The 288358-nt window shown below is 39.5% G+C and overlaps 1 protein-coding gene across 2 annotated transcripts; it reads right to left on the bottom strand.

Annotated features, from left to right (window-relative positions):
* Positions 1-78556: 78556 nt before the first annotated feature.
* On the bottom strand, positions 78557-255096 carry LOC136862976 (uncharacterized). 2 transcript variants are annotated; one of them, XM_068225829.1, is made up of 9 exons: positions 254836-255096; positions 242711-242840; positions 209305-209553; positions 176220-176381; positions 147124-147208; positions 130401-130469; positions 113927-113996; positions 91408-91541; positions 78557-80733 (listed from the first exon to the last, which is right to left on the bottom strand). In XM_068225829.1, exons 2-9 carry the CDS (start codon positions 242807-242809, stop codon positions 80018-80020), a joined length of 1584 nt encoding a protein of 527 aa, XP_068081930.1. In that variant the 5' UTR covers positions 242810-242840; positions 254836-255096; the 3' UTR covers positions 78557-80017. The 2 variants fall into 2 exon arrangements, with proteins under 2 accessions (XP_068081930.1, XP_066995374.2); XM_067139273.2 differs by lacking the exon at positions 209305-209553.
* Between the last annotated feature and the right edge of the window lie 33262 nt (positions 255097-288358).

The following is a 288358-nucleotide window of genomic DNA, read 5'->3' as shown; positions in this document are numbered from 1 at the left end:
AATCTAAGATTATCATACGACTCACATACACCAGACTCGAATCGCCCGGCAGACGTGGGTGCAGGTTTACTGTCGAACTCTATAGTGTGATTATGAGAGGATAAATAGGCGTTTCCTTCCTTATCCTGATAGAGGTATTACTTCAAAATTTTGATATTTTTTGAAACAATGGCAATAAGCTAGGCCTACTTCATGTAATCTTTACTTCGTCGTTCAGGCTACGGGCGGAGACATTATGATGTTCAAGAATTTTCGATAACTCCATCCACCGTTGGTAATCAGGATGAATTTAAATTCATATTCCTAGGTAAAACCTATTTTACTTTTTCACTGAATTGACTGGTCCTTTCTTGAAATGAAACCCATTTCTTCATTTAATGAAATAAGTTAGTGAAGTATATAATAAATTAATTATATTTATGAAAATGTCAACGTCTGAGTAGTCCCGTAAAGTTACCGACCACTGTTAACCAGTGCCACGAACATGGGGCGTCAGACAAAGATCGTAAGATTTTTGTCATTTGACATGTTTGACAAATGAAATCCCACTATTCCAATTATTGGCCACGAGATGAGTGATAACCGACTGAAGATAAGCGAATCGGACTGCCAGGTTAGCAGACGTCCCCGTTTCCCGGAGACAGTCCCCGAATTCGAAATTTAGTCCCCGGTTATGATCTGCCCCAGACCTTTAAGATTTTCCGAAATTGTCCTCGTTTTCAAACGTATTCACTTTGGCATGATTCACGATGCTGAATGTTCTCCTCAAAACCATACCAGAGAGGGAGAACTTTGAGGATACTATCAATTTCTTCATAACCCAAAATATGATTGCCTTCGATGAAGATGCCCTGTTTGATTAAATATCTTCATTCCAAGGAGATTATATATTAATTCAGTCAAATTCGTGCTTAATGTTATCTCAAATTTTCCAGTGATACGTCAGGAATTTACAACAAAGATTGCTTCAAAACAAACCATATTACAGAAGATTCACTCATCAGGAAAATAGGTATGATTTTGCTAGAACAACTTGTTTCAATCTTATAGTAATTTAAGTTAATATAGTGATAACATTATCGTAATAATAATAATAATAATAATAATAATAGCGTATAAAAATATTAGCAAGGACGTCAACAATGGCAACAATGGCAGTACTGGCAATGTAGCAATCGTACTGTTGAGTCAAATGAATCCTCAGGTATCATATACAAAAATCTGATAATCTTAATGTGTGTGGATCACTGTATGGAGGGGTTGAAAGCATTAATTCTGTCCCTGATATATCTAATATATTACTATGACGAGACATTTCGGGCAAGGTAACTTACCTTTCGCTTGTCATCTGCTGACTTTAACCCGCTGATAGCGCTCCATGGCAATTTGTAGGAAATTATGGTTCATGTCACTTTATTTTACAGCCTCACCCCGCTCCGCGGCGACTTTCATGGCACAACGGGTTAATGCAATTATTCCCAGAGATTGTATTCCGAGTTATGTACACTACAGCACAGCAAAAAAGAAAGAGCTCAGATGGAGCACTTCATTTAACTGGAGCGAAGACAATGAAACGCGCTGTAAGAGCGGCCGGCCAGTAGCTACTGCACAATGGACAGAGCCATAAGTAGGAAGAGGCGGGTATCAAGAAGAGAGGGACAACCATCAAGGATGCGACTGCGAAATAGGAAGGGGCAAAATAGGCAGAGGAGGGGGAGGGGGAGGGGGAGGGAGCCATTTAGCTTTCTCTTGGCTCGCCGATCATGAAGATAGATGAGTGAGATGACGTAGCTCCTCTCCATTCAGTGATCAGCCCAAGAAGACGCTCACACTCGTAACAATCAACAAACTGAACGGAGGAGCCTGGCAGTCTGAGACTGAGGAAAGGAGTACCTCGTGTTACCACTCCACACCGATGTTTTGTCCATCTTCTTATTGCCTGTCATAAAAATGTAGACAACAGAAAGTCACTTTGGACTCACACAATTAATAAAGCGCATGTTCGAAAGGCGAAGTAGCACTCCAATTGTTGTGAATAAGAGTGGGCAAAAACTACACGGGCGCGCTATTCACCCGCACGAGCAAGCGAAAACCGGTTTCCTCTTGTGACACCACCCCTGTTACAAGAAGTGGAGAACGGAATACTCAACCGGTGTACGCAATTTGATAAATATTTAATACCATGCATTAACCTCATATGTAATTTGAGGAAGATTCCTTCAAAAGTTCGTGATAATTTAGGAACAGGCACGACATATTTCAAGATTCTTACAAGCTGGTAAACTGATGAACACTACACATGATAAAAAATATTAAAAAAGAACAATGTAACAGTGCCACTGCCTCTGAATGTGAAAACTTTTCGCTTACAGTTCATCATGCAAGAATAAAGATATTCGTCAGTCTTTAACGGTTACTTTTCCTGTATAACGGGATCCGTTGACAGGTATTCATAATTGTATTTCTCTTTTGACGAAGTTGTCGTACCTTGAAGTCTAATGATGCTAAACTCAGATGGAATCCAACCCAGAATAAATGCCTCACCATCCAGATTTTCATTCCATCCACCTTTTATTCAAGAAAGCTGCATAACTATGATTAAAAACGCAAATAACTCGCAAGGTGGCAATGACGAAATTAGTTTATACTGTACATGGATTTATTTTCCTCAAATTACAAATAGGCTACTGTAATCCCTCTGGGTCAGCGAGTAGGGGCCAACTGCATGCCCCCTTTGTTGGTGAGACCTAGTGTATGTCTTCTACCTTGGGGTAGAATAAATTGTTTATTTCCCTGACTGTCCCAGTCTCGTCCTTGTATTTGACAATATGAAAGTGACTGAGGTATGAGCGATGCTAGTAATCTTTCTTCCTTTCTTAATCTGTTTAACCTCCAGGGTTGGTTTTTCCCTCTGACTCAGCGAGGGATCTCACCTCTACCGCCTCAAGGGCTGTGTCCTGGAGCGTGAGACATTGGGTCGGGGGATACAACTGGGGAGAATTATCAGTACCTCGCCCACGCGGCCTCACCTGTTATGCTGAACAGGGGCCTTGGTGGGGGATGGGAAGATTCGAAAGGATAGACAAGGAGGAGGGAAGGAAGCGGCCGTGGCCTTAAGTTAGGTACCATCCGGGCATTTTCCTGGAGGAGAAGTGGGAAACCACGGAAAACCACTTCCAGGATGGCTGAGGTGCGAATCGAACCCACCTCTACTCAGTTGACCTCCCGAGGCTGAGTGGATCCCGTTCCAGCCCTCATACCACTTTTCAAGTTTCGTGGCAGAGCCTGGAATCGAACCCGGACCTCCGGGGATAGCAGCTAATCACAGAGGCGGACGATGCTAGTAATGCCATTCCTTATGCAGCCAGTCCCTGTTATGAATGGTGTAAAAATGTGGTTCGTAGGGTTCATTGGTTAGTGCGCTTCAGTAGGCTTGGCAGACTGATATGTAGTAATCTGTGCCTCAGCGAGGAAAGCAACGAGAAACTACCTCACACCTCTTCAGAGACGCCTAGGCCATCTATGATAGCTGATGGCGGAACTGTTGAGGATCCACCCTGCCTTAGGGCTGAGTACGCAACACACATACTATGCAGCAGAGATCCTGCTGGTCAGAGCTGCTGGTAGAGGCTGGGGGACACAACATAAACATGGAATCTAATTTTTCGAGAATTGCATTTTATTTTCTGGACTCGAAATGGGACATGTACAATGTGGAAGGGTTGTCACATGCTCAGGTAATTATTTAAAGTGACAATTGTTGTCCACTGCAATAAGTACAAGGACCTTGTTAGACACGAGAGAATTAAACTTATTGACTGAAATGATTAAGGGAACAAACTTAAGTGCACATTATGTAATTTGTGACTAATGCACCGGGGATTAGTTGAATATATCAAAGAACCGCTGTCCTGACCCACAAATGACAAAGTCTGGCTGCCGGCTCCAGGTGGGATCAATGGGGTTTGGAACGAGGTTCACTTGGTCTCCGACAGAAACTGAGAATTTATCTAATATGATAGGTAGCGAATCTGGTCTCGGAAACCAACATTTAGACAGGTGGACTCCGACCTGTTGAACATTGGACGCCCACTACTACACCAAACAATCTATCAGTACTTTGACCACCAAGCTCGATAGCTGCAGTCGTTTAAGTGCGGCCAGTATCCAGTATTCGGGAGATAGTGGGTTCGAACCCTACTGTCGGCAGCCCGGAAGATGGTTTTCCGTGGATTCCCATTTTCACACCAGGTAAATGCTGGGACTGTACCGTCATTGAGCCCACGGACGCTTCCTTCCCACTCCTAGCCCTTTCCTATCCCATCGTCCCCATAAGACCTATCTGTGTCGATGCAGTTTGCAAAAAAAAAGTATTTTGACCAAGGCGCAAAGGGGACTTTATTTGCTGCTATCTTACGTCCCTTAACGATTTTCTCGATTTTAAGAGACTCCAGAGTGCGGGAATGTGTTCTTAGTAGTGATTCTTTAGCATGTCAGTACTGGGGTATCTTCTTGACACCATAGTTTATATTTATAGCTTACTATGTTCATACATACATACATATAACTTCATTGTGGACCATTATGCCTTTCAGCGTTCAGCCTGCAAGCATCTGTGGATTAACCAAATGCCTTCACAATCCCCTATTTCCAACCAGCTCCGTGGCTTCATTTCGTTCCACACCTGTTATCGTAAAATAATTACAAATCGAGTCTAATCATCGTCGCCGAAGTCTCCCTCTACTTTTCTTAACTTTTTTTTTTTTTTTTTACAATTTGCCATACGTCACACCGACACAGATAGGTCTTGTGGCGACGATTAGATAGGAAACGGCTAGGAGTGGGAAGGGAGCGGCCGTGGCCTTAAGTACTGTACAGCCCCAGAATTTGCGTGGTGTGAAAATGGAAAACCAAGGAAAACCATCTACAGGGCTACCGACCGTGGGGTTCGAATCCACTATCTCTTAACCTCAATGGCCCGAGTCCATTACGCTCCTAGGTAACCTGTCTTACCTCTTCACCCTACATAATCACCACCGCTGAAGCCGGTTTATTCCTACAGCTTCAGCCATCTAATATATTCCTAGCTTAGCTTTATCTCCTCATTCTGCATACTCTTCTCCCATTCTTCCCTCCTATTTTTGCCAGCAGTTATTCTCGCCTGCATTCATGTCTGTTACTTCTAACTTATGAATAAAACATCCCGATTCCACACAGTTTTCACTCCCATACAGCAAGGTCGGTTTGAAAACACACCGATGTAAAGATAGCCTCCTCCGAGAACTCACTACCTTTATTTTACATAATGCCGTTCAATCAATCAATCAATCAATCAATCAATCAATCAATCAATCAATCAATCAATCAATCAATCAATCAATCAATCATGCACAGGCGGCAGATTGCCTACCAATTGTTTACCTAGTCCTTCCGTAAACGATTTCAAAGGAACTTGGAAATCTGTCGAAAATTTCCCTTGATAAATTCTTCCTAGTCCGCTTCTGTGGTGTAGTGGTTAGTGTGATTAGCTGCCACCCCCGGAGGCCAGAGTTCGATTCCCGGCTCTACCACGACATTTGAAAAGTGGTACGAGGACTGGAACGAGGTCCACTCAGCCTCGGGAGGTCAACTGAGTAGTGGTGGCTTCGATTCCCACCTCAGCCATCCTGGAAGTGGTTTTCCGTGGTTTCCCACTTCTCCTCCAGGCAAATGCCGGGATGGTACCTAAAGGCCACGGCCGCTTCCTTCCCTCTTCCTTGTCTAACCCTTCCAATCTTCCCATCTCCCACCAAGGCCCCTGTTCAGCATAGCATGTGAGGCCGCGTGGGCGAGGTACTGGTCATCCTCCCCAGGTGTATTTCCCGACCCAATGTCTCACGCTCCAGGACACTGCCCTTGTGGCGGTTAGGTGGGATCCCTCGCTGTGTCCGAGGGAAAAACCAAGCCTGGAGGGTAAGCAGATTAAGAAGAAAAGAAATTGTTCCTATCCCTAATTCCTCTTCCTATAAATGAGTATTTGTCCCAGTTTGACCTCTTGAATTCCAGTTTTATCTTCTTATGATTTTTTCTACTTTTAAAATCTCCATTCAAGCTTATTCGTCTTCTAATGTCATTCCACGCCATCTCGCCGCTGACAGCTCGGAATATACCACTTAGTCGAGCAGCTCCACTCCTAAATCTTCCCAGTCCAAAGTTGGCAACATTTCCATAGAATTACTCTACATCCGGAAATCACCCAGAACAAATCGAGCTGCTTTCCTTTGGATCCCTTCCAGTTCTCATATCAAGTAATCCCGGTGTACGTCCCATACACTGGAACCATACTCTAATTGGGATCTTATCAGAAGAGTTGGGAAGTAATTGAATAAACGTAATCGAATTACTTCTTACGATTACATTCTTAGTAAGTTTTACTTGTAATCTTTTTTGTCTTTCTTAATCTGTTTACCCTTCGGGGTTGTTTATTCCCTCGGACTTAGCGAGGGATCCCACCTATACCGCCACAAGAGCAGTGTCCTGGAGCGTGAGACATTGGGTCGGGGGATACAACTAGGGAGAATGTCCAGTAACTCGCCCAGGCGGCCTCACCTGCTATGCTGAACAGGGGCCTTGGTTGGGGTTGGGAAGATTGGAAGGGATAGACAAGGAAGAGGGAAGGAAGTGGCCGTGGCCTTAAGTTAGGTACCATCCTGGCATTTTCCTGGAGGAGAAATGGGAAAGCACGAAAAACCACCCCGGGATGGCTGAGGTGAAATCGAACCCACCTCTACTCAGTTGACCTCCCGAGGCTGAATGAACCCCTTTCCAGCCCTCGTACCACTTTCCAAATTTCGTGGCAGAGCCGGAAATCGAATCCGGGCCTGCGGAGGTGGCAGCTAATCTCACTAACCACTACACCACAGAGGCGGATCTTGTAATCGTTACTGTAACAAAATGAAATTTTTACTTGTAATTTTCTTCTCGAAATAAAATTGTAATCATTACTGTTACCGTGTTTTTGTGGTAGTTATGCGTGAAAGAAGGTGCGGGTGTGAACGGGTCTCAAACTACGAAAGTAAAATTAATTTAAAATTTAACAAGGTTATATTTTCTTTTCAAAAACAAAGAAATAACAAGCATGGCAGGTACAAAGTAGCAAGTCAAAGGGTAGTTACAATATTTACAGGATTTGGGCTTCGAGCCCCGGAAAACACAATGCTTGGGCAATCAGCTCAGTTTTACCCCAAACACAAGTTCCAACAGAGGGGCAGAAAACCCCATTCATGCCTAGGAGCCCTAGCTCCAAATTACACTGAAAAGCCTCCACGAGGCATACAACACTCAATTTACAAAAAGAGCCACTCGCTCTCAACTTTAGGCCTCTCAAAGGCCACACCGAACTCCACCTTCAAGTTGTCCTCACTGGACATAGACACAGGGGTAAAATACCCAACCTACTGAGGTCTATTAAATGAAAATGGGTAATTACATGACCTCTAAAATAACAATTTGAGAGGAGGCGATCTGCACTCCTAATACACTAGTTTTTAAAACCTAATCCGGCTCTAGGCCACTAATGCAAGGGCTAATCCCATACTACAGAGGTGACTTTAGAAAAGAACAATTGGTTTTACGTTAACGAAGAATAGGTTGAGAAAATAAGTTCACCTCAAAACAATATGATTGGGAGCTCGAGAGGGTTAAGCACTCTCTATCCCGATATGCAGTTTAAAAGATAGGATAGATACCAGTTTCTTTACATTTTACGGAAGGTTACATAATGGAAAAACTTCGGACCCGCCCCGAGAGTTAAACTGCTGATCTAGCAAAGAAAGAAGTAATTAATTGGCCATTACCTTGTTGTTGACCGCTGCCGAAGAAAGAGGCGCTTCCCGCCCCCTGCTAGGTACTTTACACACAGAAAGATGGAACAGAAGTGGCGCAGAGACCCTAAAATCAGCAGTTTATATACTCTCGCGGAAGGTTCTAGGTGTTAGGGGAATGAAAACACCCTCCCACAAACTTTTTATTGGGTAGGATACAGCAACATATTCAAGTTGGGGGAAGATACCTATGATTGGTCAGAAATTAATAACGGAAATTCGGGATTGGTTAAATGCAAAACAAGGGGAAAGAGAGGGGTATACAGCCAACTTAAACAATAACAGAAAGAAATTTAACAAAGAACAAACTTTTGAAATAAAATTTTCTCCAAAGAACAGTTATTTTTCTTCGCACTAGGGTGCACTATTGTAGTTCTTCAGTAGTGTCCTCTAGAAGAGAAAGTTCACACTTCTTACTTCAAGCAAAACAAAAACAGATCAAAAATGACACAGTTCTAAAACTCCGAAATTTACAGGTAGTGACATCTTCTGCGAAAGTAGAAAATTAATACCGTCAATAAAGTTCAGACTTCCTCCAGCAGAGGAGTTTCAACTGGCGCACATTTTAAATTAGCGGCGTGGAGGTGTACCGCCCGGTACAATTACATTCTGGTAATTTATATCATCGCACGAAACCAGAAGTTTGAAAAACATAAATGGTGATAAAGATAAATTTGTCACTTCTTCTACAGCAGAACCAGTAGCTTCACCAGTTCTGAACGAGGTACTTTCAAAAACACTCCAACGATGTCCTTCACGTGTCCCGGTTGGGCGTCTTTACAGCAAGTGCCAAGATGTACTTCCCCCCTCAAGACGTCGAGGATTAGCGATGAGAATTGTAAGGACCAAGTGATTTATTTGCAAAGTAAATAGAAATAATTTCAAACGCTAGAAGTCATTAACTACAATAAAAATGATGGGACAATTTCTTTTCGAAAATTCCAAGGTATTATGTTTAGTCCCAGTTAGCGATGATCTAATGCATCTGTGCTAAAAAACCCATTCAAAATTAAGTAATATATTCCAGCCCCAAGTGAAAACAAAATCAGTGGTGTCCTTAAGACTAACATTCTGTAAAGTAATTCTGACTACTTGTGGAAAAAGTAATGTGTAATAGTAATTGAGTAAAGTATTTCTCAAGCAACTGTTTTCGAGCCCAAATATATTTTTCTTGTACCCTTCCCATCACTGCTTATCAGAGGCTATACGCCCTCCTTACTACAACCCCTAAATACTCTCATAATCATATGAAGAGATCTGTAAACCTTATCTACAACCTCGTTAATGTGATTACCTGAATGACCGAGCAAGTGGCCACGCGGTCTGAGTCACGTAGCTGTCAGCTAGCATTCGGTTTCGAACCATACTGTCGGCAGCCCTTAAGATGGTTTTCCATGATTTCCCATTTTCACACCACGTAAATGCTGGGGCTGTACCTTAATTAAGGCCATGGTCAATTCTTCCCCTGTCCTAGCCCTTTCCTGTCCGATCGTCGCCATGAGACTTGTCTTTATTGGTGCGCCGTAAAGCAAATTGAAAATATATATCACCCCAATGAAGTTCTTTCCTTGTATTAATACCTAGATCCTTAGTAAGATCTCATCAAACAATCGCTGTTGCACATTGATTTAATTTCACGTAATATACTATCCACCTGGCAGAATACACTCCGTCATCTCCACAAGTCCGAGGTTTACTTAAAATATGCTGAGCTCCCTAAATTCTGTAAAGGCCTGCGAGAAAGGCAGGCCATGGCCCGGTAAAGTCACGTGACTAGGCCAGTCCGAGAACTGGCAGAGTAAAGCCGGTTAGCACATGTGTTCTTGTGGTGTTCAAGGTGGTTTATTGTGAATTATGGAAGAAGTTACGGAGACTTTGTGTTTTCGTGGAATACTGTATGTTGGTGCTGTGTAACAGTTTCATATATTACCGGGAGGTACACCTCAACTCCGCCCATCTCTCTATCTCTCTAACAAAACGGGAAACTGCTACTACATGAAGTTGGGACATTAATCATAAGATGCCACTACTGAATAATTGAGAAGTTTGTCATTTTTAAGTTTCCTACACTGAGAAGATTCATTTCTGTTTTGTTTTGGTGTACATCAAGATGTCTGAACTTTTCTCCATAGATGTCTCTACAAAAACTGTGGTCATGCACTCTGGTGCAAGACGGAAGAATTAGTGATTTAAAGAAGTTTTTTGTTCTTTTGTTTCCAAACTAAATTAATGTTCACTTATTTTGTTATTTTAAGGTTTGCAACACTTCTTTCTCATTCCGCCAGTTTTGGATCTGACCAATCACAATTTTTCTGTAATTATTTTTCAGCCTATCACAGGCTTCTTGTTGGTTTTTGGGTGTAACTTTTGATTCTGCCAATAAAATTGGGAGGGTGTGTCCGGAACAGTCTAGAACCCTCTAGAACCGTCCCCTCGCGTATATAAGCTGCGACCTTTCAGGCTACCTTGTCTTTGGATCACCGAATTTCTGAGAGTGTGTGTGTTAAGTCAGGAGGCGGGGCGCCTCATTCTTCGCCAGGCACATCAACAGCCAAGGTAATGGCCACCTGTCTTATTTTTCTGTAGCTACCTGCGCAGACTTACACGAGGGGACGGTTCTAATTTCTAACTATGTAACCTCCTGTTTTCTAAAATGTAAACTTTCTTTCGGCTAATGTAAAATTTCGTAAAGACTTAAACTGTAAACCGGGGATAGAGAGTGCGTTACCCTCTCGAGTTCCCCCTTCAATTTAATTTGAGGTGACTGTGATATTGTAACCTTTTACTCTTTTCTGTAAAGTGTTAAATTAACCTCCATTCTAGTTTCCTCAGTAGCTTGGAATTAGCCTCTGCATCATCGGGCCGAGAGCCCAATAAGGTTTTTAAATTTTTTGCGAGTGCAAGTGTACGCCTCCATTCATTTTGTTTTCGGGCCAGTAATTTAACCTGTTCTTCTTTCCAGGAGACCCAGTAGTTTGGGTAATAGTTACCCCTGTGTAATATTGTAACTTATAGGTTGGGCCTAGAGATGCCGGAAACTGTATGAGTTTGTGTAATGTTGCCTTGAGTAGGCTGTAAGAAATTAGGATCACAGTCTCCTTGGTTAAAGTGGGAGACCATGTAAGCTCTTTCTGTGATTTCGAATTCAACTGTAATATTGAGAGGTGCCTCTGGAAGGCTGTAAATTTGTTGGAGCAAAGTGCTCTTGTTTTGGGAGATTTCTCCTAGTATGGAAGTGTATGTCACCGCAACGTTCTCTTCATTCAGCAATGTTAAGTGACAATACACGAGTTCCTAGAAAAATTGTATAAATTCAATTTCAGTTATGTGTATTTAGGGGTAATATCCTACGTATTTACAGATATGTGAAAACTTGAAAATGCGTCGTCGCTGTAGTGTCTTTGGCTGTCGGTCGAATTATGACTCAGAAACTGAAGAAACATCGACCTTTTCTTTATCGACGGATGAAAGCCGAGGTAATCTATGGTTCCGTCATATTCGGACGGATTTTTTTTCTCTTGCTAGTTGTTTTACGTCGCACCGACACAGATAGGTCTTACGGCGACGATGGGACAGGAAAGGTCTAGGAGTGGGAAGGAAGCGGCCGTGGCCTTAATTAAGGTACAGCCCCAGCATTTGCCTGGTGTGAAAATGGGAAACCACGGAAAACCATTTTCAGGGCTGCCGACAGTGGGGTTCGAACCTACTATCTCCCGAATACTGGATCCTGGCCGCACTTAAACAACTGCAGCTATCGAGCTCGGTAGGACGGATTTTTCTTATGTGGAAAAACAAATAGGCCTAGTAAGTTATGCATACAGTCTGCCTCTGTGGTGTAGTGGTTAGTGTGATTAGCTGCCACCCCCGGAGGTCTGGGTTCGATTCCCGGCTCTGCCACGAAATTTGAAAAGTGGTACGAGGGCTGGAACGGGATCCACTCAGCCTCGGGAGGTCAACTGAGTAGAGGAAGGTTCGATTCCCACCTCAGCCATCCTAGAAGTGGTTTTCCGAGGTTTCCCACTTCTCCTCCAGGCAAATGCCGGGATGGTGCCTAACTTAAGGCCACAACCACTTACTTCCCTCTTCCTTGTCTATCCCTTCTTATCTTCCCATCCCACACCAAGGCCCCTGTTCAGCATAGCAGGTGAGGCCGCCTGGGCGAGGTACTGGTCCTACTCCCCAGTTGTATCCCCCGACTCAATGTCTCACGCTCCAGGACACTGCCCTTGAGGCGGTAGAGGTGGGATACCTCGCTGAGTCCGAGGGAAAAACCAATCCTAGAGGGTAAGCAGATTAAGAAAGAAAGAAAGTTATGCATAAAACATTGTGATGAGTCGTACGTACCGGGTGAGTCAGCCGCGCCTGACGTTTCTGCTTTTTGGTATCGCATCGAACGTCAGTGGTGTGATGGTCGATTTTCCTTTGCCGTATAACAAGCTAAAATCGCCTTGAAAGCACTTACTGCGTCATCACTACCACGACTTTTGCAAAAAACATGTATGCGACAGGTATTTACACAATACAATCAAACTGGTTATGTGAAATGTACGTGCCAATTATAAATTTTCGATTGGTTATGAAATTATCGCTAAAAGCGATGGCATACTGATAGAAAGCGCGCGTGTGTGTGTGTGTGTGTGTGTGTGTGTGAGAGAGAGAGAGAGAGGGAGAGAGAGAAAAGCGGGACGTAGTTTTAAACCAAGTATGCTTTCTGATAAGCTGTAGGAAACAGTCACCGTGGTGTAGTGAACTAACCACAGACGTGTTCACGCATGTGGTGTTGGTAGGTGGGTTCGAATCCCACGAGCGATAAATATTTCTATTCACATTTTAAAGAGGCCATTCGTGCCACATTCGACCAATAGCAGGCATGTTGAATGTGTAGATGCCTGACACTTGGCGTAGCCTAGCAGTCCTGCTCATTTCTTCGCTATGTATTCAGCAGATGAGTATGTTGACATGCTCTTCATCTACGGCGAAACAAGATAGAACGCACAGGAAGCACAGCGCCTGTACCAGGAAAGATTTCCACACAGAAAACAACCAAACGCAAATGCGTTTAGGAGGGTGGAGCGACGTTTGCGTACAACTTCGTCACGTTCCTGAACAGGTCCTATAAGAGAAGCACCAGTTACGATCGGTGAAACTGCTGAGATGGTTTTGGAAACTTTCCAGGAGAATCCTCACACGAGTACCCGGGCAGTAGCACAACAGGCCAACATCAGTCAGTTGTAAGGAGATTGCATTCCAGGTTTTTCGTCCGTATCATCATCATCTGTTTACCCTCCAGGGTCGGCTTTTTCCCTCGGACACAGCGAGGGATCCCACCTCTACCACCTCTACCGACTCAAGGGCAGTGTCCTGGAGCTTCAGACTCTTGGTCGGGGATACAACTGGGGAGAATGACCAGTACCTCGCCCAGGCGGCCTCACCTGCTATGCTGAACAGGGGCCTTGTGGAGGGGTGGGAAGATTGGAAGGGAGAGGGAAGGAAGCGGCCGTGGCCTTATGTTAGGTACCATCCCGGCATTCGCCTGGAGGAGAAGTGGGAAACCACGGAAAACCACTTCCAGGATGGCTGAGGTGGGAATCGAACCCACCTCTACTCAGTTGACCTCCCGAGGCTGAGTGGACCCCGTTCCAGCCCTCATACCACTTTTCAAATTTTCGTGGCAGAGCCGGGAATCGAACCCGGGTCTCCGGGGGTGGCAGCTAATCACGCTAACCACTACACCACGGAGGCGGACTTTTCGTCCGTATCACCTGCAAATACATCAACTCCTCGGGCGAGATTTTGAAACTCACGTTGATTTCTGTGCGTAGATATTGACGCAAGTGGCAAATGATCCAGCGTTTGATTCTCACATTTTATTTTCGGACGAGGCACGATTTCATAATAATGGCTCTGTGAATCGTCATAATATGCACTATTGGAGAGTTGAAAATCCCCACTGGGCAAGGCAGGCAGCATTTCAGGCACGATGGGGAGTAAATGTCTGGTGTGTCATACTGGGTGATCACCTAATTGGACCATATTTCCTTGAGTGTCATTTGACAGGAGCCCGGTAAATACTGTTTCTTCAAGACCAAATACCATTGCTACTAGAGGATGTGCCCCTGGGTGAGCGTGTAACCATGTGGTATCAACACGACGGAGCTCCCACTCACATGTCAGCAGATGTTCGCAACTACCTGAATGTTACACATCCCGGTCGATGGATAGGAAGGGAGGACCTGTGACCTGGCCTGCTAGATCGCCCGATTTGACGCCACTGGACTTCTTCCTACAGGGCTATTTGAAGGATGCAGTGTACGCTCAGCAGCCGGAAAGTCATGAAAACTTTCGAAACATTATTACGGAAGCCTGTGAATCCGTAACACCTACAATGCTAAAAAGCCTGAATGGCAGTTCAACGGCGTGCTGAAGCGTGCATTACTGAAGAAGGCCATCTATTCGAACACTTACTGCGCTAACAAGCCGTTGCTCAGTCAGTCGGATGCAAACCCCCACCTATTCTATCCTCATCTAGCCCTGCTTTTGAAACATCCACATAGGCAGCCCTAATGGCCTAGAACAGTGTCACCGGGCGAGTTGGCCGTGCGGTTAGGGCCGTGTGGCTGTGGGCTTGCATCGGGAGATAGTGGGTTCGAATCCCACTGTCGGCAGCCCTGAAGATGGTTTTCCGTGGTTTCCCATGTTCACGCCAGGCAAATACTGGGACTGTACCTTGATTAAGGCCACGGCCGCTTCCTTCCAACTCCTAGGCCTTTCCTATCCCATCGTCGCCGTAAGACCTATCTGTGTCGGTACGACGTAAAGCCACTAGCAAAAAAGAACAGTGCCAAAATAAATAAATAAATAAATAAATAATAAATAAATAAATAGTCCGCCTCTGTGGTGTAGTGGTTAGCGTGATTAGCTGCCACCCCCGGAGGTCCGGGTTCGATTCCCGGCTCTGCCACGAAATTTGAAAAGTGGCACGAGAGCTGGAACGGGGTCCACTCAGCCTCGGGAGGTCAACTGAGTAGAGGTGGGTTCGATTCCCACCTCAGCCATCCTGGAAGTGGTTTTCCGTGGTTTCCCACTTCTCCTCCAGGTGAATGCCGGGATGGTACCTAACTTAAGGCCACGGCCGCTTCCTTCCCTCTTCCTTGCCTATCCCTTCCAATCTTCCCATCCCTCCACAAGGCCCCTGTTCAGCATAGCAGGTGAGGCCGCCTGGGCGAATTACTGGTCCTAATCCCCAGTTGTATCCCCCGACCAAGAGTCTGAAGCTCCAGGACACTGCCCTTGAGGCGGTAGAGGTGGGATCCCTCGCTAAGTCCGAGGGAAAACCCGAACCTGGAGGGTAAACAGATGATGATGATGATGAATAAATAAATAAATAAATAAATAAATAAATAAATAAATAAATAAATAAATAAATACATTAATTAATTAAGTAACCCACGACGTGAGGGCATTCGGATACATTGGCTCTGCGGATGATTCACGAAGTACCGAGCTCGATAGCTGCAGTCGCTTAAGTGCGGCCAGTATCCAGTATTCGGGAGATAGTAGGTTCGAATCCCACTGTCGGCAGCCCTGCAGATGGTTTTCCGTGGTTTCCCATTTTCACACCAGGAAAATGCTGGGGCTGTACCTTAATTAAGGCCACGGCCGCTTCCTTCCGACTCCTAGCCCTTTCCTGTCCCATCGTCGCCATATGACCTATCTGTGTCGGTGCGACGTAAAGCCAATAGAAAAAAAAGATTCACGAAGTGCAAAGTGCGAGGGATTCGAACCTACCTACCAACCGCAGCTGTATTAACAGCACCGCACTTAACCTATGACACCACAGTGACTCCAGCGAGTAGGTTTCCAGAAAGCCTACTAGATGGACTACTACTTCCGCTTCACAAATGCACACACGTTTTTATCAGTATGCCATCACTTTTAGCTTTCATTTAATACCCTACTGTAAGCTTATAGTCCGCCTCTGTGGTGTAGTGGTTAGTGTGATTAGCTGCCACCCCCCCCCCCGGAGGCCCGGGTTCGATTCCCGGCTCTGCCACGAAATTTGAAAACTGGTATGAGGGCTGGAACGGGGTCCACTCAGCCTCGGGAGGTCAACTGAGTAGAGGTGGATTCGATTCCCACCTCAGCCATCCTGGAAGTGGTTTTCCGTGGTTTCTCACTTCTCCTCCAGGCAAAAGCCGGGATGGTACCTAACTTAAGGCCACAGCCACTTCCTTCCCTGGGCCTATGACCTCGATGTTAGGCCCTTTTAAACAACAAGCATCATCAACAACTTCCTTCCCTCTTCCTTGTCTATCCCTTCTAAACTTCCCATCCCCCCACAAGGCCCCTGTTCAGCAGAGCAGGTGAGGCCGCCTGGGCGAGGTACTGGTCATCCTCCCCAGCTGTATCACCCGACCCAGAGTATGAAGCTCCAGGACACTGCCCTTGAGGCGGTAGAGGTGGGATCCCTCGCTGGGTCCGAGGAAAAAACCGACCCTGGAGGGAAAACAGATTACGAACGAACTGTAAGCTTATTGGCACGAACTTTTTTCATAACCGTATGACAATTTGATGCATTGTGTTAATGCCTGTCGCATACGATACTTGTTTTTTCAAAGGTAATGGTGCAGTGAGTGATTTACGTTAATGTTTAGTGTGATAAGCTGCCACCCCCGGAAGCCCGGGTTCAATTCCCGGCTCTGCCACGAAATTTGGAAAGTGGTACGAGGGCTGGAACGGAGTCCACTCAGCCTCGAAAGGTCAAGTGAGTAGAGGTGGGTTCGATTCCCACCTCAGCCATCCTGGAAGTGGTTTTCCGTGGTTTCCCACTTCTCCTCCAGGCAAATGCCGGGATGGTACCTAACTTAAGGCCACGGCCGCTTCCTTCCCTCTTCCTTGTCTATCCTTTCCAACCTTTCCATCCCTCCGCAAGGCCCCTGTTCCACATAGCAGGTGAGGAAGCCTGGTCGAGGTACTGGTCATCCTCCCCAGTTTTATCCCCCAACCCAGGACACTGCCCTTGAGGCGGTAGAGGTGGGATCCGTCGCTGAGTCCGAGGGAAAAACCGACCCTGGAAGGTAAGCAGATTAAGAAAGAAAGAAAGAAAGAAAGAAAGAAAGAAAGAACGAAAGAAAGAAAGAAGGAAAGATGATGATTAAAGGCGATTGTTGCTTGGCCTATGGCAAAGGAGAATAGACCGTAACGACACCAGTGCCGTTCGATGGGATGCCTAACAGCATAAAACGTCAGGCGCGGCTGACTCACCCGGTATTTCGAGTAGACACTGGTGCGGTTAAGGGAGAATTGAAATACTTTGCTAGAGTAATTCCGAAAAGTACCGAAGAACTGTGCCAAATATTTTTCCGAATATACCTTCAAGCCCCCTCTGTGGTGTAGTGGTTAGTGTAATTAGATGCCACCCGCGGAGGCTCGGGTTCGATTCTTGGCTCTGCTACGAAATTTGAAAAGTGGTACGACGGCTGGAACGGGCTCCACTCAGTCTCGGGAGGTCAACTGAGTAGAGGTGGGTTCGATTCCTACCTCAGCCATCCTGGAAGTGGTTATCCATGGTTTCCCACTTCTCCTCCAGGCAAATGCCGGGATGGTACCTAACTCAAGGCCACTGCCGCTTCCTTCCCTTTTCGTTGCCTATCCTTTCCAATCTTCCCATCCCCCACCAAGGCCCATGTTCAGCATAGCAGGTGAGGCCGCGTGGGGGAGGTACAGGTCCTTCTCCCCCGTTGTATCCGAGACCCAATGTCTCAGGCTCCAGGACACTGCCCTTGGTGCGGTCGAGGTGGGATCCCTCGCTGAGTCCGAGGGAAAAACCGACCCTGGAGGGTAAGCAGATTAAGATGATGATATACCTTCATATTGTTCGAAGTCAGCTCCTAAAGTACAGCGTCATGCTGATGTAGAAGAGGATAATCTTAGAACAGCTGTTCAGAATAGCATAGGATCCAATAAAATATACTTTGCAGAGGGTTCTGTGAAGTGGCTGAACGATATGATTTTTTTCTAGAAACCCGACATGTTTATTCCAACAAGTAGGCTGTGTATAAACATGAGGAGAAATTCGTTATTTGTCTCCTAGGAGATGTTAAGCGAATGGCTTGTGTTACTTTATCACTATAGTTGAAGTTGTTTTTTTTTGCTAGTGGCTTTACGTCGCACCGACACACATAGGTCTTATGGAGACGGTGGGATAGGGAAGGCTAGGAGTTTGAAAGGAAGCGGCCATGGCCTTAATTAAGGTACAGCCCCAGCATTTGTCTGGTGTGAAAATGGGATACCACGGAGAACCATTTTCAGGGCTGCCGACAGTGTGATTCGAACCCACTATCTCCCGGATGCAAGCTCACAGCCGCGCGCCCCTAATCGCACGGCCAACTCGCCTGGTAGTTGAAGATTTGTTATTAAGTGTAAACAGCTTCCTTAAAAACTCTACAAACGCTTTAGAAGTAATTATGTCACATGTGGACAAGGAAGAAATATTCCCTACTGTTAGGGATAATGTTGAATGTGCTGTTCAACTTTTACAAACTATTCCCAATTATGATGAGAATACTCAGTTAAAAATGTATTGTTGAACAACTTCATGTGTCGCAGATGTCACAAAATCTTGTTTATATATTTATTCAGCCGGAAATGTGACTTAATGTTTTTACCGCATCGTCGTAGAGAAAGAATTTGTACTTATCAGCTAGTCAGCTCATCACTACAAAGCAGTTCCTCCTTGGAAAGCAGGGTTAAGCATTTGTAATGGATATTATTCCTTGTAAATGTTTTGCCCATATTGACTTACATAGGAGGTTATGCAGCTACAAAGTTTTTACAAAAGTTTAAGTATTACATATTACACGCTTACTGGGCTTGATTAGGAGACCCAGGCAGAATAATACGTCTGGTTAAGCTGACGAACAACCACGGATGAGTCTATAACGAAAAGCGGCCCGAACCGCCAACACAGGCTTAGAAACTCCCTCCTCCTACTTTCTGGGCGAGCCTCGGCATACTCGAGCACAATGGGGGGTGGTGACGTTCGGACAAAAAAAGGAATAAGAAAAATATTTAATATGGAGTCTTATCTAATGTGAAAGTAGGATTTTTGGTTTCAACTGTTTAGTGGATACTGCTTAGTACTACTAGAAATGAGAATAATCATGTGTTGGGTTAACGAATATAAATGTATTTCTTAATTGCGACATAAGGGTAAATTACGCCATCATAATAAAAATCTTCACAACAGAGAAGAAAGGTATCACGCGAAATAAATTGGCTCGCCTGAAGGGCGTTCAACGATCTCAACCCATCACAGACTTCACCTGGTAATGAAGTATAGTCGAAATCTGGTAATTAAATATCACCGTATCTTTCTGTCAGAATTGTCCTTTCTTTCGGCTGATCACCTTCAACTTATCATTTGAGTAGATGTCGCCTACATAATACACTCTCTTCTTAGCACGTAATTAACCGGTCCCTACGCTACATAATTAACGCGTGAGGAAAATATTTACACAAAAAGCACACGACATTGAGCAAAATTCTCCGGACTCACCGTATACACTGACACCAGGACAAACAACGACGAACATCGGTTCTCTTTGAATTCAAAGAAATAAAAAATACACTGAACAAAATCATATGTACAAAAAGGGCCATTCCTGAAAGAAAACAGACACAAGCTACTACTGCCCCGGCTCCTTCTGTTTAAGAGATACACACTTGGAAATCCCTGTCTATCTGTTGCCTTGTACTACTGCACATTGCGGGGGGGGGGTAGGAATATATACACTCATGTTCATAAAAATAGAACACCTTGAACGACTACAGATAGGAAGTTCATATTCACAGGGCATATTCATTAGTATGTTCTGCAAAAACGATTAGCATTTCAGTCACCTAGGTACAGCATGTGTTCTGTTGCCTAGTAGGTTCTGAGTCCTTCATGGGCACTGATAACTTGTTCCATGAGTGATAGCATCGACGCGTATAAAGGGCGAATGGCGTCCTGGGGTATAGTCATGCATGCTGCATTCACCTGGTTCCACAGTTCATCTTTGGTGGTTGGCATTGGGTCACAGCGCCGCACCCGTCGTTTCACCATATCACACATATTTTCGATTGGCAACAAGTCCGGTGATTGGGCGGGCCAGGGCTACATTCTGATATCCTGTGACAACAAGAATACACGCGTTCGTGCAGCAACATGCGGTCGCGCATTGTCCTACTGAAATTTGGCATCTGGGGTGTCGTGCAGAAAGGGCATGGCTACGGGTCGCAGGATGTCATTCACGTAGGTCAAACTGGTCACAGTGCCCTGGACACGCACCAACTGTGATTTGTGGTTGTACCCAATAGCACCCCACACTATAAGGCCTTGAGTTGGCCTATATGTCTTGTGCGAATGCAGTCAATGTGATGCCTCTCCCCCTGCCTGTGGCGAACCAAAATGCGGCCATCATTTGCAAACAAACAGAACCTGGTTTCGTCCGAAAACACAATCTGCTGCCATTCCTGTCCCCGGTGACGTCGTTCCATACACCATTGCAGTCTAGCATGTTTATGCACATTAGTAGGCGGAGAAGTGGACGAAGCGCCGGTAACCCAGACCGTAATAAACGGCGACAGACTGTCACTCCTGATAGTGTACGATGTTTTACACTGTTCCACTGCTACATCAGAGCGAGGAGGACGCAGATCTGTCCTGCATTGCCATTCGGATGAGGTGTCGATCTCCTCGGGGGGTGGTCTGGGTGGTGCGACCAGACCCATCTTGTCGTGTTCTACGGCCTTCCGTGAACTATCCTGTACACACCCGTTGCACTTCCGACACACTTCGTCCCACACGAGTAGCAATTTCCCGGATTGATGCATCACGTTCTCTCATGCCAATAATGCGCCCTCATTCAAACTCACTCGTTTGACGGTACGGTTCTTGCATATGTCTGCGAGGCATCCTGCAAGTCTGCTCAAGTCACGCTGATCCATTACCTTCGGTTTATAGCGACAGCGAGAGCCGCAGGCACATTTTACCAGACGGTGGTTGTGCGCAGAGATATCGATGTGGACCTTGAATCTGAGGGCCGACATGGTTCAAACCCTAATCATTTCTTCAGAACAAACTAATGCACATGTCTTGTGAATATGAACTTCCTAACTCTAGTCTTTCAAGGTTTCTGTTTTTTGTGAACATGAGTGTATCTTAACTACAATCTATTATCATCATATTATCATTTTAACACAAGTGTTCTTATACCGAACTATTGGAAGATAACACAGTGTGAAATCCAATATCACGGCACGCCCTCTGCACGGAGGGAAGAAAGAACGAAAGAAAAATTCCCTTCTATTGTGCTTTACTAGGTCAGTCGGACGGTCCTTCTTGTTTAATGGCTGCAAGGGCCCTAACCCTTCATAATTACAACGCCTAGTTCTCCTCCAAGGATACATTTATTATCGCCCCAATTCATTTATCCCATTTATTTAACATCACAACAGAGTTCATAAGGAATACTATTCACTTATTCTCTACTCACTCATTCTTGACGTCGATTACCTTGGGCATTATAACATTCGAATTCCTCATTTCATATCTCATCGTAGACTATTTTGGGCGTTCGGCCTTCTCATTACTTCTCATATCGCGTAGCCTATTTCCTTGGGCATAGGGCTGTCACTGACCCTTAACTCACATCTCGTATTACCCTCCACTTGCCGTCAATTCTTATCACTCTCTCAATCTCCTGGCGCCCACTGGTTCGCACGAAAAACAATGAAGAATTCCAAATGGAAACTGATAATAACACTAAAAAATCAGGGGGAAATTTACACAACGTCCTTACCATTTTCTACCTAGATAACACAATGTTGTATCTACCTCAGTCAGAACTCTTCGCTCTTGATGTTTATGCCTAAATACTAATGTAGCTATCAGCTAGCTATGCATTGTTTAAATGACCCTTCAGCCCCCGGCTATCTCCCCGCGACAACCATATTGAACATTAACAGCAAATTCTTGGACATGGTATCCCTCATTCATCACTCACTACTGTTTCCATCCCGCTTAGGAAAGCTCAAAATGTTATTCTTTCCTTGTTTCCCATACTCACTAGCATATTACTAATTACTAACAACGAAAGTACTCCTCACAAAATACTTATCGGAAAGAAAAATGTGGTTTCGTCCGGAAATTTTATCTCTCTTAATTTTAGGTTAGTATGTCAAAAGAAAGATCAAATTCAGTATTATGACATGCATTATTTACATCATTTATATATTAAACAAAAGAAAATTCTACATTATGTCACCCCGCTTATCTTTCATCGTGCTAAGAAATAAAATGACATGAACTCATCTGGTTTGTGGTCATTTTTCCTTCCACGGGAAACCCATGGTGGAGTTCTACTCGTTCTTCCTCTCGTCCCTGTAGACGAGAGTACCAGCCTTCGAATCTGGTCTGCGACAGTCAATCATGCTGGTTCGGCTCGTCCAACTGCTACAAATCTTGACATAATCCAATTGGTATCAGCTCCAGCACTCGCCGCACGTTCCTTTCTGGCTACAACGACACATACACAGAATTTAACGCATGAGTTTCCCTTATGGAGACAGGTCACTCTAGTCAAGGGCGGCACGCACTAACATAATGAGTAGCGGACTCATAAGACTTGAGGAACCCCTACTCCGGATAACGGAATTAACCCTGTCGACGCTATCCTGCCGCCGAATTTTACTGCTCTGAAACTGATACCACTGATTGACAGATATCGGGTCGTAATTTATACCGGCATTGTCCTAGCCTGCTCCCGCTATTTATTTACTCAATCTTTTCTAGCAGCCTACTTAATTATTAACAGAAACTAAGACCTACGCCTAGGCTCGATTGCCTATTGTTCATGTGTCCTACTACACAGTTCACAAGATGCACTCCCGGGTTATAAGGTTCACGATCGCGACGGACTATAACTTCGTCTTTGTTAGCTGTCAAGAGACTGGCCAGCGTGGAACAGGGCCTTGACTTTTATTCAAAACCGATAATTGTTCATTAACTTAAAATGCTTCGTTTTACCTACCCTACATCTTCACTTAACGTTTCTACCCTTTATCTGTATATTTCCAAAAATTGGTGTAGGAGTGTCTGAAAAATAAACAATTTTATATCTATTTTACCAGTAAATTGCCCATACTAATTGAAAGTTTATGTTGAGAGCACCAATTCAAACAGGGCATAAACGGAGACTGCTAGTGCACGGTACAGAGGGAGAGGTTCTCTCTACGATAATTTTAAGATTTTTCCTAAACTTGAATTTATTCAGTGTTGGCAAAATAAATTCATATCACCTCTATACCGTTTCTGATCGTCGTCTTCCGAGCTAGTTCCCCAAGCGTCGTCCCACCGTAGTACCACGGTCCCACGTAGTCTGCCCATCACCATAGTACCACGATCCATCGAAGACCGCTAACCACCATAGTACCACGATCTATCAATGACAGCTCACCACCATAGTACAACGATCCATCGATGACCTAGAATGATCTCGTCGCGGGGTCACTTCACCCGCAATTTTACTTAGCACGAGTGTCCACCTTTTAAAAGTGCGCCCGAACACGTTCACTTTTATGTTTCAAACACGACTATAATCACTTTACATGTTTAATTGCATAGCTGTTTGAACTTAACACTCTCTCTGAGAAAAATGTGGAAATTAAATTAGATGAATTTAATGGTTTCTTGCCACCTTTAAGGAGATAACTAAGTTCGAATATCCCTGAATAATTGGAATTTATTACAAAATAAAGAAAGTATGAAAGAGTTTATCTGTCACACGAATATTGCAAGACACGAACGAGTTTATTCGTGTTATCGGACACGGCTTTAGGCACAGAAATATAACAGAAGTTCGCAGAAATATACTACTACTACTGCTACTAATAATAATAATAATAATAATAATAATAATAATAATAAAGTCGACAGTCTATGAACCACTTGTGACATTCAAAATACTCATATGTAGAACGAGACAGCTATATTTACCTAGTTTAAATGAGACAAATGAGGGTAGTCGAGGACTTGCTACACTTCGTTAAGACGGGGCTAAACACTCGCAGTGGTGTTAATGGCAGGTCCTACCGTCCTACTTGGCTTACAAACATATACCTTCGAGATGTTACCATTACGATTACTTTACCAACATGTCGAAAAGCTACCTGGTAAAGTTCTACCCCACACAACATCTTGTCTTAGCTGTCTCAGTAGATCAAAGTTTCGAGTGAGTTCTAAACAGAAGATTTTCCTCTCTGAATGATGTGAACAGCGCAGAAGGCTACTCAAGGTCTCTAGATTTCAAATCTATAAGCTCGAAAATTAAAATCAGAAACTGAGTGCTCCAGTCAACAAAAACAAAACATAATTTTACGCGTAAAGATCAACTCGGAGTTAAGCGCAGCACGCCACATCATCACCGCAAGAGAGTTAAGAAACAATGCACAAACAAGTTATCCTGCCTCTCCCCTACTTCCACCACAGCTACCTCCACCTCCGCCTCAAGTTCAACTTCCGCCTCCACCTCCACCTCCACCTCCACCTAAACTTCAACCTATACCTATACCTCCACCTCCACCTTCACCCTCACAACCAAATCTACCAAGGTCCAATACTCGGTCGAGTTGGAAAGTTAAGTAAATTGAACCCAAATGCGCCCAAACGAAGCTTCATAGCTCGCATAAGAGCCCCGTAGTGCACTAAAAAGCACCCCGGAGAGCCTCATAGCACGTAAAAGAAACTTTGTAGCGCCCATATGAGCCCAGAACCGCTGCAACACCAAGCATGACGTTATGAAAAAAATATTCGGCAACTCATACCGTCTACCTCCACCCTCCCCTTAAGCATTCAAAGTAACTCTGTAGCGTTTCGAAGATGTTTTATAGCATCCAAGAAGGTCCTATAATACGCAAGAGAAGTCCTATAACGCCCAGAAGAGGTCCTATAGTGCCAAAAAACATAAAATGCACAAAAAAGTTAAAATGCCCAAAAAAGCCCTATAGCACACAAAACAGGCCCTATAATGCTCAAAATGTGTCCTGTTAAACACAAACCTACAGCACTCACAATTCTGCGAGGTTAGCAAGGGTGTCGAACTCGAAGTAACAAGTTGAGAGCCCGTAAGTTAACTCTCCAGAGTTAGCCACCCATAAGAGTAATATATGCGCTTTAGCCCTTACATCACTTCCTAGTACCAAAAGAACAATGTTTAGTCGCCATCCTGATCAGAAGTCCAAGCTAGGCTCCGAGGCTCTGATGTTGTCCTCCAGAGTTAATACTATACAAACCCTCCAGAGTTAGTCCTATATACGCAATGCATATGTATTAGCCCTCATACCACCCCCGTAGTTACATAAGCACAATATATAGTCGAAATCTTGTACAAAATTAGTAACTCAACTCAGAGTTCCTGAAGTCACCCCCCAGAGTTAGTTCCATATCAGCCATCCATACGTATTAGCCCTTACAACCCTTCCCTAGTACAACAAGATCAATGTATATTCACCATCTTGTTCAGAATTTCAAGCACAGCTCTGAGTCCTTGAGGTCACTTTTCAAAGTTAGTCCTATATAAGCAATGCACACGTACTAGCCCTTACATCACCTCCCTAGTCCCATTAGAAAAATGCATAGTCGCCATTTTGTTCAGAATTCCCAGCTGAGCTCTGAGCTCTGAGCTCCTGAGATCGCCCTCCAGAGTTAGTCCTATATAAGCAAAAAATACGAATTTGCCCTTACACCATCCTCCTAGACCCAAAAGAAGTATGTATAGCCGCCATCTTGTTCATAATTCTAAGCTCACCTCCGAGTCCCTGAGATCGCTCTCCAGAGTTGGTCCTACAGTATATAAGCAATGCATATATACGAAGGCTGTTTCTAAATAAAGGGCCGTCTTTTTATAAAAATAACTAGACATTTTTCAAACCACATTTATTTTAATGTTTTACATACGTTTCTTTTATTTTTCTACATAGTTGCCTTGTTTATTTAGGCACGTATCATACCTTAAAACTAAGTTTCGAAATCCCTCTTGAACGAAGTCTGCCGCCTGCTCTGACGGCCGTTTTCAATTTTTGACTGTCGTTGAAGCTCTTCCCGCCAAGATGACGTTTCAGCTGCCAAAGATGTGGAAATCGCTCGGAGCAAGGTCAGGGCTATACCGTGTGTGATCCGAAACTTCCCACCTGAAAGAGTCAATCAGTTCCCGAGTCTGGACAGCATGGTGAAGCCTTGCGTTATCGTGAAGGAGCAAAATTTCTTTTGTCAGCATGGCACGTCCTTTGTTCTGAACCGCATGTCGAAGATCTAGACACTTGAGGAAAATCCATTGAGGGAGTGGTTATCGTGAATCTTCCGTCCTCATGAATTTTCACGTCAATTCCAGTCACCAAATCTTCTGTGATCACAGATAGTCGACCTGAGCGTTCTTCGTCATTAATATTTTCACGACCACTTTTGAACTCTCTTACATATTTTCACACTTTACCTTCGTTCATTGGATTATCACCATACACCTCACAAAGCTGACGATGAATGTCTGCAGCCGATATGATTCTTGCACTTTAAAGACGAATTACAGACCGTACGCACACGCGGCGGACGATTCAATAATCTTGAACATTTTCAAGGTGTACGGTTCAGTTAAACAGCTGCAACTGACGCCTGCTTGTTCGCACAGAATGCCGAAAGGTAGCGCGTGCGCTATCTATGGGATTATTAAAAAACCCTTACTTAAAAATCATACCGCGTATTAGCTCCTACACCACCTCCCTAGCCACATAAGAACAAAATATAGTCACCATGCTGTATATTAGTGACGCAGCTCCGAGTCCCTAAAAACACCCTCCGGAGTTAGTCCTATATAAGCAATTCATAGGCAATACAATATATTGCCTATGTACCGCCTTTACGTGTTAGCCTTTACACGACATCCCTTGTCCCAAAGCAACAATGTATAGTCACCATCTTGTTCAGAATTCCAAGCTCAGCTCTGAGGCCCTGAGGGAGTCCTAAACCATATCCCAAAACATCAGTTAGAGTGGCCGTATTCTCCAGTTAGCTCAAGTCTGTAAGGTTAAGCTTGCACTTTTCTGGCCCTCGAACTTGGATGGGTAAGTTTTGCACCCCTGTGAAGTAAAGCTTGGCGTCGAATCCAAGCTTGTACAATTAAGCTCACCCACGTAGCCAGTCACCCTAGTTTTCAAATCGCCCACCAAGTGCGGTCACATCCAATTCGCGCGGATATTTTTCAAATCTTCCATGCTGTAACGTCACAGTCACGTAACCGACAAAAGCTAATCAGCGCTTGATTTGGGACTCTCTTACTATGCCTACTCAAATGGACTGTATCGCTACTGACCTGCTCAAAGCTTTTAATAGGGTAGATCATGGGAGGTTACTAACGAAACTCCGGGCTATTGGACTAGACAAAAGAGTGGTTGAATGGGTGGCTATATTTCTAGCCAGAGAACTCACGGAATTAGAGTAGGTGAATTGTTATCTGTTCGTGTAATGATGAAGAGGGGAGTCCCATACGGCAGTATTATTGGATCTTTGTGTTTTCTTATACAGAATGTTATGGTTATACGTGCAGATATTTTCCTAGTCGGCAAAGAAAAATACATCTCACAATATATGCTATGTAGTTTTTACCTTGTCCTATTAGTTTTCTCATAACTGGCCCAAATATTTCAAGAACTAATGCGTTTTGAACGGCCGTAGCAGGACGCGCCGGTTATGTCATTCTGTCCTCGTGTATTGGAGATACAGTAGCAGAGTATAGGGGTTGTTGAACCTGTTCCTTATCGCAAGCCAACACACGTTGTTGTGCACTTCCCCTAACCGCTTGGCAAGTAGAGGAGGCTGACTCACGTGCCAGGCCACTTGTTGTACTCGAAAACCGTTCTAGGGTACTCTGTGTGAAAAGTACACATAATCCTCACAGAAGTATCCACTCTTGTACCTTCTCATGTTGCCGCCGAGTGTTATACTTGTTTTGCTATTGGCTTTACGTCGCACCGACACAGATAGGTCTTATGGCGACGATGGGGTAGGAAAGGATTAGAAGCTGGAAGAAAGTGACCGTGGCCTTAATTAAGGTACAGCCCCAGCATTTGTCTGGTGTGAAAATGAGAAACCACGGAAAACCATCTTCAGGTCTGCCGACAGTGGGATTCGAACCCACTATCTCCCGGATACAAGCTCACAGGCGCCCGCCTCTAACCGCATGGCCAACTCGCCCGGTGAGTGTTATTTTGTACTCATTTACGTACAGTACATGACGTCGAAGATCCGTACCAGAACATACATGCGAATCAAGTGTTGTGCAGTTGTGTGTGATTTATACGACGTCAATGGCGTTACTCAGTGATCCAAGCTGACAGAAATGAAAGGAAATAGCTTATGAGTTAACGAAAGATAAGCGCTACATTTCTGTGCTGTTATTGGGACAGTCTACGATTAATTTCTGACAATAGACAACGCGAGTTGTCTATGCTATGTTCATAATATTTTACGGTCAATGAAAAGACGGTGGACATTGGATAAAATGCTAGAAGTATTCATTGAAATTATTATTGAGAAAAATTTCAAAAACCGTAGTTGCATTCATGCGTGAACATGCGTAAAGTATAAAGAGCTACTATGGAAGTGCCACCGGGTATTTGTAATAAACTGGACAGTACGTGCCGATAAGTAAAAGTAAACTGACCCGTTTAATTATAGCTTCCGTAATAAAAATGATACTACTACTACTACTACTACTACTACTACTACTCAGACTACTACTACTACTAATAATAATAATAATAATATCTTTACGTTCCACTAACTAATTTTCACGGTTTTCGGAGACGGCGAGGTGCCAGAATTTTCTACTGGAGGATTTTTTAATGCAAGTAAATCTACAGACGCGAGACTGTCGTATTTGAGCACCTTCAAATACCACCGTACTGAGCCTCCATCAAACCTGCCAAGTTGGTATCAGAAGACCAGCGCTCTATCGTCCGAGCTACTCAGCCGGGCATTAGAGCTTAGAGTAAGTTGGTCATGTGGTTAGGGGAGCGCAGCTGTGAGTTTGCATTCGGGAAATAGTGGGTTCGAACTTCACTGATGGTAGCCCTGAAGATGGTTTACCGTGGTTTCCCATTTTCACACCAGGAAAATGCTGGGGCTGTACCTTTATTAAGGCCACGATCGCTTCCTTCCAACTTCTATCCCTTTACTGACCCCATCGTCGCCATTAGACCTATTTGTGTTGGTGCGACGTAAAGCCAATTTTTAAATGTCATCATATTTAGGACATTATACAACTGTTGAGATCCATAGTTATAAACGATGAGAAGTATTTTCTTGGCAGATATTATTGGCGAGTACATTAGTTAATAATACTAATAATAATATGAGCCTCCGTGGCTCAGGCGGCAGCACTTCGGCCTCTTACCGCTGGATAACGTGGTTCAAATTTCAATCACTCCATGCGAGATTTGTGCTGGACAAAGCGGTGAGGGTACAGGTTTACTCCGGGTACTCCGGTTTTCTCTGTCATTTTTCATTCCTGCAACACCCTCCAATATCATTTCATTTTATCCATCAGTCACTAGTCATCGCCTCCAGAAAAGTGGGACAGGCTTCGACAGCCGGCACAACTCCTATCCTCGCCGCTAGATGGGAGCTTCAATCATTCCTTTCCTGACCCAGTCGAATGATTGGAAGCAGGCTGTAGATGTTTAATTTCATTTCCATTATTATTATTATTATTATTATTATTATTATGATTATTATTATTATTATTATTATTATTATTACATATGACTTCGCTCCACTGATTATTCCAAAATGTATTCGTATGGAGCCTAAATCCAGTGCCGCATTCATTTGTTTACGCTGAGTGTAAAAGTCACTTGGATTGTCGGTGTAACAGCTGCGTCAGTTCGTTTTCCCATCTGGTTGTTATAATCCACAGGGTTGTCTGAAGCCCCTAAGAGGGAAACAATATAAAAACATAAAACCAGTCTGGCGAGAATGTTACGTAACATGGCATACCCTAGTAGAAGCCTTCAGCTGTTATCGTAGTTCATTTTTGCTCTTAATCGTAAAACCAGTTTGGCAAGTATGTTACGTAACATCTCGTGGCATTACATCGGTAGCGTTCAGTTGTTACAGTAGTACATTTGCTCTTAAACATAAACAGAAACCAGTTTGGCACGGATGGCGCGTAAAACATGTCTGTTATCGGAGGAAAACTATTCATTAACAAGAACAAGGCATATTACCTATTCTAAAAACATCGTATCCCTTTGCTCTCAAAAATAACTTCCGAGGATTACCAAAAGTTTGATATATAGTGGTTCGTCACATCCTTCTCTATTACTACAAGGAAGATATGCTCCTATACCCCTAACACTCTGTATATGTAAATTATATGAGTAACGGACTGGAATCACAGGTAAGGCTATTCGCAGTTGATATTTTACTGTATAGAGTAGTAAATATGTTACGGGATTGTGAGCGACTGCAGAAGGACCTAGACAATATTGTTACATGGACAGCGGATAATGGTATGGTGGTAAACAGGATGAAAAGTCAGGTTGTAAGTTTCACCAAGAGGAAAATCCTCTTAGTTTTAATTACTGTATCGATGGGGTGATATCTCCTGGACAACACTGTGAGTACCTAGGTGTAGATATAAGGAAATATCTTCGTGTCAGTAATTATATTAACGAGGTTGTTAAGGAAGTTTACAGATCCCTTCAAATGGTTACGAGAGTATTTACGGGTTGTAGCAAGAATGTAAATGGAGGGCGTATAAGTCTCTGGTAAAACCCCAATTACAGTATGATTCCAGTGTATAGAACCCACACCAGGACTACTTGATACGAGAACTGGAAAAATCCAAAGGAACCATGCACGATTTATTGTAAGGGATTTCCGACAAAGCAGTAGTATTACGAAAATTTTGCAAACTTCGGACCGAGAAGACTTGGGAGTAAGGAGATGAGACGCTCGACAATGTGGTATGTGTCGAGCTGTCAGCGGAGAGATGGCGTCGAATGACAGTAGACGAATAAGCTTGAGCGGAGCTTTTAAAAATGATAATATGAAGATAAAGATGGAATTCAAGAGGACAAATTGCGGCCAATATTCATTTATAGGACAAGGAATAAGGGATTGGATTGGATTAAATTATGAAAGGAAATGTTCGATAAATTTCCTTCTCTGAAAACGGTTAAGAAAAATCTAGGTAAACAATTGACAGCCCTAAATGCAGAACACTGGCAAAACCTTTCGACACTACGCCGCAATAATTACACGACATGGCGTGAACTCGAACATGAATTATCTCTCACTGGAAGGCAATCTTTATAAATTAGGTTTGTTTGTGAAATACGCATAGGAAGGACTGTCAATAAGCTGGGAATGCGGGGTGGTTTCAGAAGAATCTTCAGTATTTCTGTCAACATACTTCTAATGACCGCGTGTGACGAGCGCTGTGGAGCGTTGAGCACGATAGACGAGTCATAACACTCGAGCGCTTTGGAGGGTAAGAACGGCAAAAGGTTAAGGTAGGCCCATTTACCTTTACATTCTTCTGTCCTGGTGATTTTCCTTAACTCTCAGCGTTCGCTTGTTGTCGAGAATGATAGATTCTATCGAAAAATATTGCTGAAATATTGTTTCTGTTATTTACTTATATTACCAGTATATTTTTACATTTACCGGGCGAGTTGGCCGTGCGTTTAGGGGCGCGCAGCTGTAATCTCGCATCCGGGATATAGTGGGTTCGAATCCCACTGTCGGCAGCCCTGAAGATGGTTTTCCGTTGTTTCCCATTTTCACACCAGGCAAATGCTGGGGCTGTACCTTAATTAAGGCCACGGCCGCTTCCCTCCAACTCCTAACCCTTTCCTATCCCATCGTCGCCATAAGACCTATCTGTGTCGGTGCGACATAAAGCCACTAGCAAATAAAATTACATTATTGCATTCGTAACCGTATTCAAATTGAACACTGTAAGAGGAAAGAGTTGGGCAGGAATTCTTAAATTCTGTCCACCGAGCTAGATAGCTGCAGTCGCTTAAGTGCGGCCAGTATCCAGTATTCGGGAGATAGTAGGTTCGAACCCCACTGTCGGCAGCCCAGAAAATGGTTTTCCGTGGTTTCCCATTTTCACACCAGGCAAATGCTGGGGGTGTACCTTAATTTAGGCCACGGCCGCTTCCTTCCCACTCCTAGCCCTTTCCTCTCCCATCGTCGCCATAAGACCTACCTGTGTCGGTGCGACGTAAGGCAACTAGCAAAAAAAAACATCTGTCCACGTTAACTATTGTGCTTTAGCTCCTGTCACATTATTATTATTATTATTATTATTATTATTATTATTATTATTATTATTATTATTATTATTATTATTATTATTATTATTATTCAAATAATATTCCAGTGTTTAATGTGTAGTTAAATTCTTGCTCTGCTAGTGAATTATATAAAGTGGAATAACAAGTCATTTAAGTGAGACATGATCACCCAGGTTAGTAAGGAATGAAAAGGAACCATACATGTGACTTGGGAAGTAATTTTTCCACACTCTTCACATCAGTCAGTTTGAACACTGACATTGTTTAAATGAATAACTGTTACATACACTTGATATTTCCTCGTTATTTACAGGAAACAAGTTCTATGCCGAATTCGAGTGATAATCGATGCCACATTTTTAACTGTCGACGCTTTACTCATCAGTTGGGACACTCAAATTTAGCGACTCGAGAAACTCGCGAAATTTTCAAAAGTGTTAAATATGATGGGAGAAAGGCATAAAGCACATGTGTTATAAATTTAATTGCAGGTTGACGGACTATTTCTTCGCGAAATTTTAACATTTCAGCTCCATATACAAATCTTTAGGTTTATTCGCAAAATTTATCGCAACTAGAAAAACAACTATGCATTAAACCATTATTCGACTTTTATTAAAACTTTATCAAGGCGTGGGCGCGTAACATCGTCAGTGATTATACGAAGATATAAGGAAATACCCGAATGTGCAGGTGTTTGTGTTTATTTTGTGATTCGCACAAGAAGCTCGTGTCCCTACGACCAAGACGCTGGCTCGTAACACTTCGTCGTTGGTTTGTTAATTCTGTTATTCTCACTTGAAGCATTGCGTCACAAGGTGACTTGTTTTCAAGCGCTCATCACCATTTGCACGTTCTCGTTTAGTTCAATTCCGTTTGAGCAGCAGCAAGGATAAGTACGCACGCACGCAAGTTTATCGGGATAGTTCACCATGCCACGGAAAGGAAAAGGAGAAGTGGGGGGGGGGGGAAGGCGAACTCTGGGCTGAATAATATGAAATGCTTTATTGAGAATAACAAGACATAACTACAAATAGCAATGACAATAAGCGTAATGGTTTTAGCCTAAGTTAGAGGGAAAGAGGTGAAGGGCTATGGTATGGTAGAAGGAGGAGAAGTGAACCAGGGAGGTAAGAATGAGGCGAAGGATGTCAAAGGACGGTGGGGGTGTGAAGAAGCTAGGGGGAGGTGGAAAAGGGGGAAATGAAAAACTAGGTGGGGAGGCAGGTGGGGTAGGCCGGGGACGACTACGATGTGGTGGGGGATGGGGAGAAGTGCGAGGAGGTGAGCGGGAGGGTTCGATTCTAGGGTGTCGGCCATGGAGGTTGATTCCGTTGGCAATGAGGCGTTCTGTATCTTCCAGCGTAGGCAGATGAATCCGTATGAGATAGGTTGGACCATCCTCGTTGAATATCCGGAAGACGCGTTGCACGGGAATCCCTGTCCGGCGAAGGTCCTGGATGATGGTAGCAGGTGTTATGCTGGGGTCCACACCACAGACTACGCAGCTGTAGGTAGAAGTGCCGTTAGATGGTGGTGTGTCCAAGTTCTCAGCCGGAGTTGGAGATGTACGTCCCTCGGTGGATAATGGAAGTACAGTATTCAAAGATGCGGGAAGATGAGTGGAGGGAAGGAAAGGAAGAGATGACGCCATGAGAGAGGAGGGATGAGACATAGTCGTAGTAACTAGGGACGGGGAGGAGGTATGGGCGAAGGTGGTGATGGCAGTGGTAGGAGTAGCAGAAGTAGGTGTGCAGGACACGTTTGACGGGGTTGAAGGGTGGGGAAATGGTGACGTCGCGGTATGGCTAGCGGTGGTGATAGTTAAAGGCGATTCGTCATCCAGAAGCTGTGTACGAAGACTCTCCGAAGTGGGTTCTACGTAGTAGTCGAAATCACCGATGCGGGCTCCATGTTGCAGAAGAGTAGAGACATCAGAAGATGTGCGGCAGGAAAGCAGGACATCGGCAGCCGGTTGGAAGTTGGAGCTGTTGAGAAGCCGAAGAGCAGAAGAGACTCCGGATCGACTGAGGGCCGTGGCAATGGTGTCGTTTGTCAGCTCAAGAGGGACAGAACGAGCGACGCAGGTAAAGAGCATGATGGGAAGGCCGACCTCCTTCGCGGTGCCAGCCAATTTTGCTTTCTTGGGCTTGGCGAGGTGATAAGATAGAGATGAGTAGTCACCCGGCCGAGGAAAAAACAGTGCGTCGTTTCAGGAATAGCAGTGAGCCACAGAGATCCGCTTTCCCTCCTTCCCCACGGAAAGTGAGCTTATATGAAGGAATAAAACAGTTCTCGCAGGATAGAATGAAGAGATCTGAAGAAGTAATGCTCTATAGCTTTTGAAATAAAAGAATACCAAGGGAAACTTCTGATGGCGTAAAAAAGCACATTTCTAGCCACCACCACGTGGAGGCCGGAAAGGTACGTAACATTCAATTGTTAAATTCTTGTGAAAACTTTTATTTCGTTGCGGGTCACGTAACAAGGTAACGACCGTGGTCTGTTAAACGCCAGCCTTGGCAGCAGAGTGGGCTAGAGATTGTAGGTGGTTATCTGTTAGCAAAATATCTTAAGTAGAAATTGCACGCCATTTCCCCTGCTCAAGCAGTGGCCAGGTAGAAAGTGACGGCTTATTTATGCACTGGGTGGCCAGATACGCGGTATCGGGTGTATAATGAACGCAATATCGGTATCTTATTGCGTGTTTGTTTTGTTTCATTCTGACCAAGTGTCATTTAACTGAGATCCGTCATTTCCGAGTTAAAACTTCATTCGAAAGCTGCATGTGCAGTGTACAATTCAGTCGCTTTAATGCGGCGACATATTGAGCAAATTCACCCTAGATGCTTTTTTCTACGAAGCTGTTCTTAAACCGCGCATTCTATCAGAAATTAATGAAAAAAATGGTGAAGTACTGTAAAAGCAACGTGATTCTAGTAATTCCCCAAAAGTACGACAATTAATTGTATTTGTTTCGAAGCGACTTGGTATAGCTCGGCAATCTTGGCAACGATTTCATAATATTAACTTCTCACTTGAGCTGTAAGCGGTAGTTTCACTTATTAATCTTTAATATTCAATCATCTTCTTCTTTTCTTTCCGCTTTTCCCACACATGTGGGGCCGCGGGTGCGAACCGTATAGCACAAGTGGATTTAGCCCTTGTTTTACGGGCGGATGCCCTTCCTGCCGTAAGCACCCTCTGTGGAGAGATGCATTCACTATTGCGTGTATATGTGGTGGTTGGTTGTGTACCATTACGCTATCCCTAAGGTGGAAATTTAATGAGATCGGAGTAAAATGCAAGTGCCGGCAGCAAAGTTAAAACAGAGTAAATGAACTTATAACGTCACTGAAATCCAGATTGCGCGATAGCAGAATGCATAGAATCGCGATGGCCATGTAAAAGACCACGGAATGGGACCAGGATTGTTGAGACAATATAAAAATGATTTCTAAATTGGCAGTCCCAAGAGACAGACGTAGATACGCCAAGAGCCGAAAATATCGTAATAAAACTTCGCAAGGAGAGAAGAAGACTCATCCAGAAGATTATTAATAATAATATTTTCGTAATAAATCGAAGGATAAAGAAAAATAAGAAGAGATTCCTCTGATTTTCATCAACAACTACTAAACAAGACCTGGAGAAGACCAGAGCGCTGCATGTAAAGTCAAGCAACTCACCAAAAGAAGAGAAAGACTTAAATTTCACCTTAATAATTGCTATAACCCAGAAGACAAATTCAAGTCCCATAAACTTCATTATATATTACAAATAGTTGGAAGGTTAATTATCTGAAAGTTAGAAACCAAAGCAAGTCATAGAGGCTAATAGTACATCAATTAAGGCTCAATGAACACCATCAGAATGTATTTTCGTATACTAATTATGGTATTATCTCATGAACGAGTTTGACGTCATGGAAGAGTTCTAAGAAGACGAGGGAATATATTGCTCAAGATTAGCCTTGTTTCGTTAAGGGACTAATTCACTGAACTAGTATTAACCACAAAGATAGAACATACTATTTATTGCACACGACGCAAAAACATGATACATACACATGGCTACCGCCTTTATACATCCCGCTTTTGTCTTCAATGTCCCATCAGGCCTCACACACCACCGAGTCCAAGTAAACATTGATATCCTGCCAGTGTCCACCATTTTTGAGGCCAAGAACAAATAAACATAACCAAATTTTCGTAACATCCTCCCACCTTTTAATCACATGATTAAAACCACTAAATTCACAACCAAAACAAAACAAAGCAAAGAAAAATCTACAAACTGAGACGAGATGGGATTCGTATCTTCCTCCCACATCTTGTAGTAACCACTCGTGGAACAGTTCTGCTAGAGACAGGCACAGCAGGGCTCTTCTCCTGGACCTCTTCTTCATTCTGCCACTCAGTAATGGGAGTTGCTTCCAGTGGATAGATGTTCTGCACAGGCCGGTCCAACTCACTACCAGCAGTCTTCACCTTGACCACCCTGATGACATTGTCCTTCCCAGGATATACAGCAACCACTCTTCCTAAAGGCCAGTCCATTCTACGTGCTCCATCACTTCCAAGGATCACTACTTCCCCAACCTTTAACTCTCGACGGGGGTTTGTCTGACCTTTCCCCGGTTTAAGTTGTCCTAAGTACTCTATCCTGAATCTTTTACGTAATTCTGTCCTCAGATGCTGCATATATCTGAATCTCTTTCCGTGGCTTATCTGATCAATGTGATCAATATCGGGCACTCCCACCCTAGGAATATCCTGAAGAAACATTGCTGGAGTCAATGCTAGTAAATCATCACTGTCTTCAGATAAGTAAGTCAACGGTCGGGAATTAATAACTGCTTCAGTGTCCATTAATACTGTCAACAGTCCCTCGTAATCCAAAGAGGAACGACCTAAGATTCGTCGCAACAACTTCTTTAGCATCTGAACAATACGTTCCCAAAACCCTCCCCACCATGCAGCTGTGGGAGGATTGAATTTCCAAGCGATTCTCAGACAACTAGCTTCTGCACTCACTTTCGTCCAGTCAAGATCACGGAACGCATTTTCAGCTCCCACAAAATTCCTTCCATTATCACTGTAAATAACATTTGGTCTCCCTCTCCGAGCAATAAATCTTCGTAACGCTTGAAGGAACCCTGGAGTAGACAAAGTCCTGATGAGCTCAAAGTGTACAGCTCTGTAAACAGCACATGTGAATATCACTATCCATGCCTTTTCACCCCCGCGGAGATGTAATGGGCCAGCCAAATCCACCCCTACAATCTCAAAAACAGAAGCATCTCGAATTCGATCCTCAGGCAAAGGTGCGACCCCTGTGGTAATTCCTTTCACTTGGTATCTTCTACACTTGACAGAGCCAGAAATCACCTTTCTTATGGTTCTCCTACCATTGACGATCCAAAACCGCTCTCGCAAAGTAGAGAGCAGAACTTGTACTCCAGCATGAGACAATTCCAAATGTTTCTCCATAATCATCATGTGAACTAGCTTATGGTTTGCAGGTATCAGAATGGGAGTAAGGCATAATTCTTCATCCTTTCTTCTTATTAACCTCGTCTTGACCCGAAGTAACCCACTTTCATCTTCAAACACATTGAGAGATTTGAGGGACGACCGCTCCTTTTCTCCAAGCATCTCTTGCGTCACAATCTTCCATAGCCTCCTTTCAGCCATTTGCAACTCTTCCACTTCAAGTTCCTCTCCTTCCGGCCGTGTTGTGGATGAATCGCAAAATCCAAGCTGTCATCCTGACAACTTTCGTGTACTTTGAAAAATAATGAAGATACCATTTTTCTTCTGGTTTCGCGGAAACTAAAACAGTAGAAAGTCCTTTCCTTTTCTCTTCGTTGACCTTTTCTTCATCAGGCATGACATCGTCATTAGGCCACTCAGAACTGGGGCATCTCAGCCACTGAGGACCCTCCCACCATTTCGACATCAGGAGTTTGGTAGCGGAGCATCCCCTGGAGGGTAGGTCAGCCGGATTATTCACTCCACGCACATGATTCCAACTATCAGGGCTCGACAATTGTTTAATTTCCTTCACCCGGTTGGCCACGAAAGTTCCCCAGACTTCTTTCCTCTTGATCCAGCAGAGCGCTGTTGTCGAATCCGTCCAATAATAAGTTGAAAGGTCTCCAATTCCTAAACTTGCCTTTACGGAGGAAGCAAGACGAGCTGCAATTGAACAAGCTAAGAGTTCCAACCGAGAAATAGTAGTTTTCTTCAGAGGTGCTACACGAGATTTCGCCTGTAAGAGTGTTACATTTGAATTTTGACCATCTTGTGATCGAAGGAATACAACTGCAGCATATGCTACGCCGCTCGCATCGCAAAATGTGTGAAGGCTCCAAGATTCCTGTGTTTCACAAGGTGCTATTTATCTAGGAATTTTAATATCAGGCAATACGTTCAGTTCTTGAAGCCAATTTTCAAACTTTTTCCTCATTTCGTCCTCCATTTCTTCATCCCAGCTCATTTTCTTCCGCCAACTTTCCTGTAACAGCAACTTGGGTACTATAGAGACAGGGCAAGTAAAACCGATGGGGTCAAAGATGCTCTGGGCAGCAGCCAATACATTCCTTCTAGTGATCTTCTCACCAATCCTCGATACGTCAATTTGTTCACAAGAAAGAACATCTCTTGCTTTATTCCATCGAAGACCTAACACTGAAGTTACCTCAGAAGCGGATGAATCTCTTTCAGAAGAATTTAGCCATGTGTGCTCCCAGTTACGAAGATCGAACCGTGCTCTGCTCAGCAATGCAGTAGATTCTTCCATAAACATACATAATTCCTCCTCATTGTCCACAGAAGTGATGCAATTATCGACATAAAAGGAGTTTTTCAACTTTTCAGCTGTCCCTCGGTAGTCTGTACTATGTTTCAAGTGTAGATCTAACACTGCTTCCAGCAGAAATGGGCTGCAATTCAGTCCAAATACTACTCGGCAGTGACGAAATGCCTTTAATTCTCTTCTCTCTATATCCTTCCACCATAAGAAGCGTAACCAATCACGGTCCGTTTCTTGGACAGATATCTGAAGAAAAGCCTTTCTAATATCCGAAATCACCCCTATCCTATTCTTCCGAAACATCAAAAGAAGTGTGGGGATTTGTAGTAGCAAATTAGGTCCTTTCTCGAGGCACTCATTCAATGAAGGCGTATCCTTTGACTTGCAGGAACCATCAAAAACTGGTCTCACCTTAGTGGTAGAGTTGTCTTTAAATATTCCTCGATGTGGTAAGTAGTAACATCGATCTTTGTTTTCTTCCTCTGGAACCTCTTCAATGATGTCCTCATTTACCCACTCCTGAAACACCTTTCCGTATTCCTCAAACTTTCCTTCCTTGATCAGCCTGTTCGAAACAGAGATCAATCTCTTTTCTGCTATCTCCTTGTTGTTCCGTAGATACTGACGGCTCTCCAGCCAAGGTAACGCAACTTCATATCGGCCATCGCCATTAATTCTTACTGTATTTTGAAAGTAGTTACGTGCAGCTTCTTCCATTTCTTCTCTCGATTTGTTTTCCACTGGATCAGATATGTTTATGGTATCCAAGTTCCATAAGTCAGCTATCGAGGCAGATTGAATGAACAGTGAGGTTGTATATGGAGCTAGAGTGTCCTTCTCCCCTTCCTTCAGTCTGCCTGTCACTGTCCAGCCAAGCGCAGTCCTAACGGCTACCAATCCTGATTCAAGCTTATGCATTTCATCCATCAAAATATTTCTAGCAACATCAGCTCCTAGAAGAACTTCCACGTCAGTTGGATCACTTCCCACATCTGAGAGCCGTATCTTTTTCTCTCTCATCTCCTTCATCCAGGGCCCAAACTTCAACTTTGGAATTTTACCACAAATTACCTTCTGATCGATTAACTGCAACGTTGTACTATATGAACCATCGCAGCTGCTCACCTCTACGTTGTACACATGGTGGTCTTCTTCACAGGTCTCAGCGCCTCCAAACAACTTATGAATCATCGTCTCTGTTTTCAAAGGTTTGTATCCCATTTCCTCAGCCGTCTTCTTCAAGATGTAGGATCTCTGGGATCCACTGTCTATCAATGCCCGGACCTTCTTCTGTTTCCCCTTATGTGTCAGCTTGATACACAATGTTTGAAGAAACACCTCCTTTGTGGCACTCTGAATGTTCATGGAGATATTGCTCTGGTTTTCCCCACCTTCCCGAGTTCTAGGTTCAAGTTTCTCTTCAGCCCCTTTCACATTTAGTTTATGGCACATAATAACAACATGAGGGTTAGTGCACAAGGGGCATCGAATGTGTGCCTTGCAATTCTTAGCTCTGTGCCCTAACTTCAGACATGCAAAACAACAGTTTTCTTTGGCTAGCTTGTTACGCTTTTCTTCCAAGCTCATTTGTTGAGCAAGATGACATTCCTTACTCTCATGTGGTTTACTGCAAAACACACACTTTCGCTTCTTGTCATCGAATTTCGCAGAGAACAATGAACTCGCAGTTGGTAGCGATGTATCTTCAGAAATTTTCCCTCTTCCCTTCTCTTGTTTTTTCCTATCGGCTAAACCGAAACCTGCCTGCGCAAAGGTAATCCTTTCTTCTCCCTCCACTTCACGTTTAAGGAAATTAAGAAGAGTCTCCAGTTTATCTTTATGTGGACTGATAAAATCTTCATTCCCTGACGATTGATTTCTGAGCCATACCCTTAAAACATCTTCAGGTAAGCACGATTCTACCAGGGGGAACAACATTGACCCATATTTATCTCTGGTTACACCTATGGATTCTAATGCTCTTAACTTGCTCTCTAGTGTATCATACAAAGCGGCTATCCCTGATTTATCTTTCTTATGGGACACATTCTGGATAACTAACCCAATAAGCTCCCGAACGTAATACTCAGTCAAAAGATCTTCACGTCCAAAGCGTTCCTTCATACACTCTATAACCTCTGGATAGTTTTCGGCAGTGGCAGGGAAGCTATTTACCAGTTCTCTGGCTCGACTGTCAGGTTTGGTACACTGAATCAGATACTGAAATTTATCTTCAGATTCTATATCACAATCATCATGGATACTTTTAAACATGCTCCAGAATCCGAGCCAATCCTTTATTTCCCCCCCAAACTTGGCTAGTTCCAACTTAGGTAGTTTTAAATTCTTTTTAGCTGTAGATGAAATATCCGATCTGTGATCTTTAACTATGCCTACATTTTCAGTACATAAATTCGTCATCTTTAACTTAACTTCATCCAAATTGTCTCTATATGTTTCAATTGCCTCGTACTCACGGTTATAAACATCGTCCTCTTGTTCCAATGTTAGTTCTAATATTTTTTCATCTAGTGGGGAAAGGTCAGCACTTAACCTCTCCAGTTTCATCAGCATCTTCTGTGCCGATTCTAGCTCAACTACTTCACTAGTTAAACTTCGCATTAGTTCTTTATACACCTTTGTAAACGACGCCCGAATTGGTTTACGTTGTTTCACTAATCTTTCCATGGTCGTGAGCCGGTATTTTTCACTGACAAAAGAAATTTTACGTACCGTATTCTATCGCAATTTTTCTTACTGTACGCGTTATTATCACGTCGGGGTCACCATATTGTTTCGTTAAGGGACTAATTCACTGAACTAGTATTAACCACAAAGATAGAACATACTATTTATTGCACACGACGCAAAAACATGATACATACACATGGCTACCGCCTTTATACATCCCGCTTTTGTCTTCAATGTCCCATCAGGCCTCACACACCACCGAGTCCAAGTAAACATTGATATCCTGCCAGTGTTCACCATTTTTGAGGCCAAGAACAAATAAACATAACCAAATTTTCGTAACAAGCCTACTTAATTCAACCCCAGATGATCGACCGAGACCAAGGATGACGACTGCGGAGTCAACCGCCAGCCGCGAGGATCGCATAATGTAGCTGGAGAGGCCAGACCATCCCAAAAAGGCGGAGGAATCAAGATAAGTTTCTTGTTTATTTAAAATTTACATACGAGTTGGTAGAAAATAGTGTAAAAGCTTATTTGGAAGTGAAATATAAGCGACGTGCCAGACGTGATTTTTGAAATTAACCTCATCGATGTGGAAAGCTCTCACGAACAACTTATGTGCTAATCAACTTATAGTAGGATGTGACCTAGGTATAAATGATTCTCAGTCTCCCCATGGATTTAATGCCATACAAGAGTTTATTACGAGACGATGTAGAGACCCTAAATCATACTTAAGAATAATGTAACTGTCATTATATGTGTATTGGAGAGGTTATACGTCGTATATTATGAAGAACGGTTCATGAAGTGTATTATAGTAATATTATTAGACAGGACGGAGTATATGCAAATATGAAAGAAGAGATAGATCCTATGTTAATTATAAAGGAGAATAAAAGCAATGTCGTCGAGGGAAGTTAATATTGTGAAGGGTCACATATAGTAAGAAGATGTGCAATGTGTAGAGTATGATTATGAAGTAATTGAGTAGAATATAAGAAGAAATGGAATATTCATGTAATGGTTATTAAGATATGGGTTATATCTGTCAGAGAGTCAATAGTGATGTGTTTGTCCTCAAGAAGACGTATACTAGTGTGATTCCGGCGTAACTATCTAAAATAAGACCCATTGAAATGATATATAATCATATAATAACTTCTATGCTATGAACAAACATTATGATATTAGGTTATAATAGGGTTAATCGACCAAGACAGAGCTACGGTTTTCTTTAACAAGTTAGGTGTGGAATGAAAACTGCATAAAAGAATCAATGATGTGGCACACGTGAGAATAATTTAATTCTTGTGAGAGTATATATATGTATTCTAATAACAGAAGCTTTCCCGATGTTCACTGGGACGTCATTTCTTAATCCCCATTTGAGTAAAATGTAGGCTAAGTATGATACGGTATCTTTGACCTTGCTGATATGTTTCGTGTTCAACATTCCTCAAGTATTTTACAACACGCCATTTGATAATTAACTGGAATGTGATTTCCGAATTTTAACCACATTGTAATAACTTTTAATATCAAGAATCAACCATCTTATATCATAATTGTTATGTCTTTGGACTAAAATATTGCTACAATCATTGTTAAGCCAATAGTATATCACTGCATATATTGTAATAGTTATATAATGACCTCTCATCCATTCTACAAGACATAGTTATGTAGCAATACTACATTATTCATAAGCTATTTCCAATCAGGTACCTGATTTATTCCTAAGGTGATACTATGGCTGATGACGCCTGCTATTGATAGGCGAAACATGTACCATCTAATACATTAATTTTTATGTTGACAATTTAATATGGAAAAAGTCCTAATTTTGAATATTGTATTGTATTGTATTGAATAGGTGGGTAAACAACAAATAAACTAGTTTTATTTTATTTAATACAAATACTTTCAATACGGATCCAAAAATGATTTTTATCACGTGTAAAAACTCATGATATGCCGACGATGCCATACTATTAACAACCAGCTGAAAGACCTACAGCTCCTATTGGATAGAGTATGACCAACCAGATAGATGTATGGATCGGAGCTGAACATTAAGAAGATCAAGTTTATTGTGATAAGTTGCTCAGAGGTTCGTGGAACACTCATAGCTGGAAACACAATTGAGAGTTTGTTGAATGTGAGGAAAGGAACATTAGGAACGACACAAACACACAGTCCCCAGGCCAAGGATATTAATCATTTACAATCAAAAACCCCTGACTCTTATAAACTCTATTACTATTTTGAGGCATATTTGATAAATTCCAGTTACACAATAGCAATTCAATACACATTTTTGAACTAACTACTAAACGACTCATTGCAAACAACATTATGCTAGGAATACAACACTGCAGACAAAACAATTGCTTATCAAATTACGTATCCAACACAAGAAATACGCCCTACATACGTAATATAATCTCTTCGGAAAGACAGGGAGATCTGAATAAGGATTGCATGAAATGTATTTCATCATAAAGCCCGTATTGCCGATAGTATATTCTTATGAGATTCTTAATCAAAGACTCCACCTTTCCAATACTGGTATTATGTTTTTAATCAAGTCAATATTAATAATTATCGGAACATGTTTCGTCCATGACTGTGGATGTCCTCAGCCAATTGTATACAAGATAAGTAAAAATAAGACAAGGACATTAAAAATACTTTAAAAATTAAAATACGCATTCCGAATCAAATTTTAATTTGAATGCGTTTTAAATGTCCTTGGCTTACTTCTGCCTTATTTTTACTTATCTTGTATACAGTCGGCTGAGGATGTCCACAGTTATGGACGAAATATATTCCGATAATTATTAAGGTTAACGAATGCTTTAGTATTTCATTTCACAATAAAATGAAAATCCAAAATTTCTTCATTTTTAGGAACCAGGTTCTCTGAAGGTTATTGATACAGAAGCGGATGAAGTTACAATGTTAACTGTAAACAGTCTGCAGAGGTGCCTCTTTTGCTCACAAAGGCTAGCAGACTGAATGTTGAATTGAAACTGTATGTATCTAAAAAGAGAAAAAAACCATTTAAGATCTAAAGTCTTTAGGCTTTTTCAATAGTGAAATTACCAGCGTTTCGCCCCTGTGTAGCAGTGGGCTTATCGTTGGAATGCTACACCTTTCCACGACGCTGGCAGCTAGTGTGGCGTTGAGACACCACTGCAAGCCTCCTATGTAGGACAATGCAGTGACGGTGCACTATGGGAAGCATGTGCCTCCACTTGTTTAAATGTCTGTCTTTGGCCTATATAAAAATATAAGATTCTTAGAAGGAAACCATAATTTAATTTCATCGATTGCAAATGTTAAACACATTTAAGCTCGTAAGTCTTTAGGCATTTTCAATCGTGAAATTACCAGTGTTTCGCCCCAGTCCAGCGGTGGGTTCATCAGTTGGAATGCTACACCTTTCCAAGACGATGGCGCTAGTGTGCCGTTAAGACACCACTGCAAGCCTCCAATGTAGGACAATGCAGGAACCTTATTTTCTGATATAGGCCAAAGGCAGGCATATGCTTCCCCTAGTGCACCGTAGGTAATTTCACGATTGAAAAATCCTAAAGGCTTAAGAGCTTAAATGTTTTTAACATATGCAATCGATGAAATTAAATTATGGTTTCCTTCTAGGAAACTTATGTTTTGATATAGGCCAAAAACAAGTATTTATACAAGTGGAGGCACATGCTTCCCCTACTGCACTGTCTCTGCATTGTCCTACACAGGAGGTTTGCAGTAGTGTCTCAACGGCACACCAGCTCCAGCGTCTTGGAAAGGTGTAGCATTCCAGCTGATGAGCCTACTGCTACAGGGGCGAAATGCTGGTAATTTCACAGTTGAAAATCCCTAAAGACTTAAGAGCTTAAATGTTTTTAACATTTTCAATCGATGAAATTAAATTACGGTTTCCGTCTAGGAACTTTAATTTTTGAATGTATCTTATGTCAGATGAACGTACAAGATACTTTGGGATGCAGCAAGTTGGTTCGCATTACTCTTCAACCAAATCATTCAGAAGGGATAAACACCTACTGAATGGCAACAGAGCATCACTGTATCCGTCTTATAAGAAGAAGGAAGTCCCTTAAATGTGCTAAAACTACCCCATGACCTTCTAAGTCATACGATGATGGTCTTTAATTACGAGGGCAGATCAGAAAATAAGTTGCACTTCCCAGTTATGGCCATTTATTACACCACCTATACAACAGCAACACGACTATAACGCCACTTTTCCACATAGTTTCCAAGAGATTCCATACATTTCTGCGAACGCACAACCAACTTGTCGATGCCGGATGCATAGAAATTTCCTCCAGCGTTCTGCAACCAGTCAGAGGCAGCGGCCTCCACCTCCTCATCGGTATGGAAACGTCGACCACCGAGCTCCGTTTTGAGCTTACCGAACAGATGAAAGTCACATGGCGCTAGGTCGGGCCTGTAGAGTGGATGTTGCCAGACCTCCCAATTGAAACCCTGCAGCAGTTCTCTCGTTTGGCGGGGCTTGTGAGGTGTTGCGTTATCGTGTAACAAAATCACACCGGCGCTCAATTTCCCCCCGAACTTCTCTTTAATCGCTTTACGCAACCGGTGCAACGTTTGGCAATACGACGCCACGTTGATCGTCGTTCCTTTCGGCATGAATTCCACGTGCAGCAAACCCTCCACGTAAAAGAACACTGTCGCCATAACCTTACCGGCTGAAGGTTGAACCTTGGCCTTCTTTCGTTGTGATGATTAGTGATGGGACATTCGATTCATTTTACTGAATCGATTCATTTGATTCCGTTCACGTTACTGAATCGATACAGTGATCCGATTCACGGCGCATTAGTCACCGCTCCTACTGCATCTGTGTAGTATGTACTGGTAAGACAGCAGCAACAGCATTCAGTGCTCGCAGCTGCCATCTGGTCTTCATACTATGAACTCCTTTCTTAGAAAAAAATGCTAGTCACTCTAATACATCGAAGGTTTCCGGCGACGCAGTGTGGGAAAGGTTAGGATTAGGAAGGTAGCAGCCATGGCCTGAATTAAGGTACAGTCCCAGCATTTCCTGGTGTGAAAATGGGGAAACTACGGAAAACCATCTTAACGGCTGCCGACGGTGGGATTCGAACCTACCATCCCCCGAATGCAAGCGCATAGCTACGCGATACTAACCGCACGACAACTCGCTCAGTCATTTTTGAAAATATGTATTTTTCTATCAGCTGAGGATTTTTTTAAATCGTCATATTTTGTATAGGCTACCCGAGATGTACAGTAGCCCATTGATTTGCTGATTCAGCATACTGTTGGTTAAGTTATTGCGTCTGTCCACATATGATTGAAGTCTTGTGCAACGATGTGCCATATGAGCTGAGAGAAATCGAGCTCGATAGCAGCGGTCGCTTAAATGCGGTCAGTATCCAGTAATCGGGAGATAGTGGGTTCGAATCCCACTGTCGGCAGCCCTGAAGTTGGTTTTCCGTGGTTTCGCATTTTCACACCAGGAAAATGCTGGGGCTGTACTTTAATAAGGCCACGGCTGTTTCCTTCCCATTCCTAGGCCTTTCCTATCCCATCGTCGCCATAAGACATATCTGTGTCGGTGCGACGTAAAGAAAATAGCAAAAAAAAAAATCTGAGAGAATACTGAGCCGTTCTTCCCAATATAAAACAGGTACTTTTGAGTGGTCATGAACATGACTCATAGTCATAGGGCGGTCTATTGTTGAGTTTAATTGTCAAATGTCAACTAAGTTATAATACTAAGATTCATTAAACTAATAAATAGTATATAGCCTACCTACTTGCTAGCTACTTTAGAATTATGTTTTGACTACCTTTTTAACACTGCAAATAAATCCATCTATTATTTATTTAAAGAAGAGGACAGTGAATGCAAATGGGTATTATTTTCAAATGAGCCGAGCTCGAGAGTCCATTATAGCCTACGATTCTTTCAGTGAATCATGGCTCGCTGTATGTCTCGCTGCAGCAGAAGCTCGGCTCTCCGCGTGTCCAGTGAGCCGATAAGGAGCCGTGTGTATCTTGTGTCTCACTGAGCCGTGTTCATTCGCGGTTCTTTTGGTGTGCCATGGCTCCCTGAATGTCTCGCTGCAGCGGAAGCTCGGCTCTCCGCGTGTCCAGTGAGCCGATAAGGAGCCGTGTGTATCTTGTGTCTCACTGAGTCGCGTTCGTTCACGATTCTTTCGATGTGCCATGATTCACTGTCCCCCTGCAGCAGAAGCTCGGCTCCCCGTCAACGTCCAGTGAGTGCGCCACTCAGCACTGTCCGCTGGGAGTAAGCTGAACCGTGTGCCGTGAGCTCGCCGTTCCTGTGAATCGATTCACTCGGACACTTGAATGAATCGATACACTGCTTCGAATCATGCATTCAGTAGCCAACACTAGTGATGATGAGGGTTGCACCCATTCCATTGATGTTCGCTTCGTTTCGGGGGTGAAGTGGTGGACCCACGTTTCGTCACCTGTGACAATTCGCCGCAGAAACCCGTTGCAGTCTGCGGCATAGTGTTGCAAAAATGCCAGGGAGGATTGGAAATGTTGTCCCTTGTGCTCATTGGTGAGAAGACGTGGGAGCCATCTTTGACACAGCTTACGATATCCAAGGTCCTCGTGAACAATGGCAAACACACTGCCATACATGTTCAGCTGCGTCGCGATTTCTCTCAGTTTAATGCACTGGTTCTGTCTAATGATCGCGTTTACACTGTTGACCTTTGCACGGGTCCTGGACGTTGCGGGCCTGCCTTTGCGATAGTTGTCCGTGATATCCGTGCGTTCGGCTTCGAATTGCGGACACCACTTTACGATACCTTGCTGGGAAATGGTCCGCTCCCTATACACAGCACTAATGTCACAATGAATGTCCATGCAATTCTTCCTTTTGGCCCATAGGAATCGGATTGTCGCACGCACCTCATATTTGGAGTGAACGTCCAGTTGATGTGCCATTGCATTTGACCGCTATTCACACAATACTAGACGAGACACCACAGCGACCTGCCTAACAGATGTGTGGGCAGTGTCTGCCCTTTCTCCGCTGTGCCCACGTTTGCGACACACAGCGCGCTGCTGCGGTGCGTTAGTGCAACTAATCTTTTGATCCACCTACATACATACATGACAAATTGCAAGTTTGTAATAATGACCAAAATAATGCTGAATTTGTGAAAAATTGCAGCAAAACCAATGCAATAATTGCTGCATGGTTCGTAGTTCACAGATACTATTAGAATTAACAAGCTGCTCCTTCTTGCTTTCCTCGAACCTGAAAAGGCCTCTGATCACGTACCACATGATATACGTTGTAATTGAGTCAGTGTTTTGACAACAAAGTTTCCTAGGGTAGCTTGTCACCGGCAGGTGGACTCTTAGGTCGGAGGGAAGGGGGTCATTGTTCTTTACATACACCTCTTTCTTGACAAATTGGCAGAAAAATGAAGAGCAAAATCAAGTTTCTTTTATATTAAATTAAATGTATCGCAATAATGTTTGCGATACCTAATCTTAAGACTGCCCTTATTGACTGTTTTGGCCATTTGGACATACAGTAATGGTTGCATTTAAAGGATAACATCACTGAGAATCCATGTGCAAATTATGTGTAGATGATAAGGCAAAACATGAATCTCAGGGAGCTTGTGTTCATTTTTTCAACTATTATCCCTGTGAACTCAGAAATCCTTCATTGTACGAATGCAGCATGTCGCCATCTGAGTACAGTAATAACTAACACCACAAATAATTTTCCGTCTTTGAATGCACGCTGTCATTCTGCCTAGAGAGTTGCTTGGCAGGAAAAGTTGTAAGGGGGTGGGGTTGGTTATATGCTCTGCTTTGTTTAAAATAAGTCAGGATATTACCACACCGATTGCTCAACAGCTCTTCAACACACAGTCGCACTGGTAGATTAAAATCTGAGGAGTATTCGCACAGTTTATGAATGAAACACTGCTTTACTTAGCGTACAGAAATACCATAAAAGTTCTATATTTTAATGAACCAAAATGGATGCATATGTGTATAATTCATAGGGTTAATCCTAAAAGCAGTGCCTCAGAAGAAATAATGGGATGAATTGTTCAACTGTTTTCCAGTACATGATAACATAAAATATTTAATACTATTTTTGTAAATCCAAACTAACGAGTAATGAGTAAAAAAAATAATTATTCAGTAGGAAACAAAAATTCTTGGACAGAAATGACAAATTCATCGATAATATGGATCTTATGGAAATAAAAATGCAGGCAGTATTTTCAAATATTTATATTGTAACTGCAAAATGATCACTACAAAAATAGAGAAATTGCAAACATTGAAGACAAAAAGGTACTTACAAACTTTACCTCCCTGCTACCTTCAATATTTACATTCATAACCGCAGGATGACAGCAATTCTAAACGTGTCATTATGAGATTAGTTCTGAAATCGGTCAACAAGCAAGAAACGTTTGAGAAAAATATTTCACCATTTACGTTTGGCACCGGAACCCATAGTGCCCTTAATACACCATCAACAAAGGGTTGATGATTCTCGTGCATTGACTGAAGAGCGTCTTCCACCGATATTTCTGCGTTCTTCTATCCTGAAGATACCTATACGTGAGCACTCCTTCATCAATGAGAATACCCTTCAGTGATGGTATTTTGCTTAATAGGGCCTTCAATTTGTCTCCTACAGCAGACTGCGACAACACATTCTGCCTGTAGAAGAGCTCAGAATCTTTCTACAAAAATGTATGAGCTGGGTCCCCCAACAACAGGTTGTCCAACTTTGCATGCATAACGCCTGTCTTCTTTACTTCCTTCATCGTTCTGCCCCTAACATTACCTTTCAAGGCATCCAGTTCTTTCTGGACTCTGTTGCTGAAAATTCCTGCAGCAACCACTTGTAAACGCTTCTTCAAATTCGGAAGTTTGAGATACACTTCTGCAGCAATTGGTTTGGAATTTGTCTCCATTCTGAGCAATAGATGTTTCATCACCAATGCTATATAGTTAATGACATGAGTTTACACATAAAGCACTTGTAACTCTGATTCCGTTATAACCTGCGGATGGGAAGATGCAGTGATGAATGATTCTCTTCCATCACTGGATTGGAAAAACTCGAAAGAAATGGCCCAGTTATCTGCGAACCACTCAATTGCTTCCAGCCAGGAATTCCACCATGTGGCAACAGGAATTGGAAACATCCCAGCACCCGATTCTTTCTCCTGCAGGAATTGCCGGAAGGCTTCTTTCTAGCATGGAGAAATATTTGCTTAACGTAAACAACTAATTTGTTCAGGGACGACAGACATTCTTCCTCCACATCACCAACCAGATTGATCTTATATGCCCAGCATTGAATGTGAAGAGAGATGTCTGGCATCATCTGAATCCTCTAGATTCAAAATCCTCTATATCCACTTCCACAAATTGTTCAGGAAGTGACTTTTTCTGTGACAGGTTACTCTTAAAATGTTATTGAACAATTTGTGTTATCTACACATGCAAAGAGGATCCAGAAGCAATTATAAGTCATATAAAATACATTAAGAGATATTAATATGCAGTAAAATCGGTGTTAAATATGAACATAGGGGGTTTCGAATCTCAAATACTAACACAGGGGATTTTGAAACTCATAATCATGAACACTACTGGATATGGAGCATTTTGAAACTAACGCACTATACTTCAGCTTTCCTCATGAAAATGGTGTTAAACAATACATAAGATCACTGAATCACATTTTTATACAACTGGTTTGTATTCTTGGACTAATAAACATGAATACAAACTTCTAAATAACAGCCAACAATGTAACTATGAGCACATTAACAACACTTCTTCCAGTCTATTCCAGGCTGAAAGGAGAAGTTCTTGAACAGCATATTATCTTCGTTGAAATCTTCACAATCAAACTGTTCGTCACATTCTGCCCTAACAGACTGCTCTTGAGCAACACTTTCTAGTCTACTATAAAATGAGAGGCTTGCAAGATCTCTCCAATTTTGCCCATAATGTTTTGCAAGTAGCTTGCCCACATCCGATACTTTGTTGGGGTTCAGTGCGATATTACCATGAACAATAGGAGTAGGGTTTATATCAGTAACAGTTTTCCCCTTTTTGTTATATATTTTGGGACACCTAGATCAATTTTATATGCATATTCCCCTCGAATTTTGATATTGTTCTGGTTTTCATTATGTAGAATCTTTTAGACTGGTTGAATTTGAAGTGCCAAGATCCTGTGTTCTTGAAACATTTAGTTGCTTCTGACTTCCAATTGTACACTTGCACATCATCACTTCGTAGCTTGTGTAGGGTACCATGCTCACTGATAATGTTCTCATAGGTGGTGGGCTCCACAACAACTTCTTTCTTCTTCAGTACTTTTTCTATTCGTGCAAAGACCCTATCTGGGAGAATGAACGAATGTCCAACAACCGGAAAAATAATTTCTACATTGGATACACATTGAGGAGCGTCTGAATAGAGCCATTTGCTAGCCATAGCAATTACACTTGAATTCTTATTTTGCCCTCCGCAGCCATCTGGTACTAACCTAATTGTATCTATTCCCTGCATGTCTGTATGTTTAAGTCTATGATAAACACAACTAGCTATTTCATTCGAACCTTTCGGACGATCACTCTCATTCCAACAGTAACAATGGACGTTCTGTTTTGAAAAAGGACTCCTAGAACTGCCACTTACAACAGTAAAATTGTAAAAATTATACTGTCTACTAAAATAAGCAGCCTGATCAGGTAGTTTCGGCAGTAACATATTCTTTTGACAATCATAAGAGACAATCAAAAGTCCCTGTCTTTCATCTCGTAACATATCATAGAATGCACTTGCTTTTAATTTATGAATTCTTTTCTCTGTCATAAGTTGTTGCTTTACACTAGTGGTTTTTTCTACCTTAAGTCTTTCTCCCAATTCCAAGCACACAGAACAAACATCTGTTCTGGGACTTCCAAAACCAATATTGTAATTTGTACAGAATACTTGACGAAAAAAACACTCCTTAACCTTAAGTTCACTTTCAACAGTTGTGTTGTACATTCGCCAAAGCTTTTTAATATTTAATTCTGGTGGCAAATATAATCTACGATCACTTTTCCTGCTCCGACAGTAGTGAGGCTCTGTACACTTCAAGGACTCGTATTTGCCTATAGCTTCTCTACGACTTTTATTTTTAACACTTTTTCTGTCCCCACCCCTGTTTTCCCTTGCAGTTTGACCTCCACTAATATGTGATCTTCTAAGAACACCTTGCACACGATCCTTCTTCAACCCCAAAAGGCTGAGAAATGCGTCATGACTCACAGGAATGAGTGAACCACAAGTTTTCTTCCGCACATTGTACGTGAACGTTAGGCTTCGTTTTGAATCTCCTGCAATTCTCCTCCTCTTTGGTTGTGAAGTAATGCAGTGCTTGATTATGAAATTGTCCTGATCTAATTTGTTCTGTGTTACAGTCAGTCCCATAAATATTCGGCCACTGATAAAATCCGCGAAAAAGTGATGACAATAACGCAACCACGAGCAGGAAGTGAAACCAAATGTGTCTAAGTAATGGAACTACATGTGGTTGCTTATGACGAAGAGGAATCAGGGAGCATTGATTTACATTATGCTGTAAAAGAAAGGATATTGCTCACATGGGTGAAATGACACGCCTCAAAAATATTCGGTCACCCGGAAAGGGCCAGGATTGCCGTTGTGTTCATTGACAGAGACAGGGCAGATAGCGTTGCAAAACTTTCAGTTCAGAAATGCGGTGCCGCAAGACCCATCGTGCCGAAGTAATTCGCTGTAGTGTTGCGGACAGGTATCAAATAGGGTGCAAAAGACAACACAATACCACGTTTGAAGAACGCCAGCTCGTGATATTCCATCATGCTCGAGGTAAATCGCATAGAAAGATATCGCAGATGCTTAACATAGCAGAATAATAGTTGGATATAATCAGACGATTCAAAAATGAAGACAGAATTGATTCGGTTCCTCACACAGGCAGACCAAGTAGGCTGACAGAACGACAGGAGCGGTTTGTGCTTCGGAATGGGAAACGAAATCGAAAAATTAGTGCTCAGAATGTGGTAGCAGCTGTCTTAGAGGAGTGTAGAAAGAAAGTGAGTACTGCAACCGTGCGAAGAGCACTGCGAAGGAATGAGTTACTTGGGAGAAGAGCTAAGAGGAAACCATTCATTAGCGCGGTATATGAAAAGAAGCGGTTAGAGTTCGCAAAACCTACGTAACCAAACCCAGTGCTTGGTGGGAGGATATGTTATTTGTTGATGAGTCAAAGTTCAACGTGTTTGGGTCCGATGGAAAGCAATTGGTGTGGCGAAAACGTCACGAGGTACTGAAAACAAGCAATTTACAAGCAACGGTAAAACATGGTGAAGGAAGTGCAATGGTGTGGGGATGTGTTGCATCGAACAGGGTTGGTACACTGAGTTTCACTGAACATATTTTGACAAAAGAGGGCTATTTGGCTGTCCTCGAAAACAATTTGCGACAATCTGCGGAACAACTTGGTACACAGCGTACTTTCAAATTCTACCAAGATAACGATCCCAAGCACAAGTCGTAACTTGTCAGGGAATGGCTGCTGTACAACTGCCCGAAGGTTTTGGAGATTCCACCACAATCACCCGACCTGAACCCCATCGAGAATGTGTGCAGTCAAATGAAGGCAGCTCTGCAATTCCGGCCGACAAGTTCCCTCACAGACTTGAACAGGAGACTGCTACAAGAATGGGCGGCATTAAGCCCTGATTATAACAAGAAAGTTATCGCCAGTATGCCGAATCGACTGGAAGAGGTCATAAAACATGAAGGTGGACCTACAAAGTACTGAATGTGTAACAGGGTTGTGAATTATGCGAGTTTATGTTGCTTTTTTGTACAGTGGCCGAATATTTTTGAGGCGGCATTGGAATTATTGCTTATATTTAAATGTACGACAGATGGCGTACTAATGACTGCCAGAAGAGTTTGACTTACATCACAATGTGTCTATAACGTTGTATTATATTTTCCTACATGTTTCGTTGTATAATACATTATCATTACAGTGTAAGAATAATTATCCAATAAAAGTGTATCAAAAATCAGAGTGACCGAATATTTATGGGAGTAACTGTATGTAAAATGCACGGTTAAATTCTCTGATATCCTCGATCTGCAGCGTAGAACACTGTAATGCCTTGCTATTGTGCTTGCATTTTGGGTATTCAGGTGGAAAACTGGCACTGTATCTGAAAGAAATAATAATATGACATAAGAATATGAGATATTATTCTACTTTATACAGGACAACAAACTGTCAGTTGTGTGATCAACAGAAAAACTGCCGCTCATAACCTCTAAACTCGCTAAATATTACTCACCTATCTCGCTTTTCCCTGGACCTTTTCCAAGTATCCACCTGCCGCAACCTTTTCCGCCCTCTTCCCGGAGTTGCTTTAGCAACAAGAAAACTTTCGTCACTCATATTTCAGTAAATGATACCAAGGAAATAGACAACGAATATCTCTCTCCTTAATGCACTAGGAAGCCATCTTACTATCAGAGTAACAAGAATTGCCAATATGCTGCTTTAGAATTCACCTGTCCGAGGTAAAAAGAACGAAAAATGTGTCCATTCTGCAGCGATTAAGGCTTTTACTTTTATCCAAATCACCGCGAATACATTCAAAATATCCTCTGACAAATCATATTGTTTCGTCTTCATTCGGGTCTATTACTATACGAAAATCTGTGGCAAAGAGAAGATCGCAACAGGTGGCTGCACTGCTAGACAAGTGACGTCATCCTTGTTCCTCAATATATCTCGAATTTCTCATTGGTTGATACACATAGAGGCTTTTGAAAGTAACTGGTGGTGGATATAGAGGATTTTGAAATTAACAGTGATTTTCAAGTAGCTTGTTCTACGTAAATTAGCGAGTTTTGAAACTGAAACGTTCACTAACCGATGGAACTCATCCTTGGAAATCTACTGCTATGCTTATCTCAATTTTTTTAAAAATGGTCTTTAGGGGGTTTTGAATCTAGAGCAGGGCCTCTCAGGGTGCATGCGTGTGGTGCATGCACTGTGCACGGTGCAAAAGACGACTTTGCTTGGTTGACCAGAGTGTAGACCCCCCACTCCTCTCTCCCTACACCAGTCTCCCCGTTCGGCCTGTCTCCGCGTTCCTCACCTTCACTGCTGTTTCTCCCCCACTGCAAAATGTTTACGTGTGGTGAGCGGAGACGCACAGTTGTATGGGACAAGGTTACCAGTGTTATTAAAAAAATTAAAAAAGTGAATTAGAAATACACATACATGTTTGAGAGGAATGTAAACATAATTTTTAAAAATGCAGAACCCGTAACCAAAATGAAAATGCTACAGTACTGGAACAAAACTCATTTGTGGATATAGAATGCTCTTCTTCAAGCTGTTTCAACTTCCTTAATTCTTTCTCTCTGACGTCTCCTATGATTTCACAATAATTTTCCGAATGTAGTCTGTTGTAGTGTCTTTCAATAGATGATTTTCTTACGCACGTAATTATCGTCCCACAGATTAAGCATTTGGCATTATCATCACGACAAACAAACAAAAAAAAAAAATACGAAAGTTCCCAGTTCGACTGAAATGGACTTTCGGAAGTCTTTGCTTTCTTCGAAACAGGGTGCTCCATTATTATGTTGTTGTCGTGCGCTTGTCTATTTCACTGATAAACACGTCGTCTACCACCAAACGCTTCGTCGCTCTCAGCACACTACACCATCCGAGTCAAGCCGAGTTGAGGCGAAGCGTACCGATGCACAGTGCACAGAGCCTATGCACCTCACTCTGCACGCGTGAGAGTTTGGGCGTTTGAGAGGCCCTGATCTAGAGGATTCATCTGGTGATAGTTGTTCCTACTATAATATAAGTTGATTAGCACACAAGTTCTTCATGAGAGCTTTCCACCACAAAGAGGTTAATTTTAAAAGTCACGCCTGGCACATTGCTTATATTTCACTTGCAGATAAGCTATTACATTATTTTCTACGAAATCATATGTAAATTTTAAATGAACAAGAAACTTATCTTGATTCCTCTGCCTTTTTGGGATGGTCTGGCCTCTCCAGCTACATCATGCGATCCTTGCAGCTGGCGGTTGACTCCGTAGTCGTCATCCTTGGTCTCGGTCGATCATCTGGGGTTGGATTAAGTGATCTTGAACAATCTATTCTATTCTATTCTATTCCAGACTGACGCAATAGCAGAATGCATAGAATCGCAATGGCTGTGTAAAAGACCACAAAATGGGAATTGGATTGTTGAGACAATAAAAAAAAAAAAATTTCTAAATTGGCAGTTCCAAGAGATAGACGTAGATAAGCCAAGAGTCTAAAATATCGTATTAAAACTTTGCAAGGAGAGAAGAAGACCAGAGTCAAGAATTTCATCTACTTGCGGAGAAGCCTCAATGAACAATGGGACCACGGTGTCAAAATCAATCTCGAATAAAAAATGCAAGGCCCAGCTTCACCACTATGAAACACCTTCCGGATTACTATACGGAGCTGAAGTTCGAATCTACTGAAGACCATGTGACCAATACCACAGTCTTACAGACGATCAGTCACAACAAAGAAATGTTCAGAACATGTTCCAGACATCCGAACTGAATATGGTATCAAAAGAAGAATAATGGGGAAATTCTTACTGAATTCTGCATTTGTGGACAAACTTTAAGGTCATTCATTCAGTGTTACACTTGAGAAGTCCTACTCCTTTGATGAATGGTCAGCATTGAGGCCTTCATTTCAGAGGCTCCCGAGATCAATTTCCAGTCGAGTTGGGGATTTTAATTGCATTTGGTTAATTCACCTGACTGGAGTACGGGGTATTTGTGTTTCTCCTAACACACTCCTCTTCATGCACAAATAACACACTACAGTATCAACTACCACAGAAAAAAGCAATAATTAATACATCCCTCCACATATGGCCAGTGTTAGGAAGCATATTTGACCATATAACAAGGCCAAGTACATATGTGCAACATAGTTTGCACCCGCAACCTCACCAGAGTTTGGGAAAAGTGGTATAAGAAAAAAGAGGAGAAGAAGAAATGGGTAAGAGATTGATAATTTACAAGATAATCAAAAACTTTGAAGTAAGAGAATCAGTAAGAAAAACAAGTACATATTCACAGGATTTTACGATAAGAGTGAAATGAAAATACTTCAGGGTCTTCTTGGTGGAATAATCGGTGAGATGGCCTTCAGTTTAGAGGGCCTTGGGTTCGACTCCAAACCAAGCTGTGGACTTCAACAGGGTCTAGTTAATTCCACTGGCTTGGGGAACAGGTATTAACATTTGTCTTAATGCACATCTCTTCATTTACATACAACAATCTCACTACCAACCACCACAGGAACATTCAATAGTGAATACATCCTTCTACATAGGGTTGGCATCAGGAAGGGCAACCGGTCATAACTACATCTAGTGCCAATTTTCTGAAGAGAAAGAAAAGTGAAAATACTGTACTTCAGTTTGAGGAAATATTCAATAACAATTATCACATTGTCAATCCAAAGACTTGTGTCTGAAACTAATAATAGATCTTCATCTTATAGAGATTGGTAAACTTTTATTATCACTCACGTTATCATGTTTTGAGAAGTGTTTAGTGTTGTCCGTTTTAGATGTAATGTAAGTTAGTTTTAGAGACTATGGTGTAGTTTTAATACTGACTATTGACTTTTTAATGTTTACTATTGTTCAAGGTAGTCATTTTAAGATTAAGTTAAGGCTGAGGATGCTCATTAAGTGAGCAAAACATGTCCCATAAAGAGTTATAATTGTATGAAACTGTAACCACCTAAAGGTGGATAGTATTGAATAGGGGGACAATAAATAATTTCCTATTATAATTGTTGTTAATATCAAATTTTGTCGCACAAGGAGACAAAGCTCATTTTAAGCCTCACGACGTGAAGAACAAAAAACGATAAGGCACTATAGGCACCAAAATTCATGTTGTAAGGGCCTAAAACCAACCGTTATGGAGATATTGCCATCATACTACCCTGCTCTAGGAATCAGATAAAGAAATGACCAGCCGTAATCGTGGCAATGTCAGCTCAAAGATTCTACAGTAGAACACAGGCCTGCGGATCAAATTAGGCACGTGTCAATGTAGGCTAGACCAAGGAGAGATTCTGCTACACATATGACTGTCTGGAGAAAAGCACTGTGGGGGGTAAGCCACCCCTATGGGTGCAGGTGGGGAGTGGGTGGCATATAAAAATAATCAGTATTATTGAATCCATAGGTTTTGGGGTCGCTGAGATGAACAATGACACTCGGCATGTCGTTTAAGTCCACGTTCAGCCTCCATTGGCATGGGGGGTGAGAAGGGGTGAAAAAAGTCCAAAATGGCCCAGATTATGGATTTATGTGTGTGCACCCCTCTGGGTGGGGGTGGAAAGGGGGGGTGAAGTATCAGTCAACATCACAATAACGAAATCTACAAAAATTTGCTTCACCTAAAAGTAAACAATCGATAAAGTGCCCGGGCACCACCAGGTAATATAGCTGGTAATGAATAAATTCCTAAGGGGTCAACATTCGGGCTTATATAAAGGTGGTCATCTCATATTTAACAATGATTAAGCTGTTGCTTACATGAAACTCGAAATAAGATCATAACAGGCAAATGTAATATAAAATAATACCACCAATGACCATACAGATAATATCACCTTAGCACCTCCATGACTGGAAGTTATTCCAAATATCAAAGTAATTCTACTACAGTGTCTAACTTAATTTTCCAAAAAATTAAAATAAAATTCTATTCTTTACTGCACAGTTTCACTGCTTAGAATATTCAAACACATGACATTATTTCAACTTTAGACTCTCTAGCCTCTTCAGATAATGTAAAGAAGAGATATCTCATTAAATTAAATCAATTTGGATGACATAAATACAGGTATAATAAAAATTCAGATATTCACTTCTATTATTTAGGAACTGTTTGCAGGAGACAAACTTGTTCATCAGCCCTGTACACTCTATTTATTCTACCTGCTTTTATGGTTGGAACTAACGTTGTTTAAGCCCAGTTTTGCAGCCAGAGTTGCTATTCTGACGCAAGGCAGAAACAGGTTCCAAGAAGGGCATTCCAGGAATAATTAATGAACAAGGGGAGTGTGTATGTGAGGATCTTCAAAAGGCAGAAGTATTCAGTCAGCAGTATGTAAAGATTGTTGGTTACAAGGATAATGTCCAGATAGAGGAGGGGACTAATGCTAAAGAAGTATTAAAATTTACATATGATAACAATGACATTTACAATAAGATACAAAAGTTGAAAACTAGAAAAGCGGCTGGAATTGATAAGATTTCTGGGGATATAATAAAGACAATGGGTTGGGATATAGTACCATATCTGAAGTACTTATTTGATTATTGTTTGCTTGCAGGAGATACACCAAATGAATGGCGAGTTGCTATAGTAGCTGCTGTGTATAAAGGAAAGGTTGATAGACATAAAAGTTGAAAATTACAGGCCAGTAAGTTTGACATGCGTTGCATGTAAGCTTTGGAAAGGCATTCTTTCTGATTATATTAGACATGTTTGTGAAATTAATAACTGGTTCAATAGAAGGCAGTTCGGATTTAGGAAAGGTTATTCCACTGAAGCCCAACTTGTAGGATTCCAGCAAGATATAGCAGATATCTTGGATTCAGGAGGTCAAATGGACTGTATTGCAATTGACCTGTCTAAAGTATTTGATAGGGTGGATCAAGGGAGACTACTGTCAGAAATGAGTGCAATTGGACTAGACAGAAGAGTGACTGAATGGGTTGCTATATTTCTAAAAAATAGATCTCAGAGAATTAGAGTAGGCGAAGCTTTATCTGACCCTGTAATAATTAAGAGGGGAATTCCTCAGGGCAGTATTATTGGACCTTTATGTTTTCTCATATATATAAATGATATGAGTAAAGAAGTGGAATCGGAAGTAAGGCTTTTTGCGATGTTATTCTGTATAGAGTAATAAATAAGTTACAAGATTAGGAGCAACTGCAATGTGATCTCAATGTTGTGAAATGGACAGCAGGCAATGGTATGTTCATAAACGGGGTTAACCCTCGGACACTCGCGCTAGGAATAAACACTGGGTTACTCGCGCGGGCTACATATGTAGCCCAAACTAAAATTCAATCTGAATGACTCGTACGCGCTATTTTTAGGTTTCTCTGGTAATAATATCTTAAATAGAAGTATAAATAAATATTGTAAGCCAAATTTGAAGATCAAATGTAGGTTTTTCTTTTGTTGAGGTGAAGAAATAAAAAAACCTTGAAGAAAAATTTGATTGCATCTCACACTAAGGGAAATCTACCGTGGAAACAGAAGTAAAAGAATTACAGCTTTTAACTTTATATATACCCAAATTCCTACATTAGAACATATTTGCATGGTAAATAAATAAAAACAATATCAGGTTAAAAAACTGTCTTAGAGTTTCTGTGAGCATTTTAGTGAACTTTAGCACTCTATCAAAGCACATATTTCTGTAGTATTGGTAAATTGTGCATCACGATCACATTCAAACTTGTTGCTTAATTCACCTATATAAATATTTGGCGCTGTGGTTATCATTTGTATTATATTGCAATGTATAAAAAGTTCTAAACATTCTAGTTCAATTTTCGCAGTACAAGAAATTCCTTTATGGCCACGAAAATGTACGATAATATTATGGGCTCTTGTACGGACATTGCAACGTGGATGACCCCTTAGCCACTTGGTAGTGAACCATCTGGAATTACTGCTGCCGGTATCTGAATCGTCATTTGCCGCTGGACACTCGAGCAGGGTGTCTTCCTCATTGCTTGTACCTTCTGCAATTTCAGTTTGGTGTAATTTGTGTGTAAGTGCATCCTGTTCACTATCGTCACTATCACCGATAACAATGCTATCACTACTTTCATCTAACCACCGACTGATTTGAGTCATCTACTTGGACGCGTGCGCAGCGACGTTTCCTTTGTGGTCATTGTCAGCACTGAAACAGCAATGCTCGCACGGGCTACTATTGTAGCCCAGACCACTTCTAATCTGCTTGGCGCCTAAATGCCGCACCTATTCAAGCTGGAAACACAGTCGCCAGTTATTTGCAACATTGACAGGCAGCTATAGAGTATCAACATTCCTAGCAACGAATATACTCTGTACTACAACGAAATAAATAACTGGGCTCCACCTGTAGCCCGCGTGAGTATCCAAGGGTTAAAAGTCAGGTTGTGAGTTTCACAAACAGTAAAAGTCCTCTCAGTTTTAATTACTGCGTTGATGGGATGAGAGTTCCTTTTGGGGATCATTGTAAGTATCTAGGTGTTAATATAAGGAAAGATCTTCATTGGGGTAATCACATAAATGGGATTGTAAATAAAGGGTACAGATCTCTGCACATGGTTATGAGGGTGTTTAGGGGTTGTAGTAAGGATGTAAAAGAGAGGGCATATAAATCTCTGGTAAGACCCCAACTAGAATATGGTTCCAGTGTATGGGACCCTCACCAGGATTACCTGATTCAAGAAATGGAAAAAAAATCCAAAGAAAAGCAGCTCGATTTGTTCTGAGTGATTTCCGACAAAAGAGTAGCGTTACAAAAATGTTGCAAAGTTTGGGCTGGGAAGAATTGGGAGAAAGAAGACAAGCTGCTCGACTAAGTGGTATGTAAAACCAATATAAATGGTCCGTTATTGGACATTATAAATTTTCCAGCTAACTCATTCCTGGTTGCCAGCGTTTCACCCCCGTGTACTACGTTGGGCTCATCGGTTGGTACCTAGCACACCTACCGAGATGCATGGCTAGTGCATACCGTGGAGGCCACTGCGTAGGCTACTTGAAGCCACCGGCAGTGCCAATGCACTATGAGAGACTGTCTCGCTACCAAAAATTGATGCCTGCTTGACCATCAGATGATATAGATGTTGATTCCCATAGGGATTCTGAAATGTTTGTCCCGAATGAGTAAATTTATAATACCAATATAAATGGTCTGTTATTGGACATTATAAATTTTCCAGCTAACTCATTCCTGGTTCCCACGTTTCACCCCCGTGTGCTAGGTTGGGCTCATCAGTTGGTGCCTAGCACACCTACTGAGACGCATGGCTAGTGCATACCGTGGAGGCCGCTGCGTAGGCTACTTGAAGCCACCTTGAAGCCTATGGGAATCAACATCTATATCATCTGATGGCCAAGCAGGCATCAATTTTTGGCAGTGAGACAAAGCTCTCATAGTGCATTGGCACTGCCAGATGAAATGCTTCATTTGGCCTTCAGTGTACTCGATGACGTACCTCATTGGAATACAGGCAAAAATGTGATTTGTCAGAACATATTACGTTCAGTCAGGCAGCTACTGTCCACATTCGATGATTTCTAGCCCATTGAAGACTCGCAGCTTTATGTGCCTGTGTGAGCAATGACCTCTTGCAAGGTGACCGACTCCAGACGTTCATTGCATCCAGTTCCCGTCGCATATTCTCTTGCCAACAGGTAGGGATGGACCTTCATTCAATGACTCTAATTCCTGTCCGGTTTGGAAATGATTTTGATTTACAAGCTGTGAAATGTGCCTCTGGTCCCTCTAAGTCAGGATATTTTTTCTGACCTGTTACAACGGCATGTTTCATGGCCACGTGTAGTACACCGCTGCTTGTAGACATGTTGAACATTCTGCTGCAAAACACCAACAAATCCAGTAACTCCATGCACCGTATGGCCATGGGCACGTCCAAACATGATTGCCCCTTTTCTGCCAGTCTGTCACATCCCTACATCTTCTCATGTTGATGTGCACTGTCCGCTTGAAACATCTATGTCTCGCTGATCCCTCCTGCCTTATGTTCACGTAGAAGCAGTACGCGTGCCGTTGAGCACGGGACTTGTTTGTCGCTGCTCCATTCGTACAGGCTTAATGATCAATTTGTGCGTGCGCACCATGGTGACCTATTTTTTATCCTGTGAGTTTATGTGCAAATATTTTAACTGTATGTGATTAGTACCAGATTTTAAAAGGAACATTTTCCTAGAGTGAGAGAATAAACATTCAGGAACTCTGAAAACACAGCAGTCTGCGAAGAAACCAATGATCTTTTATTTCATAGTCCTATCATGTCACATGCTGTAGAGTGCAGTGTTGTGAAGGTAGAACATGGTCTCAAATAACACGGCAATTTATAAATGAATGGGCTGATCATTTTATTTTGACGGAATGTCTACATAATTAAAATGAGTTCTCGAGTTCAAATTCTCACAGGTTACAGCACAACTTTAATGGACAAATATTTTGAAATAAAACAGTAACACAATAAGAGAATTTTGTAAATTAGTTTTCTTTATTTTTACTTAAAACAGGAACAAATATAAAGATAATAATTGCTGTAACAATATTTAAATAAATTAGACCTTTGATTATAATTATTTACAATTTCAGACGTACTGCCTTTCTGAAAATTCACTGTTCATAATTAATCATATTTACAATATCAAACATAAGTTTACTACCTTGCTAAAAATTCGTTAATGTATAAACATTTACCTTAAAATGGTTTAACAAAACATAATGCTGGTTTCTTTGAGTATATTTTATTTACCAATACCTTAAAATAATTCAACAGAAGGCATAATATAAAATAAACAGCTCTTCAGCTAATATACAGTGTTTATTTATTTATTTATTTATTGATTGAAGAAAATGGTAACTACCAAAAGGGTAGATTCCATTTATTAGATTACTACAGATATGAACATCATAGTACTATTGGAAACAAGGCAGACTATTAGCTTTTTGACAAGATTATAATAAATCTATTCCTGCATTATATTTTCTGTGCATATTTTATTATGCCCTGTTGCCATTTCTTGATATATGCTAACTTTTGAGCTTGGCTGTGTGTATTATGTTTTGATGAATCGTTAGTCTTTTGTAAATCTTTGTGTAGAGGTGTAGAGGTTGGTCATTGTCAAAAGCCTGACCTTAGCAGTACTTGTGATTTTAGTTGCTAGGTCACAGCATATTATTTCTTCTTTCTTTCAATTGTTTCTTTTCAGTAATTTAATTATTTAACTTCTGAGACTGTCTTTTCTCTGTCTTGTCATGTGATGGAACGAGCAGACAAGATGGCATTCTTGTGCTATCAGAGGATATTCTCCTGACTTAAATGACCTGTGTAAGTGGTACCAAATACAGTAGAGATAATACGCGACACTTCCGTATTTAGCCTTGTTAAAATGGGAGACAATTCGCAAGTGGCGCTCCTAGTGGTGTAACCTGGAAATTCGTGCTAAATTCAAATAACAATGGAAATTTATATACGGAAATGGAAAAATAAATTACGTCTAGAAAGAAAGTGTTATTAAGATATTAACTTCAAAGTCGGTCAAGTAATTCTGATAAACAAATGAACAATTATTTAACAGGTTATTATTTAAAGACTGAAATTAGACTTATAATCAGGATGTGAAATGGACTGCTGTGAAGGGGCTTGATCTTTAATTTACGCATTACTTTTTTTAGCTTTAGCATTCCTGCCTGAACTTTTACAGCTAGATTTGTCTTTTTCTCATTTAAAAAGCGTTGTATTATCACATTAAAACACTTGTCAATAAAAATATCAGCACATTCATTACACACAATTCAATGAATTAACATTTAAGAGCTGGACAATTTTCCTCTTAACTTGAAGCCTACTAACAGAAAGAAAATCTATAAACATAGCGTCAAAAACATTCAAAATTTCCCTATAAGCAATACTTGCCATGGTAAAGCAAATTTGCATCATCATTTTGTTTCAACAAAATATGTACATTTCTTCAGTGCTTGATAACGCATTATAGAGGCGCGCGGCTGTGAGCTTGCATCCGGGAGATAGTAGGTTCGAATCCCACTATCGGCAGCCCTGAAGATGGTTTTCCGTGGTTTCCCATTTTCACACCAGGCAAATGCTGGGGCTGTACCTTAAGGCCACGGCCGCTTCCTTCCAACTCCAAGGCCTTTCCTATCCCATCGTTGCCATAAGACCTATCTGTGTCGGTGCGACGTAAAGCCCCTAGCAAAAAAAAAAAAAGAAAAAGATAACGCATGTACATTTTCCTGAATTAAATCAAAACCCACAGATTGCACCTACAAGACCACATCGGTATTGCAGGTTAACTGCTGCATTTAAATCAAAACCCACAGATCGCACCTATAACAACACATTGGTATTGAATGTTAACTGCTACACTATACAATAAAAATCTCATGTCACTTGAAGAATATATATGCAAACACAATATTTACTTATATTTTCTTGCCACGAGGGAAACTGAAGGAAGACCGCGAATCCTTCCGCACTTCATAGTTATTGCAGCCAAACACAGCACATATCTTTCCACTCATGTTGAGAGAAGATATAAAGGAACAACACACGCTACTGTTTACTTATGTCAACTTATCACTTAGCAGCTAGACATTGTAGCAGACACCTGGAATTAGTCTCTGTTGACACAATATTTCTCCTCTCATCTGCCATTTCTGTTTGCTGGTCCGTGGACGTGGGAGTTGGGTCATGTGATAGTCATGAGATTGCCTGGGATATCTTATCAGCTACTCCGAGTTGATGATTACATTTTACTGTGAACTTAAGAATCATGCACCACATTTGGTAAATGTTGTAATGATGAACAATTATTTGGGTCTGCTGCTATCTCCAACTAACAAAAGGATTTATTGTGATAGCAGTATGTGTATATTGGAAGAATATATGTGCTGGTGGGCTCTGGTCCTAGTGTCCATTGATGTTGTATATGCCCACAAAATTTGATTGTAAGAAACTGTAAGTAATCTCTCTTTATTTAATTTTATTGTATTTTGTCTGTCTGTCCCCCCACCGTTATTTCATTTACATGATTTAATAATGTTACTTTGCTTTACATCCCACTAACTACTTTTATGGTTTTCAGAGATGCAGAGGTGCTAGAATTTAGTCCCGCAGGAGTTCTTTCACGTGCCAGTAAATGTACCTACATGGGGCTGACGTATTTGAGCACCTTCAAATACCACCGGACTGAGCCAGGATTGAACCTGCCAAGTTGGGTTCAGGCCAGCGCCTCAGCCGTCTGAGCCAGCCCGGCATTTACACGATTTATTTTGGTGTTTGATTTTAATACGTTTAAATCCTATTTTCCTCTTTCATTTGGTAGATTGGGCCCTTTATAGTTGTTTCCATTTATTGTATTAAGGATTGCCGAATTCAAATTCACGCAGCTCATTAACGTCGCCTAGTTGAAAGGTGATGGTCTATATATGTTACCTGCGATTCCACTGTGCTTTTTTTTTTTTACTCTGCTAATATTATTTGAGGTTGGTAATTATTCATCATGTTGATATGCAATGAGCGTGGGGGAGTTACGTTTCACTAACACTTGTGTGAAGAATATACACACTCTAAACCAAAGGTAGGCAATGAGAGAGCCTGCTCCTTGAGCTAATGACATGAGTGTGGGAAAAGCTAAGAGCAACTGAGATCTAATAGATTGTGCTGTTAAGACTAGATGGCAACATAGAGTCAAGGCGCAAGCAAAGCCATAGCAATGTACCTGCCCGAGTAAATTATTCTTACGCAATACAATCACAGAGTACGGTACAGTATGTGACATAGTTAATCCTAGATCGGGCACGCTGGTTGTTTTTGCGCTATTTGGCACCGTAATTCCTAGAACTGTCAGCCTTTCACCACCTCGCAACTAATACCTTTGCTCTCACTCTTGACCTTCAGTTCAGTCGAGTTTAGACAATAGTGGAAGCGATACATGTGTAATTATTTCAAGCAAACTCTTGGAACCCGAAGCTGGTTGACAAAGTCAACCACGCGCCTGGTCATGCAAGTAAAATTTATTTCTTTAAAATTTCCTTTCCTCTGTACTTTTCGGGTAATTATGCAGTCAGGTGTAATTACATGCAGTATATTTCTATTTTAGGTTTCGTTTCGTCAATGATGAAGACATACCTGACATTTTGAGCCAGTTGTCCGATGAAATAGAGAACTCCGTTTTGGATTTTTCGGATGGGGAGGAGGAAATTATAAACGTATCGGATCAGCATCATAACAGTGATATGGAGCAGGAGGCTGATTCGGACAGTGAGATCTATGAAGACGATAACGAAGGGGAATTTATCTTCGGGAGAGATGGAGGAACAATGTGGTCCACGACGGACTTTTCAAAACGTACTTCGAGGGTAAAAAGCAAGGACTATTGTAAAAATACTGCCAGGACCGGAAGGGGAGGCGAGGAAGGTATCAACAGAAATTGACAGTTTCATGCAGTTGATAAACTCTGAGATGGTTGGTGAACTGTTATACTGGACTAATATGTACATTTCTAGGAAGCGGGAGGAAGTGAATTACAGCCGTGAGCGTGATGCTAAATTTGCGAACTGCAGTGAAATTTAGGCATTGATTGGGGGATAAAGTGTGAAAGATTTCTTGAACATGGCAACAAAGTTTATTTTTCATCCAGTCATTTTTTTGCTATTATATCTGATCATTTCATTGTATAATTGTGCAAATATTAAAATATGACCATTACTTTAATTTAATTATGTACCTACTGCTTAACTCATTTTAAATAGGCACAGTATTCATGTCCCTATCAGAATTAGTTCACGTGTTCATGATTATCAATTTGAAGTACATTCATATTAATCACTAATGCAAGTTTTTAATTTTATTTGGAGAATAACATTGAAACAAAAGATAAAATGCTGTTAAATGAAATGTTTATGTGATTGGAAGCCTGCAAACGACTGAAAACGTAACTGGTTGACAAAGTCAACTGCGCGCCCGGTAGTGTGACAGAAATTGGCGCGCCCTGTCTAGGGTTAAGATGGCTAGTCAAAGCATTGCGGTTACCTGGCATTCTATTGCAACAGCTCAACTCAGGTTGGGAGTGTGATTACTTCTTCACCAAAATCGAAAGAGGAGCACAATGTCTGGTATTAGGCAAGATATTAGGCATAAAAAGTACAGTTTAGAACATCACTACAGAACACATCACTTCAACCAATATGAAAGTGTACAGGGTGAAATGCAACTCATTCTTCTCAATAATCTATGCGAGGAAGGAACTAGAGGTACGTTTTACAATGTTGTAACCACATACCACACCATTTAATTATGGTGCCTAAAAAAACAAAATTTGCTTTGAAATTACAAATCCACTTATTACACAAGTTTGTAATGCCACCTCTTCGGATGTAGCTATTCGTGCTAGTTATAGCATAGCTGTGTTGATTGACAGTTCTTCCTAACCATTTTGAGTCAGCAAATTTGTGAATCAGAGTTTGGAAGGAGTGTCCGATGCACTACGTCCACAATTATATCATGTTCTTTCACAATCACTCGTCATATCAAACGCCTGTCAGGTGAATTGTGGAACAAAAATGAAGCCATTTCGAAGTTCATAGTGTTTACTACTACATTAGAGTACCAACTTATTGGACACAGCCAAGTCTGCAATATTTATTAGAGGTATTGATAGAGATTTAGCAATATGGGAGGAACTCTTTGATTTATGTACTCTCAAAGACCACAGCAGGTGATGACATACTGCATGCAATGCGTTGAGGGTGATATATCAGGTTTGGCCTACCGTGGTAAAAGCTCATTTCAGTTGCCACTAATGGAGCATCCTGCATGGTCGGACGTAGAGCTGGGCTTATACGTTTTCTGAGAAGCAAACTAGTGCAATATAAATTGAGCTTGAGCTTCATATCTGTGCATCGTTTGATTCATCAACAAAACTTCTGTGCCAAAACTGTTGCAATGGCAAATGTCATGACCAGAGTAGTGAGAACAGTTAATTTTATTATGAATAATAGACCGAGCCATAGACAATATAAAGCTCTTCTGAAGGATACAGAGTGCCAATTTCGTGACATTAGATACTTTTGTGAAGTCCGATGGCTCAGTAGGGACAATATGTTAAATCGCTTTTCTAGATTTGTTGGATGAAATAGTTTCATTCATGGAAATGAAGGAGTGTTCTGTCCATGAATTCAATGATCCTAAATGGATCAATGAGTTAGGATTAAGTTTATTCATGTGTAATGTGATATCTGTGAGAAAAGCTAAGTTGCAGTGAAACAGCATACTTATTACTCATCTTGTAGACAGTATTAATGCTTTCAAACAAATGTTGGAACTTTGGCGGCATATTCTGAAAGGGGGTCTAACTTATTTTCCCAAATCATCAGTGCGGAACTCTAGTTTGACTACAGATCAATTGCAGACATTTTCAGGTACTTTTGTGTATCTTATGCAAGGATTTTCTAGCCAATTAAAAGATCTGGACGATTTATCAATGGATCTCAAAGTCTTTGCTCTGCCCTTTTCAACTATAATAATTATTGAGGAATTTCCATCTGATCTACAAAGCGAGTTGCTTATAATTTGATGTGAGTTGAAGGATAAATATGAATCACAAACAAGCATATCGTATTCTTATGAACTTACTCGCAAACATATTTCTCAAGTACTCACAAAATGGCTGCCAAACTGTTATCAATGTTCAGCTCAACATATCTGTGTGAGAAACCGTTCTCTGTAATGAAGATAAATAAATCTCCTTGAAGAACCACTCTGATTGGTGCATATCTCACTGCAGTTCTTCGAATTGCAAGTGCAAGACCAATCGCACAAAATATAACTAGTCTTCTTCAGCGAAAAGAGATGCCCTCCTTATCATCTGCTGAATGAAATTTCAGATACGTACGACATTTTGTTTATGGAATAGATATTTATTCCTTTCCTTCTGTATTTAACCTACAGTCTGTTTGTCGTTCATTGTTTATGCTGTATTCCTCAACAAGCTTTCATGTACTCCTACTGTATTTCCATGACTATATGCAGTAGTCAATGGAGTATTTATCACATCAAAATAATTTAATTTCCAATACATAACCTAATGAAATTAGAATTTTTAAACATATTTACTTAGCACATGCCATTTGTATACATTATTTTGTTTTCTCAACATAATCTAATTGCACTGAATAGAATGACACATTAGGCACAATTAAACTGTTCAAAGTTTAAATCTGTTTTTATACACGACCCTTCCCTTGTAACTGCGAGCCATGCAAGCAGCTGCTAGCTTGTACTTTCGGTCAGAGCACATACTCTGCTCCTTTTTGTGCCTGACCTGGAGCGTTGCTCATTGAGCCAAATTGTGCCCACCTGTGCTTTAAACCATAAGAAACATTTGCCTAATTTGAATCAATTTGTTTTTATACAATCCTGAACAGGTTTTCATTAAGGTGGGCTACAATGTTAACATTAATTTGTACAGGACTAGCCAACTGCTTAAAGTCTCCTTAACCTGATTCCAGCTATATGCTGAGTTGAGCACTGAAGTCTCAATGAGCACATAGATACAGAAAAGTGTTGATTGGCAAGGTCAGTTGTAGGCAGTTATGAATGACTGCTTGTGGAGGACATCTGAGATCTTGGAGAAAACTTGTCCCATCTCAGCTTTACCCTACACACTAACTTTATATGGAGTCAATTAAATATGAATTCAGGTGCAAAAGCAAAAGGTGAGTGTACAACCACCTGAGTAAAAACTTAATTTCTTAACCAAACAGCAGGCATGTGAAGAAAAAACAGAAAGGAACAAAATATCATTGATGATAAAGTTAATATAGATGCATGCGATTCCTTCTAATTCCTATCCTCTCAAGATACTTCTCTCTCTTTTGTTCTAACAGCATTAGCCTCTCCTGATACCTAACGATTCTCTTGCCGGGCTGAGTGGTTCGGACAATTGAGGCGCTCTGGCTTTCTGACCCCAACTTGGCAGGTTCGATCCTGGCTCAGTCCGGTGGTATTTGAAGGTGCTAAAATACGTCAGCCTTGCGTCAGTACATTCACCGGCATGTAAAAGAACTCCTGCGGGACTAAATTCCGGCACCTTGGCGTCTCCGAAAACCATAAAAGTGATTACTGGGACGTATAGTAAGTTACATTATTAATAAGATTCTCTTCTGTTTTAAGACCCTGTCTTTTTGCAATACTAAAGTCAATTCAAAGCATGTTTCTTTTTTACGATATACTACAATATAGCTACAAAGACTAAAAATGAAATTGATGACAAACAAAGCATGAGAAAAGTAATGGGAAATATACTGAACTCTGGAAGACCATTTATTTGCCTTTAAACTTACACTTCCATTGTGACTATACATATAGAATTTTTTAACCTTGGCACTTTACAAAATTTTTACAATGAATTCTGTAAGTCATTTATCATTTCCCCCAGAGGAATGCGACAAGGTTCAGCAGCCAGCACACTTCCTATCCTCGCCTCTAGATGGGGGATTTATTAATTCCATTCCTAACCTGGTTGAGTGACTGGAAACATTCTGTTGATTTTCATTTTCAATTCTGTTCGCAAGTTTTGAATCTATCACATAAAGCTGGCCGTATAATGCTTGGCAATTTTCAGCAGGCAGTATATCTAAAATGTACATATGAATCATCCTCTGAATCTTGAAACATAAGGATCTAATCCTGGAATGTAGCTATGCTTAGGAGGGAAGGATGCAAAGGACATTGTACTGTTATACTGCCTTATATGGTTCATGGAATTTTATCATGTAGCATCATACCTTTAGGTATGTTTACTTGAGGTTGTGGGAAAAAAAAAAAAAACAACCCACTGTGCAACACAAATTAAAATGTCCATTTACCATTTTCACAGTGAAATACAGTGCTTTGCAGTCCATGCAGATTTCATTTAATAATCCTACAATGAATAATTCAATGTCAGATTCATAATAAAGGTATTTTTAAAATGGAATATCCTGAGATAGATTTCTTTTTTCTTGCTTATTAGAACCAACATGGAGCAACAACTCGTGCAGTGACACAAATATTCCGGACTTATTTTGCATATCCCCAGTACTTCATTCTAAAACTACTTTCTTCCACTCTTGTTCTTAACATAATGGCACCATCTTAGACAATCACCTGACTCTCCCGCTCCCCTGACGTGAATTCTATTTCTCGTAATTTCCAGAACGAATTCACATTCATATAAACACGTGCCACAGGCCTAACCCGGCAGGCTGAACGAGAGCCCATTCCCTGCTGGATGTGCGAGCACATTATCTTGGACAGAGCTGGTTCTCTGCTCCATCTACTGCAACTATTTTCCAGGTGAGACAAAGAGAGCAAATAATGTGACATATCTTCCCTTATTATTCTATTCGTCGTTGCTAACGGAGTTGGGGGGGGTGGGGGGGAGTCATCAAATTACAGGCAATTATTTTTCATCCTGTGTCAACGGGCTACAGACTTTAAAACTATTCTAGGGCTCTCATTGTCATCCAGTGCATTCAAATTGTTCTAATCTTTAATGTATTATACAAATCCTCGTGTGTTTTGGACTCATTGCTTTGTGCATCTATCAACAAATTTTCTGGTCATGTCCCTCGGTTTCCTTCACTTCCTCCATTCCCCAGCTTATCCTATATCTTGTTAAAGATGTTTTTGTATCATTCACAGTATATAGATCAAGTTATTTTGTATAAGAATTTAACAACCTTAGCTTCTACTTCATTCTAGCAATTTTTAGCGATTCTGATTGTTGATCATGTGAAATAGGCTTACTTTCTCGCCTAAATTTATATAGCACTTATTTATTGTCCAAATATATTCCCCTGAAACATTAGTGTTTGTAAAATTTTCCAGCACAGATATATGGACATGTATGGAAATAGCTCAACTGCTTTTACTAAAGTTGTTTTCATCACCCCCCTTTTTTGGTAATGTAATCACCTAAGCATCTTAGGCTAACATTTTTGTGTAACTTATCTTAAACTTGCATTGGAAATTATTTCTGCAATTGTTACTTGTTATCCCCCCACTGGTCAGAAATGTACGAAGTATATTTATTGAAGTAAAAGTAACTGTTGTTGAAACTATCACTTCCTTTAACTATATTTATCATTGCCACCATCTACATTCGTGGAACCCTCTGGCCTTTTTGCTATAATAACTGTTTTATTAATATTATTGTTGCACTCTTTACCTGTTCTCATTTATTGAACTCAGACCTGCCAAACGACCCGCATCAAACTAACATTCTGGTGATAACTTGATTTCACAGAGCCATCTATCGGACTAATATAAAAAGATCTGCATTGACAACCTTCATAAGGCTCTCTATCGGGGTGGCATAGAACAATCAGCGAAGATAACTTTCACAGAGCCATTCACCGGCAAATACAGTGAACTGCAATGACCTAATTGCTCTATTATTTAAAAAGATGACTATTTTACATAAATAAAAGACTTAATGAAAAAACAAATTTTTGTAGTTATCCTGAGATGGAGACCTTTTTTCGGACATAAATGTTCACTGTAAATATACATATAATCGCCAATGCAGTTTATTTTTAATTTGACTCGGAATTATATTACATTTCTTTTTTACAAGTTGCTTTATGTAGCACCGACACAGATTTCATGTGGCAACCAAATTACATAGGTGTTAGTATCACAGTTTTCTCAGAATATTGCATTACACATTCACATTATACATATGTATCTTAATTTCACAGTAATTTTTGTAATCAAATCTCAATTTTGTCTTTAACCTCATCCTCCCTCTTAATTCCTCAATCATTTGCCCAGTTTTGTTATTTTAAGCTTACTAAACACAAGTTAGGGCTTACAATTTCATGTGGCAACCAAATTACATGGACATAAATGTTCACTGTAAATAAATATACCTATAATCGCCAATGCAGTTTGTTTTTAATTTGACTCAGATTTATATTAGCTTTCTTTTTTACAAGTTGCTTTACGTAGCACCGACACAGATAGGTCTTATGCTGATGATGGGATAGCAAAGGGCTGGGAGCGGAAAGGAAGCAACCATGGCCTTAATTAAGGTAGAGCCTCAGCATTTGCCAGGTGTGACAATGGGAAACCATGGTAAACCATCTTCAGAGCTACTGACAGTGGGGTTCGAACCCACTATCTCCCGAATACTGGATACTAGCCGCACTTAAGTGACTGTAACTATTGAGCTTGGTGAGTTACATTACAGAGCTATAACAAAAATGGAAAGGAAAATTAAATTTTTTAAATTTCCAATTATTTTTTATGACTAAATAGCTGACAGGAAATGTTTCAATGGGCAAGTTGTGGAATTATAAATACTATCATGAGAGTGATATGCCTTTGTTGGAAATAAAGATAAGAATAATCAAGTCATTTCCCGCATGAATGAAGCAGATATCCAGATAAGTACAAGGAATGTATATAAAGTAGTGACAATATTGCCAGAACGCAATATTTAATGAACTAACAAGTACAATTGCATTACATTCCTTCATTGTAGTCACCTGCAAAGTCTTACCTTTTGCCAAATGTCGGGAAGACTTCGGGAACCGTTGGCAAGACTTTTTCCGTTGATAAAAGCGATGGAGAGCCCTACTGCGTGGAGTACAGATGCCACGTCAGGAAATCGGTGGCCTCGGAGGGGTTCCTTCACCTTCGAAAACAGGTCGAAGTCGCAAGGACTCGTGTCTGGTGAGTACGGAGGGTGTTCCAAGACTTCCCAATGCCACTGTTGCAATAAGAGCTTGACACTGTTTGTGACATGACATACTGTCATGCAACATGATAGGGCGATCGTCTTGCAATAAACATGGATACTTGCAACGCATAGCCGGACATAGGTGTCACTCCAGAAATTAGCAATAGTAGTCACTGTTGACGGTTTGTTCCTCAGGCACACCATGCATAAGAATAATACCCTCGTAGATGTATGCCACGATCAGCAAAGGCTTCACCCAACTGGGTTCCTGTCGAAATTTCTGTGGACGTGGCAAACCTGGGTGACGCCATTCGAGTGAAGCTTTAATTCAGACTCGTGCCCACGTCTCAGCAATGACGTCAATATTCATATGCTGCAGAAACACATCTCCTTCATTGCCGTATTAGTCCAGGTGGATGCCAGCCAGTGTATACCAGTGCCATGTCTGTACGTTGGCGAGTTGATGTGGAACCCAACGGGACACATTTTTTCTCATGTTAAGACATTTTGTCAATATGTGCCACAATAAGAAATTATTATATTATTAAAAACCACCTTTACAATACATGACGATCCTTTGTATTTAGGATAAAACCATTAGTTAGATATTATAATTAGGACATGTTTCATTCATGCTTCGTGAGCATCATCAGCTAGAAATAAACCCAAGGTAGGTCAGGGCCCTGATCCCGGTATATATAATGTAAAAGAGTCTAATAATCTATATATATAAAATAAGAGTTTCGTCTGTACATTGCTCAGAATTCGAAAAGAATGGTATTTCTGTATCGGTCATGTCCATAGTAACGAGGAAATGCACTTTTTTACTTTTCCATAATTTCTGTCTGTATGTACACGCATCACTAGAAAACGGCTAAAACTAAATATGAAGGCCTACAATATAGAAAACTCATAAAATTGATCAACAATTACTTTGACCATTGTTTGTTGTGATATGCTTTATGTCTTCTGTTGCCACTCATCTCTGATAAATAGGACTACTGCTGCGTACCGAGTATTTTTTAAAAATTTGCTTTAGGTCGCACCAACACAAATAGGTCTTATGGCAAAGATGGGATAGGAAAGGCTCAGGAGTGTGAAGGTACAGCCCCAGAAATTTTCTGGTGTGAAAATTGGAAACCATGGAATACCATCTTCAGGGCTGCTGACAGTGGGGTTCGAATCCTCTATCTTCCGGATGCAAGCTCACAGCTGTGCGCCCCTAACCACACGGCCAACTTGCCTGGTCGTACCGAGTGTAACAGCCTGCCTGAATATTGGCAGAAGTAGCTGGGGAGTTAGATAACTTTCTTCTTTAGCATGCTATTCCTTAGGTTCATAAATTTTCTGATACTACTGGTACGTAACACATTGGTTCATCATAGCATTCGAGCTATTCATTTTCTACTCTGAGGTAATGATTGGATTGAGCAGTGTACATATTTAACGGAATAAGGGCAGAGGAGTGTTCACGGCTGTCGATGGGCTGGTCATTCCGGCACTGGAACTTTGGGCTGTTAGATCAGCATCGTAGTACTGTTCGTTAAAAGTGAGAAAATGTGTAATTTTCATTTGATTGAGTATTTTATATGATAACATTGCTTTTAATTGCTACATTCCTACTGACGTTTTTGTAATGACCTATGTTGACTTCAGTTAGGAAAACCACAAAGTCAGCCTTTATGAGAATCCCGTTGCGAAGCACGGGTACATCAGCTAGTACATTGATAAAAAAACAAATTTTAACAATTTAAAAATAATCAGTAAGACTATATTATGTCTATTAAAACAAATAGCAAGCATTAAAAATGCTTAAAATGTAGGTGGAATGAATGACATGAAGATGTTACAATAATTTGCTGCGAGTGATTGTTCGTATAAATCGATGATCATAATAATCTTCGCTCTATGGCATTAGACTGCTTGTAGTTAAGAACAGTTTTTTACATTAGGAGTGAGCTATTATAAAATGAACTAAGATTCTGTTTCATAGATTAAACATGAGGTGTGTTGAAATCGCATGTATTGGTTGAAAAACGAACTGTACAGATGGATAAAACGTTGCCTGGATCGGCGTAAAAAAAACCTTATGAGACTCCCTCGCGTATTTTTCAAATATTATTGTGTATAGATGGTGATTATTGGGCTTCAAATGGAGAACTACTGATCTCGTAGGTGAAAAACGTAAATCGGGTGTGCCCTGTAAAAATAATTATATGTTGTCAGTTGCTGAAATTTAAAGGATGTACTGCTGTAGGGAGATATTAATAGAAGGCACTTACCCTTGTGTTGGTTGAGGGGTGATTAGTCCCTTAGTATTTGCGAAGGTCTGATGGTCACTGACTTGCTGCTACGTGTGTTGTATGAATGTGATCGTAGAGGCAGGGAAGATAGCGGAAGGGGGAAGGAGGGCAGGAAGCTACGTGTTATCAGCTAGTGGAGGGGATGCAGTGTGAGGAGGCGTTGTAGGTGTAGCTACTGTTGTTACCGGTGGATTAAAAGCATGTTTATAGTGGAAGATTTGTGAAAATTTTAGCACTGATAACAAAATTAGCAATTAGATTGTGAATTTGCTCAATCATGGGACCATTAATGTCTGAGATGTCATTTAAATTACTGTTTTTATTAAAGTACTGGTCCAAGGAAATGTAAGAGTTTTCATATCTGGTCATTAGACTACTTTTGTTTTCGTATTTAAGTATTCACATATCTTGATCAATAGAACTGAAATTATGCCCCATGTCTCTCATATGGACACTCATGGCGGAATGTTTTTTGTGTTTCAAGGTATTGTAATGTTCTAGTCCCTTATTCTAAAGCTACGGCCGGTCTGCCCTACACAAGAAAACTTGCACTGTGTATATCCGAGTCTATACATTCCCGAGTTTGAGAATTTGTCATAAATTGTATCAACAGAGTTAGAATTGAAAAAAGTATTGCGGTTGGTGTTGCGAGTCCGGTATGCAATGTTAATGTTGTGCTTTCTTAATGGTTTGGTGATACTATAAATACCATGGCCCTGTGAACCCAGCTGTAAAATGTTGCCTGTTTATGGGAGTGGGGGTGCAAGGATTCGTTTTTTATTGTTATAGGAGCGGCAGTTGGTTTCCTGTAAATCTGGTAAATGAACTTTTCTTTAACTCTAGTCAAAGTCAAGTCTAAAAAGTTTAAAGAGTTACTGATCTCGTCCTGTTTAGTAAACTTAATATTGTTGTTAAGGTTGTTGAGGAGCCTGAGTACGCTGTCGCTATTGTTCAGTTGTTTGTCTATGATCGCAAATGTGTCATCACATATCTTAGCCAGAGTTTTACGCCGTTAATTTTATTAATTATACAATTGGTTTCCATATCGTCCATAAAGATGTTAGCAAGAATGCTGGAGATTGGGTCGCCCATTGCTAGTCCCTTTTGATGATATATGATATTACTGAATGTGAAATACTTATTGTTAAGTACAAATTTCAATACATTAAAAAATTGTTTATTTCGCATCTGCTTAGGTTATTATGTTTCATAAGATTAGTCTTTATGATTTTAATTGTATCATTTACGGGTATATTTGAATAATGAGATTCATAACTTGCAAAATATGTGCCACACCGTATGCGACCAACCTCTACGGATAATTCCTGGACAGTCCATTGATTGTCTACAGAAATGAGACCACTCACAATGTCAATCTGATCTTGAGGAATGGATGGCCGACCGGTGCAGTGCAAATCTGCAGTTTCGTTCCAACCCACATGAAACGCCTTGACCCACCGAGCAACCATCCTATACAGTAGTGCATTCTTGCTGCAGGTTTCATGTAATCCTCGATAACATTTTGATGCATTTTTGCCATGGACAACCTCGATTTTAATCCACAAACACTAATCACCTTTTGAAAACATGCTTTAGATCATTGAAATTGACACACACTGCTTTAACGCCACACAGCAACAACACTCCCAACTGGATGCCCGTCAAACAGCGACAACAGCGCTACCTGACCGCGCCCATATCCTATTTGTGCATGCCCGATCTCCTGCGAGTATCTAGACTATGTTGCCACTACTTTATTTACAGCCTTCGTATTTATATCTGAATCAACAAATCATCATCTTCCATCACCCTTATCCAGGGAGTTCCTGAGTCAGGCAGAGGACCATTGACCTCCATCTACTTCTTGCATCTCCCTAGAGAAACAAGAGATGCACATCATCCTGATGCACTTCAACGCTTCACTGAGTGAGTAGTCATGTGGTTTGGGTCATGCAGCTGTCAACATGCATTTGAGAGATAGTGGGTTTGAACCCCGCTGTCAGCAGCTCAGAAGATGGTTTACCATGGTTTCCCATTTTTACACCAGGCAAATGCTGAGGCTGTACCATAATTAAGGCCAGGGTTGGTTGCTTCCTTCCCGCTCCTAGCCTTTTTGCTATCCCATCATTGCCATAAGACCTGTGCTGGTGCGACGTAAAGCAAATTGTAAAAAAGAAGACAAAGCATTAATTTCACCACAATAGAACGTGAAACGTCAGCTCGTATTTTCACCACAATGAAAGCCTTTTTCGAGGGTTTTATATTCTTTCACACTACCAATGATTTCAGGTTTTAACACTTCGTTCCTTGAAGAAGGCTTTAACTTTCGTGCTAATTTCATACGATTACGGATTTTTGCACACATTCTACTTGTGGAAACCACTTTCTGAACATCTTTACTATGAAGCCACCTTGCAGCCCATGAAGTTTCAGTACGCTGTTCAAGAGCTGATGTTATTTCTTGACTTTGTAAATTATTCTGAGCAAATTCTTTGGAAGAGTCCGTTTCTATAATTTTTCCATTCTCCTTACATTTATCAATACATTTAGTTACCTCTGATTCAAACTGCAGTGATTTTTGAGCACAACCTCTACCGATACCTGCAAATTTTATTGCATTTTTAGAATCATCCTTTCCACCAAAACTTGACTGGAATATTGATTTTTGTGAGTTACAGTTTTCTTGTGTTTGAGATTCTCTACCTATGGTTGAAACTGCTTGTTTACTTGAACCTAACACTGCAAGATTATCACCAGATAGATCATCTCTTCTCACATCTCCAGTTTGATCGTTGCCAGGTGTTTCATCATCATGTTGTTTCAATAGAGCTCGAATGGCACGTGCTCTCATTTCTAGTTCCAGAATTTCTAATAGTGTCTTTCCTTTCTTCTCATCCAAACCATTTTTGTTTTCTTTCACTGGAGGAACATCTGTAATCAGAAAATAGGATGTTATTGGCAAATTGCACTGTTGTTGTTAATTTTTATTAGGGAAAACATGTTGGGTCAACAGACCTATAACTTTATGTTAATATATCCAATATGTGTTATTGTGGTGTAACTAATTCCTTGTGTCTAGAACTCAGGTAGTTCCACGGAAGTTGAAATAAATTGCTGCTCAAGCATATGTCTGGAGTGAGTATAAAGAAAAAAGAAAAAAAAGGAAAAATTCACACTCAGAAGTTGTCATGTCACTGTCGCCTGGACTGAATACACAACTCCAGCTTTCTGATCAGATTACTATTATGAAGAGGTATTATGGATAGCAGGTCGAGACCCTCTTTTGAGGCAGCTCCACTCAGGGAGTGGCGACTCTGTCCATATGAGTTCCAGAGCATGACACGGAGCATCTGGTAAGGGTCCCAGCTCAGGGCTACGAGAGAAGACATCAACAGTACCTACAGCGGAGAGGAAGGGCTTTGGTACGGTGTCAGTGGCGGAAGAGGCAACCCAGTGCTTGGGTTAATTGAGTAAAAGGAATATGTAACTAAATTGGAAGCAGATATCAGCCATAGCGCCTGTACCTTGGAGAGGGGGCTACAACTGTTTCCTATGTGAAGGGCGGCTGATGAATAGCCTAAAATGGCGTTGAGGAAGGCAACAAGAAATCAACTCAATTTTCCTCAGGACAACATGATCAGATCACAGCCATGATTGACCCTGCCAATAGGCAAAACAACCTATGATTATGAAGTTTGTCTCAGTGCTCGATTATAAAGATGGGGTGCGACAAGGCAATTAGTAAAGCTATGTGGAATCTCAACTAAAGAAAAGTGCCATTCTATTTCAGGAATATCTCACATCCACTGACCGAGCTTTTAACCGCGGCTGTGTTGATTAAAAGTTAACAATGATGCTACTGAATTATAATGCCACATTTAAACATTAACGCATAATTAAATACAATTAAAAAAGAAAAATCCCACTTATATATGTTTATTTCTGCTGGGTGGTTTTATACATCCCACCGCTTTTACTACAACTCTGGAATACATCAGCCCCTCTGCCTACACTGGGGTAATATAATGAAATGTGTGGTTACGGGCTAGAAGACAGCAGGAATTGTGATCACCACTATTAATTCAAAACAGGTACCTTGAACGAACCCATAAAACAAGCACAGATACTATGAACACGTGCCTTACAACAGGAAGTGCTCACACAGACCATGAACAGGTATTGTATAGGCTGGGAACTGCGCGCTGCATGTCAAGCCTCGCAGTAGCTCATATGGCAAGGGCGTGGAGGGTGATATGATAAGAGGACAATAATCAAAGTTTCGAATTACAAGCAAGTTTTTTTTCTTAGCACCAATTTCGACAAACTTGACCATATCGGTCCTTAATTGGTCCGTATTGACTCACAATAACGTACAACGGGTGATTGTTTGGTCCGCCCTGTCAATATATTTTGAATAATTTATACGTACATGTTTCGGGAGCCTTAACTCCCTTACATCAAAATCTACTTTACCTAAGTTTCAGGATATAACATCTTATCACATTAACATTCAGCATTGTCCTTTCTAACCTCAACTCTAGATACTGTATGTACACTTTGCATTTTTGTATAATAATGCCAGTTGTACCCGACACGTAAGGCATGGAACATTTTTAATAACACTCTTGAATCGTCCATTCATTCCTCCTGTCCTTTGCACTGATACACGTGTATCATCATCCTGGATGGATCCACTAGCTGTGTCGGCCACTGATGAAATGTTACTTGTCACTGCTTGCATTGTGTTGACACTATGAAGCTACCATCTTACGTCCAATTTGATATCCCTGGAAGTTATAACCCTTTGTTGCACTGAATATTCCATTTAGAAGGAGATTCTGTTTCTTTCTCACTTACAATATTTTCAGAACACACGTATCAATCTCACTTTAAAAATCTGTCACGAGCACCGAATCGCAACACGTCCTTCTGTGGGAAATTATGGGGCGAGCCCATCGAACGAGATTCGATCCGTAACCTCCCAGTCAGAAATCCCTAATACTCATGAGTAGTTTAAGTGTAATATATAAAGGGAAGATACATCAAGAAACAGTGGAAGTGAATGATTAAGTGTAATAGAGTATCAGTGCAGTGAATAAGTGCAGAATTACAATTATAATTAAAAGCATTTCTTAAAGCTAGTCTCAACTTGGAACATTTCAGTGAGCTGAGAATGAGGCAAACTTGTGCAATCAGAATATTGGCCAGAAAAACAAGTAAACAGACTACAAGGTCATAGTTAGAAGCTTTTAGTGGGTGGACCAGGAAAATCAAACCTGTTGTTAGTCACGTAGCAAGGTGCCCTGTAAAAATAAGAACACACGCTGTGGTGCAATAATTCTTTCTAGAAAGAATCTCTGGAAGTTCACCAGTCACATGTTCATCCATGAGACGGGTGGGACCACACTTGAAGTAACCAATAGGAAGGTAACAGATCAGTGATAAAGGGCAGTGACAAGGGAGCCTCTTGGTCATTCTGGGTCATTCTGTCATTCTTGGCCATTCTGTGTGATTCTGTGGTCATTCTGTTGGTCGTAATTATGGTGTCATTCAGGAAGTTATTCTATTAACATTGGAAAGGAACGTTCTCTAGGGAAAGGACGGACACTAGATCACTTGGCAGAGAACAGACTCTGTAGAAAAGTCAGTCAAGATAGCAGTATATGGAGTTAGTCAGATCAGGCAGTAGTTGAGCCCGCCATCAGTTAGTGAAGACAGCAGTATAAGAAGTTATTCAAATTAGGCAGCAATTAAGACTGTCAAGCAGTAGAACTGGTTAGCAGTGTCCCACAGGGTAAAGTACAGAGTCAGTACGTAGAGAACTCACCGAGTGTTCGAAGGAGACTGTAGCTTCAGTTAGCAATCACCTTAGAGTTCTGTGTTTGAGTCCTGAAGTCGTCAGGGAAGATTCAGAGGAACATCACAACGAGGATTCAAGAGTGAAGCAAGAAGAAAGAAGCTTCAAAACCCGAGATAAGCACCAACTAGTTAAGAGACTGTAAAGACTGAAGGGAATTTATAAATGTTGTAAAGTGAATCATAGAAGTGTGTGTATTTTCCAAGGAGGTCAGAGACTGATAAACTGTTTATTTACAAGTAATATTGAGAAGAGAATAATAACAAGTGTGATGTAATATTATTGGAAGGGTATGTTTGATAGTCTGTTTAAATAAATTAGAATAAGAATTTAATGGTGTCAGAAAGTGTTTTATATCAAGGTCAATCTGATATACGAACCTAAGTCCTCAGCCTGTCCTGTTCATAGAATACGACAAATCGCTTAACAATTCATTAAAATCATCATCTTCATCATCACTTTCTGCTGTGGTAGTAACTGAAAGATTCTTTGTTCCAAAATAACATCGCTGCAACAGCAACTAGCTTGTTGTTCCGCCATGCATGTTTACATCACAAATAAACTGCACAGACATCTACGAAAAGCTCTGTAAGTTACTTCTGAAAGCTATAAGCTGTGATCAATTAGTCCTACATAATGCCCAACAGATGGCAGAACATGCCAGAGATCGAATCGGCACTCGAGAGTGATATAGCAAAAATATTATAATAATATTTATGGATCCACCTGTTCAATACAATACAATACAATCCAATCCAATCCACCATTTCATGTGGTTTAAATTTATACATAATACTTAAAAGTCATAGGTACATATTTACCCTTTTTTACGGGCATCATCATCCTATCTCAATCTTAAAATTATTGCATATAGGATCTTTCTAATCTTAAAAACTATAGAGTAAAATGTTGAACAATGATCTCATAAAATGTTATACTATAACATTTAAAATGAGGATAATGCACAGAAAGTATGTTAAAAAATATACTGTGAATTAACAGTTATGATGATTATGACGTGGTTAATCTCGAATATTTGAGCATTTAAAACTAAAAAGGATCCTCTTCTTATACACCATTAGGACTATGACGGCCTTGAGTGTAAAAGCACAATCATCCAAAGGGAATATTTGTTCCACTCTCAAAACTTGAGTTCAAGATATGAAAATCAATGTCAGTTATTTAAAATAGAAGTGTGAACATATCAATTGTGTTAAAATATATACGGTTGATTTATCAGAAAGTCGTAGAAAAGAAGATGGGACTTCTTGTAGAAGACGTTGCTACTATAAAATGTTGAGGTGTCAAAGCTAGCTGATGTCAATGTTTAGCTATGTCGGTCAAGTGGGAATTATTATCCCTGTTGAAATATTTGTTCAAAGAAATGATCGAGTTTTACCTGAAACAAAATGTTAAAAAGAGCTAGTTGAATGGTAATGTGCATGAGACTTCCCATACGTCAAAAATGCCTAAGGCGGTACTTACTCGTACGGTGCGTGTTAAGTACTTCGGACTGTTCCAGCAACGCTAGCTTAACTGACTTTTCTACTTCTAGTATTATAACAGTGTGGCTGAGGCTGTGAAGGATTTTCAAAGTTCTGTGTATTAAACTATAGAATGACGCCTGTTTTTGAGAATTGGGATGAAATGAGGAATTATTTATGGTTATAGGAGATTGTGTGGGTTTCCTAAAGATTTGAAAATCAAAAGTATTATTGACGCACGTGATCGTTATATCTAGAAAATTTAAGGACTATTTAACTTCGTCTTCCTTAGTGAATTTTACATAAGGGTCAATTTTATTTAAATTCTCTAAAACTTCGTCGCTGTTAGTAACATTTTTGGCAATAACCACAAAAGTGTCATCCACGAATCTTAGCCATAAACATATACCTTCTATATGTGCTTTGATTTTTGTATGCTCTAATGAATCCATATAAATGTCAGGTAAGATGCCAGATAAGGGGTCACCCATGGCTAAGCCAGTTTGCTGATAAATCTTTCCATTAAAGGAGAAAAAGTTGTTACTCAATACAAAATTCAAGATCTTCATAAATTCATCAATTTCCAGCTTACTCAGGCCGCTATGTTTTGAAATATTGTCATAGATAATTTTGACAGTTTCTTTGGTAGGTATATTTGGATACAGGCTTATGACATCGTAGGGACACATTACGTGGTTAGGTTGGAAGTCAAATTTACTTAAATATCGCAAAATTTGATTGAATTCTTTACAGGATGTTTATTATTAAACTTATAATATTGTTTTAGAAAACCGTGGATATATTTGGAAACTTTACAGGTAGGGCTATTACGGCAATTAATAATCGGATGTACGGGAATGTTATTCTTATGAATAGTCTTTTGGAGCCAATTGATTGCCGTACCAACATAGCTAAACATTGACATCAGCTAGCTTTGACACCTCAACATTTTATCAGTAGCAACGTCTCCTACAAGAAGTCCCATCTTCTTTTCTATGACTTTCTGATAAATCAACCATATATATTTTAACACAATTGATATGTTCACACTTCTATTTTAAATAACTGACATTGATTTTCCTATCTTGAACTCAAGTTATGAGAGTGGAACAAATATTCCCCTTGGATGATTGTGCTTTTACACTCAAGGCCGTCATAGTCCTAATGGTGTATAAGAAGAGGATCCTTTTTAGTTTTAAACGCTCAAATATTCAAGATTAACCACGCCATAATCATCAAAACTGTTAATTCACAGTATATTTTTTAACATACTTTCTGTGCATTATCCTTATTTTAAATCTTATAGTATAACATTTTATGAGATCATTGTTCAACATTTTACTCTATAGTTTTTAAGATTAGAAAGATCCCATATCCAATAATTTTAAGTTTGAGATAGGCTGATGATGCCCGTAAAAAAGGGTGAAACATGTACCTATGACTTAAGTATTATGTATAAATTTAAACCACATGAAATAGTGTATTGTATTATATTGTACTGAACAGGTGGATCCATAAATATTATTATAATATTTTTGATATACATCATATTCAATACGGAACCAAAATGAGAATAGTTACTTGTAACTCGAGAGTGAACGGGTAAACTTAAAAAAATTAAGTTCTGGTGCAATGTCCATAGACGGGCGTAACAGTGGTGGACCGGCCGCGTCAGCCCATCTATAGGCGGGCGTAGCACTTATTGGGTTAAAGAATCTCACTGTGACAAATGTAAGTTGCATAACTTGAACACAAAGTTATGAGACAATTTAAGTTAGGCTCAGTAGTTAATTCTAATGAAGGATGCAAATTGAGTGGAATATTCACACAAAATCACTGTGGAGACTCCTGGCTGAAAAATAGTGTAAATTCAATTAACTGTGAAAAATCTCAACAATCAACCTAATAATTATAAAATAACTACAAACATGAACAAAAAATATTAACAGACATCCAGGAAGCAGACAGAGCAAAATATATTAAAATGTTTGATTAACAGTCAAGATCAGTTACCAATGTTTTAAAACAAGTAACATAATGAATGACATTAAAGATCAATTTCTGAAGCACATATATCAGAAGTCCCCCCCCCCCTGCGAACCATGTGACCTTGCCACAGTGGGGAGGCTTGCGCGTCCCAATGAAGCAGACAGCCGAGCCGCAGGTGCAATCATATCGGATGAGCATATGTTGACAGACCAGACTAACGAATGGTTCATCGAAAAGGGGGTAGCAGCCTTTCGGATGTTGCAAGGGCGGCAGTCTAGATAATTGATATGGCCTTGTAATAATATTCAACATGGCTTAGCTGTGTTGATACTGCTACACGGCTAAAAGCAATGGGAAACTACAGCCATAACTAACTCGCGAGGACAAGCAGCTCTCTCTGTATGAATGTACTGATGTACTGATGATGGCTTCCTTCCAGGTAAAATATTCCGGAGGTAAACTAGTCCCCCATTCGGATCTCCGGGTAGGGTAGGAAGATGGATACCGACATTCTGCAAGTCGGAGCGTGGAATGTTAGAAGTTTGAATCGTTGTGGTAGATTAGAGAATCTGAAAAGGGAGATGGATAGACTAAAGTTAGATGTAGTTGGTAGAAGTGAAGTACGTTGGCAGAAGGAACAAGATTTTTGGCCAGGTGACTACAGAATTATCAACACAAAATCAAACAGGGAAATGAATAACAAAATAGGGCAGCGGGTAAGCTACTACGACCAGCATGGTGAAAGAATTATTGTCATCAAGATAGACACCAAACCAATGCCCACCACAACTGTGCATGTCTATATGCCTACCACTTCAGCGGATGATGATGAAATCGAAAGAATATATGAAGAGATAGAAGATTTAATACAATATGTAAAAGGTGACGAGAATCTAATTGTGATGGGAGACTGGAATGGAGTGGTAGGCCAAGGAAGAGAAGGTAATACAGTAGGAGACTTCTGACTGGGACAAAGGAACGAAAGAGGAAGTCGGCTGGTAGAATTCTGCACTGATCATAATTTCATCCATGCCAATACTTGGTTCAAACACCACAAACTACTGCTGTATATCTGGACTAGACCTGGAGACAATGGAAGGTATCAAATAGACTTCATTATGATTGGACTGCAAAACTTCCCCAGGAGCAGACGTGGACTCTGACCACACACAACTTGTTGGTCATGAAATGCAATCTGAAGTTGAAGAAATTGAAGAAAGGAATGCAAGGAGATGGGATATAGACAATTGAAAGAAAAGAGTGTGAGGGATTGTTTCTTGGAAAATGTTGCCCAAGTATTAAATGAAAAGGATGAAGGAAACATAATAGAGGAAGAGTGGATAGTCATGAGAAATTAAGTCAGTACATCTGCTGAAGAAATGTAAGGAAGGAAGTAAAGATCAACTAAGAATCAGTGGATAACTCAGGAGATACTAGACCTGATTGATGAATGATAAAAATACAAGAATGCTAGAAATGAAGAGGGCAGAAAGGAATACAGACGATTAAAGAATGAAGTAGATGGAAAGTGCAAGGTAGCTAAGGGAGAATGGCTGAAGCGCAAGGATGTCGAAGGTTGTATGGTCCTAGGAAAGGTCGGTGCTGCATACAGGAAAAATCAAGGAAACTTTTGGAGAAAGGAAATCTAAGTGTATGAATATTAAGAGCTCAGATGGAAAGCCACTTGTAAGGAAAGGAGACAAAGCATAAAGACGGCAGGAACATATCCAACAGCTGTATGAAGGTAAAGATGTAGATGATTTGGTTCTGGAACAAGCAGAGACTGTTGATGCTGATCAAATGGGAGACCCAATTTTGAGGTCAGAGTTTGACATAGCTGTGAGAGACTTAAAAAGGAACAAGGCACCTGGAATTGATGATATTCCCTCTGAATTACTGACTGCCTTAGGAGAAACCAGCATGGCAAGGTTATTCCATTTAGTGTGCAAGATGTATGAGACAGAAGTGCCATCCGATTTTCGGCAGAATGTTGTTATACCTATTCCAAAGAAGCCTGTGTTGACAAGTGTGAAAACTACTGCACCATTAGTTTAGTATCTCATGCCTGCAAAATTTTAACACGTATTAGCCTATTTACAGAAGAATGGAAAGACAAGTTGAAGCTGAGTTGGGAGAAGATGAATTTAGCTTCAGAAGAAATGTAGGAACACTTGAAGCAATCCTGACTTTACGTCTGATGTTAGAGGATCGAATTAAGAAGGAAAAGCCCATGTACATGGCATTCGATAATGTTGATTGGGCCAAGCTATTTAAGATTCTGAAAGTGATTGGGAACAGATACCGAGAATGAAGAATCTGTATAAAAATCACTCTGCAGTGATAAGAATTGAGGGCTTTGAAAAAGAAGCATCAGTCCATAAAGGAGTGAGGCAAGGCTGCAGTTTGTCCTCTCTCCTTTTCAATGTTTACACAGAACAGGCAATAAAGGAAATCAAAGAAGAATTTGGAAACAGAATCAATCCAAGGAGAGGAAATCTAAACCTTGAGATTTGCCGATGATAATGTTATTTTATCTGAGATTGCAGAAGATCTCGAGAAGTTGCTGAATGGTATGGACGAAGTCTTGGGCAAGGAGTACAAGATTAAAATAAATAAGTCCAAAACGAAAGTAATGGAGTGCAGTCGAACAAAGGCAGGTAATGCAGGAAATATTGGATTAGGAAACAAAGTCCCAGGGTAAGTAGATGAATATTGTTACTTTGGTAGTAAAATAACTATGGCGGAAGTAAGGACAACATAAAATGCAGACTAGCACAAGCAAGGAAGAGCTTTCTTAGGAAAAAAAAATTTTCTCACTTCAAACATTGATATAGGAATTAGAAAGATGTTTCTGAAGACTTTCATCTGGAGCGTGGCATTGTATGGAAGTGAAACATGGACGATAACTAGCTCAGAAAGAAAGAGAATAGACGCTTTTGAAATGTGGTGTTACAGAAGAATGCTGAAGGTGAGATGAATCACGAATGAAGAGATACTGAATCGAATTGGTGAGAGGAGATCGATTTGGTTAAATTTAAATGGTTCGTTACTAGACATTATAAATTTTCCAGCTAACTCATTCCTGGTTGCCAGCGTTTTGCCCCCCGTGTGCTAGGCTGGGCTCATCAGTTGGTACCTAGCACATCTACCAAGACGCATTCGGAACAAATATTTAAGATTCCCTATGGGAATCAACATCTATATCATTGGTTAAATTTGACGAGAAGAAGAGATACAATGATAGGACAAATCTTAAGACACCCAGAACTTGTTCAGTTGGTTTTTGAAGAAGTGTAGGCGGTAAAAACGGGAGGGGTAGACCAAGATATGGATATGACAAGCAGATTAGAGCAGATGTAGGATGCAATAGTGACGTAGAAATGATAAGGTTAGCACAGAATAGGGTGGCATTGAGGGATGCATCAAACCAGTCTATGGACTGATTACTCAAACAACAACAACAACAACAAAATCAGAAGTTGTGTGTGTGAGTTAATTATAACTGAAAATTGTCCTCAACACAAAATGATTGATATTTTTATAACTATGGAATATATGAGGGTGAGTCAATAAGTCGCAAAACTGAATTGAGGCAAAAATAATCAAAGTAACTTTCTGACATTTATTTCACGTTTCCACATATTCACTCTGTACATTCACGCACTTTTCCCATCTCTTTACAAGTCCTTGAAAGCCAGCAGCAAAGAAGTCCTTTGGTTGCTGTCGCAAGCAACATGTAACCTCATAGATTACGGCATCATCTGTATCAAAACGACGGCCACCCAAATGATTTTTTAGGGGCCCTAACAGATGAAAATCACTTGGGCCTAAGTCAGGACTGTACGGTGGATGTTCCAAGCGCTCCCCCGTCTCTGATGCTTTTCCTTCCATGGTTAAACTTCTGGATCCAATTGAACACAGCTTTCCGTGAGAAACAGTTTTCACCATAGACGGGATGCTTTTCGCAATGCACTTCTTCTGTGGACAGTCCTTTGGCCCACAAAAAATGCACAACTGCACGCTGTTCTTCTCGTGTACAGTCATGCATCACATATGCCATCATGCACTAACAGCCTCTGGCGGACTGAGTGCCTGCAAGATGCTGTATGACAAGCATACATATGCTGCCATCTGCTGGCAAAACTTGCGTGGGTAATTTCGAATGGTATAAGGCACACACATGTTTGCGTCTTATTTATTGACTCACCTTCGTAGAGACTATCATGTATGATAAAATGGAATATAACAACTTTATATGAACAGAATGAATAATACCTTCCAAAAGTTCCCCAATTTCTCTGGGAGTAATACCAATTTCAAGAGTGTCCATATCAGAAGAGTTGTCTGACTGCTGCACACCAAGCAACTTCAAACCATCAGTCAGTGGCCTTCCTTTCTTTCCAGAAAGCCTGAAAAAGGAAGAGCAGTTTGTTTTTAGATCAATGTTACTGAGAAGGATAAGTGGTGGACAATGAGGAAAATAGTGAAAGTAGACAGTACATCAAACATGAGATCGACTGATTGATGATGATGATGATCCACCAACATAGGAAATTTATACAAGTTAAAAAAAAAAAAAATTAATATGGGTACCTGAGTTCACCATACACAGTGCTGTATTACTAAAAAAGCAAATCGCTCCAGTTCTCATCTATGACTTCAGTACAAAAACTAACATAAGTTGGGCTTGGCTGAACATAGGTTCTCTACCAATATATCAAAACTTTCATCTTCTGTTAAAAAATAAAGAGGAATAAATGAACACTGAATATAAAACATGAGAACTGAGTAAGTGGCTACGGGGTTTGGTCACATAGCTGTCAGCTGTCGGGAAATAGTGGGTTCGAACCCCACTGTTGGCAGCCCTGAAAATGGTTTTCCGTAGTTCCCCATTTTCACACCAGGCAAATACTGGGTTTGTACCTTAAACATGTCCATGTTCGCTTCCTACCTACTCCTAGCCCTTTGCTATCCTATCATTGCCATGAGATCTATCTGCATCAGTGAGACAAAGCAAATTGTAAAAAAATGTAAAACCTGAAAATTTTACAGAACGGGAAAGGGCAAATACAAGAAAGGTAGCGGCCGTGGTTTAGATTAAGGTGCAGCCTCGGCATTTGCCTGGTGTGAAAATAGGAGAGCAGAGAAAACGAAAGCTATTTCCATAGCTGCTGACGGTGGGATTCGAACTCATCATCAGCAAGCTTACAGGTACGTGATCTGTATGATGTAGCCAATTCACTCCAAATAATTAGGATGTGTGTACTAAAAGGAACTGGTGTACTATGTCTTTTTAAAAACCAAGTCATTTTTGGGTTGATTAAAGCGCAAAAAAGTATTTATAAAAAATATTAAACAGAAAATACTCTCTGCAACATATTGCCTCAACACAAGCTACTTCCTGTGGAACGATAATTACTACAAACAAATTGACGACGTTGCCATAGGCAGTCTCCAAGTCCAGTGATCGCAAATTTCTTTATGGAAAAATATGAACAAGCAGCGCAAGAGATCGCACCACTGAAACCTAAGGTGTGGCTTTGCTTTGTAGATGACACCTTTGCGATATGGAGCAACGGACAGGAACAACTACAGCTGTTTCTACAGAATGTGCCTAATATTAACACCAATATTCAGTTCACCATGAAAACAGAAAACAAAGGGAAACTCCCTTTCCTCAATGTTCTGGTAATGAAGACTCCCGATTTAATCTTGGGACATGCAGTGTACCGCAAAGCAGACTCTCACTGACCGCTATCTTCAGAAGATATCCAGCCACCAACCACAACAAAAATATGGAGTGATTAAGACGCCAGCCGACCATGCAAGGAGAAATTTGTCAACCTCAGCACTTAAACATGGAGCTCAGCCACAAAATATAAATTTTATGTTTCCGTATTGACAGCTGAACTAATATTCTTTAAATCACTATAACAGTTATTTATTTTTGAACAATGTCCTCCTTATTCAATACCTTATGGTTAAGTGTGGATTAAAATCTACTGACGATGATCCAATTAGCATCGAAACGTGTATAGTTGTGATGAATGTGAAAATTAAGTTTTTTAAAAAGAAATTCTGATTAACTGTCAGGTATTTAATAAGGAGGATATTGTTCAACAATAAATCATTCTTTTAGTGATTTAAATAATATTAGAATAGCTCAGCCACCTCAATAAGGCCCTAATCGCTAACAGATACAGCCATAAAGATATCCAGCAAGCACTCCATCCCAGGCGTCCCACTACCAGGGAGAAAGAAAAGGGGCAGCCGGCAGCTAAAGCCGTTCTGCCGTGTATTGGGAAGACAACTGACAATACGCAGGCTACTGGTGTCCCATGGGGTAAAAACATATATAGGCCAACGAAGAAAATCCAGGAACTGCTAAGGTCTGCTAAAGACAAACACCATCCTCTCTCCACAGCAGGTGTCTACAAGATCCCATGCAGCTGCGGCCAGGTATACATGGGCACTCCAAACGCAGAATCATCACATGACTGAAGGAGCATAACAGACATAGCTGGCTGGGACAAGCAGAAAGATCATCAGTCTCTGAATACTTGCTGCTAGAAGGCCATGACATACAGTACAGTGACATCAAAGTACTGTCAACTAATGTAACATATCATGCCCGGCTACAAACGAAAGCCATTGAAATCCTGAAGCACACCAACAGCTTCAACCGTAAGGAGGAATATGAATGGGTAAACAAAGCCTAGTTTCCAGTCCTAAAAGCCTTAAATCCTGGAGGACACGATGGCCACGACAGACCAGAAAAAGTAACAGGTGATCAGCTGCCTGTCTCTGCCAAGGCAGGCCGACATACATCGGTCTTCTTAATGCTTCAATCATTGGCCGTAGAATGGCCAATCTGCGACTGTCCCTCCAGCATGGCGTACCAATAGGTGAGCAGCGCACCGTAGCCTGCACTACATAATAAGGTGGAATTGGAACACAACTCAATTCCACTGTGAGCTTTGCTGCTATCCAAGTCGGTCGGGACCCTTGATAAATTACAAGTAACTAATCTCATTTTGTTCCGTATTGAAGATGCAGTAAGTAAACTCTTTCAAGATTAAAATTATTGTGTCCACCTTTTCAATACAAATATATAGATTTTTAGTGGTTAAATTCTAAATGAATGAAACACACCAGTTAGGGACATGTTTTGCCCTAGTTATCGGCATCGTCAGCCTATATTAATCCTAAGGTCAAGAATTAAAACTATAAACATTGGAACTTATAGTAAACTAGCTTAATGCTAAATACAATTGTCTTATGCTATTTACACAGTTTACAATATGTACAGTATGTACAATAAGTGCATTAACCTTGCCAGAATTTATGAACAATGAATTACATTTTTTACAATGACCAAACCTCTAATTGCAGATTGGATTGATCACAGCTTGAATTGGGGCTTCTCAATAGTATTGACTAGAATTTATCACTGAGTGAGTTGGGGTTTCTTCAGCTGTTATAGTCGCCTGAGTCATAAGAATTTTTACAACACCGGAATCTTGGATAAAATCGTTAATATTCAATTTATAGTCCACATGTAGTTGGAAATGAAATCCATTCAAATGAAGACAACATTTGGGCCAAAAATAAATGAACTTTATATAATTGTAAATTTAAGAAGGCTTTCTTTTATACGTTGCTTTAATTTCATTTCTTATCCAAATCTCGTTGACCTTATTCTGAATTCTATTCGTATTATGAACATGAAATTTGAATTAACTTATTTTATAATGACTAGAATTCCAATTGTGAATTGGATTGATCAAGCGTGAATAGGGGCTTCTCAAAATGTATTGACTAGAATTTATCACTGCGTGAGTTGGGGTTTCTTCAGCTGATATGGTCGCCTGTGTCGTAAGAAATTTTAACAATACCGGAACCTTGGTTAAAGTCGTTCATGTTAGGGTTTAAAACAGTTTGAATATTCCTTTAGAAAGAAGTATGGTTATGTTTTAAGGTTGAAGCGTGTAAGTAGGATACATATTGTTGATTTCAATCATTGTTTATCGGAATAAAAATATTCCGTCATTCTTGTGGATAAACTTCCCATTGGTGCATATTCAATCTGGGAGGAATATGAGTTGTCTGTAACTGGATAAGAGAAAAAACGGGGAATTAGAATGATGAATGTGGAACCCAATACGGTAATAAAGTAGAGTGAGTGTTTATCGTATCGTTTACATATTTTGGACAAACCGGGAGGAGCTTTTACACGAGGCACCTGAAACATTACAATGCTTCCAAGCATAATAAGTATTCGGCCATGAGCCAGCATATGACTGAAACAGGCCATAAGTTCACATCTATAGAAAATGATTTGACGGTCATTAAAAACCTAAGCAAAGGGAAATTATTGAACGAAACGGAAAACTTGTACATTTATTTGGACCAATCTTATAACAAAAATAATAATCTTAACGATGCCATCGATAACAAAAATCTGTTATATGAAACAACTCCGAGGTTAATCCAGACCGTAAATCAGAGTAAAGTTCCCAGTATGTTTAAATCACAGAACGCATGCGCTCCAATAGCCACACCTTATGCCAGACCCGTCCAATCCAATTCAAGTAACGCCTCTCAAGCAACAATACAGACACACAATTTGAATCTCATGCCCCCTTCCCCACCAGGCTCCACCCCTCCGCTTCAGCATCGATACTACACTAGGAGCAAGCTTAGCCATTTAGACACAACCGGAACAATTGATCCCAGGTAACGTCGACAAGACAAGTAACTTCATACGATAAACACTCACTCTACTTTATTACCGTATTGGGTTCCACATTCATCATTCTAATTCCCAGTTTTTCTCTTATCCAGTTACAGACAACTCATATTCATCCCAGATTGAATATGCACCAATGGGAAGTTTATCCACAAGAATGACTGAATATTTTTATTCCGATAAACAATGATTGAAATCAACAACATGTATCCTACTTACACGCTTCAACCTTAAAACATAACCATGCTTCTTTCTAAAGGAATATTCAAACTGTTTCAAACCCTAACATGAACGACTTTAACCAAGGTTCCGGTATTGTTAAAATTTCTTACGACTCAGGCGACCATACCAGCTGAAGAAGTGATAAATTCTAGTCAATACATTTTGAGAAACCCCTATTCACGCTTGATCAATCCAATTCACAATTGGAATTCTAGTCATTATAAAATAAGTTAATTCAAATTTCATGTTCATAATACGAATAGAATTCAGAATAAGGTCAACGAGATTTGGATAAGAAATGAAATTAAAGCAACGTACAAAAGAAAGCCCTCTTAAATTTACAATTATATAAAGTTCATTCATTTTTGGCCCAAATGTTGTCTTCATTTGAATGGATTTCATTTCCAACTACATGTGGACTATAAATTGAATATTAACGATTTTATTCAAGATTCCGGTGTTGTAAAAATTCTTATGACTCAGGCGACTATAACAGCTGAAGGAACCTCAACTCACGCAGTGATAAATTCTAGTCAATACTATTGAGAAGCCCCAATTCAAGCTGTGAACAATCCAATCTGCAATTGGAGGTCTGGTCATTGTAAAAAATGTAATTCATTGTTCATAAATTCTGGCAAGGTTAATGCACTTATTGTACATACTGTACATACTGTAAACTGTGTAAATAGCATAAGACAATTGTATTTAGTATTAAGTTAGTTTACTATAAGTTCCAATGTTTATAGTTTTAATTCTTGACCTTAGGATTAATATAGGCTGAAGATGCCCATAACTAGGGCAAAACATGTCCCTAACTAGTGTGTTTCATTCATGTAGAATTTAACCACTAAAAATATATATTTGTATTGAAAAGGTGGACACAATTATTTTAATCTTGAAAGAGTTTACCCTTGATAAAGCCAAACACAGTCATCGGTGAAACGTCAGGACCATCACACGCTACTGGACCACAGCCTACAAGCCCGGAAAACACCGACATGATTTGTAACGCTGGTTGTGAAAGCCACAATTGCTATATACATAAGCCTGGTGTACTCAGCAGCTGAATATGGTGTACCTTTGGCTAAACAGTCCATATGTAGGAAATGTAGATGCCCAGTTGAACAGTATTTGATCCACACCCACACACTGGCTCCCTGCACTATGCCAAATGGCCCGTACAAATCTTCGATAGGATGCTTTGGTTCGTGAGCACAGGAAGATAAGCAATAACCCCAATCTTCCAATACACAGGGATATCCCTACTTCCCATGGAAAAAAAGACTTGAATCACGAAGATCCCCTACATCAACAGCCCAAGAGATGGAAGAGAACTTGCATATCGCAACAAGGTGGATTCAAAAATGGAAAGAGGAAACAATCCCCGCTCTTCACGGCTTCCTGGACATGAAGAGAAAGGCCCCTGGATTTGAGATTCCCCACACAAATTGTGTAACTTCAAAGAGGTCAAACCATGGAAGACGTGGCCACCTCCTACACAAGTGGGGCAAAGTGCAATCACCGAGATGAGATTGTGGTGCAGCTTGACAGACTATCCAGCACATAGCGACCGAACGCGCCCAACATTTGTACCATGGAGATAAAAATGACTGTTGGCTGCTCCATCAACACTTCAGTCAATTTCAATTTGAATAGATTTTTATTACCCGTACTTTCAACATTTTATTTCATGCGTCATGCCATATGCTAAATGAAACAATAGCGGGCAGAATTATTTCCTTTCACGTTCCCATTTCCTCTGCACTTACACTCATGGCTTCGCCACTAATTGTTCTGTAAACCATGCTTTTAAATCTGCTCAGCTACCCATTCGAGGCAGTAAAAGGTACCTTTAATCAAAATGCGATTTCGTTGGGTTTTTCTTTCACAATAGACTCAACTCAAAGGTATGTTTAAACTTTGCTGCTGTTTAAATCACATTGGCAACGCTTGTTCTACTTCACTGTACTTCCCACATTTAATTTTCTTGCAATCTGCTGAAGTGTTTCCTGCAGAAATCAAGATCTCTTCTTTCTTCGCTATGATGCCATTCAAAGCAGATGGTGGCATCCCCAGCTCCTTAACCACAGCAACACAGGAAAATGTAGAAGATTCCATATTCCTTATAATCTCCACTTTGTTCTTAACTGTTAGTGCCTTTTTCTTATTCTCTCTCCTCTGAATTCTGCTAATTTTCACTTTAAACCTTTGCACACCGATATCACAACTTAAATTCATTGACTCCATTTGCATACTTGCCAACTTTACAAAACCAAAAATCACGAGATTTAGATATGAAAATCAGGAAGAATTAGGGGATACAATTGGTAAAAAGTGCTTATTCTCCATGTGTTGTGCAATACAGGAGTACTATGGTATATCATAACACTTATCTCATAACACGATTGTTGCTATACAAGGCTAAAAAATTACACATCTCTACTCCCTCACAGGAAGTATGTGAGACAGATGATCGGTCTCTGATATGTCTTCCAAAAATAGTATGAACTCATGCACCATACATGTGAATCAGTCATGCACTTAAGATGCTATTACTTAGCAAATTCATAGATTAATATGTTGCATCAGGCGCCCGCGTGATTATGCGAAGCGTAGTGTTATTTTTATCAACTAATAATTGTACCGGGCGGTACACCTCCACGCCGCTTATTTAAAATTTGCGCCAGTTGAAACCCCCTACTGGAAGAAGTCTGAACTTTGTCTTATGTGCTAATTTTCAAGTTACCCTGAAGATGTCACTACTTGGAAATTTTGAAGTTTCTGAACTGTGTTGTTTTCGACATATTTTTGTTTTGCTTGTAGTAAGAAGTGTGAACATTCTCTTCTAGAGGACACTACTGAAGAGCTACAACAGTGCACCCTAGTGCGAAGTGAAAGAACTTTTTTTTTGGAGAAAATTTAATTTCAAAAGTTTGTTCTTTGCTAGATTTCTTTCAGTCATTGTTTAAGTTGGCAATATTAACCCTTTCTTTCCCCTTGTTTTGAATTTAGCCAATCCCGAATTTCTTTAATTAATTTTCCACCAATAATGTGTTTCTTCTTCATCTTGTGTAGGGGTTTTCTTTATCCACCAATAAAATGATTGTGGGCGGGTGTTTTCCTTCCTGAAACGCCTCGAACTTTCTGCGAGAGTATATAAACTGCTGATTTTAGGGTCTCTGCGCCACTTCAGTAACATCTTTCAGTGTGTAGCAGGGGGCGGGAAGCGCCTCTTTCTTCGGGCAGCAGTTCAACAACCAGGTAATGGCCATTTAATAACTTCTTTTCTTGCTAGCTCAGCAGTTTAACTCTCGGGGCGGGTCCGAAGCGTTTCCACCATGTAACCTTTTCCTAAAATGTAACTACTCTTAGCATCTATTATCATTTAAAGTTACATATTGGGATAGAGAGTGCTTAACCCTCTCGAGCTCCCACTCATATTGTTTTGAGGTGAACTTATTTCTCACAACCGATTCTTCCTTAAATGTAAAGTAAATTGTTCTTTTCTAAAGTCACCTCTGTAGTATGGGATTAGCCCTTGCATTAGTGGCCTAGAGCCAGATTAGGTTTTAAAACAAATGCATTAGGAGTGCAGATCGCCTCCTCTCAAATTGTTATTTTAGAGGTCATGTAATTAACCCTTTTTCTCACTTAATAGACCTCAGTAGGTTGGGTATTTTACCCCTGTGTATATGTCCTTAGAGGACAGCTTGAAGGTGGAATTAGGTGTGGCCTTTGACAGGCTTAAATTTTGAGAGCAAGTTGCTCTTTCTTGAAAATTTTGTTTTCTGCGCGCCTCAAGGAGGCCTTACGGTGTAATTTGGAGCAAGTGCTCCTGGGCATGAATGGGGTTTTCTGCCCCTCTGTTGAAACTTGTGTTGGGATAAAACTGGGCTAATTGCTCAAGAATTGTGAGGTTGGGGCTCGAAGCCCAAATCCTGTAAATATTGTAATTGTACTTTTATTGCCTTGCTACTCTGTACCTGTTTTTCGTGTTATTTCTGAATTTTGGAAAAAGAATATAACCTTGTGAAATTTTACATTAACTTTAATTTCGTAGTTTGAGACCCGTTCACACCCGCACCTTCTTTCACCTCTACCTACCACAAAAAAAACGGTAACAATAATAAATTAAAATTTGCCAGAATCATCTAAAATGGCTCCTAAAATATCTAGAAAAGTCAATAGTCGCTATCTTTTGATATTCTGCGACTAAATTACTAAAAAAGACTCCAAATCTGGTGACTAGTCTCTAGAATCGATTAGACTGATGTGAATTGTATTGAATAGGTGTACATAGTAAATTTTATTCTCGAAAGAATTTTACTGATTGTTATCTTCAATTTATAATAATATAAGAAATTTATTTTAACTCAACCTATTCAATACAGTACAAGATGTTAACATATTAGTTAAACATCGTTAAAAATAGTCGAGACATGTTTCGCCCCTTCTGTGGGGCATCATCAGTCATACCTCAAAATTGTACCAGACGTCTGGTTGGAAATTATAAAAATATGTAGCATGAGTGAATACATTAAAATACATTTACAAGATCTTATCATTAACAAAATATCAAATTGATTAAAAAAATGTTACACTAGTGAACACGCTGGTGAATTTTCACTCAAAACAAGGCCATCATATGTACAGTATTGACAATAATGGTAGTTAAAGTCTTATTTGATGCTAAGTTCGAAGACAGTTTAAAATTTATATACAAAATATTAGGAATGAATGCAGAATACATATAATTACAATTTACTGTACATGTATTTTACATTGTAAAATAATATGGAAAAGCATTCCAAATTTGTATTCATTTCCAAAAAAAAACTTTTTTTTTTACCTCAATATTACGGTCCTGGTGCAGTCTAATCAGAAATGGCTTCAAGATGTGAAATTTTGTATGTGATTTATGACCAGCTCACGTAAAAATATTGCATTACGTTGTAATTCAACTTGGATGTCTGTGTTGACAAATTATATTTTAGACTCAAACAAAATAGTTCGTCGAAGTATCCATCGGCTAATCACCTTCGTTGGACACACTCTATGAAAACGGAGTGCCTAGTGCATGTAAACAACAGTTGATATTACATTCAAAATGAACCATGTTGAAAAATATTAAAGTAATGGCTTGAAATAGGGCGGTTGAAATGTCGTTAAATCTTCCCAATTGACTAGTGTTTTTACGCTTTTCCGTGTGTTTATGTTGTTGAAGTATGGGATTTTAGTTTTATTGGTTGAATGGGCGACAGTCGAAAACATTGTGCGATGTAATTAATGTTGAGCTGTCTTACGTATGTGAGAATCTGAAAGGAAGGAATAAGTCCTTAATAAGTTGAGTGAAATGATGGGAAAAGAGAAAGAATGAATGCATTCAAGAATTGAGACTGTGAAGTTAAAACTTACCTTGAGTGTTGCTGGGTTGTTACCTTATTGTAAAGCACTGGCTGTCACTAATGTCTTGCTCCTCGTACGTGTGACGTCTTGGTGGAGGGGAGTGGGCCTGTGATTGGTGCATGGGAAGGAGTTGTGTGTATTGGAGGGAGAACAGGGGCGTGATAAGTTGAACGGCTTAGTGGGGGTGCTTGAAGAGATTGTTCTGAGAACGTCAACTAGTCTTTTGTTTTTCAGATATAACTAATTGAACGAAATTATTAATTGTTCATAAAGAGGGCTTCGGTTGTCTATTAGATCATTTAAGTTTTTATTACTGTGGTATTTTTGGTCCAAGAAAATGTACAAATTTTCGAACTCGGTCATGAGTCTGCCTTTATCTAGTCTTTTTAAAATTTGGAGATCTTGTTCGATTGTGGTGAAACTGTGTCCTGCATCCTTCATATGGATGCTCACTGCTGAGTGTTTGTTGTGTTTCTGGGCATTAAAATGTTCTGCATATCTAGTTGTGAAGCTTCTTCCGGTTTGACCGATGTACGAACTATTGCACTCAGCGCATTTCAGTCTGTAAATGCCGGAACCCAAAAATTTATTGTTGTCCGAGAATAACTTTTGATTTGAATTTTGGGTCTTAAAGGCTATCTTAATATCATGTTTCCTTAAAGGGGTAGCGATTTGATGTATGATGGGATTAGTATAGGTAAAGGTTGCGTACTTTGATTTGTTTTTTCCCTTGGAGAGGGGTTCGTGGTCAATTTCAATTTCATTTTATTGATTATTTTATGTATGATTGACGGATTGTATCCGTTGAAACTAGCTATTACTTTTATGGTATTTATTTCTTTTTTCAAGTTGGCGGTTGACATGGGAATTTTTAGCGCTCTGTACAGTAAACTGTAAAATGAGGCTTGTTTGTGCGACTGTGGGTGAAGAGAATTTTGTTTTATGTTTGTAGGAGTGAATGAAGGTTTTCTATAAATTTGGAAATCGGAATTGTTTTTTTTTGCTAGGGGCTTTACGTCGCACCGACACAGATAGGTCTTATGGCGACGATGGGATGGGAAAGGCCTAGGAGTTGGAAGGAAGCGGCCGTGGCCTTAATTAAGGTACAGCCCCAGCATTTGCCTGGTGTGAAAATGGGCAAATGCTGGGGCGAAACTGTTTAAGGTCCTGGTAATTGTAATGTAAAGAAAATTTATTGAATTATTGTCCTCGTCCTCTTTGGTGAACTTGATGCAGTTGTCTAGGCTATTTAAGTAGGTTAGTATGCCTTCACTATTGTTGCAACTTTTATCTATTATTGCTAATGTGTCGTCGACATAGCGTAGCCAAAGACACAATCCATTAATGCTATTTGTTATTTTATTATTTTCGAGATTATCCATGTAAATTTCGGCGAGTATTCCCGAGATGGGATCTCCCATGGCTAGACCTCCTTGTTTGTATGACTTGTTGTTGAAAGTGAAATACTTATTATGAAGTACGAAATTTAGCAATTTTAAGCATTCTTCTATTTCTAATAGACTTAAGGTGCTGTGTTTGGAAAGATTATTTCGTATGATTTCTATAGTTTCCTTAGCGGGAATGTTCGAGTACATGTTGGTAATGTCGAAAGAACACATTATGTGGTTAGGTTGTAAATTAAATTTATTTAAGGTTTCACTTAGTTCTATTGAGTATTTTACAGGGTGTTTGTTGTGAAATGTAAAATGTTTCTTGAGAAATTTCTGGAGGAATTGTGAAGTTTTGTATGTCGGACTATTTCAGCTATTTATGATGGGTCGAATGAGAACGTCCTTTTTATGTATTTTTGGCAATGATCTGACGGTGGGTAATTTGGGATTCATGTTGATGAGTTTTTTATATTCGTGTTCGTTAAATAAGAAAGGTGAGTTTTTTAGGAGTGTTTTTAGACTACGTTGAGTTTTTAAGGTAGGATCTTTAGAGATTATTGAGTAAGAATTGTCGGAAAAGAAATCCTCCGTTTTTTTAATGTAGTCATGTTTATGCATTAGGACTACGGTATTGCCTTTGTCGGCTTTCGTTACTGAAACATTATTGTTGTCAACCTTTTTTCTTAATTCTTGGGTTTGCTTTAGTGAGGTGAAATTATTGGTGTTGGATACTTCTTTTACAAGAGTGGGTAATTTCTTTTTTTATCTCATATATCGCGTCGTTCTGTTTGTCAAAGGGAATTTGTTTGTTTATGTTTGATTCGGCTTCCGCTATTGTGGTAATTATGTCCTCAGCTTTGTGAGGACTATGCCAATTATATTTTAGGCCTTGGTCAAACAAATGTACTTCATTGTCCGAAAATGTGGTGTTGGATAAGTTGATCGTGGTTGGAGTGTTGTTCCATGGGGAGATGGGAGTTTCCCTGTTTCTGTTTAAGGATTTTAGCATTCTCTTCCATTAGACATGTTAACCTGCGGTTTAAGGTTTTTTGCTTTTTGTCCAATATGTTCTGTAATTTGTGAGTGATATGTCTTTGGTATGAATTTCATTCAAGAGGTGATACTGACTGAGCAGTGGTCAAATATTCCCGGTAAAGTTGCAGGTTTAATAGGGATTTTTTTCTATACATAAATTTTATATATTTTCTGAGCCAGATGGTGTTTACTTTGTTTTGGATGTCTTCAGATTTGTGTTTTGGAATGTTTTTCCTTTGGGTTGATATTAAAAACTTGGGTACCAGACCTAGTCTTAAACATTCCTTTAAGAATAGAATATCTTTTGAAGTTTTACTGATATTGATTTTGAGGTTTTGATACCTATTTTTATTTTTATTAGCCTGGTTGGCCTTATCATTACAAGTAACGAAAATAATTTTCCCCGTATTGAAAGATTCCTAATTTATAACAATATAAGAAATTTATTTTAACTCAACCTATTCAATACAGTACAAGATGTTAACATATTAGTTAAACATCGTTAAAAATAGTTGAGACATGTTTCGCCCCTTCTGTGGGGCACCATCAGTCATATCAAATACCTCAAAATTCTACCAGACGTCTGGTTGGAAATTATAAAAATATGTAGCATGACGGAACACATTAAAACACATATACAAGATCTTATCATTAACAAAATATCAAATTGATTTAAAAAAAAGTTATACTAGTGAACACGTTGGTGAATTTTCACTCAAAACAAGGCCATTATGTACAGTATTGACAATAATGGTAGTTAAAGTCTTATTTGATGCTAAGTTCGAAGACAGTTTAAAATTTATATACAAAATATTAGGAATGAATGCAGAATACATATAATTACAATTTACTGTATGCGTATTTTACATTGTAAAATAATATGGAAAAAACATTCCAAATTTGTATTCATTTCCAAAAAAAAGAAAAAACTTTTTTCTGGGACCTCAATATTACGGTCCTGGTGCAGTCTAATCAGAAATGGCTTCAAGATGTGAAATTTTGTATGTGATTTATGACCAGCTCATGTAAAAATATTGCATTACGTCGTAATTCAACTTGGATGTCTGTGTTGACAAATTATATTTTAGATTCAAACAAAATACTTCACCGAAGTATCCATCGGTAATCACCTCCGTTGGACACTCTCAATAAGAGGGAGTGCCTAGTGCATGTAAACAAAAAGTTGATATTAAATTTAAAATGAACCATGTTGAAAAAATTAAACAATGGCTTGAAAAAGGGCAGTAGAAATGACATTAAATCTTCCCAGTTGACTAGTGTTTTCAAGTTTTTCCATGTGTTTATGTTGTTGAAGTATGGGATTTCAGTTTTATTGGTTGAATGGGCGACAGTCGAAAACATTGTGCGATGTAATTAATGTTGAGCTGTCTAACGTATGTGAGAATCTGAAAGGAAGGAATAAGTCCTTAATTAGTTGAGTGAAATGACGGGGAAAAGAGAAAGAATGAATGCGTTCAAGAATTGAGACTGTGAAGTTAAAACTTACCTTGAGTGTTGCTGGGTTGTTACCTTATTGTAAAGCACTGGCTGTCACTAATGTCTTGCTCCTCGTACGTGTGACATCTTGGTGGAGGGGAGTGGGCCTGTGATTGGTGCATGGGAAGGAGTTGTTTGTATTGGAGGGAGAACAGAGGCGTGATAAGTTGAACGGCTTAGTGGGGGTGCTTGAAGAGATTGTTTCGAGGACGTCAACTAGTCTTTTGTCTTTCAGATATAACTTATTGAACGAAATTATTAACTGTCCATAAAGAGGACTTCGGTTGTCTATTGGATCATTTAAGTTTTTATTACTGTTGTATTTTTGGTCCAAGAAAATGTACATATTTTCAAACTCGGACATGAGTCTGCCTTTATTTAGTCTTTTCAAAAAGTTGGAGATCTTGTTCGATTGTGGTGAAACTGTGTCCTGTATCCTTCATATGGATGCTCATTGCTGAGTGTTTGTGTTTCTGGGCATTAAAATGTTCTGTATATCTAGTTGTAAAGCTTCTTCCGGTCTGAGCGATATACGAACTATTGCACTCAGCGCATTTCAGTCTGTAAATGCCGGAACCCAAAAATTTATTGTTGTCCGAGAATAACTTTTGATTTGAACTTTGGGTCTTAAAGGCTATCTTAATATCATGTTTCCTTAAAGGGGTAGCAATTTGATGTATGATGGGATTAGTATAGGTAAAGGTTGCGTACTTTGATTTGTTTTTTTCCCTTGGGGAGAGGTTCATGGTCAATTTCAATTTATTGATTATTTTATGTATGATTGACGGATTGTATCCATTGAAACTAGCTATTTCTTTTATGGTATTTATTTCCTTTTACAAGTAGGCAGCTGACATGGGAATTTTTAGCGCTCTGTACAGTAAACTGTAAAATGAGGCTTGTTCGTGTGACTGTGGGTGAAAAGAATTTTGTTTCATGGTCGTAGGAGTGAATGAAGGTTTTCTATAAATTTGGAAATCGAAATTGTTTAAGGTCCTGTTAATTGTAATGTCAAGAAAATTGATTGAATTATTGTCCTCGTCCTCTTTGGTGAACTTGATGCAGTTGTCTAGGCTATTTTAGTAGGTTAGTATGTCTTCACTATTGTTGCAACTTTTAACTAACTTCACAGTCTCAATTCTTTAACGCATTCATTCTTTCTCTTTTCCCGTCATTTCACTCAACTTATTAAGGACTTATTCCTTCCTTTCAGATTCTCACATACGTAAGACAGCTCAACATTAATTACATCGCACAATGTTTTCGACTGTCGCCCATTCAACCAATAAAACTAAAATCCCATACTTCAACAACATAAACACACGGAAAAGCGTAAAAACACTAGTCAATTGGGAAGATTTAACGACATTTCAACCGCCCTATTTCAAGCCATTACTTTAATATTTTTCAACATGGTTCATTTTGAATGATATATCAACTGTTGTTTACATGCACTAGGCACTCCGTTTTCATAGAGTGTGTCCAACGAAGGTGATTAGCCGATGGATACTTCGACGAACTATTTTGTTTGAGTCTAAAATATAATTTGTCAACACAGACATCCAAGTTGAATTACAACGTAATGCAATATTTTTACATGAGCTGGTCATAAATCACATACAAAATTTCACATCTTGAAGCCATTTCTGATTAGACTGCACCAGGACCGTAATATTGAGGTCCAAAAAAAAAAGTTTTTCTCTTTTTGGAAATGAATACAAATTTGGAATGCTTTTCCATATTATTTTACAATGTAAAATACACATACAGTAAATTGTAATTATATGTATTCTGCATTCATTCCTAATATTTTGTATATAACTTTTAAACTGTCTTCGAACTTAGCATCAAATAAGACTTTAACTACCATTATTGTCAATACTGTACATGATGGCCTTGTTTTGAGTGAAAATTCACCAACGTGTTCACTAGTGTAACATCTTTTAAATCAATTTGATATTTTGTTAATGATAAGATCTTGTAAATGTATTTTAATGTATTCGCTCATGCTACATCTATCTATATATATATAAGAGTTTTGTCTGTACATTGCTCAGAATTTGAAAAGAATGGTATTTCTGTATCGGCCATGTCCATAGTAACAAGAGAATGCATTTTTTACTTTTCCATAATTTCTGTCTGTCTGTCTGTCTGTCTGTCTGTACACGCATCATGAGAAAACGGCTGAAGAGAATTTAATGAAAATCTGAGTGTATAGTCGGGTGATGAACCGCTACAATCTAGGCTATAAATTATTTTAATCACGCTGAGTGAAATGGTAGTTTAGGGGAAGGCCTGAAATTTAATTCTCAAATATTTATGTTATTAATGGTCGTGTCTTAATGAAAATCGCTAGACAAAGATGGGAAATAAGTCGCTACAATATAGGCTATACACGCTGAGAAAAATGGTAGTTTACCGGAAGGCCTAAAATTTAATTGTCAAATATTTATTTTATTAGTGGTCGTATCTTCACGAAAATTGGTATGCAAAGTCGGGGAATAGGTTGCTATAATCTAGGCTATCAATAATGTTATTCGCACTGAGTGAAATGGTAGTTTAGGGGAAGGCCTGAAATGTAATCTATATATAAAATAAGTGTCTTGCCTGTGCATTGCTCAGAATTTGAAATGAATGATTTTCTGTATCCGTCATGTTCACAGTAACAAGGTCATGCAAATTTTACTTATCCGTAATGTCTGTCTGTCTGTACACGCATCAATAGAAAACGGCTGAAGAGAATTTAATGAAAATCGGTATGTAATGTCGGGTGATGAACCACTGCAATCTAGGCTACAAATTATTTCCTTTACGTTATGTGAAATGGTAGTTTAGGGTAAGGCCTGAAATGTAATTCTCAAATAAGCTATTTATGTTATTAGTGGTCGTATCGATAAATACTACATAACTAACATAACTTTAGTTATGTCGTAAGTTAGTAGTAGTTGTGTAAGAAGTTATTAAATTTCCGATCACTAATGTCTTATACATTGTTACCGTACCTCATAAAATCGGAGATATTCATGAATTTGGATTTTTGTTACTAGGTCCACATCAGCGCCGAGTCACGAGAAAATGTGCAAACAGAATTTAGTGAAAATCGGTATGTAAAGTTTGAGAATAAGGAACTACAGTCTACGATATCAATAATTTTGTAAGACACCCTAGTATCACAGAGTCGAAAGAAAACTAATGTGAAGGACTGCAATATAGAAAGCTCATAAACTTTATCAACAATAACATTACATTGACCGTTGTTTGTTGTGATGTGCTTTTTGTCTTCTGTTTCCTCTCATCCCCGATAGTATCACTGCAGCGTACCGAGGCTTTTTCAATTTGCTTGACGTCACGCCGACACAGGTAGGTCTTATGGCGACGATGGGATAGGAAATGAATAGTGGTGTGAAGGAAGCGGCCTTGGCTTTAAGGTACAGCCTGGTGTGACTGGTGTGAAAATGGGAAACCACGGAATACCATTTTCAGGGTTGCCGACACTGGGGTTCGAATCCACTATCTCCCGGATGCAAGCTCACAGTTGCGCGCCCCTAACCACACGGGCAACTCGCCTGGTCGGACCGACTGTAACAGCCTGCCTGTATATTGGCGGGAAGTAGCTGGGGAGTAAGATAACTTTCTTCTTTAGCATGCCATTCCTCTGGTTCATACATTTTCTGATATATCTGGTACGTAACACACTGGTTCATCATAGTATTCGAGCTATTCAATCCCTACTCTGAGGCACTGATTGGAATGAGTAGTGTGCACATTTAACGGAATAATGACAGAGGAGTGTTCACGGCAGTCTGCGACCTGGTTATTCCAGCTCTGGAACTTTGGACTGTTAGATCGGCACCGTAGTACTGTTCGTTGAAAGTGAGAAAGTGTGCAGTTTTTAATTTGATCGAGTATTTTATATGATAACATTGCTTTCAATCGCTACATTCCTACTGACGTTTTTGTAATGACCTATGTTCAATTCAGTTAGGAAAACCACAAAGGCAGTCTTTCTGAGAATCCCGTAGCGAAGCACGGGTACATCAGCTAGTATTTTTATAATTTCCAACCAGACGTCTGGTAGAATTTTGAGGTATATGATATGACTGATGATACCCCACAGAAGGGTTGAAACATGTCTGAACTATTTTTAACGATGTTTAACTAATATGTTAACATCTTGTACTGTATTGAATAGGTTAAGTTAAAATAAATTTCTTATATTATTATAAATTAGGATTCTTTCAGTACAGAGAATATTATTTTCATTACTTGTAATTGTTATCTTCATTACGGAACAGACATGAGATTTGTTACCTGTAGACTGATATGAACGAACAGGAATATAGCACGCGAGAACGGGAGATTGACAATCTATATACGCGTCGCGATATACAGGTTTCAATATACATCAAACATTTGCGTGCATTTCTTGTTAATAAACGTCGATATTTCATCCGAAAGCGGCCGATTACCGTAGGACTTCTGGCCACTTGCGTACAAAGCTGAAATGCTCGGATGTGAAAACAAATGTTTGAAGTTCACCACAATATAAGCTAAAATCTGGATAAATAAAAGAATATCTTGATTGATAAATTTCATTTATGACTTAAATAAAAGAATAATCGGGAGGCGGGAAAAACTGTCGAAAATCGGGAGTCTCCCGCCTAAAACGGGAAAGTTGGCAGGTATCCATTTGTATTAATTATGACGCTGCACTATGTTCGGCAATCCTTAGCTTAGGTATAGAAGCGCGGTGCAGCATGTGTTTTCTATCTCCCCCACACCCCCTGCACCAGCTTCAAGGTGTACAGCAGCAAATGAGAAACTTAGCAAATTATTCTTAGACCCTATATTGCCCCTGCATTTCTACTGGTTGTCATAGCAACAGCTGGCTGTTTTGCAAATAACTAGGGTCAGGCTGGGATTACGTTTATTTCCCATTTTAATCCTTTTCCTGCTATAGGCAATGAAGAAAAGAAACATAAGTTCGAATTAATTACAGAAATGAGTGCAAGGAGAGTTCTGGGAATATATGTTTTTGTTTTGTTTTGCTATTTTGCTTTACGTCGCACCGACACAGATAGGTCTTATGGCGATGATGGGACAGGAAAGGCCTAGGAATGGGATGGATGCGGCCGTGGTCTTAATTAAGGTACAGCCCCAGCATTTGCCTGGTGAGAAAATGGGAAACTATGGAAAACCATCTTCAGGGCTGCCGACAGTGGGGTTCGAACCCACTATCTCCCAGTTGTGAGCTCACAGCTTCGCGCCCCTAACCGCACGACCAACTCGCCCAGTTTTGGGGATATTACATGCGGGTGATACAGGCATAGTGGCATACAGAAATGAACAAGCCCAGCTCAAGCCATGGAAATACCTTTTATCTCCAGAAGCCAGCCTGAACACGATGTAACGGTGTTGCAAGCTGGCCGGCACAAGCTTCCTAATGTTCATGCTGGAAAGTGAGCAAGCCCAGCGGGTCACAAGGTCAAGTCATGACAAGCTCAAAGAACTCGGGCAACATTAGTGATGAATCTATATGTCTTTTTATCTTTTCCTTTTTTGTACCATGGTAGACTTTATTATTATTATTATTTTTATTTTTTTTGCTAGGGGCTTTACGTCGCACCGACACAGATAGGTCTTATGGCGACGATGGGATAGGAAAGGCCTAGGAGTTGGAAGGAAGCGGCCGTGGCCTTAATTAAGGTACAGCCCCAGCATTTGCCTGGTGTGAAAATGGGAAACCACGGAAAACCATCTTCAGGGCTGCCGATAGTGGGATTCGAACCTACTATCTCCCGGATGCAAGCTCACAGCCACGCGCCTCTACGCGCACGGCCAACTCGCCCGGTACTTTAATATTAGACATGATGCAAATTTATATGGAACTTTTTTATAATTATGTATAATTTACCTTGTGTAATGACCAAATATGTTTGAAAAACATGTAAAATGAATATTACTCCTTTTATGTAATAAACAAATCTAGAATACCTGTCTTCAGTTGAATGTGGTTAGATGCTTGTTGACCATAGATATTGTAAGTTGAGATTGAAAACAAAATTAAATCAAATGCATTAAAAGAAAATAGTGCTGGGAAGAGTGAAGTATGGCAATGCTTTTATGTTGTTATTGATGACAAGAGACAGAAAACCGAATCTGTGCAATGAAAAATAGCACAATGCCTCTTACGAAGCTCAAATACCAGCACATTAGCAAGGCATAATTGCACTCTCTCTATTTGAGTCAGATGATGCAGTTGAGTTATTCACACACACACACACACACGCGCGCGCGCGAGCCCGAGACCGCTTATTGCTCATCTCTATAGTGGCAGTAGCGGTGATGTCCTCAGTGCACACATATACAGTACATATAGAAACAGATATGTGAACGGATGATTTAAAAAAAAAAATTCCTTTATGGTTCACTACATTAATGAGTCGGCAATAAGAGTTCTTTAAACCTGCCTCTTCTGCAATAGTGCGAAGTCCGGTGAAAACATCATGAAAGCATTTATCACTCAGTGTGCCGTGTTTAGGAATTCAGCTGCCAGATTTACGAAGGGTTACGTTTGTAACAGATCAAGGTGTGAATATTAGGAAGGCGTTAACGGTTCACGAAGGCTTAATGGAAAATTCTAAATTCCCTCCATGGGAATTTAGAATTTTCCTTTCGGAATTGCTAGGCGGGCAATAATTCCATTGTGGAGATTTATCTCCCGTATGCAGTTATCAGACTGTGCCTCTTATACGGGCTTCTGATAAGTTCACCTGCATACACCCCAGCGTCAGTGGGTAGGGTCTGACAAATCCCACTCTGATGAGTCTAGTGTCAGACCTAAGACGAAACGCTGGTTAATAGAGCAAAACACCTGGAAAGCCTTACATCTGATATGTTTTTGACATTCACGAAGGCTTTTTTTTGTTTTTTGCTAGGGGCTTTACGTCGCACCGACACAGATAGGTCTTATGGCGACGATGGGATAGGAAAGGCCTAGGAGTTGGAAGGAAGCGGCCGTGGCCTTAATTAAGGTACAGCCCCAGCATTTGCCTGGTGTGAAAATGGGAAACCACGGAAAACCATTTTCAGGGCTGCCGATAGTGGGATTCGAACCTACTATCTCCCGGATGCAAGCTCACAGCCGCGCGCCTCTACGCGCACGCACGAAGGCTTTACGTGAATACCTTGTGTAGGGAATTGTTTAAATATTGTTTTACGGCACACATTTCAAGACGATTTTCTAAATTGTCAGGCACATGTACGAGCCCGAAACCGCTTATTGCTCATCTCTATAGTGGCAGTAGCGGTGATGTCCTCAGTGCACACATAAATGTCAAAAAAATGTCTTTCCCAGCGAGAATTTTATTTTACGTCTTCTCATTGTCATGCCACATTCTAATAATGTGGTGTAATAATTACGAGTGAACCAAGAATTAAAATGCTCTGCTCGTATAAAGGTATAAATAAAAATCATTTTCAATTTTGTGCCTACATGTGACATATATATTTGTAACTCCAATAATTCTCCAGGAAATTAGGCTTTTCGTATCAAAGTACGTTCCAGAGTAAGAGCGGGCCAAATGCTAATTCAAATCTAGAGCAAACTTGAGTGCTGTTTGGCTGGGTTTTTGTCTCAGGTGAGCTGACCGCTAATGTAGTGTACGAAGAGGCCTTTGGAAACTTATAAACAGAGTTGTTAACTAATGACTTGAAAATGCAGCATACACATTAATAATGGGTAGAAATATAAGTTGGCAACATCGACAACTACTAATCGTAATGCTTACATTATGCATCTCCATATAATATAAGAGTTAAAATATGAACTATTCAAACAGAAAAATCCTTTATACCGGAACACATCTAATCGGAGAAATGTATGTATCTTTTAATGCGCTGATCATGGGAATGACAATATCAACATGTCTTTGGGGAATTTCGTTTTCATTTTTTAATAATAATAATGTTATTGGCTTTACGACCCACTAACTACTTTTACAGTTTTCGGAGACTCCAAGGTGCTGGAGTTAAGTCCTGCAGGACTTTTTTTACATGCCAGTAAATCTACCGACATGAGGCTGACATATTTGAGCACCTCAAATACCACCAGACTAACCCACTCAGCCTGGCTTTTTTTTTTTTTTTTACCTACGAGTTGACTGGATTATCAAAGGAAACATTCTAAGCTCCACTAGATGTACTGTATTGAAACAAGTTCGTTTATTTTCCTCCATTGAGCCAGAATTGAGTAGAATACATTTCTAAAGTGAATGTTTCAGGAATTTATCTGGTGTGAATGAAGGTAAAACTCAATGAAAAGTTTTCGTAACAGCGTAAGTTACAAAGGTTGACTGATTAAAGAAAGAGTCATTTCAAGACAGCAGAATACTCGAGACATGATTTCCATTCTTAAACAGATATCACAAGACATATTAGCTGTTCTAATAAGAATAAATTCTTATATGATAATGATATAAATTTCAATGCTTACCAGCTTTCATTGCTATCTTCCTCCACATTATTCCCATTTATCACAGCATATTTTGAAGCAGTCTTACAACCTGTTAATGAAGCATAAACTGCATTAAAAACCTGCATCTGTAAAGGATGGGGAGGGAGAGAGTAAGAGCGGGGAGAGGTCGAATTGGGGGTATCAAACGAACAAGTGGTAATCTAAAAATTACCATGGTATTTGGAGTGAATAATAGGTGTGACAATGATGTGATTAGGGTAGATTTAAAATACTAATAATGACATACAGTACCGTTTCAATTATCCGAGTGAATGCGGATCAAGACTAAATGGGTTAAGCAAAAACTTGGATAAAATGGACAGTTACTGAAAAACTGTTCTGATTAGGAATTATACAAACTCCTTACTCACAGGACTAAACACAATGAACAAATCTGGTTAATATTAACTATAAGCATTTAAGAATATAGTTCATGTACATTGAAAAAAAAAATAAAGAACATGTAATACCGCACAGTATATTGAAAGCCTATAATTCTGTAAATAATTCTTCAATAGTCTTCTGTTTAATTACATAGCCTCACCTTTTCGCCGTCATGTTGTGCAGACGTCACAGCATCGTAATGTCGACCGGGGACATGTCATCTAGCTTGCTGCATAGAGCAGTGTCTTTTCGATCGCATTCAAACCATCAGTATGACTGATAATACTTTCTACAGTGGTTGTAATAATAAGAATAAGAAGGTGTGCTCATTAGAGTATAGTAAATAATCTTAGTCCTTACTGTAGTCTGTGATAGACTTCGTTCTTTTCGTGCACTTTAGTATGGGGTATGTGTCACAATTTTTGCCGCACAGCACACACACGCAATCTATGTCTGGTTTGTGAAATCGCTTGTTAATACACAGCTTGTAGTGAAAGCCGTGTACTGAAAGTCTGGCTATTACATGTCTTGCTTGTGGTTCTCTCTGGTTCAGGACTTCTCTAGCATAGCAAGCGAGCTGTAGAATTCTGGCTGTATTTCTTCTCTCTTCTTATTTCGGTTCCTTAGTAGCTCTTGATATGGTCCTGGGCGGTGTTCACAAAATACGACTTTGAGTAGAGTTGGAGTAGAGTAGAGTACCGCAGAATAACTAGTAAGGTTAACTCTGAGTAACGCTATTTCATGAATGCTTGAGTGAATACAGAGTAACAGAATATGGCTAATCAATTAAGGAAGGTTATTTGTTTTACCATAACCTCATTTGCGAGGAATTTAATGTCTAATTCCCAAGTGAGTTTCTTCATAGCAGCGTGCTATATGAGATGTTACTACTTTCGTCACCAAGTTATGCCTTAAAACAGTATCCATTATTCTTTATCTCGTAGGCACAATCTGATTACGTTGATAATAAATACCAATAGGCCTATATCGGCTCCGCACTGGTGCACAATAAGCCATTTAGGACAACTAGCTATGTAGATTAACTACGATGAAACTGAATTTAAACAACATTTCTGACTGCTCGGATCAGCATTCAAACATCTACTCAGAGTCATTGGCCCTAAACTTTCTAAATAAGAAATCAGGGAATGAGGAAGACCACTGCAAGACCCACGAAAGCAACTTCTGGTTGTAATTGCCTCTCAGGACCTGATTTGTTCAGATCCATTTCGTGAGAGTTATAAATGCACTGTGTGGTATTTCTGATCATATAATTAAATGGTCTCATTCAGAAGGTCATCTAAAATTAAAAAGTTATGTATTATACATTTACCAAGGAAATCTTAGAAAGCTGAGGCTAATAAATCAGCTGATCATTCATAACATGGGTATTCTTATAAAAATTCAATCATGTTATTTCTGCCGATTATTAAAATTGGTACCTATTTTCCTGTTTTAAATGAAATATCTCCTTTATTCAATACATAACACCCTTTTTTGACAACTAGAAAATAATTTGAATTCAATACTGGTACCATGTCAATATACTCGCAGTTTAATCTTTTTTTTTTTTTTTTTTACCGCTACCAATGAATGCATTACTGCGCATGTCAAGTTAAATCTACCCACCTATTTACGCGGAGTAAAAAGAGTATACTCTGAGTTAACTCGAATGCATTTTCTGAACACCTTGTAGAGTTAACTCTTTACTTTTGTGAATGGATAGAGTGAACTCCGAGTTTACTCGGAGTTGGAGAGCAGTATTTTGTGAACGCAACCCTGTTGATGGTAGGTGGTGTTGGATCCTGCTGTCCTCTAAGAAGTAGGTTTCTCCCATCATCTTGTATAGAAGTCGTGAAGGGGCTGTCTTCCCTACTTCCATCACTCTTTTCATGTACATCGCCTTCACCTTTTCACTTTTTGTTAATTCACCTATTTTTAACTTTTCCCGGATGATCTCTATGCCGTGCTCATAGACAAGTTCCTAATATTCTTTATGTAGTATATTGCTCTGATTGCTGCGGCTATCCTTTCTTCTATGTGAAGACTGTGTGATGATGCTGCTGTTTGCAGTGTAACCCCTAGGTATTTGAATTTGTTAACTCTCTCTAGTAGAGTGCCTGAAAACACAATTTTGTTGGTTGCCGCTGCTTTTGAACCCTTCCTAAAAGTCATCTGTGCAGTTTTCTCTTGGTTTATAGTGACATCGTTTTCCCTGGCCCAATTCTCCAACTTGTTAATTGCTTCTTGTACTTCTGTCCTTATAGGAGACCTGATCACCATGTCATCTGCATACAGGATTATAGCTGTATTGTCTACAGAAGCTGCGCCATCGTGTGATTGTCAGGAGTGTCAAGCAAAATGGTGTGGGCGCATGTTTGACATTCAGACAATGTAACATCATTTCAAAATTATATTTCCGTGAGGAGAACATGTACAATGAACTACGAAGAAAGTGAAGTGGAGTGTGTTCACCAGGTAGTTGTCTGAACTTCGGTTTAAATTAAATGGTACTCAACCACCAAAGTTGTGTTTATTGGGCTCCAGAAAATCGGCACATTTATGAGGACAAAGCAGTCAATTTACCGAGGGTGGGGGTTAATTGGATCATTCTTGTTTGATGGTAGGTCACTGGTTTCGTGTATCTGAACATGCTGCACATACCATTTTACCAGTCATCCACGTGCTTTGTGCGGATGAGCAATTTTACTTCCAGCACAATGGTGCATCACTACATGACCGCCACGGCAGGAGAGCCTATCTTGATGACGTACTACCAGGACGTCAATCTCGATCGAGTAAGCAGTGTGAGCGGATGTGTTGAGTGAGTGCTGAGGTATGGGGATGTATAGATAAGAAAAGGTTTCACCTTATCAATACAATTTTATTATTGTAAGAATGAACTTACAGGACCCGTTTCGACTGTTTGAAGTATTGTATTGATAAGGTGGAACCTTTTCTTGTCTATACATAAGTGAACTATCAATATAGAAATGAAACTAGTAAATCAAGAGGTATGGGGATACCGCTAGAAATTTATCGAATGAGGATTAGAAGTTGGCAGTGCAGGAGAAAGAAGAAACCGGAATAGAGTATGAGAATGAAGGGTGAGAAAATAGGGAAGATGGCAGGGCTGCTGGTGGCAGTGGTGCTGGTAGCACTACTTATAATAGGTGGAGTAAAGATAAACCCAGGGCCAGGCCTGATTGGTGCACTAGGGTGGTAAGAGATCGAAGTGTTGAAAGAAGTGGTAAAGGAAGCGTATCAGATAGACCAATTAAAGGAAATGATAAGAGATCATTCCAAGGAGTTAAAGGACTTAGGACAGTGTGTTAAAAATGAGGTGGATGAGGTGAAGGAAAAAGTGGGGAGAAATGAGGCGGAGATGGAGGAAATGCGAAAGTAAGTTCAGATGCTGGAGGGGGAGGTAGCGAAACTCAAGAGAGAAGTTGCAGATGGGAATCAGGAACAAAGGAGAAAGAACATTTTTATATACGGTGTTGAAGAAGCTGCAAAAGAAGATAAGGTGACACTAGCTTATAAGGTGGTTTAGAAGGCACACAATAGAATGAAGATCAACTTTAGTGAGGTGGATATTGAGGAGGTTCAGAGAGTGGGAAGAGTGAAAGGTAAAGGTGGGAGACTAATTAAGCTTACATTGATATCTACCTGATTGCTGACATTCTCCTAAGGAATGCAGGGAACTTAAAGAAGAGAAGATTTGGTTGAAACAAGATATAGGTAGTGAAACGAGCAGAGCGTTTAAAGTGATAAGAAGACACATGTGGAGAGCAAGGCAACAAGGGTTGAGAGCGTTCATTAGGGGCAATAAGTTGGTGGTGGGGAATGGTATATGGGTAAGAGAATGGTCAGTGGAAAAGTTGCAGCAAATGGACAAGAATTATCTGCAGGCGATTACGCAAACGAGAGCGGCAGGTGTGACAAGAGAAGAGGAGGGTTCGGCTGGTGATGACTGAGTAATGGCTGTTGGCGAGGAGAGGAGCAATGTCCAGTACAAAGAAAGAAGAGGAGGCAACAGTGAAGATCGCTGGGGAGAAGAGGAGGCTGATCAATGTATGGAGAGAGGTGGGGTCAGTCGTGCGCCACCGACAAGTGCTGTGGAGGTGGAGGAGCCAAATAGCCGGAGAGAGGTAATGAGCACGGTTAGAAGTGTAAGTCAAAGATCTGTGGGGGAAGAAAAGCAAAGGGCAGGAGGAGAGGGGAGCAAAGAATCTGCTAAGACGTCAAAGAAGGTAGAGAGCAGGGAGGAAACAGAAGGAATGCGCAAAACTAGAAGTAACTCAAATAACGCAGCTGATGTAAATAGAAATAAGGGTGATAAGGAGGGGGCAAAGGAGTGTAGTAGGTAGGTAAGGTGTAAGTTAGGCTTTGTAAATACTGAAGGGGTAGGAAGTAAGTTGGGTAATGTGGAAGAAAGAAGAGGAGGTGGAGATGGTGAAGAGTTTTGATATAGTGGCCCTCCTAGAGACATGGCTAAGTTGGAAGGGGTTCCCGGCCAGGAATAAAATGAGGAAATAGCAGGGAAAGAAGGGAAGGAGTCCAGGGGGTATTTCATGATTAGTTAAAGATGAGTTGAGTTGAGTTTTATATACAACCCACCAAGGGGCTCGATATATGCAAATTAATATTTTTTGATGGTCTGATAGAGGAAATAAATAGTATTAGCGGAAAGTACGAAAAGGATGGATTGATTTTGTTAGGGGATTTGGACGAGAGAATTGGGTGCTGCAGTCCAGAGTATGGTAAAGAGGAAAAGGGAGTAAAGATGGGAGGAAGGAGAAGTGAAGATAAAGGGAGAAATGTTTACGGGCAGAAGTTGTTAGAATTATGTGGGTGAGCAACTTGCATCTTCTGAATGGGTGGTCGAAGGGTGATAGAGAAGGAAAAATGACATATATTACAAATGAGGAAGTGTTATTGATTTGGTAATTAGTTTGAAAGATATGTTAGATAGAATCAACAGGTTGATTGGGTAGGATCACACCATTCCCCGGTATATATAATTGTGAATAGAAGTGGGAGAGTGGAAGAGGGGGATTAGGAAGAGAGGGGAGGGAGAGAGGTCGCAGAGTCCCCAAGCATATTTGGACTGAGGAGGGTAAAGCAAAGTTAAGCAACTACCTGTATGATGAATTTCAGATCAGGGTGGGGATCGAGGTAGCAGTGGAAGGCAATAATATTGATAGGGCTTTAGAGCTACTGGAATATCCTGGTAGGAAAGTGGCGGTGGAAAAATCATACAGGAAAAAGACCAGAGAAGTGAGGGAGAGTTGGTTCAATAAGAAGTGTAAGGTGACGAGGAAGGCAGTGATGAGAGCACTGGCTGAGTTCAGAAAACATGGTGGGAGGGGGTCAAGGGAACAATTTTGCAGGTTGAGAAAGGAATTTAAGAAAATGCTAGGAGAGAGGAAAAAGGCATGGCAGGAGGCTCAAACGGAAGCATTAAACAGGGAGTGTAAAGACAGGGAAGGAGATAAGGTGCAGGCGAGGGTTAATAAAATTAATAGGGGGATGAGTAGAGTAACAAAACCTAAAATAGAGTATGGACATGGGTGGAGTACTTCCAGGAACTATTAGGTGAGAAGGAAGGGTGGGTAAGGGTAGAAGGAGGCTATAAAGTTGAAAGGGGGATACAGAGGGATTGTCAGGAGTTGGATAGGAGAATAACAGGGGAGGAGGTGATGGGAGTGATAAGTAAATTGAAGAACAGGACTGCGGGAGGGGAAAGTGGGACAACTAATGTTTATTGGAAGGAAGTAGGAAAAAAATAGATGACAGAGAGTTTGGTTACATACCTAAGCAAGATATTCGAGGGGGCAAAATTCCTAAAAGAATGGCAGAAGGGGATCATATGTCCTATTTATAAAAACAAAGGAGAGGGGACAAATGCCAGTAACTATAGAGGCATAGCCCTGCTGGACTACCCTGAGCAAGGTGTACACTGGTACTTAAGCAAACAGGTTGAGGAAGTGGGCAGAAGATTACTCAATTCTATCTATTTTTTCACAGTGGTTTCAGAAAAGGGAGGGGGACAGCAGATAATTTAATGATTGTGAGAACAATAATTGATAAATATGTGAGAAAAGAAGGCTCTAAACTGTTTATATCTGCAATTGACTTCCACAAGGCGTTCGATACAGTGAGCAGGGAGGCCGGTGTTTGAAAGACTGGGGAGGGTAGGGGTGGGGGAGAAGATTAGAAGAGTGATCAGAAGCATATGTGAAAAAGTCTATTGTAGCATTAAGGTGGAGGAAGGGGTGGTTAGTGGATTGATTGAATCGAAAGTCGGGCTGAAACAGGGGTGTAAATTGTCACCAATTATTTTCTTATTGTTTATTAACGACTTATTAGGCGGTCATGTAGAGAAAAAGTGGGCTTATCCGGTACTAGGCATACAAGAAATTCCAGGATTGATTTTTGCAGATGACGTATTATTGCTGACTGACAGCTGGGGGCCTGCAAAAAAGCTTGAACGAGGTTTGGAATTTTGCGAAGAAATGGTCACTGAAGATCAACGGTAAAAAGACAAGGGTGATGGTATGTAGGAAAGGGAACAAAAAGAAACCAGAGATAAGTGGGCAATAAATGGGAAAGAGATAGAGGTGGTGGAAAAGATGGAGTATTTGGGGGTGATAAGTAGAAATGGTAGTTGGATGGAGCAGATTAGGCGAGCCAGATGGAAGGACCAAGTTGCACTTTCAGTAACTAGGATATTGGAGAATAAATTTTGGGGGGGGGGGGGGTAAGCGATGATATTACAAAGCATGGTGTTTAATGCGGTGGTGAAGAGTAATATGCTGTATGCTTCTGAAGTTTGGGGTGTGGAGAAGGAGTGTGGGGTATAAGAGCAGATAGAGAGAAAGTTCTGTAAGATTGTTATGGCGTTACCATTGTGTACCGCGAGTGCAGGAGTAAGGATGTTGTGTAAAGAGTACATTAAGATTGACATTTTAAAAAGAGTGCTTGGTTACTGGTGCAGATTGAGAGAAGGTGAAGGGGGCCTAATTCTGCATTCAGCTTACCAGTGTCAAATGAAGTGCAATTATGGGGATTTATTGGGTGGAAAAGGTGAAGAATGCCTTACATAGACTGGGGTTAGGTGAGTTTTATAATGCTGAATGGGAGAGGAGTAGGGGTACATATTGGAAACACGTCATTAAGAGGGCGAGAGATATTGCTGAACAAGAGCTGGTAGCCGAATGGGCTCTTGTGAAGAACTAGGGAACTGGAAATAATAATAACATTGCATTGAAAATTACTCGCATGTGTTCAGGACTCCGTTTTGAATATTATTAGGTCCCGAAATGTTGCCTTTTTAGTGATTTTGTGGGTAATATTGGTAATAATTTCACATAAGAAGTATGAGGATGTATTCATGATAACCATCTTTGTTTCCAGAGATGTTATGGTATAGACTCGTTACTTTGACTTTACAGCAAAGCATGGAACTTATGATAGGTGAGGAAAGCATGGAAGTTACAATGCAAAGCATTGATATTACAACATAAAGCATGGAAGTTACAATGCACAGATGTTATTTTCATGACAGAGCTTGGTCTGGATTTTTTCAAAGATAGGTTACAGCTACTAAATTTTATATATATGTATCTATATATATATATATTTTTTTTTTTTGCCGTGCAAACAAAAATAATAGCAATTCCTAAACCAGGAAAGGAAACAAATAAGGCAGAAAACTATCGCCCTATAGCTCTCCTCAGTGCTTGCTATAAACTATTGGAAAGATTGATTCTAAACCAAATTAACAGCAAAATTATGGATCATATCCCACATGAACAAGCTGGTTTCCAAACAGGAAGGAGCTGTACAGATCAAGTCCTTAGTCTTATGACTTATATCGAGGCAGGCTTTCAAGACTGTATGAAGATGTCTGTAGTATTTACTGATTTGACAGCAGCCTTTGACACAGTATGGAGAGAGGGCCTCCTTTTAAAATTCTTAAGAGTGATCCCCTGCAGAACTCTAGCCCAATTAATAAATAACATGCTATGTGAAAGATATTTCCAAGTTACCCTGGGCAAGGAAATCAGTAAGCAAAGAACTTTGAAAAATGGTCTTCCACAGGGCTCTGTACTCGCACCAATCCTTTTCAATCTATATATTGCAGACATCCCTCATACTATAAGCAGGAAATTTGCTTATGCAGATGATCTAGCCATTGCCATCAGTAGAAAATGCATAGGGGAAACTGAAAGGATATTGACAGACGATCTTTCAGTCCTATGGCAGTATTACCACAAGTGGCGACTCACACCAAGCCCAAGTAAAACAGAACCTTCGTGTTTTCATCTTCATAACAAACAGGCACATCAACAACTGAAAATCTATTTTAATGAAAATCTAGTTAAATATAATCTTACTCCAAAGTATCTGGGTGTCACACTTGACAGATCCCTAACTTATCGACAACACCCGAATAATACAACAGCCAAAATCCGTTCCAGGAACAACATCCTTCAAAAGCTGTGTGGTACTACATGGGGATCAACAGCTGCAACACTTCGTTGCTCTGCACTGGGACTAGTCTATAGTACAGCAGAATATTGTGCTCCAGTCTGGCTGAACAGCAACCATACCAGTAAACTCAACATCCAACTCAATACTACAATGCGTACAATTACAGGTTGTCTAAAAACTACACCAACATTTTGGCTCCCAACTTTAAGTCACATTCATCCACCTGCACTGAGAAGACAGGATGCTTTGTTATGTGAATATAAGAAAATATTGGATCACCCAGATCTTCCAATTCATGACTACATTCCAAGTGCAATATCTGGCAGGTTAAAATCCAGACATCCAGCAATTAAATCTTGCTGAACTTTTCAATATAGGTTTCAATATAAATGATCATTGGGAAAAAAATTGGATTCAACATGCACCACCAGACATTATAACCATTTCAAATACCCAAACTAAACCAGCTGGTTTTGATCTGCCTCGATGTACGTGGAAAACTGCCAACAGGATTAGTACAAACCATGGAGTATGTAACGACTTCCTCTACAAATGGAACAAAATTCCTGATCCATCGTGCGTTTGTGGAGCGACTCCCCAGACCATCCAACACATTGTGCAGCAGTGTAGTATTATGTCATACTCAGGATATCTGAAGGACTTTCTATCGTTGACTCCAGATGCCGTTAACTGGATAGACAAATTGACTCTCACAATATAAGTGCATACACTGTCATTGTATACTCTGTTTCATGTCTAATGGTAATAGGGCCATAGTTTTTTAGTATATGTTTTATATATTGTTGTATATAATGGATAGGCTAAAGTTAGATGTAGTTGGTATAAGTGAAGTACGTTGGCAGGAAGATCAGGATTTTTGGTCAGGCGACTATCGAATAATCAACACGAAATCAAACAGGGGAAATGCAGGAGTTGGTTTAATAATGAATAAGAAAATAGGGCAGCGGGTAACCTACTACGACCAGCATAGTGAAAGAATTATTGTCGTCAAGATAGACACCAAACCAATGCCCACCACAATAGTGCAGGTCTATATGCCTACTAGTTCAGCGGATGATGAAGAAATTGAAAGAATATATGAGGAGATCGAAGATTTAATACAATATGTAAAAGGTGATGAGAATCTAATTGTGATGGGAGACTGGAATGCAGTGGTAGGCCAAGGAAGAGAAGGTAGTACAGTAGGAGAATTTGGATTGGGACAAAGGAACGAAAGAGGAAGTCGGCTGGTTGAATTCTGCACTGACCATAATTTAGTCCTTGCCAATACTTGGTTCAAACACCACAAACGACGGCTGTATACGTGGACGAGACCTGGAGACACTGGAAGGTATCAAATAGACTTCATTATGATTAGGCAGAGATTCAGAAACCAGATGTTGGATTGCAAAACTTTCCCAGGAGCAGACGTGGACACTGACCACAACTTGTTGGTCATGAAATGCCATCTGAAGTTGAAGAAATTGAAGAAAGGAAAGAATGCAAAAAGATGGGATCTAGACAAGTTGAAAGAAAAGAGTGTGAGGGATTGTTTCAAGGAACATGTTGTTGCACAAGGACTCAGTGAAAAGGCTGAAGGAAACACTATAGAGGAAGAGTGGAGAGTCATGAAAAATGAAGTCAGTAGGGCTGCTGAAGAAATGTTAGGAAGGAAGAAAAGATCAACTAAGAATCAGTGGATAACTCAGGAGATACTAGACCTGATTGATGAACGACGAAAATACAAGAATGCTAGAAATGAAGAGGACAGAAAAGAATACAGGCGACTAAAGAATCAAGTGGATAGAAAGTGCAAGGTAGCTAAGGAAGAATGGCTGAAGGAGAAGTGCAAGGATGTCGAAGGCTGTATGGTCCTGGGAAAGGTAGATGCTGCATACAGGAAAATCAAGGAAACCTTTGGAGAAAGGAAATCTAGGTGCATGAATATTAAGAGCTCAGATGGAAAGCCACTTCTAGGGAAAGAAGACAAAGCAGAAAGATGGCAGGAGCATATCCAACAGTTGTATCAAGGTAAAGATGTAGATAATTTGGTTCTGGAACATGAAGAGGCTGTTGATGCTGATGAAATGGGAGACCCAATTTTGAGGTCAGAGTTTGACAGAGCTGTGAGTGACCTAAATAGGAATAAGGCACCTGGAATTGATGACATTCCCTCTGAATTACTGACTGCCTTAGGAGAAACCAGCATGGCAAGGTTATTTCATTTAGTGTGCAAGATGTATGAGACAGGAGAAGTCCCATCCGATTTTCGGCAGAATGTTGTTATACCTATTCCGAAGAAAGCCGGTGCTGACAGGTGTGAAAACTACCGCACCATTAGTTTAGTATCTCATGCCTGCAAAATTTTAACACGTATTATTTACAGAAGAATGGAAAAACAAGTGGAAGCTGAGTTGGGAGAAGATCAATTTGGCTTCAGAAGAAATGTAGGAACACGTGAAGCAATCCTGACTTTACGTCTGATCTTAGAGGATCGAATCAAGGACAAGCCCACGTACATGGCATTCGTAGATCTAGAAAAGGCATTCGATAATGTTGATTGGACCAAGCTTTTTATGATTCTGAAGATGATAGGAATCAGATACCGAGAACGAAGAATTATCTACAATCTGTATAAAAATCAGTCAGCAGTGATAAGAATCGAGGGCTTTGAAAGATAAGCAGCAATCCAGAAAGGAGTGAGGCAAGGCTGCAGTTTGTCCCCTCTCCTTTTCAATGTTTACATAGAACAGGCAGTAAGGGAAAGCAAAGAGAAATTTGGAAAGGGAATCACAGTCCAAGGAGAGGAAATCAAAACCTTGAGATTTGCCGATGATATTGTTATTTTATCTGAAACTGCAGAAGATCTCGAGAAGTTGCTGAATGGTATGGACGAAGTCTTGGGTAAGGAGTACAAGATGAAAATAAATAAGTCCAAAACAAAAGTAATGGAGTGCAGTCGAACGAAGGCAGGTGATGTAGGAAATATTAGATTAGGAAACGAAGTCTTAAAGGAAGTAGATGAATATTGTTACTTGGGTAGTAAAATAACTAACGATGGCAGAAGTAAGGAGGACATAAAATGCAGACTAGCACAAGCAAGGAAGAGCTTTCTTAAGAAAAGAAATTTGCTCACTTCAAACATTGATATCGAAATTAGAAAGATGTTTTTGAAGACTTTCGTGTGGAGCGTGGCATTGTATGGAAGTGAAACATGGACGATAACTAGCTCAGAAAGAAAGAGAATAGAAGCTTTTGAAATGTGGTGTTACAGAAGAATGCTGAAGGTGAGATGGATAGATCGAATCACGAATGAAGAGATACTGAATCGAATTGGTGAGAGGAGATCGATTTGGCTAAATTTGACGAGAAGAAGAGATAGAATGATAGGACACATCTTAAGACACCCAGGACTTGTTCAGTTAGTTTTTGAAGGAAGTGTAGGTGGTAAGAACGGTAGGGGTAGACCAAGGTATGAATATGACAAGCAGATTAGAGCAGATGTAGGATGCAATAGTTACGTAGAAATGAAAAGGTTAGCACAGGATAGGGTGGCATGGAGGGCTGCATCAAACCAGTCTATGGACTGATGACTCAAACAACAACACATATTCCAATGTGTTGTCATACGCTAAATAAATAAATAATTCTTGCCGTGCGGGCAGTATGCGCCGCGGCGATAGTTAAGAGCCTCTCGAAGGGAGTGTGGCCCCCAAAGGGGGCCACTGTTCTCATGACAGAGCTTGGCCTGAATTTGCAAAGTTAAGTTACAGCTACTAAATTAGAGGAGTTGTAACATCCATGCTTTGCATTGTAACTTCCATGCTTTCCTCACCTATCGTAAGTTCTATGCTTTGCTGTAAAGTCAAAGTAACCAGTCTATACCATAACATCTCTGGAAACAAAGATGGCTATTATGAATACATCCTCAATGTGCAATTATTACCAATATTACCCACAAAATCACTAAGAATACAACATTTCGGGACCTGATAATATTCAAAATGGAGTCCTGAACACATGCGAGTAATTTTCAATGCAATACTATTATTATTTGCAGTCCCTTACTTCTTTACCACTGCCGCCGAATGTAGGAAGAGGGCTACCCTAAAGATGTTTCTGAGGGTTAATCAGATTGTGAATATGAGAGTGGTAAATGTAAATAGGATGGTGAGGTGAGGTTTAATTTGGTGGTTTTTAGGTTTATATATGAATAAAGGTTGGACGAAGTTAAAAGTAAATACGTTGTGTTATGTGGTGACGAGAGAAAGGACTTCCATTTGCTGACAGTATGTAAAGAAACAATTGAAGAGAGGCAGGTGTTTAATGAACAGCAGATGAAGTGGATTGCTCATCCGTGCAATGGAGATAAGCTTTTGAGGTGGTTAGTATCTGAATGGAAGTGTGCTGGTAACTTGTGTAGGTTTTTGACCAGAATTAGAAGCAGATGTACAGCCGCCTTAAAGGCTCGTCCTCAGATGTGTCAAGAGGAGACCAAACCAGGTAGTGGTTTATCATGACACAGGTAGAGCATTGAATTTTGCTACTCAGCACAGAGGAAATGGCGGCCTTCCTCACTACTGGCTAGCAGTGGGGAAAGGGGAAAGGTGATGGCATGCGTCACCAGAAGGAGGCATCCTAGCATATGCATTATGCTACGTCAGGAGAGATTGAGTTACACATGCCATCACGTACCCAAGGAGTGAGGTAGTTAACCTTGTGTTGCTGTGACATCTTCAAGTGGAGATGGAGTAGATGTATTCTTTGCAAAGAAAGAAACTGTTGGCTGGGAAGACTTAGCTTTCATGTACTTTATATGAGTAGGTTCTTTAGCATGGGTAACATATTACTAAGTTTCAACGATTTAAAACACACTTTGCAATATGCTGAAGTTACGTCATTTACCAATATTCCAACCAACCACTCAGTTGAGAAACACTTCACCGTCTAACCAGAGTTTATTAAATGTACATTGCTTGTTAGCCACTGTAATGAGTTTCAAGCAAGCATCCTAGAACTGAAATAAAAAGGAACATCAAAATGGTTGAAAGAAATGATGCAAGGGCACAACAAAAAATGTAGAATTGTTGTGCACTTCTTGTGAAAAGATACGTGAAAAAGAAATGCTACAATAGCCTGGGTTACAGCAGACTAGAGCATAAAAATATCCCTTCAAATCCATCATTGGGAACGATTTCCCTGACTTTCCAGAATGTAGACACTATGCATACAATGTTCATATTTTAAATCAATCAGAATCTGATTTTTTTATCTCAGTAATTCTGTAATCAATACTTAAATCAAAATTTTTATATCTTCTTGTCTTTCTGTTCAACATCAACAGTAAATTGTAAAAAGTACACTAAGTAGTTTACCCGATTTGTGAGAAATGCGCAAACATTAAAAGTGCCATATCTCTAAACATTGAGCATTCTTTCTGATTATATGTGATGCTTGTAAAGCTTAGGGAAAGGATGCTTTCTTTATTATATTAGATATATTTGCAAAATTACTGAATGGTTTGATAGACGGCAGCTCTGGATTTGGAAAGGTTACTCCGGTGAGGCTCCACTTTTAGATTCCAGAAAGGTATAGCAGATATTTTAGATTCAGGAGGTCAAGTGGACTGTACTGCCATTGACCTATGCAAGGCTTTCTAAAAGGTGTAAATCACAGAAGACTACTGACGAAAATGAGGGCTACTGGATTAGACAAAATAGTGATTGAATGGGTAACTAAATTTAGTGGATGATGTTATACTGTATAGGGTAGTAAATAATTTACAGGATTGTGAGCGACTGCAAAAAGACCTCGATACTGTTGTGAGGTGGACAGCAGAAGACTGCAGTCAAATGGTAAATGGGATAAAAAGTCAGGTTATAAGTATCACCAAGAGCAAGAGTCCTCAATTTTAATTATTGTATTGAAGGGGTGAAAGTACCTCATGGGGATCACTGTACGTACCTGGGTGTTGATATAAGGAAAGATCCTCATTGGGTTAATCACAGTAACAGGGTTGTAAATAAAGGTTACAGATGTCTTCATATAGTTTTGAAGGTATTATAGGGATTGTAATAAGAATGTAAAGGAGAGGGAGTATAAGATGTTGGTAAGACCCCAATAATTAGAGTATAGTTCAACTGTATGAGACCCAGACCAGGATTACTTGATACAAGAACTGAAAGAGTTCGAAAGGAAAGAAGCACGACTTGTTCTGGGTGATTTTCAGCAAAAGAGTAGTTATGAAAATGATGTAAATTTTGGACTGGGAGTAAAGAGATGTGCAACTCAACTAAAGGGTATGTGCCTGCCTCGCTGTCAGCGGAGAGATGGCATGGAATGACATAGTAAATGAATAAGCTTGCGTGGAACTTCTAAATGTACTGTAGAAAAGATCACGATATAAAGATATGGTTGGAATTAAAGGGGACAAATTAGGGCAAATCTTCATTTAGATGAAGAGGATTTTTTCTTACAATTTTGCTTTACATCGTACTGACACAGACAGGTCTCATGGCGATGATGGGAGAGCAAAGGCCTGAGAGTGGGAAGGAAGCGGCCGTGGCCTTAATTATGGTACACATTCTGTCTGAATTTGAACACCTGCAGTCCCTGACTATTTCAGACATAATTTGTGCTTCATTGCTTTGAAGATATCAAACATGCCTGGTGTGAAAGTGGGAAACAATGGAAAACCATCTTCAGGGCTGCTGACAGTTGAGTTTGAACTCACTATCTCCCAGATGCAAGCTCACAGCCGTGCGCCCCTCACCACACGGCCAACTCGCCTGGTAAGAAAACGAGGAATTAGGGATTGGAATAATTTATCAAGGGAAAAGTTCAATAAATTTCAAAGTTCTTTGAAATCATTTCAGGACTAGGTGAACTACTAATAGGGAATCTGCTACCTGGGCAATAACAATAAATGCACATCAATGATAAGGTTGATGACTCCGACTGTGTTATCCACTTAACAAAGACAAAAAGACATACAACTGTACGAACAAAGATTTTAAATGATACCGGCCAGCTGCCAGGTGTATGAAATAAGAGAACATGCACGACTTCTGTCTCGAAGGTGATAATTTTTGCTTTCAATCAACAAATTGCTTGCAAACCAATTTTCAAAATTTTGCACATGGGTGATTTTCTGCTCAAATTTTTTTTTTTTTGCTAGTTGTTTTACGTCGCACCGACACAGATAGGTCTTATGGCGACGACGGGACAGGAAAGGGCTAGGAGTGGGAAGGAAGCGGCCGTGGCCATAATTAAGGTACAGCCCCAGCATTTGCCTGGTGTGAAAATGGGAAACCACGGAAAACCATTTTCAGGGCTGCCGACAGTGGGTCTGCTCAAAATAAGGAAACATCCACAAAAATTAAGATGTACAGCAATCCTACTTAAACAAGAATGAGTGGAGGAAGACTGTCTGATGTTCAACAACTGAACAATAAGGAAATCAGCCATTAGAAAAAGAGCACATCAGTTTAGTTCAGCTTCAAGAGTTCAAGGAAATATCACAGAAAAACATGAACATCTGGTCCCATACACTTTGATATTCTTTACTAACCTGTTTTGGATTGGACAGTTACATTTTCATTTCCCACATCTGAGTCTGATGAGCTCTCCAACTGCTGACCTGTAAATGCAATAGAACCCAAATTAACCATACCATATATTATTTAATTCAGCTACAATAGGAATTTTCATACAATTTCTAAGCTTCAAATGTCTATTCTGAAAGGAATCCCCTTAAATAATTTGTTTTTCCAAATAACAGAAAATAACATTTTCACAGGAGAAGTGTGTGGGTTTATTTAAACCCCTTCATAGTTCATTTCTGGCAAACTATTTATGTCAACAACATTCAAAAGAATTTTATGTATAAAACTCAATTTTACAGGTTGGCCCATGAGACAGTTGGCAAAACTGCAAACACCATTTTTATTGTAGAGGTGCAGCAAGGATACAGAAATGCATACAGAGAGTTATAGGATAGTTTTCATGACCTACAAGAAATGCTCAAAGTATCCTCCATCTTTTTCTATGCATATTTGATATCTTCAAAGCAATGAAGCACAAATTATGTCTGAAATAGTCAGGGATTGCAGGTATTCAATTTTAGACAGAATGTGTTCCTTCAAATGTTCCACATCATGAATCTTCACAGAGTACACTGCATTTTTTAGTATACTCCAGACCAAGAAGACCATTGGGGCAAGATTAGGAGGACACAGAGGCCATTCAATACGACACCATCCACCAATTACACGTACTAAATATCATTTTTGGTCCGTATTGATGATATTTGATTGAAATAATAACATTAAGTTATTTATTAGACCACCTAATCAATACAAAATTGTCTTGGATAATTTACATAAATTTGTTAACTAATAGTGGTACATGTTTCGCCTTACCTGAAGGCATCATCAGCCATAGTCTTAACCTTAAATTAAAAATAAGCATCTAAATAACATGTAATAATGAAATGAATTTTAAAATCTTGAAGAGATTTGAAGTAAAATAACAATGATGGTTTAAAAATACAATGTGATGAGATATAATAGCGGAAGTATTAACAAAATTAACATTAGAAGGCTGCTAAAATAAGTGCAATGGATAAAACAACAGATTGTTATACAACAAGTAGTAAGATTGCATAAAAGTAAAGTTGATAGTCTGGCGGTTATAATTAGACGATGGCGAAAAATCATATATAATCAAAGTAAAGAAGAGAGAATAAAAGTCAAAGTTAGTCGAGAGATCCGAAGTTAATCATGATCTTGAAGATAAAAGACGAAAGTCAGAGGCATATGGTGAAGTTGTAGAACACATTGAGGATATGAAGTTGTAGAATAGAAGTTGAAGAACAGTTTCAAATAGGATCTCCATGGACCATCTCAAAATTTGAAGTAATGCTCAAACGTTGTAAATTGTGAGTTTGTAGATATTCTAGTTGAAAAAGCATATAATAGTGGAATCTGTAAAAGGAAGCAAGAAACGTGGAGTTAATTGTGTGAAAAGATATTTGAAAATATTGAAGTAGAATCGTGTGTACTTACCATTTGACAGTGACAAAGATAGCTTGTAACGTTATGAGTTAGAAGTATTTGCAACAGTAGACTTCTTGCTACGTGTGTTATAGCTGAAGGTTTGTGCTGGAGGGGGATCTGTTTGCGTTGACGTAACTATTGGAGGGGGGCTGCTATTGGTGGGAGGGAATGAAGAGAGCGTATTACTGTGCGTGTTGTATCGGTGTAAGGCTATTGGAGGGAGCGATGTTACGGTGGGTGTGGCTATGGGTTTATTGGTTGTATTTGAATTAGAGGTACTAGCGGCGAGGGGAAGGGAGGGGGTATATTAGCTGCAGGGGAGGTGGGAACGCTAACTGATGTGAGGTTGAAGATTTTTAAGAATATGTTGGTGAGGGGAGTTGATTCTCATAATAAAATAAGAATCTGTTCATACAAGGGGCTTTTTTTTATCAATAGTGTCATTTAGGTTCTTATCTTTATTAAAATGTTGGCCGAGGAAAATAAATAAGTTTTCATATTCTGTCATGAGTTTACTTTTATCGACTCTTTTTACAATAAGGAGGTCTTGTTCTATTGTGGTGAATTTATGCCCTGTGTCCCTCATGTGGTTGGCCATTGCGGAGAATTTGTTGTGTCTTTGGGCATTGTAATGCTCGGCGTATCTGGTGGAGAAGCTGCGGCCAGTTTGGCCAACATAAGAAAAATTACATGTAGAGCATTTCAATCTGTATATTCCTGATCCAGAGTAACTATTGTCTGTGATGTTAATAGAGTTGTGATTGAAGAATAAATTACGATTGGTGTTTTTTGTTGTGTAGGCTATTTTTATTTTGTGCTTCATTAATGAATTGGTTATCGGATAAATACTATGGTTAGTGAACATGAATTTAGCATATTTTGGTTTGACGGGTTTCAATGGAGTTAAATTTGTAGCTAGTTTCAGTTTGGTTTTATTAATGATTTTATCAATCATACTCGTGTTAAATCCATTGAATTTAACTATTTCCTTAATGAATAGTAATTCTTTCTTTAAATTAATAGAGGACATAGGGATCTTTAATGCTCTATATATTAAACTGTGATAAGTGGCTTTTTTATGTGGGTTGGGATGTAAATCATTTTTTATGGTTGTTGGAGAAAAGGTGGGTTTTCTGTATATTTGGAAGTCAAATTTGTTCAATGTTCGTGTGATTTTGATGTCTAAGAAGTTCAAAGAGTTATTGAACTCATCTTCTTTAGTGAATTTAATATTATTATCTAAGTTGTTGAGAAATGATAGTATGTTATTGCTGTTGTTGATTTGTTTATCAATGATAGCTAAGGTATCATCAACATAGCGATGCCAAAGACAGAGTCCGTTGATGTTATTAATAATCTTACTATGTTCGAGATTATCCAAGTATATATCAGCTAGTATTCCAGATAACGGGTCTCCCATCGCTAGACCTTCTTGTTTGTAAATTTTCTTATTGAAGGTAAAATAGTTGTTGCCTAAGACGAAATTAAGTAATTTTAACCATTCAACAATTTCGATTTTGCTCAATGTGCTATGTTTCAACAGATTGTTTTTTATGATGTTAATAGTATTGTTGATAGGGATATTAGTATACATGTTGGTGATGTCGAAAGAACATAAAACGTGGTTAGGTTGTAGACTGAACTTATTTAGGGAATTACAAAGTTCGATCGAGTTCTTTATGGGGCTGGAGTTGTGAAATTTGAAGTGTTTTTTCAGGAATTTGTGTAGGAATTGAGAGGTTTTATAGGTAGGACTATTAATACTATTAATTATAGGCCAAATGGGGACATCCTTTTTATGAATTTTGGGCAATGATCTGACTGTAGGTAATTTTGGGTTTATTACAGTTAATTTCTGATAATCTTTTTAAGAAGGTTCTTTAAGTTACGCTGTATTTTGTTTGTTGGATCTTTGTTAATTAAGGTATCGGTATTGTCTGAAAAAAAAAGTTTCAGTTTTATTGATGTAATCTTGTTTGTTCATTATTACTATGGTGTTGCCCTTATCTGCTTTTGTAATTACTACATTGTTGTTATGGATTTTGGATTTCAGGTTTAGAATTTGTTTCAAGACGTTGTGGTTATTATTAGATGTTATTTCATTAATCAAAGTTGGGAGTTTCTTTTTTACTTCATAACGTATGTCATTCTGTTTATCAATTGGGATTTGTTTATCGATATTAGTTTCAGTTTCAGCGATAGTAGTGATGATGTCTTCTGCTTTTTTGTGATTAGGCCAATTATGTTTGATGCCTTTATCTAATAGATTTAATTCTTGGTTAGAGAAGGTTGCATTAGATAGGTTGATTGTAGTGGGAATGTTAGTCAAATGGGAAGGGGACACTTTGTTGTTTGTATTTTGGTCAGGAGTTTTACATTTGTTTTTTTGAAGACATAGTAATTTATGGTTTAGGGTTTTCTGTTTCCTGTCTAATACGTAAGATAGTTTAAGGTCAGTGTACCTTAAAAGTGAGCTCCATTCAAGTGGGGGTAATTTCTGAGAGATGGTCAAATGAGCCCTATATAATTGTAAATTTAGTAGAGATTTCTTCTTGTATAATAGTTTAATTTCATTTTTCAACCATATGTTGTTTACTTTCTTCTGAGTGGCATTAGATTTTGAATAGGGATGACGTTTTCTTTGTAAAGATTTGAGAAATTTAGGTACCAACTCTAATTTCAAGCAATCTTTAAGAAACTTGATATCTCTAGAAATCTTGCCTATTTTAATTTTTAGGTTCAAGTACTTGTTAGGTCTTACTATTGCCTGGTTAACATTGACATTACACGTAATAAATATCATCAGCATGTGAGTTGGTACGTGAAGACTAATCTCATGTACTACACCACCAATTTCAGTAATTTTTTCCTACTTCAAAAGCTTATTCATACCAGATTATTATAGGCTATATAAAATTATACTGTCTTATCAAGGGAGCAGGTAGTTTAAAAACAAGTAAAGCTAGTCAGAAAAATTGTGCCTCTGGGACCTTTTAAAGTCAATACATTGCCAAAACTATTAGTTGAATTACAAAATTGAGTCCATCAGATTTTTCATCACCCTCCTCCTTTCCCCTTATCCAGCTCCTGCCAGGCTCAGGGCATTTATGGTACTTCTTCACATTCCTCTTTCCTTCCACCATTCCTCTTCCAATATTTTGTCCCAGTCCAGGCTGCTTCTTCTTCTTCTTCCACTCCTCTTTATTGAATCGATTCACCTCGTTTTAAGTCTCCCTCTCGCTCTCTTTCCCTTAAACTTTATCTCCATCATGTGTTTTGGTATTCTTCCCTCCTCCATCCTCTTTACATGTCCAAACCATCTTAGTTTACTCCTATCAATTCTCTCATTTAGGTTTTCCATTCTGATCTCCTTTCTCACATCTTCATTTCTCAATCTGTCTTTCCTTGTCATTTCTATCATACTATAGTATTTTTCTACTCTGATGGCGGGCGGCCTACATGCTGTCAGGGGAAGCGGGGAGCATGGGGCCGACCAATCCAGCACGACGTGAGAGGCCGTTATGGGAGAGAGACAGAGGCCACTACTACAACGTTGCCAGGAGCGCCCGCGCGCTTTAAAGTTGTGTTGAAATCTAAATAACAATAAAATACAGAGCTTCGTATGTTACAGTTCGATTATGGCCCGTGGATGAGTTTTATTATTTTTATTTATTTATGTATTTATTTTTATTATTTCTTATATCTTCGATGTAGTATGATACGAGTTAGTTAGTAATGCATATAACAAGTGCATTGACAACAGACCGAAAAACAATTCGTTCAAAAGTACAGAGTTACACAACACATTTTCTTACTTTACCTTACCTTATTCCAGCTGAAGGATCCGTGTTACAGCACCCCGACACTCGCCATCGTCACCAGAGCTGTCACCGGAAATATCCTCGTCACTCGACTCCTCACTGTGGCTGTCGTCTCGCAGATTTATGATGATATCATCCATGACTGTGTCCAATACCACGTCCCTTTTGTAATCGTCCTCTTGAAATTTTTCAGCATGTGACACACAAGCCTTCCACTCCTGTTCGGTTACTTTATCCAGCTCCTCTTCCATTAAAGATTGGACGTCAGTTAGTTTGAACGTTTTGTTCCTTTTCCCTACAGCAGTTTTAACGTTTCCCCAAACCAGCTCTATGGGGTTATATTGACAGTGATAGGGTGGCAGGCGAACAACGGTATGACCCTTTCTGTCAGCAAGTGTATCAATTTCGTACATTTTTGACTTTGGCTTGAATTGTTTCACAAGAGACAACAGTTCGAGTCTGGTGTGATTGCTGTCATGAGGAATATTCCTAGCAGATAACCACGATATAATATCAGCTTTCCGTGTGTTCGTTGTAGGAATTCGTTCTAGCTGTACTGAATGGTAGCTGGCATTGTCCATTACAATCACTGCGTCTTTGATGTTCCTTTCGTCAAGAGCGTCTAAAAACTTCAAAAACCACTCTTTAAAAACCATAGCGTTCATATCAGTGTGGTAGTCATCACTGGTCGATTTCACCTTTGGCCTGAAAACCAATTTACATTCCTGTAGAAAACCAGTGCGACTGGAACCTACGTGACAAACTATAATTCGTCCACCTTTCCCTACAGGAACTTTTAAACCTCCTGTACCCTCTTTATCTTGCCAGATTTTCGTTGGAGCGTAATTCTGATGAATGTAAGTCTCATCTAAATAAAATATATGGGGCGATGGGTCCTTATTCATCAGGAGATGCATTTTTCTCAAAAACGTTACTCTGGCTGTTACTATATCAGCTCTCTCCATTAAAAATCTTCTCCCGTCGTTGCTTTTTTTATACTTGAACCCCATAGACTTTAGTATCCTCCACAATGAAGTAACTCCCCATTTAAATTTTATATCTCTTTCTAAATCATCACGTAATTTGTTCAGTGTCGGGTATTCACCCTTTACGTAATAACTGAGGAGAGTTCTTCTAATTACATCTTTATGGAATCCGTCGATTGCCTTTGTTATACAGTTCCTTTTGATTCGTTTGCGCGGTGATTGAAATGAGATGGAACCAGATGACTGGGTACTGTCTTTACCTTCCTTTACTATACGCTGAACGGTTCGCGTACTAACTTGACAAGCTTCCGACACTCTCTGCTGCACTTTATACACACTCACTAAAGGGCCATTATTTTCTGCTTCCTTTTGAAAATATTCATGAACATTGCTGATCAGTTTTCTACCCTGGCTCCTTATCTCCTTCCTCTTCGCCATTGTACGATATACGTATAATGCAATTATTATATAAAAAAACAACACAGAGCAACACAAATAGAAACAATAGAAAAAACTAACGTCACATCACATGCCACTAAAACGTTAATCGAAAAATGCAGTAAAGGACGCGGCAAGAATTACTCATAAAACAAACTCGTCGAACAAGCTCTTTGTAATACCCAACGCACACTGTAAGACTACTCGGCAACACAGCAGTTCGTGGAGCGAAGTGAGCGCGGCAAAGTCTCCGGGCGACTGAATAGTTCTCAGCGCCACCGCTAGGCGATCTTTTGTCTGATTGGGCAGTGACATACTGCCCGCACCCCACTTCCCCTGACAGCATGTAGGCCGCCCGCCATCAGAGTAGAAAAATACTATACTTGGGTATTTCATTTCACTGGCTTGAATTCCACTTGTCACTGTCCAGGTCTCAGCCACATTGGTCAATATGGGTGCATACATTTTATCCATTATCTCTTTATACTTCCTTTGTACAGTCGAACCTGTTCTAACGGACACCCCTATTCAGCGGACACCTGCCAATACGGACAATTTCCCTCCGAACTGATTTTATTTTACATAAAACAAGTGTTAAATTGGCCTCATTTAAGTGGACAACTCAAATTCCGGACAGCGGACATCGCCATTTGTCCCGTCCACTTGACTTAAGCGGACACTTTACACGTTCCAGGACAATTTATTACGCCGCACCGCATGTCATCCTTTCTTTTAAAACCTTCTTCAGACATAAGGAAATCCCTTTTGAATGTTTGTACTATTTCGAGTGCGAGTGGAGAGAGTGTACATCGGAATGCAGTTCTATCTAGTGGTGTATAGGCGTATTCCGAGAATTCTAATTGCCCAGAAATGCTGCCAGAGACAGTTGGCTCACAAGTTACCTGGGGATTTTCGTCCCTTCTTGCATCATCCTATTCATACCTCGGATCGTCGCTGATAAGGTCGAGCTCAGGTAGTCAACTTGAGAAGGAAAAGACAGTACAGGCGCTAATTAGTGAGAAAGAAATACTGTAGCAGTTCAGTTGTCTTTTAAACATGAGTAACAAGGGACGATCATGTTTAGATTTCGAGGTAAGAAGAAATGTAATGTAATTATAGAAAGTGACAAGGGACTATGGTTCATGTTTGTGGGTTACTGTAGTCACGTCCTAGTTCATGAACCATGGGCAACGGCTGAGTGGCCTAGTAAGTGGTCCTGAAAGTAGGGATACCAGTTGCTATAGAATGGGAGTGGGCATCTCGGACATATTCTGAGTCGTGGCCCTCCATGTGCTCAGGCGGCTAGGACTATACAATTCACCGGTGGTCCATAACCCGTTAGAGGAGAGATCCTCACTTGGACTATGTGCAAGTAGGGTAGCATCCTGCTTCATGAATTTACCGAGCTCAGAACATTTTAAGTAAGCCTCGGACCTATGGGAGTAATGGAGTCCCACTCCCATTTGACAGGCGAGGGACTCCTTGGAAACAACTTGGCGAACGAAATGGAATTCGATGGGGAGCTATCAATATTAATGGGGCTTATGGAAGAAAGAAAGAACTGGCTGAGTCAGCAAAGAGGATGCATCTGGATGTGCTAGGAGTAAGTGATATTTGCGTAAGGGGAGATAATGAGGAAGAGGTAGAGATTATAAAGTGTACTTGACGGGTGTTAGAAAGGGAAGGGCAGAGTCTGGGGTAGGGCTCTTTATCAGGAATACCATTGCACGCAATATAATTTCTGTTAGGCACGTAAATGAGCGAATGATGCGGGTAGATTTGTCAGTTGGAGGAATTAGGACTAGAATTGTGTCCGTGTATTCACCATGTGAGGGTGCAGATGAGGATGTTCACAAGTTTTAAAGCATTGAGTGACATCGTGGTCAGGGACAACAGCAAGGATAGAATAGTGTTAATGGGCGATTTCAATGCGAGAGTTGGGAATAGAACTGAAGGATACAAAAGGGTGATTGGTAAATGTGGGGAAGATATGGAAGCTAATGGGAATGGGAAGCGTTTGCTGGACTTCAGTGCTAGTATGGGTTTAGCTGTTACAAATACATTCTTCAAGCATAAGGCTATTCACCGCTACACATGGGAGGCTAGGGGTACCAGATCCATAATAGACTATATCTTAACAGAATTCGAATTCAGGAAATCTGTAAGGAATGTACGAGTTTTCCGGGGATTTTTCGATGATACAGACCACTATCTGATCTGTAGTGAACTAAGTATCTCTAGGCCTAGGGTAGAGAAAGTGAAATCTGTCTGCAAACGAATAAGGGTAGAAAATCTCCAGGACGAGGAAATTAGAAGTACATGGATATGATTAGTGAAAAGTTTCGAACAGTAGACAGTAAGCAGATTCAGGATATAGAAAGTGAATGGATGGCATACAGGGATGCTGTAGTAGAAACAGCAAGGGAATGCCTAGGAACAACTGTGTGTAAAGATGGGAGAAGGCAAACATCTTGGTGGAATGATGAAGTGAGAGCAGCCTGTAAACGTAAAAAGAAGGCTTATCAGAACTGGCTCCAAACAAGGGCCGAGGCAGACAGGGATTTGTACGTAGATGAAAGAAACAGAGCGAAACAAATAGTTGTTGAATCCAAAAAGAAGTCTTGGGAAGATTTTGGTAATAACCTGGAAAGGCTAGGTCAAGCAGCAGGGAAACCTTTCTGGACAGTAATAAAGAATCTTAGGAAGGGAGGGAAAAAGGAAATGAACAGTGTTTTGAGTAATTCAGGTGAACTTGTAATAGATCCCAGGGAATCACTGGAGAGGTGGAGGGAATATTTTGATCATCATCTCAATGTAAAAGGAAATCATCCTGGTGGTGTTGCAAACAGCCAAGCTCATGGGGAGGAGGAAAATGATGTTGGTGAAATTATGCTTGAGGAAGTGGAAAGGATGGTAAGAAAACTCCATCATCATAAGGCAGCAGGAATAGATGAAATTAGACCTGAAATGGTGAAGTATAGTGGGAAGGCAGGGATGAAATGGCTTCATAGAGTAGTAAAATTAGCATGGAGTGTTGGTAAGGTACCTTCAGATTGGACAAAAGCAGTAATTGCACCTATCTATAAGCAAGGGAACAGGAAGGATTGCAACAATTATCGAGGTATCTCATTGATTAGTATACCAGGCAAAGTATTCACTGGCATCTTGGAAGGGAGGGTGCGATCAATCGTTGAGAGGAAGTTGGATGAAAACCAGTGTGGTTTCAGACCACAGTGAGGCTGTCAGGATCAGATTTTCAGTATGCGCCAGGTAATTGAAAAATGCTACGAGAGGAATAGGCAGTTGTGTTTATGTTTCGTAGATCTAGAGAAAGCATACGACAGGGTACCGAGGGAAAAGATGTTCACTATACTGGGGGACTATGGAATTAAAGGTAGATTATTAAAATCAATCAAAGGTATTTATGTTGACAATTGGGCTTCAGTGAGAATTGATGGTAGAATGAGTTCTTGGTTCAGGGTACTTACAGGGGTTAGACAAGGCTGTAATCTTTCACCTTTGCTGTTCATAGTTTACATGGATCATCTGCTGAAAGGTATAAAATGGCAGGGAGGGATTCAGTTAGGTGGAAATGTAGTAAGCAGTTTGGCCTATGCTGACGACTTGGTCTTAATGGCAGACTGTGCCGAAAGCCTGCAGTCTAATATCTTGGAACTTGAAAATAGGTGCAATGAGTATGGTATGAAAATTAGCCTCTCGAAGACTAAATTGATGTCAGTAGGTAAGAAATTCAACAGAATTGAATGTCAGATTGGTGATACAAAGCTAGAACAGGTCGATAATTTCAAGTATTTAGGTTGTGTGTTCTCCCAGGATGGTAATATAGTAAGTGAGATTGAATCAAGGTGTAGTAAAGCTAATGCAGTGAGCTCGCAGTTGCGATCAGCAGTATTCTGTAAGAAGGAAGTCAGCTCCCAGACGAAACCATCTTTACATCGGTCTGTTTTCAGACCAACATTGCTTTACGGGAGTGAAAGCTGGGTGGACTCAGGATATCTTATTCATAAATTAGAAGTAACAGACATGAAAGTAGCGAGAATGATTGCTGGTACAAGCAGGTGGGAACAATGGCAGGAGGGTACTAGGAATGAGGAGATGAAGGCTAATTTAGGAATGAACTCGATGGATGAAGCTGTACGCATAACCGGCTTCGGTGGTGGGGTCATGTGAGGCGAATGAAGGAGGATAGGTTACCTAGGAGAATAATGGACTCTGCTATTGAGGGTAAGAGAAGTAGAGGTAGACCAAGACGACGATGGTTAGACTCAGTTTCTAACGATTTAAAGATAAGAGGTATGGAACTAAATGAGGCCACAACACTAGTTGCAAATCGAGGATTGTGGCGACGTTTAGTAAATTCTCAGAGGCTTGCAGACTGAACGCTGAAAGGCATAACAGTCTATAATGATAATGTATGTATGTATGTATGTATGTTGCAATTTGCATGTAATATCTTTTCCATTTATGAATTAAGGCTGAAGTTGATCTAATAAATTGGGTTAAAACTAGTTCCAATATGTAACAAATAATATCAAAATCAACATGTAATAAGTAATATCAAAATAACTGTATTGAAGAGGTGGACCTTACCAACCTTGTTGATAGTATGACATTTACAGAATGATGGGAGTTCCTGTTCATGTGATACGACACACGAAGCAATCTCACTGCTTCGAAACAGTGAAGCGTTGTTGTGTCGAGGCATCAAGACACCTGATTGCTCCACCTCAGTGTTTCAAAGCATATACACACTAGCCAACTCTACAAGGCTTGGCAATGAGGCCTATATAATACAATACCTGTTCCTGGTTTGTGTGTTCACCTCCTGTTGTAACGTGCGTGTTCTTTGTATGTGTGCTCGTTTTACGGGTTCATTCAGGGTACCCAATATGAATTAACGGTGGAGCTCACGATTCCTGCCGTCTCCTATCCCAGATTAGGGAGAAGTATCAGAAGTATCAGTTTGCATACAACTCACATTGCAACAGGCAAGGGGACCACCCAAATACGGTATATTTTAAAACTTGCACACTTCACCACTCCTTTCTGCCAGTGCTAAGACTGTAAATTATAAACAGTTGCATCCTTGACGTGGCTGACTACAAACAACTGTGTATTTGGTAAGAATGAGTACTGTACGATTGAAAAAATGAAACTTTGTATCCCTACTTGGTAGTTATTAAAGCACAGGAAACATATTGTACCTTCTTTCACGAGTCCCTTAATGTTATTCATCACTTGGGTGAACACCACCTACTGTCTTCAACTTGTGGGCCAACCTGCGCGCACCCACACACCACACTCACTCATACTAATGTCCAAATTCTGTATATAGATGACTGCCTCAAGAGTTGCGTCGATAAAGTCCACAATTCTTTCAGTGTAAGCCCTCAATAGACATTTAAATACCGTATTTGCTCGCGTATTAGACCCCTTTTCCCCCCACTTTTACAGCCAAAAAAGGTAAAGGGGGGTCCAATATGCGATAACCTCAAATTCTGTGCAGTGAACACTGACTTCTAGGCTATAAGGAGTTATAAATTGTACATGTAAACACTCCACACTGTTCTATAACAAACCTATGAATGTATTTGAGTTATACTAGCTATTTTTGTTGGAAGGCAGTATTTCTAATGTAAAAAGTCAATAAATGGTGAACACGACATTTAGGCCTACATATGAAGTAAATATAATACGTTTTAATTACTCGTATCATGTCATTCAGTTCATCTCTCTTCCTTTTTTTTTTTTTTTTTTTTTTGCCCACATCGCACCGACACAGATAGGTCTTATGGTGACGATGGGAGAGGAAAGGCCTAGAAATGAGAAGGAAGCAGCTGTGGCCTTAATTAAGGTAGAGCCCTAGCATTTGCCTGGTGTGAAAATGGGAAACTATGGAAAACCAGCTTCAGGGCTGCCGACAGTGAGGTGCAAGTTCACAGCTGCGCGCCCCTATCCGCACGGCCAACTGGCCCGCTCATTTCATCTCATTAATTCCTCTGATGAGGCCAACTTCAGGATAATGCACGGATAATGCTGATGGGCTCAAGAGCTTTAACAATATTTGCTCCTTTATCAGTCAAGAAGCCTACTTTCTTCACATGTTCAGAATATATCCCCAGCTCCGACAGCTTCTCTTCAGTCTTCTCCCATCTGTGTGAACCTGTTTTTGCCATGTCAGGAAATTTAGTAGCAACAAAGATACAATTTTTAAGCTTCCAGTCTTCATCAGTACAGTGAATGGTAATAATGAGGTACCGGTAATGTATTTTCTTATACGAATTCCATCAAATATTTGCTGTACATGTTTAAGCACCATTTTCTGCAGGTCAATTTCAGACAACATTTCGTATCTTGGTGGCCTGCACTTTAATGATTAGTGAAATTGTTGTAGGGTGGGGCAGATTATTAGCAAAGTTTATTCATCTTAGAACAACAGTTTGTAAAAATAAGAAAAAGTGCACATCATGGTGGAATGATGTAGCCACAGTAGCATGAAAAACAAAAGAGTATATACTGTATATTGTTAAAAATAAAACTCTGTCTGTTTTATTACTTTATTTCAGGATGACCCAATAAATGCGCACCCCCCCCCCACACACACACAATACTAATAAACCATGAATGGCCACACTTACTAATTGCTGTCTATTTACAAGTCTCTCCTCCTTACGGCACAGCAGGTGGTCCAGCCCGTTGCCATTACCTGGGTATGGCCAATCCTTACTTTCACTTCCCCAAGTCTGATATAGCAGCTATGTGTAGACCAATGGAGTTGAATACAGGGCTACGGGCTACACAACACACGTTAACTATGCCTTGGTTCAACTCCAGAGACAGTCTCATAATTCACAGTCACATGCAGTAAACAAATACACAGCAACAGCTCCACAGTATTCAACAGCAGGACGATACTCACAACAGTGAATATTAACACAGGTCCATTTACCCTATCACTCAAAACGGTAGCAGCTTCCCATGCTGACTCATGGTGATCCTCAGTTCACAGAAATACACAAACACACAGTACTCTAAGGCAGTACACAGTCTTGTGTCTCATCGTCTTCAGCCTGGCTACTCGCTGGACACTGCAGCGCAACCACGACAACAGCTCCTTATTCCGACCTCGGTGGGACACTAGGGACAGCCAACACCTCTGTCGCCCTCAGCCCAACTACCAATCTCCAACACACTGACTCCACCGTGGAGTCGTACACTGACTGTCCGCAGCTAGACTCCATTTTTAAAGCTCGGGTGATGTGAACCAGAATATTCATGACGTGGCTAGAGGCAGAACATTCTCATGGAATCTCCAAGAAACTCACAGGTAAGCCAGTCGACGAGAACAATACACGAAAATGACAGCCATGCCCTCCAGCCCAGTTGGGAGCTTCCCCGTCAGTGATTCACTGGTCCCTTCCAGGAAGTACCAAAGAGGGCTACCACAGGTCTGGCACATAATATAAAAATAAATAAATCCAGTGAAGGAGCATTTAGAAAAAATTAATAGAATCAAACAACTGCAGTCTAAAAGAAAAATTGTGGGAGAATTTTGGAACGAAAAATGGAATGTTAGATCAGATGGTACAGAAACTGTTCAGCACTATAATAAAGAATCTGAGAGAAAAAAAAAAAAAATATATATATTGAAGAATAATCTCTGCAACATTGAGTTAACTGATTGCAGCTCTATTACTGATAGAAGGAATATTTAAAAAATAAACAGCTCAATGTAAAGAAAAAATATTCTGGTTACTATTCAGACCACAGTATTTAGGGGAAAAAGAATGAAGATGGAAATAAAATCAGGAGGAGGAAATGAAGACTCAAGGTAATACTTCTACAAATATCCAAGGCAAAGTGTTTACAGATATAATGGAAAAGAGTACAGTCATTGGTAGAGAATCACTGGCACACAGCAACACCACTTCACTTGACAGGTATTGCATTGTGTTGGCTATTTTGCACTTGTGAGAACTTCAACCTTGCTGTACTATTAAACAAAGGATGACATCTTTTGTTCTTCATGAACATCCTCAGATTCTATAGAATCATGCACACATATGTACAATATTGTTTACATTGAATAAACTAGTCAATTGGTGATGTTATGAATGAAGAATGAATGTACACTGACTGACAGTGACAATGCAACACCAAGGAGGAGTGGTTCGAAAGGGATGAAAGTTGGGGAAAAAACAGAGACGGCACGGATGAATAATTGATGTTTATTTCAAACCGATATGCAGGTTACACAATGCGCATGGCATCGACTCAGTAGGATGTAGGACCACCGCGAGCGCCGATGCACGCAGAAACACGTCGAGGTACAGAGTCAATAAGAGTGCGGATGGTGTCCTGAGGGATGGTTCTCCATTCTCTGTCAACCATTTGCCACAGTTGGTCGTCCGTACGAGGCTGAGGCAGAGTTTGCAAACGGCGTCCAATGAGATCCCACACGTGTTCGATTGGTGAGAGATCCGGAGAGTACGCTGGCCACGGAAGCATCTGTACACCTCGTAGAGCCTGTTGAGAAATGCGAGCAGTGTGTGGGCGGGCATTATCCTGCTGAAACAGAGCATTGGGCAGCCCCTGAAGGTACGGGAGTGCCACCGGCCGCAGCACATGCTGCACGTAGCGGTGGGCATTTAACGTGCCTTGAATACGCACTAGAGGTGATGTGGAATCATACGCAATAGCGCCCCAAACCATGATGCCGCGTTGTCTAGCGGTAGGCCGCTCCACAGTTACTGCCGGATTTGACCTTTCTCCACGCCGACGCCACACTCGTCTGCGGTGACTATCACTGACAGAACAGAAGCGTGACTCATCGGAGAACACGACGTTCCGCCATTCCCTCATCCAAGTCGCTCTAGCCCGGCACCATGCCAGGCGTGCACATCTATGCTGTGGAGTCAATGGTAGTCTTCTGAGCGGACGCCGGGAGTGCAGGCCTCCTTCAACCAATCGACGGGAAATTGTTCTGGTCGATATTGGAACAGCCAGGGTGTCTTGCACATGCTAAAGAATGGCGGTTGACGTGGCGTGCGGGGCTGCCACCGCTTGGCGGCGGATGCGCCGATCCTCGCGTGCTGACGTCACTCGGGCTGCGCCTGGACCCCTCGCACGTGCCACATGTCCCTGCGCCAACCATCTTCGCCACAGGCGCTGCACCGTGGACACATCCCTATGGGTATCGGCTGCGATTTGACGAAGCGACCAACCTGCCCTTCTCAGCCCGATCACCATACCCCTCGTAAAGTCGTCTGTCTGCTGGAAATGCCTCCGTTGACGGCGGCCTGGCATTCTTAGCTATACACGTGTCCTGTGACACACGACAACACGTTCTACAATGACTGTCGGCTGAGAAATCACGGTACGAAGTGGGCCATTCGCCAATGCCGTGTACCATTTATCGTTCGCTACGTGCGCAGCACAGCGGCGCATTTCACATCATGAGCATACCTCAGTGACGTCAGTCTACCCTGCAAATGGCATAAAGGTCTGACCACTCCTTCTTGGTGTTGCATTTGCTCTGTCAGTCAGTGTATTAGTCCTCTACTGTCACTTTAGTAAATTATGGCCATTTTTCTGTACTGTTCTTAGCTGCCATCGCCTGTTATCTTCAGCTGAAGGGTTTTTTTTACAGATATGTTATAGTGTTATGTATCATTTTTTGAACTAGTGTGTTCAACAGACTAAAATGCTTTTAAGTTATATTAACCCTCAGGGTATTTAATGATGTAGAGAAGAAAACTTAACAAAGAAATTAAAAAATCCACCATAAGGTAACTCACTTTCCCACAAAAAAGAAAAACAAAGACATGAATTTAAAAAATGATAAAGATCATTTCTGCCTAATAGCTTTATGAGATCAAGAGGTGAGAAGTTAGATACAGAACTGGCTATCCCCAATGATTCTGTATTTATAGGGTAATGGGTTTAAAATGGGAATGCTATATTGTACTTACCATTCAAAACACTGATGATACGCTCATTAGACATTCCCAGCAACTCCCTCAGAGCAAGCTCCTTCACTCTGGTAATGGATTCATTCTAAAATAAACAGATCATCATCTAAGATACATTGGGTAGTGTTCTCAGTGCATAAGCATACATTCTCATCTGTGGCTAAACAGAAGTAAGTTAACTTTTATAAATAAATATTGTGAAGTGGAGAAAATCAGTTAAGCCAGCAACTGTTCATCTAACTGAAATATATATTTTTTTAAAAGCAGAAAGCAATTGTTGACATGTTGACCTCGTTCAGAATTTCCTCAAATCCAAATTTATGTGACCTATCAGCTGCCTTTCACTATCCACAGCATACACTGAGCATAGTTTGCAATATAATTTACCGTAAAACCTGTCGTAGGCTGATGTTCTGCTGTAAACACATAACAGGATAATCTGTGACAGTGGCAGGAAGTTACTAATGCTCAAAAGTGGTGCAGTCAAGACTAACAAGGAACATTCGCACAGTGCCTGACAGGTATTTATCTCATCTTTTGCAAATAGGCATAAATGATCCACCAGATGGTGGTAACACAAGTTTTAGCTTGCCATACCAACTAATTCGCAGCAGATGAAAGTTAGAGGTAATCCGTGCGTGCAGCAGCACTCTTTAGAACGATATTTTCTCTGCACCCAAAGTAGATGTTTTAAGTTTTTGAGACTGTGACCTGTAATTTGTTCATTCTAGAGATTGTGCACTTGTGTTTGTGATGATAAATTATGCAGATAAGGTTCAAAAGGTTTTACACCAGACTGAATTACTGTCCTTATCAGATGAAGTATATTAAGATGAAAGAGAAACTGCAAACACTATTTTAGGTGTGAGCATGAAACATAAAGATGCCACTATCACTAAAATCCTGGAGGATGAAAAATGCAAAAGGATGCAAATGTCTTATAAGGAAACAATTGATGTCCAGCCTGTTTATGAGCCTCTGATTGATGATGTAGCTGAAGACATGACATAACTGAAGACTACGTTCTTTTCGATTATGTCAAGAAGGTAACAGAAGCTAAAAACAAAAATTATAGTCACTGAAAATCATGCATCAATTCCTGAGGGTCAAGAACAGCAGCTATCTCATCAGAGACGTTATGAACACCGAACATAAGAAACTCAAGTTCATATCTGACCACATGCGGTCTAAGGCCCGTATTCACCAACACGAGTAAAAGCTTTCATCTTAGTTTAATGCTACGTAAACCGAGATAAGAGTTAATATTGTATTCACCACCACCATCTCGGATAATGGGTATTATCTCGGTTTAAAATTTTACCAGAGATTGGTTGGCTGGTAAAATGGGAAATCTCGTAGACGGCTGAAATATCCAACTGCTACAGAAAATCACAGCGACGAGTAATATGATCAAGATTATGCAATTAATAAATGTTCTGGGTGGATAAAAGTATGTGCGACATATTTCGAGGACTACGAAGACACTGATTTGACAAGTTTTAGGTTATCTAAAGCTTCAACACTGTCAAGTGTTATTCATGATCGAACATAACCTAGAATTCCCAACTCATAGGTAGGCCTAAAATGAATTCTTGATTATATTTTGTACGGTACACGACTGGATGACTTTTAAATGAAAAAAAATAAATAACACTGCCTTATATTTTGAGTGACATATACAATGTTTAGGCTATAATTTTTCTTATTCTGTATATTGTTAATGCTTTCTGCCACCAAATTCAATAACATTTCACTCTCTTGGAAATATATTAGGCTTGCTTCTTCGTTTCTGCTCAATAGCCAACATAATTTATGCAAATTATTTGCAAACCCCAAATGAAATCCAAAACTTGTTTACTTTTTAATAGTGGCGGCAGCACATGGTCACTTGTTTTCCGTGCGTCAGTATGAAAAATTTACGGTTCAAATTCAGACAGACAAAAAGTTAGGTAAACCGAGATAATAAATTCTGTGATGAATACGGAAGTGAGCGTCATCCAAGATAATGACATTATCCGAGTTTTGGGAATCTAAGATAACAGCAAAAGTAACTGATGTTGGTGAATACGGGCAAAACTGTCAAGGGGCAAGGGCTTATCTAATGGCTGTACATGATAGTGATAAAGCGGTGGCCATGCATGAAATCTAGAGTGCTTGGATTGACTGATCCAAAATATGGACTGACCAGGGTATGAAATTTCAAGGCAGTTCACACAAGATTGTTAGTAGCAAATTTACACTTTGTAACTTACAAAAGTGCTCTATCACAAGAAGAAATTGAGAATTGAGAAACTTCATGTGGTACTGAAATCACTGACCATATCATTCCTAATTTATGATGATGCGCTATCACCTGCTGACGAGTATGATTGTCTCCTTCAAAATTCAGTTTCTGTGGGATCTTAGATGGCTGTAGAGGCCAATCTTGGAACAGCAGATTCTACCGCATTGTTGACATATATTAGGTCTGGTGAGTGCTGGCTGTGTAGTGCAGTTTTTCTACAGAAGTTCCCATTGTTTTCTAGTGTTGCGTTTGTTTCTATTTTCCGACGTTGTTGCTCGAAGTGCTGAGTTCCTTCCAAGACATTTGGCGCCATACTGGACGATCAAGTACAGTAGTTACCCAGTTTTTAATTTTTTAACCTGACATTTCTTCATGTAGGTCTTTAATGCAGCTTTGTACCACTTGTGGTCCTCCGCGTCACCTTTGACCATCCTTTAGCTGGGAATACAGAATTAGTTTTGGCCGTTGGAATTTAAGCATACGAACAATGTGGCCTGTCCAACAAAGTTGGTGCTTGATGATTATGTCTTCAATTCTAGTGGAGTTTACTTCTTCTAGAACACTAAACTTAGTTCACTGATCTTGCCATTTCACTGTTAGGATCTTTCTCAGGCAGTGCTGGTGATATTTTTCAAGGCATCATATGTGCCTTCTGTAGGCAGTCCACGTTTCACATCCATATGTGGGGGGCCGATGACCTAGCTGTTAGGCCCATTTAAAAACAATCATCATCATCATCATAGTCGTCATAGTCATCATCATAAAATCCATATGTAAGAGATGGTATAACAAAAGCTTGGTAAACATGGTCTGAGCAGTGATATTATGATTATCAATGACCCTTACCCGAAAGTGCCCAAAAGCCATACTAGCACATTTGGGCCAGTGTTGGATTTTGGCATCAATACTTGCATTTGCTGAGGGATGGCTACCAAGGTACGGGAAGTGTTCAACGCTCTGCAGAACTTCTCCTTGGACTGTGATTGTAGGACACAAAGTGATGGAGTTGGTGCAGGTTATTGAAGGATCTGTCTATTCTGGATATTAAGGCTTAGACTAAGACCGACTACAGTATATCAGACCGCAATATTGAAACCAAAATGGCGGACGTCGTGGTGCAGCAGGTGCTGAATGATGAAGGTTAGGTAGCATGTAGTAACTTCATTTAGACGATAAACTGCCGCATGTCTGTAATAATGTTCTTTTACAACGCGCTAACTACTGTTCACGTTTTCGGAGATGATGGAATTTGGTCCTGCAGGAGTTTTTACGTGCCAGTAAAACTACCGATACGAGGCTGACGTATTTGAGCACCTTCATTTCAAGATTAATGTTAAAACGTACTTGCTTAGAAGAAAATAACTGAAATGATGTACATTAAAGAACAAGTACTTAAGAGGCTACTGAAAAGAAATATACACATACATGTAGTTATGTCAACTGAATTCCTTTGGCATCAGGTACATTATGAATAACACAACAATGACATACAGAAATATGCATGTAAATAAATACCACATGCAATAGGGTTCTTTCTCATGAACAACTTTGCCTAAATAAATAGTAACCAGACTATTAAGAGAGAACAGGTGGAAAATAGAAAGTAATTTTATGTAAATAGCAGTATACCTGATAAGTTTACTTGCTGTTGAGTTAAGACCCTTGGGGATCTTCTGCTTCGCTCCTGAGTCCTCAGTATTGCTTGTTTTCATCTGTTGATTCTGAATTTTTTTAGCAATATCCTTGGAGACATTTTTGTCATGCAGAAGTTGTGAGTAGTTTTTGACATAAATGTTGGCCAGGACATTAATGCACTTCTCCAAATTTTTATTAATGGCATGCGACACTTGCAGACATAGTATTACTTAAGGTATTTTCAGCCATTTGGAGACATAGTTTCACTACAGCATCTCTGTGACTGTCCAATTTCAAAAAAAGTGATTCATACTTGACACTGATAAGGGTTTGGAAAAAGCAATACACATCAAAAGTAAGGGATAGAAGGAAAGCTGAAGGATGCTTCAATCCACCTCTGAGTGAAGTATGAATAAAGTTCCATAATATCGCAATCAAGTAGCAGTTCTTCATCCGACTGTAGCATAACTTTACATTCCAAACATTTCTCTCTTTTCCTTAGCCTTTCCTAAATAGTCATGCTCGTATAACAAGCAATACATACTAAAATTCCGAGTTTCTACAGGAACAGTTGAACAGCGAGACTCATCAATAGCAGGTTCCAAAACATCCAAGTTTTCATCTACATTCCTCTGGGTGAACATTACAACTAGATCCTTCAAGGTAAACTCTCCTAACTTGGCAGACTTTAACTTCAGCAAACATAGGACTTTGAGTCTTTGATCAGATTCAAGTATCTGTTCAACAGATACATTGTACATGCAGCCACTCTGTCTCCTATAAGCTGCAAAGGTTTCCTCCAAGCTATCTGCCTGTAACTTGGATGCGAGTATATAGTCATAATTGTATTTATCTAAAACGTATTTACATAGATCAACAATTGTGAGGAGTGTACGAGTGAGAGCTGTGTATGTGTCATTAGCGAATTTCCCTTCGGTCTGTGACATGTGCCAGGTATCAATATAACTTTTCAAAATTTGCGAAAAGAGGACTTTGGTGTCACTGGCCCCATAAATTGGGTTTGCTTCCTCATTTAAGGTGTATGTTCCTTTCATAACATACATTAACAATGTTCCACCATTTAGAGATTAACTTTAAAAATGGGATGGTACCCTCAGAGATAACCATATTCTCATTTCGTAGCATCTTGTAAGGCCACAACATTTTCAGGATCTAAAATACTCATAGCTAGAGCAACATTCTGCCTCTCAATAGCCATGGGATACAAAACCTTCTGGTCAAATTTGGAGCTAGCTTTAATAACATCCCCTTTCAGAATAAAATAGGTCTCTCTCAAGTCTGAAAAATTAGCCTGAATGGTTGTGAAATGGCATGTCGTCTTACCTTCAGAAATGTTCAATATATTCTCAATGACAGTGCATGTCTGTTTAGCTTCTGGGATAACAAATGCTTCACTGGACCTGTTTAACCAATTATTCCGAATACACTTCAATAAATGCATGCTGTCAAAGAGAAGAAATAGAGACTTGGAAAGATCAGCTGGATTAGGGGCACAAGTTTTTAGGATCCTGCCTCTTAATAGCTCAAATATTTTCATTTTGTTCGATGATTATCAGAAACTAAGCACACTACATCAAAGTGAAGTTCATTCATGATTTTGACAACATCTGTTAGTTTCAGTAGTGTGACTGCATTAATGTCTTTTACTGGGAAGAACCTATGACATTCTTGTACTTCAAACGTAAGGATGAAGACATAAAAACCTGCATAGTGGTGGCTGCCTCAGACTCATTTTCAGCAATCCATATTATCTTTCCTGCTTTATATGTCAGCTTGGCATTAACATAAATTCCATCCATCATGACTGTAAACAACTTTATCATCATCATTCAAAAGTTTAGACTTCTCCATTAGGAAACATTTTTGAGGAGATCCAATACCACAGCCTTTTGGACCTATTCCACCTAAAATTTGATGAAGATATACATGATGAGGTAGAGTCATAAGGTTAGTTTTATGAATTGACTGATAGGTTCCAGGATATGAGTAAGAAATTGTGGCAGCCCATATAAGAAGCTCTGATGAATACTGTACACGAGTTACTACAGACAATTCCAATTGTTCTAGAGCAATTTTAATTTTCCTACGTCTTACTATATCCAGATCACTGTCAAGAATGAAAGCCTCCTTTAAAAAATTCACTAGGATAAATTCTATTAGATGTGGGAACATGTTCATCACTGTAATTTGAAAGATGACTCACCAAATTGTCCAGCTTACTCCACTTATTACACTTCAGGTCACCGTTTCCTTCACACTGCAGTATCCACTTAAACTTCTCAGTAGTCACACACAGATTTAATTAGTTTTACATCTAAGGAACTATGTACTTTGAATGAAACACACATTCAATGATGGTACATAGTCAAATTTACCATCATCTACCTTAATAAAAAGAACACTATTTTCACTCACAATTACTGTGAACAGAGCTACCTGTCTGCTGCCAAGAATGATTATGAAGTCTTCAAAAGATGGTATTAAATCCTGCTCACACCACTTAGCAAAATTCTTCTCCTACCTGTCGATCAATTGTTGCACTCGTACTTCTGGATTTCTCCTACCTTTGGGGTAGTCTAATTGCATGGTATGAAGGCTCATTTTGGAAAATTGTAGGAACTGCATCAGAAGTTAATTTAGGAATTTTACGAGGGACATGAATAAGCTCACCATTTTCGGTTGGAAAGAGATCTTCCCTAACCACAAATTTTGGCTCGAAATGTTTCATACATTTTTTTATAATAATATAAGAAATTTATTTTAACTCAGCCTATTCAATACAGTACAAGATGTTAACGTATTAGTTAAACATAGTTAAAAATCGTTGAGACATGTTTTGCCCCTTCTGTGGGGCATCATCAGTCATATCAAATACCTCAAAATTCTACCAGACGTCTGGTTGGAAATGATAAAAATATGTTACCTGAGTGAATACATTAAAACAAACATTTACAAGATCTTATCATTAACAAAGTATCAAAATTTAAAAATATGTTACGCTAGTGAATACGTTTGTGAATTTTCACTCAAAATTGTACAGTATTGACAATAATGGTAGTTAAAGTCTTATTTCGTGCTAAGTTCAAAGACAGTTTAAAAATTTATGTACAAATATTGAGAATGAATGCAGAATACATATAATTGCAATTTACTGTACGTGTATTTTACATTGTAAAATAATGTGGAAAAAAACATTCCAAATTTGTATTAATATCCATGGAAGAAATTTTTTTTATTTTACTCCGGACCTCAATATTACGGTCCTGGTGCAGTCTAATCAGAAATGGCTTCAAGATGTGAAATTTTGTATGTGATTTATGATCAGCTCACGTAAAAATTTTGCATTACGTCGTAATTCAACTTGGATGTTTATGTTGACTAATTATATTTTAAACTCAAACAAAATAGTTTGTCAGAGTATCCATGGGCTAATCACCTCTGTTGGACTCTCTCTATGAAGACGGAGTGCCTAGTGCATGTAAACAACAGTTGATATTTGATTCAAAAGGAACCATGTTGAAAACAGTAAAAATAATGGCTTGAATGAGGGCGATTGAAATGATGTTAAGTCTTCCCAATTGACTAGTGTTTTTAAGTTTCTCCGTGTGTTTATGTTGTTGAAGTATGGGGTTGCAGTTTTATTGGTTGAACGGGCGACAGTCAAGACGTTGTCCGATGTAATTAATGCTGAGCTGTCTTACGTATGTGAAAATCTGAAAGGAAGGATAAGTCCTTAATTAGTTGACTGAAATGACGGGAAAAGAGAAAGAATGAATGCGTTGGAGAATTGAGACTGTGAAGTTAAAAACTTACCTTAAGTGTTGTTGGGCTGTTACCTTATTGCTAAGAGGTTTTTGAAGCACTGGCTGTCACTAACGTCTTGCTCCTCATATTGTATGTGTGACGTCTTGGTGGAGGGGAGTGGGCTTGAGAAGGCGGGGCTGTGGGCCTGTGATTGGCGCATGGGAAGGAGTTGTGTGTATTGGAGGGAGAACAGGGGCGTGCTAAGTTGAACGGCTTAGTGGGGGTACTTGAGGAGGTTGTTTAGAGGACGTCAACTAATCTTTTGTCTTTCAGATTTAACTTGTTGAACGAAATTATTAATTGTTCATAAAGAGGGCTTCGGTTGTCTATTGGATCATGTAAGTTTTTATTACTATTGTATTTTTGGTCCAAGAAAATGTACAAATTTTCGAACTTGGTCATGAGTCTGCCTTTACCTAGTCTTTTTAAAAATTTGGAGATCTCGTACGATTGTGGTGAAACTGTGTCCTATGTCCTTCATATGGATGCTCATTGCTGAGTGTTTGTTGTGTTTCTGAGCATTAAAATGTTCTGCATATCTAGTTGTGAAGCTTCTTCCGGTTTGAGCGATGTACGAACTATTGCACTCAGCGCATTTCAGTCTGTAAATGCCAGAACCCAAAAATTTATTGTTGTCCGAGTTTATCTTGTTGTGGTTGAGGAATAACTTTTGATTTTAATTTTGGGTCTTAAAGGCTATCTTAATATCATGTTTCCTTAAAGGGGTAGCGATTTGATGTATGATGGGATTAGTATAGGTAACGGTTGCGTACTTTGATTTGTTTTTTTCCATTGGAGAGAGGTTCGTGGTAAATTTCAATTTCTCTTTATTGATTATTTTATGTATGAATGAAGGATTGTACCTGTTGAAAATAGCTATTTCTTTTGTGGTATTTATTTATTTTTTCAAGTTGGCGCTTGACATGGGAATTTTTAGCGCTCTGTACACTAAGCTGTAAAATGAGGCTTGTTTGTGTGACTGTGGGTGAAGAGAATTTTGTTTTATGGTTGTGGGAGTGAACGAAGGTTTTCTGTAAATTTGGAAATCGAAATTGTTTAGGGTCTTGGTATTTGTAATGTCGAGAAAATTGATTAAATTATTGTCCTCGTCCTCTTTGGTGAACTTGATGCAGTTGTCTGGGCTATTTAAGTAGGTTAGTATGTCTTCACTATTGTTACAATTTTTATCTATTATTGCTAATGTGTCATCGACATAGCATAGCCAAAGACACAATTCGTTAATGCTATTTGTTATTTTATTGTTTTCAAGATTATCCATGTAAATTTCAGCGAGTATTCCCGAGATGGGATCTCCCATGGCTAGAGCTTCTTGTTTGTATATCTTGTTGTTGAAAGTGAAATAATTATTATGAAGAACGAAATTTAGCAATTTTAAGCATTCTTCTATTTCTATAAAACTTAAGGTGCTGTGTTTGGTAAGATTATTTCGTATGATTTCTTTTACATCTGGAACACCATGGGGTAGACAATCAGTAGAGACACACTTAATTTTAAAATGCCACATCGGCTAAGGAACGGACTGAAGTAGGTGCACGACTTACAACTGACGATACCAGACGGACTAGACAAGACTGCCTATTCAAGACTGAGAGGAGATAGAGGGAAGGCTGCGGCTGGGGGTGGGCTAGAGGGGAGTAGCCAATGCGGTGCTTTATTGAACCACATGACTTATGCCGTATAAAACGCTCCAGCCTGCGCTGGTAATACACTATTACAGCTGTTAGTCCTCGCAAGGTTACATTCGTATTTTCTAGAAATAATATGAACACTTAACTGAATATATTACATTCCTTCCTCCTTAAGTTTTTTAACAACAACAACAAAACATAGGTAATATCATACATTTGATTGGAGGACACAAAACACACCAATATATGCCACATACAAAAAGTGATTATATAATGAAACCAACGACCATACAATTGAAAACTCAAATTAACATATACCTTGCAATACAGTACTATACAAAAATACAAAAGAGTGAGTAGGTCACTCTACTCTGGATTGAATCTTACAATAGGTTTCCTATCTCGAAGTGGATAACATCTCGTTGCGGCAGGTGACGTAACAGTTAGCTGTGCGGGTTGCAGAGATCGTCTGCTAGCTGCTACTGGGCTTTGATGCGGTGATGAGACAGGTTGTGAAGGGGGAGAGGAGCGAGAAATAGGGGATCATTGTTGACACTCAGAGGCTGGTGAAAGCAGAGGAGCGGATCGTGAGGGAAGGTCAACTAACTGTGACGTTCTTCGCTCAGAGCTAACAACAACTGGGCCTGACTGTAATCCTACTAGCTGGTCGACATGTCTTTTCCAAGTCAATCCAGACTCGAGTTGAATCAAATATGTTTTGTTTTTTTTTTTTTGTTTTTTTTTGCTAGGGGCTTTACGTCGCACCGACACAGATAGGTCTTATGGCGACGATGGGATAGGAAAGGCCTAGGAGTTGGAAGGAAATGGCCGTGGCCTTAATTAAGGTACAGCCCCAGCATTTGCCTGGTGTGAAAACGGGAAACCATGGAAAACCATTTTCAGGGCTGCCGATAGTGGGATTCGAACCTACTATCTCCCGGATACAAGCTCACAGCCGCGCGCCTCTACGCGCACGGCCAACTCGCCCGGTGAATCAAATATGTAACTGGCCCTAGTCTATGCATGATTCTACCTTCTACCCATTTATCTCTTCGTCTGTAGTCTTTAGCTAACACAGGTTGTCCTATAGTTAATTGTCTAGTGTGACTACCTCTTGCATTAGTTATTTGTTTGTCCTGTTTATTTACTACAGTTTTCTGCAAATTAGGTCTGATTAAATCCAATCTAGTTCTCAAAGGACGATTAAACATAAGTTTAGCAGGAGTTTCATTAGTAGTGTTATGTACAGCGTTACGATAAGCTATTAAAAATCTACTTAAAGCTAAATTTACATCTTCATGTTCAAAGATTGCACATTTTAAGCGTTTTTTTTTTTTACAATTTTAACTGCGTTCTCAGCCTGTCCATTAGAAGCTGGATGATATGGTGCTATCAAGGTTTGCCTTATCCCATTTTCTTTCAAAAATCTAGAAAATTCATCAGAAGAAAAGGGAGGGCCATTATCACTGACAATGTGTTCAGGAAGACCAAATCTACAAAACATAGGACGTAATTTCTCAATGACTTGCTTAGCTGAAGTTGAGTTAAGAGTTTCAATTTCCAACCATTTGCTATGAGCGTCCATCACAATCAAATACATTTTGCCTTTAAAAGGACCTAAAAAATCTACATGAAGTCTTTGCCATACATTGGGTGGAAATTCCCATATATGGAGTGAACTTCTATTATGACTGTCTCTCTGGGCAAGACACGCTGAGCAACTGCTAGCTATGGCTTCGATGTCCTGATCAATTGAAGGCCACCATAAGTACGATCTAGCTAATGATTTCATTTTAACTACTCCAAGGTGTCCACTGTGTAATTCATTTAACAAGGACTTTCTTAAGGACCTTGGAATTACAACTCTGTAGCCCCACATCAAAATTCCTTGTTCTACAGTTAGTTCAGCTTGCCTTTTAACAAAGTGGCTTAAAGTTGGATCTGGCATAGTAGGCCATCCATACAACACATAACCAAGGATTTTGTTTAACTCTTGATCTTTTTGAGTTTCAATACGTATATCATTCAAGTTAATGGGAACATCAGATTCCATTATGCATTGTAAATAACTACCTATGTACTCCACACTAACATCAATGTCCTCGATCTGATTGGCTGATACAGGTAGCCTAGAAAAACCATCTGCATTGCCATGGCATTGAGATTTGACATACTGAATGTCATAGTCATAACCTGATAGAAACAATGGATAGCGTTGTAATCTACCTGCTGCAAAGGCTGGTAAAACTTTTTTAGTACCAAAAATTGTTACAAGCGGTTTATGATCTGTACACAGAGTAAAATGTTTTCCCCATAAATACTGATTAAACTTCTTTACACCATACACAATGCTCAAAGCTTCTTTATCAATTTGGGAGTAGTTTCTTTCAGCCGAGTTTAAGACTCTACTTGCAAAAGAAAGTGGTCTCTCAGTACCATCTTTTTCTATTATACTTAAAACACTTGCAATGCCATAAGGTAATGCGTCACATGACAACTTGAGTGGTAAGTTAGGGTTGTAATGTGCTAGTACCTGAGCTGAAACAAATTTTTCTTTGACTAATTCAAAAGATTTTTGACAAGCTGAATTCCAGTGAAAATCTGTATCTTTTCTAAGTAGCTGGTATAAAGGTGTAAGAACAGTAGCTACATTAGGTACAAATTTAGCATAGTAGTTCACAAGACCGAGAAATCCTTTAAGCTGTGTAACATCTTTAGGAACTGGAGCTTCAACAACTGCTTTGACCTTATCACTGGCCGTAGCTAAACCATCTTTACTTATGACAGCCTAAATATTCTAGACTGTCACAGAAAAACTTGCACTTATCTTTACCAACAGTCAAACCATGACTACTTAGGCGTTTACACACTTCTCGTAACCTTGACAAATGTTCTGCTGTATTTGCTCCTGTCACAATAATATCATCAAGAAATGAGGCCACACCAGGTATACCGTGTAGTATTTGTTCAATAACTCTTTGAAAAATGCCCGGTGCTGACGAGATTCCATAACAAAGACGGTTGTAAGCAAATAACCCTTTATGTGTACTTATAGTACATAGTTTTTTACTTTCTTCTGCTAACAACTGCATGTAAGCCGATGACAGATCCATTTTAGAAAACTTATCCCCTTTTTGTGAGACAACAAAGATGTCTTCAATTCTAGGCAGTGGGTGTCTATCTACTTCTACAAAGGGGTTTAAAGTGACCTTAAAATCTCCGCAAATACGGATTTTACCATTCTTTTTTTAATACCGGCACAATCGGAGTGGCCCATTCACTTGAGGATACTGGGGAAAGAATTTCCTCATCCACTAAACTTTGCAATTCTTGTTCAACCTTTTCTCTTAAAGAATAAGGTATTGACCTAGGTTTGTGGTACTTAGGTAATGCATTTGGCTTAAGGTTTAATTTTACTGGATCTCCTTTAAAACAGCCTAATTTACTAGTAAATACCTCTGGAAATTCCTTAAATAAGTCTTGTACTAATTTAGACTCTGCATTGGTTTTTACATTCGATAAGTTTACATTATTTACACTGCTGGGAATGCTTATAACAACTTGGAGCTCTTTAATCCAATCACGTCCCATAAGAGGATTAGATCCGTTACTAATAACATACAATTCTAAACTCTTTTCCAGGGACTGATATTGAACATTTACTTCAAACTTCCCTACAGGCTTGATTTTCTCGTGGGTGTAAGAATTTAAAACTAAGGCTGTGGGAATCAATTGTACATGACTTAAGTTAGCCTTGTAAAAATTTTCAGAAACAACAGATACACAAGCACCAGAGTCTACTTCAAAATTAACGGGCTTTCCTTCAACAATCAAATTTACTCTAATAGGCTCAACTTTTGTTATGTTACCTAACTGAGGTTGGTTGATTTGATCATTTTCATCACACTGAAAAATGTTAGAAATATCATACACCTCATCACACAACTTTTCGTGACTAACAATAGGTTCATGTAAGTCTATATAATGCTGGTTAGGTTTAAGTTTGTTTCCCTGCGGATTCTTACTACCCTTAGAAAATGAAGAATTGTTTGTAGGCATGGTTGGTTTTACATGAAATTGAGACTTGCTCTTATGTTTTGACTTGCACACCCTCTCTAAGTGACCCTTCTTCCAACAAAAATTACAAATTTACAAATATATTCCCGATAACGGCACTTGGCAGTAGTATGACCTCCTTTATAACCACAACAAAAACACTGAGGCACTTTCCAACACGCAATGACACATTAGGTACATTGGAGCTCGGAGAATGTCGTGTTGAAAACTGCTGCAGTCTGGGTGTGGGGTGGTAGGCCAAGGATACTGCGCCCTTGTCGGTCGCTTCCAACGATAACGCCAGCTGTTCCGCCTTCTGGAATGTGAGATTCTCCTCCGACAGTAGTCGTTTCTTGATAGATTCATTACGGATGCCACTGACTAATCTGTCCCGGAGATAATCAGGAAGCTTGTCCTCGAACTCGCAATAGTTGGATAATTGCTGAAGTTGAACAATATATTCGGATACAGTCTCATGATCCAATTGATCTCGTCTGCTGAATTTATATCTTTCCACAATAAAGGAAGGGTTAGGATTGAGATGGTCTTGGACAATTTGAACTACGGTTTCAAAGGATTTTTCAGAAGGTTTATCAGGGGTGATTAAATCTTTCAACAAATTGTAGGTTTTAACACTGACCACCGTCAGAAATGTGCTAACTATTTTAGTATCTGGAATGTCATTGCACTGGATGTAAAGTTCAAAGCGTTCCACGTAGGTTGACCAAGTTTCTTCTGAACCGTCAAATGGTCCAACATTACCAATTAAGGACATGGCGTGATAGGAGTGAGCCAAAGTCGAAAAGGCGGCGAAAAAACTGTCGTTCATCGGCATGGAGTGAAAGACATACCCAATATTACGTCGTGAGAAGAATGTTCGAGAGAACGGAGTGCACTATGTTGAGTCATGTAGTGTGGAACATACCAGAATGTTCTGTCGCCATGAGAAAGCGCTGGAACGTGATGACTGTTATCATTTACCTCGTCGCCAATTTTTACATCTGGAACACCTTGGGGTAGACAATCAGTAGAGACACACTTAATTTTAAAATGCCACATCGGCTAAGGAACGGACTGAAGTAGGTGCACGACTGACGATACCAGACGGACTAGACAAGACTGCCTATGCAAGACTGACAGGAGATAGAGGGAAGGCTGCGGCTGTGGGTGGGCTAGAGGGGAGTAGCCAATGCGGTGCTTTATTGAACCACATGACTTATGACGTATACAACGCTCCAGCCTGCGCTGGTAATACACTATTACAGCTGTTAGTCCTCGCAAGGTTACATTCGTATTTTCTAGAAATAATATGAACACTTAACTGAATATATTACAATTTCTATAGTTTCCTTAGCGGGGATGTTCGAATACATGTTGGTAATGTCGAAAGAACACATTATGTGGTAGGGTTGTAAATTAAATTTATTTAAGGTTTCGCATAGTTCTATTGAATTTTTTATAGGGTGTTTGTTGTGGAATGTAAAATGTTTCTTGAGAAATTTCTGGAGGAATTGTGAAGTTTTGTATGTCGGACTATTTCGGCTATTTATGAAGGGTCGAATGGGAACGTCCTTTTTATGTACTTTGGCAATGATCTGACGGTGGGTAATTTGGGATTCATGCTGATGAGTTTTTGATATTCGTGTTCGTTAAATAAGAAAGGTGAGTTTTTTAGGAGTGTTTTTAGACTACATTGAGTTTTTAAGGTAGGATCTTTAGAGATTATTGAGTAAGAATTTTCGGAAAAGAAATCCTCCGTTTTTTGAATGTAGTCATGTTTATTCATTAGGACTACGGTATTGCCTTGTCGGCTTTCGTTACTATAACATTATTGGTGTCCAGCTTTTTTCTTAATTCATGGGTTTGCTTTAGTGAGGTGAAATTACTGATGTTAGAAACTTCTTTTACAAGAGTGGGTAATTTCTTTTTTATCTCATATCTCACGTCCTTCTGTTTGTCAAAGGGAATTTGTTTGTTTATATTTGATTCGGCTTCCGCTATTGTGGTAATTATGTCCTCAGCTTTATGTGGACTAGGCCAATTATATTTTAGGTCTTGGTCAAACAGATGTATTTCATTGTCCGAATATGTGGTGTGGACAGTCCAATAGCAGCTAGTCTTACTAAATTTGTAAAAGATTCCTGAAGCTCGCATGTTGTTGCAAGCTTCATCTTTATTTGTTTAGGTCTTAACCTGATGTAGGACTCTCCTTTGAATGTTTTTTTATGCAACAGACCATTCCAGTTTAGCACTATTGTAATTTATGACTGGAGGGCTTCCCATTTTAGAGTAGAAATCAAGAAGCAACTCAGAAGTTTCATTCTGATCTTGACTTTTTGCATTAAACACTCTTGAAAAGCAGGAAATGATGGGCATATCTGGAAATCTGTGTTCTAGATGTTGGATAACAGTATCTACATACTTGTTGCTGCTTGTTGTTTTAAGGGGCCTAACATCGAAGGTCATCGGCCCTATCTACATACTTGTCATAAATTGTTATCTTGAATGTCACAACATCGAGATCTGAATAAGTTATTGGGAGTCTGACCATTCACCTGCAAGATGGTGATTGAGACTTTGAAAATGATTTGCTGCTGCCTGGGCACTAGCAAGTGCCAATCTGTGGTTTATGCAGTGAGAGTTTACCATGAGTTAATTTGTTTCCTCTCTTAGCAGTGTTGCTACCAATCATTACAGCTGTCTCATCAGATCCTAGACCTACCAAATTCCAAGTTTTTAACCCTAAATTTTCAAGTGTTTCAATTAGTTTATTTGTTATGGTCTCAGCTTAACCATCAATGATGTTGCAGGTTGACACAAAAATAACATTAACCTCTTTTTCAAGTTGGTTGACATATTTTATATACACAATAAGTTGATTCAGTACGGAAGTATCTGTAGTTTCATCACACAGAACACCAAAATAATCTGCTAAATGTATGTTCTTTAATATTTCACATCTAATTTCTGAAGCTATAACATCAAGTAACTCCAGCATTATTCTTTCTGAAGTATAATTAGCATTATCACCAATATTAAGGTGCTTTCAGTATGTACAACCCATAGCTTCGCAGTGTTCGAACAATTTTCCATACAATGTAGTGTGTGTTAGTTCATTTTTTGCCAACCAATACATTGATCTTAGGGCTCCTAGAAAAGCATCTCTCTGTAAAATGTTTAAAATAGAAATTGATTTTTCTATTTGCCCAAATCCTGTTTCTTCGAATGAATGTCTTTCACTTAAGTCTGAACAAAAATCTGTACGCAGCTTGCTTCGTTCATGGCTAACTAAACTTTCCTTTTGAAGTCTTGCACATGGTATAGTCACTTTCTTCTTTGTTGGTTTCTTCAATGAACATTTTATACATGTGGAACATAACATACCATTTTCTTTCACAACTAACAACGTAAATACAGAAGTATTTCCAGAAGGGTATACAGTCTATCGTAGAGACCGAGGAGATAAAAAGGGAGGAGGGGTATTTATTCTGGTGAAAGAAACTTATTGTTCGCATGAATGGTTTACTGATGAAAGGGATGAAATATTAGGGATAAAATTAGTTTGTGATAATATGAAGGAGGTGGGAATTATAGGAACATATAGGCCTGGAAGAGAGGAAAGAGACATGGAAATATTTGAGAAAATAATAGATTATACTCATAAAAACAATAATGATAGGTAATAATTGGGGGAGATCTAAACTTGCCTGAAGTTGAATGGAATGGAGCTGCAAGTGAAGCCCATGAACAGAAACTGGCAAATAAGTTAATTTGGGAGGGAGGATTTACACAAGTAGTACAAGAACCAACTCGTCTCAATAACTTGCTAGATGTATTCTTGGTTAAACCATGGGAAATTGTTGATAAAACTGAGGTAATTGAAGGAATAGGTGACCATAAGGCTGTAATAATGGATGTAGGACTTGTACCAAAAATGCTTAATAAGAGGGTCACAAAAGACAAGAAATTATACAGAAAAACTAAAGTTGATGAATTTGGGACTTACCTTAAATCACAATTCAGTTGTTGGATAAGTGAAGGGAGTAATGTGGATACACTTTGGGCTAAATTTAAAGGAATCATTCGGGAAGGAGAGAAGAGATTTGTACCTGTTAAGATGGGTAAAATGACCTCAGACCCTGTTTATTACACAAGGGAAATAAGAAAATTAAAAAGAAAATGTAGAATAGTAAACAGGAAAATCAAAGAAGGTAGGGAGAGTAGAGAAAGTAGAAAACAGCTAATGAGGGAACTGAATAGAGTGAAAAAGGAAGCAAAAGAGAATTATATGAATGGCATTCTTCAAGAGGGTAATGACCACAAAGGGAAATGGAAAAAGCTGTATTCATATATTAGGAATCAAAAAAGAAAAGGAATCCAAATTGCTGCAATGGTGGGAGAAGGGGGTGAACACTATTTAACAGATACTGAGAAAGCAAACCTCTTTAGTAGGGAATTCCGAGATTCAGTAGAAGATTGTCAGGACTTGGAAACTGTAACAGAAGATAGAGAGGGAGAGACACAGAGGGAAACAAGAAGCTTCTCATTCACAAATGAAGATATTTTCAGAGAAATCCAACTGCTTCAGCAAGGAAAAGCAGCAGGAAGTGATCAAATTACTGGGGAGGTATTAAAGACAATGGGGTGGTATATAGTGCCTTATTTAAAATTTCTCTTTGACTATGTCATAAATAATAGTGTGATACCAAAGGAATGGAAGGAATCTATAATAATACCAATTTATAAAGGAAAGGGTGATAAAAGGAAACCAGAGAACTACAGACCAATCAGCCTGACCAGTATAGTTTGTAAAATACTGGAGAGTTTAATAGCAAAGTACATCAGAGGGATATGTGATGATAAAAATTGGTTCATGAGGAGCCAGTATGGATTTAGAAAGAAATTTTCTTGCGAGGCACAACTGGTGGGATTTCAGCAGGACATATCAGATCAGTTAGATTCAGGAGGCCAGTTAGATTGCATAGCCATAGATCTTTCCAAAGCCTTTGATAGAGTGGAACATGGAATATTATTAAAGAAACTGGAGGGAATAGGATTGGATGTAAGGGTTATACGCTGGATAATAACATTTCTAAATTCAAGGGTTCAGAAAGTCAAAGTAGGAAATAATATATCACAGGAAGAGAAAGTCTGGAAGGGAATTGCACAGGGTAGTATAATCGGTCCGTTACTTTTCTTAATATACGCAAATGATTTAGGGAACAATATAACATCGAAAATAAGATTGTATGCAGATGACATAATTGTTTATAGGGGAATAAATAACATTGAGGATTGTTCAGAATTACAAAGGGACCTTGACAGTATCCAAGAATGGGTTGAAGAAAATAATATGAAGATTAATGGAGGCAAATCAACTGTTACAACATTTACAAACAGGAGCTTTAAAACTGAATTTGAATATACTTTGGATGAGGTAGTTATCCCAAAAGATGGCAAGTGCAAATACTTAGGTGTGAGATTTGAAAGTAATCTGCACTGGAAGGGTCATGTTGATGACATTGTTGGGAAAGCATACAGATTGTTACATGTCATAATGAGACTACTTAAAGGATGCAACAAAGAATTAAAAGAAAAAAGTTACTTAAGTATGGTTCGTCCATTATTGGAATATGCAAACAGTGTTTGGGATCCTCACCAAGAATACCTAATAAAAGAACTAGATGGTGTGCAGAGGAAAGCAGCAAGGTTTGTAACAGGGGATTTCAGGAGAAAGAGTAGTGTATCAGAAATGTTAAAGGAACTTGGGTGGGAAACTTTAAGTAAGAGAAGGGAGAAAACTAGACTTATAGGATTATATAGAGCCTATACAGGAGAAGAAGCATGGGGAGATATCCGTGAGAGGCTTCGGTTGGAAAATAATTATATTGGTAGAACTGACCACAAGTACAAAATTAGAAGGAATTTTAGCAGAAGCGATTGGGGTAAATTTTCTTTCACTGGGAAGGGCGTGAAGGAGTGGAACAGTTTACCAGGGGTAGTGTTTGATCCTTTTCCAAAATCTGTACAGATATTCAAGAAGAGAATAAACAACAACAGAGATAATAAATTAAATGTTAGAGGGCATTCGACCAGTGCAGGATATTGTAAATAATAAATGTGTGTGATTAAATTAATTCCATCCCCTGGTCTGAGGAGTTTGGACAGCCCAAGTAGGGGACTGCCTGTAGGGGTGAAGTACAGTGGGGACTTCGAGGGCCCTGGGACCGCTACGGTAGCTGTGAAGGCCCTTCAGGAACTCTGAAAAGTGGTGGCAAAAGGGGCTCTGGTTAAGACGCAGCAGGTCGTTATGCTACTTAGGTTCCAAAATGGGTAAAATATAAATATGTGAATAAATTCAGTGTTAATTTTAATCTTATACCAGTTGTATAGTATTATTAGAAGTAATTTCACATACCGTACTGTATATGAGTTGACTATGTTTGTAAGATATTATAAGTAGAATTTTGTAAACAATATAAATTTATTAAGGATGATGTGTGTGTTTAATAGAAAAAATTATTAGCGTAAATTGTATAATATTGTATTCTAGGAAAATTTTCTTCGTCTCCTGTTAATTTAAAATTTAGTGCTTGACAATAATGTATTTTAGTGTACCATTTGCCACCGAGGTAGACACCTCATTTGCAAATAAAGAGATTTTGATTTGATTTGATTTGAAATTGCTTAAACCAGTCATTGCTGATGCCCGATAAGAGGTGTTTAGAAGAACGTTTCACTTGTGGTTTTTCATTTTGAATATTTTCCACTTCACAAGATGAGACGGCCTCAGCAATGTCTTTTTCAGAAATCTCATCTGGTGCTGAATTATTACTTTTACTAGGTTCTTTCTTAAAGAAACTTTGAAGAGTAGATGTTTGACTAGAATTCGTGCTCATTTTGAGAATTAAAAAATTTAGCGACAAGAACACGAAGAAATGAAACAGGCAGTTCAATTTAGCTAATTCCGGCCAAAATTTGAAAATACCAATATTCGTGATGAATTTGAAAGTAAAGCACAACTTACATTAACAATAGTTAAATGTAATTAAATCGGAACTATAAATCAACTTAAGTACAATGTTAGCAGCAATAAATGTTAAAGAAACTAAAAGAACACCGAACAAACAGATTTGCTTCGAAAACAACTAAGTTGGTGACACTGAACGATTCTTGTGTTTCATATTCAATTTTTCCGTCAAAATGGCTGCCGTAACAAATGTGTAATACCAAAAACTGTATTTAAGTATTTGGTAAAACGTTGTGATGAGCTAGCGATGCAGTGAAGTCGAGAAAAGTCTCTAGTCTAGTCCTATGCCTGGAAATGAACAATGCTCCGGAATAGAGTACATGGGAATACGCGTCGGTATCTCTGACTGTTCGTAAAATTACTTGTAACGACAAAACTAGCGGGAATGAAATCGTGATATAACAAAGGAAGTGTGTTTAGAATAGCGCTCAATAACTCCAAGACAATGATATGGGTCAATATATGCGAAGTACATATATTTCAAATCAAGAATAAAATAATGAACACAACCCCAAACTCGGTTAAATCTTAATTTACGATAATCTCATTAATGAGTGTGGTATTCGCCTTACCACTTCATGAAATTAAGTACTGAAGGACTGAATGTCAGTAATTTCTCTGTAGCTCTGTAGCTGCTAGTGATATTGTTGCCCGGCTGAGCCACTCAGCCGGTTGAGGAGCTGGCCTTCTGACCCCAACTTGGCAGACTCGATCCTGACGCAGTCCGGTAGTATTTCAAGGTGCTCAAATACGTCAGTCTCGGTAGATTTTCTGGCACGTAAAAAAACTCCCGCGGGACACAAAATTCCAGCCCCTAGGTGTCTCCGAAAAACGTCCAAAGTAGTTACCGAGATGTAAAGACAACATTAATATTATTAGCATAACACTGTTAATGACTTCACCAAGTTGACTGGGAGGATACCGGTGTCAAGCATCACATTGGGATGCACGACTTAATAATGCTGCTGCAACAGACAGTTCTCTCCAATTCTTTCGTAAATGTATTTCCATATTGAGATAATGTAATTAGAATTTTGTGCTTTACAACGTTACTGATGTATCACAATCACTATCTCGTTCTTTACAATCCTGGCCAATAGTACCGGTATATGGTGTATTTCTTCCATTCGTATTGCAGGGAATTTGTTATAATCATTATTAATTCATGTATTAACAGAGAATGTTGAACTTCTAGTGTTCTACGGCTCGTTCATAATCGCGTATCGGGCTTGCCACTCTGTTCCTGTGGAGTGCCGTGCGGGTTTGTGACGTCATACGGAATTGAGACGATTGCTCGCATGAGATTCCATGCTGATCCAAGAGCCGCTCGCGCGATAGTCAAGCAAAACACTTAAACTCCAATGTAATTATGCTGACAATAATGAGTATTTAATCATTTAAATAAACAGTTTTAAGTATTTATATTTTAATTCGAAACAACCAATGACTCAAATATGTGTTCATATTATGTAACTAGCACACATCTAGGTTATGTTCGCCGGGCGATCTGTAGAAACAGCTGGGTAGTACGCCCATTAAAAAGGTCCTAGGGAGAACACTGACTTTCTATCTACAGTAGAGTCTCATTAATCCGAACTACACTGACTGACAGAGCAAATGCAACACCAAGAAGGAGTGGTTCAAAAGGGATGAAAGTTGGGGAAAAAACAGAGACGGCACGGACGAATAATTGATGTTTATTTCAAACCGATATGCAGGTTACACAATGTGCACGGCATCGACTCAGTAGGATGTAGGACCACCGCGAGCGGCGATGCACGCAGAAACACGTCGAGGTACAGAGTCAATTAGAGTGCGGATGGTGTCCTGAGGGATGGTTCTCCATTCTCTGTCAACCATTTGCCACAGTTGGTCGTCTGTACAAGGCTGGGGCAGAGTTTGCAAACGGCGTCCAATGAGATCCCACACGTGTTCGATTGGTGAGAGATCCGGAGAGTACGCTGGCCACGGAAGCATCTGTACACCTCGTAGAGCCTGTTGGGAGATGCAAGCAGTGTGTGGGCGGGCATTATCCTGCTGAAACAGAGCATTGGGCAGCCCCTGAAGGTACGGGAGTGCCACCGGCCGCAGCACATGCTGCACGTAGCGGTGGGCATTTAACGTGCCTTGAATACGCACTAGAGGTGACGTGGAATCATACGCAATAGCGCCTCAAACCATGATGCCGCGTTGTCTAGCGGTAGGGCGCTCCACAGTTACTGCCGGATTTGACCTTTCTCCACGCCGACGCCACACTCGTCTGCGGTGACTATCACTGACAGAACAGAAGCGTGACTCATCGGAGAACACGACGTTCCGTCATTCCCTCATCCAAGTCGCTCTAGCCCGGCACCATGCCAGGCGTGCACGTCTATGCTGTGGAGTCAATGGTAGTCTTCTGAGCGGACGCCGGGAGTGCAGGCCTCCTTCAACCAATCGACGGGAAATTGTTCTGGTCGATATTGGAACAGCCAGGGTGTCTTGCACATGCTGAAGAATGGCGGTTGACGTGGCGTGCGGGGCTGCCACCGCTTGGCGGCGGATGCGCCGAGCCTCGCGTGCTGACGTCACTCGGGCTGCGCCTGGACCCCTCGCACGTGCCACATGTCCCTGCGCCAACCATCTTCGCCACAGGCGCAGCACCGTGGACACATCCCTATGGGTATCGGCTGCGATTTGACGAAGCGACCAACCTGCCCTTCTCAGCCCGATCACCATACCCCTCGTAAAGTCGTCTGTCTGCTGGAAATGCCTCCGTTGACAGCGGCCTGGCATTCTTAGCTATACACGTGTCCTGTGGCACACGACAACACGTTCTACAATGACTGTCAGCTGAGAAATCACGGTACGAAGTGGGCCATTCGCCAACGCCGTGTCCCATTTATCGTTCGCTACGTGCGCAGCACAGCGGCGCATTTCACATCATGAGCATACCTCAGTGACGTCAGTCTACCCTGCAATTGGCATAAAGTTCTGACCACTCCTTCTTGGTGTTGCATTTGCTCTGTCAGTCAGTGTAATTGGGACCGGAGTCTGTTCGGATTACGAAATTTTCGGATTAACCGGAAAATATTTTCTAATAATAATGTTATTGTTTTTACGTCCCGCTAACTACTTCTAAGGTTTCCGGCGACGCCTAGGTGCCGGGATTTTCTCCTGCAGGAGTTCTTTTACGTGCCAGTAAATCTGCTTGTAGCTATAGTGGAGAAAGAATCTAGAGTTGGTGAGTAACAGAGTGATGACAAAGAAGACCACAATGAACAATTAGTGTCACATTCAGATGCCGCAGCCGCCTTAGAACTTGCTGTAAGGTACGTCGAGCAATACTCCGCTGCTACGCCCACTGATGTGATGTTTATGAGACGCTGGTTTAACACTGCATCTTCGAGTAGGTTCCAATCACTACGGCAAAAGAAACTAACAGACTTTGTAAAGCTAAACGACCAGTGATTGATGGTTCATGAAGTGTTTACATTAAGTTATTCTAGTAAAATATGACTAATAAAATGCAAGTAAATCTTAATTCTATAATATGTTCTTTCATTTCAATAAGGAGAATTATTTTTTTTAAAAATTGAATATTTCAGTTCGGATTACCTGGACTTTCAGATTAACGGGACACTAGTGTACTTCATTCTTTATTCGCCCGCATTCTTTTCTGCCATCCTGAGTTTTTGCATTCTTGTACTTTCGTACTACTTCTTGAGTTATCCATTGTTTCTTAGGTGATCTTCCTTGCTACCTAACTTTTCTTCAGCAGCCTTACTGATCTCATTCTTCGTGACTGTCCATTCTTCCTCTACTGTATTTCCTTCAGCATTTTCATTTAGTCCCTGTGGGTAATGAATTAGTATTTGTGTTTCCTAGAAAATAGAGGGCTGTCTGGCTTGTTTTGAGACCACTTTTTCAGTGTAGTTTCAACATGCCTAAAGCGAAGTGTTCACAGAGTGAGAAATTAAGGTAGTTTGTTAAGGAATTCGGAGAGCAGAATTTTAGTAGTGATGGTGTTATTTTATATTGTAAACTGTGTGAAGTGAAGGTATGTGCTCAGAAATGTTTTAATGTGCAACAACACTGCGCTACAACTAAACATAACACTGCGCTACAACTAAACATCAGAAGTGCTTAATAAAATCTTACAAGGCAGAGAATGGGCAGTGTTTGCTTTCTGAAAGGGCCTCGTGCAGCTACTGCTCAGTCAGACTACAGTTTATAATTCTGTAAGGATCTCTGCAGGATGATGGTTACTTCAAATATTCCCTTTAAAAACTGAGCAGTACCAGCTTCAGGTCCTTCTTTGAGAAGTATATCAGTCAACTTATTCCCAATGAATCAACTTTGAGAAAATTTTATATCTCGAGTCTCTATGAAGATGTTTTAAAGAAGATAAGATCTGAAGTTCTCAACCACAAGATATGGGCTTCATTGGACGAAACAACTGGCGTAAATGGGCTAACGTAATTATTGGCATTCTGAAAGATGACAAGCCCAGTAATGTGTTTCTCCTGATGTGTGCGGTTTTAGAGATAGTAAATCATTCCTACATTGCAGTACTGTTTGATGATGCCATGAAGTTACTGTGGTCAGGTGGGGTAAAAAGAAACAATATACTACTTCTTGTAACTGATGCTGCCCTGTACATGAAGAAGGCAGCCAAAGGACTAAATCTACTTTATCCGAAAATGGTCCACGTAACGTGCCTTGCCCATGCTTTGCATAGAGTGGCTGAAGAGGTTCAGATCAACTACCCTGGAGTATGTAAGTTAATTGCAAATGGCAAGAAAATATTCCTGAAGGCTCCCCTTCGAGTTCAAAAGTTGAAAGAAACTGCTCTTACTCTGCCTCTTCCATCTCAGCCTGTTCTTACTCGTTGGGGAACTTGGCTCGTTGCTGTTCAATATTACTGTAGCAATTCTGATTCCTTAAGGCACTTGTTCAGAAATTTGATCCTTGTGATTTGTCATCTGTCAGGATTGTGCAAAATTTGTTCACTTCTGCCAGCTTCATTGGAAATTTGGCATTCATATCATCGAATCATTCGATGATATACCAAGAGCAATCACTCGTCTTGAAACTGTGGGCTTCCACTAAGCAACACGTTGGATATTGTGAAGAACATTAGGAATGTCTATCTACTTGGATTTTGATTGTGCATAATGTAAGTTGCTATAGTTTTGAACATAACATTAAAACTAAAGTTAATGAATTGTTTTTCTCCTATAGCTATTAAAAGATTATTATTAAGATACAATTCCCCCTCCAAACTAAATATGAACTTTTTTGATTTTCTTGTGTATACTTCAGTAAGTAAAGAACATTTCCGAATATAGACATCATAATACTCTGAATTTTCAACCATCACTTGAGATTACTATACATTTGCCCACTGTCTGGCGACCTAACTAATCAAGTCTAGAGACACCCCTGTCAGTCAAAAGGAGAAGATATGGGGAATAACGATAAAGAAGTAAGTAGTTATAAATCTCAGCATAACTGCAAGTTCCATAAATCATTTGGAAGGTGTTGACAGTGCTGATCATTTCATATCTACTCAATAATTTGTCTGCAAAATCCTAAAATGATGGAGAAAGCTATCTTTTAAGGGGACTGGAAGTTTGAGTAATAAGTGCTTATCTCTGTGTTGAATGTGCAAGAAGATACGGTATTCATAAGGTGTATGAATCACATCTAATTCTGATGCCAGCTTGTTGTGAAACTGGTTCATGAATAGTAATCCAAATTCTAGAAGATGACCGTCAACAATTCATAAAGAAAAATGATGTTTGGATGGAAGGCAGTATATCATTGTTCAACATCCTTATGGAAAGCATAAGGGCTGCTTGAATGTGACCAAAAAAAAAAACCACAGGCATACATATTAACACATAAGGTGTCATAAGTAGAGATGTGAAATTATGGCATTAATTATAATTAATAATTACTTGAAGAATAGCATTTATTGGCTATACTGTGTTTTCCTATTTTATTAGGCCTGTTTGAGAGGGGTAAATGGAATTAAAATATTAGGCTTATACAGGAAGTCTGGCATTTTTAATAACTAGACCTGTAATAGTTTAATAATGTTGCCAAAATAGAAACTAACAAGAATCATGACATTGCAAAACAGTGTGATTTATATCCACAAATGCTTGGGGTTTATTTTCATATATTTGGATTAAAGGATAACACTGCATAAGTTTCAACAGTTTCTCGTCCTTCATTGCTTCCCAGTAAAACACTGAAAATAAATGAACTTCCGGGTTTAAATTTAATAACAAACTGCAATTATTGTAATTTGAAATATTAAAAATTACAAGCAGCATGTGCCTTCACCCCTTCCAGGGATGACCAGGATGTGGTTTGTAGCGGAAGAAATTAGAGACTGTTATTGCGCGTGCGCTGTTTACGGTATATTAGCTGATTTCGTGATAATGTTTCCATCTGTACTGTAGGCTATGCAAAAAAATGGAACAGTCTGAAACTTTTTCCAATTTAAATATCAGAAATTCAAACAGGTGTGTTTTGGGGTCACTGCCGCAAGTTTTGATACGGAATGCGTATGGTGTGATATATTATCAAAATAAAATACGTAGTCAATATGAATTTGAAATTTTTCCACCGTAGATGTGCTCGGAGGTAGCTCCAGTAGAGCGCAACTAACTTCACGATGCTCGGGCACTGTTTAAGGATATTTAAACTTTAAGACGCTCACGATTAGCCTTTTGACGCTCAGTATTGGTGATTTTGATCTTTTGGAATTCTGACAAACTGCTATATACTCTTGAATGTATTTTTCTGAAATATTCACTGTGTGATTTTTGTCACTGTATTTATGTAGAACTCACCAATATGAATAAAACAACTCCTCACATGATATGCCATGATGCTAGAGTGCTACACTCATTGTTAGCCACCCAGCATGGCAATTTTAGTGCCTCAAAGTAGCTATGCTATATGTACTGTATACGTCATACTGAGGTCACACTCTTGTTGCAGGATACAGTGATTCTTTCTCTTTACAATGAGGTATTGGATGCCATCGTTGCACCTCTTATCGAGACATTTTTGTAATGCTGACCGGCGTAAGTGTGGTTCCAAAGCAATGCACTTGTTTTACGTCAAAATATAACACATTCTTCGAAATTGCTTGTATTTTATGAAAATATAGTTATGACCGTAATGTCTACTTATATCATTAAAGGGGTGCAATTGCTACAAGTCATCAAGAAAGAAAAAAAAAAAAATAATAATAATAATAATATGCAAACATCACACTTTACATTTTTATCATGACTGATATTTTCAGCCTCTAGTCATAAAGTATATACTCAAAGATTCCAAATTTCAGCAGCCCTCATTAGATACACCAGGCTCGGTGACAGCATTTATGTGCCCATTGCAGTCGGAGGCTTTTGTGGTTTCTGGATGCTGGAAGCCGATGCAATGGCATGCTACCAGTCCAATCCGCAGCAGACGGCGTTGAACCATTGAAGCAGACACGTTCATACCTGTTAAAATGCTTTAGCGTTGAGCCAACACTGTTGCAAAGATGTACGGTCCGTTATGGTCGTGTGGACAGGCCATCCCGGCCTCTCGTCATATTGTGTGGTCCACTTGCCACTGTGTACGACCCCCTTATCCATTGCTTCTATACACGCATCACTGTCGTAGCAGCATGCCATGTATGAGCCGAAATGTCACAGTATGACAAACCTGCTTCCCGGAGACCAATCATTCTGCCCTGTTCGAACTCATTCACATGCTGATATTGCACTCTTTGATGTCAACGAGGCACACTGGCACTTACATTCACATTTTCACCTTGCTGAACAACTCTTCACCGACTACAATTGGCATAACACTGAACTTGTCAGTCACACAAGACAAGGCCCTGCTGTGCCTATGTGTACCTCATGTCTCTGCAACCCCAATCACTTATCGTTGACACATAGTTTGGTTTCATTGGGGGCAATTCTTTCAAAGTATTGCAATTTGCAATTTTCACAAACGTTAGTGGATTACATAAATTAAAGTATTAAGCACTTCAAGCCTCTTCAGTTGTGAAATTACAAACATTTTGACCCAGTGTAGCAATGGGCTCATCAGTTGGATTGCCATAACTCTCCAAGAAACTCGTGGCAAAATGCGATGATATAGTATATCTATATGAGCTTTGGTTGTTGTATCACCTGTACCATTATTTAGACTATCAGTAATCTGAGATGAATCAAAAATCTTTAAACTGTATCTCCTTCCTCAGTATCAGAGTTTTCATAATCTATGAATATATCTTCCACCACAGACATTTCTTCTTCTGAATCTTCAGAAATAACATTCTGGTTCCGGTAAAGTTAGGGTACTTTTATACAATAATTTAGACGAAGATGATAATTTCCTCACACTAATGTGATTAAAGCATTACCCTTCATTCAATAATTTATGAAACTTGTAATCAAAATTGCATAAAGCACAAAGTGTAATTTACAAAAAACACGTCCAAAAATTTTTCACATTATGATCTTACCGAAAGAAGTATTTCTGATATAATTCCGATTTATATAATGCAGTGTTTGGCTCAGAAAGAGATCTTATCATGAAACTGTACTATAATTCTTACCTTTAGACTCGAGGGTAACATGCTTTTTACATGCTTCCAGTCAAGGGACAAAAACATTTGGTTCAGCATTTCTGCTCTGTCTGACAAGTAAGAAGAAATAGGGTATAACTTTTTATTCAAATCCAACATATCTTCCATTGCAAGATGGTGATCTCTCAAGTGCTGCAACAGTAAAAATAAAGAGAAGCAAAATTATTTCAAAAGAGAAGGAGATGTGACAGTACACAATATGGTGAATGTGTGAAAATATTATCCTACAAAACAAAATATTTGTTACATATGAAATAATTCTCATTGGTCAGTAACCAAAAATATAAAACAAGGCCCATCAAGCTATACCACAAAGCTTTCATCTGTAGATTAATACAAAAATGAAGACAACGATACAAGCCCATAGTTAGCCTAATTGTACTGCAAACAAAATGACTTTCAACACGGATTTGACCAAGAGTTTCTAGTGTAAAGCATCCCATGCCGGTACCGGTATCTGATCAGTGCACAGCATTCCAATGGGAATTTATTCATTGCGAACCAACAGCCATCTATTATACTGTTCACAGGTACATCAGGTATTACAATTTCAAATAGTACTAATATGAAAGGGAGCCTCCGTGGCTCAGGCGACAGCGCGCCGGCCTCTCACCGCTGGGTTCCGTTGTTCAAATCCCAGTCGCTACAAGTGAGATTTATGCTGGACAAAGTGGAGGTGTGACAGGTTTTTCCCCCAGGTACTCTGATTTGTCCGGTCATCTTTAACTCCACCAACACTCTCCAATATCATTTCGTTTCATCCACCAGTCATTAATCATCGCCCCAGAGAAGAACAACAGGCTTCGGCAGCCACCACGGTTCCTATCCTCACTGCTAGACGTGGATTCATTCATCCATTCCTGACATGGTCGAATGTCTGGAAATAGGTTGCGAATTTTCATTTTCACTGATAATAAACAGGAAAGTGCCTTTCTTTCGAAGTGTTAATTTAGTTCTTCAATAGGACACAATAAGAATTCAGTTTGAGCTCTCACTACAGATGGTGGTGTTTTTCGATTTAATCCTCTAAACTCCCCAGAGAAAATACAAATTACTCAGTGCATTGTTTAAGTAATGTTATATTGCTGAAAATATTTTTAGGATAGGGATGAAGAAAGGGTCAAAAATGTTAATTTTGTTGCAAGAAGAGCCACATTACAGCTCGGAGATCGAATTTGAAGGGGGGAAACAACATACAGGAGCTGTATACCTTTTATTTAATTTTTTACAGGTAGGGAGTCATGATTTCATCAGGACCTTCATTTGTCCCCTGTTATTTCAACACCGTGCTCGATAGCTGCAGTCGCTTAAGTGCGGCCAGTGTCCAGTATTCGGGAGATAGTAGGTTCGAACCCCACTGTCGGCAGCCCTGAAAATGGTTTTCTGTGGTTTCCCATTTTCACACCAGGCAAAAAAAATAAAAGTTATTTCAACAAACACAGAGGTTCATAATAAGCTCACCACACAAAAAATTAGTCACCCCTGGAGAAATAATCTCAAGCATCATTTAATACTGTGTGACTCTGCCTCTGGACTTGATAACTGGCCAGAAAGTGAGTCCACAAGGTTGTTCAAGTATATCAGATCCACGTTAAGCCACTCGCTGAGGATTTCATCCCACAATTCCACCAAATTACGGGGATGCTGATGTCAGCATTTTACCCGCTGTTCCAAAATGTTCCAAAGATATTCAATGGGGTTCAAGTCAGGTGATTTTGCAGCCCAATCGAGATGTAAAAGGGTGGGGGAGTGTTCATAAAACCAGTCACATAAGCGTCCAGCCTGATAAACTTTGCTGTTGTCATCTTGAAAAATTGGGGTATCAATGGCATACTCATCATGCAGATGTTGACTGAAAAGCAACACCTGATCATCCAAAATGCTTCTTTTTTTTTTTTTTTTTTGGCTAGGGGCTTAACATCGCACCGACACAGATAGGTCTTATGGCGACGATGGGATAGGAAAGGCCTAGGAGTTGGAAGGAAGCGGCCGTGGCCTTAAGGTACAGCCCCAGCATTTAATGCTTAAATAAACATGCTGGTTCAAGTTAGTGGTCAACTGAATGAGCAGGCCCAAATCATGATATGAAAAACACCCCGAAAACATCACACACCAACCTCCGACTTGAACCTGACCTTGCACACATCCAGCATGAAATGCTTCATTTGGCCTTGGTGCACTCGACGACATGGGAATACAGACAAAAACGTGATTTGTCAGACCACATTATGTTTTGCCAGTCAAGTACTGTCCACGTTCGATGATTTCTAGCCCACTGAAGACACGCACCTTTATGTGTCGTGCGAGGTGACCGACTCCAAATGTTCATTGCATGGAGTTCCCTTTGCAATGTTCTCTCACTAAGAGCTTGGGATGGACCTTCATTCACTGACTGCAGCAATTCCTTTGCAAGCTGTCCACTTCAGGACCGTATCATTGAGTTCAATAAACAAATTAATTTAAAATACCACCTAATCGATACTTTATTTCTTACCTTTTGGCAGAATTATAAAAACATTAACATATACAGGACATGTTTCGACCACTTAGTAGTCATCTTCAGCTGTCTCTAAATAGATGAAACCATTTGAATAGTAAATACATCAAAATCTTAAACTATTTTCCCATGGGAACTTAAAACTTAAGGTGCTGGAAAGTGAGGGGGGAGGGGGGGATTGGTGAGGTGGTGTGTAAAAAGGATATTTAAATTACAATTCGTGTCTAAGGTGATATTTGAAAAAACGTATTTTCTAACTGAACATATTTAAAAATCTTGAAACATCTGTAATAAGTAGAGACGGGAATTTGCCTATTTGCCTATTTTATTCCTGTGTTCAGAAACGTAGGCTATCGAGATATAAATCCGTTTTAGGGTCCTTTAAGCTAGATTTCGTTGGTTTTATTGTGCCTATAAATGCCTATTTCAGGGGTTTGTACCTATTTGGAGTATAATTGCCTATTTCATGCCTTCTGAATCTATTTTAAAGAAGCCCATTTTCTTCTAGTACATTACATTGTAACTGTTGTGCTCGACAATATTATCTTCTCATTTCTCAAGATCTGTTTACCCCACGAACAAAAATGGGAATTCTTGGAAGTCACCAGAAATAGTTCTTGGGAAATTTCTGTCAGGAGAAACAAGGAACAATTTAACCTCGAAGCCCTCAACCCCTCCAACCTTCTAAGACATATGCGAGAACCCATCAACGTCGTACCCTTATACCTCCTTCTCGATGTGAACTGTTATACGCGTACGCCTTATCTTCAGAACGTATTGTGATTTATTGTGAAGAGGTGTGTCTGTGGTGTGGCAATGCCCAAAGAAAAATCACCGGGCGAGTTGGCTGTGCTCTCAGGAGTGCGCAGTTGTGAGCTTGCATCCGGAAGATAATGGGTTCGAACCCCACTGTCGGCAGCCATGAAGATGGTTTTCCTGCGGTTTTCCATTTTTACATCAGGAAAATGCTGGGGCTGTACCTTAATTAAGGCCATGGTCGCTTCCTTCCCACTTCTAGGCCGTTCCCATCCCATCGTCCCCATAAGACCTATCTATGTCAGCGTGATGTAAAAAAAATGTAATTGCAAAGAAATATCATCGAAATCCAACTGGCTGAAGTGCTGGATTACAGGGGATCCCAATTTCACTACGGATGGAAAGGCAGTCTTCTGCCAAACTTGCTGTAAGGAGGTAACTTTGTTTGTTCCGTTTATCTTTTTTTTTTTTTTTTGTAGCATTTGTAGGCCTATTAATTTATGTATTGTGGAAAGTTGTTCTGTTGCAATACTGTATTAGTCGTGAACTTTCAATAATTTATATTGCTAAAATTTAAATAACCATTTAATTACTGAAAGAGGTGGTCTCTTGTCACAGAGTGGATGAAAATTTAAAATTTGATTCAATTCCCGTGAAAGTATAGATTTACAACTGAAATATTTTCTTTCTTTCTTAAACTGTTTACCCTCCAGGGTTTGTTTTTCCCTCGGACTCAGTGAAGGATTCCACCTCTACTGTCTCAAGGGCAGAGTCCTGGTGTGTGAGACTTTGGGTTGGGAGATACAGCTGGGGAAGAGGGCTAGTACCTTGCCCAGACAGCCTCACCTTCTATAGTCCTCTCCGTGTAAGGACGTACACTAAGGGTGCAACCTTACCCTTTCTCCCCTGTAATATTAAGGTATTGATTTATAGTGACTTTTCTTGCTGTTGGGTCTTTTTCAGTGTCGGTAACCATACAGTTTAGGGACCCTACTTGCCGATACGACGTCTTACTGTTACCGTTAATCTGGCACGTTGGCAACGTTCAGTCACTGTTCTAGCGTGAATTGTGTGTTGCCACCGCATTGCTTCTAAAGTCACTAGCGATACATTTGCGAGAATATTTAAAGCATATTTTCTTTTTCTGTGGGATTGTAAATCTATTTGGCTAATACCAGGTAAGTAGAATTGTGGCATGTTCGGATAATGCATTTAATAACATAGTTTGTGTGAAATGATGAGCACATCATTTTATTAATTACGTTCCTATTTCGTCCCATACTTATACGAACAGAATTCGATTGGGATGTCTAAGAAGGAAGAAAAATCTGCAAAAACTCCTCCGAAAAGGAAACCAAGGTTACGTCCTTTACAAGCTTCAGGTCAAGAAATGCTTGTACATTGCTACGAGCAATTGAAACAGGAAGACGACGAAGAAGGTATCAGTCGTAGTGATACGAAGCTAATGGCAAGAGTTTCATTATTAACTGGGGTAAGTGTTCGTTTTTATCTTGTTTCTATGATAAGTTTCTGGCATAATGACAATCAGTTGAAAAGGAGCAGTATTTCATTCTGAACCTAACCTAACCTAACCTGATCATGTAGGCCTAGGCCTATACCGGTACCATGTCTTGTGTCGACTTCGATACGGTTCGTAGACTTAACCTTTGTGTATTCATGTTGACTTACGGTATATGTGTATGTAATATATTTCTGTGTGTGTATTCTTACAGTGTAGTTTCGGTTTAGTCCGAAAAGTAATAGGAAATTTCAAGAAGGGAGTTGAATTTTCTACACCAGGTAAACGCCGAAAGCGTGAACATCCAGTGACCGGCATAGACAGTTTTTCTAAGGAAGCGATAGCAAGGTTTATTTATGATAAATTACATAAAGGTAAGGTGACTTCATAAGGAATCTATTGCAACATTATTTATAGAAATTGGCACGCAGGTGAGATAAGCTCCCAGAAATGTTTTGTGCATGTATTGTCATACAGCTCTTTTGAGTCCCTTGTAACTCTCTTTTTTCTTCCCACAGGAGAAGTCGTAACTGTAAGAAAGGTTTTCGACCACATGAAAGCAAATTATGACACTTATTTGTACAAGGGCTCCGAAACATCATTAAGAAGAATTTTGAAGGCCATGGGGTTTGTGTGGAGTAAAGGTGATCCCTATGCGTATGTTAGAGAAAATGAAGACATTTGTTTTAAGAGATCCTGTTTTCTGAGGGAATACATGCGTAATAAGGACAGTGAGAAACCAAAACCTGTTGTTTTCTTGGATGAGACTTGGATTTTTATGAATGGTGAATATATATGTTATATATTACATTTTATATTTAAAAAATCTTGGAATAATTTATCTTCATCAGGTGTCTTTGGTTTCAGTTGTGCATTTGTCTTTCAGGGTCACCCACATACTCCTGGAATAAACCACACAAATCTGGACATGATGTTCAAGGAGTAATTCGTCGACCTGTGTCTGAGGGAGGAAGACTGGTTATTGTTCATGCTGGAACGAAGGATGGCTTTGTACCTGGTATGTTCTTCTTCATTTTATTGTAGTGAGGTGATCTCTCTTTACATAGTTATGAGGGTATTTAGGGTTTGTAGTACGGATGCAGGGGGGGGGGCACATAAGTCTCTGATAAGACCCCAACTTAAGTACAGTTCCTGTGTATGAGACCCTCACTGGGATTACTTGGTTTGAGAATTGGAAAAGTTCAAAAGACAGAAGCACGATTTGTTGTGGGTGATTTCTGACAAAAGAGTAGCGTTACAAAAATTTTGTCGGGTTTGGGCTGGGAAGACTTGGGTGAAAGGAGACAAGTTGCTGGACTAAGTGGTATATTCTGAGCTGTCGGTGGATAGGTGGTGTGGAATGACATTGGTAGACGAATACGTTTCAGTGGTATTTTAAAAGTAGGTAAGATCACAGTACAGTGATAAAGTTGATGAAAAGTGGGGCAAATATTTGTTTTTTTTTAAGAAGGGAGTTAGGGATTGGAATAATTTACCAAGGGAGATGTTCAATAAATTTCCAAATTCTTTGCAATTATTGAAGAAAATACTAGGCCTATCCCTGAAACTACATCTTCTGTCCTAAGTGCAGATCAGTGGTGACTGATTGATTGAAATTGACTGGCACTAGGTCGGAAGTGGCATTATAACTTACCGCTCATTGAGCTCTGTACGTGGTTTTTGATTTTGACTTCTCCACTGTTATTAAAAAGACTTGCAGGTATTCACTTTAGGCCAATGATTAACCTTAGAGAGGTATTTCAATCAAAACTTACTCAGTGTATTTTCATATAATATTACTGGATATTTGTATCAGTAAATTACTTGTATTGTAGGCCTATTTATTATGTTTATTCTGCATTCGACAATCTCCACCTGAATCAGTGCTTGATACCTGACTGTTGAACACCTTCCAAGCTTCTTATTTCTTACTGCCTGATATAGGTTCAGTGTTCGCAGCAATTACATTTGTTCTAAGGTATTGAAATGGGTGTTTATACTTATATCTTTTATGCAAGTGATCGTGGACTTCTAATCCAGATATAGGCCTACTAATGGAGATACATTCATGAGAGATGTTACGATAAAGTAGTGTAAGTAGTAATTAATTGACTTCATCATCAGGTGACTTTGCTACACAGTAGTTGGTTTTACTTAAAATCAGACAGCTTTTTGTATCATTCAACAGAAATCACATTTTTTATTAATAGGCCTATACTTTTTTTAGAACAAATAACTTCATACTAAAACTTAAAATTCTTACAGGTGCTGATTTGATATTTGCTACAAACTTGAAGAGAAATCAGGATTACCATGGTGCTATGAACAGCGAGAAATTTCAGATGTGGGTGAAGACGCAATTAATCGTAGGATTAAGAAATATAGGACCCTGTGTTATTGTAATGGATAATGCACCATATCACTGTAAGCTTGTTGAGCATCAACCAACAACGAAATGGAGGAAGGATCAATTAGTGGTAATTATACTTAATTGAATATTTCCTTCTACTGAATGATGTTTAATGATGTTACAGAAATTAATTTTTATTTTTCCTTTAATTTACAGTCATGGTTAAGGCAGAATGGAGTTTCTCCACCAGAAAATGCCACAAAAGATGAGCTGCAAAGGTTGTGTAATATGAATCGAAGTCACTTAAAGAGGTACAGAAGCACGTAAACATAAGTTTAGATAATGTTGTTTACACTCGTGTATTTGACTTTCATGTATGCATAACAATATTTCTCTGTTTCTTTAAAACCAGGTACATTGTTGACGAGATGCTGCACAGTGAAGGCCATACTGTCTTACGACTTCCTCCATACCACTCATTTTTCAATGCCATCGAATTTGTATGGTCTGTGGCAAAACAGTATTATAACAAAACAGTGGCTTCAAGACCTGGTCACGGATTGGACAGAGCTACAGCTGTGTGGAAAGAATCTCTTGATCAGGTAGGCCAAGTGGAAATGTTATTTATTGGATATATGCAAGTGGAGTTTATAATATACTTGTCAGGTTGTGATACTTCAATATATCTTATAGGTGACAGCAGAGATGTGGAGAAATGAAGTAAAACACACTGAGAAGAAGATTGTCGAGTTCTACAATAATGAGGTGAGAGGTCTTCCTGAAGTGGAGGAACTAGTCATTCATCATGGAAGCAGTGAATCGGAGGAGGAAGATGAAGAAGATGAAGAAGAAGAAGAAGAAAGAAGAGAAGCCGAGGAGTTAGCTGTACCATTGTAAGAGCCATTCCATGAGATTAAGAATGTTATAACTTTGCTGGGAAATAATACATTTCTGATTGCCCCGTCCTTTCTGATATAACGAAGTTACATTTCAAAATTGTGGGAATTGTGTATCTACAAGTTACAGGGCGGTATAGATGTGCAGGTGGGGATCAGTGTCCAATCGGAGTGGAATTATCTAGAACTGCTGTGGCGCAATGTGATGAGGAGCGGGCAAGGGGGGGAGAGAGAGAGGGAGACAGCACTCTGTCACCAATACACGATGTAAACATTGTACGCCTGTTAAAATACTGACATAACTTAAATTTTATACACTATCTAATGTAGTGTTGGCTACTGAATGCATGATTCGAGGCAGTGTATCGATTCATTCAAGTGTCCGAGTGAATCGATTCACAGGAAAGGCGAGCTCATGGCACACGATTCAGCTTACTCCCAGCGGACAGTGCTGAGTGGCGCACTCACTGGACGTTGACGGGGAGCCGAGCTTCCGCTGCAGCGAGACAGTGTATCATGGCACATCGAAAGAATCGTGAACGAGCGCGGCTCAGTGAGACACATGATACACACGGCTCCTTATCGGCTCACTGGACACGCGGAGAGCCGAGCTTCCGCTGCAGCGAGGCATACAGTGAATCATGGCACATCGAAAGAATCGTGAACGAGCGCGGCTCAGTGAGACACATGATACACACGGCTCCTTATCGGCTCACTGGACACGCGGAGAGCTGAGCTTCCGCTGCAGCGAGGCATACAGTGAATCATGGCACATCGAAAGAATCGTGAACGAGCGCGGCTCAGTGAGACACATGATACACACGGCTCCTTATCGGCTCACTGGACACACGGAGAGCTGAGCTTCCGCTGCAGCGAGACATACAGTGAGCCATGCTAGACTGAAAGAATCGTATGCTATAATGGACTCTCGAGCTCAGCTCATTTGAAAATAATACCCATTTGCATTCACTGTCCTCTTCTTACAGGGAGATTTAAATAATAGATGGATTTATTTGCAGTGTTAAAAAGGTAGTCACAACATAATTCTGAAGTAGCTAGTAAGTAGGTAGGATATTAGGTTATACTATTTATTAGTTTAATGAATCTTAGTATTATAACTTAGTTGACATTTGACAGTTAAACTCGACTCTAGCCTGCCCTATGACTATGAGTCATGCTCATGAGTCATGGCCACTCAAAAGTACCTGTTTTATATTGGGAAGAACGGCTCAGTATTCTCTCAGTTCATATGTCGCATCGTTGCACAAGACTTCAATCATATGTGGACAGACGCAATAACAGTATGTTGAATCAGAAAACCAGCGGGCTACTGTACATGTCGGGTAGCCTATACAACATATGACGATTTAAAAAAATCCTCAGCTGATAGAAAAATACTTTTTTTTAAAAGACTGAGCGAGTTGTCGTGCGGTTAATATCGCGTGGCTATGCGCTTGCATTCGGGGGATGGTGGGTTTGAATCCCACCGTCGGCAGCCGTTAAGATGGTTTTTCCGTAGTTTCCCCATTTTCACACCAGGAAATGCTGGGACTGTACCTTAATTCAGGCCATGGCTGCTACCTTCCTAACCTTTCCCACCTTGTGTCGCCGGAAACCTTCGATGTATTAGAGTAACTAACATTTTTTCTAAGAAAGGAGTTCATAGTATGAAGACCAGATGGCAGCTGCGAGCACTGAATGCTGTTGCTGCTGTCTTACCAGCACATACTACACAGATGCAGTAGGAGCGGTGACCAATGAGCCGTGAATCGGATCACTGTATCGATTCAGTAACGTGAACGGAATCAAATGAATCGATTCAGTAAAATGAATCGAATGTCCCATCACTAATCTAATGGTTTTCCACAGTTCTCTGAAAGTCACAACTCACGTATACTGTATATATATAGAGAGAATTACATATAAAAATACCTGTGTCCACAATAAGTAGCCCACATATTAAATATAAATCAATTTGCTTTACGTCGCACCAACACAGATAGGTCTTATGGCGACAAAGAGGATAGAAGAGATAGGAAAGGGCTAGAAGTGGGAAGGAAGTGGCCGTGGTCTTAATTAAGGTACAGCACAAGCATGTGTCTGGTGTGAAAATGGGAAACCACCGAAAACCATTTTAACGGCTGCCGACGGTAGGATTTGAACCCACCATTCCCCGAATGCAAGCTCATAGCTACGCGACCCTAAACGCACGGCCAGCTAACTCGGTCATCTTTGAAAATGTCTTTTTCTATCAGCAGAGGCTTTTTTAAAATCGTCATATTTTGTATAGGCTACAGGAGATGTACAGTAGCCCACTGGTTTTCTGATTAAACATCATTTATTTAATCTATTGCATCAGTCTACTTACATACTCACTGTCCACGTACATCGGTAACCTCGTGATTCGATTATTGAAGTATTGTGCAATGATGCGACATACAAACTAAGAGAATACCGAGTGGTTCTTCCAAATATAAAACAGACAATTTCGAGTGGTCATGAGCATGACTCATAGTCATAGGGTAGGCTAAATAATAATGTTATTGGCTTTATGTCCCACTATCAACTTTTAGGTTTTTTTTTGAGACGTCGAGGTGCTGGAATTTAGTCCTGCAGGAGCTCTTTTATGTGTCAGTAAATCTACTGACATGAGGCTGAGCACCTTCAAATACCACCGCACTGAGCTCGGCCCTGCCAAGTTGGGTTCAGAAGGCCAGCGCCTCGACCGTTTGAGCCACTCAGCCAGGTGTGGAGGCTAGAGAGCTGAGTTTAAGTAATTGTCGAACGTCAACTAGTTATAAAGATACTGATTGATTAAACTAATACAGTAATTAGAATAACCTAATTGACTACCTACTTACAACCTAGGTACTTTGGAATTGTGTTCTATCTTTTTAACACTGCAAATAAATCCATGTATTGTTTAAAACTCCCTGTAAGAAGAGGACAGTGGATGCGAATAGGTATTATTTTCAAATGAGCTGAGCTCGAGAGTCCATTATAGCATACGATTTTTTCAGTGTACCATGACTCTGTATGTATTGCTTCAGAAGAAGTTCGGCTCCCCGCCAATGTCCAGTGTACCGATAATGAACCATGTGTGTGTTGTGTCTCACTGATCCATGACTGCGTACGATTCTTTCAGTGTGCCATGATTCACTGTGGCTCGCTGCAGCGAAAGCTCGACTCCCCGCCAGTGTCCAGTGTGCCTATAAGGAGCCGTGTGTGTCGTGTGGCTCACTGAGCCGTGATTGTGCATGATTTGTGTGCCGTGAGCTTGCCGTTCCTGTGAATCGATTCACTCGGACACTGAATGAATCGATACACTGCTTCGAATCAAGCACTCAGTAGCCTACACTAGTAGAGGTACATAGTACATTACCATTAAGATAGATAGCATTGCAAAGTAATTCGTCTTTACCATAATAACAATAATAATAATAATAATAATAATCGTATGGCCTCAGCTACCATGTGCAGACATTTCAAGTTGACGCCATCTGGCTGTCTGCTCGTCAATTTTGACGTTCCGTTATACTCTAGGCCCACTAGATGGCAGACCGAGTAAACCGAAACTCTCTTGGGCGTCTGTGGCTGAGATTTAATGAATTTTGTCGGGTAAACACCAAATGTGTCACCAGAGATCTTTTACATGCCGACATCGTACGACATGAAGTGTCGAATGGACTTTTTTCTGCCCTTCAAAAATCCGACTACCTCTGCCGGGTTTGAACCCGCTATATTGGGATTCGGAGGCCGTCACTCTACCACTGATCCACAGAGGCAGCTGTCTTTACCATGAAATACATCGTCGTCGTACATGACTGAATTACTATCAATATATCTTAGAGAAACTGTAATGTACATGAAACCGAAATTGAGTTAATTTCCACGATACATTCTTCCTATATAAAGGAGACCATGTAGCTTATCCACCTTCATTTCAGCCACATAAATATTCAGCAAAAGTTGCAAAATCACATTAAAGGACAAATACAATTTTTTAAGTAGAAATATTCTGGAACATAGATTAGTGAGGTTGGACATCATGCCCGTCATCATTCAGGAGTCGCTGTTGAACATACTGTACTTGTCAAAACTAGTAAGTTTCTATTTTACACAATAATAGTGAAATGTTGATGAAGACGATATACACCCAGCCCCCGTGCCAGAGAAATTAACCAACGGTGGTTCAAATTCCCCACCCTGTCGAGAATCAAACCCACACCCTGTGACCAAAGGCCAGCACGCTAACCATTTAGCCATGGGGCCAGACAATAATAGTGAAAAAGCATGTTCACTGCAGCTATTGTTGACAGGATATTTCTTCTCTTTAAAGAACAATGAGTACCACGAATTAATATCCTGTTTTGTTGATTCCTGTAAACTTTGTATGTACGGTTTTGGTTCGCCAGTTCCTAGCGTATCTACTGAATGAAAACTTTGTAGACCAATGGATTCAGTTTTATGTTTATTGCCTTCAGTCGTCACGACAGTTTTTTCAATGACAACAGTCGCTCAATTACAAATCCTGTCAAACCTAACCTAACCCTGCGACAATCAGTGGTTTTCGATGGATCACTACCTAACCGGTCATTATAATTTGTTTTCGGTGGATCACAACCAAACCTGTCCCTATCAGTGGTTTTCGGAAGAATACAGTGGTTTTGTCACAAGTCAATACAGACTCTTGAATCAATGTGTGAAAATGGGAAAGTGTAGAAAACCCTCTTCAGGAATGCCAATCTCTAAGTCCATAGTCTTTTCAGCGTTGTCACACAGCTGAAATTCACTTTAGAAGTAATTGTAAAAAGTCGTATATAGGCTCTACAGATACATAGTACATTACCAATTCCATCTCGATTGCTATGATACGCACACTGCATAGCGGTTTTGCTCTATAGATAAATCATATTATAGTGAAAAAAAATTTGTTTAAAAAAAAAATCTGTCTGGCATGAAGGTCCAGAAGGAAAATACTTTCATTGAATTCTTATTTATGTGCTCACCACCCTAGTAGGTTTAAATAAACCTTATAAATACGTTGTAAGACCCATTCTCGAATATGGATCTGCATGTTGGTTTAATAAATTCCCTAGAGAAAGTTCAAAGAAGAGCGATGCGTTTCGTAACTGGGAATAGAAGGAATACCATTAATTGGGAAAGTCTTGAATCTAGAAGAACTAGAGCTCGCCTGTGTGGTCTTTATAAGAGCTATACGGGAAGGGCTGCTTGGAGTTGTATTAGGAATAGGTTATAACCTCTCTCATTGTATTACTATTTGCAGCGATAGCCAGGAAGCGTTAAAAGCACTATGTGCAGTTAAAACAACATCAAAAATGGTATGGGAATGCCAAAGGATGTTAGATCAGCTGTGTGAATTTAGCTCAATTACCCTATTACGGGTCCCTGGGCACACAGGTATCAGTGGAAATGAAGAAGCTGACAAACTAGCGAAACAAGGCTCAAAAGGTCCTTTTATAGGACCAGAGCCCTTCCTGGGAGTGTCACTCCGAAGCGTGAAACTGGTAATATCCCAGTGGACAAACCAGTCTCACTTAGACATTTGGAAGAGGTTAACTATAGCAAGGCAGGCACGTGAACTTATCAAAGGGCCTAGCCAAAGTTATAAAAAGGTCCTGATATATTTGAATAGGACCAGAATGCGAATGGTAGTTGGACTGTTGACAGGCCACAATACCTTACAGAGACACCTACACATCATGAAAATCAGTCAGGATCCGATGTGTAGAAGATGCGGTAGGGAGGAGGAGACGTCCGCGCATGTGTTATGTCAGTGTGAGGCTCTTGCAAGCACTAGACATCGATACCTTGGCTCACATTTCGTGAGCCTGGAAGACATCAGGAATGCCAACATCCGGGCACTGGTATCCTTTATAGGAGCACTAGGTCTGGACTAGGCAAACCCGTTTAAGGGACACAAAGGGTCTTCACAGACCTACGTGTGGAGCCCTGCGAAGGCAGGGTTCACCCATTCTTTATCTATCTATCTAACCTCCCTCATACTTATCGAGAAATTATCATAAGCATAAAATTAGGGCCAGAAACCAGCATACGGATGTGGGCAAGTTTTCCTTCGTCAACAGGACCATAAGGGATTGGAATAAATTACCTGCGGCAGTCTTTGATAGATTCCCTTCTGGTATCAAGTCATTTAAGACCATTTGTGTAAAATGAAAAGTAAAAGTTGTAAATTACGGGCACTGAATTTGTGATTTTCTGCTTGGTTTCGATTGTGAAACTGGGAGGCTTTTTCTTGTGGTTTTCTCTTTCCAGGGAAGTGCTTGCTGTACTCATGTTTTTGTAATTGTTGTTGTTCTTGGTTAATTAACAATGTTTTTAACTTTATTTTATCATCACTTGTAACGTTAAGCTAGTAGTAAGCTCAATATATAGTTTTGTAAGCCATAGTAGCAAGTATTGGAAATAATTAAATTGTGTATGAAACTGTACATGATGCTGGATTTAGAATGACTAGTAGTATTTCTTGTAATATTTTTTTCCATGGAATTCCTTTTTGTACTTGAGTTGTTGTAGTTGTTGGGTAGTATGATTTAACTTTATTATCACTTGTAGTGTTAAGCTAGTAGTAAGTTCAATCTATAGTATTGTAATTTGTAGTGTTAAGTACTGGAAATACTTAAGTTTTGTGTGAATATGTATATAATGACACTGGATTTAGAAAGTTTAATTAGTAGTATTTCTTGCTTGTTGTAATGTTGTTGTTGTTGTTGTAGGGTAATTACGGTTTAACTTCACTTTATTATCACTTATAATGTTAAGCTAGTAGTAAGGTCAACCTATAATATTGTAAGCCAAATTGTTAAGCACTGTAAATACTTAAGTTGTGTGTGAATTTGTATATGAAGTTGCTCGATTTAGAATATTAAACTAGCAGTAATTCTTGTTATATTTTCCTTCCATATATCTGCTTCTTGTACTCTTGTTGTTTGTTTGTTTGTTTGTTTGTTTGTTGTAGTTGGGTAATTACGTTAACTTTATTATCACATTACTGTAAGTGACCGTTGCCACCGGGGTATTTCCCATTTGCAATTTATTAATAATAATAATAATAATAATAATAATAATGAGTGACAGAGGTTTAACGTAATTTGGAAGGAATGTTTTGCGTATGATAAATGAGTACCAGTTAACTATTGGGGGCAAAGGCGGTCATGCGTTGAGCTAACCACTCCAGCCCACCCCACCAAGTGCCAACGTCATGGATAGTGGAAGCCTTCACCTTCCCCCTTTCCAATGGCTTTCATGGTTTGTACGGAGATGACTTTGCTTTTTGCTTTTTAAATATTAGTATTCATGTTTATTATGTTTGTTTATTCATACCCCTGCTTTGTAATTCAGTGACCATGGAATGGCTCTAAATGTTGTAAATTATATTTATATTTACTTGTATTTATTTCCTTTTTCCTTATTGCACACGTTTGTTGTTGTTATTGTTATTACTACTACATATCGCTTAACATGTAAATAAACTAATATTTAATGCAGTAAATAATGCTTATCTCTTCGGATTCATTTCTTCGTTGCATATTCGTTTTGCTATGACAACATGACTTCTTTATGATATAAATAAATATAAAATAAAAGTATTTCTTCCCAAACATATTTGTTATACGTGCACCAATCAGAGAACCAACTAGGGAAGTACCTCTTACTAAGGTGCATAATGTTTTTGCATACATGTATAATTGAAGAATTGAAGATCCATATACAGGTAAGTGGGTCGCCCATGTGGTAGGCCTATTACGCGTCATAGGAAACTGAGTGAACTGGCTGTGCAGTTTGATCACATTGCTGTTAGCTTGGTTTCAGGAGATGGTGATGTATTCGAACCCCACAGTTGGCAGGTCTGAAGTTTTTTTTTGCCAGTCATTTTCATTTCAGGCTAGTGCTGTGTCTGTACGCTTATTTACATCTTAAATCCTAGCCCTCTTTCCTATCCAATTCTTGCATCACAACCTGTCTTCATGTGATTTAAGCCAATATATATGTAAAAATCTGGTAATGTTGTTTGACTCATAGTGCTCCTGTACATTGGTTTCCGTAATGTTGAAAGCTTGAGATACACCAACTTGTAAGCTGAAAATATGTTTAAAATGCCAAATGCCGAAAACCGTAAAAGTTCTTAGTGGGATGTAAAGCTGTTAGCATTATTATTAAAAGGAAGGACATATGTCTTATGTGGTAAGTCCTTGAACTTGCAGAAATCGCAATGAATTATTCAATCTATATTCCCTCCCCCCTTTCTTTAAGAATGCAGTTATAGTAATGCATACATCAGAATCAGAATAAAGGCAGGAAATGTTTAACATTATTTTAAGCGAGTGAAGGAGAGAATGTATGACTAGCTCAGGTTGGCGGATTCGAGTTCGGCGGTATTTGAAAGTGCTCAAATACTCCAGCCTCATGTCTAGATCTACTGGTACATAAAGAACTCTTGCGGGACGAAATACTGGCACCTCGGTGTATGTGAAAACGATAGAAGTAGATAGTAGAACTAATATTCAATTCTGCAGTGAGCTTGAAGCTGACCTAATTTCCGTTCACGTAGCTTGGCACATTAGTATTCCTATATGTTTCCTGATAACCGTGAAGATATAACCAGCCTGCAGGCTGAAAATATGCCCAATCTCTCTCCTTAGGCTACGGGTTACCGGTATTGAAGAGAGAAGGAAATGTTCGCGCAAAAGAAAGGGAAGTCATTGGACTTTCGAAAATCACACTGCAAAGACTTATTAAACAAATTGCATCGTTTAACACGCCCCTATTTTCAAGAATATGGTTATAGTACGCCTACTGCATATCAAAATAAAGACAGATATATGTAACATTAATTTGAGTGAGAAAGGGTGTTTATTTCCTAAATTTCTCATTGAGCGTGGAAACCGACTTAATTATGAATATCTTGATTTATTTCATCTTAACTTTTATCATTTACTAGGGTAGGGAAACATTTATTATCGGTGTTTACATTGAGGTTAGTTTGTTTCGTTATGTCTGGTGATTTTAATATGTAACCAGGCAGGTTGGCAGCAGTGATCAGCCATTACAAAAAAGAGAAAAGAAGAGCATCGGGCGGCGATATTTACTTTGTGGGGTATTTCGTTACGTGGCGATTACTATATGCAGAACAGGGGCCTTGTGAAGGCATGGGAAGATTGGAAGGGACAGGCAAAGGAGAGGGAAGGAGGTGGCCGCGTCTTTAAGTTAGGTACCATCCCGGCATTTTTCTGGAGGAGAAGTGGGAAACCACAGAAAAGCACTCTGAGGATGGCTGAGGTGGGAATCGAACCCACCTCTACTCAGTTGACCTCCAAAGGCTGAATGGACCCCGTTCCAGCCCTCGTGCCACTTTTCAAATTTGTGGCAGAGCAAGGAATCGAAACCAGGCCTCTGTGGGTGGCGGCTAATCACGCTAACTACTACACCACAGAAGCGGACTACAACTGAAATGTAATTTTTAAAAATCGTGAGTTACTTTCACCAGTGCTATGTGTAGGCTCTAGTGAACTCTATTACGCTTCCGCTAAGCCTTCGCGAAACATAGGTTGAAGATCCAATGTGGTGCAGCTAGGACGATGTCACAGAGGCTAGACATACAGAATGGCACAGCTTGGACGATGTTACAGCATGTTTTACAAGGCTGCAAAGACTATCTTTACAAGACCAGGCCAGTGAAATGACCGTTGGTTTAGATTGTGAGGTCCGGTTAGTAACCGTTGTATTGAGCGGGGGGGGGGCAAGCAAAGAGAGTCTGGGGTGCATAAGCTCTACCATCCCATCTAGAGTCTTGCTAAATTGTGACAAAGTAAGTTTATGGGCGCATGTCACGACAATTTCAAATCACGTGGTTTTCTAATTCTCAACGAGGCACAGTGGGTAATTTCTAACATCCAGCCGGCCAAAAATAATATTTTCAACCCTTGTCTTTGGTGCGCATTCTCTGTGAGTCATGTTTATAAGACTCTTGGGTACAGTAATTAAGTATTGAAAAGTCGCGCTGTCTGATTATCTAATCTCACCGAAGGCCTAAAGTGGCTCTCCTCCGTTTGAGCATCATCATATTCTGGTGAGGCGAGCGCGCAGTTATTATTATGTGAGGGCTCGATAAAGACATCAGAACTAAATATTTCTTTACCTTGCAATGTCCTTATATTATACGAAGGTATCTATTTTTATATAGTATGTAGCATTTTCTGAAAATTACTATATTGTTGTCCAGAATATGCACTTAAAATTCAGGTACACGGTGTCCAAGCGCTATCAAATTATACAAATAATTTGAGCCGACTTTCAAAATGGATTGCCTTTGATTTCTGCAATGAAAGTATTTTGGATAAGTTATCTATACTTCTATGAATAGAACACTGACTTTTTGCTGCGACCAGGCGCGACCATGAGAGTAATTAATTTTTTTTCAGAAGCCATGTACTCTGTAACCCGGAGGTCAGTTTTCGAACTGTTGAGGAACAGCAGGGAATATAAGTGGAACGATGATATTGCGAATGTTGTAATTGAACATTAGGCTTTGAGGATTGTTCTGAGGATATATCCAAGTCAATAAGGAAATCTGCCAGTATGTTGTGTGCTAAAATTCGATCATGCTGGACAAAATATAGTAGAAAAAGGGACAAATCGCTGAAGTACAATAAAAGTTGGTTCGAGCAGAGAATGAGCCTTGCCGAAGGACGTGCATTACAACAATGTCAGGATGAGCCTGCCAGTACTATAGCTCATTCCATATTAAGAAAACAGTATTGCTCTTATGACAACAGGGTTGCCATATCGAATGGCTTCACTCAACGCCATCACGGGAAAACGGCGGCACATACATTTGTGAAATTCAGTATGTAAGTTTAAGACAAAAGGCTGAAGAAACTAAGCTACAAATTACTTTTATGAACTAAAGGGGGTGTGGGGTTTACAGGGGCTACTTTTGGTCTGTACAGAATCAGAGGTAAACTACGGCACATAAGAAACCTCAGCACTGAAATATACAGCAAATACGAGAGAAAATAGACAAATAATTGTATGGGCTCAAGGGGCTGGGGATGTATTTAATTGCATTTAATAAATTTATACAGACAATAAAAGCTAGAAAACAGACGCAATAAATAAATACTGCAGATGACTACAAAAGATCAAAGTATTAATGTTAAAGAAATAAATCACACACGTAGGCTTATCGCATAACTCTCACTCAACACAATATTCACGCACTGATTTAAAGCCTAAAATACACACGCAATAAATAAATAAATTCTGTAGATGACTTCAATGCAGAAGTTCAGGGAGGAAACTTGTATATTGGTTGATATCCGAAGCAAAGTGCTGGCAATACCAATTATGGAAACCGCTAGAAGATTCTTCAGAGAGGCTTCCACTTCTGCGGATATTACTGGAGTAGATGTAAATTTAATAAACCATCTACGTGCCATCGTAGAAACTCTTTCCTTTGGGTATGCCATTGATAAAGTGACATTTGAAATATACGCAAAGGAAACTATACAATTGTACTTACAAAAATGCAAATCGTACTACATGCCTGTAACTTTGCACAAACTCTTGGTTCATAGAGAGGAGGTAATTGGGCACCGTGTTATACCTATCGGACAACCCTCTGAGGAAGCCCAGGAGACCAGGAATAAAGATAATAGGTAACTTTCCAGAAAGACACAAACACTGACCTTTTCCATAGGATGTTCATATCATCGGACCCTTATATTACCAGCTTAGGGAAATCGAGGGGGAAATTGATTCCGCTTTCACGAGAAATGCTCAACTTACTGTCTGAGCCTCCTGTATCTGGTTATGCCCAAGGAGATGACAGTGACGATAGCGATTCTGATGTAACTGCATCTAATGAATAAATTGTTTAGCAAGTACATGTATTCCTGCATCTGTTTTTAACATTCTAAACAGCATGTCCCACTATTAACATCTACAGTAGAAATCCGCTATAGCGAGTACTGCATATAACGAGAACTCCGTTATAGCGACGACTTCTTTCTGTCCCTTCAAAGTTCCTATATTAAACTGTGTATCGTCCTTCGGTTACAGCGAGAACCCTATCACTGGCGCATCCGTTATTACGAGCGATTAAGCGCGCGCGATTTTTTCCGTTACCGATATTTATTCACCCCAGCGATGATATTGCATGCGATCGATTACCTTCGGCATCGTCTCCTCGCTATGTGCACTAGCGATTTCTCTCGTCGACATTCGAAGGCGATGTCGGAGTCGATTAGTAATATCCGTCGACAGCTGATCCGTAAAGAAAATTCGAAATGAAAGAACATATTTTCGTAATAAATGCGTAAATAACGTGTCCGATAACGGTTGTTAACTCGTTAAAAATGAAGGCTGACTAAACGACCGTTTAATTTTGAGGCTAAATACTGCAATTAAGAAAGAATGGGATACACCTCGAGATATGGCAGAGTGCTTAATTGATTTCATAGGTTAGTTTGTATTTTGTCGCGTCTGGTTAAATTACGGAAAGGCTATTATGAAAATGTATAACGAGAAAGGTATAATTTCCCTACCGGCGCTTGAAGTGTGTTTTCATCATACGTATAGTACGGTAAAGTGAGGATACGTGACGCTGTTTGAATAAGAAAACTTAAACGTTTGCAAGAAAATGCGATCGATCATCTTTGGTACGGTATAGTTTTCTCACTTTGTGCATTTGCGAGCTCTCTCGTTGACAAAGGCGATGTGGGAGTTCATTAGTAATACCCATCGACTGCTGTTCTCTAAAAAAAAAGAAAATCGAAATGAAAGAGGATAACACGTTTCCGTAATAAATGCGTAAATGACGTGGCCGATAGCAGTTGTTAACTCGTAAAATTAAAGACTGAATAAACGATAACTTAATTTTAATGTTATATACGGAAATTACGTAAGAATGTCATACCGGTACACCTCAAGATATGGCAGAGTACATCACTGATTTCAGTGGATATTTCATATCTTCTCGCGTCTAGTTACGGCTATTTACATGTACATTTTTCGCGAGGAGGTTATTTCTCTACATGCGTTTCAAATATGTTTTCATGATAGGCTACATATACGGTTAGGTTAGGTGACGCTGTTTGAAGAAGAAAGCTGAGGTGTTTGCCACAGAAATCTCTGGAGTGATACCGTATTTCTCCGAATCCAAGACATTTTTCCCCCTCAGAATCTAATGCGAAAACTCGAGGGTTGTTGCATTTGCGGCCTAACAGTAAGTTAATGGATACCACTGGCAACTACCGCGGTAACCACGCTGCTGCTTTTCACACGCGCACAGAACTCATTGACAATAAACGACCGCCTCTTTACTACACATCGCTAGCCGCGACAACCGGTTGTGCAGTGCCTGTGTGTTTCTCAAATCTGCAGAATGGCATCAAAACATGCGACCCTTCGAATTCTTAGAAAAACCATGTCTACTCAGTGGCAGAGTCATAACGCGTCTATTGTACTTGACGCTTAGTAAAATTAAGGTTTATAGAGGGCAGGAATATTTTCGTGATGGATAGTCGTATTGTAAAGATACGTGGAAAAGGTATTGCCGGCAAATTTTCAGCGGGTTCTAGTCGATATTATGATGCCAATTTTAAGTTAATGTTTATTAAACACTCGGAAATGTAGAAAAATTGTGCAGCCGCAAGAAAATATGGCATAGGCCTAACTAAAGCCAATATTTGGAGTTAGCGTGAAGACAAGAGAGCTAAAAAAATGCGTACTGTACAAAAATGCATTCAGTGGTCCGCAACAAGGACGCTTTAATGAAAGTCGATGATGAAATTGTGAGGTATGTGCACGAAAAACGCAAGGGCGGTTGGCCATACCGTGGCGCAATAAACTCGTTCGTTGACTTTCAACGTTCGCGAGTAGGCCTATACATCGCTAGCCGTTGAATGTGGCCGCACCCGACAAGCGAGACGTGCGTGTAGCGGTAGCCGGTTATATCTGACGCTGTGTAAAAGTAACAGTTTTATAGACAGCAAGAATAATTTCCCGATGGATCGTTGTATTGTAGAGACGCATAGAATAGGTATTGCCGGAAAATTTTCAACGAGTTCTCTTCGATATTATGATACCAATGTTAAGTTAATGGTCCTTTAACCCGCGGAAATAAAGAATAATTGTGCAGCCGCAAAAAAAAAAAAAAAAAAAAAAAACCCGGCGTGACGCAAGTCAATGTTCGACGTCTAAAAATAGTCTAAAATGCGTAATCCTGTATGATTTTACAAACTTCTTTTTGAGCCTGATTAAAATTTTTTGAAGGAAGAAGTGGGGTTCATCTGGGATTCGGAGAAATACGGAACTATATTTTTTTCAGAATGAAATTAAACATACACTTTCACGTAGTATCGGATTACGAAAAATAAACAAGTAAGCCGTAGTGTGGATATCATCTGTGGAAACGCAAGGTTTGAACAACCGGATTGCCATTTCATACCGATTTTAAAGTGCATGAAGGGTTTTCCGACTTTTATTAAAAAATCAGATATAACGACAATCCGTTATAGCGAGTAAATTTTTCGTTGTTGTGAATTCTCGCTATAACGGACTTCTACTGTATTTAATTTCTCAAAGCTATAACGAAAAATGGTTAAAATTACAAAGATTACTAATTATATTCCTGACGTAGTAAGTTGTTCTTTGTACTTGACTACACACTCAATTATCTCCAGTAATAGCAGTTACATACTAAGTTTTATGTAAATCGGTCCATTAGTTTCCAAGATACGATTTTTGGCCGGCTAGATTCCTGAAATTGCGCACTGTGCGAGGGTGGCAGCCTTGGGAACACACATGATGCAGGATCTATTGCAGGTAACAGAAAATAGTCTTCATGACAGCTAACCCGGCTGACTAAAGCCGGTGATTAGCAACATATAAAATGTTGACAAATCTGAGATTTATAGTGCCTCCGTCTTAATTCTTCTACTTAGGTATATAAGTAAGAATACTGCTAGGGGCAGCTTGGCGAGTCTCTGACAAGCATATAGGAAGGATCTCTCCTCTACGCTACTCAGGTATCGTTTCACGTCATTTTTATTATTTTTTCACCCAGTGAACTCTACAGGAAACTACCAGATTATAACTGAACATTTTTGAGGACATATTTCCATGTAAATTACGAATTCTCTTGTTCCTACTTTAGAGTTTTGTACTTCTAGAAACATCACTTCTAATGGTCTTTCTCTTTCTTTTATGAAAAAATGCATGTTTATATTGTCCGATTCGTTGGCTGAGTGGTCAGCGTACTGGCCTTCGGTGCGCAGGGCCCCAGGTTCGATTCCCGGCTGGGTCGGGGATTTTAACCTTAATTGTGTAATACCAATTACTTTGGGGCTCTGTGTGTGTGTGTGTGTGTGTGTGTGTGTGTGTGTGTGTGTGTGTGTGTGTGTGTGTGTGGCGTTTTCAGCATCAGAAATCATCCTAGGTACGGCCCTCATTTTCACAGATATGCAGGTCACCTAACAGGCCGTCTACGAGAAAAAGACCCACACCAGGCCTCTCCAGAGGCCATACACCATTATTAAGTTTATACTATGCATTACTGCCAATTAGCCCAGCTGTACAAATATAAGAACATCGTAATTTAAGTCGATTTTATTATTTTTCAGATCAAATGTGAGAAGATACCATATACATCAACATAGAAATACTGCGATGCATTTGACATGAGTACAGAAAGCGTTGTCATCGCAGCTTTCCTACCAGTCCACTGTGAACAGCGACCAACAACAATTTTCTATAGACCTGTGCACTGCAATGGTGGGAGCTAATATCCCCCTGAATAAACTGGAGCGTCTTCAAACTTCAACAAGCTGCCGGGAGCAATTACCGAGTTGGAGACGAGTGGCTTTCCCCCCGTGGAGTCATTTAGGGTTGTGGAAGAAGTCAGGAGAAGTTTCGACCGAACCTCTGGGAAGATAGCCGCTGTCAGCATAAAGTTCCATAAGAGTCCTGTAGCAGAATCCATAACAGAAAACAACGGTAAAAGTAGCCAGGGTGCTATGAGGCGAGGTAGATGAAGCGACTGAACTAAAACCAGTTGAAGTGGAGTCATTGAAGTTTTGTCCAATCACTTCCTGTGCTGTTGGGAGATTTCTCTCAGTACAAAACATTCTGCCCGACAGGAGAACAAGATTGTTACTGGAAAACATTGAAAAGTTGCTTGTTGTAAATTCCTTTTATAGTAATTGAGCGTGTTGTTAAATTATAATTTTTTCCTGCCTATTTTACACGTTAGTGCCTATTTACATGCCTATTTTGGCCAATTTAAGAGCCTATATGCCTGCCTATTTTAACTGTTTTTAGTGCCTATAATTCTCGTCTCTAGTAATAAGGCACTTTGTAAAAACACTAGGTGGCTTGATCTTGTTTATGTTAAAAAGTCAATGTGTATATCAGTCTTCAGGTTTTGTTGATTGTCTGTTGTGTTGAGTATCTTCCTTGAAAGTTACTTTTTAAATTTAGTAACAGGTTGTGACGAACTGTTTAATTTACAATAGTTCTATGGTGACTTCTCTATTATATTGCATAAAATGGGGGTCTTCAGATTTGGGTAGCTTGCCTCACGAATTGCAACCAGCAGAAAGATCGTAAAATGTTAGAATGTATCATTAAACGAAATTGTTTAAATTCAGTTAGACCTCAGGAAGAAGGTAGTAATAAAGAAGGTGTATCGTCTTAACTCACCTTTTCTGGAATGGTGTCTATTCTCTGCTGCCTTGGAACTGTGTCTGTATACACGACGTAGTGTTATAGCGATGTGTCACAGCTTGCTTGTTCATACGATTCACCGGAGAGAGAAGTAAGGTTGTGTCGTCATCCAATACGTCTTTCGAAGGGGGAGGGAGTACTAGCTGTGCTTCCGTGATGTCATATTTGATTATTTTACTTGTTCGTCTTGTTCGTTTTCTGTTTACCCATTCCAAGTATTTACTTATATGCTCATGTAGGAGGTTTTTCTGGTCATTCATTTCATTTAAATTCCGTTCTTTTTTCTCTAGTCTATCAAGAATAATGTGGATATTTTCTAGATTATTCATAAGACTTCCTTTATTAATCCTACTGATAATTTTGAGATCTTGTCTAATGTTGGTAAATTTGTGGCTTGCCTCTTTGATATGAGCTCCCATAGCAGAGAAACTCTTGTACTTCTCTGCATTAACATGCTCCTGATATCTAATTATAAAGCTTCTTCCTGATTGCCCCATGTATAATTTTTTTAACATTTATTGCATGTCAGCCTATAAAAGGATTCCTGAAATTCGTCATCCTCAAGTTTATTGACTTTGTTCTGATTAAAGAATTTATGTTTTGTGTTGTTAGTTGAGAATGCTACTTCGGTGTTGTGTTTCTTAAACAAATTTGTATTTTCATAAATCCTCGGGTAATTAAAGGTGAATTTGATGTAACTTTTTTTTTCTCCGAATGCTGTTTTAATTTTATTTATTGTTGATATTTGCACTTAGTAATGATTTTATTGATGAATTTCAAACTGTAACCATTAAATACGGCTTGCTAGTTCCTTCTTCCTGTCTGTTTCTGTTAATGGAATTTCGTCGACAAAACTATAAGCGGATTTCTTTTGTGAAATGGGGTGTAAGGAGTCACTTTTTATTGTGGTCGGTGTAAAAGTGGGTTTTCTATGTATTCTAAACTGGAACTGGTTGTTTTTCTGAATTGTTCGAATATCTAAAAAACTGAGCATGCCTTCTTCTTCTTCTACTATAAATATAATGTTTGGGTCTATGTTATTTAAGGTATTTAGAATGCTGTGACTGTCATTAAGTTCTTTATTTATTATGGCATAGGTATTATCAACATAGTGTAGCCAGAGATCCAGTCCTTTGATATGGCCTACTGTCTGAGTGTGTCCTAAGTAATCAAGTTATATATTTGCTAAAATCCCGGAAGCCGGAGCTTGCATAGGCATTCAGTCTTGCTGGTATATTCTATTATTGAAAGAAAAGAAATTATGGTTCAATACGAATTCCAGGATAGTCATGAGGTTTTCTATTTCCGGTTCACTAATGCGTTTGTGTTCTAATAGATTCATTTTTATAATTTTGATGGTGTCTTTTATGGAAATATTAGTATACATATCTATAATATCAAAGGAACTTGTTACATGAGAAGAAGTTAATTTAAAGTCTTTAACAGCCTTGTAAAACTCCTTGGAATTCTTTTATCGAGGTTTTGGTACAAAAACCGTAATTTTGAGTCAAAAATTAATGAATTGAGAGGTTTTGTATGTGGGACGTTTCTGAAAGTTAATAACTGGTCTAATAGTCTGTCTTTTTATTTTTATGTAGTTTAGGCATAGCCCTTGCTTTAGGAAGTCCTGGGTTCATATTTATGAGTTTCTGTATTTCTTGGTAGTTTAAGAGGAAGGTGCTTTGCTTCAGTATCCCCTTTAGGTTCCTTTGCATTTTAAGGGTGGGGTCTTACTCAATGACCTTAAATTTGTTATCGAAAAAATTTTCTGTTTTCGGTTTTATTTATTATTACTGTTCCACCTTTATCGGCTTTCGTTACAACTACATTACTTTGTCTAATTTTACGTTGAAGTTCTCTATCTTTGTATTCTCGGTATTTGATTCTAATCGTTTAATTACGGAGGAAAATTTTTCTTAACTTCGTACCTTAGATCACTTTGAATATTGTTTGCAAGGGCCTGTATGGCCGTTTCCGTTTCAGCTAAAGCTACAGATTTTCTTTATTTTTACAGGAGATTCCAAATATCAATTTTCATGCCTGTAGTATCTTCAGTTCTTTTTTTCCTATTTGTTTTACGTCGCACCGACACAGATAGTTCTTATGACGATGGAACAGGAAAGGTCTAGGAATAGGAAGGAAGCGGCCGTGACTTTAATTAAGGTACAGTGAAAATGGGAAACCACGGAAAACCATCTTCAGGGCTGCCGACAGTGCGATTCGAACACACTCTCTCCGGGATGCAAGCTCACAGCTGCGCGCCCCTAACCGCACGGCCAACTCGCCCAGATACCTTCAGTTTTGGAGATACCAGTATCCTAATAAAAGTAATTAACCCACTTTTTTATTCATTTTTACCCCCCATCCCCAAGTGTTTTTCCAAAAACAAGAAATATGTGTTACTTTATTTTTAAAGAGATTAAAAAATACCATTTTCCACGTCTGTACTATGTTAAATTAATAAAGATTTGGTTGTCCGTATTGAACCAAGATTACAACTTTTTATTATAATTTTGGGTCCACCTTATTCAATACATAAAAATTGTTGCATAGATGTAATTACAACATATATTTTTCAATCAGTACTAGTTTTGACGCCATAAACTGATAAAAACATATGTAAACTGGTTTGCTCACTTATGATATAAAGTGGATTTAAAAAGAACAAATTATAAAGTAGAATAGTCTTGAAACACTATGTGCTTAATTTATTGTACTTCTTAAAACTTCTCGTAGTATCGTGGTAGAAATAATTCAATAAAAACTATGGTGTCCCTTTAATGGAGCAATCCTAATGAGGTGGAAACGAGCAACAAAGTCCTCTCAGATGTTATCAAGAACAACGCTCCCAGCTCAGTGCAGACCTGTAATAACAAGAATGTTAAAAAATATCACTTCACCGATGAGGCAAGATATGAAATTATGTCTTATTAATTAATAATTAATGTTATTTGCTTTACGTCCCACTAACTACTTTTTAAGGTCTTCGGAGACGCCGAGGTGCCGGAATTTAGTCCCGCAGGAGTTCTTTTACGTGCCAGTAAATCTACCGACACGGGGCTGTCGTATTTGAGCACCTTCAAATACCACCGGACTGAGCCAGGATCGAACCTGCCAAGTTGGGGTTAGAAGGCCAGCGCCTTAACCGTCTGAGCCACTCAGCCCGGCAATTATGTCTTATAACATAGTTGTTTTTACATGACTCTCCTCAAAAGGTCACTGTCCATGCAAAGCGCAATGAAGCACAGCAAGCAGTGTTGTGACAAAAATCAAGTGTCCAAGGTGGGTTGAGATTGAAGAGGGGAAGTAGGAGCGAGTGGGACGAGCAACTGAGGAATGGCAATTTGTTGGAGCTCTCGAGGGCGTGGTCGTAAGAAGCAACTAGCAAAGCTATCACGCATACTACGAAACACCGAACTATTGACCGGGACCTGTAAGTTTTTAAAAACAGCAATAAGGAAATCAAATAGAATATGTGATTTTTCAGAAATCTCATTTAAATTAAGGTTTGGATTAAAATACTGTTCCAGGTGTATATAGCAACACTCCATAACATCCTGCAAACTTCCTTTTCCTACGGTCTCCAAGACCTCAATGACACGTTCTATAGCTGTGAAATTATGCTTTAGGGGTATTGTTCAAATAAGATACATACGAGTCAGCCAGAGAAAGAGAAAATGAAGTACAGAGAAAAGGAAAGATGAAAACGTATCAAGATAATGCTATGGAATATAGAAGGTTTAAAAAATGCAACAAGTACAGCACCAACACGCTGCATGGAAGGATTTGACATAATACTAATGGAAACTTTCCTCATGGATCAATGGCAACATGTGGAATACTATGGCATCCACCTGCATGCAGATGCAAGGAGAAAGAGGAAGACTGAAAGGAGGAATAATCATTCTCCTAAAGCCATGGTTCACCCCAATAATCTCGACAACCAAGCAAGATCACACTATGCTAATCGAGACAAAATATAGTACGACTATTTTGGCTTACTTTCATCTGAATACAACTGCTATGGATATAATAGATGAGTTAGGCCAACTAATCACAGAAAGTAAAGAAGACAAACCTCTAATCATCGCAGGAGACCTAAATTGCAGGCTAGATAAAGAAAATTATAAAACTAAATTAGTCGTGGAATAGTAGCATGAAGAAGGCCTCTGCCTATTAAACAATAGCAATGTACCAACATTTATCTGCCATTATGGCAAAAGCACAATAGATATTACAATGATAAGAGGCCCAATAAAGGGGGAAATAACCCCTCTATGAACAGCAAATCACACGCCATTATGAAAACATATACCAATGGAAATTAAGCTTCAAGGAGAATGGAAAGAAATAAAAATCGAAGTAAAACAACAACTCTCAAGAAAAATAGATGTCAGGAAAGCATAAGAACAATCAGAACATATAGAACAAATAGAAACGTTAATAGAAGATTCAAGATTGGAGGAAGCGATGCAAGCTATAAAAGAACTTCTAACACAAGCCGCAAGCCCTAGAAAGAAGAGAAAAGCAAAAAAAGTGTTCAACCAGGAATGTTATCTATCAAGGAAAGAGGTACTGGAAAACCTACACCAACTAACATTGAACATAGAGAACCACACACTCAAACAAGAGTACAACAAGAAGAGAAGTTGTTACAAGAAGCTACTAAGAGAGAAGAGGACATACTGGAAAGAAGGCAAGAGAATAGTAGAAGAAGCCACGAGAGATCCATATATCCCAATACGGCCAAGGAAGTAAGTGCAGACACATTATATAAACATGGACGAATGGAAAACTCACTTCGGTAGCATTCTCAACAAAGAAGGAATAAAAAACACACCAAAAACCGCACAGGAGAATGATCTGCAATTAACAACAGAACGGGCTCCACTAACTGCAAGTGAGATCCAATACATCATCGCAGGAACAAAGAACAGAAAAGCTGCAGGACCAGACGGGCTATATAATGAATATATAAAAGACACTATCCATCTACCAGTACCTATCTGGACAAAAGTATATAATAAATGCGTACAGACAGCATCAATACCAGAGAGGTTGAGACAATCAATAATCAAAATCTCAAAAACTGAAGATGTTACAGACATGAAAATTTGTATTTGGAATTTTCTTTCAAAGTAAGAAGTAAAGAAACACGTAATCTTTTGTCTTCGGAAAATCCACTTAAGGAGGGGGGGGGGGTGAATGAATTGAAAAATTAATTGAATTCTTTGTATGAGGATACTTATATCTCAGAAACTAAAGATGTGAAAGTAGGTATTTGGAATCTGTTTTAAAAATAAAGAAACACGCACTTTTGGGGATGGGGGAATCAGCCTAACGGGTAGGAAGGGGAGGGGGGTGAAAAAGGAGTTGAATTATGTTTATGAAGATACTTATATTTCAAAAAATGAAGATGTTACAGATGTGAAAATTAGTATTTGGAATCTCCTTTAAAAATAAAGAAACACGCATTTGTTTTTTTTTTTTGTTTTTTTTTTTGGAAAATTGACATAAGGGGTGTGGGGTTGAAAATAAGTAAATAAGGAGTTGAAATATGTTTATGAGGATACTTTATCTTAAAAACTGAAGCTATTACAGACATGAAATTTGGTATTTTGAATTTCCTTTCAAAATAAAGAAACACATATTTTTTGTTTTCGGAAGGTCTACTTAAGGCGGGAGAGGGGTGGAAAGAAGTGAAGAAAAGAAGTTGAATTTTTCTTATGAGAATACATTCATCTCAAACTGAAAGTGTTGCAGACATACAGACATGAAAACCGTTATTTGGAATCTCCTTTAAAAATAACGAAACACGTATTTTTTGTTTTTGGAAAATCCATTAAGGGGCTGGAAAGAATTGGAAAAGCGGGTGAATTTTTTAAATGAGTACCGGTATATTTACATTATATGTCAAAAACTGAACATGTTTTTTTTTTTTTTTTTTTTGCTATGGGCTTTACGTCGCACCGACACAGATAGGTCTTATGGCGACGATGGGATAGGAAAGGCCTAGGAGTTGGAAGGAAGCGGCCGTGGCCTTAATTAAGGTACAGCCCCAGCATTTGCCTGGTGTGAAAATGGGAAACCACGGAAAACCATCTTCAGGGCTGCCGATAGTGGGATTCAAACCTACTATTTCCCGGATGCAAGCTCACAGCCGCGCGCCTCTACACGCACGGCCAACTCGCCTGGTTCTGAACATGTTAGAGACAAGAAACTTGGTATTTGGAAAGCCCTTTAAAAATACAGGAACATGCACCTTTTTTCTTTTCGGAGAAGGCACTTAACAGGGGCGGGGTGAAAAGAAGTGAAAAAGAGTTCCACGTTTCCAATTAGTATACCATAGCACATGTGGCTGGGCTATATAAGAGTGTCTGCTTTGAGTGATATCTGTATAGTGTGTCTCTGAAACCAGCTAAATATTTATAATGCTATTGTTTTCGTGTTAATAAGTGTATCATTATTAAGACTGGCATTTTAGTGTAGTGCAAATTTTAGTATTGTGTAGTATAGTGTCATTTTTAACACCTTGTCATTTACTGAACTACAATATGGTGCAACCCGTTCAGAGCGCCACTAAACGACGTGGCCAACCAAGATCATTCACCTAGGAAAAAGGCAAGCGTAATGGGGAGGCATGGCTTGGTTATTCATGGTCAAGCTCACGATATGGTGTGTGTCTTACAAGAATATTTTGAGTCTGAAAGGGAAAACTGAGGCCTACTGAGAGACGCTAAAGTTGTAAAAAGAACAGCAGCAGAGGTAAAGATATCTCAAGCTACAGTAATTAGAATGGGGGGGGGGGGGGGGTGGAGAAAGAAAAGGAGCCTTGTGAAGAAGGTGAAGGGGAAAGAGAGGGAGTGAATGTATCTGGACCATCACATTACGGTGTTTAAATCACCCTTTAAAATGTTCATAATGTTTATTATTTTTTGTTTCTTAAAACAATAATTTTCAATTCTTCTTCTTATTCTTCGCTTCCTTCTCATTAAGGTGGACAAAACATGCAAGATTTTAGAAATTAAGAATCACGACCTGTGGTTAGAATATATAAGGTTTCTTGCTTCGGATTTCAATAAAAAGAGGTCCCATGACTAATGATCGCATGTTTGAAGGCACTCGAAACAACACGGTGAAAGACGGACTTTTACTTCTCGCAACTGGAATTTCAATTATAGCTGGCATCTTAAATTCATTTTAAGCAATCTTAAATTGTGCCGACGCCTATGACAGGGTCTGACCGATTTCTCCTCTTTATATATACAAAAATCTCTTAGATATTTCTCCCATCCTCACCCAGATTTGAACCCGGAATGTTGAGCGCAGGCTAGTCAAAGTGCCATTCTGCTACTGAAATCTACCTAAAAATAAAGTCAATCTTCTGGGGAGGGGAATGAGGAGTATGTCTTACGATATTTGAGCTGATAAAATTACTGCTGAGCCACCTTGGAATAATAGCATAAAATATTTAACCCTTTGCGGACAAATTTTTTCCTTGTGTAGTCCTGCACTAGTCGTATTTTCTTTTCTTCGAAAAAGCTGTATAGTTACAATGAAGGTATAATGAAGATACAAAGTCTGACTCACAACATTATGAATTAACTTATCACTCTAGATACACCCTATAAGCAATAAACATGTAGTTGAAAGACAGTTTGCCCCTTTCCTATTTATAATTCTTCTCCGTGTGGTACTTCTCGAAGCATTCATTTGCATTTTTTCTCTTGTATAGCAGTTAGTCTCATCAACAATTTGTTCTACCAATTCTTCCATAAAAAATAGTATTAAAAAATTCAACGGGAGTAGATGGTTTCTTACCTGTGAGAGGTGGGAAACCACTAATCAAAGTGTGTGGTTTCTTTACAAAGTTCGGATCAGCTGAGCAATAAACTCTCCAACCATTGTCTGGTTCACTACTATTTATATCGCTTTCATTCTTGCTTTCAACTACTTCTATTTTGCTAGAATTGTCATCATCACTCTCAGAAACATTAAACTCACTGTCCATAACTGATAATTCGTCATCACTGCTGTCGATTTCATCTAAAAAACGAGCTATATCAGACGAAGTAGCATTACCCTGTCTGTGCGCCGCCATTTTCACAGCTGATTAAATGCAAAACAACAGCTTGTCCTTTATTCACCTGTAAAAACTCATAAAACAAAGTTTTAACGCATCTAGAAGGCTGTGACATTCCTAAAGGTTCTATACAATAACTATAGATAGCAACAGCACACATAATTACTTCACATGCATATATATTTACCGCGGAAACAGGTGGCAGGTATATCCCGACGTACGTCCAGAACAGGAAATTGGGATGTCGGGAAATGTCCAACAGTCGTCCGCTGAGTGTTAATGTTATTCTAACGCTCTCAAGATCCCCGTACATGGATATAATTTTCCACAGTGCATAGCGCAGAATGAAAAGGGTTGATTGTGATGTAGTAACTTCAACTGGATCGTGTGGCAACACAGCACTCCCACTCCTTTGCTCGGCGCCATGTGCTGTGAGCTGTCGGAACACGCACGTTGTTTTAATTGGACTATAAATCACAATAGCATCAACTCCAACAAAGACCAATACTCAGAATCCGGGATTTACAAACTCACATGTACCCAATGTTTCATCTCATACATACGGCAAACAGGACAAAGTTTCTCAACAAAATACTTAGAACACTACAATGCAGACAAACATTATAAATTCTTGGCAATGAGCGTACATATGAAAGAAACTGGACATGCCTACATGACCATAGAACAAGAGAATAAAAGAAGGCATTTTGATGAACGAATACAAAAATATTTCCATAGATATGTTTTTTAAACAGAAACCACAATTTAAATGACATTACAGAGGCTGAAATTCCTTTATACGATCAAATCCAGCAATTATTAAAAATATTAAAAAAAGAAAAGAAAACTTGTTCCAAAACATCAATAAATTTCCATACGTAAAAGCTCCCCTCACAGATAAATCCCCTCATCTGCCCACCCTCCCCAAACCATACCCCTCCATGTTAACACACAGAGATACAACATGAGGTGCACGAAATTAGCCATCCCCAGTCAGATAGAAGGTGTCGCAAAAGCAAGCTGGCCTCAAGAGATGCAACGGGGTGACTAGGAGCCTGCTGAACATCCCCATTCTATACTTCAGTTCACACAAACTTCACAACTAAGGTACTTTTTTTCGTTACAGACTCAATCCACCAATATCAACCCTTAAAGGAAGCAACAAGATCACAACAAATGTCACAACGATCTTGAGAAGTCTCTACTTCAAACCCACACAGCGACAAGATTTTACATAATTTTAATCACCATAGAGCAACATTCAGACAACGGATCACACAATATCCTACGAAAACGCTACCCATGTTTATTCCCAAGGTGACACTCAAGTCCACGAAGATTCCAGTGAGAGCACGCACATTGGATATTACAGACTAAATAATCCAAACCAACCAATGTCATCACAAGTATTTTAAGAATATCAATCATGTTTTTATAAAATGTACAATAATTGTAAACTTACCCTTTTTTAGACAGAGCAATTGAATGCAAGCTATATATTTTTATACATAGAACGTCATAATTCACATCAGGTGGATGTTTCTACAGAATATATAATATACAAAAAAATATTTTTAGTTAAAACAAGTCATGTCAGCTTAACCATTTAAAGTATTTATTATTAAACAAAACCCAGGATCCTGGCTATTTTGATCTTAGGTAGTAGGAACAGCAGCTGAAGATGCCTAAAAAAAAAAAGGGCTAAACATGTCCCGCTTAAGACATAATAACGTAATAATATTTATGTAAATCAATAAAAAACAATGTATTGAAAAGGTGGACTCTCACAAAAATATTCTTTTAGAAATTTCAAGTTCTTTGAAGTCATTTAGGAAAAGACTGCTCAACATCCCCATTTTATACTTCAGTTCACACAAACTTCACAACTAAGACTAAGGGAATCTGTCAGGTGGGCAACAGTCCTAAATGCAGACCAAGGATAACTGATTGAACAAGTATAAGGGGCAGGTAACAGGACAAGATATACACAAGAAAAACAAATATTCAGTGAAGTTTTAAACTAAATGCAAGGGGGATGGTCATATATCTGAAGTGTTCTCTGTCCCGGATTTTACTGGGAGATACTTTAAATATACAAAATAAGCCAAATTAATAAACGTACTAATCTGTACAATCTGTACTAGTCTATCCCATACACTTGCCTATGGTTGGGGTAATTTGAGCTTTCAAGGATTCTGGGATGAACTATGTGCACAACACGTGAAATATGATGAAATTAAAATAAGGCTACAAAATCCTTGGATGCGTTGCATCATGTTAAAATGTCTCATCAGTGCTTCTTGTTAAAATATCTTGAAAAATGCTCATGGAGATTTTCAAAAACAGCACACGAAGATATGATTGGCAGTTCATATGTAGCAGCTGGTAGAAATTCGCAATTCAATGCAGTGTCCATGAAGTTAACCTAAATAAATGATAGTCAAAATTAATGAACTAAAAGAAGAGAGAGTGCTCAAATGTCATAAGTTATACGAGACTTACGTTTAGTTGCGGCATGTGGTGCGTGGCCTACTGTATGACGAACAGCAAGGAGTTGAGATTGGATCGAAAGATTCAGAGGGAAAAAAGAAAGGGAAAGGGCGGGGCAAGGAAAGAGGACAGGGCAGGGCAAGGCAAGGAGAGAGTAGTGGGCAGGAAGAGGAAGGGGGTGGGGGTGGGGGAGAGATGGGAAAGGGGTTAAGGCAGGGCTGAAGGATGTGGGGAAACAGGTGGCTGCTGAGGGAAGGTGCTGTGAATAGTATGAAAAATTGAATTACGACTTTTTGGTTTGAAGTTTCTAAGAGTGGGAATTATAAGGTCAAACAGGATATTTGCCCTTTCAGAAATGTCATTAAGATTATAATTTGGGTTAAAAGATTGATCTATATGTATGAAGCAGCTTCCTGTAATGTTAAGGAGGGGTCCTCTGTTCATGACTGAGAATTTCCGTATCTTGTTTTATGTGTGCATTTGTGATTACAGTCATGCATATCTTATATTAAAGCTCCTTCCAGTCTGTCCAAAGTAAGAAAAATTACAACTGTTACATTTAATCCTGTACACCCCTGATTTTGAAAAACAATTGAACTGGTTTATGGATGTGGCATTTTTGACTTCTGCATTTTATTATTGGTTTTGAAAACTACTTTTACATCATGCTTTTTAGAGACGTTGGTGACTTTATAAATTTGTTTGTTGAACATAAAGGTAGAATAAGAAGAATTGTTTAATCTTTTTTCGATGTGGTTGAGGGGCAATATTAATAGATTATTCTTTCAATAATGAAACTGCTGTATCCATTAAATTGAGCAATCTTATGAATAGCGTTCAACTTTTTTTTGAGGTCTCTTTTTTGACATTGGAACACTGAAGGCTCGATACACCATGCTGTTGTAAGCTGCTCGTTTGTGAACTTGAGGGTGTGAAGAATCTTGATGGATTGTAGTGACTATTTGGGAAGGTTCTCTGAAAATCTTATATCTTAAGGAGCCTGGGTGCCTGATAAAAATTAAGTCTAAAAAATGAATTTTCTGTCCAATTTCGGATTCAAGTGTGAATTTTATATGCAGATCAACGTTATTTAGATTAATGAAAGTGGAAGCAGTGTCTGTTATGCTCTCATTCATAATTACTATGGTGTCATCTACATATCTTACCCCGAAAAGGATGTTGTCAAAGTTGTTGTTATTATTATTATTATTATTATTATTATTATTATTATTACTATTATTATTATCATCATCATCATCATCATCATCAATTTTGGTATGTTCCAAAATTCCAAGACATTATCAAAAGTGAAATAATTGTTGTTTATAACTAATTTGAGGATAGACATGAAATCCTGTATTTCTAATATACTTAAGCTGCTGTATTTACTTAAATTGTTTTGAATAATGGGGTTTACCTTGGAAATTTGTATACTAGGATACATGTTTACAATATCAAATGAAGAGAAAGATTGGATTGAATATTGAACTTTTTAAATTTATTGATCAATTCTTTAGTGTTTTTAACGGATTTTTAGACAAAAATCTATAGTCGCTTCTTAACCCTCGAACCGGTAACTGACGATAGATCGGCAGGTGTGTGCCTATCTCAACGATAGATCATCAGGTCTACTTTACCAGTAAATACAGCTAGAAGATGTGAATATTTCTGTTAGATGGCAGCATTCTACTTAGAATGGGGAATGTTTCACTGATAAATACATCCATTTACATGCAATATCTTTGAAACAAATGAAGGTCGCAATTCGTACGGCTCCGAAACACGTGTTGATTTTGTTGTGACTTGCCTTCATTATTTACTGTGTGTTATGCACACACGATGCCTACATTTTTGGATTTAAATGATGACGATATTGTAATAGAATTAAATGCATCTGTAAATTCAAGGTCTACTGCAGCAGAATGGACAAGTGTTGTGCCACCTGAGGTACATTATGAACACCCACCGGTTGGAGCTCTATCAACTACCGTACTTTTTATTGAATCATTCCTAAAGTTAAATTATTTCTAAATTTCGTGTGGCTATTTCTAGCCAAGTGCAGCCCTTGTAAGGCAGACCCTCCGATGAGGGTGGGCGGCACCTGCCATATTAAGGTAACTGCGTGTTATTGTGGCGGAGGATAGTGTTGTGTGTGGTGTGCGAGTTGCAGGGATGTTGGGGATAGCACAAACACCCAGCCCCTGAGCCAGTGGAATTAACCAATGAAGGTTAAAATCCCCGACCCAGCCAGGAATTGAACCTGGGACCCTCTGAACCGAAGGCCAGTATTCTGACCATTCAGCCAACGAGTATTAACACTATTCACTTAAAATCTGCATGCCTATCATTGGAATTAATTTCTCTACAAAAGTATATTAAAAAGTTTCAGAAAAACTGATTAGTCATTTATATTTGATGTGTAAGTAAAAAACTATTTTTGATTTTTTGTGGGGGCATTTAAAGAGGTGGAAAATTAACATAATATTACATTGAAGGTAAATGCAAACCACTTTTCAAATAATACAGTTCATGATGAATGTTTCAGTGTATTATGTGCATATTCTGTGAATAATACATCTGTCAGTTTGACATACATCAGATACTGCAAATGTGTGGTGCGCACCTACTGGTTAGAGCTATTTCAACTACCAGTTCGAGGGTTAAAAACCTTTGAATGAATTGCAACGCTTTATATAAAGGGTATCCATACATTATATAAAGAGTATCGTAATCTATGATCCTATTTCTAATTGTTATATAAAGGGCTCAGTCTATAGTTGATGATCGGGTGAATAAGGACACTGGTCTTCTGTACCTTGGGGAAGGTCTTGGCGGTAGGTAGACCTCGGTTCATACTAATTTAGATTTTTCTTAATCTGTCAATGAGTCTATAAATATGAAGTATTCTTAAGGGTCTGCTTAAGTTGACGTTGGATTATCGGGGTAAGGTCCTTTACCGTAAAAAAATGAGCTATCTGTAAAAAATTGATTTGTTTGCTTACATATTCATTTGTATTCATTATAACGCTGATTTTACCCTTATCTGCTTTCATAATAAGACTATTATCATTAATCTTCTTTTTGAGAGCATGTATTTGTTTCTGTACAAGAATCGAATCCCTGTAGCGATTGTTGTTGTGAGTAGTAAGGGGTGAATTAGGGGAGTTAATATTGTTTTTTGAGTTAAGAATATTGTTCAATTTTCTTTTTACACAAGAACCTTGTTTATCCGGCCCTCATTAAACCAGATCTCCGGTTTATCCGGATCAAAAATAACATTTCTTTTTACTTGTACACTATTTCTTTTACGGAGTCGATTCTTCTTGAATGTCTTTTCTGCCAAGGATAGTTAAGGACAGCAATTGGAAGTAAGTCAGCCACGGTCTATCAAAGGTACCGTCCTGGCATTCGGCTGGAATTGAGAACGGGAAACTGTAGACTCTTCCGAGTTCCTTGACACATTTGCACGCATTCCCGGATGCTCTAACGTAGGTGTGAACGACGTAAATGACTGGTTGAAAAATGACTAATTCAGGCTATGGTATGACAGATGAATAAATTATTGCCTCTTGTTCCTCGGCAGGTAATGACGAGAGTGATGGTGAATTTGAAAATGAAACCATGCAGCTGGACAAACTGACGGCCTTTTTAGAATCGAAGACTGAAACCACCCCGGCAGAACTGATGTTAGTAAAACGTCTTCGTGATCATGCTGCGCGCAAACTCTATACATAGGTAAAACAGAAAAGGCTCAAACATTATTTTAGTGCATAAAACAAATTTGTAAATGAAGTGTTCTTATATTTTTAATACAAATGAAAAAAGGTATTACTGTACAACTTATGTTAATATGTTGTATCATATGTACTGTATTTGTATTTTAGTTTTCCGGACTATCTGGATTTCACCATCCGGATCAGTTCCGGTCCCACTTAATCCGGATTAATGAGGTTCTTGTGTACTTCAATTCTTACTTCATCCTGCTTTTCTGCTGGCAATTTGCTAATGGCTAATTCACCTATTGTCATAGTGATGGCTGTATTGAGAGTGTTAAAATTAGGCCAATTGTGTTTAGGACTCTTGGCTAAAATGGAACTTTCATCATCATTCAATGATACTTTGGACAAATTTATGACTGGAGGGTGAAATTGGTTGGGCATGTTAGTGATTTTGCCGGTTTCCTTAGCATAGCTATTATTAAGTTTGGAGTTCAATAACATGTGCAAATATTTCCCCAGGGTTTGTTGTTTCTTAGATCATACAATAAATAATCTATTGTCAACTTGAGTTTGAAATATTTTCCAGTGCGCATCCGACAGTAAACTTGTAGTTTCGAGGTGAGTCTCGTATAATCTATGGTTTGAAAAGGATTTCTTCTTGTACAAAAATCTAATCTTCTCTCTCAGTCAAATCTTATTTGTTCCAGTTTCGGTCTTTGTAATTTGAAAAGAAGAATGATGTCTTTGAAAATTGCCATTAAAAAAGTTGGGTGTCAAATTTTGAGTGATCCACTGTTTGAGAAATTTTATGTGTCTGCCCAATCTGGCTATTTTTGACTTTTGGACCTAATATACAGTAAATAGGCTTTTAGTTTTACCTGGTTGGCTGCATAATCATAGGATATAAACTGCATGGTTTTGATCCGTATTGAATTGTTATCACAATAATAACTGAACTTACGTTTTAATGGTCCACCTTTTCAATACTATGTTATGCAATGTTTACATTATATTTTCAATCTTGGAACTAGTTTCAGCCTTAGCTGGCCATCATCAGCCATAATACAAAACTGTACTAACACATCTAATGACTAAAATGTACAAACACAAGTGACATTAAAAGGTTCTGGGATTAACTATGTGCAAAACACGTGAAATATGATGAAATTAAAATAAGGTTCTGAAATCCTTGGATGCGTTGCATCTTGTTAAAATGTTTCATTAGTGCTTCTTGTTAAAATATCTTGAAAAATGCTGATGAAGATCATCAAAAACAGCGCACAAAGATATGATTGGCAGTTCATAGATTGCAGCTGGTAGAAATTCACAATTAAATGCGGTGTCCATGAAGTTAACCTAAACAATAGTCAAAATTAATGAACTAAAAGAAGAGAGTGTGCTAATCAAATGGCATTAGTTATGAGACTTACCTTTCGTTGCAACATGTGGAGCGTGGCCTATTTATGCCATTTTATTAGCACTCTCCTTTTAGTTCATTAATTTTGACTATCATTTATTTAGGTTAACTTCATGGACACTGCATTGAATTGCAAATTTCTACCAGCTGCAATCTATGAACTGCCAATCATATCTTTGTGCGCTGTTTTTGACGATCTCCATCAGCATTTTTTCAAGATATATTAACAAGAAGCACTAATGAAACATTTTAACAAGATGTAATGCATCCAAAGATTTTAGAGCCTTATTTTAATTTCATCATATTTCACGTGTTGTGCACATAGTTCATCCCAGATCTTTTCAATTTCTTTTAACGTCATTTGTGTTTGTACATTTGTTTTAGTCATTAGATGTGTTAGTACAGTTTTGTATTATGGCTGATGATGGCCAGCCAAGGCCAAAACTAGTTCCAAGATTAAGAATTAGAGATGGGAGTTACATATCGTAACGTGATACTGTATCCTAATCCATAACAGTAAGCTGTTCCAGAAATATTATGTTCCTCCGGAGACCCTAATACAAAAGTAACTGTCTCAGCGAAACCAAGGGAAGGGTAGGGAGTTTCTGATTGGCTAACGGGTATTAGGAACCATAGTAGCTCGCTTTAAGCGTGCACTCTTGCGCAGGCGCAAGCGATACTTTTGTAACAGTTTAGTGGCAGTACTGATATTCCTATCTTGTTACTTGCTGGTCGGTTACAGATATGCTTTGTATTAGGCTTACCGCTGGTAATACATACAGTAGCGTAGTTCCTCGGAACAGTTGCACGTGGTCTTCCTACCTTTTATCTCGAGTTTCACTCCGTGTTCTGGACAATGAGTGAGTGGGTTTATTGCATCCGATACGATTTATGTGGACAATAACTCAATTACAGCAAAACGGTTCTTAGAAACGCGGTGAAATAAGGTACCCAATAATAATAATAATAATAATAATAATAATAATAATAATAATAATAATAATACTTTTAAAACATTAAAAATTCTATCGGTTCATTTAGTTCTGATAATGTACATGGTACTCAAATATCAGGTCCTGAAAAGCTATCGCAAGTGCCATCACGTGAATCTGTGCGTCCTGAAATTTCGTCATCGACTGCAACCTGTGAAGCAGTGCAGCAAAAGCTGCCAGCATAATTTTACCAGCACAAAAGAGGAGTGATATAGGCCTACAGCGGAAAAAAAGAGGACGCTGGACACTGTTGTTTACCACATATCCACAACCTTCTGTAAATGACAAAATACGATTTTGGAGCATTTTATACTGGATTTACGGAGCGATTTGGCTACACAGTGTGTGTTACGTAGCTGTCTGCTTGTATTCGGTAGATGGTGGATTCGAACCCCATCCCCAAGATGGTTTTCGGTGGTTTCCCATTTTCACATCAAGCAAATGCTGGGACTGTTCCTCAGTTAAGGCCACGGTTGACTCCAACCTAGTCCTGTCCTATCCTATCCCATCGTCACCATGAGATCGGTCTGTGTCGGTGCAACGTAAAAAAACAAATACAAAAGTACTGGATTAAACTCTGCTCACGTCTTGCCTGGTAGCGCTATTTTCTCATGACCCATTCAGGCGTCAATTGACGTGTTTATGACATTTAAAGTTAAAAACTTCATGATTGTTCCGTATTGAATAGAGAAATAAGAAGATGTACAATATTATAGGGAAGGATCCACCTTTCAATACTCCGTAGTAAAAAGTAGTTACAACCTGTTTATTGGGACCGGTTTCAACACATTTCAAGTGTCATCATCAGCCACTTGAAATGTGTTGAAACCGGTCCCAATAAACAGGTTGTAACTACTTTTTACTACGGAGTATTGAAAGGTGGATCCTTCCCTATAATATTGAATGCCTACAAGACCTGCCTAGCAACGACTTTACATCAGTGCATACTTGATCTGCTTATGAACTTCAAATATATTTGTTTTCGGCGCAAGATAGTGATGTTCTGTTTACTCTCTTGACTGTGATTATTGTGTTTTGAACATTAACTGAATTGCTACAATATGATACAATGTTAATATTTTGCCTGTGTTCAATATATTAGTTGTTTTAAGATCTTCGCTAATTGGCTGATGATGACACTTGAAATGTGTTGAAACCGGTCCCAAAAAACAGGTTGTAACTACTTTTTACTACGGAGTATTGAAAGGTGGATCCTTCCCTATAATATTGTACATCTTCGTGTTTATGACACTCGTTCATCAACATATTTTATAAAGTCTGGTCCTAATGTCTGTTTAACTACAGATCCTTGGACATCTACGAATGCGCATAGCAGTCACGGCGCTTTTTATACATGAAGGTTTCGAAGTATGTAAATGGGTAATTGCAAACATTTTTCTAGGAATAGTTAAGAATGTGAGTGACGAGCTAGCGAAAGGGACAGTGGGAGAGAAGAAAGCGAGATGAAGATATAGTACTGCTATTTATAAGTACAATAGTTACTAAGGTGCGGTTAGGGGCTGCAAGAGACAGCAGGTAAAAGGAATGTTCTTTCCAAAAGTTGACCTGCAACTTGTATTATGTTACTTTCATATCCTAATACTCCAACCTAATACTACAGTGTAACGGATACACAGGAACATGATACTGGAAAGTAACCATTTGTCCCATCCCTATTAAGAATGTAATGTAAACATTGCATAACATACGCAAAAGGTGGACCATTAAAACATAAGTTTAATTATTATTGTGATCACAATTCAATACAGATCAAAACCACGAAGTTTATATCCTATGAACATCTCTGTAGGTAAATTATTCCAATCCCTCATCCCTTAAATATTTGTCTCAATTTTTCCTCTTGAATTCCAACTTTATGATCATATTTTAATCTTCCCTACTTTTGAAAATTCTACTTAAGCTTATTCATGTACAAATGTCATTTCATGTCATCTCTCTGCTAGCAGCTTGGAACATATCCCTTAACCGAGCAGCTAGTCTCATTACTTCCAAGTCATCCCAATCCAAAATTGGCAATATTTTCATAACAGTACTCTGTTGGAAATCACCCAGCAATAAATTGTGCTGCATTTGTTTGAATCTTTTCCACTTCTAGAATCAAGCAATCCTGCAGAATGTCCCATCCACAGGAGGAACCATACTCCATTTGGGTTCTTACAAGCGACTTATATACCTCTCATTCATATCCTTACTACAACCCCTAAATACCCTCATAATCAAATCAGTTGCCACCACAGTGTAACTTGTGGTGTCTACCATGCACGGTTACACCATAATGCCGACAGTTACCTCAAGTAGCGAACTTGTGTGATCTATATATATCACTTAAAGAAATTCAAAAGGTGAGTTTGGTAAGACTGTGAAAAAGAACGATACACACAAAAATATTAATGTTGATTGCAAGAAATCCGAAGCATGGGACCTATACAAGTGAATGAATGATTTAATTGCGTATTCATGCATAATACACAGCCCCGTAATGCTGCGCTCCTTCTGGATTTCTTTTCCAGACATAAATCTATACAGAATGAAGATAACGTACAGCCGATGATGATCCCTCATGGTGCCACAGCAAGTATGGAAAGGCTTTGAACGTAGGTCATCTGACAATGTTCGATTTTTCAATTTGTACATCGTTTTTGTGCGGAGAAACGCCATTTTGAACACCCATTATCTCCTGAACACTGGATACTGGCCACACTTAAGCGACTGCAGCTATCAAGATCAGTGGCACCATTTTAAGCAACTATTAATCACTCAATGTACTTCTTGAGTTACTGCTGGTAATTTCCTGATAAGATACTTTTGAGTTCTTGAAGGTATGTCTTGTATATCACAAACAAAGTCCAACTAATAATCCTGTTACACACACTTTCAATTTCTCTTAATGAAATATCAACTGTAAGAAAAGTCTTGATGGAGAGGGGTGAAATCATCCTCCCTGTCAGGTGTAAAAAACTGTACTCGTAAAACTTATATGAGGGAATCAACTGCAGTCGTAGAACAAAATGGGATGCATGACTCTTTAGCAGCTCATGGTACACCACACAGAAATTTTATTACTCATTAGCAGCTCATGATAAACCACACAGAAATTTCCTCACCATAGAAAGGCACTTCATGTATGATATCAGGTTCAGCAGTGCTCCAATAACAATACCGGTAATTGTTTTATGAACACACACAACTAGGGTTGCCATAATCCCAATTTAAAAGTCCAATACCAGGATATAATTCACCTACGAGTACAGCCGATATCAGGAAGCACTTATCCTAAGAGAATAATATGTTTGTATTTACTTCATTTAATGATGAGTACTACAAAACTGTGTACTTATAATGCAGTAAGCATTTCTATACCACTCGACCTTCTAAGAGCCAAGAATAGAAAAAAGGAACTTGATGTGATTTTGAATAAGCCTACGCAAATCTTACAACTTATGTATTTCATGTTGTATTTACAGATGTTAGGCTAACCTCTTCCTTTCCTCAGCTGACTGGGCAGACACTAGAACACCCCCCCCCCACTCCCTCTACATTCGCATTATGCCCAAGAACAGACAAACAATACCATACAATTTTGAGCAGTTCAGAATACTGCTCTCCAGGAACATAATCATGAAAAATGTCTACCCATTTCTTGTTGGGACTTCATTTCTCGACATTTTCAACCTTTGTCTCTGTCAAAAGACATTCCAATTATACAACCTGGTCAAAGAGAAGACTCATCCAATTTGCATGTCTTACTTTACCTACAATGCCAACCACGCGGTGTAGGGGTAGCATGCCTGCCTCTTACATTAGGTCCCGGGTTTGATTCCCGGCCATTTCAGGGATTTTGACCTGGACCTGAGTGCTGGTTCGAGGTTCACTCAGCCTACGTGATTACAACTGAGGAGCTATCTGATGATGAGATGGTGGCCCTGGTCTAAAAAGCCAAGAATAATGGCTGACAGGATGTATCGTGCTGACCACACTACATCTCATAATCTGCAGACCTTCGGGCTGAGCAGCAGTCGCGTGATAGGCCAAGGCCCTTTGGGGTTGTTGCGCCATGAGATTTGGTTTTGTTTTCCCTACAATAACGTATCACAAGCCTTTTGTCTTTCCAGCCTGGACATTCTCCTTACGCAATAAAATCATGGATTGTCCATGAAATCCACAGCATATGGCAACCCTACACACAACCGTAGAGGTTGACTCGTATCTCATCTGACAAAAATAATACATTTTGGTCAATTTTTGTTATGAATATGAGGTATATAGCATCCATTCACAAAATCTGGACCTCTGAACAGGATCATCCAGTAGAAGAATATGCAACACATTTCTCTTGCACAGGTTCAACAATTAAGTCACTATGTGCAGAGCTCTAAGAAACACCTGTTTGTTATGAAAGATACTGAAATGATTCAAGGAAAATTCTCTAATATTGATGACATCATATGTTACTGTAATGAAAATCCTACACCGTAAGCAACTCCTGTTTGTTGTGTTATTTATTTAGCATATGGCTTTTTAGTTATAGGAGTGTCCAAGGACATGTTCGGCTAGCCTTGTGCAGATCTTTCTGCCTGATGCCCATGGGTGACCTGCACTTCTGGTTGTGAGATGATGGTAATTCAGAAACCTGGTGTTAGCACATAGCCCACTCCTTTGAATAACACTAAAGGGTCTGCTCAAAGCTTAACATATCCATCCCTTAGACGAATCACCATCAATTGCATCATATGCTCTCATTCCATATTATGAACATTGCGGAGAGGTTTGGCACTGAATCCAGGCTTTTAGCACATAATTTAGTAATTAGAAATTGTATACCATCACCTCTCCTATCCTATAAGCCAACATTTGAATGACTAAATATTTTTCCTCCAATGGGACTCAAACCAACTAACCATGGTGTAAGACCATAGAGACTTGACACTTTAATGATCACAGCCATCATGCGGACCTGTCCACTGTTAATGATGTTGAATGGTTTTTTTCTTTGCTAGTGGTTTAACGTTGCTCTAACACATCAAAGGTTTTCGGCAACACAAGGATGGGAAGGTGCAAGGACTGGGAAGTAGTGCCCATGGCTTTAAGGTACAACCCCAGCATCTGCTTGTGTGAAAATAGGAAACAATGGAGAACCATCCTTAGGACTGCCAAGACTGGGATTATTTTTCCTTTTTTGAATTTGTTTTACGTCGCACCAACACAGATAGGTCTTACGGCAATGATGGAATAGTAAAGGCCGTGGCCTTAGTTTAGGCACAGCCCCAGCATTTGCCTGGTGTGAAAATGAGAAAACCTGGAAAACTATCTTCAGGACTGCCGACAATGGGGCTCGAACCCACTATCTCCTAAAAGCAAAATCACAGCTGTGTGTCCCTAACCGCATAGCCATCTCGCACGGTCACACTGGGATTCGAACTTACCATTTCCGAAATGCAATCTCACAGCTACGCAACCCTAACCACATGACCAACTTCCTCAGTTTGAATGGAATGAGAAAAATGTTTTAATCAATGATCAATGTCATTAAATTTTTTCTACAGTGAGAATCTTACTCCTACTGTCTAATTTTGTCGAAATTGAATTCGATTGAGAGCTATCAATGTTAATGTGACTTATGAAAGAAAGAAAATAGAAATAGCTGAGTCAGCTAAGAGTCATCTGGATGTGCTAGGAGTAAATGATATCCGGGTAAGGGTGGATAACGAGGAAGAGATGGTAGATTATAAAATGTACTTGACAGGTGTTAAAAAGGGAAGGGCAGAGTGTGGGGTAGGACTGTTCATCAGGAATACTATAGCACACAACCTTGCTTCCTGTTAGGCATGTAAATGAGCTATTGATGTGGGTAGATTTGGCAGATGGAGGAATTAGGATGAGAACTGTTTCAGTGCATTCATCAACTAAAGGTGCAGATGAGGATGAAGTTGACAAGTTTTATGAAGAACTGAGTGACATCACAGAGTCAACAGCAAGGATATGGTAGCACTAGTGGGCGATTTCAATGCGAGAATTGGAAATAGAACTAAAGGATATGAAAGGGTCATTGGTAAAAGTGGGTAAGACATGGAAGCTAATAGCAATGGGAAGCATTTGCTGGACTTCTGGGCTAATACGCATTTAGCAGTTATGAATACATTCTTCATGCATAAGGTTATTAACTGCTACACATGGGACGGTAAGGGCACTGGATCCATAACAGACTACAGCTGACTTTGAATTCAGGAAATCTTTTGGGAATGTGCAGATTATCCAGGGATTTTTCAATGATACAGACTACTATCTGATTTGAAGCGAATTATCTCTAGGCCTAGGATAGAGAAAGTGAAATCTGTCTGCAGACGAATAAAGGTAGAAAATCTCCAGGACGAGGAAATAAGGATATGATAAGTGAAAGTTACAAACAGTGGAAAGTAAGCAGGTTCACGATACAGAAAGAGAATGGGTAGCATACAGGGATGCTGTAGTAGAAACAGCAAGGGAATGCCTAGGAACAACTCTGTGTAAACATGGGAAAAATTAATCATGGTGGAATGATGAAGTAAAAGCAGCTTTTAAACATAACAGAAATGGCTCCAAATAAGGACTGAGGCAGACAGGAATTGTACACAGATGAAAGAAACAAAGCAAAACAAATAGTTGTTGAATCCAAAAAGATGTCATTGGAAGATTTTGGTAATAACCTGGAAAGGCTAGGTCAAGCGGCAGGGGAAACTTTTCTGGAGAGTAATAAATAATAATCTTAGGAAGGGAAAAAGGAAATGAATAGTGTTTTCAGTAATTCAGGTGAAGTCATAATAGATCCCAGGGAATCACTGGACAGGAGAAAGGAATATTTTGAAAATCTTTTCAACGTAAAAGGAAATCTTCCTGGTGATGTTGCGTTGGTGAAATTACACTTGAAGTGGAAAGGGTGGGAAAAACTCCACTGTCACAAAGGACTAGGAATAGGCAAAATTAGACCTGAAATAGTGAAATATATTGGGAAGGCAGGGATGAAATGGCTTCATATAGTGATAAAATTAGCATGGAGTGTTATGTATTTTCTGATTGGGCAAGAGTAGTAATCGCACCTATTTATAAGCAAGGGAACAGGAAGGACTGCAAGAACGATCAAGGTATCTCAGTGATTAGCACACCAGGCAAACTGTTCACTGGCATCTTGGAAGGGAGGGTGCAGTCAGTCTGTTGAGAGGAAGTTGAATGAAAACCAGTGTGGTTTCAAAACACAGATAGGCTGTCAGGATCAGATTTTCAGTATACACCAGGTAATTGAAAAATGCTACAAGGGGATCGACAGTTATGTTTATATCTGGTGTAACTAGAGAAAGCATATGACAAGAGTATCGAGGGAAAAGATGTCGCCGTACTGATGGACTATGGGCTTAAGAGTAAATTATTAAAATCAAAGCTATTAATGCTGACAAATGGGCTACAGTGACAATTTATGATAGATTGAGTTCTTTGTTCAAGGTACGTACATGGGTTAGACAAGGCTGTAATCTTTCACCTTTGTCGTTTGCAGTTTACATGGATCATCTAATGAAAGGTATAAAGTGGCAGGGAGTGATTCATTTAGGTAGAAATATAGTAAGCAGTCTGGCCAATACTGATGACTTGATCCCAATGGCGGGCTGTGCCGAAAGCGTTCAGTCAAATATCCTGGAACCTGAAAATAAGTGCATGAGTCTGGTATAAAAATTAGCCTTTCCAAGACTAAACTGATGTCAGTAGGCAAGAAATCCAAGAGAACTGAATGTTGGATTGGGGATACAAAGATGGAAGAGCTAGATATTTTCATGTATTTATGATGTGTTCTACCAGGATGGTAGTAGCCTACAGTGAGATTGAATCAAGGTGCAGTAAAGCTACTGCAGTAAGCTCACAGTTGCAATCAACAGCATTCTGTAAAAAGGAAGTCAGCTCCCAGACGAAACTATCTTTAAACTGGTCTGTTTTCAGACCAACTTTGCTTTACAGGAGTGAAAGCTGGATGGACTCAGGATATCTTATTCATAAGTTAGAAGTAACAGACATGAAAGTAGCGAGAATGATCGCTGGCACAAACAGGTGGGAACAATGGCAGGAAGGTCCTCTGAATGAGAAGGTAAAAGTTAAGATGGGAATGAACTCGATGGATGAAGTTGTACGCTTCGGTGGTGGAGTCATGTGAGGCGAATGGAGGAGGATAGGTTACCTAGGAGCATAATGGACTCTGTTATGGAGGGTAAGAGAAGTAGAGGAAGACCAAAATGACGATGGTTAGACTCAGTTTTTTCAACGATTTAAAAGATAAGACATATAGAAATAAACAAGGGTGCAAAGCTAGTTAGAAATAAAGGATTGTGGTGGCATTCAGTAAATTCACAGAGACTTGCAGACTGAACAGTGAAAGGCATAACAGTCTATAATGAAGTATGTATGTGTATTTTTTTCCAGTATGAATGTACACATCTACATGTGTGTATGTATGCTACTAATCGCCTGAAATTTATTATAAGAAAAATGGACTGGTTTGAGAGTTGAATTCTTCACCCCCACGTAGTTTGCTTGAAATTATAATGAAAAGGTACAAGGATAATTTTGTATAAATGAGGAACAGTCCCAAAGGGATGTGCTCAACTTCTAGTGTTTGGTTAAGAACAAGTGCCAGAGGAAAAAACACGACAGTCATTTCCTAAATGGTGACCAACCCTGGCTGATTAAAAATTTGTGGGAAAAAAACACTCAAGGCCTGTGCTAGGTGTAGCTTTTCTCTTTCTGATGTTTCTTTTCCATTTTATCATGAACGAATATGAGCTCTAGTGTTGACTATGTGGTCTAGTGACGTGTTCTGTGAACAAAATATTTTTCTTGTGAAAGTGCTCACTTTATACCTACATACAACGTATGTTGGTAAATAATAAATTCTTGTCTGGTGAGATTTACAAGCAAGTTTTACAACCTTATTCTCGAGCATATACTTAGCGGATCATTACCAATCACGTGTTTATAAAGGACCTAAATGAAACCATTTTGTTCGTATTTATATGAGTTATTTTATGTGCAAATCTTCAGTCTGTGAATTAAAAAGTAATCTGGGCATAAATGGGCTAATAATACTCATTATTCTTATTATTATTAATAATAATAATAATAATAATAATAATAATAATGAACAATCTGCAGCCTGTTTCTACTCATTCAATCAGATCAGGGAAGGAAGGAATTAATGAAGCACCATTTTTTTCTTTTTTTTGCTATTACCTTCACGTCGCACCAACACAGATAGGTCTTCTGGCGACGATGGGATAGGAAACGGCTAGGAGCAGGAAGGAATCAGCCGTGGCCTTAAGGAACAGCCCCAGCAGTTGCCTAGTGTGAAAATGTGAAACCACGGAAAACCATCATCAGAGCTGCCGACAGTGGGCTTTGAACCCACTATCTCCCACATGCAAGCTCACAGCTGCGCGCCCCTAACCGCAAGGCCAACTCGCCTGGTGAAGCACCATCTAGCAGCGAGGATAAGAACTGTGCCTTTTTCTGAAGCCTGTCTCACTCCTCTGAGGCAATGATTAAAGATGGACAGTTGAATTGATATTGGCGAGTGTTGCTGGAATAAATGATAGGGAAAACTGGAGTAACCAGAAAAAAAACCTGTCCCACCTCTGCTTTGTCCAGCACAAATCTCACATGGAGTGAATGGGATTTGAACCACGGAAACCACCGGTGAGAGGCTGCCTGAGCCATGGTAATAATTATAATAATAGAACAAATTAAAATCTCATCCCACGTTACGTTCATGAACTTAAAATCTGGTTGATCCTTACTTCTTAATACCCTCTGAAAACTATAGAACTCTAGAATAACGTGCGACAGGCATTTCCCCATGAAGGATAGATAAACAAACTTGGAAAAATAAATATATTCAAAAAAACATTTCAAAACAACACATCATTATGAATAATTAACAGAATCTGATCAGAATGGCATTCATAATTTATTCACTTCTCACTTATACTTCCATTGTAAATACCCTGATGTCTCAATTTTACATTAGAATAGACCTACTCTTCTTTTTTCTTTTCAATTTGCTTTGAGTCACACCAACATAGATAGATCTTACGGTAACAATGGGGTAGGGAAGGGCTAGGAGTGGGAAGGAAGTGACCATGGCCTTATGATACATTTGCCCAATGTGAAAATGGGAAACCACAGAAAACTATCTTCAGGGTTGCCGACAGTGGGGTTCGAACCTACTATCTCCTGAATGCAAGCTGACAGCTGAGTGACCCAAACCACGCACTCTCTAGGTGACCAGGCTCACATGTGTTCTCTCACATTTCTCATTTCATAGTGAGATTCGAGTTGTCTAGTAGTTTTTCTTATCACTTGGATATGTAGTAGTTGGCATCTCATTGAGCCTCTGTGACTTAACACGTTTCTTCTTTTCTGTATGCTAGCATGCATATGAGAGCCGACTTCTCCTTCCGATGAAATTGTTGATAATCTTGATTTTAGCTCACTCAACATAATTCAGACTGTTGTCCCAAAATGAGCTATTAATCTTGAAGATTTTTGACATACACCGAATGCTGTTACACTATACTTTTCACTAAATGAGATGCAGATCAGTTAGCAATAAACAAATCTGCACACTGTGGAATTAGATGCTTTTAAAAACGATTAATTCACACGTTAATAGCTTTTAGATATTATTATGGTCTCTCATTTCCTGCAATGTTTCACAAAGAAAAATATACCGAGACATGAGCGCCCATATGACAATTTGTAGGGGGGGGGGGAAGGGGGGGGGGGCTAGACCTGGGGGTATGTAGTATTTTTAATATTTTGAAAGATGATTGGCGACTTGTAGTCGGCGGTAGAATAACACCCACGATATCCTCTGCCTGTTGGTGGGGGCGGTACTACCACTTCTACGAAATACCGAATTATAAATAATTTTCTTGAAAGAAAAACACCTGACTACATTAGATTTTTGCCTTTACCTGAGAGCTAAAGGGGGGGGGCCCATACCCCCCCCCCCTGCCCCCGGGCATGGGCGCCCTTGTACCAAGAGTGAGCAACATTACAACCTCACTCATTCACTGCTGAAATACAATAAATCACTTCCTGATTAAATCTTCCTCCTTTTATACCTACAGGCTCGGCCACACCCTAAGATTGCAAAGCTTGCTAGTGCAACCCAAGAGTTCAATGCAACTCTCCTCGCAGAAAACAAACTTTCCATCTGAATCATAGAATAACTTGCACAATTATTCACATCCCCTTACAAACATAACACACATATTATGCCATCTGATCTCAATCAACCGCAATATTTAAACCTATCCTAACACATACAATACCTGGTCAAAAAAATAAAATATACATACGTCAATTGTAATTAATAGCAGCTATATTTCAAAAATTTAGGAGCTGTAATACCAATATGTTACAACGTGGAAACCTAGAATTCAGAATATGACCTATATTAAGTCTATGTAGTTTTCGTACATCAATTTCTGACTAAAGATCACTGAATGAATGTTTTCCTTAAACTTTGTAGGCTGTCCTGAAAATAAAATTAAATATTACTGGATTTTGATTTTCTAGTGCTCTGACATAGCCAGATTCCAAACATTTTTCAACTGCAGTAGTCAATATTTTCAAAACAGAACATTCTCAGTGAGCAAAGATATTCTTTGTTATAAAAGTTATCTGATAAGTGTACTTTCTCCAAAGCATGACAATGAAACTGTTGACTACTGTTGTGAAATATTAATTCCTTGTATAGTTCTTTCCAGCTGAAGATTTCCTACTTCCACACCCCAGTTTTTTATTTTTCGTTACAAACCACTCACTCTTAGGAAAGAAATCTTCTTTCTAATCCATTGTCCAATAGTCAAGAAGCTCACAATCAAAACCAGTTAAAGCAGTACACATAGATGACACCTCTGCACATGCAATTACAACTTCGCTCTTCTTGACCTTCACTAGACTTATCTCATTCACCATCATCCTCAGACAACTTCACCTTTTTGTTTCTTGAGGATAAAATTGACAGTGTAATCTTAAAATTCATTTCAATTTTATAAACAGATAGACACTTCATCTCAACCTCTTAATGTGTAAGTGAGGAAATTATGTCATACTAGAGCAGGATGTATTCAGTGCCTTCTCAAAATATACTGAAACACATGACGGGACATGACTGTACTGTACACCTATAGTTTGGAGCATTGACATGTGCTATGACTTTAATAATACTGTACATGTCAATATTCTTGACTTGTTTTGAGAAGGCTTCGAAATGGCTGCCATCATACCTAATAGGATTATCAACATACAACTGTACAAATACAAAATTGACTAATATTTACTGTTTTCTGTTGATAATGCCAGTGTTATTTAAATTTCCCTATTATAAAATTCCTACTTAGCAGTTGTTTTTCTTTTCTTTCAGAGCACTTCAAAAGTTCTATCACACAATCAGCACCATTATTTGGGAAACTACCACAACACTTTCAGACAAACACTAAAACAGTAGGTACCACCTCTCCTGGCTTCAATGGTGACCTGAAGACATTGAGCCATGCTGCACACTATTAAATGACCGTAACTGACTTCAGAATATGACCTATCATTCTTAACTTCAGCTGTTCGAGGGAGTTTATGTTTTATCATAAAACAGACAAACTAAAACCTGTTCAGTGGAATTTAAATTGGGGTTGTGGGCCAGCCAATGTAAGGTTTGTATCCTGACTGCCACAAGAGAGTCGCACACTGTATCCAGTATCATAATTAATAACAATCTGGTAATGTCATGCGTAAAGTTTTATGGAACTAACAGTGCACCAATGGCACATTCATGATCCATAAGGATCTTCCTGATGTCCTGGTGTGCACTGAACCCCATACCTTAAGACCACAGGTTTTCAACCGGTGCGCCACGGCACGACTTGAATGACATCGAGGAATGCCGTAGAACCTTTTGTATTAGTGACGAAGAAAAGAGCTGTGTCTGCTTAAAAGAAAATTTAAAATGTTTTTTTCATCTTTAAAAAATTGTGACAATTTCACATTTTCCCCCTTCAATTTTCTTTTTGTTTATTGCCCACTTCCAAGGAATTGTGAGGTGGTGTGAATTGGATCATGCGTTAACTTGCCTAAGTAATCTGCACAGGCTTTTGGCAACGTTTGAATGTTCCACTCCACTCTGTCCAGCCCCACTAAATTGGCTAGCTGTCACATGACAGGCCGATCTGTGATCGAGTGAGATCTCAGTGCGTGTAAAACAACAAACACCTTCAATATAATATACATAAAATATTTAATAGACACGCACTCGCTTGCTGCTTCCCTGCCCTATACGCTTGACGATACAAAGAGCAGAAGACCGCGATTTTTAGTGAGCCCGGAAATAAACATTCGGGTGACACTCAGGAGACCCTCAATGAACATTAAACCACCCCAACTATAATATTATCGGTCTCTGCGCATCAATGTCGGAAAGCTATCCTTGCTGGAGCTCTACCGTGTATCAACTACGGCCATGCACTACCAACGTTAACCGAGTTCACATGAGTATTGCTGAGTCACTGTTATTTTAGTAACTGGATATCTCCAGGAACGATTACAGGCTATAACCATTACAAGTATGTACCAGTCTAACCTAGTCAGCGTTCGGTGACAGACGTATTGTGTGGAGGTGTCAGGAGAGCTGGCGTGGAATGTGAACGGTGGCCAGTAAAGTAATTCGAGAGGGAAGAGGAAGATGATTGGCGTGAATCAATATCGTGTGGCTATTGGAAGATGGCAGATGAAAGGGAAAAAGGAGATAGCTAGAAATAAAGGAAGTATAATGGAAACAAGAATGATGGACGAGATGATATTGCCGGCAGTGGCGATTATGATATTACTAGTTATAGGAGGAGTAGAGGTAAACCCCGGCCCGACTTCTAGTGGCAACATGAACTGGGAAGACGTGGAAGTCATTAGGAAAGTGGTGAAAGAAGTGGTGGAAGAAGTATGCCCGTTTGAGCAGATTAAGAATATGATGAAAGAGCAAATGAAAGAACTTGAGCATATAAGGAGGTGGATACAGGGAAAAACAGACGAGATAATGAGTAGAGTAGAAACCAACGAGAGAGAAATAATATCACACAAGTCAAAAATAAGGGAGATGGAAGGAGAGGTGGTGAAGCTGCGAGCGGAAATTGAAGACTGTAACCGAGAACGGAGGAAGAAATGCCTATTCATATATGGAGTACCGGAAGACAAAGCAGAAGATGAAGTACTGACAACATCCAAAGTTGTGGAAGTCATCCAGAAAATGATGAGAATTAATTTTAGCGAAGTCGATATTGATGATGTAGAAAGGATAGGTAAAAAACGGGGTGATAGACCGATCAAACTGAAGCTATTCTCCACCTTGATGGCAGAAGTAGTAATAAGAAGTGCAGATAACATACGGAGTACAAAAATTTGGATTAAAGAAGACATTGGTAGAGAAGGGGTAAAGAACATAAACACTCTGAAGAAACATTTGGCCAGGGCTAAATTACAGGGGTTAAGAGCTCATATTAAGGGTCACAAATTAGTAGTGATCAACGGTATTTGGACTAGAACGTGGAATGCGAAGAAATTACGAGAAATGGAAGATGACAGGAATGACGAAGTAGTAGTGGGAAAGAGAGTGGAGGAAAGACAAGTCAGAGACTGTAAAGTGGGGGATGAAGGACATGGAGGCAAAGAAAGAAACAAGGATAATAAGGTAAAGGAACCAAGCTCGCAGCATGAAGGAAGTAACTTGATAGATTTGTTAACCATAGCGAACAGGGAGGTAATGGCAGAGATGAGGAATGTGATAAGGAAGGAAACCAGGGAGACCTGGGCATTAACGAAGGAGTCCAGGACGGAGGCCAGTGGGAGAGAAGATAGAAGGATACAGGGAGAGATTGTGGGAGTAGAAACACAGGACATAACAAGAGTAAGCAAACGAAGTGAAAACACGACTGGGAAGCAAGAAGAAGAAGAAGCAAGAGGTGCCCTAGTGAGAGGGAGAAGTCTGATCCTCAGAGAGTTATGGGGCAAAAAGAGCAGAGTAGACGAAGGCATTGTGACAAGAAGCAAAAAGTTAATGTGTAGTGAGAAGTAAATGGCTATATACACGTTAATAGTGGAGTGTGTGCGTGTTATTCATAACTATGTTAAGAGTGAGTAAACGACGGGTGTGATAGAAGTTTCCAGGTGGTCAAGTGTGTAGTGAATGAGGAAGAGGGTGTGATAAATTGGTCAGATTATAAGGAGAAAGATAATATCTGGTGACGGTTGGTTTATGAGCTGGGGTCCTAGTTATCCCAGTTATCAGTGAGTGAACATGGCTTCATTTAAGGTAGTGAGTTGCATGAGTTCTAAAGTTAACAAATATAGTGAATTAATAGAGGTTGAAGAGTGATCAACAAGAAAGAAATGTAAAGTGTAATAACTGCACATCGGCACTACAGTGGAGATAACACGTAGTCAGGTTAGCAATATAAGTAGAATATAAGAAAGGTCAGTATCTAAGAGAGAATGTGATGAGTGCGAACCCAGCCGGAAGTGGAACAGTCAGTGGTCTAGTGCAGACTCAGCCCGACACAGCACTGTACTCTGCTCAGTTATATGTTGCCAGTTTTAGTTTCATATTGCCAATAATGCCATACAGTCTATAGATGGAATTACCCTGTTACAATAGTTCTTTTAGTCTTCATTTTATTCCTTTTCTTAATAGCAATATTGAGTTTTTACATTTTATTATTATTTTCAGTACTACTAGCTTTCGTTTATCCCTGGTCTTAATAGCAATATTGAGATTTTTTGAGGTTTTGTTCATATCTGAAAAGATAACATTGACTCACGGACATTTGATTATTATTATTTCCAGCAACTTTGTTTTTCCACATTTGGTGTTAGCTATGTTTACTATACGAGCATTATTCTATGTGTATAGTATTTTAAGCTGTCTAGGTTGGGCACTATTATTTTTCTCCCTTAATGGATCAATAAGGCCTCATCGCTGTAGATCTTGAAGAAAAATAAAGGCTTTACTTTCTTACAAGTATGTACCAGTTAAAAATACTTCTTACGTACATAATCAGCCATCACTAGCCATTTAATTTCATTGTTGGTCAGCCTGCATGAGCAATAACCTGGAAATGGAACTATAACAACATTCAAAGATGTTTTAAATTGGCAAGTACTAGCAAAAAACGAGACTTTATTGAGGATAACAAGGAAAGTGGTAATGGTGACAGGAAACACTAGTATAGACAATACGATTATGGTTACCTAGATTTTGGTTTCATATGCGCTCCTGTATACAATGATGAGCATCCACAGTGCATTTTGTGTTTCGAAGTACTCTCTGATGAATGTATGCTGGCTTGCAAATTATAGCACCATTTATGAAGTGATCATAAGAATGATGCGGACAATCCAAGAGAATATTTCTCAAGAAAGACAAGTCAAATGTAAAAAAAAAAAAATAATAAAATTTTAAAAAAGGCATTTTCTAAGCAGATGACAATCTTGAATAAAGCTCTTCAAGTGTCCAGTAGTTCTAGTAACTTACCGGCTATCTAAATGTAAGAAGTCGCCAAACGATTGCAGAAGAACTCATTTTACTGTGGCAAGACCGTGGGAAAACTGCTTTCACCCATTCCTTTGTCTAATGTCAAATTCAAGATTTAGGAGAGGTTCTTCAGTGAATAGATTATAGAAAAAATGGGGAGACAGACTTTCGTTTGCAGCCTGAGGCCCTTGCCAGCAATACAAAAAATAGTTTCATTTTTTCTTCTGTCAGGAGATAAATGCAAGTACGGCAGGCAAAGATTTGATACAGATGTTGATTCCCATGGGGAACCTGAAATATTTGTCCGAATAAGTACATTAATGTCCAATAAAGGACCATTTATGTTGGTAATACAAATTTACTCATTCGGACAAATATTTCAGGTTCCCTATGGGAATCAACATCTGTATCATCTGATAGCCAAGCAGGCATCAATTTCTTGGTAATGAGACAAAGTCTCTCATAGTGCATTGGCACTGCCGGTGGCTCCAAGTAGCCTACGCAGTGGCCTCCACAGTATGCACTAGCCAGCGTCTTGGTAGGTGTGCTATGTACCAACTGATGAGCCCAACCTAGCACACGGGGGCGAAATGCTGGCAACCAGGAATGAGTTAGCTGGAAAATTTATAATGTCCAATTAGGCAAAGATTTGTTTGAAAGTATGGACAATGTCACAGTTGAAAATGAAATAGATTGGGCATATTGTGTTGTATGCACGGATGGTGGCCGTTGAATGTCAGGCTGTTACAGTGGCCTAGAAACACTCATCTGTGGCAAAACTCCTGATGCAGTTTGGACCCACTGTATTATCCATAAAGAAGTACCGTATTTACGTGAATAATCCCCGCATATTTTTTTTAAATTGAGGCACGAATTTGGTGTGCGGGTTTTATTTGCATCAAGGTTGACAAGTCTTTGATGATCAATGTACAGTTATGCTTTGTGTAATTGTAGATGGAAGTAAACTGCCCAAATATGCCATATTTTAACTGAAAACAATTCAGACTTTTAATTTAAAACTGCATTTACATTTTTTAAACGGTGTTTTACAGAGTAATTTGAATTCAAAATTTCTCCGTGTCACGATAGAATGCGTCTTCTGGAATGTGCAGGAGTAGCTTTCCGCACTTTCTTTTACTTTAGTGCGTCTATAGTGTGTTTCATAGTTGCTAAGTTAGAGTAAAATCTTAATTCTTTTGTACTCAGCATTTTAAGGAACGCCGTAATATCATGTAACAGGCAGTGTGCGGAGAAGCAGAATCCACGAACACTGGTGATACTGACAGTTGGCGAAAAAGCATGGCTCATAATTATAATCAATTCGTATGCACCAAACAATACTGTCGATCTGTCAATGCCAATGAAACTGCAATGCTTTTTATGCCTAGCCAAAATAGATGTTATTAAAGGAGATGGGGTCATTGTACTGTGTTGCAATGCAGATGGAAGGGAAAGACTTCCTCCCCTTGTTATAGGAAAACTCCATAAGCCACGGTGTTTTAAGGGAGTCGGTTACTTTCCGTGCAAGTAAAAGGCATCTAAAAATGCAAACAGTACAGTAATAAAAAGAAAACTAAAATAAAGCACTTGCACAGGGGAGCCAGCATAATTTGTCCTCGTCTTTGAATCGTGTTTCTTTTTCTCTTTCATTGCGTGAGGTTGTTTGCCACTGAGTTTTCCAAGTGCATAATTTGAATACTGTAAATGCACCTTTTTGGATACATTTTGGAAACAAAATTCCATGGCAATTGAAAGAATTAAACTGTGAATCAATATTAGTTACATGCAGTAACAGGTCTTGAATATTTTTTGACGCGGCAAGGGTTGGCATTTCTGAAGCACGCGTTGTCAGTTAATTCGAAATCACGCAATTCGAGTTAGATTTTTGCGTCCCAAAGAGTTTGAATTAACGAGGTTTTATTGTATCGCAAAACCAACATCAGTGTTTGCCGGTGTGTCTGTTTCAAATGTTTACATTTCCCGAAAAGAATTATCCACCACCAGTCGTGCTAATACGTATCCGAGTAAAAAGAAAGCATGTGAAATGTGTTTTAGACGTGGAGTGTGACGAATATGTAAGTAAATTAGGAGAGGATTCTAGTGATGCAAGAGACAACGAATCTTCCGATCTACAGGGAATCGAGCCTACTACAAGTTCAGATTAATGAAATACCTAGGCCTACTTGCTAATTTTCATGGCAAATATGTTATATAGCAGTGATAATGTATTTTTATCATCTCAAATATGTTCAGACAAAGCAGCTACCAGTATATCCGTAAATTTACACGTTCATATTTGCGTAAAGACCACGTGGACTGATACGAAATGTTTGCTTATGCCTACTTTACTCCTTCAATGGAATGAATTTTAGTTCATTTCATCTTTTTTCAAAATGATCCTTCCTAAAATTAGGGTGCGGGGATCATTCGCGTAAATACGGTACTTGCTTCACAGCATTTGAGTGTTGATTTGAATGGGTACTGCAAACTGTCATAAATGTGGTGAAGTTCATTAAAACTGGACAACTTACAACTAGCAGCGCTCAATGGCTTTCTGGAGGAAATGTATTATCCCAAGATTTTAAACTTAGGCAGAATTATCCATTCTTATCTAGAAAAAGAAAACCATAAACCATGTCAGTGCTAAGTGCTCTCTGAACAGTCAGTGCCTTTCCATTGAAATTTGCTTATTGAAGTATTTTTTATTTTTATATTCTTGCAAAAGCGAACTTGTTGGATAAGTCTCTGCAAGGAAGGGCAACATGTTTGATTCAGCTTGCTGAAAAAAAATTGGCATTTAAAAAAAGAGGCTTTTTCTTTGGAAGAAGAAAAATCAATGGAGGAGGAGAAATAGACTACCTTCCATGTTTGCAGCATCTCATAAGAGAAAATGAAATAGACTTTACTGCAGATATTGTTTCCATAATTGAAGGACACTTTTCTCAACTCTGTTTATTTAGAAACAAATTCCTGAAAATTGCGACAAGTATCAGTGGGTTCTAGTGCTGCTCCTTCGGACTTCAGTGCTCTAGAAAAAATTGAACTGACAGAAAGAACTTTAATAAGATTCTACACTGAAAGTGAACTTTCGATGCATGGCATTGAAAAAATGTTGGTATTCTGTAAGACAGGAGTTCCCAGCTTGACCAAGTGAGCACTGAAGATATTAATTCCTTTTGCAAACTTCTATCTCCACAAGTGTGGGTTGTCAGCAGTGGCTGTCATGATAACCAAGTACAGATAAGACTGTGTGTATGGAGAAGTAAATGAGAGTAGCTCTATCTCAATTAGTGCCAAGATCTGACAAGCTATGTAACAACAAGCAAGCTCAGGTTTCACACCGATAAAAGTTTTTGAGGTGAAATGTACTTTATTCATAATTTTTTAAAATCATTTTCCTTCCATTTTTGTCTTAGTTTTAAATTTTCAAAAATACAGAAAGAGAAGAACATTATCTGGTTTTTTTCTAACTAAGAAAAGGTTTTCATATATCACTTTGTGCGCAATTTTTTCTTTTATGCTGGTTAGTATTTTGTTCACAGATTCTTAAGAGTAAATGTCACAATACACAGGCCAACGACTAAAAAATTCTCTGGAAAGTAACTGCTTATTTACAGTATTTTAGATGTTGAATTTTTTTTTAAACTGAAAAATTCCATTATGCACCATTTTTGCACAAAGCAGTATTTTAATTTTAAGGCTTGCAGAAAATACATGTTTATGTCATGCCATTTGTAGACCCCTGCTGTTAGTTGTTTCACAAAAATGAAAGAATTCTGACTTAATGCAGGATGCATTTTTGTTGTACAAGTGCAAATTCTGAAGTCAGTCGTCACTAGAACGCTGAGTGAGATGGTAATTATTCCAGGGTAGATTTCTTTGTAACAAGTACAATTTTACTGCAGTCGTAGTGAGTTAACTTCTTACGGTGTAATAAACACTGAGCTGTTGTAACTCGTCTGATAACTTTGTTACAGTTGTGGAGAATATACTGTGAAGAAACAACAAAGAAACATTATTCGTTTTGTAAAAAATGTTGATTATGCATACTTTGGGACGAAACTAGGTGATCAGCATAAACCATGTGCTCCACATAAGGTATGCTACATCTGTGTGGACGAACTCTGACAATGGTCTCAAGGCAAGAAATCCTTCTGTTTTGGGGATCCAATGTTATGGATGGAACCCAGAAATCACAGTAGTGACTGCTACTTCTGTTGATGTAATGTAAGTGGGTGCAATGCAAGAAATAAGAAAGATAGGGCCGATTGCAGAAACAATGACTAATTTTAAGCCTTAGACAACGTTTAAGTCACGTTCAATGTTCGGTTGCTTAAACGGTGTTCAGCAAGACATTAGCAAGACATCTTTTATGTTCCCATATCAGCTCCAAAACGGAAATAGAAGCGTCTTCGAAGCTACTCTTTGCCAGCTGGGGCCCATGAAAGCTCACCAATCCAGGTGCCATCTTTAATCAGCTGTTGTGTGTTGTGAAAATGGCAAGATGTTCAGAAAACTTTTCAAGCGAAGAAAAAATATTATTTTCTGAAATTGTTGAGTCGCATGATGTTGTGGAATGTAAGGCATACAACAACGAAACAATACAGAAAAAAGAAGGTAGCCTGGCAGAGGATTACAGAGGCTTTAAACAATAGTTTTCCTCAGAACCCCCCAAGAGACAGCAAGACTCTATTGGGTAAGTTCCAAGTTAATTTTGCGGGTTTTATTTATTTCAGTGAGAATGAAGCTGTTCTATATTGGAAAACTAATAATGCTGAATCAAAATAAAGGCAAAAACTGACTCAATAGGCATGCACTAAAATGTATTGTGGTATTTTTACAGGACTGTGGCGGAGGCTGAAGCTCCAGGCTAAAAACAGCTTGGATGATAAAAGAAAACAATCCAAAACAACAGAAGGTGGGCCTCCACCAAGCCCGTTAAGTCCTTTAGAAGAGAATATGCTGGTGGTGTTAGGCGATTCAGGTGAACCTCTCGAAAACCCATATGATGATGATGATGATGATGATGAGGGAGAGCTCGCTTACGTACATATAATGAATACTATTAAATAATCATTACTCTTGATGTAGGAAATGCACTGTAAGTAAATTGCTTGACAGATCCCTGCGGAAGGTATTACCGCTCAGCTGTCGCTGCTCAGCGAGCGTGAGGTGGAGAGAGATTACCGCCCTGACGCCGAAGTTAAGGAGGAAAAGGAGGACTTGATCGAATTCACAGGGGAGAGATCTTCACCTCTGACTCCAAGGTAAGTTGTGGTCAGAAATTTGAATTAATGTAACCTCAGTTTTTTTTTAGAAAAAAGTACAGTATAACCTCTAAACATGGTCTATGTTTTCGTGTACTTCCAGTGCCAAGGCCAGGAAAAGGCAACATGAGGAAGATGACGAGGCGATGAACATGGTGCAAGAAATCCACAAGAAACAGTTGCATGTGTTAGATTTACAAGAAAGTAAGGCACTGTCAAACATTTATTTAATTGAACAGGAAATTAAAAAAAAAAAGTTATGACTTGCCGGAGTTGTATAAATCAATTAACTGATAATCATGTTAAATAATAATTAATGAATAAATGATATATTTTCATTTCACTTGAGGTGATATCTTGCCGGCCCCGTGGTATAGGGGTAGAGTGCCTGCCTCGCGCCCGGAGGCCCCGGGTTCGATTCCCGGCCAGGTCAGGAATTTTTCTCTCGACTTGAGGTCTGGTTCGAGTTCCACTCAGCCTACGTGATTAGAATTGAGGAGCTATTTGACGGTGAGATGGCAGCCCCGGTCTCGAAAGCCCAGAATAACGGCCGAGAGGATGCACTGTGCTGACCACACGACCCTTCATAATCTGAAGGCCTTCGGGCTGAGCAGCGGCCGCTGGGCAAGCCAAGGCCCTTTCAAGGGCGTTAAGTGCCGTGAGGGAGGGGATCTTATCTTAGCATGATTTCTAGCGGGTGAAATGGTAAGTCTGCCTCCAGGTCTAGTTCACCGCTCTGCACAGCGAGGTTATGTAACACAGCAGTCGCAATGATGATTTTCAGGTTTTTTCGAACTTTCGTTCACAGACCCTGTGCAAGACAGGGAAATCTTTTCCACGAACCAAAAGTTCTTTCCACTACATTCCTGGCCAGGACATTAGCTCGATTATAAAGAGTATCAGCTGCATTCCTTGGGTTCAAAATCGGAGTAAGTATTTCTTACAAGCGTAGCCAGAATCTTCGATGAGATGTCCCCTAACATCTTCTCTTTCCAGGCGGTCGTGGATAGTAGAATTTCGAAATATTCTATCATGAGCGGAGCCAGGCCATTGGCTGAATGGTCAGCATTGAGGCCTTCGGTTCAGACGGTCCCAACACTTTCCCCTTCATATCCAGACAATATACTGTATATTACATCCCTCCATGTAGGATTGGCACCAGGAAGAGCATCCGGCCGCAAAACAGGTCCAAATCCACATGTGCGACACAGTTCGCACCTGCAACCCCACAGGTGTGGGAAAAAGCGGTAGAAAAAGAAGATGAGTTGAGCCAGGCCAACGAGCAACAATACTCCTTATTCTTATCTTAGTGTCACATATCACCTGCAATGAAATAAAAACTGCTGTATGTAAGTAGGTTTCAAGTGTAGTAGTAGTAGTAGTAGTAGTAGCAGCAGCAGCAGCAGTAGTAGTAGTAGTAGTAGTAATAGTAGTAGTAGTAGTAGTAGTAGTTATTGCTACATGTTGTAAAGGAGCAGTAACATGAACTCGTTAGACCATATTTATGTCCACAATTGTGTATGCCATATAATGAAGTGTAGCTTTAATAAGAATATTGTCGTTAGGATGAGTACAAATAACAGCCATGCTCATCGCTGTTAGGGAAGTTGATAAATCTTCTCCTCAAACTATTGATGACAGTTACAACATAATCCACTGTCCGGCACACAGTTGCTGCGTTGACATTTACCATATCGCCGTTCATAGTATAAAATGCATTGGTTGCCAAGAATCGTATAGTCAGAAGGAGCTGCAGGGTGACGGGTAATGGGCTACCTCCTGTGTCGTGCTTGATTAATTCTCCCACGTCGCACAACAATTCCCTTACAGTTTCCTTTGAAAAGCGAAATCGTGTTTTAAATTGTGCCTCCCCGTACATTTCAAAAGGATTGCTCGGATCTCATAGCAGGTGAGGTACAGGAGGAAGTAGAAGGGGACTATCACTCGCGGTATCCTTCAAACCCTTTCGTGACCATTCAGAAGGCAGAAACGATTCTTACCTATAAAGAAACAGACCTATCGTTCTGATTTTCAGATCTGATGGTTCTTTGCAAACTGGAATTGTGTTACTCTATGGGAGGCTTAAGTTATGGGTCTGTAGCGGGTCGCTCTGAGATTACTGGCCTCCACAAACCTTAGTCTGGTTCGAACTCCACTTTCGGCAGCTCTGAAGATCTTTTTCCGTGGGTTCCAATTTTTATACTAAGCAAATGCTGGGGCTGTACCTTAATTAAGGCCATGGCTGCTTTCTTTCCAATCCTATCCTATTTGTGTCTGAATAACAGAAAGAAAAAAAAAAAAAGCAACAAACTTCTTCCGACTGTCCTTTAATTTATATAAGTTAGTTTCAACATAATTTCAAGGAAATTCCTGGCTTCAACTGCAGTCATATGGCAGTCATGTAAGACTTAGAGGATGATGAACTCTTGACTGGCACAGACTTCCTATGGCCTGGTCCAGGTCTCCTCCCACACTTACTATGTTCATCATTAATGTTTCACATATTGGACACACACTTGATTCCATTAGCCACATAATGGTAATGCACTTATCTTATCTAAAGGAACTGTTGTTGCTACTTAGCCATGTATTAAAGGCATGAAGAATGAAGTCACAAAGTGGGTTACATTTCAAAACACACAAATTACAAACAAGCAGCAGATTGATATCCCATCCAGTAAGATAACTTAAAATAATTTTAAATAGTGTTAAGCCATGAATTTGTTAATCGTGTTACGTGAGTAGAAGGAAAGATGGCCATAGAAGGGATTCCCTTTATGGTAAGAGTAGGAAGGTTGAAAACAATAGTCAATTCAGAAACACCTCCAAATATAACATGATACTCATTAGAGATGGAATTTTGTTATGTTATAACTTTAGTCAAGTTAACAACTTTTTGTGCTGGTCCTCGATTACTTACAGAATACTACAAATGCTGAAGTGAACATTAGGTAGGAGATTTGTAAAATATTAGGAGTTAGATCACATAAATTTAGATCCATAAACAGATGCAAGTTAAGTGAAAATTATTATGACAGAGTAACGAAAGGTATATCTATAGCATTTCTTAGAAAAATTCATAATTATACTCACATTATTTTCAGCCTTTTTCTTTTTCTTAGAATATTTCTTCTTTTCTTTCTTATGACTTTTCTTGGTAAGATTGTTGTGTTTCTTCTTTTTATGTGCCATTTTCTTATCCTTTCAAATCACACAGTACAATCTGTACAAACAAGAAAAGCAAGTAGTAACTCGAGAAATAAAAGAAGTAATGACATTACAGATTCACACAGCTTTAGATGAGCTTGTAGAATTTCAAAGAAGAACTATATTTTTCTTGAATAATTTCAACAATAAAACTACTGTTTACGTCCCACTAATTAATTTTATAGTTACCAAAGACACCGAGATGTCTGAATTTTGTCCTGCAGGTGTTTTTTTACATGTTAATATATCTTACTAACACGTGACTAGTGTATTTGTAAGCGCCACCAGACGGAGCTGGGATCAATCCACCAACTACAGCTCAGTCATTCAATCATCAATGATCTGTGAAATGTACAACCTTACTTTTCATCTCATTATTCCATAGCCTGCTGTCCATCTCACAACAATGAAAGTCTTTTTGGAGTCGCTCATAATCCTGTAACTTATTTACTCCCCTTTACAGTAAAACGTCATCTGCAGATAGCCTTATCTGTGATTTCAGTTCTTTACTCTTATTTATATATATAGGAAGAAAACCAAAAGGTCCAATAATACTGCCCCATGGGAAACCCCTCTTAAGCACTGCAGGATCAGCAGCCACCTCATCAACTTATTTAAATAAAATATAAATGTCCAAAAAGTTCCCCGTGAGAACCCCTGCTTAATCATTATAAGATCAGATAACACTTCACCTACTTTAATTCTCTGAGTTCTATTCTCTAGAAATTGAGCCACCCATTCAACCACTGTTTCTTCTCGTCTGATAGCCCTCATTTTTGTCAGTAATATCCCATGATCTACCCTATCAAAAGCCTTGGATAGGTCAAGAGCAATACAGTCCATTTGACCTCCTGAATCTGATATCTGCTATATCTTGCTCGAAACCTACAAGTTGAGCCTCATTGGAATAACCTTTCATATACCCTGATTGCCTTTTATCAAGCCAGTTTGTAATTTTGTAAATGTGTTTAATATAATCAAAAAGAATGCTTTCACAGAGCTTATAAACTACCTGTGAAGCTGACTAGCCTATAATTATCAGCTTTATGTTTAGCACCATTTCCCTGCAAGTCTCCTTTCATCTGATGATATAGCTCCTTCATGCAATCTCAAGAAATCTTATCAATTCCAGCTATATTTCAAATTCTGTAATTTTTTGTCAATGTCTTTATTATCAGAGGCAAATTTCAGTAATTCACCAGTATTAGTAGCTCCCTCTACCTGACATTATCCTTTAATCCAACTACCTTTACATACTGCTGACTGAATATTTCTGCCTTCTGTATGTCTAGGGTGATCACACGCCCCCTTTAATCTGACATGTCCTTTTTAGACCATTGTCCAAGGTCCAGGTGGATTATTTAAAAAACCAGAAACGTCGTTTTCTTCGTGAATATGCTTATTTTGGGGTGATCTGTTTTACTACTTCATTTTTACTTCACTATGCCACAGCATCATCAATATCGTAACAATACAGTATATAGATATGTGATTATAAATATACAGTATATGCAATTATTCTATGCACACCTTGTGTTTTTTTTACTAAACAGAATCTGGAAAGAGAATGTAATACCCAATGACTGGAAGCAAGGAGTCATCATCCCATTGTTGAAAAAAGGTGATAGAAAGAAATGTACCAACTACAGAGGTATAACTCTGCTGTCACATGGCCTCAAAATCTACGAATCCATCCTTGAGAGCAGGATTAGAAAATATGTTGAACCTACACTTGAGGAGGAACAACATGGATTTAGACCTCATAGATCAACTATAGACCTCATTTTTGCCACCAGAATGCTCTATGAGAAGTATTGGGAGAAAGGTAAAACACTTATAACTTTTTCTGGACATCGAGAAAGCATATGACCATGTACCACGCAGGCATAGGCTATATGGGAAGGTTTGAGACAAAGTGCCCGATGACATCACAGCACGGGTACAACGATTATATGATGAAACCAAGTGTTGTGTCCAGGTCCAGGATGGAAGGTCAGGTTGGTTTGAAACAAAGCGTGGAATCCAGCAAGGAAGTTGTCTTTCACCACTTCTCTTCATAATCATAATGGATGAAGTTTTAAAAGTGGTTAAGAGAAAGGATCCAACAACTAATGGCCTGGTTTTTGCTGATGATGAAATGGTATGGGGTGAGATAGAAGCGGAAGTACAAACTAGACTAGATCTCTGGCATGAAGCTTTTACAACCGTAGATCTCAAAATCAGCAAAACAAAAACAGTTGGCTTGGTGAACTTCCAGTATTTAAGTAGTGTTCTGTCATCAGACAATACCATACATCAAAAGAATGGTTAACAGAATACAGAAAGCTTCCAAATTCTATCACACTGTACATCAAATACTTTGGGATGAAACATTTCCATTAGTTTCCAAGATCAGTTTGTATAAAATATATCTAGTACCTATATAGACGTATGGCCTGGAAGCAGCAACACTTACTGGACCAACAAAGAGTCGTCTTCAGGCAACAGAAATGAAGTTCCGCCGTTCTTGTCTAAAAAAAACAAAAATGAATAAAATAAGGAATGTGGATATCCGACAACAGCTTGGATTGGAAAGAAGCTTGCTGGGGACTCTAGAAGTGAAGATATTGCAATGGTATGGTCACATGAAAAGAATGAACCCTCACAGGACTCCTCGAACATACTTTGACCACAATGTTCCTGGGAAGAGACCAAGAGGAAGACCTCGTGATGTTTGGGTAAAACAGATAATGAAGGACCTTGAAATTAGAGATGTGAAATGGTGTCGCATATATAAGCAGCATCTGTAGATGGATAGAACAAACTGGAGGAGGCTCGTACACAACCGCACCTGGCTTGCTGGAGTGAAGAAATGACGATGATGATGACAACTTGTGTTGTGATAATAGACGCTATTTACCACTCTGTATACTGCATGCTTCTCTCTCAGGAATACCACGTCAGAACATGCCATGTTAATGCGCTACAGCTCACGTGACAAGCGACAGGAGATAACCAGGATTTGAAGGAAACCTGTTTTAAATGGATGGCACTGAAAAGTGACAATGATTACTGTGATGCTGAAAATGTATCCTGTATTTGCAAGCTGTCTAAATCCTTTCAAGCTGGGCTGAGTGGCTCAGACGGTTGAGGCGCTCGCCTTCTGACCCCAACTTGGCAGGTTTGATCCGGGTTCAGTCCGATGGTATTTGAAGGCGCTCAAATACGTCAGCCTCGATCTGTATATTTATTGGCACGTAAAAGAACTCCTGCAGGACTAAATTCCAGCACTGTGGCGTCTCCGAAAACCGTAGAAGTAGTTAGTGGGACGTAAAGCAAATAACATTATTACTATTATTAAATCCTTTCAAATTGATGATGTGGAATCGTTTGATCAGTTCTGCAATTTCAAACAATTCCTGAATGTGAGTAGTAACGAGCCTGAACTTAACAAGTTATCTTGTAGTCAGAAATGGGCAAAGTATTTCAATTCACGTAAGTCAGCTGATTGTAGTTCAGTTATTAAAACTTGCAGAATACTTATATTTTCTATACCAGGTCACAACGCAAATGTAGAAAGACTATTTTCATTGATCTGAGCACAATGGACTGATAACAGGAACTGTCACCCTATGTATGACCTCACAAACACTCCCTTTGTTCATTAATGATGCCTGGAATGTCCTTCCTGGAACCTGTTTCTGCCTTAAAATTATTGATACATATCCTTCCATTGCTCCCTAAAATTCATATGGCTGCCAATTATGTTCGCCAACACGTTTTCCTTAGCTGAATTTTTTTTTTCTAAATTAAATTTCCTTGTAAGTTCCTTCGATCTCTCCTTACTCCTGCAACCATTCCTAACTCAATTTCTTCCTAATCCGCACCTCCTCCTTAATATCTTTATTTTCGTATTATAATATAATGGATCCTTACCATTCCTTACCACTTTTAAAGGATTTCACCTGTTTTCACACTCCTCAACAATTGCTTTAAACCCATCCCATAGGCTGATTTTTATTTACCACTTTCCATTGATCATAATTGGTTTTTAAATATTCCCCGTGTCTCTCTTATCAACCATATGGTATCGACTCATAGTCCTACTTTTATGACATTGCTTTCTATTACATTTATTTTTAACTGCAACAAAGCTTCGTAATCATTTATACCATCTATCACTTCTGTTCCTCTATAGAGCTCATCTGGTTTCATCAGCATCACGTCTAGAATATTTTACCTTCTAGTTGGTTCTGTCACTTTCTGATTCAGCTGTCCATCTCATTAACTTATTCACCATTTGTAGGTCATACTTCATGTTTACATTCTCTTCCCAGTAAGCATTTGGTAAATTCAGATCACAGACTAAAACAATGTTCCTTTCTGTGTCGTTCCTCACATAGTTGATTATTTTATCAAATAATTCTGCATCAGCGCCAGTCTTGCCAGATCTGTACACCTCAAAATTGTGTCCGTGCATATATACAAAATGTACATAAACACAAGTTCATAAGATGGCATAGGACACTTGACACAGTTCACAAGAAGAAAACACAAAGCATTTAACTGTATAGGCTTGACTGTTGCAGAACTACTATGTACATTTTATTGCAATTATCAACAATGAATGCTATGCATCTCTTTAGTGGTCCTTTACTCTGAAGAGTTTCCTTCACATATGATACTGTATCTGCAGTCTCCTTAGGTTGGCTTTGCATTTCAATTTGGACTACATACCATCGCATTTACAGTCAAAATATTGAATAGCTCTCAGAAACAGTTTAATTTTTTTTTTTACTGAACTATGGTGACTCCAGTAAAGATTTTGATGTATTTAAGGAGTAGAGGAAGTGCATAGCTGAAGTTCTCAGGAATGTGAAACAAATATGCAAATGAACTATTAGATGCCCTTGAATAAAACTAAGAAAAATGTGTATACCAACCGGCCGCACTGCTCGTGGATAAGCAGCATGCAGCCGACAGTTTTCACTGAGGAAAAGACAGAGATAGATTGGGTAAAGTGGCATCTGCCGCATATGACAACAGCGTTTGCTGGCATCTCAGGTGTAGAGGCAGCACACCAGATTCAGTGAGTAGGCTAGAAATGGAACTTGAACAGAAAGCTCCCGTTACCAACCTAACTCCGCTGTAGTGGATCCTATTGAGTTTAACAAGAACGTTGTTCCTTGTTGATCCTTATGCTGTAAAGACGTAGTCTAATGTGGATAAAATATGGGTCCTATAAAAGCGTAGGAGCACCATGCTTATCAGTCCTGCCCCCCGTAGTGCCACTATGAAACTTCACAATTTTCAGTTTCTTAGTGCATTTGGCTTTTAATTGTTGCACTTGCAGCTCCCACCCCATGATAATTTACTATTGAAAAGGAGCCCAAAAAATAGGTACGTGTCTACTACAGGAAGAGCGACCCCCACTAAATAAACTCAGGATGGAGATGAAGGGTGCTCTTCCAGCATAAGCGAAGAACCGAGGTCTCCACTGAAAATCAAAAGTCATGTTCTAAAGTCCACTGTTCAACTCTTCTAACAGTTTGCTATAATTGTCACTCTGCGACTGCCACATTTTGTGAGCTATAATGCAGGGCAAAATTGTCCATATAGCGACTGTATTACTGCTGAACCTGCAGATGCAACAATACTCTTTATGATAATCACGAACAGAGTGATACTGAGAAACAATCCCTGTAGGACTCCATTTTCCTGAACGTGATTTTGTGAATGTACCCTCCCAACTCAGACACGCCATTGAGATGTAAATCCCCCTCTAAACAGATTTGGTTGAACACCCCTAGAAGATAACATAAGCTATTGTTGCCGAGGTGTTTTAACTTCTGGTTGTGGACGTTACTTGGTCTGGGACCCGTAACCTTGCTATGCACCAAGATGCTCCAGAGTTCCCACTCAATGAAGGGCATGTTATAGTCCTCTAAAGCATGAGCAGCAAAACATAGGTGATGGCATGCCGCCTCCCGTTTCAGATCAATGAAATCAGAACGGTTAATTCCCAGAATAAGAAAACCCGCGAAGTGACATGCTAGATGATTCGCAACTGTGGGTGGATCACTGACAATACTGCCTGCAATGGAAATTCCCTCTACGCCGGGCTGAGTGGCTCAGACCGTTGAGGTGCTGGCCTTCTGACCCCAACTTGGCAGGTTTGATCCTGGCTCAATCCAGTGGTATTTGAAGGTGTTCAAATAAATCAGCCTTGCGTCGGTAGATTTACTAACATGTAAAAGAACTCCTGTGGGACTAAATTCCGGCACCTTGGTGTCTCCGAAAACCGTAAAAGTAGTTAATGGGACAAAGCAAATAACATTATTATAATTAATTCCCTGTAGAAGGAGTTGCCCTCGTATTCCTGAAATGCATCCGTGTTTAGTCCATACTTAAGATGACAATGTACATGCCGTCATGATACCTATCCCGTGAAGATGTTACCAAGTTGGCCAAAGTAGGCTACCTTTGTTAGCAGTTATCAGCCAGATGTCACTCTTTCATGGCTGTTGTAATTTCTACATTCAGCAAGGAAGATGGTTCTCTCAAAGAGTCCCAGAAAAAGATTGAACGGATCCTCAGTGGCAGCCAGAATAACTTATGTGGTATATGTCACGTCTTCATCTATGCTACGGTTATTTGAATCGTTAACCCAACCACATCTGTAAGCATACCAGTACGCTGACGCAATAAAGGGCTCTATAGACATAAGTGTACTAGTATGCAGCGCTCATTTGTCTGCCAAAAACAAGATATGCTGCTTTCTGTCGGTAGACCTGTTCTATTACTTGGTAATTCTCAACAGCTGTTTACCAGAGATGAGATAGCCTGCACCCTGAGGGCTTGAGTGGTGCTTGTAAAAGTACTTGTGACCTCCAACCCAGAATGTTTGGAAACAATGGCTGATAAACAGAAGGATGTGTTCGTTAGTGGCAAGGATGGTGATGAAAAATGCGTTATTTCCAAATTCTAGGCTCTGATTATAGTAGTAGTGATGATGAGGAAGATCTTGGTGATAATATGGATATATGTTTGATTCATCGTGATGCAACAGCAAGCGAAAAAGAAACGGAACTTGACCACACGTCAGCAGCAGATGAAATAATGCAGACCAGAACGTTTCAAGTGTTCAAACAAACTTGCCGAGGAAATTATTGCTAATCACTTCAAGGAAGGCGTTGTCAAGCGACGGGCAGCTACACTTGGAGAATTGCAGTCAAGACCGACTGGCCTACATTTTCCAGTCATGATTCACCCCTCCAACAGAAGCCAAAGGAACTAAAACTCCAAAACGCTGTGTTGCATGTCAGCAAATGAAGACCAGAAGTGAAAGTACATGCAATGGAATCCTGCAACATTCCATTGTGCCTGGAACATTTCCAGCAACGACACAAACAAAAAAAAAAGCCTACCGACTTTCGAATCCCGGACTCCAAACAACAAGGAACCTATTCTTTGTAAGTACATAAATTATATATATAACTGTTGCTTCACAACCCTTATAGTAAAGAATCATGAATTACGTCAAATACGGAATTTATGCAGATTTATTCAGAGGTCTACAATTTGAACAAATTGTGTTAAAACTCATGGTTTCCAAGTCGTTTCTGCTATAGGAGGAGGCCTATGTGGATGGGTTAAAGGCAGCTAGTGACTTGTCAATCAGCACATTTTAGAATCCAACGGGAAAGAGCCTTGATGGATTTTCCTTTGAGCCTTTAAGGATTTCTGTTTCTACAAAGGAAGAACAATGGGGGAAATCGTCACTGTCACAGAGGTAATCGTGTACCTCCTATCGAAGCAGGGGAACAAGCGCAAGGCTTCACAGACTAACATTAATTCGGCAAAAGGTTCTGTGTTCCATGCTGCATTGTCTTCGTTCCTCTTGTATTCAAAATGCACAGATCCAGTTCTCCTATCAGCTTCTCTAGCTCCCTTCCTCTGGGGCAAGGCATTTCAGAACCCTGTGATGGGTGTAAAAATCACGTAATAGGAGGTTATGTGTACAGTCAATAACTTCATTGATATTCAGAGGCTGGCCTGGTGGAAAATAAGTTACAAACTGTAGTCATAACAGGAACGAAAGGCATACTGCTACTGCCTCCAGCTCAGTTCTTGGTGGAACTGCTCCGCTGTAGGTATCAAAACGAGTGAAGATACCAATGCCACCAGAAGCCTGGTTAGTATAATTCCATTCTTTCGAGTATCGTCTAATATTTATCACGACTGTAGGATGATCTGGTCGTAGATTAGTTTCTTGAATACAGCAACAGATTATACTCACCGCAAACTGACTGATTAGCTGGCGCAGCTCAGTAAGATGCTTGTCATAACTGTAGCAATTCCCCTGTAACAGTTCCATAGTGTGATCTTCAAAAAAGGAAAGTTTTAGACTGCAAATGGCGAGACGCTTCCTAATTATAAACATTAACGTCTCCATCTGAGGATGGAGATGAAACCTCAGCGTCCATCACCTCATCACTGTACGAGATTGCGAAGAGGTTGAGGATTCTGCAGTGCCTCTTCGATGCTTTTTGGCAGCGGGGACTGCCCGTATGAGGGAAGCGTACAGCTTTTGCAGCAGGTGCCCTTGTTGGCGCTGACCCATACTCTCCAGATTGAAGGAATGTTTTCCCTTTCATAGGAGGGCTAAGGGAGCGCTTAAGAAGGGCTCCCTTCTTCCCAAACTTTTGTTCATGCTTAGACAGGCTTTGAGAAGATTTCCCTGTCCTGGTTGACAGGGCCGCCTCCGCTAGCTTGGAAGTGGCTTTCACCAACCTCTTGGGCGAGGGAGACTTGGCCTTCCTCCCATGCTGTTCCAGCTTAGTTACCTTTGCAGGCACAGGCTTCTTTGTGGCCAAAGTTTAGGTGGTCCCCAACTTCCGACTAAACTCTTTGCGGCACTGCTCACATAAGCAACTGCCACCTTACACGCAGTGAACATCACAGGTGTTGCTGGAAGAAACGGCGAACCTGGTGGACTATGTGCTATTACACCAAAGTACAGTCGCTTGGTAAGTACATTCACGGAATTAAACTTGCAGCACGTTTCCTGGAATGAAAGACCATCCAGTGTCATGATCGTCTGGATCTTCCTCTCACCAGGATAGGTGGGACAGTTTCTATCTTGAGGAGAATGAAGACCAGGGCAGTTAGTGCACCTGTTCAGAAGTGTGCAATGTTCCGCGCATGTGGAAAAGAAGCTCATGGTGCAGACACACAGACTGATTTGAAAGAAAAAAAAAATACAATGTGTCTGAACCTTTGGCAGTTATAGCACCGCATGGAAAGCAGGATGTATGGCATCACAACGATGGGTTGTTACCTAGACTTACTCAGGTAACACTAACAACTTGGAGACAATGAAAGCACCAGTGACAACTTCTTCGTTGACTTTAGTGTGTAATGTGCTGGACGTGTCATGCCACAGTTCTTCATGTCTTCAACCAGGTCATCTTCAAGATCAGGTTGCGATGGAAAATGACTCCACGAACCACATTCAACGATCACTCTGACGGAGATTTCGCCAATGTGGTTGCAAGTGAGCAACTGATTAGCCTGAACTGCAGTGTGCATCTTAAGCAACAAACTACAATTATGCATATTCTCGAGGTCTTCAAGTTTGCCGTAGGCACCTTCTATATCTTCTTGCACCCCATAGAGAAATCCAAAGTTAAAGAACTGGGAGGGGGACCACCCCTTGACGTTTGTTAAGACATGCTCAAACAATTCTCCCCCGAATGCCACCCACTCCGAACACAGACCTCCGTAGCCGACCGTGCAGCCAGGGCAATACCTGCCTGGCATAGACGGTATTGTCTGGGGTCCATTGTTAAACCATGTCTAGGAGAGGCTGACACTCAGCCCCCACTCCTCAGTGCTATCCCACTACTGCTTGTCACGGAGACTTTTGGCTGCAGGATTCCCCCCGCCCTGGCCCGGTATCTCTCTCTCCTTACTTACATGTGATAAATTTCATGATGAGGCACCGAGTACCAGAGCTCCCATCTTCAAATCCATATTGACATTTACTCCATAGTGTATACAGTGTTCAACAACAATAATAAAAATAAGTAAAAATAAACATAATAATAATAATATATACTCTAGCATTCGACTGTGAGGGCACCCGGGTCTCTAGCCGGATACTACTCGGGTACATGGCGCTCCCACTTGACGGGTTGTGGTTGTCGTCTGGGCTTTTGAGTGTAGTTGCACATGTAAGAGGCCCTTCCCTAAGCATAATGCTCATAAATTTTGTTCATCTCTACTGTATTTGATATAACTAACCGGCAAACCAGTGACTGGACGTAGCGTTTTACTACGATGTCCAAAAATTAAAGAAGATAAGTCCATCTTTCATAATCTTGAAGAAACTTTAAATTTGATACACGCAGCCTGAAATTAGAAATTTGCAAAATCAAATGATAGCTAGAATTAACAAATAAAGACCTTAAAGACCTAAATATGATTACTAATAACAAACTAAACTTGGTTAAAATGATGGTACTAACACTGTAGAAATAAAAAGCAGTTGAGTATGGGTTTCCTTTTGATCGTGTTTGTACTCGGGAACTTAAAACTGTTCAGCCATACATGTTTTTGTTTCAAGAAGTGTACATTATATATATGTGATGCTGATGTGCTTTCCTCACATTGACATTTAAGCAGACCCTACACGGTCAATAAAACTGTCAGTACCAAAAAATAATGACATTAATACTGATTATGTGTGAACTGGAATGATGGAATGAAGGCCAGTACTGAAGCAGATCCTGATTTCCTGATCTGCGAGTGTCAGTACTGTAGAGTGGTGGGGATACTGACAGTTATATTGACCGTGTGAGTGCGTTCGTCATTATTTTTGCCAGTATTAACGGAGCAGCGATGGACGACAAATGTGTTTCTCATCAAGGCCAAGTAGAGGTGCTTGTGGAACCGCCATGTAAGCCTATTGCAAAAGTTTATCGAGCTATATGAAACGCTGCCAGAATAAACGTAACACAATACTTCCCATGTTTCCACAACTGCTGTACTGTTGGAAACTGGTGACATTATAGCGGAAAACTTTAAATCTTCAAAATTTCTACCAGTTGCAAGATACCTCTCTGCCACTGATAAACAGGTCCGCATGTTTGTGCTTTGCCTTGTTAGAAAATGCTCTACCATTCCTAGTAATTTCGCAAAAGTACCCTCACTCATTCGGAGATAGTTCTGATAATCTTCTGCTTCGGTATATTGTATTTCCCTCAACAACTTCATATGAGAATGCTCTTCTCTTTCCTTAAGCCAATCTTTACGTTTAACACTGCGTTTCGTGCAGAGTGCTAATATGATAGCTACACATACCCGTCATTTACGATCCATTTTGATAGAATACTGCAATTGCATGTTATAAATCTCATTCCGTATTGACGGTTATTGACGTTTTATTTGTAAAGTGAGAATACCACAATGGTAAGCAAGTGCACTAGTACTGACCAAAATATTTTTTTTTTTGCTAGGGGCTTTACGTCGCACCGACACAGATAGGTCTTATGGCGACGATGGGATAGGAAATGCCTAGGAGTTGGAAGGAAGCGGCCGTGGCCTTAATTAATGTACAGCCCCAGCATTTGCCTGGTGTGAAAATGGAAAACCACGGAAAACCATCTTCAGGGCTGCCGATAGTGGGATTCGAACCTACTATCTCCCGGATGCAAGCTCAGACCAAAATATTGACAGTAATAATGATCGTGTAATGTCGCTACAATATTGATGCGTACTGTCAGTATTATTGACTCAGTATTACTGATCAATATTATTGACCGTGTAGGGTCTGCTTTAGGCTAGAATACTGAAGTTCAGTTCTGAATGTTGTTAACTATATGCCAAAAGACTGGAAAAGAATTGGCAAACTTTGTTCCATATTCATGTACTGATACTGGGAAAGCATTTAAGACAAGATAAGCAATGAACAAAGATATCTGAAGACAGTTTTGAAAATGAATAATGTAAACCAGCAGAATTGCAATTACCAGAATGAAGATGTTATATAGACTTTTTGTCGCATCCACAGGCACCTCGTGTGTAAAGTTTTAAGAAATCCGAAAAGAGTAAAGCACCTTGCCACTTCTATGCTTACTAGAAACCTACACCCACCAAAAAGTATTCTTACTTATGTAAAAGAATTGAAATCGAAACGCCTACAAAAACAAAATGCCACCATATCCTTTGTTTCTGGTTCCTATTGGCCAGCGTGCTATGGATCAGCTGTGAAGCACGGCCAACTGGATCCCTCGCTGCGCACATCATCTTCCTCCCCATTAATAATCTATATATATAAAATAATTTGTCCTGACTGACTGAGTGACTGACTAAAAAGGCCCCATTCAAATGCAAACGTAACCGTAAACTTAACGACGTAACGTAACCGTAACATTAACGTAAAATTTGTGGTACTCACAATGGAGGAACGTAACATTAACGTAAAGAGTACACAGCAGCCAATCAAAACACTGCCATGTTATTTAGTACGGAAGTCAGGTTTTGGGCTATCTCGCAGTTTTTATTTCAATACCTCGATGGAATCAAACAACGTGGTAGCGGAATCCATATTACTTCAAACATCTATTGCTTTGCTCCTCGGAGCTATGTAGGCCTACGGTACCTGAAAAGGCGATCTAAACAACGGTGCAGAAAATGGGTTCATCCCTTGAATCAAAGAAGGTTACCTCAGGGCGATTTCGGTAATCTACTGTAAGAAATGACCCCTCATCAGTTCGTTTTGGACATGCGGATGAAACCTGAACTGTTTGCCTTTCTTACGATTTGCTTCCCCTTTTGTAATAAAAAGAAATGTAACGTCTCCTTTACCGACATCTATGACCCTATCTATCACACCCCGATGAGATATTTGGATCTATTTGTTTGGATGATATCTTTTTCGTAAACTAGTAGTCCGTCATAATGTAAGAAATATACAGGGACACTGTTTTATTTATGACAGGGATTGTCTCTCGTCCGTTTGCCAGCGCTGCGAGCTTGTCTCCCGCCATTTATTGTCAGATTTCATTACTATAGGATATTAATTTCCACCTATTATTTTTCGGTACAGCGTATTTGTAATTCTTTTTCCTTCTATCATACATAGCCTATACACAAAGATTATTTTGAAAGAGAATTACAAGTGTTTCGTCGAAAGAAGTCATTATATCGTGCACAACACACAATGTTTAGGCCCCATTCACAATGCAAACGTAACCGTAAACTTAACGACGTAACGTAACCGTAACATTAACGTAAAATTTGTGGTATTCACAATGGAGGAACGTAACATTAACGTAAAGAGTACACAGCAGCCAATCAAAACACTGCCATGTTATTTAGTACGGAAGTCAGGTTTTGGGCTATCTCGCAGTTTTATATTTCAATACCTCGATGGAATCAAACAACGTGGTAGCGGAATTCCTATTACTTCGAACATCTATTGCTTTGATCCTGGGAGCTGTGTAGGCCTACGGTACCTGAAAAGGCGATCTAAACAACGGTGCAGAAAATGGGTTCATCCCTTGAATCAAAGAAGGTTATCTCAGGGCGATTTCGGTAATCTACTGTAAGAAATGACCCTCATCAGTTCGTTTTGGACATGCGGATGAAACTTGAACTGTTTGCCTTTCTTACGATTTGCTTCCCCTTTTGTAATAAAAAGAAATGTAACGTCTCCTTTACCGACATCTATGACCCTATCTATCATACCCCGATAAGATGTTTGGATCTATTTGTTTGGATGATATCGTTTTCGTAAACTAGTAGTCCGTCATAATGTTAAAAAATATACAGGGACACTGTTTTATTTATGACAGGGATTGTCTCTCGTCCGTTTGCCAGCGCTGCGAGCTTGTCCCCCGCCATTTATTGTCAGATTTCATTACTACAGGATATTAATTTCCACCTATTATTTTTCGGTACAGCGTATTTGTAATTCTTTTTCCTTCTATCATACATAGCCTATACACAAAGACTATTTTGAAAGAGAATTACAAGTGTTTCGTCGAAAGAAGTCATTATATCGTGCACAACACACAATGTTTACCTCTGCTCTGATTGGCTGGTTCTTAAAGTTAACGTAAAGGCCGGTCTCCACTGATTAACATTTAACACCAACATGTTAAATTTAACATGTTACAATTGACATGTATATTGTGTTTGTGTCTTCCAATTGACTTTGCATGTTAACTCAGAATGTTGAAGTTAACACTTTTAACATGTTGGCGTGTTTTCCGCTCCAAGTGGAAAACATGTCAAGTCAATTCGTTGTTCGTGAGATGTTGGCACAGCTTCGGCAACTTCCTTGCCGTTTCCATGTCAACAGATAGCCAAACGACGCAAACGACGTGCTTCTCGTGAAGTAGGATTATAGTTACAACACTCCGCAACACTCATTCTCTTTGTTATAAGCTACAAATACAGTACCAGTACCGGTATGCGTACGCGTGTCGTTCTGTCTGCACTATACTAAAATTTATAGTCAGAAATGGAGTGGAGCAAGATTCCTTTGGACTTAATTAATGATATAATAGAAAGGCCTTGTTTGTAGGATGTCTCATCAAAGGAATACAGAGATAAAGCGAAGAAAGCCGACAGTTTCCGGGAACTCTATATTATAATTATTCCCGCCAGTGCATCGAAAAAACCTAGCGTACCTCCGCTCCCAGTACAGTCGAGTATTGCAAAAAATCAGAAAAAGTCTGAAGTCGAAGGGCGGGAACGAACGAAGTTTATACTTCATAGTATCTTGCTTTTGAAGCAATGAGCAGGATGAGGGGAGGAAATGTGTCTAATAAAACTGCATTTGAAAATCATAACGAGAAGCAACAGTGGCAATAACAAAGGCCAAATCTTTTTCATCTAAGTCCATTGTCCTTGTTTGAAAATACTAGACACCACTTAAATTTATTACCACATACTGATATGATGAACTACCTACATATAAACAAGAAAGTTAAGTTTAACATGTTTATTAAGTGTGGACACAATGTTAAATGAAATAGTATTCAACATTTAACATGTTGATGGTGTCACCAGTTAACATTTAACACTTTTAACATTTAACATGTTGTTGTTAAACGTTAATCAGTGGAGACCGGCCTTAAAATTAACCGCAAGAGCTTGGAGTTTGCAATCCCTTAATTTTACGGACTCGCAGTTAAGTTTACGTCGGCGCATTGTGAATGGATCCATTAGATAAGATGGCCGCTAACTTCAAAGTTAACGTTAATTTTAAGTTTACGTTACGTTACGTTTGCATTGTGAATGGGGCTTTACCTCTGCTCTGATTGGCTGGTTCCTTAAAGTTAACGTAAAATTAACCGCAAGAGCTTGGAGTTTGCAATCCCTAATTTTACGGACTCGCAGTTAAGTTTACGTCGGCGCATTGTGAATGGATCCATTAGATAAGATGGCCGCTAACTTCTAAGTTAACGTTAATTTTAAGTTTACGTTACGTTACGTTTGTATTGTGAATGGGGCTTAATTCATCATCGCCGAGCCAAAACTACTGGACATAAAGAAATGAAATTTTGGGGATATATTCATATTAACATGTAGGTGCTCGCTAAGGGAGGATTTTGGGATATTCCGTCGCTAAGGGGGTGAAAGTGGGGGGTGAAATTTTAAAATGAGGATATCTATATCTCAAAAACTTAAAAGTTTACAGATGTAAAAATTGGTATTTGGAATCACCTTTAAAAATAAAGAAACACATATTTTGTTGTTCTCGGAAAATCCCATTAAGGGGGCTGAAAATAGAGGGGAAAGTTTTGAAAACCTTTTATGAAGAGACTTATATCTCAAAAACTGAAGATGTTACAGACATGAAATTTGGAATCTACTTTGAAAATAAAGAAATACGTATTTTTGTGTTTTTGGATAATCCCATGAAAAGGGAGTGAACAGGAGTGACAAACGAAGTGAATTTAAAAAAAGACTATAGCTGAAAATTATCTCAGACACCTAACATGTTACAGATTTGAAAACTGGCATTTGGAAATTCCTGTAAAAGTAAAGAAACATCAATATTTTTTCGGGAACTGAAAAAGGGTGTAAATTTTTAAAATTAGCGTATCTACAGTATAGGCTATCTCAAAAACTTAACATGTTGCTGACGTGAAAATTGGTAATTGGAATCTCCTTTAAAATAAGGAAACACGTATTCTTTGGTTTTCGAAAAAATCACTTCGGGGGGAGGTGAATCAATTGAAAAATTAGTTGGTTTATATGTATTAGAATGGGGTATATACCAAAAATCGAATGATGTTACAAACGTGAAAACTGGTATTTGGAATCTCATTTTAAAATAATGAAACACGCATTTGGAGAGGGAATCAACTTGGTACGGGGGGGGGGGGATGAAAACCGAGATGAATTTCTTTTACGAGGTTACACATATCTCAAAAAACTGAAGATGTTACAGTCGTGATAATTGGTATTTGGAAGCTCTTTTAAAGAAACGGGTACTGTGTGTTTTTGGAAAATTAACTTTAGTGGGGAGTGTTAATGGAAGAAATAAATTTTAATTCTTTTTCTGGAGAAACTTATATCTCAAAACTGAAGGTTACCGGCAAGGAAATTGGTACTGAGAATCTCCTTTAAAAATAAAGAAACACGCATTTTTGGTTGGGGAAACCAACTTAACGGGCGGGGTTGGAGTGAAAAGGGACTTTGAACACTTTTCATGAGAATACTAATATCACAGAAACTGAGAATGTTACAGACATGAAAATTTGTACTTGGAATTTTCCTTCAAAGTATAGAAACACGTGATCTTTTGTCTTTGGAAAATCCACTTAAGAGGGTGAATTAATTGAAAAATTAGTTGAATACTTTGTTTGAGGATACTTATGTTTCAAAAACTAAATATGTCGCAGACGTGAAAATTAGTATTTGGAATCTCCTTCAAAAACAAAGAAAGACGCTTTTTCTGGGGGAAATCAACTTGAGGTGGGGGCGGTGAAAAAGGAGTTTAATTCCTTTTTATGAGGATACACATACCGGTATCTCAAAACTGAAGATAATACAGTCGTGATAATTGGCATTTGGAAGCCCCTTTATAAATAAAGAAAAAAGTGTTTTTTGTTTTCGGAAAAATTCACTTAAGGGGGAGGGTGAAAGAAAGTGAAAAATTTTAATTCTTTTTATGGATAAACTTATATCTCAAAAACTTAAGGTTACACACGTGAAAATTTGTGTTTGGAATCACCTTAAAAATAAAGAAACAGGCATTTTCGGGAGGGGGAAATCAACTTACGGGCTGGGGTGAAAAAGGAGTTGAATTCTTTTTATGAGGATAATTATAACTAAAAAACTGAAGATGTTAGAGGCATGAACATCTGTATTTAGAATCTTCTTTCAAAGTAAAGAAACACGTGTTCTTTGTCTTCGGAAAATCCACTTAAAGGGGGGTGAATGAATTGAAAAATTAGTTGAATTTTTTGTGTGAGGATACCGGTACTTATATATCAAAAACTAAAAATGTCAAGGACGTGGAAATTGGTATTTGGAATCTCCTTTAAATATAAACATGCACTTTTGGGGAGGTGGGAATCAACTTAACGGTAGTAAGGGGGTGAAAAATAAGTTGAATTACTTTTATGAGTACACTTATATCTCAAAAACTGAAGATGTTACAGACGTGAAAATTAGTATTAGGAATCCCCTTTAAAAGAGAAGACACACGCAGTTGTTTTTTTTTTTTCGGAAAATCGACATAAGGGGTGTGGAGTTGATAATAAGTATATAAGGAGTTGAAATATGTTTTTGAGGATACTGTATCTTAAAACTGAAGCTGTTACAGACGTGAAAGTTGGTATTTTAAATTTCCTTTCAAAATAAGGAAACTAGTATTTTTTGTGTTCGGGAAGAAGTGAAGAAGAAGTAGAAGTTAAATTATTCTTATTAGTGTACATTTATCTCAAAAACTGAAGGTGTTACAGACGTACAGCATTTAAACTGGTATTTGGAGAGTCCTTTAAAAATACAGGACCTGTACCTTTTTGTTTTCGGAGAAGGCACTTAACAGGGGGTGAAAAGAAGTGAAAAACAGCTGAATTATTGTTTTATGCCGATACTTATATTTTTAAACGTGGAGATATTATAGAGGTGAAAATGGGTATTTGAAATCTCCTTTAAAAACAAAGAAACGTTTTTGTTTCCGGAAAAAATAACTTAGATGGGGGTGAGGGTGAGGGAAGGACTTATCAAGGGGTTGAATCCTTTTTATGGGGATACTTATGTATATCTCAAAAACTGAAAATGTTACAGATGTGAGAACAGGTAGGCCTATTTGGAATCTCCTTTAAAAAAAGTAAAGAACCATGTATTTATTTTTTCGACTTGGGAGAAGACTGTTTCTCACGTGTACAGTTCTGTGTCACTTGGTCGTCTTAGCCCCAAAACGTAATACCACAAACATGGTTTACAAAGATTATCTGGGGTAAATGGAACTCAGTTTTTGGGTGAGTTTTTATACTTTAGGAATTTTCAGATAACGTCTTAGTACAATGCCGAGGAAGGATTACTTTGATCAAATTACGAAATCCACGCGAGCGAAGCCGCGGGTAATTGCTAGTAAAATAACATGTTTATTCCATCCGATCTGGTCGTTCCGTGTGTAAAGTACATGAGTTATCTTATTTACAGGTCTTATTCACTACAGAATTTCACCAGCCACTCTGTTCTCATCTTACAGTTTAACACGTGATATCTCTCACATTGATCACCGCACCTTGCGCATGTACAGCAAATACACTCTAGGTAATACGCGACACTTTGCGAGATATCGCAAGACATTGATTGCTAGCGCACCTAGCGGGACAACCTTAAAATTGAGTGTAGTAGCAAATACAGTAGAGACAATACGCGACACTTTCCGATTTAGCCTCGCAAGTGGCGTGAACTGAAAATTCGCGCTAAATTCAAATATCAATGAAAACGTTCATACGGAAACGGATAAATGAATTACGTCTAGAAAAGAAGTGTTACTAAGATATTAACTACTTCAAATTTGCTAAAGCAATTCTGGGTACATGAATGAAGAATTATTTAGCAGGTTATTATTTAAAGACTGAAATTAGACATATAATCAAGATGTGAAATATACTGCTGTGAAAGGGCTTGATCTTTCATTTATGCATTACTTTTTTAGCTTTAGAATTCCTGCCTGAACGTTCACAGCTAGATTTTTCTTTTTTCTCATTTAAAAGCATTGTATCATCATATTAAATGTCTTATCAACAAAAATATCGGCACGTTCCTTACACACATGATTCAATGAATTTACATTTAAGTGCTGGACAATTTTCCCTTTAACTTGAAGCCAACTAACAGAAATAAAATCTATAAATTTAGCCTCTAAAACATTCAAACTTTCCCTATGAGCAATACTTGCCATAATACCATTACATTAGGGTAAAGGAAATTTGCATCATCATATTGTTTCAACGAAATATGTACATTTCTTAAATCACCGATATTTTGTTCAGTGCTTGAGAACGCATTACGGCATTCCAAATCGGGTAACTTGGAACACAACCAGCCACACCCATATGCATATGTACTTTCCTGAATTAAATCAGACCCACAGATCACACCTACAACAACACATCGGTATTGAAGGTTAACTGCTGCACTATACAATAAAATATACGTATTATATTTTAAAACAGTTAAAATATGGGTCGAGCAGGTCAGGAGATTATGAAGTACTATAAAAATATCTTTGTCACTGGAAGAATGTATATGCAAACACAATATTACTTACATTTTCTTGTCACGAGGGAAACGGAAGAAAAACTGCGCATTCTTCTCTACTTCATAGTTACTGCAGCCAAACACAGCACATACCTTTCCCCTCATGTTCAGAGGAGATATCAAGGAATGACACACGCTACTATTCCATTATGTCAGCTCACTGAAAACGCATAAATAACACCAAAAACTTCACACACAAATACACGTGCTCTTATGACAGGTCAATCCGCTAGAGAGAGCTCTAATAGCTGTCCCTCGATATCTCACTGAGTGTCGCGTATTGTCTCTACTGTATTTGGTAGTAGTAATACCGATCAGCTTATGCAGTGTGAAATTTTGATCTTGAATTTGCGTTAAGAAGAGGATTTCTTGGAAAATGTAATTTATCAGGTGACAAAACCTTTTGGAATTATAATCATACAAGCACTGAACCATGCTTGGTAAGGTTTGTGCTCTTTGTGGCTGCAAAAACTTCAAATTTGTCCAGTTTAGATTAATTATATGAAGAAAACTAAAACAAAATACATAAAAATACTTTTTTCTACCACTTTTTCTAGATCCGTGGGGTCGAGGGTGCGAGCTGTGCCGAACATATGGATTTGGCACTATTTTACAACCGGATGACCTGCCTCATGCCAACCCTATATGCAGGGGTGTAATCACTAGACCTCAGATCGCACGGAAAAGCCTATTTCGTTCTTGAAGTCAGAACTTAAAATGAAGTTGTATTTATACGTTCCATTGTCGTGTTTTATTGTCTCGACGATGTCTGCTGTAGCTACGATGAAGAGTAAAGCGCTTAGTGGGCCCCCCTGCAGTACCCCAAGAGGTAGTTGTATCAGGCACGATTTATCTATGCCATCATGTACTACCACCCAGTTATTAGAGAGAAGGGGGGCCTCCATGGCTTAGACGGCAGCGCGTCTGCCTCTCACCGCTGGATACCGTGGTTCAAATCCCGGTCACTTCATGTGAGATTTGTGCTGGACAAAGCGGAGACAGGACAGATTTTTCTCCGGGTACTCCTGTTTCCCCTGCCATCTTTCATTACTGCAACACTCTCCATTTTCATTTCATTATATATATCAGTCAAATAAGTCACTTTGGGAGTGGCGACCCCATTGTAATAATAGATATGGTTCGTAATTACATCCCTGAACCGGTCAATGACTGGAAAACAGGTTGTAGACTTTCATATTAGTGAGAAGGTCTCTGACGATTGGCAGCAGATAATATCTTGATCCTAAGGCGGTTTCCAGCTTCTACTTCCTCCTATTTATAATTTAATGGGTTTTGCTATTAGCGGTTTACCCAGCGCTGCGCTCCTTCTACTGGCCTTCAGTCTACACCACAGACATATAGTAAATAGACAGGCAGCGCCGTATCTCGTACCGTTAGTGCTAGTGAAGCAGGAAACTTGCGGCCGCCGCCATCTTACGTCACTCCATATTCACTGTAAATATGCGCGTTACTGTGTTACATGCAGTTTTGTTGTATGTTGACTTTATTCACATTTCGCATTACTTTTTGCAAAACTACTTTGAGGCAGAATGATAAATACCCGTGTGGTGTTTGGGTGTGGTTTTTCCTATTCACAAAGAAGAATAAGGAAGGAATAGGAGTTTTAACACACCGGTAAGTGGCGTACTTGTGCTCCTGTACACTTGTTGCCTACTTATTAATGCAATTATATTTATTATTAAAGATGCTTAATCCATTTCCTTCTGGTGTATATTTGTTGGCATTAGCCCCCTTGTGAAGGAATGCTGCATAGGCCTAATAATAATAATAATAATAATAATAATAATAATAATAATAATAATAATAATAATAATAATAATAATAATAATAATAATAATAATAATAATAATAATAATACGGAGCTCGATAGCTGCAGTCGCTTAAGTGCGGCCAGTATCCAGTATTCGGGAGATAGTGGTTCGAACCCCACTGTCGGCAACCCTGAAGATGGTTTTCCGTGGTTTCCCATTTTCACACCAGGCAAATGCTGGGGCTGTATCTTAATTAAGGCCACGGCCGCTTCCTTTCCAGTCCTAGCCCTTTCCTGTCCCATCGTCGCCGTAAGACATATCTGTGTCGGTGCGATGTAAAGCCAATAACAAATAATAATAATAATAATAATAATAATAATAATAATAATAATAATAATAATAATAATAATAATAATAATAATAATAATAATAATGTTACTACAATATAGGGTTATAAATGAAGTTTTTTTTGCTGGTGCTAGTAATTGAATAACAGTGGCCTAAGCCTCTTCTAGTCTTCCAAGATGTAAGAATGTCAAAATTGCTGTTAAATTAGAGTGGAAGGATTGGTAAGCTTGCATCAGTCGAAATAGGTATTAGGTTTATTATCATAGAATATTACTGAATATATCTCAGGATGTGTGGTAAAGATGTTAGTCAATTCTCTACGATTTGATAATTGTATGTAAGCTGTTGTACAAAAGGAAATTCCTTAGCCGCGCTGAGTGGCTTAGACGGTTGAAGTGCTGTTCTTCTGACCAAATCTTGGCAGGTTCGATCGCAGCTCAGACCGGTGGTATTCAAAAGTACCGTTATTCAAATATGTCAGCCTCGTGTCGGTAGATTTACTGACACGTAAAACTCCCACGGGACAAAATTTCGGCACCTCGGCGTCTCGAAAAATCGCAAAAGTAGTTAGGGGGACGTAAAATAAATAACATTAAATATTATTATTAAAAAATCCTCACCCATTCATTTCCTTCCAGAATCGAAGTAAACCGCATGATTCTACGAAATAATTTGTTCATGTGTGCAAACCACTGATCTCTATACATGGATCGCTGATGGCAGGTCTCCGCTGCAGGAGAAAGTACGCCAAGTTGAGTGCGCGGTTCGCCATGTTGGCGTGCCCATCCTAGAGCTCTCCTTATGGGGAAGCAATGATAATATAGTCAATTTTAAGTCGCAATTAATGGCGCATTGGAATAATTAAAAATATAGAGACATGTTCACTCAAAGCATAAGGACATTGGGATCACTGACACGTCATTCCGAGGTCAGTAAATCTCCGGGATAGCAATAAACATGAGTGTATAATAACGGCCGACAAATATTAACTTAGGTGCTGAATACATGCAATTAGCGATCGGTAACACAATACAAGTAAAAACCAGTTTCTGGAAACATTGCTGTAAATTGTATACATGTATGCCATGAAATTATGCATTCTTAAAATGATGTACCTATAAAAGTAGCTCACTATACAGGCCTAGATTCGACATTCGTAATCGGTGCTTGATAATGAATTTCTGTTTCCTGTTTCCATGAAATAACGCGCATATTATCAAATTAAAATATCAGTGAAGCAAATGTACACATTTATAAAACCAGCAAATATTCAAAACTTGTCAATATATCACATTACCTGCAGCTTAATTTACTATTGCAGACCTCTTTAATTAAATTCAGCTAGCAAAGCGATATTGATAATCATCAGATATATGTAACACCAGTTAAGAGTCCCAAATACCACGAATTGTATAATGGGATAGCCCCAAACACCCACCACACTTCCCCTTCTCCCACCACTCCAGTGTCTGAAACCCCTAATTATTACTGATGTAAATAAAGTCTAGAATTCCCCCAGACTTCATTTTCTAAGATTGTTATAAGGTCACGTCAATTATTTCATAGAAACCGTCAGTTTAATTACGAGAAATAAAAAAATATAAGTAAATTTTTACTTGCAGTTAATGTTCAGTAAAATTGAAAACAGTTGGCTGTACATCACTTGTAAGGTGTACAGTTTGTCCATTTCTATCAAAACAGTCTTCGGCTAAGTGATCCGAGCAGAGAACAGCTGTTTTAGAAGGCTCCCAATTCTCCCGCCTGATACTCCTAATCGATGATCTTAGATGTTCGGGTCTCGAGAAAGGAAACCTACAAAAATTAATTGCCATTTTGCTCCCGGAATATGCGAAATAAGGTACAATAAACCTAAAACTCAAAACACTACCCTAGGAAGATTCTTATGTACAGTATAAAACTCCCCGATGAAATGATTTCTCCTTCTACTGATCGGTTCTGTTTGTACATCCATAAGCTGAACACTGCGGTATGTTAATACCCCGTAGAATGTTTCTTCATTCATATTTCAGATAAACACAGCGAGGGATCCCACCTCTACCGCCTCAAGGGCAGTGTCCTGGAGCTTCAGACTCTTGATCGGGGATACAACTGGGGAGAATGACCAGTACCTCGCCCAGGTGGCCTCACCTGCTATGCTGAACAGGGGCCTTGTGAAGGGATGGGAAGATTGGAAGGGATAGGCAAGGAAGAGGTAAGGAAGTGGCCGTGGCCTTATGTTAGGTACCATCCCGGCATTCGCCTGGAGGAGAAGTGGGAAACCACGGAAAACCACTTCCAGGATGACTGAGGTGAGAATCGAACCCACCTCTACTCAGTTGACCTCCCGAGGCTGAGTGGACCCCGTTCCAGCCCTCATACCACTTTTCAAATTTCGTGGCAGAGCCGGGAGTCGAACCCGGGCCTCCGGGGGGTGGCAGCTAATCACGCTAACTACTACACCACAGAGGCGGACTCAGATAAACACATACATATTTAAATTGAATCTTGTAATCCACAAGTATACTACAAGGCAACGAACCTAAATTCGTAAAATACACTACTATTTACTTTGCAATAACAAAGCACAAAGCACTCGTGGAACTACAATCAAGAGGCCTAGCGTCACTGAACTAAGCATAAACAAAGCAAGCGCGCTCCTCGTGGTCTACTGCACCGTGCGCTCACTGCCATCTTACTACGCCAGTCATCTTCTATTCGGCTTACTGCTACCCAAGCTACCAGCCATCCAGGTATAGAGATCAGTGGTGCAAACTTACTGAGACGTACTTTGGAGATAATACATGTAATGGTTTAAGCTCAGTCATGAAAGGGAACATACCTAATGAAGTCACAGCTCAGTTGTATGTAATTCCTTTTTTTAAGTTAAAGCTCATCGACTTTGGATCTAACCTCAAAGGACGCGCACGTTTACTGCCTTCTTAGTGTAGGCCTGTACCTCAAAATACGTGGGAGATCCCGCCTAGTGGCCGTGATCGTTTAGGCTTTGAAGCTTAAACGGTCTGACACAGTGGTTAGCCGGTTCGAGTCCCATCGGTCGAAACATTAATCACCATCAGCATGGTCGCCGGCAGGGTAAGGGAGGTGGGGGTATTAAATTTCTAATCACTAGATTGCGTGCCAAAAGCCTGGATTAGATTCAAAACCTCTCCCCAGCACTCATATGGCGTGAGGGCATATGACGCTGTTGATGGTTATTCGTCCGTCGGAGGCTACGTTAAGCCTTGAGCAGACTCCTTTGTGCTATTCGGCAGGAGTAGGCTATGTGCCGGCACCGAGCTTCGCCCTCTCCTTTTCTAGCATCATATATCATGTCATTCATTTCATCTCATTGACTTTTCTGATGAGGTTGGCGTCTGGAAGGGCATCCGGTCATAAAAACTTGCCACGGCAGATTCGTCTCACATCATACCCGACACCGTAAAGAAACGGGACGAGGATTGGACAAACAAACAAACCTGAAAACACGTGTGAATCATGCTGTAAGAGAGTTCAATGGAAACAGATATGACCAATGATCGATCTAAAAGAGGTTGGGCATTTTTAAGCATTGGTAAATTGATATACCATTCTTTCCTTAACGGTAAAATAAAGGACCTATTAAGTCTAATTAATCAATCTTTTTGTTATTATTTCTATGTGCCTTTAGTTATTTTAATTACCTCCAGGCCAAAATTCCCGTTTCGGCTACTATTTTACATTAGTTCATCGGGGTAGTGTAGTGACGTAAGATGGCAGCGGTCGCACGCTGCCGGCTTCAGAATCCTGGGTAGTATAATTGGACAGTTCGGCCGCCTCCTCCTCCTCCCGCGGGAAATTTGAATTTTGGCGGGAAATTTGAATTTTGGCGCGAGATTTGAATTTGTAAACAAAGCCACGTGCTTTTTGACAGCTGTCATCGACAACAACGCATCGCTAACCTCACTGCTGTCATCTTGATGGGCCTAAACCTCAGTGGTACCAACTTAACCTAACTAGCGCGAGGTAAACAAAGCCACGTGTTTTTTGACAGCCACGTGTTTTTTGACAGCCACGGGCTTTTTGAAAGACAACAACGCATCGCTAACCTCACTGCTGCCATCTTGACGGGCCTAAACCTCAGTAGTACCAACTTAACCTAACTAGCGCGAGATAAACAAAGCCACGCGCTTTTTGACAGCCACGTGCTTTTTTGACAGCTGTCATCCGCCATCTTTAAACTACAGAGCACCGTGCTGCCCTCTTTATCGCAGTAGCTGCAAATTCGTCACCTGTCATCGGCAATGCTGCCATCTTGGCGGGCCTAAACCTTTGTGCTACCAACTTAACCTCACTAGCGCGAGATAAACAAATCCACGTGCAGCTGTCATCTACCATCTTTAATCTATAGAACACAGTGCTGCACTCTTTAGCTAGATACCTGTGGTGGCAGGCAATTCTACGTGACAACAGCCATCTTTGAGCACTGTGTATTATCTCTATAACTGTTGGATTGATATCCTCCTCCTTTTGATATAAAGATCTATAGGGTCTTCTCGTCTTTCATATTTATTTATTATCTCTGAAGTGTTCTTCTTTATTTCCTTCTTCTGAGCTTTCTTTCACAGAAGTCTCTCCCCTAGTATTGAAGATTTTGAATTTGTGCATTGATGATTACAGCTAGAGAATCGGTGTATCGTGTTAAATTTTATAATCAATTATTTCAAATTTATGTTTTGTTTTTATTATTGATATTATACTGTACTAGTGGAAGTGAGCAACGACATAGTATGTGTCGTGTAAAATGATGTCAATTGAGGAGTTGGCTAATGGAATGATGTAGAATTAAATTCACCTGTTATTGAATAGTATACTAATCGCCTAGTATATAAGGTTCGAGAAGAGTTAATAATAGTAGAATGGCAACTATAATGATGAATCCAAAAATGTCAACTTAATATACAACCCCCTAAAATTGCTATCATGACTAACACTATAGTCAAGCTACACAAAGATTATTTTTTACAATTTTATTGGGTATTTACTTTACCATTCTCCAAGTAATACCACCCTCTCTGTGGTGGCGGCAAATTCTACATGCTCTTGTTTGGAAACAACCCCAAGCGCTTTTTTGACAGCCATCATCCGCCATCTTTAAGCAACAGAGTACAGTGCTGCCCTCTATGTGGTAGTGGCAAATTCCACGTGCTCTTGTTTGAAAACAAATCCACGTGCTTTGTTTTGACAGCTGTCACCCGCCATCTTTAACCAACAGAGCACTATGCTGCTATCATGCGGGCAATTTCGTTAGCTGTCATCCGCCATCTTTAATGAACAGAGCACCGTACTGCCCTCATGCGGGGCAATTTCGTTAGCTGTCATCCGCCATCTTTAATGAACAGAGCACCGTGCTGCCCTCATGCGGGGCAATTTCGTTAGCTGTCATCCGCTCGCATACCCGCAGTGATGCATGTTTAGACTTGAACACACATACTACTGCTCAAAACTTATTACAACTTGAACTGCATACTAGTGTTCGATGTTGTTGAACACTGCATTTTATAACTAGAATCGAGCACTGTTTAGAAAGAAAAAACAAAATTATCTTCTCAACATACTTACTAAGCTGCTCTTCTTCCTCTGTCAAGGTACATCTCTATCGAACATGCATTGCAAAAGCAAGAGTGTGCAAGTTTAGACTTGAACACATACTACCGTTTATAGTTCGATGTTGTTGAACACTGCATTGCAATCAAACACTGTTTAGAAAAAGAAAAAAATTCTCTTCTCAACATGAGCTAGACAGTAACATACTTACGAATCTGCTCATCACCTTCTTTCTTGCTTTTCCTCTTTGAGTAATAAACGAAACTCTATCTTGCAAATAAGGAGCGGGAGGAAGGTAATACCTAACCTAAAATAAAAGAATATGCCAATTCTACATTATTTATTTACATCTTATATGTACAAGTTTTATCTCGAATCATTTTACCCTAGTGATTTTTGCGTACTTCTCCCATTCTCGACACAATTCTTGTATGTACAAGTTTAAACTTGCCGTACTACGCTCTCAGCGTACCTCTCCCTATCTTTATACAATATGTACAGTGAATTGTGATGTAAGACGCTTAACGTATATATTTAAAAAGTACACACCTCTATCATAAATTTTACACACATCTGCTTTATGTAAAGTAGTACCTATCAATACTACTATGCCCCCAGGCTAGAGTGTTGGTAGAATTTGGGATGACAAACCGTTTGCAATCATCATTATTAAGGGCTACCTTACTAATTAAATGAGTGTACAACTGGTGCTTCTTGCTTCTAATGATAGACATTTGCTTATGGAAAACAGGTGGATTACTTTTAATGCAACTGTTATAGTTTTCAAAACTTAGCTGATTCTGAACGACATTCTTTTTAACCCCCTTCAATCTCGTTATTTGTAGTTCATTTAAGAGTTTTATGCAATATGACTTGGATTTAGTACCTACAAAGGAATCGATAATATTCTCAGCACATTCATCTTTCATTTTACCTAGAACCTTTTTGTTCACTAGCGGTAGATGATATTGATTATTTGAAGGATAGTTACTTGTATCAAACCTACCCAAGTCTGGCTTTATATCATTGTAATAGTCATCAGTTTTGATTTGATAAATAAACGAATCGGTATCTGTGTAAAGCAATTGCGTATTATGCGCGTACTTCTTCATCATATAATCGTAATGGAATTCATACATGAGTGTTTTAGCCAATTCAAGTACTGCAAAGCCGACGTAGGTAGGTTTGTCATACTTAACCTTAACACGATTCATCTGTATAATAACTAAATTCTCATGTATGATGGTGCAGCTGTGGAAATTTGGTTTACTTATTAAATAGTTAGCACCATACCTTTTCTTAATATTTTCCCAGTTTGTAATCAATTTTACATCAACGCGTTTGTCAACATTTTACATAGTCTTACCAAACACACTGTTATTCATGAGCTTGTAGAAATCTTTTTCAAACTCGTTAACCGCATTCGTTCTTAAATTATTGTTCAGATCGATATATGGCTTTAGCCACGGTGACTGATCAAATTCTAGTACGCGATGAATTTTGGATAACTTCAAACCATGCTGCAAACACTGTTTTAAATTTCGGTAATGAATGATATACTTAGATTTATCACACAAATTAGCAATTAGCATTTTCGTCGTTGATGCGATGTACGGGGTCTTCACATTTTCAGGGCAGAACGTTAAATCATTATGAGAAGTGTGTAACTCTTTAGGATACTGTAAGTCAACTTCGAGGAAATAGCCTTTATCAGCTTCATCGCCTAGGGCGTGCAGCTGTAAAGCATCAATTTCGCACTGCGTTAGCCAGCGGAGACCACTCACCGGTAGATGCTGACTCATTGCCCACTCATACTGATTATTAGCATCGAGATAAACAATATACTGAGATTCCTGACTAGAATCGAAACTCGGCATGTACTTATTATTTGCTTTAGAATACCGCCCGCTGCACTGACTTAGACCGCCTCGAATAGACGATTTTATAATGTGCACCATATCAATATCGGTTAGCAGTTCCAAATTCACCTGCGTGTATTTTAACATGGCATCCCAACTTAACCCAGGCGCAGTAAAATACTGACATGGGTCAGGGCTGTAGGTTTTCTTGCAAACACAGCGAAAATTTTCAAAAACGTCAGCTAACAAAAGTACATCCGTCTTTAAATATAAGTCGGAGTATTCACCTAGCGTTTGAATGTGGAACTGCTCCCAGATATGTTGTGCATGTAAATAGTCATCATCACTAATATCTGCTGAATTCAGCGAGCTGTAAAAGGATTGTTTCGATGGTAAAGCACGTTCTTCGAGGCGTTCTAAGCAGTCAAGATATTCATAACAAAAAAACACCCTTTACGCCTAAGTAAAATAAACTGCGCTTCTTCGGGAAAAACGCGTCGAATTTCCGTAAATTGTTCTGGCTGTAAATGACTAGAAAGTTTATCGAGGCTACTCGCCATAAAGCGAAACGAGTCAAGGAACCTCAGTTTTATAGAATGCTCCGCATCTACTTTTACAGACTTTGCAAACGCAATGTACCGTTCTTTATTCTGAGGGATTATATCTACTTTTTCATCTGAAGCTCGAAATTGTGAAATGATGAAATGTGAGTCGTAACCAGATAAGTTATGAAAAATTACGGGGATAAATTTAGGAACTCTGTACTTAAGATTACAGCTATAATGAGCGGCACATCTGTAGAAACCAGTTAAATGATCATGATCAAAAACTTTAGGGTCATTTTCGGAAAATTCCCCATCACAAATTCTACACTTTGTAGCATGTTCATGATCATTTAACTGAATTTCGGTGAATGGCTTCATAGGAATATTACTATTTAGAATACGACCAAGACGAACTGCATCACTTTCAAGTCTTTCTAAAAATACTTTAGCAACATCAGGTCCTCGATACAGCTCTAACTTGTTAAGCGTACTATCATAACTACACTTGATGTAATACGCGAAGCTATACGGGACATGCATGTGCGTAGTATTAGTGAAAGAGTTGTCAGGATTAGGTAAGCATGTGTTGCATGGCGTGAGGATGGCTTCAATGTCTGCATAAATCACGAAAGGTACCCACATCTGCTTGTGAAAATTTGTAAATTTTAAAACATCATTGCCTGTAGTAGGTATCTCTGTACGTACATGATTGCAGTCATTCTTGGAATGCTTCGTTAAGTGATCTTCATTTCTAAAATACTGCAAGCATCCATCACATAGCTACTTTTTACCATCATGTTTTGACAACTGACTACCAACAAGTCTACTCAGATTTTTAATCCAGCAAAAGTGGCTATTCTCACTGTTTTCGATATAGAGTAAGTTAACATGAGTACTCTTCTTATGACATGTATAATACAGAGGGCCTACTACAGACTTTTTCTCTACACTATACACATTAATGCTAATGTTATTTAGTTCTTCAAAGCGCTTAATATCTTTTAACTGCACAGGAAATTATATACTATCGAAATTTAGCTGCGTTGAATAGTGTGGATACGATGATGTTCTATTCGCTACATTCGATTTAGCAGGATTTAAAGCCGACATCACCGCCCATGCAAAACATGCTTCATCATTGTTTTGGATGTTTACAACAGCTTCTTTTCGCTGAATCCATGTCGGCAGCTCGATGTACGATGAACCTCGCATGGGATTGTACTTATTGATGTTAACTTCTAGATACATTATTTCAACTAAAGCCCACCCTGATTCCTTTTCCTGAAATTCCTCGCTCTTAGTTGAAATAATGTTAGAGACATCCCTAAGTACATCACCAAAATTAGTCGACTCACTTATGACAAAATTATTCGTATTAAATGATTTAATGTCCGTTATTTCGGATTCATCCATGCTTTTAATGTACAAGGCGAAAAGTTCAAAATTAACTTTAAATAAATTATGATTGGACAAAGATTTAGCAAGAAGCTGTTGCACATCCGGTTGAACACAATTTAAAAAGTTTGAAGTGCTCTGAAACTTTTGACTGGTGCGAATTCTGTAACTAGAAATCCTACTTTTAAATGCTGTATTAATTTCCTCGATGTTTGCGTTACTACCACTTCTACACGCATTATTTTTATGCTCATTACTCCGTAAGTGTCCCTGAAAATGTGAAGATGGTACATCAGTGTTACAGTGCTCGCAGTGAATAGTTTGAAGTTCATGATTTTTTCTAGGTTTTTTACTACTAGTACTTTCTACAGCTACATCCGTTTTTTTACGCTTTTCTCCTATTACCTGAGGGCAAGTAGATACCTGATGCGCTTCTACTAAGTGAGCCTCGTATCGCTCTACGTTAGCGAAATACACACTACAAACTTTACATAAAGCAGATGTTATGCTAGGGTGTTTTGATTTCATATGGCGCATGAAGTTATCTCGCCTTGTAAACGTTACATTGCATTCCTCACAGCAGGGAAACATCTGAAAAGAGAACAGAGATTAGACGAAAGTTGCTATGTTCGAAAGAAACCAAGTTACAACTTATAGAAGTCAGACATTGCTGAAAGTTTGAAATTATAAGATTAACCTCTTCTACAGCATGCTGACTGAAGAGAACAACTATTTATCAATAGAATAAAGTTGCTATGTTCGGAAGAAACCAAGTTTGATCCTGTACAGGTCAGACATTGCTGTGAGTTTAAAATTATAAGATTAACCTCGTCTATGACATGCAGATTAAGGAAAATAACTACTTATCAATAGACTAAAGTTACGATGTTCGGAAGAAACCAAGTTTCAACGTATAGAGGTCGGACATTGCTGTGAGTTTGAAATTATAAGATTAACCTCGTCTATAGCATGAGGATTGAAGAGAACAACCTTTTATGATTAGCTTAAAGTTACGATGATCGGAAGAAACCAAGTTTCAACGTATAGAGGTCGGACATTGCTGTGAGTTTGAAATTATAAGATTAACCTCTTCTATGACATGCAGATTAAAGAAAATAACTATTTATCAATAGACTAAAGTTACGATGTTTTAGAAGAAACCAAGTTTCAGCCTGTTGAGGTCAGACATGGATATGTGTGTTTGAAATTATAAAATTAACCTCATCTATAGCATGAGGATTGAAGAGAACGACTATTTATCAATAGACTAAAGTTACGATGTTCGGAAGAAACCAAGTTTCAACGTATAGAGGTCGGACATTGCTGTGAGTTTGAAATTATAAGATTAACATCGTCTATAGCATGAGGATTGAAGAGAACAACTATTTATGATTAGCTTAAAGTTACGATGTTCGGAAGAAACCAAGTTTCAACGTATAGAGGTCAGACATACCTTAAAATCTTCGCGCTGCAAACTGTTACTAGGATGAATAAAATGCGTGCGTTCAAGCCTGTTACTCGAATGATAATATTCTGGTCGTTCCTAAAAAAGAAGAAACATATATGAATGTAGTGTAGGGTACATCAGCTAGCCTAGCTATCTTTACAACTCAAAGTTCGGAAACATACCTTAAAAATGCACGTGCTGCAGACTGTTACTCGGATGAATAAAATGCGTACTTTCAAGCCTGTAACTCGAATGATAATATTCTAGTTGTACCTAAAAAGAAAAGAACAAACATATATGAATGTAGTGTAGGGTACATCAGCTAGCCTAGCTATCTTTACAACTCAAAATTAGAAAACATACCTTAAAAATGCACGTGCTGCAGACTGTTACTCGGAAGAATAAAATGCGTACTTTCAAGCCTGTAACTCGAATGATAATATTCTAGTTGTACCTAAAAAGAAAAGAACAAACATATATGAATGTAGATGTTTATTACCTAGCGTAGAAGTTGCTTTGTAAACAGTAACTAACAGTTCAGGCTTACCTTAAGTTGAAGGCTGAAGAATAATATTCACAGCGGACAGTACTTAGACGGGAGATGCGCACGTAATAAACACATACAAAGAACTGTGAGCGCGTCACGCGGACTGCAGCGAGTAAATATGCTCCTTGTTACCAAGCGGATATCAAGAATTGCAGACGTTTGCAGTACAGTTAGAACGAAATGTTTATGCAACAAGAACTCTCCTGAGGGTCTTACGCTGAGTTCTGCAGGCTGACGTATTTAAGCCGGGATCGAACCTGCTGTTGATGCCGAGGTGTCAGAATTTAAGAGTTCTGCAGCGGATCGAGCCTTGGAATGTTAGCACGTGATTGCAATGTTTGAGGAAAAAACTAATTTTCAACATATAGAGGTCAGACATGGTTGTAAGTTTGAAATTACAAGATTAACCTCTGCCATGTCTACACCTTCTAATCCTAGAGTGCTAAAAAACCAAAGCGCGAGTCAGCTAGCCTAGAGTTGCGATGTTTAGAAGAAACCAAGTTTTAACCTATAGAGGACGGACATAGATGTGAGTTTCCTCTCCTACAGCATGCGGATTGAAGAGAACAACTATTCATCAATAGAAATTAGCTAAATGTTACGATGTTCGGAAGAAACCCAGTTTCAACCTATAGAAGTCTGACATGGTTGTAAGTTTGAAATTACAAGATTAACCTATACCATGTCTACACCTTCTAATCCTAGAGTGCTATAAAACCAAAGCGCGAGTCAGCTAGCCTAGAGTTGCGATGTTTAGAAGAAACCAAGTTTTAACCTATAGAGGACGGACATAGTTGTGAGTTTCCTCTCCTACAGCATGCGGATTGAAGAGAACAACTATTCATCAATAGAAATTAGCTAAATGTTACGATGTTCGGAAGAAACCCAGTTTCAACCTATAGAAGTCGGACATGGTTGTAAGTTTGAAATTACAAGATTAACCTCTACCATGTCTACACCTTCTAATCCTAGAGTGCTAAAAAACGAAAGCACGAGTCAGCTAGCCTAGAGTTGCGTTGTTTAGAAGAAACCAAGTTTTAACCTATAGAGGACGGACATGGATGTGAGTTTCCTCTCCTACAGCACGCGGATTGAAGACAACAACTATTCATCAATAGAAATTAGCTAAATGTTACGATGTTCGGAAGAAACCCAGTTTCAACCTATAGAAGTCGGACATGGTTGTAAGTTTGAAATTATAAGATTGACCTCGTCTATAGCATGAGGATTGAAGAGAACAACTATTTATCAATAGACTAAAGTTGCAATGTTCGGAAGAAACCAAGTTTCAACCTACTGAGGTCGGATATTGTCGTGAGTCTTACTAAGCTAAGCCTACATCCACAGTACCCCCTACCTGTTAGCAGCAACACGAAACGCTGAGGTACCGAAATATACAAGTTCTACAAGCAGACGTATTTGTACTACGATTAAACGGGAAGGTTTGAGCTCAGCTTGACAAGCTGCTAATAATTTTAATGCGAACTGTACGTGTGCAGTGGACTTCGTACTCTGCTGAGGCAAACACATTCCAGGTAGGAGCTGGCTAGCCGGAAGCAGCTTGCGCGCGCGCGCGCGCGCGTGTGTGTAGGCATGCTTCAAAAACACATCCCAGATATTTTTTCTCGTTCTAGAGTCTGCTTATTCTAAATCCGGTGCTAGTACATAGCTACTCGTAAGGCATAACACCTGAAATGCACTAGGAAGCAGCTAGCTGCTGCTCTCCTCCTGTTTTTACAAGAGATTTTAAATTGTAAGAACCTATTTTACGGCCAAATGCCCTTCCTGGCGCAAGAATCTGTTTTACGGCCGGTTGCCCTTCCTGGCGCTGAAAGACCAGGATTTAGCCAGTTACCCTTCCTGATGTAACAAGACTAGGATTTTTTTAGACTGCACTTGGCTAGAAATAGCTACACGAAATTATTATATAGAAAGAGAATTGCCGGCTCCTACAGTTTGGTTTAGTGTGCTTGCCTCTCACCCGGCAGTCTCGGGTTCGATTCTCTTGGGATTAAAATATGTTTTACAGCCGAGTGCCCCTTCCTAACATGAGATTTTAAATCGCAAGTATCTATTTTACGGCCGGTTGCCCTTCCTGACGCTGAAAGACCTGGATTTAGCCAGTTACCCTTCCTGATGTAACAAGACTAGGATTTATTTTTAGTCTGCACTTGGCTAGAAATAGCCACACGAAATTATTATATAGAAAGAGAATTACCGGCTCGTACGGTTTGGTTTAGTGTGCTTGCCTCTCACTCGGCAGTCTCGGGTTCGATTCTCTTGGGATTAAAAATATGTTTTACGGCCGGTTGCCCTTCCTGACGCTGAAAGACCAGGGTTTAGCCAGTTACCCTTCCTGAAGTAACAAGACTAGGATTTATTTTTAGACTGCACTTGGCTAGAAATAGCCACACGAAATTATTATATAGAAAGAGAATTGCCGGCTCCTACGGTTTGGTTTAGTGTGCTTGCCTCTCACCCAGCAGTCTCGGGTTCGACTCTCTTAGAACGAAGGTGCACCCCAAACACATCATTCAATGTTCTGATCATATGTTGTATCGATTATATTCTTAATCACTTATTTTGTAATATAATCTTCAAGTATTCGATAAAGCTATGCCTTAACAGAGCAGGGAAAAGGAGGTTATAACAATTGGTATCTTACGCAAGCCGTTCAGAAACGTAGTCTTGTGTTCTTTTAGAACAAAGATATTCCTTGACATATTCTTTTTAAATTGTCCGCCACAACGAAGGGTACGTCACGGTGCTCTCAGATTGTGGATGTAGAATTTACCGCCACCACATATCAAAGAATAAAGATGCCAACACAAAGATGGCAGCACGGTGCTCTGTTCATTTAAGATGGCGGATGACAGCTAACGAAATTGCCCCCGCATGAGGGTAGCACGGTGCTCTGTTCATTAAAGATGCGGATGACAGCTAACGAACTTGCCCCGCATGAGGGCAGCACGGTGCTCTGTTCATTAAAGATGGCGGATGACAGCTAACGAAATTGCCCGCATGATAGCAGCATAGTGCTCTGTTGGTTAAAGATGGCGGGTGACAGCTGTCAAAACAAAGCACGTGGATTTGTTTTCAAACAAGAGCACGTGGAATTTGCCACTACCACATAGAGGGCAGCACTGTACTCTGTTGCTTAAAGATGGCGGATGATGGCTGTCAAAAAAGGCGCGTGGGTTTGTTTCCAAACAAGAGCATGTAGAATTTGCCGCCACCGCAAAGAGGGTAGCACTGTACTCTGTTGCTTAAAGATGGCGGATGATGCCTGTAAAAAAATGCGCGTGGGTTTATTTCCAAACAAGGGCATGTAGAATTTGCCGCCACCACATAGAGGGCAGCACGATGCTCAAAGATGGCTGTTGTCGCGTAGAATAGCCTGCCACCACAGGTATCTAGCTAAAGAGGGCAGCACTGTGTTCTATAGATTAAAGATGGTGGATGACAGCTGCACGTGGCTTTGTTTATCTCGCGCTAGTGAGGTTAAGTTGGTAGCACTACGGTTTAGGCCCGCCAAGATGGCAGCACTGCCGATGACATGTGACGAATTTGCAGCTACTGCGATAAAGAGGGCAGCACGGTGCTCTGTAGTTTAAAGATGGCGGATGACAGCTGTCAAAAAAGCACGTGGCTGTCAAAAAGCACGTGGCTTTGTTTATCTCGCGCTTGTGAGGTTAAGTTGGTACTACTGAGGTTTAGGCCCGTCAAGATGGCAGTAGTGAGGTTAGCGATGCGTTGTTGTCTGTCAAAAAGCACGTGGCTGTCAAGAAACACGTGACTTTGTTTATCTCGCGCTAGTTAGGTTAAGTTGGTACCACTGAGGTTTAGGCCCGTCAAGATGGCAGCAGTGAGGTTAGCGATGCGTTGTTGTCGATGACAGCTGTCAAAAAGCACGTGGCTTTGTTTACAAATTCAAATCTCGCGCCAAAATTCAAATTTCCCGCCAAAATTCAAATTTCCCGCGGGAGGAGGAGGCGGCCGAACTGTCCAATTATACTACTATCCTGCTGTCCATAACCAGTCTAAATCTATATGTCAGTGGTATACACCTACCCATCGAGAGGGGACCGATGGCCACGTGTCCTTTTCTTGATGAATATTCGATAGTGTTCCCATAAATCTGTGTGAGGAACTGCTTAGTAATATCCTAATCCGTTACCCATCGCAGCCTCGTTTGCCACTGTGTGAACTTCTATGTTGTCCATGGAGCCAGAATGCCCTGGTATCCACTTGAAGGTTAACTTAACGTTTCGGAGGAATAAGTTATAGCTTAACTTACATAAATTCTGAATATACCAGTTAATTCTATGATCAGGGTTTTCTAATGCCATGAAAGTGGTTAGGGAATCGGTACACATTAAGGCTTATAATATTCCGGAATATTTTATATACAATATCTCGGCTTCAAAAGATGAAACTAGGTGTGGTAGAGTGTACTATTTTCAACTGCCAGTTGTGGGAAGTAAAATGCTGCGCCTACTCCAGTTGGAGAAAGATGTTTTGAACCATCCGTGTAGAAAGTAATATACTGATCGTGATTGTTTTAAAATAGGTTAATTATACTTTTCGTAACGTGACTATTATTTCTTAGTAATGAATTGCTGCCTTCGAATACAGTGTGAAGGATGTCGGTTTAAATATACTACCTCGGAAAATTTTTGTTTATTTTGGGTGGTTTAACGTTTGTACCATACTAGTTCGAAAACATGCTAATTGGTTAAATGCGCATAATAGAGCAGGTTGATGTTCTTAATTAACATTCCGTTTTGGATAATATACATTTAAAAGTTGTAATTTCGGGAGAATGGGATGGCGATATTTATTTAATTAGTTTAGAATATATTTGTTTGCAGGTAGTCGTCTAACCTTTAATGGCGGTTCCGATGTTTCAGCTAAGAGTGCATTCGTTGGTGACGAGGACGTAGCTCCGATTATTAATCGGATTACTTTAAAATGAAAAGTATGAAGTTTTCGTTTGTGTGAAGAGGATGCTACGTCAATAAAATGGCAACCATATTCTAACATTGATGGGGCTGTATTTTATATAACGTAAGAAGTACATATGGATCAGATACCCATGTGCGTATATAATATTATATTCAGTTTCTAATGTGGAGATAATATAATCGATTTGTTCTTTCCATAGTAATTTATTATCAATTTTAATTCCTAGATATTTGGTCGAACTTTTATATAAATCTCACGATGGCCATATTTTATTGGTGTATGGTCATAATTACGTTTCCTCGTAAATACAATTGCAGTAGATTCTTTATATTCTATTTCTAAACCATGGTTTGTGAGCCTTCTATGGGAATCGTTATTGTATTTTCAATAGTAGTGCGTGAATCTACTACCGATTCTTTAATGGAATAGATAATGATGTTGCCGTCGTAATGTATGATTCTAGCTTGTTGAGTGATCACCTGTTCTAATTAGAATGCATATAAAAGATACAAAATCGGACACAAAATATCGCCTTGTGGAAGGCGTTCGGAAGTGTACCTAGAAACGCGGATTTCGACGTTGTTCTTTACCAAAATTTGACGATTTGTAAATAGTTGTCTTATGTTATTAATAAACTGGATAGGAAACTCCTAAGTATATAATTTGGCGAGGAGTACACCGATGTCCACATAATCATATGGCCGTTTGATATCAAGAAAGTGAGTGGTTAAACAGTCGCCTCGACTCCTAGCATATAATAAGTCGTAAATAACATATTGAGGGAGTCCGCCGTACTTCTATCTCTCAGAAGACCAAACTGATAAGTTGGGGGTATATTATAATATTCCAAACACCATAGTAGGTGTTGTAAGGGAATTCGTTGGGAATATTTTTGGAAAACATGATCCCAAAGCGATTCCTCTCTACTTGTTTGCATCTTGAGGATTTTAAAATCATTCCGTTCGATAGGATTTGTATTGCAGTCGAGTATGTCGTTAAATGTATGTAATAACGTATAATGAAACCGATAAACACCATTTTAGTAGACATCTCATGATGTCCAGCGAGACAACTGTGGCTTTTCCCGCATTTGTGTATGAAATATCTAGTTGTAACAAGCATGTTATGCCCGGTCCGGGATACGAACGACGCTGCGCGAGCTCGAGAACAGAGGCTCTAAGTATGCGTCAAGGGAGTGAGAGCTCTCAGTACAGCGTGGCCCTGGTTTTGCGCTCTCTCCCGAGGAAGCGATATAGGACGCTACACTCAATCAATCAATCAATCAATCAATCAATCAATCAATCAATCAATCAATCAATCAATCAATCAATACTGATCTGTATTTAGGGCCGTCGCCCAGGTGACAGATTCCCTATCTGTTGTTTTCGTAGCCTTTTCTTAAATGATTTCAAAGAAATTCGAAATTTATTGAACATCTCCCTTGGTAAGTTATTCCAATCCCTAACTCCCCTTCCTATAAATGAATATTTGCCCCAGTTTATCCTCTTGAATTCCAACTTTATTTTCATATTGTGATCTTTCCTACTTTTAAAGACGTCACTCAAACTTATTCGTCTACCAATGTCATTCCACGCCATCTCTCGACTAACAGCTCGGAACATACAACTTAATCGAGCAGCTCGTCTTCTTTGTCCAAATTCTTCCCAGCCCAAACCTTGCTATATTTTTGTAACGCTACTCCTTTGTCGGAAATCACTCAGAACAAATCGAGCTGCTTTTCTTTGGGTTTTTCCAGTTCTTGAATCAGGTAATCCTGGTGAGAGTCCCATACTCTGGAACCGTACTCTAGTTGGGGGTCTTACCGGAGATTTGTATGCCGTCTCCATTACATCCTTACTACAACCCCTAAACACCCTCATAACCATATGGATCTGTACCCTTTATTTACAATCCCATTCATGTGATTACCCCAATGAAGATCTTTCCTTATATTAACACCTAGATACTTACTGTACCGGGTGGTACACCTCTATGCCGCACATTTAAATCTTTCGCCTTAAAGTACTCCTCTACAGGAGAAACAGTGAACTTGAAACTGGACCTACTTCACTTTTCCTCTGAAGATGTCACTGTGTGAATTTCGACTTGTTTTTGTTTACTACTTATCAAGAAGTTTGGACATTCTCTCATAGATGTCACTGCCGAAAAACTATGATCATGCACCCTGGTGCGAAGTGAATGAACTTTTTTGAAGAAATTTTGTACTCATAAGTTTTTCATTACTAAATTTTGTTCATTATTTTGTGGGTTGGCAATATTTAGCTTTTCCTTCCGCCTGTTTTGAAGTTAGCCAATCAATAATTTCTGTAATTAGTTTTCAGCCAATCCCGTATTTCTTCTTCGATTTTGTGTGTAACTGTTTCATGTAGCCAATAAAAACCTGGTGTTGTGTCTTGATTATTCATGAAAAGTCTCGAACCTTCCCCGAGGGTTTATAAACTGCGGATTTTTCCGTCTCTCGGCCACTCAATCAACGTCTAACTAAGTGTGTGGACGTAAATAAGGAGGCGGGAAGCGCCTCTTTCATCAGGCAGCAGGTCTTCAGTAAGTTAATTGCCGTTTGACATCTTTATTTCTTGGTAGCTCAGCTGTTTAACCCGCGGAAAAGGTCCGAAACTTTTTACAATGCAACCTAATTTCCTAAATATATAATTTTCACCCGGCTTATGTAAAAACTTAATTAAATTTGTAACTGTAATTCGGGGATATAGAGTGATTTAGCCTCTCGAGATCCCCTTCATTTTGGTTTGAGGTGACTACGTTTTAGTAACTGAATTTTTCTCTTCCGTAATGTTTAAATTTCCTTCTTATACGGGCCACCTCAATAGGTTGGGAATAGCCCCGGTGTCATCGGCCTAGTGCCTTTTAGGTTTTAAGAATACATGTGTAGGAGTGCAAATACTCGCCTCCATTCCTTTAGGTTTTTCGGGCCAGTTTCTTAACCTGTTCTTTTCCTGCTAAGGCCCAGCAGGTTTGTACAAGATACCCCGGTGTCATGTTTGTAAGTTGTTCCTTGATGGCAATTAATTGTAATGTCTGGTATGGCCTTTAATAGGCTTGAAAATCTGAGAGCAGGTCAGCTCTTTTATGTGTTGTAAATGTGCCTCCAGGAGGCTTGATATTGGAAATGACGGAGCTGGTGCCCCATGTTTTAGGGGATTTCTGCCCTTTGAACAAATTTGTATTTGGTAATGCGGAGCTAGGAGCTCAAACTTGTAAAAACTAGGGGCTTGTAGCCCAAGGGTGTTAAAATTCTGAAATCTTGGAACCTTCCTAGTTTTGTTTCTTCACTTAATCAAAAATTGTTAGATTTTGTTGTTATTAATTGTTGGAACTCAGGAACTATAACCTTTGTAAAGTTTTAAAATTAACTTTGATTTGGTAGTTAGACCCATTCATCCCGACACCTTCTTTCACCTCTGCAGATCCACCCAAACCACGGTAACACGTACAATGATCCCCAAAAGGAACTTTCACCCCATCAACGCAGTAATTAAAATTGAGAGGACTTTTCGCATTTGTGAAACTCACAACCTGACTTTTAACTCAGTTTATAAACATATCGTTGCCTGCTGTCCATCTCACAACATTATCGAGGTCTGATTTCACTCCTTTACTCATATCATTTATATATGTAAGAAAACATAAAGGTCCAATATTACTGGCTTGAGGAATTTCCCTCTTAATTATTACTAGGTCAGATAAAGCTTCGCCTACTCTAATTCTAAGAGATCTATTTTCTACAAATATAGCAACCCATTCAGTCACTCTTTTGTCTAGTCCAATTGCACTCTTTTTTCCCAGTAGTCTCCCATGATCCACCCTATCAAATGCTTTAGATAGGTCAATCGCGATACAGTCCATTTGTCCTCGGGGATCCAAGATATCTGCTATATCTTTCTGGAATCCTATAAGTTGAGCTTCAGTGGAATAACCTTTCTTAAAACCGAATTGCCTTATATCGAGCCAGTTATTAATTTCGCAAACATGTCTAATATAATCAGAAAGAATGCCTTCCCAAAGCTTACATGCAACGCATTTCAAACTTACTGGCCTGTAATTTTTAGCTTTACGTCTATCACCTTTTCCTTGGTACTCAGGGGCTACTATAGCAACTCTCCATTCATTTGGTATAGCTCTTCCGACAAAACAATAATCAAACAAGAACTTCAGATATGGTACTATATCCCAACCCATTGTCTTTAGTATATCCCCAGAAATCTTTTCAATTCCAGCCCTTTTTCTAGTTTTCAACTTTTGTATCTTATTGTGTCATTGTTATCATATGTAAATTTTAGTACTTCTTTGGCATTAGTCTCCTCCTCTATCTAGACATTATCCTTGTGACCAACAATCTTTGTATACTGCTGACTGAATACTTCTGCTTTCTGAAGATAATCACATACACACTCCCCTTGTTCAGTAATTATTCCTGGAATGTCCCTGTTGGAACCTGTTTCTGCCTTAAATACCTATACATACCCTTACATTTCCACTAAAATTTGTATGACTGCCAATTATGCTTGCCATCACGTTATCCTTAGCTGCCTTCTTTGCTAGATTCAATTTCCTACTAAGTTCCTTCAATTTCTCCTTACTTCCACATCCATTTCTAACTCTATTTCTGTCCAGTCTGCACCTCCTTAGTCTCCTTATTTCTCTATTATAATAAGGTTTGTCGTTACCATTCCCTACACATTTAAAGGTACCAAACCGGTGTTCCCTACACCACAGGCCAACACCCTTGTTTTTCCCTACTACCCGGTAATACTCGGATCTGGTCACAGAAAGCACAATTATTACAAGTTTCCAGAATTTTAATTCAAGTTCCTTTTTCTGGTTTTGCTTTCAAAAATATAAATATGAAAATATTAAGAATAAAATATAATAAGATAAATAATAGTTTTAAGCTCGGGATAAGTGGTAGCAGAGCGGTGGTTAAATGGGTCTGGACAGAACATTGTTTTCTGTTTTGTGTTAGCTCCAGTCCCTGTACTCTAACAATTTTCTGGTCTTTCTAAATTTCGTTTATTTTCCTATTCAAATTTATTTACATTATGGCTACTCGTGACGTGTCATACCCAGGGTCCTTACGGAAGTAGAAGCTACTTTACGAGTTCCTTATTCGTATTTTAGAATCAAAGTGGACCGTTTTAAGTTCTACCTAGATCGAATTTAAGCAAAGCTATTTCCGTGCCCCGTTATACCGAGAGCGAGGTTGGTAATTCGGTGTCTGTGATTGGGGCAAACCTAACTGAAATTGTATCTGTCATGGAATTCTTAGAAAGTGACGTAGCTTCTCTTCACCAAATGAGAAGAGTCCAAGGTCGATTGACCCATTATTTACAGCGAACCAAAGATTTGCTTAGTTTAGTGCTTAAGGAAGAGTTTAAGAACTAAGCTGAGGCTCTCACGGCTAAAAATTCAAAGTTAATGGAAAAACAGATCCTTGGATGTCTACGGTTACTGCTAAGTCTGTGCCTCCTTTCTACTGTCCAAGTATATGAAGATTTAAATAATTCTACCTGTAGTACTGAGTTAAATGGGCTCAAGCTTCGCCCGAACATCAACAATTTTACCATTAAACCGTCTCCCCGTATCTCAGCATATTGTTCAACAGCCTAGTTTTATTCCTCATAGTCCTTTTTTTCTAATTTGCCCCATCCGTTCAATTTAATTTTGAAAGGTGCACCCCGTTACTCAGTAAATTCAGCGAGTGATGTTTCATTTCTCCGTTTTCTTGTTGAGTTTCAAGATCATTCTTTAGTTTTTTATTTGTCACATGCTCAGATTTTACAAATTATTTACCCTTATGCAATTAGAGTGCTTTCTGATAAAATAGTTAGTGCTATGTCCTATCAAACTTCCTTACAGCATTTTCACGCCCATGTGTTAACACACTTTATTCTTGCACGAGCACTCAACTCTCTAATCCAAAAATTATATTTTACGATACAATGCCTAGATGAAAACCTATTCGATTTCATCTTGGACATTATATTTTATGCCAGAGTTTTTGCTCTCAATTATAGGGAAGAGCAAATCGTTTCCACTTTTGTACGGGGTATATCTCCGCCCTACCTGTTTTTTGTGTTTCACTGCGCAGCCCCGTAATTTTGCTGCACTGGAGGCATGGTACTATCCGCTGAGGGAATTCGCCACGCCGATTCTGCTCGGGTGGCTAGTGTACCTCCCCCTGTTAGGGAAACTAATCGTCCTATTGCAAGCCTGCACCCTCAAGAAAGTTCTATGCCTGTGGGTCGCCTGATCATCTGCGTAACCGGTGCCCGTATCTTCTAGCACGCCACCGTCTATAGCCTGTTCTAGCACTAAGTTTAATCCCAGGCCTGCTAATAACGTATGTTTTCGGTGTGGGTCCGTAGGTCATTTGTAAGGCATTGCCCTAGAGCGTCTAGTAACGGCTGACGGGACAGGGAGACGGTGTCTGCTGGTGCCACCGACCCAGTCCTTCCTGAAAACAGTGAAAATTATGTGTCTACTAGTTAGCCTCTATCTACTTACTCGGCAGAATATTTGAAAATATACGCTGATATTAATGGCCTCGCCCCTTACATTGAATAGAAGTGAATAATGAACCTGTTTCGGCCCTGTTAGACTCAGGATGTACAGTCTCTCTTATTAGTGAAACTTAGTGTGCATCATATAAATCTGTTTTTAAACTTTCTGATTTTGAGCCCGCCTCTCTCCCCTGTGTTTCGGCCAACTCATCCAAAATTGAGATCATAGGCGTTTATAAGTGTAAAATCCGTATTTTCAATTTCATATGAACATTCTCCCGATATGTAACCCCATTATGCAAACCCATTATTCTTGGGTCTAATTTTTTCACTCATTCTGGGCTTATATTAGATATGCGGAATAGACTCTGCTGGTTTAAACTTTGTGACTCCGTAAAAATTCCTTCTTTATGTGTAATACTGCGTCATCGTGTGCTGTGTCAAGCCTCAGAGTGAAATGGTGTCAGACTTTAGTAATTTACCTGAGGACCAGGCTGAGTGTATTAGGAAGATTTGTAATGCTTTCCTCAAAGTTGTCACCGAAAAATTAGGAGTAACTAATATTTTAGAGTATAAGATGGACGTCACTGATTCTATTCCTGATAGATTTTCACCTTATCGTCTGTCACCTCATAAAATGCAGGCATTGAAGGAGATTATTAATAAAATGTTAGACGATGGGATTATACGTCCTTCTACATCTGCCTATTCTTCTCCTATTTTATAGTGCCCAAAACACAAGGCGGTTTCCA

The sequence above is a fragment of the Anabrus simplex genome, chromosome 2 (genome assembly GCF_040414725.1).
Source record: "Anabrus simplex isolate iqAnaSimp1 chromosome 2, ASM4041472v1, whole genome shotgun sequence".
Taxonomy (NCBI): Eukaryota; Metazoa; Arthropoda; class Insecta; order Orthoptera; family Tettigoniidae; genus Anabrus; species Anabrus simplex.
Note: the sequence above shows the minus strand (reverse complement) of the source record. Positions and strands in the feature narration are given on the sequence as shown.

Excerpts from the sequence above, each read along its gene's own strand:
- LOC136862976 (XM_068225829.1), bottom strand. The coding sequence starts at position 242,809 with ATGGCACATAAAAAGAAGAAACACAACAATCTTACCAAGAAAAGTCAT. Across the intron at positions 130,470-147,123 it reads TATCATCAGTGTTTTGAATG|GTCAGCAGTTGGAGAGCTCA; the intron begins GTAAGTACAATA and ends TTGCATTTACAG. Across the intron at positions 80,734-91,407 it reads AATTGGGGAACTTTTGGAAG|ATGTTCCTCCAGTGAAAGAA; the intron begins GTATTATTCATT and ends TTCTGATTACAG.